Here is a 246,316-nt window from a genome sequence, read left to right as displayed (position 1 = left end):
CCTGATTCCTCCGTTTTTTTTCTCTGGTCTTCTGGCATCTCAGAATGGAAACTCTGCCAAAACACTGAATAAAAAGGGAATTATATTGTCTGCAATATTTGTCATAATTTTAATTCACTTTACTTCGGGCTGTCCTCAACTTGTGCTTTTTTAATGTGCTACAGATTTCAGAGTTGACAGTGGGTAACTCTGAGGAGCCAAGAGCTGGTCAACATGCAACGAGAGTTTTAACTCTCAGGAAAGTGTAGGAGGTCGTTTAGAATTTGTTTTGCTGTTTTTTTTTTTTTTCCATGGGAAAAAGATACCTCTTCTCTGTCCCTTGTGCATGGGAGAAATGTGAAAGAAGGGAGGTCTGGCGATTTCCTGCTTTCCTGCTTAGCAAACCCATGACAGCCACTGTCAGTGTCCTACCCTTTAGCCTGCTATTTACCAGTCTCTGTGTGTTTTTGATGAAATTATTAACAGAAATGAATTTAAACATGATATATTGCACACTCAAATTCAATCTCTACCAGGACTAGAGAGGAATGCAACTCTAGGAAATAGTGTGCTTAATTTGTTTGATGTTTCTGCATAACATTATTTAATCAAAAGCCATTTGTTTCATCAAATTAGTCTTGATTATGTTTTTCACTATTAATGTGGACTATGCAATAAGTTCAGCTTTGAGAATTAGAACTTTTTCTTGTGCTACAACAGGAAAGGGTATGGGATGACAAAATAGGCATGGTTCATCACTCAAAATATCTCATCAACTGTGTGGTATTAGTGCTCTTAACTGTAATAAAAATAAAAATATGCTCTTTCCATAGTGGTTTCAATCAATATATTTAACTTCTTATTTTAAACTCATGTACAGCTAATGAAACACCCTAGAATGCTATTTCCAACAATAGGAAACGACAACAAAAAAAAATAGCAATTAACTCTTCTTCCCATATAAACTGCACTTGCATTGTCCTGTTTAATAGCATTGGACCTACATTCTGTGATTTTATTTCACCTATTTTTCTTAGGTCTTTTGAACTTTTAAGTCCAAAGTCTTCAGTTCAATTAATTCTGCATTTAAAAAAATGAATTAATCTATTTGTTTCCAGTTTGTTCTCTACTAATTTCATTTAATTCATCACCCTTATTGTAAGAAATAATTCTATTCACCTTTTTAATCCCAGCCAAGGGGTTTTTTTGTAGGTCCCCAGCATAACTTTTTCACATGCATCTTTCAAATGTGAAAAAATTTGATCCATATGGTGTTACCACACAGGAGCTAGCCAGTATCTGTTGCTTACTTCTAGGACATTCCTACCACTGCTTACAGGATTCGCATTTGGATTGCAGTGGCACAGTCGTAAATTTTTATTTAATTTGGCATTTAATCATTGCAGGCATTTCTAGATTAATATCTGCTAGGCATTTTTTAGATTAACTTTAGAGATACATGCATCTCCCTGTGTCCTAAAGTGGACATCTGTCCTCCAGACTTAGGTTTGTTTTGCACACTGATGCCCAGGTCCCAAATCTTATACTGCCTGCTCTGAAATGAGTATGTATTCAGAGGATGGAATAGTGACCTTCAGTTTAGGAAACATTGGATCATTAATAGTCTTTTGGGCAGCAAAAACCCATTTGAACCAAGTTAACCTGCTCTGAGTCTTGTGCTCTTCTGCTTACCAGTGTGTCATTTTCACAAAGGCTGAGAGACATTGGAAAACATAGCCAGCAGGCTATGATATGTATTAATTAAAATTATAACTTTAAAATTAATTATTATGGCCTCTTATACCACCTTTGAGGCATAATATTTAAATGCTTAGTTTCACACAGTGAATATTCCAGGTCTATAACAAGGCATCCTAAGCTGCATTCTGTTTTTTAATGCTTGTGGTCCTTATTGACCCCTACTGGACTTACTGCCTATAAAATGAAACTCTAAATGAGCAGTACCTGCGAAGGTCAAAGAATGACTCTGAAAACCCTTGTTCAAATATGCCAAGAAGCAGGGAGAAGTTGCAGCAGCACTAGGAGAGGAATTCATAAGAGGTAAGGAAGACTGGCTGTAGCCATATTAGGGCTGTGGCAAAGACATGGTTTTGCTTCTTCAATATATTTTTCATCTGAAAAATCTTGATTCTATGTTTTATCTTCTTCTGCAGATTAGTTACCTGTTTACACTGAAAAGAGGTTTTGTTCCTACCTTAGCTCTTTGTCTATCCTGCACAATAACTGTTGCTAAAGAAAAACATAGATTTCTTGCTGAAACATAGATATCTTGCTGCTGTGCTCTGTAATTGTTGATGAAATCTTTCTTATTCCAATTAAAATGAAAAATCATGGGGCCATGGCAAATTTCCCATGCTTTAATAGAGCCTTGCTGAGACAGTTGTGTTTGGTTTGTTGTGTTGTGCAGGGGCTGGTTACTCAATACCTCTCAGTTAAAGTGAAAGCTCCTTTTGTCTGGGAACGAGAGCTGCTGGAATGCCAACACCCGGCACTGTCGTGTCCCACAGGAATAGGTGCAGGCTGCTCAGCCCCCAGCTTCCTTCTGCTTTAAATCAAGACCTGTTGAAATAAGCACACCTCTCTGACATGCTTCATCGCTCTGCGATTTCTGAACAAAACCCTTATCAACCTGTCCCTTTGTCTTTTAAAAATGCTGTGTCTCTTTCCAATAATGGAACAATGGTTTTGTACAGCATCCCGGGGCCATAGTCTGCCTTATCCTGGATGAGAATGGTGCAAGTTTCATCTGCAAAGTGCTCCCAAAAATAAACAAGCAAAAATCTGAAAATATTTACTGCACATCCTCCCACTGCACATCTCCAGATGCAGTTTATGGCGTATTAGAAACAACTTTTGCTTCCACTTGGTGTTGTGATGTCAAGTGTCTCCGTTTCATAAAAATACTGATGTAGTTTCTTTTTCATCCAATTAGTCATTATGAAAAGTGTGCTTTTGCACTTAAAAATTTTCACCCAAATTTTGCTGTTCTGGAGATGTCAGTCCATGTTTTGATTGTAATTCTTTTTCTGCCAAGAAAATGAACAGCAGCAGATAAATCTACTTTGTCTTCTCTTTTAAACATCTTTTGTGGTTTTCTACCTTGACCATGAAGGAGAAAAAAAATTTAGACATACTATCCACTACTTCCTGGATTGTATTTCATCTTTCCCTAGATCTGAACTATGCTCATACAGGTTTGTTTACACCAATAGTTCAGTATTTTGTTGACTATCATAATTTTTTATTTGTTTGTTAAACTTTTAAAGCAGTATGGATTACTCAAAAAGGCAGTGAAGCTAAAGAAAACTAATGCTAAAACACTATTATTTATGGTTTAGAGGGATATTTTAGATAGTCTGCATTTTGCAAAATCCCTGCACCTGAGGCTTTTTAAGAACACACTCTGCTTCTTATAAAACAAATAAAATAGGGCATGGAAATCTTAAGCATAATAATAAGATTATGGTTATAAACAATTAAAAATATTCCCCCCAATTTTGGTTATTGAGATTTGACTTAGAACATTGAACATCTCATTTTGTTCCATACTTGCAGTTTTAGCTAAAATCCACCAATGAGTACAAGAAATTCTCTGTTGGTTTCATTGCAATATGGATGAGATCCTTTAGTATTAAATTATTCTGCAGTTTTGGACAGAATCAAAATGCAAATTAAAAGCAACTTCTTTAAAAGCTGTCTGCAGTTTTCATGTTTCCAACAGGTTGCTCAATTACACTGCAAGGCCTGAGAGTTGTATTTATCTGAGTATATTGTATCAGAGATGAATTATATTTTTAAAAATAAAATTAATTTTTTCTAACCTCTTTATATGCTAACATATCAGTGAGGAACACTTTTGGCACAAAAAAGCAAGAGGTATGAAGTTTTTATTATTTCTGAATGCTTTTACATTTCTGCATTCAGAAGACAGGAGTGGTAATGAAGTACTTTAACTACTTGGGAAAATAATACACGAGAATTAACTATTCAACAGCTTTAGAGATCATGATGGGGACAGCCTTGGCTACTTCTGGAGTTTTGGAGTTCCCTAATTTCTGTGAAGAGAAAGAGTGTGAGGCTATAGGTACTCAAAATAAGCAGATTTCACCAGCCTCAAAGGGTGATAGGTAAAGTCAGAGGGAAACAAATGAGTTGTGAGACCAAAGGATGGGAGTGCAAGCTACTGCTGTGGAAGGCTCTGTTACCCACCTGGGTTCAGAAGGAGAGCACTAAAACCCCAGCATGGCTGCACCAGCAAGGGAGACAAACACTGTTAGGGAGGGAGCAGCAGAAAGGCCGTGCCTGTAAGGAGTAACAGGAAATCCTTCTGTAATTGCACTAATGGTAAGAGGAAGGCTGAGAAAGCTTTGGTCTGCTGCGTTGAGGGAAGGAAAGATCTAAACAGATGATGCTGAAAATGCTGAAGTATTTCATGCCTTTTTGCTGGAGAACTCTCTTCAGAGGACATCTGTTACCATTTGCCTGGCACAAATCACCCAAGTGACAGAGTACTAGGGTAAAGAAAGCACAAGCGCTTAAGAAAGTAAGATTTCCAAATCAGCTAGTGACAATGTCTCCCAATAAATTTCTTTAGACACAATAATCGTAGATCTCCTGTGGGGGATTACCTCACTTAAATGTACCCAACTAAAAGTTTGGCACCCATTGCAAGCCATCTTTTTATTTTGAGGGTCCCTGACCCCTTCCCAGGGCTCCCCCTGTGCTGCCCACAAGCCAGGATGCTGTTTCAACCCCCTGAGACTACCAGTTCCTGCTCCTGTGACACTGCAGCCGGTCTCCAGGTCCAGCCCTGCCCTGCAGGAATACTTACGATTAAAAATATATTACCATGTGGTCTCACTCCCTTTTCAGTAAATATGTGTAAATAAGGAAGGGAAATATCCAGTGACCCCTGTAACAATGCAGATTAAATCTGTTCTCTTGCATGCTCCTTTCCAAAATATCTGTATCTGCCACCTGTTCCCTCTACATCCTGACTTCCATGCAAAATGTCCTCATTTTTCTAGCATGTCATTTCAATAGAGATATTTGCTCTGCGCATATCTGCAATGCTTGTTCAGCTCTTAGAAACTGCAAGTATTCTGCACATGACAGGTTACATCATGTGGCTTGGTGAAAGAGAAATTTGGTCAGTAAGTGCTTAACATAACCCTTTCATCTCCCTTCTTACCAGCAAGTCGTCTCTCTGCAGTTTCCTTTTACAGGGTGATTTGTAAGTTCCTTTTGAGTAGCTTACATTTTATCTTTGGTTGGACATGAAATAACTCTACAGACTGTCCTGGAGAGAACATGTTGTTCTAATTTCACAGGCACAGCTGCTTGGGCAGAGGAGACTATTAACAATGAGGCATCCTGATAAACTAAGTAGATACCTGCAAAAAAATGTTGCTACCTCATTAGAGATATTCTATCTTGCAGCACAGCTCTGTTTCAGAACCCATTTGGCTAGTGAAATATGAAATGAAAGGACAAACATGCAGATGATCATTTTTAATCAGTTTAATTAAAAAGGAAGGTTAGTACTTACTTTTACTTCCTTTCCTTTTAATCAAGCAAGAAGTATAATGTAATTTGTGTACCACAGGCGGCCAAAATAGTAGGAAAAGCCCTGCTTCACAGTTTTATCAGCTTAATCTTTTTTCTTCTAAACGTCATTTGGCATTTGTGCTCAGAACTCATATGGACAAAAATCCTTAGAAAAATATCCACTGCCAGATTGGCTGGCTGTGTCCTAGTTAAACTCTCTTTCCACTTTTTGCTTTGTATTGCCAATGAAAGATACCCAAACAAGACTATTCATTGGTGGAAAGCTTGATTACAGAGGTGCCAATTGCTTTGACAGTAAAGAGGGAACTGTAATTTTTTTGGTTTTTTTTAAGGGAAAAGTACCAATCCCTCATCAAATGCTGTTCTTGCTTAGCAAAGGTTACTGCAGTGGCAGCTGTAGGTAGAAGAACCCCTGCAATCTCAGTTTTCTGCTAGCCCCAAGGCAGGGAAGAAGCCACTAGCACCAGTTCAGCTGCTTCCCAAGTTCTCTGAGTCTGCAGCTGAGTAAGAAGCACAAGCTGGAAGGATCGAGGATATTTATATTTCTTTAGCTGTTCTGAAAAAACTTCTCTTGCTTCCTTACCACGCTCCTTTCATATGATTTTTGACTGGCAGTCTTTCCCGATCCAGATTGTTGCTGCTCAAAATGTGCCTTTTCTAGATCCCCCTGCCCTCAAAAGAACTCAAAACAGTTAGCATTTTACTAACTTCTTCAAATGTTTTTAAAAGTTATTTAATACAGACAGACCTCATTTAGGCAAATTTGAATCACAAATGGAAATCAATGTGACAATCTGTTTGCCTTTGAAACTGTCTCCAGCATGATGAATAGACAGCTCAAAGAGAGGGAGAGAGAATAAATGAGAAAATATGGCTACCTTACATCTTTGTTTACTAAGAGAAAAAAGAGAAACTTGGAAATTACTAAAAGAGAAATATGCTATCTATAAGAAAACAGAATGGAATTGGGAGAAGCTCCCATGTGCAGCTATGGTAGTGGTGCAGTTGCCCAAAAAGGCCAATAGAGATGAGGTCCTTCCAGGCAAATATGTGGGAACCAAAGGATGGAGCTGAGCAAGAGGAACACCTCTGTGCAGCAAATAGAGGGTGGCAGCTTTTTAGGGATAAGAGCAGCAAAGAGCAGTTCCAAACCAGATGAGATCGAATTGCCTTCATTTTTAAGCAATTAATTATATATTGGGGTGGTTTTTTCATGGATCCAGAACTTGTATGTGCTCCTATGAACTAAAACTTGCCCATGTTTAATGATGTCTCAGTGTGGCTTGCATAGCACCTTAAAGGAACAGAGTCTATGTACAAAAGAATATTCAGAGAGCCAAGGTTTTCCATGAGGAAAAAGGAGCTTTGCCTGCTACATTACTTAAATACTGAATCATTTCCAGCATCATGTGCCAGGTAATCATTCCAGTGCATGTAAGTTGTACCAGTATGATCTGATATATCAAGAGGCAAGCAGGTTACATCACTTGTCTTGATCTTATCAGAACACAAAACCCATGTCTCTTTTTTTGTGTTCAGTGCATCATTTCCCAAAGTATTTTTTGTGTGTTTTCCTTCCCAGATGAATTTTTTTATTCATTGCCTACTAAATCCTCAATGCAATCTGCATGTCCCAGCATAATTCCTTTAGTTCACTACCTGCTGCCTGAGCATAAATCTAGAATTTGTTTAGCTGTTGTTCTAGTAGCCTGAAGGCTATTTCAGTTACAGAGAGAGCATTTTAGTTTCCAAACTTGGGAGCCTGATGCTATTTGAGAAGCTCTGGAGTATCTAAGCCACCCATCAGAGCTGATAACACAAAATCTGAAGGACACCTACACTGTTTTCAAGTGGCAGGTAGAGACATTGAGGACCTTTAGTTCATGTGAAGTGATGTTCATAAATATGTTATTGTGCTGTGGAAGGTTCAGCTTGAATATAAACCAATATTCTCATGTCTGTTAACTTTTTCTGGTGCTGCATATCTCTTCTTGCAGTCTGTTCTATGAAAAGCAATTAACAAGTAATTATGTTCTATCTCATCTCAAGTTCATGTAAAGGAAACTCAAACACAGGAAGCTAGAATAATGTTCAGAATTACACTATTACAGTGATATTTAGATTTTAATTCATCTGCCAAGTTAGACATATGCATCATTCAGTTTCTAAGCTTGGTTTTCAGTAGCCATAGAAACTGGAGAAGACTGAAAATAGCATGACTTATTTCTTCTTTAGTTAACTGATCTTGAAAAGAATTCCTGAATCTGCAGTGCTGTATTATATTTAATCACAATTTTGTCCAATCTAATTTTATGTCAAAAACTGTATCTAAATTAAAAACATTATCAGGTACCTCATATTTTAGCATCTGGTATTAAAACTTCAGGAAAGGTTCAGTGTGGTACAGTTACTTTGTTTTATTACACTAAAACCCAAAAATTGCTTCCCTTGGTGACAGTCCACTCTATAAGTAGATGTTTTCCTATACTGTGTTCCCACTTTTTAGTTCTGCCATTTCTCACTGCTTGCTACGTACCCTGCTTGGCTCCTGCTGAGAATGATGTTTACAGGAGGAAACAGATGGTGAAGTACTGATGCTAGAAAAATACTTAGCTCATCTAAGTTGTTCCTGTGGCCACTGAGGCTTATGGAAGTACTTGAACATATATAAAACCTTATGTAGTCTTCAAGCGTGGCATTTTTGCAAATGTTGACCATTATAAAAATACCTTATAATCACAGACTGAGTTGGAAGAGGATCATGGAGCCCAGCTCCTGGCCTTGCACAGGGCCATCCCCAAGAGTCACACCGTGTGCCTGACAGTATTGTCCAAACTCTTCTTGAACTCAGTCAGGCTGTGACCACTTCCCTGGGGAGTCTGCTCCAGTGCCCAGCCATGCTCTGGGTGAAGAACCTTTCTCCCCTGACACAACTTCACAGTCCTGTCACTGATGCCTTTTTTTTTTTTTCTGTTAAGCTTCCTAGGTGCACATGAAAATATGGTCAGTATTTTTAGGAACAGACTTCATTCAAAATCATAACTAAGTCATTATTCAGTTATGGCTTTGGGATGCTAATTGCCATATCCCATTACTCCTGGATTTACAAATTTAAATCATATTAAAAAAATGGAATATTAGTCATACATATTCAACTATGTTATCTTAAATAACTTAAATAAGTTTTTTCATTAAATTTGGATGTAAGTACCTAGGTTAAAAACCTCCTTTTAAAAATAGATTTCCATTAGATTTGTAAATATATAAATATTTTATATAAATGTATAGATCTAGTTTAGAAAATAACCTTTTATACATTTGCTAGTGTGAGATGCCTCCACTTTCTGAAAGCCACTGGAATACATGACAAAGTCCCGTTCTGGTCCAGGAGCCTGATGTGAAACTTGGGGTTTGCCACTGGCCCCACTCAGCATAGGCGTGGCTGAGCTTCCCCGCTGTGCCCAGGCTGGTTTCGAGGCTCTGCACTGCCTGATGCCAAGGGTGAGCCTGGCCCTGCTTGTGGGTCCGAGTGGTGCAGAAGGACAGAGCAGTGCCACAGCTCTCCTTGACACAGCCTAACCTTCCTTTCCCTGCACACACAGCATGTAATCAGACACAGAAACCACCGTGTGACAAACAGGATGAGCCCTGCTGAGCCTGAGCGCTCCTTGCTCCGGTGCCAGCGGGAGCCTCAGCAGCAGCGCCTGGGGTGCCACCTGTGCACACCCAGCTTTCCTGTAGATGAACCCCTGGAGCTTGCACACTTCTAGCCTGCAAGTCTAAGCCTGTTTTAACTAACTTGTCTGTGTGCAAGAGTATGACAGTATGGCCTCATGGTCAGCCCTACCATGATCCATCCAGACCCCACCGTCTCACTCTGTGTCAGCCATCCAGTGGCATACTCAGTGATAGGTCCTTGTCTCAATTTTCCTCATTAATCCATCTCCAGAAGCATATTTCCCTCTATGCTCTTGTAAAATTTTTCCAGTTTTCCAGCAACTTTAGCTTTTCTCTGCACCAAGCCTTTAAAATTTATGCAAATTAAAAAAAAAATATTTTCTTATTCTTCAAATGAACCCTGTCCCAAGTTGTTTCCAGCTCAACAGCTGACTACTAAAATTTAACTCTTAAATTCTTTTTGGGAAATACAGGATTCAAAAGATGTTCCTCAAACTGAAATGGTGAACTTTCAACAATTCATGTTGTAGAAAAAGTCTCTTACATCCAGTAGTCTTTTGGATCTCCTCTTTTTGTGACATTCTGAAAACTCAGTGTAAATCCAGTAGCACATTTATATGAGTATTCAATTTCTGTGGTATAAATGGCACTAAATCTGTTTCCTTCTATCCGTGTAGCAAACAGAAAGGACTCTGTGTCAGATGAATTAATTTATTTAAGAAATGTGTGAACACCAACGTCATGCATCAGCTAAAAAAATAGTGATAGGCAGTGTAGTACCTTGCCAAGCAAAGGTATTCTGAGAGTCTGAAACAAAGTCCAACAGGGTCCAAACACAGTGCATCTCATTTATTCAGTTTTCCAGACTGATATTTCCTTTCATTTTCACCTTGAATCTTCATCAGTTTGAGTCTCTTCTTTCTCTGAATCCATATAACATTGTCACAGCTTTTGTCTGACTTCTTTTTTTTTTTTGTTTTGTTTTACATAGAGATGTGAGTGTGGACACCAAATTTTATCTCAATAACTTTAGTCACAGCATTAAAAAAAAAGAAAGCATACGTTAATTGGAGGCTTTACTGTAGAGTGTTAGTTCACTGGAGGGTTTTCATTTTTAAACAACTGATACTTTATTTGAGTCATTCATGGAAGTTTCCAGCTGCATGAGCCCACTGCTCACGTGGCCTTGTGAGTTTCTTGCTGCAATAATGCGATCAGTTTTATTGCTGAAGAGACTTCTTTGACACTTGTATTCCCCTTTTTACCTCCCAAATATCCCAGAATGCTAATTAACAGGAATAGCAGTAGCAAGCAAATGTGATGAAGGAAAAAGCACCTGATGTAAAGCAACAAAAATATCATTTGCTCCAGTTGGTTTTGTTTGGGACGTGCAAATAAAGAAGTGCACACCTTACAGTGGGACATGTACACAGCTTGGTAGAGGTTTTATAGCTGAAATTACACTATTCCCTGGCTACAAAGAAGAGTCCTAAACAAATCTCTTAAAAGTTATCTTTCCACCTTTTTGTATCAACTTCCGTTTCCAGGACTACATCTAAGAGAGCTATTGTAGGAACATTTTTGCCAGTATTTACTGTGATGCTTAATTAATTCTATCATATAGTCTGTTTTCCAACACATATAGTGTTTTCCAACTCTTTTTAATTATTATCATTTTCTGAGAATATAGTTATTCTGGCCTCCTAAAAAGGATTCCACAATTTTCCTTGTTTAATGGGAATGACGAGATGTTGGAAGTATTTGAAGCCCAAGAAGCTCCTGAAAAGATTTATAGAAGTAATGCTATAACTGTCCAGCCCTGGAGAGTTGCCACTTGGAAGGGCCCTGCTTAGACTTTGAACTTAATTTGTCAGCATCATGTCTTTAAAAAGTAATCTTCAGCACTTCGGTTGTCTCCCCAAAACTGTAACACCAGTGCACCAGTAAACCAGGGCAGACCTGCATGAGTCCAGGATGCCAGAGGAATTTGTAACACAGATAATTCCCAAAGAACAGTGAAAAGCTCCTATGCTGTGAGCATCTTCTGTCACTCCCTTGCTGTGTGTGTGTGTTACTGGCATGAGGCAGTCAGTGAGTAAGGGCTTTGTGGTTCCTTTATGCCCCAATAATCCTGGCTACTAAAATAGCCTTTTGAGACTGCTGGCATCTGGCATCTATACTAGCCTTTAAACTGCTATACACCAGCCCCAACAGGGTTCCACAACCAGGAGTAAATAAAGTTGAGCTAAAGCAAATTTTGCACAGCCTGGGTGCCAAACTGGGCACTCCCTTCACCACTCAGATGCTCTGAGCTTGCTTTTGTGCTGGAAAGTTTATGTAGAAATAGCAAGAATGTATTTTACATAGTGAGTTTGTATTATTTTCTTTTTGCCCCAGTTGTAAGCCTAGTGGTAAGGGACATAGTATCTGTGAAATACTGTGAATTATTACACATAGCCTATAGTATTTTTGGTGTAAGCTGCAGGTTGCTGGGTGAATTAAGAGGTTACTAATCTTCTTCCTGTCAAGAGACAACTGAATTTCTTCAGCTGAAAAACACAACTGGTCAGCTGTCACTGGAGCAACACACTGCTTTTTAGGAAATCCTTGGCTAATGTATTCATCTGTTTTGTGAGGAAAAACATCTGCATGTTTTGCCATCCACAAAACCTTAAGCACAACGACACATAACTTGATGTATAACTTTCTAGTACACTTAGAAGGGCTTCTAAGACAACTAGCCTTGGACTTTGGCAGCATAAGCTATCTACTGATGCATGCTCTAAAATGAATCATATCTGTGCCACAATCTAAATATCTGGAGTCTATTTCTCTCTTACTAAAAAAAAATCTATTCTGGATGTGAATTACTGAGTTTTTAGCAGCAAGTAAAAGCTGTAACCAGTCTTAATTTCACTGCCTCTGGGTATTGACCAAATCATTTCACATAAAGAAAGAAATGAATGCCTTACTTATTTGTAAGCTGAGATTTCTCTTATTTGAATTTTTAACACAGCATTTCAGATCTTTCCTAAAAAATATTCATGGAGTAAAATCCTGATCCCAATTAATGTAATGGCAATCCTCCTACTGACATTTTGGGAGCAGAGACTTAATTCATAGCCTGAAAGCTGATAGTGACTTTAACTCACTGGGCTGAAACCTGAGATCCAGAAGGAAGGGCATACATTAAATAGATAATTAGTTTATTGCTAGCCTGTATGCCAACAAGCCAATAATAATGCATGTTTGTATCATTTCCAATGACACAAGGAACACAACTACTACCTACAAGTAATACAAGATGCAGCAAATATTTGTCCCACCCAATTTTTTCTATCTTCAGAAAGATAGCCTGTATTCTGAAATATTTCATTGACTTCCTGAACCAAGATCACTGTTTTTAAGAACAATAATTCCTTAGATTATACCAGTAGATAGTGCCCTTCATATTTAATGTGTGGAATTTTAAAACACACAAAAATAAGTAGGAGTTTTCATTTTGTTTACTATATATATACAAAAACACTACTTAAAAAGATTTGCCTGAATTTGTGAATACTTGCAGATTATTCCTTGAGTGCAAATGATATAATAATTGATCAGTTACCAGCTAATAATTAAATGAAGGCAAACCAAGATATTTCTGAACAGTTTTAAAATCAACTGTAGATATATTGGGAGACATTCCACTATATTTTTGAATATTACATGTGTCTTTCTGATGGTATGGTCTTTCAAAGCAGCACGGAAACAAATAGTTTCAAGAGTTTTTCCAGATTCTCAAGTGCAATAAGCAACAAAAAAAGTAGATAGCCAGACACTTACAAGCACTTAGAGATGAAATTACCTGCAGTGAACTTCAAGGGGAGAGCCTGTGTTGTAGGGAGGCAGAGCTTGGACGCAGCGCAGCCAGGCAAGTTGTGTGCATCTGATTTGCCAGCTCAGTGTGCTGGTAAATGAGGCTGTTAAGAAAGAGAGTTCAATTTTAGAAGCAGGGACTCCTCTTGTGCTGATGTGCAGCATGCTGTACATGAAGCAGGGCAGTCACAGGAATGTTTCCAGTGTCCATTAGTTTCTTCACCAGACGAGCTTGGCAAAAGGAGCTCCCAAACACACAAAACAGAGGCATTGCCTTGTTATAGAGAAGATCTCTGCTCTGAAGCTAAGAAAAGTGAAATCTTCAGGGGTATTTCCATCCAGAAAGTGGGGTCCAAGGAAGAGCTAGGCCTGTAGATCTTTCCGGTGAGACGTCAGCTCATCTCACGTTAACATTTTTCTCCCCAACTGCTCTGTTCCTATGAATAAGTCATATTTTCCTTGGGAGAAGCATTTCTCAGTCACTGCTCTCACCTCCAGGGCCTGGCTGATGAAGAACAGTCTCTGATCCAGAACAGACATCAGATCCAGTCAGACCTGCTGCAGAATGGTGGCTGAGTGCCAGAGGAGCCAGGGCCAGGGGTGGGAGAATGCTGTCTCTCCACCAGGAGAAGGAAAGAAGGAACGATGGAAGGTAAAGGGTATGGGACAGGCTGGCAAGGCATCGCAGGGGTGGTTTATCTCTCGCAGGTATAGAAATAGCTGACTTTGTGTGACTCCTCTCAAGCCAGGATAAGCAGACAGTGGTCATCCTGAAAGAAAAAAGAAGAAAAAATGTCCAGATAGGTAAGCTGTACCAGAACAACTAATAATTCTGTAATAAATATACACTAGTCCTCAGCTGATAACTATAGTAAACAGGATAGTGAGTGTTTAGATAACCCTGGTTTCTTTCTTCGACATTATGCTATACATGAGGTTTTCATGGAAAGAAGCTTTTCAAGTAGAACAACACTTCCTTGTTTAATCTTAATATTAAAATTAGCCATAGGAATTTGAGTTATGTCAAAACTTACTCCAGCCTTGAATGAAAATGGAAAATTAAGTTTTACTGCTGTTAGAACATCACAAACAAAATGTCAAAGATGTTCAAAGATCTGTGATCAAAGAAGATGTTTAAAAAGCAAGTCCCAGTAGGTTCTTTAATTAGTGTTATGTCTTCACCCATGGAAGTTAATAGTAAGATTGCCATTTTCTTGAGTGAAAAATAATTCCTCAATTTGCCATGCAATTTCCTGGTCTAGGGATGGACCAAGATCTATGGGCTAGAGCTATTCAATCTCGTTGCCTTAGCAGATTTGCATTCAGTAGGTCTTGTCCTGTTGCAGCAAAAAATGAAGATTTACTGGGGGAAGCCACTTTAGGAAACTTCTGAATCTCCTACACCACCTCTCCTTACCTGCCCCTACTCACTCCTCTCACCTCTTCTCAGCTTCACAGCACATACTCCCACATCTGTTCCCTGCAAAGAGCCTTTCAAATAAATCTGGCATATATTCAGCCCTGAATGCAAAGGCAAGCCATTGGTTATTGGTTCACACTGGACAAAATGTTTTATCTGAAATTACTTGTTTTCAGAAAAAAAAACAACAAAACTTCCCCTGTAGCTACAGGAAACAGTCTCTGCACTTGCTTGTCTTCTCTAGGTCTGGAAGCTGACAATCTTTCTACTTTCAGAATCTCCTAAAATGTGTTTATGTGCTTTTCTGTTCACTTCCAAATGATCTCACTGTTTTCTTTCTACCTCATAATTAACCAGCAACTTCTAATCATTTTCTTCCTCTGAGCACGCAAACACAGTCAATCAGTGATTTAGTGTCACAAAGGAGCCTCCTGAAAGGATTGCATAGAAAACATCTTATGCTGTGTTGCTTTTTACTCTAACTTTCCAATAACTTCCTCTTAAGGAAGATCTTATGTCCCTCGGTGTTCTGACACAAGCAGACATAACGATGTATTACTATCTTTAGACTATTATGGCTCAGCTACATGTTGCTTTAATGACACACATGTAATTGCTCTCAGTCAGGATCACCAAGCACTGCACTCCTAGAATTACTGCAAAGTCATTAGTTACTCACTTGAAATTGGAGAAGCAGAGTGCATGCTCTGGGTATCAGGGATGGTGTGAATATAGGTATGGTGAATATAGGTCTTTGGGGCCAGGCAAGAGAGCACCGAGTGGGATTCTGTTTGGGCAACACACAGAGTGTGTATTGATCTTCTAACTGGAAAACAGTCCCAGCAGAGCTTGAGATTGTGAACTAAGCTGTAAAAGAAAGAAAAAGCTTTGTTAATACCCTTTACAATATTTAATTTACTCAAACAAATCAGTTAAATGGCATCATAGAGGGAAAAAAATCACCTTCATATTTAAGGTGAGTTTCTCCAGCTTGCATTACAATAATATTTGTGATTTCAAATGAATAGCTGGAGTCATAGGAAAAAAATGTGTCAGACAGAATTTATAGAATGTAAAGCAGATAAGACCTTTATGTTAGCTTTTAAGTAGAAACATGTGATTCCAGCAGTACTGTTGATGTTAACACAGTCAAGGTTATGAACAAAGGGTAGAATGAGTAAAATAAGTTTATGGTGTGAATCACACCACTGAGTTCACGTTAAAGGAAGCAGAGATGATATATTTATCATCATAATGTGCACTTCATGACTCACCCAAACTCAAAAAAATAAAGTATGTGAATGATTAGGCAATGAAGATAGGTGTTAAGAAGGGAGGGACAATGGAAAATATTATTAAGCTTATAAAAACAACTTGACCTATTCATTAATTTGAAGCTAATATGTTACTCTTCAAATTATCCTAAAAATAAACAGAGGGTTTTTTTTTTTCAGTGTGAAGGACAATTCCAGCAATTTGGATGACAGTCAAATATGTTTGAATGACAAGCTGCATAAAATGATTTAAGGCTTTATTTGGCACATACTTTTCATGTGAATCAGTATGCTTATTTTTATTATGATTCCTCACCTTTACGTTTGTAAGGCCATAAATCCCATCTTTATAGTTCAGAAACTGGATGAAGAGTGGCAGCTGTAACATCTAAAGCATCAAGCCTAACTCATAGTGTGGAAAATTTTTTCTACCAGATCATTCTGGGTATTATAGTTTTGGCTGATTTGGATTTTTTTAAAAAACTTTATCTTAGGTATAACTTAAAAATTGCCATCTTAGAAAGATCAAATGCTTGAAAGCCATGCAACAGTACATAGTTTATTGGTTCTTCCAGCTCTAAATATTTCTTGTTTTTCTTCTGTTTGGAGCTGGAATTGTGGTTTTCACTGTCTTCCTATTTCAAATCCCCATTTTCTGCCAGCGGTCTACATGGGGCAGGACAACTAAAGATCTTTCTGGCGAAATGTAAGTATCCCAAAGAGGACTCTCAATTGTTGAGCTGGTTATCTGGGTTTCCCTTCCAGTCAAGGGAGAGAAAGAAGATCTTACAAGGTTCAAGTAGTTTCATCCAGATGTAGGCATTTAAAAAGCCTGAGATAAATCATGTCTCCAAGCACCTATTTCTTTCTTCTGAGAGGAAGAACCATGGGAAGCTGGCTCAGGGATTCCTGTCTGAAGCCAGGAGAGATGAGTTCCACACAGAAAGTCTGATCTGAGACTGAGTAAGTGGGGAAAAGGAACAGAGGGAGGGCACAGTAAGCACATCTCATGGCTACAGGGCATGGCTATCCAATATGTATGAATTTGACAGGTCAAATTCAGTTTCTTCCAACATTTAAAAAGCCAGAATAAAGATACCATGAGAGAGACTGTCGGGAAGAAGGAAAGTGATATAAACCCACATGAGGAAATGCAGAGGAGGAGATATACAAAAGGTAGGCTGGTAAAAAAGGTGATGGTGTACAGAAAATGTAAGGGAAGACCTTATTTGGTTGTCGTCATACAGGGGCTGATAGTCTTATGGGGTTTTGTCACCCCAATCACTTAACAGACCTGCAGCAACATAGCTGGAGGAATCACATAGCTAAGAATGGAGAAAGCAAGGTTGAATGGATCTGTGCAGACAAGATCAGAGTTTTTCTGAACCAAAATAACACCTCTGGCTGTTAGCCTTTCTCACTTGCACATCTCTGCTTACTCAGGGAGCCTGGGAATGGTACAACTGAAGGTCCCAGGACTAGTGCTGCAAGAAATCTTTTTGATTTCTTCCTAACAAAGAGAAACCAGAAACCACTCCTAAATACAAAACACAGTTTTGGGAGATTTCTGAACCAGTAACACCAAGATGCGTGTCTTGGAAATATCTTTATCACTAGCTTGGAGATTGTTTACCATAAGGCTTCCAAACAGCTTTTCAGGACACTTCTTTTTCTTACACTTAGCTTTGACAATAGGCAGAACTGAATAAAAATGTGGTGACCTGGCTTTTTCAAAATAGGTTTGGTGTTATTTGTTGGCATGGGATTAAATATCTTCTTTGTGCAGCAACATGCATACTGATGTCCATAAGCAAGAAGCAAGCACATGTTAAATCATAGTTGCCATATCCTTTAGAAATTATGAGCTTTGTTTATACTTGTATAGTCTTAAATTGACAAACTTAGAAATCTCAAGCTTGCCGGTGAATTCAACAGACCACAATTGCTTTTCTAATCCACATATAGTTTGGATTAAATCATCTGGATAGGATAGAAATTTACCACATAAAAAAAGAACCTGGCTGTATTCTGCAATGCTAATCACAGAGCATAACACCATGTCATTACAACACTTTGCTACATTTTCAAGGATCACTGTTTGCAGAATAGGGACAAGAATGAATGTAATTTTTAATAAGCAACAATCTGGAATCTCTTTATCTAAAAAACTTTACTTGGACAGTATAAAAAAATCACTATCCTGGGATATTAGGCATAAAAAGATTAAAACTGGATTTCTTTGATGAACTCTTTTATGCATTTCAGTTTTTTAAAAAAAATAATTTCAAACAGAAATGGCAACGCTTTAGGCAATGAAAGGAAAGGAAGTTTCACCTAGAGATCTAATTAGCATAAACTACTGAAGAATTCAGCTGCAAATCTTTTCTAAAAAGTTTATGGTGTGAATCACACCACTGAGTTCACATTTTTCTAAATGGCTGGTTTCTCTATTTAATATCACATTAATTGATTAATTAATTATTAATATTTGTATCGTGGACTGACTTCTGTTCCCTAAAGTAAAAATAATTAACCATTCCAGAGAAATAAATATTAATGAGTCAGATTAACAAACAGTAGAGAACAGGGATGAGCTAGACAAAATTACTTTCTATGCTTCTTTTAGGAAAATAATAATACTACTCAGCAGCATTAGCAGGAATGACAATTACTCTGCTGATTCTCTGGCTTGAGAGATAAGCATCTGGTTTTAGTCCTGGGCTAAGTGTCCCAAACATCACATGTAATCTTCTGCAAATCTTTGCAAAAGTGGCCTTTTATTTCTAATTCCTGGATTTCTGCGTAGTTGGCCTGAATTTCAGACCTGCTAGGTGCATACAGATCCTGTTGACTGTAATCAAAGCACATAGCAGTCTAAAAAATGAGCTCTCAAGGTGTGTCCATTTGGTTAATCAGAAGTTAAACAACTCAATGGAAATGATTGCTTGGAAAGGTGGGTTCAGTGATGCTGCCTCCATTTCTTCTTTAGCAAAATGGACATAACATTTTCCATTAATTACTTAACAAGAAGCTTGTCATAAAATGACTTCATCCTATATATTTTAATGTGAAAATATCAGCTAAAAGCATGGCAGAGGAGTGATTTACAAACATTTTAGATAGGCAATTGCTCATTGATTGCTGCATATGGAGACTTACTCCTTCCAGATTTTGGTAATAAAAACAAAGTATGTATGAAAAATTAAGGTAGGGCTCTGCTACATCATTTATCCACAATGTTTGAATACTGTTTCCCATAAAGGAGCAGCAACATTGTCAGTCTTGTGACTACAGTACTGAGGAAGGTGAAAGATAGCATCTTTGGAATGAAATTGGAGAAATATGACTCATCCTTTTTTGTCGCTTGCCAAGCTTACCTTGACATTTATTTCTTTGCTGGAGTGCAGAACTTGTTTACATAAGTTTCCCCCATGCTAATGCATCTGGATTTTCTCTGAACTGTCATCATCCTGCAGGGATATTCAGTCTACCACCTCATGGAATTTTCTTTTCTAATGACACTAAGTTAAATGGTACTGTGGGCCTGAATGTTGCCAGCATTCATGGCAGCCTCATATTTTGAAAACTTCATACTCCAATGGGAACTCTGCAACCTCACTCTGACTTTAGAGGATGAAATCAAAACTTAGATGTGAGGGGGTTCAGACCTATCTGGGTGGCAGCTTTGCATCTCAGGATGTTCTCAAATGACAAAAACACTGCTGAATCACTGAAAAAACTTGTAATTGTTTAATGTGGTATATATAGGATTTTATTATTTAGGTCATGTCAGTATGAGAAGGGCTGAAACCATGTATTCCTGATCCATTTCAATTCAAAGCAAAATGCATTTGTTTAAGCAGATCAATAGATTATCTCTGTACAAAAAATACATTCACAGTTAAGGATCACGTCTTTGGAGAAGAAAAGTAATTTTCTTAATTTCTCTTTTACTGCAGTTCTTGTGATGGTACAACCAAATCAAAACTTGATTCAGATTAAAATGGTAATGTACTGGTACAAGCTTAACCAGCTGTAGCATTGTTTATGCCTTCTGAACACGTGTTCATGAGGGGTTTACATTTCTAACCAGGCAAGCATCTTAAGTGTAGGTAGATTTGTGCAGATTTTATGGTCCAGGCAAACTACCCTGGTGCCATACAAATCAAGGCAATTCTGTTCACCTTCACAGGCATTGTTGTGCAGTCCCAAAGCAGTCACTATCACAATACTAAGGAAGCATGTCCATAGTCTAGAAGATATGGATCTCTAAAATACATTCCATTTAGATATCTACCTGTATTCACAGGAATGCTTTTTGCTTTTTCGCTAAGTACTTTTGTCTTGTGATCACATTGACAAAGCAAACCCTTTTAGATTATTGCACATTATCAAAAAAATAAAATAGGTAATATTTCTCTGATTTGAACAGATCACAATTCTCATGACAGAAGCATCTAGGCATTAAGCAACATACATATTAACCTTTACTTCTTACTATGTTATGATGACGTGAGAAAAGTAACCCAATTTTTTCCACAGCCTCTGTATTACTTAGCAAAACTATTTACTCCTACCTATTTCACATAAATAAAATTAAAGAGGCAAAAAAGTAAGAACTATATTGTTGCAAGAGTGATCTTCAGTGACAGTACCATCAGAGGCACATTATACTTGTCATTAGTTTAAGAAGATCTGAAGCTGCTATAAGATATAATTTAACTGAGATAATTGTAGCCTGGATTGCATCTCCAGTTATTTGTTGTCTTTGGCAAAGATGACTATGTAATTTTAATTTCTATATTTTGTATACATCTGTTTGATTTTAATGTTGTCTGTAATTGACTACATAAGTTGCTCTTTATTTAGTGCTTTTGCTGTATGGCCATAAGCCAAACTGCACAAATAAGTAAACAAATGAGCCCAGAGGGTTGTGTGAATATATGTTATCTGACAGTCCTCAGGGACCCATGCTCCAAAAGGGATGTGGGGTGTTTTTCATTTTGTTTTGTTTCGTCTTTGTGAATAGTGTTACCAGGTTTCTTAATTTTGAACAGAACCACCCTCTTTGTAGAAAATTATATGCATAATTTGGGTTAATTTTTTAATGTTTATCCAATGTTTCAGCTTTGAGAAAGTCAATGGGGAATGATAAGGAGCTAGTTTTAGGTGTATTACTTCCTTAGAGTGGTACCAAAGAGTTTTTAGACGAGGTTTGCTCCTATCTATGCTAAGCTTCTCCCAGAATCTATGGACTATTAGCAATTTTTGTGCGTGAGCGCTTTCTCTCACTTTCAGCCAGGTGATCAGAATAACTTTACTGCTAGGAAACCAAAGAGATTAAGGACTAATTCTCATTTGCATTTCCTTCCAGGCATGATTAGGTCTCCATCATCATGTGGCCTTTTCCTTTAAATAAAGTCTTTAATGCCAGAAACTTGAAGTGTGTCAAAGTTCTGACAAGACTCTTTCTACATTACACCATTAAAATTTTCTATTCTGATTAAGCTTTGGGGTGAAATAATACACTGTGTGTACTGATGTATCTTGATTTTTGGATATGGGATAAAACCAGCTATTCCATAACTCTCTGGGTTTAGTTTGTACTCACTTAGGAAAACAGGAAAAAAGAAACGGAGCTAGCGCGTGCTGTGTGGGAGACTCTCACGTGTGTGCTGTGCAGTGCAATGCTCCCTCCAGGAGTGCCAGCCACTGGATCCAGTGAGAGACCTGTCTGTGAGGAATGGTCAGCACCCAGACAAGACAAAGCAACAGCAAGAACCAAAAAATCATTTGTGCACATATGTGTATGCTGTTTTGCTCATATGCATTAGGAACATGTGCCCTTGCAACAAAGGAAAGCTACTGTTTAAAATTATTCCTGTGTACCATGGAAGAGAGAACCAAATCAGGCAGTGAGGAAAGTCCTTTTCCAGAGAGCATCCTTGACAAGGGATCCTCTTTGTTGCAAGAGCACTAGACCAGAGTATATATTACATCACACAAGAGATTCTCTAACTTTGACTCAGCCAGTTCAAACAGAAATAAGTCAGAGTACTGTGCAGCAATAATTGCTAGCTGAGGTACTAATTGGAACAAATTGCCCTTAGGGGGGAAATTAAAAACAAAAGGATAAGCTTCCCGTGATCTTTGCACTGCTATATGCATTTACAACAGCAAGTTCTCCATCACAGTGGGCAGGAGCAGCAGTGGGCTCAGGATCAGCTATGAAATCTAACAGGTCACAGCAGGAGCCATGAGGCCACTCTTCAGGAGGGAAAGAATAAAACTGGCTTAAAGACTTGTGTTTTTCTAGGATTAAACTACTGAAGACAAAATATTAAACTTTTAGCTTTCTCATTCAATATAGAGATGATAAACAACTTGCCGTAATAAAAGGACCTTTCCTGTGAAAGGAACATACTCTAGTAAAGCAAGAAACATTGTTTGGTTTCTTATGTTCCCTGGAGCAACTTGTAAAAAAAATTCTTGGCATCTTCTACTCATATAATTTCCCACTGCCAAAATGATTAACTGAGACCAAGAAATTGCATCTTCTTTTGACACGGTCCTAAAACTCAGAAGTACACAGAGTATGACTTGTGGGGCTAAAATACACTCTGGGAACTTTAGGCACAGTCAGCCTGCTACATTTCCATTTTTCTCATTTTCAAAATCTATTTGAGTAATGTCGCTGGGTGATTCTACTCCACTGGATTGCCCATGGACAATCCATTCTATTTTTCTGGGAACAAGATCATTTTTGTCTTATTTTCTGGGTTCTGTCTTGAATACGTGCAAGTTCGTAATGACACTACATAGATAACTTAGCCTACACGGAGTTCCTGTATGTATGCAGTGAGAGTTCCCATCCTTGTTTGTTTACTCTACCCTGAACAGGAAAGAGTTAGCTACTAAAATCAGTGTGATAATGTCTGAAAGAAAGAGTTAAATTTGATTTTTTTTTTTCCCATTCTGAAATCTGTTATCTCAGAGGTGTTACCACTGTTGTTCTTGAGCTCAGCCTTGGCCAGCAGTCGGTCTGTCTTGGAGCTGGCTGGAATTGGCTCTGTGGGCCATGGGGGAAGCTTCTGGCATCTTCTGACAGAATCCGTCCAGTAACCCCCCACTACCAAAATCTTGCCATGCAAAGCCAATACAAGGCCATACTGAGGACATTATCACTATGCATTTGCTCTGGTTTTACATTCTTACATAAACAACTGCTATGGCCATGACAGAGACAGGATACTGGGCTGAGTGGACTCTTTGGTCTGACCCAAACTCATTATTCCTCTTCTCCTGTATTTTTCTGATGACTTGATTTTCTGCTTCATTGACTCAATCTCCAGTCTGCAGGGCCCATTACGTTCTTATAAAGGAAATTAGATAGACAAATTATTCTTGACAATTCCTCAAGGGCTGCTGCTCCTTACTCCTTGCTTTGTTATCCTCTCAGGATGCATAGAGACAGGCTGGGATACCTCATTTGCATTTGCTTTTGATGGATCCTCATTTTTTCCTATGACAAAAGCCAGTAGACTTTTCTTTGCAATAATTCTTATTTAGCTTCCAGATAAAAAGTGCTAAATTATTGCTTGAATAGTTGCTAAATTCAGTAAAGATAGATCTGAGGCCTCAGCATTTAGTGACCTGTTTGGGTTGTTTATCTGAAAATGATGGTGTACGAGTTACACTGGAACACCTACATTTTACAGCAGAAAAATGAACCATGTCTTTGATCATGATGCATCAGAGCAGACTGTGACATTTGCTTCAGAGGAGAAAGTTACTAATGTTTCTATCGTCTTTTAACCCATCCTTTGACCTCCATTTCACAGTTAGTTGCAGCACTTCAAAAATACTGCATTTAGCCACTTTCCTAACTGTTGCAGAAGAGGAAAATCAGGAATCATGAGACACACACAGTACAATAATCATGGATTTAGTTCTGATTGAAGGGTCAGAACATTTAGTTCAGACTGTATGGAGATGCGAAATCCCACACTGCAAGTACCAGTGGTACAACAAAATTACTGCATTCATTGGTTACTGCTGACATGGCCTTCCTGCAACTCAATCACCTTCCTAGCTCAAATATCTCTCATTCAAAGACAATTCTAGGGCTTCACATTCCTCCTATTGACTGTTGTTTAGATAACTACAAGATTTTTAGATATCTCTTGCCACTGTTTTAAATAAGCCATCAGTAACATTTTTATTGGCGGTGTATAACTTGGTAGTTTTGTTTTTCTTAACATGGTAATTATGCAGCTTCTAAGAATACCTTGAGAGAAAAGAAATTTCAAAGTCATAGTCAATGGAAGTTTATTTAAAATTTTTAAATAGGGTTTAATTCTCTGAAACTCCAGCTGGATCTGTGCAGCTTTCTTACATATTTTTACCAGGTCTGCATGTGGATGAGTATATGGCTCTACAAAATACAGGTGAAATTAATGAAATCATGGTGCAAACATGGTTTTATTCTATACCATTCAATTCTTTAAGCGTAATGTATTCCTAAGACTAGGCAGGCCCATGAGAGAAATCTCAAGGTGCTTCAGCCAAGAATCCCAAACTCAGTGATTCAAACAAGAATCACTGAGGTGATTAACATCTCTTGCCATTTTTTTTTCTTTCATTATCATTTTTTCCTATTCTTGTCTTGCAAAGTTAAATGCAGAACATAATTCTATCAACATTGTTGCTAATAGCTTGATGGTGCCATGTAGTGTATTATCATGACATAACTTATAAATTGCTATACAAATAGTAAGAAAACCATGTCATTCATTAGAATATCCCATATTCTGAATTAATCATTTTTTATTATGCAGCTTTAATGAAATTGAAAAGTTTAAGTCTTTTCATTCAAAAGCAAAAATTGGCTGAAGGGGAAAATAATAAATGTGTGTTCTGCAAGTTAATGATTTAATTTAAAAGATTGAATTATAAAGTTATATATCCTTAGAATAACTTAATGAAACTCAGATGCTTTTTAAATTAAAAAAAAAAATCAAAAAACAAAACGAAAAACCGAAGAAAACAAACCAATTTCTGGACTGACCCTGAGTCCAGGTATCAATTAATTGTTGGGAGTTTGATTAGCCAGTTCATTTAAACTTGTTTGTTGTTTTAGTTTTATTCAGTTTACCTGAAAGTAGAAGTATACAATACAAAAAGCAGAACTGTCACTCTGTTTCTCTTTTGTTTGTGTCTGTTTTCTTTGTTGCTAGACAACATGTTATTTTTTAGTTTATTTCCCATAATTAAAAAAATACCACTACAGCAGATAATATGAGAGAAAGTAAAACAACATACTGTCTCTTTTGTCCTAATAATGGGAAGGTATTTGTCTGGATAAGGTCACAGTTTCTTCTTTGTATAAATTACTTAATTGTTTTCAGTAGGGCTGTTGTGTGAGCTCCAGGACTCGGCAGTCTAATCTGAAGCAGAACTCTCTGTCTTTGAAAGAATGTTTCTGGGGATGATCTTTGCAGGACAGACTACTAGGTCACCAGGGACTGGGCAGATTGGGTTTTATTAGTACTTTTTGTTTTGTCTTAGAAGAGAATGTGAATAGTAAAGAAACATCACTTTACAGACATTGCTTTCTATGACCATATACTTTTAATTCTTTGTATTTTTAGGCAGAGAAAAGGCTACTGCCAAAAAAAGGTAGCCTTCACAATAGCTGAATATAGCAGTTGCAGGCACAGTTAGTCAGATTTTTGATAACAACCTGGCTTTTTTTAGTGACAAAAAAAAGATTTTATGCTATCAATGTAATCCATGCAGCGATAAATATCAGTACATTTTTAGGTGTACATTTCAGTGGAAAAGGGGGAGAATGGCACCCCATTAGTACCATCTAATGCAGCTGGAACCACGTTGTTGTGTAGTCACAGGGCAGCTCCATCCTCCTGGATAAAAATAAATTTCATTCCATCTAAGTTTATATATGGATGGACAAGCCTGTGTGCATGGCTTTGCAAAGAGCTCTCCCTCTGCATAAACACTCTCTCAAAGCCAAAGCTGGAGGCCAGTGCAGTCAAGATATGTACTGGTTTAACAACAAATTGTACTTAAGATGTTGTTTTAATTGACATATCTATGAACAGTCAAACCCCTACTTTAATCTGGTTTGTATCAACCAATAAACTCACAACTTTTGTGGGAAAACAAGCCCTGGCCCTACCCAAATCTTGTTGCTCTGCATGGAGTTTATAGAAAACTATGCAACAGGCTGCATTAGTTACAGTGCAATCAAGGATTCGCTAGGAGGGAAGAAAAGGACTTGTCCTCATGTGAACTCTGCATAAGATGCCTGTAATTCTGTGTGGGGGCTTTTGAGGTGACATGAACTGGGGTTATGTTGGAGATGGAGGTGGAATTATGACATAAATTTATGTAAGTTTTAGGGGCACATTTAAAATTCTTAATTAATTTTTTTTTAATGTCCCTATTAGCTAAATGCTTGCAACAGTCCAAAGATGAGCAAATGCCAGTACAGCAAGAGTAAATTTAGCAGCCACCAGTATGCTAAAAAAAAGTTATCCAAAACATAAGGTACAAGGAAGGACAACTTCAGGGTTGTTTTATTGTTATGGGTGGTTTTTTTCAGATTTTCCTCTGGAACGATAGAATGATCCTCTTGGGGAAAAAAGAGGGCTCACTTAGAAGCTTTTTCCAGGGCAAGCCATACATTTATACAAACCCACACATACAAGCACAGAGAGATATTTACCCTGTGTTGCTCAGAGCCATTACATCTGGCTCCAGCAGAAGAAGGCCTGTCAAAGGGGTCTTTCACTGGGCATGTAGGGAAAGCAGGAGCAGAAATAAGTATTTGAATAAATGCTCAAAGCCACGCTGCTTAGCCCTGATTTTAAAGTAGCTTACTTCCAAATGCTTCTTGCATGTTTGCATTACGATGTTGTACTTTCTTTTCTCATCTCTGCCTTGAATCATGTACTGTCTTTCCCCTCTGCCTCCATTTATTTGGTCCTTACACCCCTCCAGCTTTTTTTTTGTAAACACCATAGTAAACTTTAACATGGGAGCACTTATGACTTCACTTTATTAAGCTTTTGGTGCTCAACAATACTAGTATAAACATTTCTGGTTTTACATTTTTTTCTCAATTGTTTAATCTGCTGTCTGTTTAAACTAGACACCAGCAGGGTTGCAGTCCTTAGGAGGCAATCCCATTCCTCCAGTGAGGATGCCTATTTTGTATGAAGCATGTGATGTTAGAAAGGTTTGCTAGTATATACAACAATGAGACAGCTAGGATGCCATCTATGGTTTTTGTTAGAGTCTATTATCTTACACAGTAGCTAGAACCTGATAAGTGTCATTTAAATGCCTCAAAGTTCTTCTTTGGTGTGGTGCAAGATATTTTTATATGTGCAGCTCCTATTATTATCAGTAGGATGTACATCTACTCTGTGCCCTACTCCTGGCATGGTGCATTAGCAAGGAATTTATAGCTGCACTCTAAAAGAGCAAGAGGTATAGGCACTGCTGTATATATACTGGGATATCTTCGTTTTACCATGTTCCAGGAAAGAAAATTTGGCAAGTTTGTTTACCTCGATGTACAGCTTCAAGAGCAAAAAAGGAATAATGTATAGATGAAATGCCTCACCATCAGTGAAAGACTCTGAAAAGCTGCAGCAGCACATAAATTAAGAGCAACCCACCACTCTGTGCCAACTACGACTTAGTTGGGAAACTATGCAATGATTAAACAATGAAATTAAACACATAGGACCTGGTACATTTAAATATTTAAATGCCACTTTTCATAACAAATCATACTAATGCATAACAGTGAGTCTGACCTTGCTTTAGGATGGCCTATGACATTGCAAGGAAGACAGAAAACTTTGTGCATTCCTCTGCATCTTCAGTTATGATCTGTGCTCTCTCACAAAGGTAGAGCTACGTACATGAGATCTTGATTATGAAATTTCTTTGTTTTTATATATTTATCAGGGATATGACAGTAATTATTAAGTGAAAGAAATCTGCTTGCATATAAGCATAAATCTCAAGTAAATCCATTGACCTCAGTAATGGTACAGGAAAAGGCAAGTCTGGCTCCTTGAGGGCTGCTACTTAAAAGTTTCTTCTTAATATTTTAACTACTACTCACATTATTTTATTGGACAACTCCATGGCTTTTTTCAGTGGAATTATCTCCCCACGTTATCTGTAATTCAGGTAAACTTCACAGTAGAAAGTTCACTCAGATGTCCTTCAGGAAGGAGGGTTTACAGGCAGGACAAAACCTCCAGCAGAAGGAAACCTTTGAGCCAGCTGTGTGAAAAAGAAAAATACTGCTGTGCATTTTCAACAGAAGTCTATACTTCAAAACGGGAAGGTCAGTAAGAGTCTGTTCAGAGGCATACGGAGTGGGAATTCTCAATCTTTTAGTGACTTTTTTGTTTCAGCAAAGAGCTGGTTATAAGACACTGCCCCCACTTTATTTCCATGTCAAAACTGTATTAAAAGATGCATGTAAATGCATTAAGTGCTTTCCTAAAATTAATTTCCCTTGAAAGCCATTGCATGACTGTAACAGCATTGTGCAGTCATTGAGGAACTTGCTGCTGTCTGTTTATGACACATCTACAGGGGAATTGGTAACAGCTAAGCTCACTTAACTAAGAGGTTAAAACAGCAAGAAAAACAAGGCAACTTGGGGTCTAACTCTGGATAATACCTCGAGTCCAGATCAGCATTTTCCACGGATCTCAACTCCAGGTGCCAAGCAGAGCTAAACCAGACTTGCACTGTCACTGTCTTAGCCAAGGTTTTGTGTAGCAGGAGGGGGTGGGAAACAGCTCAGGCTGGGACTGTGCTGCTCTAAAGGTCACTCTGCCTTGCAGAGAGAGCCTGCAGCAATGTGAATTCCTGAGTCAAGATTGTCAGGAAATGTTTTTTAGCTGAAACTACCTTTGAAACCATGTTAAAGGAAAAAAAAAACAGTGAAAATGGATCATTCTCACAGAAGTCCTATATCACAGGGGCATTTTCTCTTGGAGCAAATTTATCTTGATGCAAGTTTTTAAAACCAGATTTAATCCTAAAAACATAGAATTTTTTAAACATGCAATAGCCCTTGGGGATTATTATTATAGCCCCACCCTGACACCTGCACATCTTCTGTTTGTTCAGATATTGCCCCAGGCAAAACATTTGCCCCAGCATGCAAGCCTAAGAGTTTATAAGGATTTTCTATCATGCATGTTCTGTCTCATGATTTCAACTTTTCTTTTCAATCTGTGTAAGTGTATATTAAGTGTGAGCTAAGGTCTTCTGCCACATCCAACATCATCATCCTTCATTCTTTTTCAGTTATTCTTGTGGGGTGCTTTTATGTGTGTGCACATGTGTATGTGTACCTAGCCTGCCATCCATCCATCCATCCATCCATCCATCCATCCATCCATCCATCCATCCATCCCTCCCTCCTTCCCTCCCTCCCTCTCACTGGGACTGTTGGGCAGCAAGGATAGTGGGGACATGTGTCAGTGTGGCTCAGGCTGTGGCCCTCTCACTCCTAGGCTGAGAGGTCATGTTCAAATCTCATTTCCTGAGGCTGTGGACAGAAGTCTAACAGTTAGTGCCTTCATCTCTCAAACAACATACTGACCTGGGGCTTCTGGATGTCAAAAATTTCAGGGAATATTTTGGAAAGAAAGGGAAATAACCCCAATGCCTTGGCCAACATCCCAGTTTTCAGCAGAACTAGCATCAAAATAGAGTGTGATTAATGCTAAGTACATAATGGCTGCCACATTTGCCTTTGCAAGCAGAAGGTCTCTTGCAAACAAGCTTTTTATTCATTCTTTCTGATTCCAGTTAAAAATCAAAAATTTTCTTAAACTGTAGGATAAGCATTATAAAATATGTTGGTGCTCTAATGTTTTACAAAGATTATCCTGACTTATGAATATATTTTCACTGCCAATTTTAAATTGGTGTAATTTAAATGCTTTCAGACTTCAATTCCTCTTAAATAACACCACAGTCTGTGGCCTGAACTTACTTTCTTCAAACTTAACACCACTGCTCTGATAATCTCTGCAAAGACAGAATGGTACTTACTGTTCAAGGATGGCATTTTGAGTGTAATAATAATTTCTCATTCCTATTGCTCTTGAAATTTGATGTAGCTAATGCTGGAGAAGCTTAAGTGACAAGTTTAGTTTTATTTTCAGAATTATACTGTCTCCCAAACTATGTGTTTAGAAAAGCACTATGTTTTTGCTAGCAAGCACACAGGAACTCGGACTGAGGCTCAGACAGTTCCCACACTGATCACGTGTGCTTCAGACTTAGTACAGAGAGAAACTCTGCTAGAAGCAAATGTTACCATAAAAATGTATCTTAAGCCACACAAAAAATTCACTTTTCCAGGAGGTGACGTTGGACTGTGGCAGCCATTTGGGGCAGTCAGCAGCAGCTGACAGCTCCTGGATGGGGAAAGGAACACTTTTTGAGATCACAGAATAGCCTGTATTGGAAGGGACCCACAGGGATCATCAAGTCAAACTCCTGGTCCTGAATAGGACCACCCCAAAGGGTCACACCATGTGCCTCAGAGACTTGTCCAAATGCTTCTTGGATTTTGGCAGGCTTGAGATCAGTGCCTGGCCCTTGCTTGCCCTCGTAACAAAGCTGTAGACTGCTAGGAGGTTTCCTCTCAATCTCCTCCTCTCCAAGCCGAAAAATACCCACAAGCTTTGTCCTTGCAGGAATCGAGTTTCTAAAGAGTGGGAAATGAATAAATTAAATGGCAGAAACTTGCTCTCCAAATCTGTAGGAAGCAGAGAGGTGAAATATATCCACTTCTGAGATGCAGGCTTAGCTCTGCCCTGAGGCCAGCTTGGCCAGCTCTGCACCAGCAAGGCACAGTTGCATCTTGGAGAGAAACCATATGACCATTGCAGTCAAATACTTGCTGTAACACCTTCTCTTTGCTATGGCAGAGCTCAGCTCCTCAGCCACAGTGAGCAGGACACACTTATAGCTGGCTGATCTTCAAGTACTCGGGGTGCTGGCACGAGGTGATTTACCCACTGTGGTTACTTCTGTCACTGCAGCTTGGCTAGACCAGCACCTGCTCGAACAGGCAGTGCTTCCCCAGAATGAGAGCCCCAGCATTCTGCACTACAGTGCCTGGTGTGGCACTGCACCAGGGGCTGGCAGTCCAACATACCTTTTGTGTGGTTTGTGGTGGGACTCATGGGGAAAATTGTTACATATCTACTTACACTTCCTATAATCTTCTCTCCTATTTTGCATTTTCTCTGTAAAGTCTATAATGCTTTTCATGTCACATTTCATTCTCTTCATTAATTTTTATAGAAATACAGGTGATTTGCAGGTCAAAAGATGTTTTGGTATCAGCAATATATAACATCGGGGGGGGGGTGTTGTTTTTGTTTTTCTTATTATTTGCATCATTTCAACAGGAAAATTGTTGAATTTTCCTCCCCATGACCAGGAGCTGGACTTGATGATACTGATGAGTCCCTTCCTCAGCATCTTCTGTGATTCTATGAAAGCATAGAGAATAACTGCAGTGGACAACAAATTAGTTTCTGAATGTTACTGGTACTTAACTAACACCTACACTTGGAAAGGCAAAGCTACAGGAATTGTGAAACAAGTAGTGAGAAGTGAGGCTGAACATTCACATAAGCCTTGACAGTCACCAGGAAAAGAGAGGTTGTGAGATACAACTCTTGGGGAGTTCAGCACCAGCTTCCAACTTCACATCCACTGAATGATGAGAGCTTTGATGAAGATTAAAGAGATGACCCTGATGAAGGCTGTGGCCTGGCTTTTCAGTAACTATGTGGAAGCTGGAAGACCTAAGGCATTTCTTCTAAGACTGCAAAGCTACCAAGTCTGCATATTGTGACCATGGGGCAATACAGGGTAAGTAACAGGGGAGCACAGTGAATTGGCTTCCCTTTGCCTCCCTGTCATTTAGAAGAAAATAATATCTCAAGTTTTCCAGCCACAGCCTCCTCCCTACCCTACCAATGGTAGAGAAAGAGCTCATTTTCCAGGGTTGGGAAAATGCCATTGAAAAAATGGGAACACATCATTACTGTGAACATAACTGGATAGGAAGATCCATGATAAGTCTTCAGAATAAAACATTTTTCTCTTTTAAAAAAAAAACCAAATTTTTTAAAAAACTTTTTTTAAAAAAACCCTATCTTTTAAGCTTTTTAAAAGTCTTAGAGGGAGCACCTTCCTAGACTGGCACATGCACATTGATGTTGTTGCCAGACTAACAACTATTTGAGGAACCACCTATTTTTCCTGTTCTTTGAGGAGCCACTGGGATGCAAAGGCAGATGTGAGCATAGCTTGAAGATTTTGCACTGCCTTGCAAAGTGACTGTTTAATGTGCATTTGTAGACTGATGCTGGAAACACTTCATAATTAGTCTGTGTCTAAGCCAAAATATTTTTGTTGTGATATTTGAATGTTACATTTTACAGATGATTTATAAAACAAAAAGGAAAATGTTACCAGGAAAGAGGGTAGGAACAAAAATATCCCTGCTGATTTTAAACTGCCAGACATAAAGGCAATTACCAGAGCAGACTGTGGAGATGTGCACCCAAAGGAGGCCTTAAGGGCATGCTTTGATATTATGTCAGAATCAGAGGAATGTCTGCTTTGTGCTAATTTGTGTCAGTGTAGTTGGCTTGCATATAGACTTTAAATAAACTGCTGATTTTAAATTAACATGCCAGTTTTGAAAGCCTGAGTAAATCATCATCTACATAAGAAATCATAGCAAACACAGACATTTCTGTGAAGATTCTATCCATGAAGAAGACACCATGTGCTGACCATTCTTACATGGATCACAGATTGGAGTATCATTACCTTCAGTGTACAATGTAGTCAGTATGCTGTGGGTACAAAGTGTGCACACAAGAAGTTTGGCTGTAAGATGTTATCATGTGCCAGAAGATGGCTGTAACCTAGACCATAAAAACATCCATACAGAACAGTAGATCCTGGCAAGTAAGTTTCAGGTTCTTCTACGTCCTTACACTTTTATAATAAAGTCTTTTGGTATTTGAAGGCTGCAAACATCTTGTAGGCTTCCTGAATCAGCTTCTAGTCCTTCTGCTCTCTTTTGAAAAGTTACTGCCTTCACTTGAAGAGTGTGCTTCTGCCCTCTAACTTGGGCCAAGTTAGAGGTTGTCCTCCTTTTTTCCAATTTTTTCTTTCTTCGAGTTAAGTTTCTATACTTGCTTTTCAGGCATAGCACAGGAAGGCCACTGAGAAATATCTAATGAGCAAGAAGAAAAACATATATGAGAAAACTCTTAAAGTTTTTCCATAAGGATATAATTAGAAGTATTTAATTTGTTTTAGATGGCTCATTCAGGACAGTTCAGCAAATCCCAGTACTATGAACACATGAAGGACATGACCAAAAGACTGATGGATGTCAACAGTGATGAGATAACTGCCTATACTTGTGATTCTGACTGATGTTTGGCTTGTCGGGGTGCCAAAGGATGAGTGGAATAAATTGAAATGGATCAAGGACCTGTGCAATGGGATATTTCAGAGTGATAATACTGCCAGGGTTTCATCGTTATTCCTGGGGTTGTTTTGCAACCGAGCTTATTGTTGATTCTTCTCCACATGGACTGAAGAAGTTCAGGGCTTCTTTCTTGAGAAAGTCAAGGAGCTAGACTTCAAATAGCTGGGTTTTTTTTCCTAATAGGAACAAGGTATTTTTAAAACACTGGGAATTTTAATGGAAGAAAAGTACAGCTTTGAGATATAATTGCTGTGACTTTGGGCCATAGAGTTCAAGTCAATAACATGAACAGTCCTAGTTATAGGAACATAGGCATAGTGAATGAAGGATGAATCACTGATAATTAATGCAACATCCCAACATGCACTAAAGGAAAAGGATTAAAAGGTAATTCATTAGCTAGTTTTATTAAATCAGAAAAAAGTTGAGATTTTACCAACAAGACTTCAGATTGCAACATGGAAGTAAATGCCAAACCAGGGGTAGCTCTACTGGCAAAATAAGTGTGGTTAGACCTTACCAACCTCAATGTAACAGCTGCCACATCAGGTTTGCTAAATGTTAGCAGTCTTCATTGTTATTCTGACAATACCTTTTAAAATATGCCCATCTTTACTACTCACCACCATACCATAGAAACTATAGTTATGTGTGCAAACAGGCTGCTGACAGTCAAACTGACAAGATAGCTCTCTGCTTCTACTGTTTGTGGTCTACAATCCACAGACTTTGATACATTAATTCCCTCTATCAGAAAACCTCTCTTCATATCTCAGTTTATATAGGCACTGCTCACACTCAGCCTACAGATCTCCTTCAACAGTGCTAATCAGAGAGAATTTTTTTCCTGACTTTCTCTAGGACCATGAATGCCTGGGTACCAAAGAGGTGGCTGGATGAATCTATTTTAAATGAGATGGAAAAAAAATGCTTTCATTGTCAGACTGAAAAGTTCTTACCTTGGGACAGCAGCGAATTATTCTGAAACACTACAAATATAGGAATATTAAGGGTGATTTACAAGATGCATATTTAATGGAATACAAGGTTTTTAGATTATTATGATCCAATCTTCACAGTAACTTCTGTTATATCTTATTTGCTTCCAAAAAATGAAAGCAAGCATCTACTTCAATTCTTTAAAAATTAGTTCCTCCTGAATGTAAGACCTAGAATAGCTGTATATACTATACACACTTCAGACAAATTAATGTCACATAGCAAAGTAAAGGGAAAGACTGAAATTCTCCAACTGCTTTCCATCATTCTAAATGCCAGCTTTAGCAGTGCTGAGATAGTGATGTAGCTCATGGCCCAGATATGCAGTAATATTACATGCATTTTAATTAAAAGCAGTTGTCCTCATCCTGCTGAGGATTTGGTCACTGATGTACAGTGGAGCAGGAACAGTCTCAGTAGGCAATGTTCAGTATCTAGGAGCTGCATCTCCAGCTGGGTTTTTATTCAGAAAAGTACTGAAGCTTCAAAGTCCATGCTCTGATCATCCTCACTCACTCTGCATTGTCTTGGTTTGCAGAGTGGGCTTGGTGCATACACACGATATTCTTTCTGAGGGAAATGGAGCTTTAACTTTCACTCCAAAAGTATACCGGCTGCACTGCCACCATAATTAGAGCAGAAGGATTCTGAACCACATGTATGGTAGGCACCACCCACAATATAAACCTAGAAATAGTTCATCCATCACAGTAAATCTGATCTAAGGTAATATGCACATATGTATATATCCCAGGGAAGTGACTGAGTCACAATGGAAGTGGCACTTAGGGACATGGTTTAGTGGTGGTGTAGGCTATGCTGGTTTAATAGTTAGACTAAATGATCTTAGAAGTCTTTTCCAACCTAAACTATTCTATGGTTCTTTAAATGGAGGAATCAGTACCAGCCATTTCCAGCTGCTGATCTGCTCCTGTTGCATTGAACCATTGATGCAGATGTGACCAACATACCCCAGCACGCAGGCTACTACAGAATATCGACCTGGGAGTCAGATTCTCTAACGAAACATCTTTCCAAAACAGATCTATAAAGCATGTGATCAACAGTGAACACTGTGGAAATACAAGGGCTGTAGCTAAAGCTGTGAATAATCTCTTTTAGGTACTTCTCTGCAAGGTTAGGTTCTGCTAGATTCTGCTTCCTTTACTCATATCAGTTGCAGGCTGACATGTAATTGAAAGTGCTTGATTCACTGTCCAGCCATGTACAGGCATGCATAGAAAATATAATCGGGATGTTTAAAATAATACTGCCAGAAGCCAAGACCTTTCATTCCACTTAGCACTTGCATTTTGTTGATTTAAAGGAGTGTGAAGTAGGGGATATTAATGCTGCCTGACTTCAGACCTGTCTTAGGGGAGCAGTCTCCTTGGACTCTATGGTCACTGGAAAGAGAAAGACCTTTCTGGAAGGCTACTGAACATCTGCCTTTGCTGACTGTGTACACACTTTGTAGCACAACAGAGAGCAACAGAGAATCAAGCCTACTGTCAGTAGAATTAGGATATCTAGGATGTAAAAGCACATTAAAAGAGAATTATTGTGCTTTAATGCATTAAAAATTACAAAAAATCAATTCTTTTTGTACAACATGAGATTGAAAATAAACATGGCTATTTCATGAGAAACCATGTGATTCTTAAATCAGATGCAAGAATCCTAAAGCTTCATGATCATTTCCTTTTTAAACTACTTGATAAAAAGCAAACAGGAGAGTCCTTGCTTTAAAAAGAAAAGATCTGGCAAAGCTTCCAGCTAGAACAAGGATAAGACATGATTACAATCTGTTTACTGGAACATAATAAAGTCATCTGAAAAAACAAAAAGCACTGGAAACCTCGCATTTGCTTTGGATACATATCCTAAACATGCCGTAAGATATGACATTACCTTTTTCATTTCCCTATGTAATGTGAAACAAATACAAAAATTATTTGAATTTTTTTTTTGCTTTATTTTTATCCTGGGATAAACAAAAATCACTATCAATAAATTCAGAAGATGTTACCGTGAGTGCATTTCAACATCTTATGTATGTGGATGAAAGAAAAAAATTTGTTTGAAGAAAGCATCTGACAGAAACAAGCAAATGGGGATAATTCAGCAGGCAGGCTAATTCCCTTTACTTAGACTTTCCCATGTACATTTATAATTATGTAAGAACAACCCATCCCGAAAAACCCATCTCACTGCTGAAAATAACTAGTCTGACTAATACTTTGTAAGTCTTAAGGAGAGCTGGGGATGAACTGGTCACCTTGCCTAAATGGCAAATGCCAAAAGCCTTTTGGTTTTGAAAAACCAAAAGCTGGCATAGTGTCAAATGGCACTTTGGCAGAAGTCCAGCTTCTGTCATACATACACACACACACACACACACACATATATATACACACACATATATATATATATTTCCAGCCAGAAGCAGATATGCCAAGGGAAAAAGACTTGCATCCAGTTTTGTTGCACTTCACAAGAGCAATGGGCGCTGCAGGCAGAATTGTAGTTATATGCCCTTGGTTGGGTTAATAAAAATATCATAAATAATCTCCCAGCAGTCATTTTACAGGCAGCATGCAAATATGTACACAACTGCAGGAAAAGTTTTTAATATAATGACTGATATACATGCCAGAGAGCTAACCCATCTTCTTGCACCACCTTCAGCCCTACAGATACTATATGCCCAATTCCAGTTTATGACATCTTTTCATCCCCTTAAAAAGTAAGGTTCCTGCTTATATTGAAGTAGAGGCCTTCATAAGTATGTGCTTACCTGATTAGTGTACATGTAAGCATATGCATTCCTACTAGGGCTTGGAGGTTTCAATGGGACCATTACATGATTGCACCTCATTATATTGATTAATCTTGTGTGAAAACAAATGTTCCACAGATTTCTTTACAGTCCTCCTCTAACTTCACTAAAGTTAACTAATGCATTCCCTTCTAGGTATGACTATGCAATGACTAGCCAAGGAAGACGACTTTTGCCTCACACAGTCAGCCTTTGGGTGCCGTGCCCTTGGGAAGTGGACCCAGCTCCCAAAACACGTGTTACAGCCAGCAGACAGAGGTCATTAGTTGTTGGCAGATAGGGTGTATACAAAAGATGTCCTGAGAGCAAGCATAGTGGCTTGAACTCTGTTCTCTGCCTTGCCTCGAGGTCTCTGTTATTGTTGTTGGCTTCACTGTTCAGGATCCTCCTGGCATTCACCACCTGTTCATTTGTAGCTTTGTCTCAAGCCATCTGTCCTTGCTGTTGCTCTGTCTGCTCCATCTCCTGGACTCACCTCATGAATTACACTCCCTGGTTTTCTGGCTCCATCTGAAGTTCAGCTATGCTCTTGTCAAAGTGAATGCAAGCTTCCTGGTGCTAAACCCTACTCACAACCATAGGCCTACCTTACTTACTCTGTTAGGCTAATGAGCATTATATGTCTCTGGTTCTTGATTTCAGATTGCCTTAATTATATCACCTGGCTCCTGCCTCCACCCAGACTCAAACCCCAGGGCTTCCCTGTGAGTCTTGTAGCTTCCATGTCCCGTCATAACAGTCTTCACAGACAGGTGCAGACAGACAGCAGCTTGTTTTGCTGGTGCTCCAAGCTGGGCGGAAACGAGCCAGCTTTGGTTTCGAAGCTGTGTTCCGACATTACCTGAAGGGGAGAGCTCTTTTATAACCAGACAAGATATGCAGCAGTTTGAATCACAGACAAACTGTATTCACCTCTGCCTATACTTGCTCACTTAGACATACTGTGCAAACCTGTACTAACTTTTAGGGTACAGATTAAATTTAGACACCAAGGAGAGACACACGTCTCAAGTGTTTGCCCAGATGTTGAGCAGTATCCTCTGTGTCACACAGGTAGACAGAAATTTACTGTGCATGTTGGAGAGGACCAAGGCAGAGCTCAGCACTGTGAGGGGTGCTACGGGAAAATGAACTCCACCTTAGCCAGACCCAATACAGTGAATTAGGTGTCTCTTTGTTTCAGTAGAGTTAGTCTAGACTTCCTCAAAATCTGTACTTCTATAAGTGGAAATCTCATGTCCACTGTACTAGAATTTGAAGTTTAGGCCTTTACCCAGGGTAGTTACAGTAAGTTTACACCAGCTGATGATTTCATGCCCTGTAATTTCCACACCAGTAGATGAAACACCAATAGAAATAGAAGATGCCAGAGGTGTGCTTGAGCTACCATAAAGCTAACTAGTTTGGCTGCTGGTAGTAATATAAGCAGAGTTCAAGTGTAAACTAAGTTAGGCTAGATTTAATTTAGACAACTGAAATTCTGAAACTTAAGATGAGCTCTGTGCTTGCATAACTTGTACCCAACCCAGGCAACACAAACCTAACAAAGCCACTGTACACTGGAATCATTAAAGCAAATATTGAATCTAAAGGCTGCCTATTTTATGGCAGCTTTAAAAGCAAATGAAGCATTTATTAACTTCTAAATTGTTTTTAATACCTGAGTACTTCAATGGGTCTTCCCATAAATACTGTACAATGTGAGCAAGGGTACAGTGGCAGGATCTGGCCATAAATGCTTTCAGACATGTGACAGAGATTTTTGTGCTTTTGTTTCTAGGTAACTGCCTGGTTTTGTTTAACTATGTTTTGATTATGGTATGGACTTCATTAAACACTGTATGGGCAAATGGCATGCTTTACATTATATTTAGCTTTATCTCTCTACTCATGAGGACTGCGTGGGGTAATTGCTTCTTTGAGGGTTGATCTTCATCTCTTTATTAAAGCTAAAGTGTGAATCTGTGGGAACATTATATAACAAGGGAATGAGATTCCAGTTCTGCTATAATATGTTTAACCTGAACAAATAGTCAGGCTGGAAATTGTCTGTGTGTTGTATAACCCCTTCATAAATTAACGCATAATTAAATTACAGATTTTGGAACTTATTGGAACTGGAAATCATTTACTTGCATAAAAAACTCCAGTGGGATCCAGTGGGATATTATTGGGAGCTACTACAAAGTCACTAAAACAAGCAGAAGTTTCTAAACTGAGTATTGACTGCTTTAGGTGAAAACAAATTAATACATCTAGACATTATCTAGACAGAGCAAGTCTCTAATGTAACTTGTATGTATTATGCTATGTAATTATACTTCTAGAGGAAACAGTCATTAAAACTACTGCACACATTTGGGGTATAAAACAATACAATATATATTTTCCTTTGTGCTTACTGCTGCTGCAGAGGAGTGGGAGTCTTGTGCAATGGTGATTGTATGCAGGATACGCTTGCAGGATATTTCTATTTTTTGTGGGGAAACTAAATGGCATCTCTTTGAAAGTAAGAATCTTTGGAAGTATGCAATGCAAAAAAGCAGTGACATAAATTTTGAATTTTAATTATGGATTAGCTTTTTTACAAAAAGAAGACAAATTAGTTGTGTTTAAGCCATTATTTTTTTACACTATTTGCTTTTCTCTAGCAGCTAGACCTCCTTTATAATCTTATCGAAATGCAAGGGATGAGGGAGTAGGACCAGATCCTTCTCCTTTTGAAGTAATTGTTTGCAATTTATTTTTCTGGGAGTACCACAGGGATTTTATAAAGAGTGTAAGATTTAATATTATGTACAAATTCAAAATTATGCAAACTCTGCCTTTTTTAAATATGGGAACCCACAGAATGGTGACACAGACGTTTAGAACAGAAATCACTTTTGTGTTAGTGCAAGCAAAAGGTTTTTTTCAGAGCACTCAGTTCAATCAAAATTCCCACTGCAAAAGAAGACGCAGCATTGGGCGCTGTATCTCTAATAGACTATTATATCTTTACTAAGGCTTTGATTTAAATATTTTAGATCTTAAATTTTGAACAGTGGGAGTGGAAAGATTCTAATTAATGTGATCAAAATTCTTTATTCAGTTTCTGAGTTTCAAATACAAACTTAGGTCAGAAATGTAAAATGAAGAATTTTATGGTATTTATCCCGTGTAAAATCAAGATTCAGGTGCACAGCCAGGAATGTTACAAAATCCTATTATTGATGCTGCTAATAAGCCCACAGTCCTAAATTAGCTATCAAAATGTTAATAACAAAAATAATTAAAACAATTACATTTTAAAGTTTATCTTCCAACTATAATTGTATGCACAAGTAGTTAATTTTACTGTTATTAATCTAGTTGAAATAAAGTAACTTCTATCTATCTATCTATCTATCTATCTATCTATCTATCTATCTATCTATCTCTCTATCTATCCACCAATCTGTCTTAAAATTAGTGTAATGTAGAACTTTTCTAGGACCACCCTTCACTTTCTTGAGCCAGAGGGAGAAAGCAATGAAATGTACATAACTAAAAATCAAGGAATGCTTAATAAAACCAAGCCAAGTATCTGATCTCAGCAAAATCAGTGATTTAGATCTCACTTAGTGCTTGAAGTAAAAGCATACCCTAACTGTTTCAGTCATAAAGAAGTATATAGTATATACACTATGCCTGTGTAATAGATACACTACACCGGTGCTGTAACAGGGAAGGGATCATGACCCAAACACACCTGGGAGGAAGAGGCAGGTGGGCACTGCCTGGCTGTGTTGGGGAGTGAGTTTCTGCTGGGGTCCTGGCTCACTTCGTGCCACCGTTGCTGTACGCTCAGGACTGAGCGTCTGCTAAGCGTGTCCTCTCAAGATTGTCAGTTGTCAGTTTTTAAAAGACTGCCAAGAATGAGAAAGCTGTTCCTATAATTTAACATGAAAATGATCTAGCCCTCCACTCACTGCTATGTTTGCACAGAATCCTATTTGCTGGCTACTACGTGGAAGGAAAGAGAAAGTCAGGTGAAACAGGTACATTACCTCCACAGGGAAGACAAAGACTGTGCTCACTTGCCTTACTCAAGTTAGTGGATTTATTTTCCACATGCCAGAATCCAGGTCCAAAGGATACCAAACCACTAAATAAACCTTTCCAGATGCTAAAAAATAATGGTTTAATGGTCACAGCTTAAACTAGGTGAGATTTCTTGTGATGGTTGAGCCTACATAATGTATTCCTGCTTCTGAGAAGAGTCATTCTGTCCTTCCTCAGGCCTGGTCATATATTCCCAAGTCTATCTTGCCTCCTGTCAACCTTTGATACATTTGTTCTGTTTGCTAGAGCAGCAGAAAACTAGCTGAGCCAAGAAGTAAATAGTCTGCTAGTGTAGCCAACTCATTCAGGTGCCAAATGAACACCAAAGCCTGGGAAACAATTGGGAAGGGCATCTATGCATCCAGAGGAAGGGAATGAGCAGTACAAAAAAGAGAAGACTGGACTTTTCTGTGTCAGTAACCTGCCTGAATGTCTTCATTATCTAGTGAAACCTTAGCCTAGATCTCCAAGAAAATGCTGGAAGACATGTCTTTCTCTCAGGCAAAGAGAAGGCTGAGTCATATATCCAAATTATTCAGGGAAATAAAAAAATTGGCCAAAATCTAGAGGTTATACCCTTTTCCTCATCTTACACTAAGTGGCTAAATAATGCTTTGGTGAAAAGAACATGGTTTTGAGTTACATAAGCATCTACTAAAAGGAAAATTAATTTTACAGGTCCCTTCTCAAGTGTTTTGAGTTACCGTGATGAATGGGGGAGTTGCAGGCCAGCACGCCAATAGTGGAATGGTTAGGAAATGTAATTTCATCATATGGGAGTTGAAAGTCACAAACCTATCAAACCAGAAGTTATTTAAAAAGATTTTAAAGCATACATCTCTGCATTTATGATATAGATGTTAAAGTTTCTGGAGCACCTTAGTGTTACATTAATGGCTGCTGTAATTTTGCCTTAGACTGTTGTCTCAGTTAAGTAACTCTTGAACTTCCAAGATAAAGCAATTCAATTTCTTAATGGCCTTGTGCTAGGGGAAAATAGGAGGTCACCAAAGAAGTCACTTGATGGTTTGGGATGAAGTCTGATCAGTTGAGCTGTAGTGTGAGAAGTTACCTACAAAAGTAGTTTTCCATAGCAAACAAAGGGCTTGTAACAAATACCGGGGAAAGAAAAACAGTAGAAGCATTATTAGGACAATGAACTGCTAGAAGAAGTGATTTCTGAGCAAGAAAACTGCTTTCAGTTGCTTGTTTCTGTTGTATTCAGAGACACAGGTCTTTCTAAATATTCTTATAAATACGCATTGCTGTACGCTAACAGCCAGCCCTCTTTCTTTAAAAACTCCTCATTTTAGTGGCTGTCTGAATAGACTAAGGGATGACATTATTTTTGCAGGGATATAAGTGTGTCACTTCTCTTAGTACGTGGCTAAGACTGATCATGATGTGAGTGTGCAGTTATGTCACATGCTCACAAAAATAGAGCCTGTAGGCACCATGAGCAGCAAGGCATATTCCTAGATGCCCAAAATCCAAGCCAAGCCAATTGTTCAGCCACATAAAGATTTCAGTATTTTTAATTTAGAGAATTGACACATTCATATACCAAAACAAATATTTAAAATGAAATTCATATACCTTCTGGTAGCAGAAAGGCAGAAATGTGCCACGGACGTCAATAACCCTTGAGTGCACGTATATTTGTATTGTGAGTGAGAAGCTAGAATAGGACGTCTTTCATTTCTATTTGTCCAAAACATTCTCCTGCAGCCCTGGAAGTATGTTTCCCAGCTGTGATATGTTCAGAATGCAGTTCACAGGGAACAACTTGAATGCATTTCAGAGGGACAGGTCATTCCATTCCCCCTCAGTATTTGAATTGTATGCTTCAGCAGTATGCTCCTTGACTCAAGCCACACATGAGTGGGAAAGAAACACTTCACCTTCAGAAAGTTGAACAGAGGTTCATAAAAGCTACTATAAGGTTATGTGGCCTTTAAAACAGCAAAATAAATCCAAGATAATTTTTCTCAATATCAAGAGGACAAAATGGACAACTGTCACGGCCGTGTCTAACACTGTGTCTACATCCATACATATGCATAGATTGGATAGAAACAGAGCACCTATATTTCTGTTACAAAACAGATGGCTCAGTTCTTTTTTTTCATGACATGACTAGACAAAACTTAAATTTAATTGAAAGTAAAAATGATTTTATAAAGTCAAATTTAGTATATTTTCCTATTTCTAAAGGACATAGCGTTACTTTCTACTAGCCAAGACAACTATTTTTAGCTTAATCCATGTACTGCTGAAATTGTCCGTAGAACAAATGCTAGTTTAACAGATGGGTACACATAAAAATATGTGAAAGCATCTCTATGTGAATCAAGTTTAAATGTTAGCTTGCACTGCCATTCGGGAATACAGAGACACCGATATGTGGAAAGCTCATGGAAGATGCTGGGAGAATACACCATTGCAATCCAATTCAGAACTGCATCGTTTATAAATCTGTGCTCTGGTTGCTATGGTAGTTTTAGTTTTGGTTTTGGTGACTCAGGATTATGCAGCATCAAAAAGTAACCCACCTTGAAAAGTGGGGTTTCTGTATAAGAATCTTACTCAGAATTGACTAAAGAGCAAGAAGTCTGATTCTTACGTAGTTTACTTAAAAATTTTGATAGCAATTTGTGCATAGTCCTCTTACCCCTTTTTTTCTGGATAAGAATTGTACCAGAGATTTCACTGTTAGGTGTGCAGGTGTGTCACACAATTAGAGTAGAGAATGCACCAGATTTAAAGATAGAAATGACTATGACTATCAAGTAAAGCAATGAAAGAAATGCCTTATTTTTATGATAGGTATCTCTGTCATGGTGTTTTCATGTGAAAAGATACTTTTATATTTTGTTATCCTTTCTCTCATTTTACCATCCAGGATTCTTTATAAGAATCTCTTAAATTTATTAGAAAGTTTTGTGTCTCTCTATATATGCAATATTTGTCATTATCCTTCAAATTACCCTTTTTTCCCAGAGCTGGAATTGATGACATTAACTTTGATATATTTGTTTCCGTTCAATGGGGAGAGAAAAATGTTCAGACAAAATTTTTAGAAGCCACACTGTGTGTAATGCTGTTCAAAATGAGAGACAAATCAGCAGTTATCCAGTTGGACATCAGAACAAAATTCTACATCCCAAAAGATTACGATTTTGGGTAGTGCAAAAGCTTCATCTGTGAACATCTGTTGTCTAGGAGCCTGTGTGAAATAGCTTTGAACAATGGTTGTAATGCTTTTAAGAAAAGATAGAAAACCAGAAAGCATACTGATAGCAATCTCATTGCTAAATCATTGTATTGATCACTTGAAGCCTGTTGTTAAATTAACTGGAAATATGTATACACATAGATGCTATCTCTGTAAAATGTTTACATCATTACCTCTACAGAAAAGCAGCCCTACTGACTCCAGTGCTAATATTTGTATGTGGAAAATGACATACTTAATCACCTTTAGTGTTGTGTATATACATGCAAACAAGAGATTGAACAGCACACCTAGTGTGTTGGGTAGTCTGGTAGCAATACATCAAAAAAGCCTGATAAAATTGGTCTAACTTAGTGTGTCCTTAAGTTGCACTTATAATGTAGCTCAAAAGGTTGTGTCTCTTGCTAGCATACTGTGATTATTGTAAACACACATGCACACTTTATGCAGTTATCTAATTCACTTTGTGATACTCTCTTGCAGTACTGACTCTTTTAGAATTATTTTGATACTTACTTTTAATATGGTCTTCAAAGACAGCTTTAATATATGTTTGCTCTAACCCTCTGCAAAAATGAATTTAATGCTCCATGCTTAGACAGACAATGGGAAAAGAATTTCACATTTCTACCAAAATTATTGTTGCTATTTACATATGTTTATCGCAATTAGTATGAAATTAGAAGCTGTAGACTGTCTCATCTTCTCTCAGCAACACTGATTTTACAATGAAATGGAATGACATTAGACATGGGGTAGGATGGCATTACAATGGGGTGAAGAACGTGGCCCAATATTCCATTGCCATTGAAACTACAAACATTTATGGGAGATATGAGATAGGGAAATATTAGAAATTAAAAATATTAGTAGTAGTAGTAGTATTCCCTTCTTGAAGTGTGAACACTTGCAGAGATTACACTAGTTTACACTAGCTCTACTTTTTGCTTAAGGAAGACGATATGCTTTGCTAGATTTAAGTGCTACATATAATTTCCAGCAGAGCACACAACTATCTCCAAAAGACATTTATATTCAATATATATGGAATATGTGAGTTTCAGCTGACTGTACAAATGAATTATATCTTGCCTGTGCCTGAAAAACCCCTCAAACATAACTCCCAAACATGAGGTGATATCCACAAAAATTTAAAAGTCAAGGAAAATAATGTCAAGAATGTGGAACATACAAATAGCTGCAGTGCATGGAAAAATATTTGCTGAAGTTCTCTGAAAAGCTGGAGCTGATTCAGTGAAAAAACTTTCCTGGAAAGATGAAGAAAAGGAAAGTATGAGATCTGCTTTTTAAAACCAAACTTACTGCAGGATATTTAAGAACAAAATTGAGGTGTAGAACCTCTGCATTTCACCAACAAGCCAAGAAGAGCAAGTTAAAAGAGGATCCATGACGAGAAAGAAAAAGCTGAGCTGGAAAATTGAAGTCAAGCAGATGGGACTGGAACTCTAATGAAAACTTAGAAACTTGCTCCATGACATTGAAATTCCTGAGAGAGTGCATTTTGAACATGTGCCTATCGATTTGCCTAGAGTTACTTTGTTGCTAATAAAGCACTCTATTAAATATTGTGTGCTGAAATCAAACATTCTTCAGATATGAGGTTTCTTGAAGAGTCAAATTTTCAGATAGCCAACTGAGAGAGAAGCGGAATGATAGGGAGGTGACTTGTAAAACATCTGAGACATTTGGGGCAGGGGAATGCAGCTTTTATCCTGCATTACCTTTTTCCAGATTATAGTTTTCAAGTCCTTAGGAATGGCACTGGGTTGAGAGTCTGTCCCCAGGGGAGTTTGCCCACAAGGACAAGAGCACAGCAGGAGGCTGGAACCTGCACAAATTCCCTTCTGGTTGGGTGCTGGTAACTGTCCATGCCATGCTGATGGTGCCAGTGCAATGCCAAAGCACAGCTAAATCACTTGTGTGACTAATAAACACTGCAAAGACTGGTTTTGAATTGTGCTTTGCAGTCAGCCATATTTTCAAACCCAGGAATCCAAAATGTACCCCTGGATAGTCACACAGGCTGCCAACGGGAAAGTATAAATTAGGTGCCAGATAATCTTTCGTCCACCTACTTAGACTGCAAACCTTTCTCTGGCAAATCTTTCATCTTCACTACCAGATGTTGTCTTTTGTTCTCAATCACATTACGCCTGCAAACTGTCAGTGCATGTACCTCATGCACTGCTGTATGAGTAAGTCTGATGGATATTATGCAAATATCCAGATGAAAATCTGTTCTGAAAAACATTAAGAACAGCACGTTGCTGCAGGTACCTTGCAACTACTACTTCTTGTGAAATGTCACTGACATCTTTATCAATATAAATGGAAATAAGAGCCTGAATCGGCTGCACAATTGCCCACCATAAGAAGGAGAGATTGTAATTAGAAAAACACAAATCATGCAAAATTTGAAGTGTATGAGGTTTGGTCACCCTCTCAAACTATACTTTGTTTCCTATAATTAGTTGAAAATAAAACTTATTTTCCAGTAAGTTCAAAACCACATTTTATCCCCAGAGATTATTCCATTTAAAGCAAAATACATATTGCTTTTAGCTAAAGAAAACAGGCTGTGCATAGAAAAAACTTTATTATCTGTTATAGATTGGTTCCTAGAAGTTGCAACTCTGAACAAAAACATTTGAGTCTTTGTATCTTCAAATGCTTCATCGTTTGTAACTACTTGTTTTCTCCCAAGAGAAAGGATGGCTGTGCTACCCCCCAGTTTTTGATATCATGGAAATGAACTGTAAGTGAAACGGACAATAAGCACAGGGCTTTGTCCACTGAATGTAGAATGATAGAATGATAGAATGTTATGGGGTTGGAATGGATCTTAAAAATCATCTAATCCCAATGCCCTGCCATGGGCAGCGGCACCTCCCTCTAGACCAGGTTGGTCAAGGCCTTATCCAAACCGGCTCTGATCACTGCCAGGGCTGGGGCATCCACAACCTCCCTGGGCAGCCTGTTCCGGTGTCTCACCACACACACAAGAAAGAATTTTTTGAAAAAATACCTAGTGTAATTTGTACCCATTACTCCTGGTTCTATCACTACAGTTCCTGACAAGGAGTCCCTCTCCAGCTTCCCTGGGTGCCCCGCGAAGTGCAGAGGCAAATGGGAGTTGGGTGATTTTGTACATCAAGTTGGTCTGAGGTGGTCCTGTCTAACCTCCCAAAACAAAGGACCCTCAAGCAAGTTGCTCCATTTATTTCCCCTTTTCCAGTCAAGCAGCTGCATGTGCCCGTTTGTCAGCGGAGGCGGAAACACCGATGTGGCCACAGGTGACAGAAGTCGCAGGCGGGAACGGGCAAGGCACTGCCTTTAGCGAAGCTGCCCGACGGAGGCGGGGCTGCACTCCCCCTCTCAATTCCCAACTCCCACTCCCCCTCTCAATTCCCAACTCCAACTCCCCCCTCTCAATTCCCAACTCCAACTCCCCCCTCTCAATTCCCAACTCCCACTCCCCCTCTCAATTCCCAACTCCCACTCCCCCTCTCAATTCCCAACTCCCACTCCCCCTCTCAATTCCCAGCTCCCACTCCCCCTCTCCATTCCCAGCTCCCCTTCTCAACTGCCACTCGCCCCGCCCCGGCCCCGCCCCGCTCGCGCGCTGCCCCCGCCCCCCCAGCAATCTCGCGGGATTATGCTAATGAAACCGCCACCGCCCCTCCTCTCCGCTCCCCGCCCACCCCGCGCCCTCCCTGGGCGGGTGAGCGCGCGCGGCCGCGGTGCGCTGTGGGATAGTGGCGGTATAAAGTGTACGCTCGGCGCGGCCGTGGCTGAGGGGGCTGGCGCGAGCGGGGCATGAAGATGGCGGACGCCAAGCAGAAGCGGAACGAGCAGCTGAAGCGCTGGATCGGCTCCGAGACCGACCTGGAGCCGCCCGTGGTCAAGCGCAAGAAGACCAAGGTGAAGTTCGACGACGGCGCCGTCTTCTTGGCCGCCTGTTCCAGCGGAGACACCGAGGAGGTGCTGCGACTGCTGGAGCGGGGCGCCGACATCAACTACGCCAATGTGGACGGGCTCACCGCTCTCCACCAGGTCGGTGCTGGGCCGATCAAGGGACCCCTAGCCGGACTGGGGCCGAGGGGGGGCGAGGCCGGCCGAATGCTTTCCCCCCCCCCCCCCCACCTCGGAGGAGGAGGTGGAGGTGGAGGAGGAAGGGGCCGGAGGCGGCTGCGCTCCCTCCGCTGGGGGGTGTCGGGGCGGGGAGGTGGCGGCAGGGTCAGCCTGAGACCGGCCGGGGGCCGCGGGCCGAGCCCCGGGCCGGCGGGGCTGTAGGGCCGGGGGGCTGCACCCCCTCCCCGCGGTCAGGGCGTCGGAAGGGGCGGATGGGCCTCTCCTCCGGCGGGAAGGAGGTGCCGCTGACCCTCTTTCGTTTTCCCCTTTTGGCAGCGCTTCCCTCGGAGGGCTGGGGGGAGCGGGCTCTGCCCCGTGTGGGCTGAGGGGGCCGGAAGCAGGTGCCCCCCGGCGTGGGAGGGTGACCGCAGGTGAGAAGAAGCGGGCCGCCCTCGGGGGGCGCTTCTGCCGCTGCCCCTTGCCCGGGATCCCGGTAGTAGTTCCCTGCTTCCCTCGTCTCCCCGGTTCCGCAGTAGTTTAGCCGATTAAAGCCCTCTCGTGTGTGTGCGGGCGGCCGAGCTGAGAGACGGATTATCTATTTCTCTCCAGTTTCTAGGGGAAACCAGTGTTTTGTTAATTATATAGAAACGCGTATCAGTAAGGGGCTACTTGTTTTCGTTACCGATGGCTCCCGCCTCAGTGTGAAAGCTTAACTTCAAAAGGAGCGGGGGGGTCTTAATTTTTTTTTTTTTCGCGCGTTGGAAAGTAGTTAAAAACCCAATCCATATTGCTTTGTTCTGGTGTGGGTATGTGGGAGGGGTGTTGGTGCCGAGGGAGGTAACTTTCACTTGGGCCGGGGCGGGGGGGGGGGAATGGACGGGAAACTGGCTGTGAAGTTTCCTCAAAATGGATGCTTTGTGCATGTTGAACTTCATAGCAGTCTGATTGGAATCTCAAAACGTTAGCCAAATAAGGAAAGGCTGTGGCAATCCGGAGATAATGCGGGTTTGCCTGAATAGTTTTTTTCTCTAGAAGGCCAAAAGCTTCCACAAAATATTGGATTCACTGAATATCTGGAAAGCAAAAAAATATTTTTGACAGGCTAGCTTCTTGTTCTTAAGTTTAGAAGTTGTTCAGTAGCTTAAAAAATATCTTCAAGGTTATGTGTTGTAGGTTCATCAAGTAGAAATCTTCGCAGAATGGTTAGATGAGATGGTTTCTTACATTAAAAAAAGGAGATGGTGAATTTGTTTTCTCCATCCTATATAGATTTTTTCAAGGGTGTTAGGCTCTAGAAATACATAAACTGCCTTGCAGAACTGGATAGAATCCCCCTTTGAACATGGGATATAAAATTCTACGACTCTTTGCTCTGTTTGCTGTGTCTGAGTTGTCACTTGCTCCCCTGTATAGGGTGTTGGTTTACTTTCAGTTGTGAACTGAACTGGAAGAATGAGTGTGTGTTGTGGTTAAGCCTGTCAGCGCGTTACTGCAGCACGGTTACCTGACTGCAGGCTAGCCTGTCACTTCATTGCATTGGTTTTTTGTATTTATCCTCCTTTAATCAAGTTATGGTCCGGTCATGCTTCCAGGGAGCTCTGTATGAGAAGCCATACCTTAACTGGTTAGATCCTTGGGTCTACAAGTTGCTGTACTCCAGCCATTGGTAGGGAAGGATGACGTTTAGCTTAACTCTATTGTTAGAATAAGAGATGGCGTTCTTTCCTTCTGATGTCCAGAAGGCATCTTCACAATGTCTGTGATACTGTATGCAAAAAAGCTCTCATCAGGGTAATTCTGAGCATATTCTCCCCCTTTTTTTGTATGTTGTAGTCAGCTTTCCATTTGGAAGGGCAAAGTCTAAGGAAATAAAGGTAAAGATTTACATGACGGCTAAAATTCTTGCTCACGCTCCTCCTTCCCCCTCCCCTCCTTCAGTGATACCAAAAGACCTTTTCTGATTTTATGATACTGAAAGTAAATAGGATCAGTTGTGAAGTTATTGTACTGCCTCAAAAGGATTATAAGTGGAGGTTACCTGTTGCTGTTAAAAAAACCATAAAGCAGATCCATGCCTCTGAATGCTTTCACTTCATTATTAACACAAAATCATATTTTCTTCTAATATGCCGTATAAAAGGTGCAAATCACATGATGCAGTCTGTAGCATGAATTACTTTAATCAAATTTGGCTGCAGTGTGAAAAAAGCTGTGTCTTTCTCAAAAGAAGCTCTTCAAAAACTTGTCCTTCTTCCTGACACTTTTAACTGACTGATGGTAATTGTGTTCAAGTCCATATTGTGTTTAAGATTGCCATGGAGTGCTGTTGCTTTGTGGTTCTTTGGTTGGTTGGGGTTTTTTCTGGTTTGTGTCATCTGTCAGATCCCATGTAGAAGATGCTGCTCTTCAGAGAAATAAATTTATCTCGGCAAAGGTAAAATTACTGTAGTTTTTTGGGTTGTCTTTTTTGTCTTCTCTCAGTTTATTTTTTCCAGTTATTTTGAGCAAATGCATGTGCCTGTAATAGCAACAGAATTAAATATTTAATGTAATATTTAGCCTTTGGTTTTCCTGCTACATATGGCAGTTATAGGAAGAGACTTCAGCTTTGTTTTATTTTTCACAGCCCAGGTAGTTGGAAGTGCTGAAGGGAAAGTACCATTAATTCTGAAATTCTGGTGAACTTCAGATCTGGTTTTTAGTGGGGCATCGAGCTTTGTTGCTGAAGCCATTAGCTAGGCTTTTTTTCTGAGTGGGGTAGAGTGCCATCACCATCAGAGAGCTACCTGTAGAATTGTTTCTCTTGATGCATACGGGAAGGAAAACAATTACTTGACTTGGTAGCTGAGAGGAGAAAAGTGTGGAGGATATATATATAGGTACTTGCTTCAGCTCTTGAAAGTGCCAGTGAACAGATTTTGTTTTTTATCTGCATGTGCACAAATGAGTGGATTTGAGTGCATCATATCTGAGGACAGATGAATTAAATTCATTGGCATCTTGCAGAAGAGGAAAATTTTTCATTAGGTTATGGTTTTTACTCCTCTACAGAATTTTGAGTTAAAGCTCACTTTAAGAACTTGTTCTGCACAAGTCCTCAGGTTAGGCCTTCAGCACAAAGGACAAAACTGTTACATACTGTTTTCCTATCTATCAGATATATATGCAGTGTAGGATATTGCAGCAGGATACTGTGTGTTGTGCTGCATGATCTGCATTATATACATATTGTGTATATGTATCTGTAAGACCAGAAAACTTTTAAATGAGAACTTTAAATTTACAATGTAATGTGAGAACTTTAAATTTACAATCAAATGTCGATGCCATTACTGCAGTGGAGGTGGAAGTTTTGAATGTTGCACTCTCAGACAGCTGTTACGCAGGATGAGCTCTAACTTAAAGTGCAGCTTTTTAATCTGCCCTAACAATGGAATGTAAGGGGAACTTGAGAAAAGAAAGAAGCTCAAAGGTGAGCTGTGACGTTGCAGATTATTAGTGTCTCCAGAGTGGGGGGGGTAGAAGTGGCATATTCCAAAGTAATCTTAAGAAGAGGCTATATAATATTTTCAATAAAACCTGATCTTGTCTTAGGCAGACATATTTCCTCAGAGTGGGATTCAGTTCTCTCGTCCCAAAAGCTTAACGCCTATCATTCCTCAGAGTTTGGACTCTCTTCTGCTTTCCTTGGCTTTCATGAAAGAGAATTCAGTTCACTAGCTCTGACTGGAATTTATTGCTTAAATGGCTGAAAGTAGTTTGTCTAGAAGTTACATAGAGCTTTGTACAGGAAAGTGGAGCCCATCCTCTCTGGACAGCACCACGGAAAGACTTCATGTAGTTGGGAGGGACCACGATGTGGCCAGCTTCCTGGAAGGCTGGATGGATTTCCTGTGCCCATTGCTCCCCTGGGAATATCGGATGTGCACTACTTGCACGCACCTCAGCACTGGCTGAGATTAGGCTGTGGTTAGGTATCACAATTTTTGCAGCCTGCTTTTTGACTGTCCTTTTTCTCTGAGGCTGCTCAGACCTAGGAGATGGTAACCTTGTTTTTGGCCTCATTCTCTCTGGGTGAGGAAGGTGAGTGCTGTAGCCTGGTTCCACCACACAGCATGTAAAGAGTATGTCCTGCTGTGCTGATCTTACTTGTTCTGGGGAGGATACTGCTTTTGAGGTAAGATAAGGAAAATTGTCTTGGCTGTTTGTGCATGGGGATCATTGCATAACCACAGGGGATGTTGTTGGTCAAGGCCCCAGCTCGTGTTGAAGGATTCAGGTCATCTTTTTTGTCTGTGACAACTACAGTTTAATTAAATAAAATTCCTCAAAGGCTATCTCTCTGTCTCAAATAGTGTTTTTCTGCAACTCTTTAGGTGCTCAGTTGAATGTGAAGGTGAGACTGTTTTACCAGCATTATAGTTGCATGCTAGTTTGCAGATAGAGCAGTGTGCTCTATCTGCAAAATAGAAATTTTGATTTGCTGCCATTGTTGTAGGACTCTGCTGTGTTTATCCCTGAATACTAATTAAGATTGTGTGTTTCACAGAATGTTTGCTTACTCTTTCTGAGTAAGTACAGTTATTGCTGTCATTTTCTTTGGGTTCTATGAGATTTATTTCTTTGGTAAGTACTACCTTCCTTTGCAGGAGTTTTTGCAACTGTTTATGTGAAAAAGTCTGTCAAGGCTTCTGGTGGCATATTCTTAGTACCTGATATGGTAACGAGTATGGATACCTTTGGCACCAACTGTATTCTTGTTAAAACACCCTTTCAAACTCTAGCCAGTTATGCAAAAGGAGCAAAAAATCTACCGGTACTGGATCCCTTTGGCTTAGAATTTGATAGAGGGCGTTAGGGCTGCACTGTCCGTATTCCTTCTGATGAATGGTAACACAGGTCATGTATTTGAGCTGGGGCCGCAGCACATCAACCTGTGAGAGCAAAGACCAGGTTGCCAGAGTCTCAAGTATCTAGAGTGTTTGCATCATCGCAGCAGCACCCAACAACCAAGGGTAATGAAGATATGGAAATAGCTCAAAGCTATCCTAGTAACCTCCTGGCTATGACTTCTACCATTAGTCTTTCAAAAAATGAAAAAACTGGTGCATATGGTAAACTTGTTAACTTTTCAAAACTGTTGAGTAGGAGGACTTCATTTCATACTGAAAGGTTGGTACTCAGTTACAAAACTGATGTTGAAGTCTCACTGTTTGGAGAGGAACCAACCTGCTAATCACCAAACCTCCTAATGCTCTCATTGTGCATGTTCTACCTCTGAGAATTTTGGAGTAATTTGTTCAGCTTGTTTTATTATTCTTTTATCATGGCCTTTTTTTTCCAATTTATCTATGCTACAAGATAAACAGAGAAAATGAGTCCAGAAATAAATGTAATGTTGACTTCACTCAGTGATCAGACTACAGAAGCATATTTGTTTAAAGTCTCTTTTGTGATTGGTTCTTGTGTGGGCCACAGATCCTTCTCTCTGTAGTTACAGTAGCTAGGTTCAGATGGTACAGTAAGTACTTGTTATCTTCCTACTGATGTTGTCATCCAAGAGTTTAAATTTTTTTTTTTTTACTCTTTGAAAGGGAGGCAAGAAGAGGGGAAAAAAAGGTGTGATTTTCCATGACATACTGTGAGTATAATAGTGGGTATTTAAATACTGTATTCAAAAAAATTGTGTTCTTGGTGTTTTATGAAAGAAATGAGTAACAATCTCTTCATCCCTTTAGATTTATTATTTCTGTCAAGGCTGAACGTAGGATTTCTATGTATTTTCATTGCTATGGATCTTTCTTGTGCACAAACAGAATAACCCAAGTGAATTGTAGCATATAGAAATTACTTAAAGTATTTAAAGCCAGTTCTCATGTTAGTGTAATTGACAGGTTTCTTAAACTTGCTAGTTTAGTGTAAGGATGTATTCCAGTGTAAGGATGAATTCTTCTGGTAGGAGTTTAGTATTTACTGAAGCTAATGTTCAGGGACAATTTCTCTTGGTTTCTAGATATGAATTTCAGTGTAGCATTAATGCTGCTTTTACAGTGCAGCTTTGTCTGTGGTTTTCTATGTGTTCTAGTGTATTTTTGGTATTATTAGAACACTTTCTCATGATAGGTCATCAAAAAGCACCTTGTAACAGTAGATGAGTTGTGCTTTTGTATGTATGGATAAAATTGATATGAACACACTTGATTTAAGGCCTTTATGATTTTGACATTGTGGTAGCAAGAATGCTGTTTTACCAAATTATTGAATTTGTTATTAGCTAAATCTGAGGCTAGGAGATGGAAGCAGTCAGTATAAATCGCTAGTAGATTTACCACTCTGGAGGGGTCTGTATTCCAGGCTTAATATATGCTACATTGTAGTTGGAACAGATGGTTTGACAGGCTCTTGTGCAGTTCTTTACTTGTTTATCCCTTTGCTCATGCTCTCAGTTGCTCCCTTTCTTGGAGTTATCACTTAGGCTAGTAAGACACTTAGTGCAATCCTCTCAAAAACTGAGAGCCCAGCAAATTGGTAGTCTCTCTCAAGTGTGTGTTTCCTGAGGCTGGACTCACACCCTGTGGAATTGAGGAACATGGCCTGTTCTAGCAAATACTGATATTTTATTCAATTATATGTCTGGATGAATATTAGATGAACTAATATGCTCCGTAAGCAATGTGGAGGTAGTTTTGAAACTGTAGCATGACTACAATACCTTTCTGGGATTCTTGCGGCCAAGAAACTGTACGTTACATCTTATTACTGTTGTATTGTAGTATAAATATAGATCATACCAAGTGAGACATGCAGCATAAGAGGGCATTTGCCTAACAAATGTTTTGTCAATGCCCAAGAGTATATTTTTCTTCATTGATCTTGACAACCATAAAATGCAAACTGGAATGCAGCTGTAAGGCAATGGAGCCATCCCTAAGCTGGTCAGCCTCTGATGCTGCTGGATGGGTGGAGACATTCCAAGCTCCTTTACTTTCCTATGTGCATTTCTGAAATGACAGTCAATGGAAAGCGTGGCAAAGGAGTAGCAGCATTCCTCAGCTGTTTCCTTTCCAGTAATTTCAAGTCTGTAAGATAGAATACAGGAAGGCAAAGGATGATCATGGTACTTGGTGGGGGGGAGGCATTGTTGAAATTTTTTTTTTAATGCATTGTTTTGGCAAGACCTGGTACCCAGCTCTTGTATTTCAGTTATTAAACACACTGAATCACCCACTGTGCTTATGATGGAAACTGAATCTTTGCCGGCTCATTAACAAAACCAATATTAGAGCAATATGATGAAGTCCTTGAACAAGACTGTTTCCTATTTATGCCTCAGTGGTGTTAGCACTTAGCCCATTAACAGTATATTTGTTAGGCTAATGATTTCTAAAGGTCTGTTAAACAGAGTGAAGTGTGGAGTTGGCTTTAAGAAGAGGGTGAAGCCCCTGAGAATCAAATGTAGCCTCATTTTGGGCCTACACACAGAAGTAGGTTTATCTTCAAGATGGCAAATAAATAGTTCCTATACTACTGTAGTTTCTGAATGCTTAAATTTGGTCTATAACTAGCTCATGACCATTGATTCTGATACTAAATTATCTGTAAACTATTGTTAGAAATTGTTGTAGCCCTAAAACATTCAAAAAGGCCAAGTCTCTCACTGATTTATTTTAAAATTATTTTTAGTTCAGTCTGAAATATACTTTGATTGACTTTCTCATGTTATGATTGTAGTTCAGGGTCTTGAGTTGGAACTATCATAGCTTGCTTTGATGTGATCAGTTAGCCAGCCAGTAGTGATTATTAGACAAGTTTTAGTTCTGAAGTGATTATTTAGGTAGTGAGTTTGTTTTGCTGCTCTGACTGTGAAGCTAGAAGAGTAACAAGAGTCATCTGTATAGATAAACTTCTTGAGTATTTTAGGTTTCTTGTATATTAGGGAATTACTTGCAAGTGTTGGCTTTGTGTTGTGGATCTGATATATATATATAGATAGATAATCTCTTGCTTTTTTCAATTTCCTAGGGTGTTTTTTTTGTTTTGGTTTGGGTTTTTTTGTTTGTTTGTTTGGTGTTTTGTTTTGGTTTTTTTTTGTTGTTGTTGTCCTTTCATGGAAGGACTGAATGAAAGGTGAATGTTAACATGAAACCTGTTTGTTAGTAATTCTGACAAATATCCAATCTTATAGGATGAACTTACTGTACTAGTTGTTCTTAAAATTCACACTTGAAGCAACTATTTGTCTTAGGCAAAATAACAATATCTTCATCTGGTAACCAAGGTGAACACATCTGACAAGCGCATACACTGTATGTGTGTGGTCAGTGCTGCCTTCTGAAGCAGTTAACTTAGATGAAGCTTTCACTGAGGAGCTGCATTCCTCTGTCAAAGCAGGGATCCTTGTGGGCCCCTTTTGAAACTGGAATGCCATCTCAGGCTTATGGCTTTGAAATTTTCAGCTTACAAATATCCTGAAATTTGCTTTAGTGCTCTTGACTGAAAACCTGCGCTTTTCTTACTGAAGTGGAAAATTTGTTATTTTAAGGCTGCAAAGCATGTTGTCCCAAGTTTTAACAAGTGTGTTGTTGCTTGCAGCGTGTTTGCAAATAGATGCAATTATACTTGAATAAGTAAGCGTAATTAAGTGAATAATTTTATGAAAATAAATAGATTTTCTAAAAGTGTATCTCTCCATCCCAGTGATGAAACAATCTGAAACTACTTGTATTATTTCCTCAATCAGTGTGAATTATGACTACTAGTCCTGTATTCTGGAAAATATAGTAACCCTGCTTATTGTTGTCGCAGCATTAAGTTCTTTTTTATTTTTATTTATATTTTTATGAAAAGTCAATGCTCTTTAACTTTTTTTTGCTAATCTGTTATTTGGAAATGTTTTTAAACATGGTGCTTTAACCTGCTGAAAATTTGGGCAAAATGAATTACCTTAGGTTTTGTCCAAAATGAAGACTGAAAATTGGGGTGCCAACATTGTGTCTGCCGGCCAAATGTCAACTCCTGATAAGTAATAATCTCATTTTTATCCAGTCATATAAAACAATGTCTCTAGAAAACTTGCCAAACTTCACAATTTCCCACCACTTTTATTTTATTCAGCTACTGTAGCAAATTGAAATTTTTTAGGTCCTATATTTTATGAGGAGCCTGCATTTCATCTCCTCAGTAGAAAATAAAAGTTTAGTGCTTACGTCTGAAAGAAGAATTTGGTTTCTGAGTATAACAGAGCAGTGGGGGTCAGTGGTGCTAGTACTGGGACTGTCAGTGGTGCTAGTACTGGGACTGTCAGTGGCTTTTTGTTTATGAACCTCCCTGGACATGGCTTTTTGGTCACTCATTGTCTACTTCCTTGCAGACAGCCTAGCCAAATGCTTGGCGCTTGGCTCTCTGTAGCTGTGTTTGTATGTGTTTAATAGTGATAGTGAATGCTAATGCTTGTATGTCACAGTGCTTATCAGGTATTTGTACACTTGGGAAGAGAAACAGCTTTCCTGCTTGTCTGCACAGGAGTTACTTAACAGGTCTAGTGTCTTTGTGCCTAACACTTCTAATAGACTTATTAAATATTGAAGGTGGGCTTTGGCCAGATCTATCAAACATGACCCCTAAGAAAGCTCATGAAGGTACTGTAGAAACAAGTCTTACCTATAGCTGTAGGTAAATACAGCAGTGATGATTTTAGAAGTACCAGTTTTAAGGAAAACAGGGAACAACTTGGTTTGGATTATATCTTTTATAAAGTGTTTTATCACTTACATTTGTGGGATCTGGGGGTGGGAGAATCTTTCTCCGTTGTTTTCTCAGTAATTGAGGAGGTTGCTGTACTCTGTAACAGTAAAAAACGTGTCAGTTGTAATTATAGCAAATAGCATTTGCAAGCTCAAGTAGCTGTTAAGATGTGACTGCTGGAGATGAGCACTATTAGATTTTTTTTTCTGTGAGAATCCTAATTTTGTGAGAATTGCTGTACCTGTGGACAAAGTGTCATAACTTTCTGGAGCTTAATTGTTAGTACTTTCTATGGCACAAGGAACATGGAAACAAGAGTTTTTCCAGATGTGTATGGAGCAGTTTGCAAGGGAAGATAACAGCTTCAGTTTGACAAAGAGTTCACGAAAGCTAGGAAAGCCTACTAAAGCAAAATTTGTGATTATTAAGATGGTGAGTTTCAAAAGCTGTTGCTGTAATTATGGTTTGGCATCCTTTTTTAGACTAAGATACCTGCCATGTCAGGTGAATATGCTGGATTAAAGCATAAAACCAAGAAAGCTCTGGCATAGAAAAGCTTGCATGATAGTAGTCCTATTAAAAATACTAAAATACTTTTCCTTTAAGTTTGTTTTTAGGATTTTTGTTATGGTTTCTTGTGTGTGTGATGGATTTTTTTTGTTTCCAAAACAAAAAAAAAACAGTATATAAATAAAACCATCACTTAAAGTTGAAGGCAGGTGAACTGTGGGGACTCAAATAAGAGATCAAATAGCACTTAAAGCAACTTTCTGTCAAGTAACCTTGGCATCAGAGCCATATCTTCTTCAGTGACATCATTTATCATCAACTACACAGAGATATGACTCAAGTGTTTGCTTGAAGAGATGATGTGTAATTTCCCCCTTTTGGGAGATCCTCCAAGGGCTTTGTATCTTAATAGCTTCTTACCTGAACATATTTTAGCAAGTACTTTGTCTTTTCAAGACAAGCTCTCATGGCAGCATTTGAAAGACTTTGTTCTTTCATTTCTTGTAGGAGTTTCTTGGTGCTTTTTTCCCCTGTTCATTTTGCTTTGTCATTTTTCGCTGCTGATAATGTATTTGATAGCATGGTTTGAATTCTATTACTGCTTGAAGGGTGCTTATGCAGAATTTAAACAATTAACAGCCTAAGTCAACTGATTTGGACTGCTTCATTGCAGCTTAAACTGGGTTTTAAGCTTTAAGTCAGAATCCTCACTTTTTAAAACAAAAACAATTTAAAATCTGGCTTCAGCTGTTCTGCAGTTGAGCTCATAGTCGGTTGTAAAGCTGAGGAGTGTCACTTAAGTTAGTGACATCACTGACTGTTTATCAATACACCTCTGTACTTATCTTTTCATAGTTGTGATTCATGAGACCCATATTATTCCACACAGTTGCACAAGTTTCTCTTTTTAACAAGAGAACCTAGATGAAAGTGGGCATTGGGAAAAACAGGGTAAGATAGAACAGGGTAAGATTGACAGTGATAGAGGTAGGAATTTTTTCAGTCCAGGTAGATGGTCCCCCTTTCTCTTTTTATGTCCTCCTGTCTCCTTGGTCTACTCATGTTAAAGAAACTGGATTTTCAAGGCAGATCCATCTGCCTTGTAGCTTTTAATGAATAAGCAGCGCTGGTTGGTTTTTGGTGCTTTTAGAGTTATAAAAGCAGTCTCCAAATTCAAGTCTTAATCTGTAGAGACCTTAACAAGGTGCTGGTGTTTACAGAAATCCAGCATGTGCCCTTTGATTTCTTTCTCTGAGAAAGGTCTGATGGGGCTTGATTCCTTTAGTCCTATCACCAACCCTTGAGACATATATTTACATGTCTGCTTTTCCTTCTCCTTGTTAGGATACCTAAGATGACTCTCCATACCCCCAAACCCATGAGTGCACTATAAATTTCTCTCTCTAGAATGTTTTAACCTTGCTTCATTGCAGAATACAAGGAATTATTCCTGTAAAGCCAAATATGTAAACCAAAGGTTTCCGTATACTTTGGCTTTTGTCAGCCTCAGAGTGTAGATTGTGAAATGCTTCTGGCACTTATGATGACTCTTGATTCACTGAGAATATTATGACTGTTGAGGTATTTATCTCCTTAATACCAATTATTTTTCATATAATCATAGGATATTAAGGGTTGAAAAGGACTTAAAGATCATATAATCCCAGCCAAACCCCTGCCATGGGCAGTGACACCTCCTGCTAGATCAGGCTGGTCAAAGCCTTACTAAAACTGGCTTTGAATGCTGTCAGGGCTGGGTCATCCACAGCCTCCCTGGGCAGACTATTCCAGTGTCTCACCATACTCACAGTAAAAAAATTTCGTTTAACATCTAGTCTAAATTTCCATCTTTCTATTTGTACCCATTTATCCTATTTCTATCACTGCAGTTCTTGACAAAAAGTCATTTTCCAGCTTCCCAGTAGGCCCCCTTCAGGTGCTGGAAGGGGTATGAGGTCTCCATGCAGCCTTTCCTTCTCTGGGTTTAACAGCTCTGATTCTCTCAACTTGGTCTGCCAGGGATGTGCTTCAGTCCTCTTACCGACTTTGTGGTTCTCCTCTGGGCTGGCTGCAACAGTTTAATGCTGTTATGTTGAGAGCATCAAAACTGTACATACCACTCCAGGTGGGGTCTCACAAGAGCAAAAGAGAGGGGGAGAATCTCCCCCCTTGACCTGCTGACCACACTCCTTTTGACACAGCCCAGGGTATGGTTTGCCTTCTGGGCTGTGATCTCGTGCTGACAACTCATGCTGAGTTTTTCATCAAACATCACCCCAATTCCTTTTCCACAGAGCTGCTCTCAGTCATCTCTCTGCCCAACCTGTAGGTGTGTCAGGGTGAAGTCCAGTTTTAGTAATGCTCTGGCTTTAGAAGTGGCATATAAGGACCTTAAAATCTTAGGTTAAGATGCAGATAGCACATCCAGTTTAGGCACAATGTGGTGGTGGTGGGTTCTGCAATCTTCTTGCATCTAGGTAGGACTTAAAGTTCTAGACAGTGCGGTGGTTTGAATTTTATCAGTTGGTGGAACCTGTCTCTAGGATAACAAATGTTTGGAAAGAAGTTATTAATCACTGTAGTCAATATTGCAGAAAGTTGTCAATTTCTTAGAGGATAAATATGATTCTCTCCTTGCCCGGAACCCTGTATGCATACAACAGCAATTCTGTTGCCAGTTTAGCAGACAATGAGGAGTGGAGGGAAGTTCTTCCTAATATATGATCACAGAATCAACTAGGTTGGAAAAGACCTTTTAGGTCCAACCTATGACCTTAAACCACCTTGTCAGCTAGACCGTGGCACTAAGTGCCACATCCAGTGTTTCCCTAAACACCTCCAGAGATGGTGACTCCACCACCTCCCTGGGCATCCCATTCCAATGCCCAGTGACCCTTTCCATCAGTGTCCAACCTAATCCTCAGCTGGTGCAGCTTGAGTCTCTGTGCTCTTGTCCTGTATCTGGTTGCCTGGAGGAAGAGACTGACCCCCACCTGGCTACAGCCTCCTTTTAGGGAGGTGAAGAGAGTGATTGGGTCTCCCCTGAGCCTTTTCTCCAGCTGAACATCCCCTGCTCCTGCAGCTGCTCCTCACTGGGCTGGTGTTCCACACCCTTCACCAGCCTCGTTGCCCTTCTCTGGACACACTCCAGCATCTCAACGTCCTTCCTAACTGAGGAGTGCAGGGCTGGACACGGCACTCAAGGCGCAGCCTCAGCAGTGCTGAGTACCAGAGAGCAATCACTGCCCTGGTCCTGCTGGCCACACTGTTCCTGATGCAGACCAGGATGCCATTGGCCACCTGGGCACGCTGCTGGCTCATGTGCAGCTGCTGTTAATCAGTACCCCCACATCCCGTTCTACCTGGACACTGTCCAGCCACCCTGTCCCCAGCCTGTAGTGCCGCATGGGATTGTTCTGGCCAAAGTACAGGACACAGCACTTGGTCTTGTTGAACCTCGTATCATTGGATTCATTCCATGGATCCAGCCTGTCTGGGGCCTTCTGCAGAGTGCTCCTACCCTCCAGCAGATCAACACACACCCCCAGCTTGGTGCTGTCTGTGAACTTCCTACTCAATCCCCTCATCTCAATTATCAGTAAAGATACTGAACAGGACTGTGCCCAAAGCTGCTCATGGGGGATGCCACCAGGGATCATCCATCAGCTGGATGCAGCACCATTCACCGCCACTTGTTTGGCCCAGCCATCCAGTCAGTTCTTAATCCAGTAAAGGGTGCACTTGTCCAAGCCATGGGCTGACAGCTTTTCCAGGAGTATGGTGTGGGAGACGGTGTCAAAGGCTGATGAGTAGCAGAGTGATGAGGCCTTCTGGAATAACTAGGGAAAGGTAATGTGTCTGCCTCATTCTCTGCAGAGGGGATGGAGGGAATGAGAGTAGCCTTTAATTAGAAAATTACAGTGGGCACAGTGTCTAAACAGAAAAATACAGCAGGGCTGTAATGTACTGGCTGAATAGACTGGTCTGTCATGATAAGGGAATCCTCCCTTTAGCCAGCAAGGGGTGAGTTTCTGCAGTTGAGTCAGTGGTGTGGCTGCTTTGCTGTCTTTGATTTCAATGTGTACTCTGAGGCTTGTTTAATGTGAGACTTCTGACTTGCCATGAAGTGTATCCCTTTTTCTCTGTCACAGGTAATGTCCAAAAAGCAAGAATCAAGGGGAAATGCTGCATATCATCAAAATAGTGCAAAAGGTCTGATTGAACTGGTTATGGTAAAGGCTGTAGAACTTAACGTATTGAGGAAAGCTTACTGGAAACCTCTTGCTGAAGATCCTATAGTTACAAGCAGCCGTGGTCAAAAAAAGTTGCATTTTTGCAACAGGAATAGGTATCATTTATAGGCAAGTATTAGAAGGTTATAGATTAGAGCAAACTCATAATGACTTTGTCTACTTTGCTTGAAAAGTATTTGGAGATCTCTGACTTTCTGATCTATTTCACTTAAACAGCTTTTCATTTCTACCCCAGGGAGTGGTAGCCTGTTTTTAAAATAAGCTGCAGTGATGGCTGTTGTCTAGGTTGATATACTTTTCTCCCCTCCCACTTCAAGTGTAATTTATATTTTATATAAATATACTATTTATATAACATTGAGTGGATTTTCTTTGCAGCTATTAAGAGGTGTCTTCATGTCGTATAGTTTCTGTTGATTCTTGTGATATTCCCTGTGTTCAGGATTGAATAGGCAGGTGTGCTCTGGAACCTTCAGATGTGTAGTAATGATGTAATTAATCTGCAATATCACCATGTCTTCATACTGTTTTTAGAGTTTACAGTTACTGTATGGGTAGAACAAGTTCTTAGCTGGTTGACAGTACTCTTCAGCCGTGAAACAACAAGCTAAAATTTTGGCTTTAAATCTCTGAATCCTTGATGCAATAAACCTTCACAGCATTCTTTTTGAGCTTGAGAATTGAAGCCAATGTCGGTAATTTTTTTTCTTTTCTTTTAGAAGATTGTTCAAATTGACAAGCTTTAACTTTCAAGTCTCCACTTTAGTGTTAGTGTTGGCTTTGACCTGTGATTTCAATGTAAGTGTCACATACAATTAAATTTTCTGTATTGCCGTAATTCTTTCCTGTATTTTGCCAGTAGTCGTAACAACTTGACTTTTACTAAGCACTATAAATCACTGATCCTTTTTTTCCCTTGATTTCCTACAAAGGAAGGAGAAGAATGGATGTTCTGCATTTGCTAATTGGTAAATGTATGAGTTGTACATGCCACTGAATTAGGAGACAGAGAAATCTTCAAATGCATGAAGCCAAAATCCTGGTTCTCCATCACTGTGGTATGGGATTATTTAGTTTGTAATTTCATACAGCATTTAAGCTAAAACTGCTAGAAATAGATATTAAATTCTCCAGTAGCCGTTGAATCTCAGGAGCAAAGCTCAGGGCAACTTTTGCCTCAGTTGATGAAGTCCTAGTAAACTTGCTTTGATGAACTTAGATTTTATTTTGTACATGTACTGGCACAGGCAGCTCCTGCAGCTTGTAACCAACTATGATGTGTAATCAAGTATAGCCAGATTGCTCTGACCTCCTGCAAGCTGGTCTCCTAAAATGGAAATTATCCATTTTGCAGATGGAAATTGGAGCCAAGCAGCTGTGAATTCCAGGAGACAAATACTGAAGCAAACTCATAACTTTGGTCTTCTGTTCAAAAACCAAATGACAGTTGACCCTTGCATTTGCCACTTGCTTTCAGTCTGTGGTTTTTTCCAAGAAGTCGGGAAGTATTTGTATGAAGGCACTGCTTACTATCCAAAGTTTTTTGTTTCTTTTTTCACATAAGTCTTCTCTTTGTAACACTTACTTTCCCTAACTTCTTCTCCTAAACCAACAAACTCTTGCTATTCCGCAACCTTTACTTTCATGGCTGCTGTTTTAGGGGGTTAGTGTTTATTTGCACTGAATCAGCTTTTACTGATTGAATGGCAGGAAACCAGGATAGGCTGACAAATTTGTACATTTTCATGCAGCAGTGATGCTGATCACCTGTAGTTGCAGAGGTAGGTGTGGAATTGCTTAGCTATAAAGTCTATTGAATGTAAAAGTGACAAATTATATGCTTAAAAGGACACTTCCATGAATCTGCGGCTCAGAATTAAATGTACTGCCTAGATGAAAGATCTACTGTTTCATCCTTAGTTTGAAATTGAAGACAAAAACTGGGTGAAATTGCATTAATTGCTAGTGTTCTGTGCTGTTCCCAGGGGACTACTTATTTAAGCCTATAAAACCATCATTTAACTGTTGTTGAAATTTTTAGTCTGTGTGAAAGCTTGCTGCATATTTTAGGTTTTTGTGGAGGCTTGCAACTAGCACTACTTCAGGTTTAGTTTTTGACAAAAATCTGACTTGTAGGCAGAAGCAAAGCTGGCAATATATGCAGGCAAACCACCAGACAGTTCTGCTAATGTGTTCCCAAGGGTCCTACATAAACTGGAAGAAAAATTATGCAGCCTCCTTAATCTGTGTTCCTGCTAGCCATACTGAAACTTTGTCTTTAAAGAAAAAAGGCTTTTGTGGTTATGCCCTAAGGCTGCAAAAAACCCCAACCAATGCATTGAAAGGTGCAAAATCATAAGGATCTTTCCCAATAGCCAGATCACGCTAAGAATTTTGGTGGAAAGTGCTTTTTGAGTGACCCTTAAAAAGGTGAAAGACAAAATAGAGCTGTGGTTTGCTAAAAATGGTGTAAAAGAGGAAAAACCCAAAACACAACCAAAAAAGTTCTTTCTACGGGTCCTTGAAGACAAAAAACTGCTGTTGCACTGGTTTTACAGCCTTTCTGATTTAGCTCTCAGGTGGTAGATGCAGTGAGTATGGTACTACTTTGTTATGAGGTGGGTGGTATTTAAAGTATATAAAGTATCTTTAGATGCTGGTTGTTCAGTGTCTTGTGGGAGGGGTTATACTTCTGCCACTGAAGTGCCTGGAGGATATTTGCTTAGCCTTTGTCTGCTTACTTGTAGATGAAATAAAAATGAGGGATTTTTTTTCTACTGTAAAGACTTTTTTTTTTAAATCTGCATTATGAGGCTTTTGATTTTTAGCATCTAAGGAATTCGGACTTCCTCAAATCCTTGGCCATGGAAAGCAAGTACATAACTAGAGATAGGGTGCTTACTGTAGTTATCTACCAAACAATCTTCTGTTTCTTGCTGTGTTCTGGTGCCTTACATTTTTTCTGTTCCCAAGGTTACCAGAAGGAATAAAATTATTTTACACATCTTTTTCCTATGTGCATTTAACCAGCGGTTTCAGAATGCCGTTTGATGTTACATAGACCACGCTACATGCTATCAAGGTCATTCTTGTTTTAGTCCAAGCAAGGAGTTTGTCTCCAGTCTAAATGGAAGCATACAGGCTTCAGTCTGCTGAACAGGGATGTCTTTGCTCAATCTATTCCTGGATCTCAGAGCTTACTTTTTTTGGCAGGTAGGTAGGCATGTGTTGTAATCTTTCCACCTACTGCAAAGTTAGTCTGGACAGAAGTGTGGTCTTAATTCCTGAAAAGCATGGCATAGGAAGCCGAGAAATGAGTGGAAAGGAGGAGTTGTTGTAGAAAAAAAGAGTAACAAGTTTTTTTAATAGCAGAGCATTCTTTGTTCCACAAAGCAGAACTGTAAAATGCAATTGTTAACTTTAGTGCTGTGTAAGTAAGCAAATGTTTATTTAATACATGGGTTATCTTACATTCCTAGAGTTTGCAGCCATCTTGCCTTACGTTGTCTTTTGACTTTTTTTTTAATGACGTGTGAACAGGTGACTGAGAGGTGCCAGAGTGCACTGGCTTGATGAGAAATAAGTTTCAACAGAGGGTATTTTTGGGTGTGGCTTTTTTTTGTTTAAATGAAAGCATGATTTAGATTTTCTGCTTTGAATAATGATTCTTTGAATTGGATACAGAAACATGGATGCCCAATATAGTTCTTCAGGAGTATTGTTTGGGGAGATCACGACTTTTGCTGGTGTCCTAACTAATGCTTGTCTGTCTGGTTTTCTGGTTTTGTTTTTAGGTTTTTTTTCCTTTTTGGAGACACTGCTGGCTTTTTCTACACTCTGGTAGCTTTTTGGCTACTGAAGCAAAAATCTCTTCCAGTAAACCTGAATGACTCCACAGATGTGGATATAGGTCTTTCTGGAGACCCTAGGCTGATGTTTAGAGCTCTTAGTTGTTTCAGTAGTGTGGGAATTGATGTGGTAATTGCTGTATTCAATGGCTTTTCTCTCATAATGGGTCTGACATAGAGACACAGCAGAAATTCCTAATGAAAGAGTGGCTTCACTCATGCTAGGCTTTGCATAGACCTCTGAAGACATGCTCTGCAGTGCATTATAGTGGAAGATGTGTATGAAGTTTGGGGAGGAAGAACACCATCAAATACATGAAATATACTTGCTTTCATTTTAATGTTTGATTCTTTTTGAAGAAAGTTTAAAAAATTATTACACTGTTCTGTCAAACATAGATTGTACTATATTTGTATCTGTCACTGATCAATCAGTAACTGAGGGGCACTATAGTTGTACTGGGGAGGGGGGGAAATTCTCAACTTTTCCTGGGCTGTTTGGTGTTTGCTTTGTGGTGGTTTGGTTTTTTTTTTAACTTACCTTGTTTAGTTGGATAGACATAATTATTCACCTTCCTTATGGTGACTTTACTCCAACCTGTAAACATTTTGGCGTTTTTTGGAAATAGGAATGCTGTCATGTGAAGTTATCTGATCTTGCAAAATGTAATTTTTTTTGTAATAGTGTCTTCACACATTTAATGTAATAGCTATTAAATAAAAGAAATGCTGTCTTGCTGTTGGAAGACTTTATTTCTAATGTGACAGAGAGGATCTTTCTCTGATTTTTAAGTTTTCATTTATAGAAAGCCAAGATCCTAACATAATAAATTAAAACTACACAAGTGGTTACCTTCTTGCATATGAGATGGTATAAGTTTCAATCTCTACTGGTAAAAAGATCTAAAGTTTGGGTCTCTAAAATCAATCCAAGTGATGATAAAACTGTTGCTATGTACTTGAGGGCAAATAAGGAATGGTTAAATTTTGTATACTGATATTAAAGTAGTTGAAAGATTTTTTTTGTTAATAAATGGGCTGTAACTCTTGCTTCAAGCTCATTTGAATTGTTAATTTCAGCAAATTTTATCTTGCTTTAACTATAGTTCTGTAGTGATGTTCTGAACATGCTTAGACTTAAAGCATCCAACAAAAACAAAGTAGTTTGCTTGCAGTAATGGAAAAAATGACTCAGTCCAAGCTGAGAACAGAAATTAGCTAAAAGGCAAACAGTAATTCTTAAAACAGAAGCTAAGTTTAAGCATTTCATAAACGACGGTGAAGATCATCCTGTACTTCTGGTTTTCCAGTTACACGAGTGCTTCATTCGTAGTGTTCATGTGTCACTTCAAGTAAAATTCCCCAGTTTTGCCAAATAGATTTCATACTTCGGTGTGCTAGGATGGGTCTGCTGCTACCTTAGCTCAAGAACCATGAGACAACACAGTACAGTCATCTGAGGTTAAGGTACAGTTTAACTGAGGAAGCTCATGCTGCCTGCTTGTGACACGTGAAGAGTAAGGGTGGTGCCAGTTTGCTTGTCTTCTGCCAATAGCTGTGTGCTTCTGTGCAGCGATGAGGAGACTGCTGGTGGCACAAGGGCCATCAGCTGTTCAGCTTCTCTGGTGCTAGTCTGCATGCCAGAGTTCTGAGATGTAGATCAATTTGCAAATGAAAGAAATAAGCCATTTCCTTATGAGCAAGACAAATAATTTATTGCAGTTCCACATTTAACCTTCATTTAGACCTCATATCTTCAGTTCAAGACCTTAAGTACAGGGTAATTTTGAATATTAAGCATTAATAGGGAAGATTGCTGTAATTAGGGAGTCATTGCTTCATAACTGAATGAGGCTAGCTCATAGATGTTTCATATAAAGAATGATATTAATCAGATCAACAGTGAGGTGCTTCTTTCCTTGGATTCTTGTTTAATTCAAGCTGTTCTAGCTATGCATTTGCCCAAGCTAAAACTAGTAAATAGAATGTTCTTTCTAAACTACATAGTCATATTCTGCAGTGTTATATTCTTGCTAGGCCTGTTGTTAGACATGTAGAGGTACCTACCAAAACAGTACTTGGAACTTGCATTGTAATGCACGTTGCAAGTGGGTAGACATTTATTGTAGACATACTTCTTTTGTTACCTCAGTGCTCTCTAAATACGCTTATAAATAACATGGCAGGAATTAACTCCTGATTTTATGACATCCAAATTACAGAAAACTGGCTTTGATGTCAGGTTTCTTAAGGGGAAGTGAAAATTTAATGCAGAATCACTTCTTTTTCAAGGTGATGATTGTGTGTTTTCCTTTTTTTATACCTTCCCGCATCCAGTCTTTGCTCTTGGCTTCTGCATGAATGCTGTCTCCATTGTGTAGATGGCTTAAGGCACAAGCATGCGCAGACTTCTTCCCTAGATAGCATTAGCTTCCCAAACAAGAATGGGGAAGTTCTGGAGCAATGGCTTTGGTGTACCTTTATAGGCACTGGCCACGTTTCACTCCAACAGTTTTCTTATCTCCACAGACACCTGAACACAGCAATTTAAAGCATAAGGAAAATTAACACTATGAGCCCCCTTTTTGTTATTTGTGATAATATCAATTCACATTACACTTGATAACTTTTTCACCAACTATTGTTGATCACTTTTAAGAATATTATGAATCAATGCCTGACACCTTAGTCTGAAAATCTCAGTTTTCAATGCTTGTGTAAGAAACAATAATTAATTTTTTTATAAGTCTTTATATGGCTCTACCATAGAAGTAGTGAGAAACAGACTCAAGAATTGGATCTTGTTTCTACTCCTGGAAACACTTAATTCTACTGAAGTCGCGGTATTTACAGAAGCTTATCTCTAAGGCTTGCAGATTTGTGGCCAAACTCTACAGCCCTTAGTCTATTTGGAGCATCCTTTTTTAGTGCTCAAGTTTAAAATTATGTCTTCTAGGTTCTCCAGAACTATAGCTATAACTTAAGCATATATTTCTGGATTTTCCCTTCTCTAAAACAATAACTTGTATCCAAGCACATGGTTTGCATCTGTTTTAGCTAAATGAGTTGCTTAGTAAAAGGAACTATCTATGGTAATACCTAAACCTGTTTTACAGCAGTACTTATCAAAGTACTTTTTCTGGTCTGTTAGATAATTGTATGCTCTGCTTTTGGAATAGTGTGGTCAAATGCAAGCCCTAGAGAGCAGCATGATGGTATTTTGTAAAGTGTATTTTGTGTCACCCTGGTTTTTGCTTGCCATCTTCATGTGGGACAGCTCAGCTCAGTTTTATCAGCTTGGTTAATGATCTTATCCATTCATAATGTGTGGGTGTCCTGTTGCTTTTCATTAAGGCTGTGGGAATTCATTCTCATAACCATGTTAAACCTTTTTCTTCTGAAACTCTATATGTACGTTGATTTTAGTGCAAATATTGCATATTTTATTGACAAGTATATCAATAAAAATGTTGTACAAAGATGCAGTGAACAGCTGTAAAGTTACTGGAAGTTTCTTGACTAGAAAGTGACTTGATTTGGATTCAGGTAGTCTGGATCTGAACAACTTCTTCACTTTCAGCTCAGAAAGTGAGTGTTGCATTCTGCCACATATCTTCTTTCACAGCTGTCCTCTGCAGTCGAGATGCAATTTTGTGACTGAAATGAGAATGAGCACTGCCCTGATGTGTGTTCAAGGTCAGCTGTTTGTAGGTTTTTAAAGAATGCTTTACCTTTGTGATCTTACTAGGCTTAAAACTTCAAAATCACATATTAAAACTTTTGATTTTCCCTGACCTGAATTTCCATTCTTTTCCTAAGTGATCGTGATGACTGGTGGGCTGAATTTTGTTGATAACCAGTTACCACCTCTTCTCGCTATTCCTGGCCAGCAGGAGTGGAATGAGGAAAGGGGAAAATATGAACTGATTCTAAAGTTTTTAGGTAATGACTGCTAGTGACTGGATAAGAAGGCCCAGAGTGACTGTGCAGCATCAACTCTTGTTTGTGTAGAGCCCCATGTCTTGTGCACTGCAGCTTAAGATGTTTAGTTGCAAAGTACATGACCCTTTTAGGAACCTTTTCTGTCTCAGACATAAGTGATTTCCATGGGAAGAAAGTAAACTATAGCCCAGACTTACGTGGAAAGGCAAAAACTCACCTGCTATCTCGTTCCCTTCTCCCTCTTGCTCCCTAGCATGTTACAGAGGAGTGCTTGTGATATTCATATGTCTGCATGAGTTGTCAACTGTCAACAGCTGCTAGAGTTGTCTTTTGCCTAATCTAATGAGTAAGTCCTCAGCAGAGCAGTATTAGTAGGTATTTTCTGTGCCACTCCTTAAGCCAGGCGTGTTAATGCTATATTTATTGCTTCAGTTTTACTCAGTGCTTTATATTTAGTGCAGGACTGATACAGAGTGAATTTGAATCTAGAAGTGTATCAATACAGTCCTTTCAAACAAAAGCTCAGCATCCCAGCTGAGGCATCCCACAGAGACAATCTCTGCCCTTAAAGATTTCTTCTAAGGAAAGCCCATATATGTGGTTTTTTGAGTCTAAGACCTTGTAAAATATGCTTTTAGCAAGTTGATACCCTGCAGAGCAAAAATATATTTGTAGCTACCCTGAAATTATCTGAAGTAGCTTGGTATAATGGCACATATTTCTGAACTAAGAATGCATTTACTTTAGATAAGGGTATAGATACTGTGAACTACAGTGCTGTTGTTATTATAGACTAAATGCCTACTTAAGCACAAGTAGGCAGCTCCTGTGCATTCCCATATCCTCTTGACAGCTCCTGTACATTCCCATGCCCATTCACTCTTGTGTAGGGAAGTTTCATTTGTTGACTTGGCAAGTCAATGTGGTAGATGAGCTTGCAGTTGGACAGCAGTAACTTCTAAAATACTGATTCAAGAACCAATTGAGCAGTCCATTAAATCGCTACTTAGGTCCACCCAGTGACATGATTGTGAGAACTAGTCTTAGCTCTCCTCTGTGGATAAAATTACATAAATCTACAGCTCCCTAAGGAATGTTTTTAATTTGGGGGAATGTTAGCCAAATAAATTCCAAACCTGAGTCGAGATGGCTCCTGATTCACAGTCTGGTGTATAGGTTTCAAATGTGTTTAGCCTCGGGGTCAAATTTAAGATCAGACTAAAGTTTCATCTTTTACACAAAGATAGTTCTAATTTTTTTTTGTATTTTTACCATGGTCACATATGTACTCAGTTTCTATAATAAAACTGGTTCTGGGTCTTGTTTGGCTACACACTGCTTAGTTTTTCTGCTTTGTTTTTTGTTAGTGTCTTTGTTAAATGGAGTATATTTGCTGAGGCGCAAAAAGGCAGCTAGGTCTGGCAGCAGCTAACATTTACTGGAAGGAATAGTTCTGTACAGATTGTGTTAATCTACAAGCACATTTTTTTGTTCTTAGGAGTCAATAGGCTATGTGTTGATTGAAGAATTACATTCTAGTCCTACTGAAAGTAAGTGCAAAATGTCCTACTTAATTCAAGAGATACAGTGGTCTGGTTTTACAGTGAGGTTTGGATATCTGTTTGAAGACGAAAACCAGTATTGACTAAACGATGCATTTTATTGGCAAAATTGACCTTTCATAAAAGTCAATTGTGAAATTGTTATCTAAAAAGATTAATACAAATCTTAAGGGGAGGTAATGTATAAAAAGTATGGCAGAGTTCTCTAGAAATTTTGATACTTTGTTAGAAGTGTTGCTTCCCAGTGTTTAAGTGCTTGGTTCCTTCTGAAAAATAAACCCTAGAACTAAGAAGACACTGTTGTCATGCTGGCACATCCCTCTAACTGCAGCTTTTTGTATTCCTGTATTTATATGCCTAATCTTGAAGTTCATACTTATTTCTTTCTAGCCCCATCTTCTAGACTAATGCTTCCTTCCATTGTCTTGAAAGCTCCCTTGCCCTTCTCAAGTGGAAACCCTGCAGTCCTCTCTGTTTTACACTCCTATCTGTTCAAGAATGTTGCTTTCTTCAGTTCTCTCTGTCCTTTCTCTGTAGACTGTGTATTACCATCTCCTTATAAGCACTTGCTCGTTAGAGTTATTCTTGTTGGAATCTAGGCTACAAATAATCTTTCCATGCAGCAAGTTGCTGCCTCTGATAAATGCAGGCTGCAGCCAGTGGCTGACAGTGAGATTCATTTGCTGTCAGACCCCTGAATTAGGCTTTTCTGGTACTTTTCATTTGCACCAAATCAAGGATGTTGTGTTTATTAATGCCCCCTGCAGTTTTGAAATTGATCTGGTCTTAATATTATGTTAAGAAGTGCATTCAGTTGAATGTTAAGCTGTAGATTCTTGTGGAAGGCTATTTGCATGAGCTCAGTTAAGGCAAAAGTAATGCTATATGTGTAAGATTTAATTCTAAAGTGTCTTTAAAATGTACTGCAATGTTCATCTTAAGTGTGATATATAAACTAAATAGACTTCACGGATAGATTTGTGTAAGCATTTTCCATGGGAATCCCAGTGCCTTATATGGTCAAGTTGCTTTGTAGTGTTCCAGTGAAATGAAGGCAGCCATCCAAAAACGGGGGAAAAAAACGGCCCAGCTGTCTTTAGCTTTGTCTCTAATACCCTCTTTCTTGGCCTCCTTCAGTAGCACAGTAGCTAATTATTAAAACTGAAAATGTGGCAAGAGCCTGTGTAGCTAGGAGAAGAAATTTCTTTTGTGGCAATGACTTTATATGACATTTAATTAATTTAATGAAGGGTAGTAGCATATTGATAATACTGCTTTATTGCATATGCATAATGCACTTTTGCTATCATGTAAGCTGTTGTGCCTCTACCCAAGCTTGTTGTAAACTGGTTATCATTCCAGTAGCTGTTACAGCCAGAGCAGGGTAGAGGGGGAGAATCCCCCCTCTTGGCCTGCTGGTCGTGCTCTTTTTGGTGCAGCCCAGGGTTGGCTTTCTGGGCTGTGAACACACACTGATGGCTCCTGTTTTCATCAACCATAACCCCAAGTCCTTCTCCACAGGGCTCCTCTCAATCACTTTTTTGCCCACCCCTGTGGGTGTGCCTGGGATTGCTGTGACCCAGGTGTAGGACCTAGCACTTGGCTTTGTTGAACTTCATGAGGTTTGCATTGGCCCATCTCTCAAGTGTGTCCAGGTCCCCTGGATGGCGCTGCATCACACGGCATGGTGCCATCAGCGAACGTGCTGAGGGTGTGCTTGGTCCCATTGTCAGTGTTGCTGACAAAGATGTTGAGCAGTATCTGCCCCAGCTGCTGACGGATTCCACTTGTCACTGGTCTCCATTTGGACAGCGAGGCATTGACCACAACTCTTGCATGCAGCCATTCAATCATTTATTTATTCACCAAGTGATACATTCATCAAATCCATGTTTTTCCAGTTTATAGGGAAGGATATCATGCGGGACAGTGTCAAACCATTTGCATAAGTCCAGGTGGATGGTGTCAGTTGCTCTGCCCCATCTACCAATGCTGTAGTCCCATTGTATGCTAAGAGTTTAAATAAGCACCTTTTGAGGCTTGCATATTAAGGGATTGCTTCAGAGGGATCTGGTTCAGGTTCCTCTGGAAGGAGTGTCTGGGTATAGTAGCACCAGTGAGGTGAACCACCCTGTACTTACTCTCAAGTAGGAGGATGCACAGAAGCTTTACTGTAATTCTCTGTGTGGTAGTTTATATACCTATGCTTTAAAAAACCCTCCTGAATGAGAGGCTAGATTGTTAAACTTAGTCATATCTCTTTATTCAAATACACAGAATCTTGTAGAATGCAAGAACGTCGTTACCTTCACTTGTTGTCCTAATTAAAAAAACACAACGTATTTTCTATTGCAGAAAAGAGAAAAAAACAAAGCACTTCATCACTTACCTATTCTGAGAAGTATCAGTAAAAATGCTACAGTATTAATTTAAATTGTAGTTAAGAGGGTTTTTTTTCTCTGTATAGCTGTCTGAGGCCTTTAGCATTCTTTCAGTTAATCATAGAACTCTAGTGTCTGATTTGTGTGAAAAGGAGAGTCTACTCCAGTAGGAGTAGACTAGTCTACTGAGGCCAGTGATAAGTCATCTTTGCTTCTGCTGATACGTAGCATTCCAGTCAGCTCTCAGAAAAGCAGCTTTTGTTTCTTCATGCCTTTTGGTTGCAGATTCTACTAGCTTCGTGTAATGACTTGAACTCATTGTTTTAGCAGAAATGGTGAACAGATTTCTCTTATTACTGATTTTTAGTCTTGTGACATGGTCATCAGTGTCATTTTGTTCTAGGCTGAAGAGTTCTGCCTGTTGGATTATTTTTCTGGGAGATAGTCCATCCCTTTGACCAAGACCGGATCTCTACAAAGTCTGTTCTCTTACTGCTTTCAGCTATGAAGCTGTAAAGGAGGATGGAATTTTTTTAATACTGAATTAGATTGCCAGAATCAAAATTGCTTTGGATGGATCTATGTTTTAATATTCTAGCATTTTGCAGGGATAGAATTTTTCAGAAGAAAACCTTTTTTCAAATATTTTCAGGTTTACCAGAAGAGTGCTTCAGGGAAAAGCTGATATCCAACAGAATATACCAAGACCTAAAAAAACCTACAGTACCATACAGTGATACCTCTATGTTAATTTTGAGTATGATAATTCAGAACATAGAAGCTGTACAGATGTCAGGGTGCTGTGGACTTGTAAAATTCATCTAGACTTAGGCTGGTACTATCTGCGCTGTGACCTCTTTGCCTCCACTAGCACAGAGGAGGAAGCTGTAAGATTCAAAAATAGAGTAGGGACGTAGGAGTGAGTCAGAAGAGTGGAGGCAAAAGCAAGCTGTCAGATGTGGGCTGGCTGTCAGAATGAGAGGAAAATTAGGTGATAGTGTGGAAAAGAAAGACTGATATTGGGAATACTGAAATAAAGTAACTCAGTTGTTGGTATATTAGATATGAGATAATTAACATGAAATCTGTACTTGGACTTAACATGCATTAACCTTTTAATACTACATTATGTCATCATACCTAGATTATAGGGCCTCATAGAGGATTTGCTCTTGGGATAGTTCAGGACATCTGATGAAAAATGCTGTTGCTCATCAAGCTTTTGCTTTATCACTGAGGGGGAAAAGAAGAGAATGGTGTGCGGGGTAGGAGGGAAATCTGCAGGAAAATCTGTGTGCAGTTGTGATTGTGTCATCAAAGGAAGCTTTCCTTTAGCCCTGTGAAGTAGTGGATATCCTAAAACCTCAGTTCCATGGTATTTCAATTTGTATAGTTAAGTCAGGGGATTTGACTTATGATGACCTTTTTGTTTGTTTTGTTTGTTTTATGATCTGTAAAGCAATAACTTTTGGGGTGGAGGTTTTATGAATCCTGCTTATGTACCTAAATGGTTTCAAGTGGCAAGTAAGAGCACCTGAGAGAATGAGCTCTATTTGGAACAAGATTTAAGTAGTACAGGCTGAACACTGAGGTGTAAAGAAAAAAACCATAATTTTGAATAGCCGCACATAACAAAAACACTGATCATCTCACAGATTGAACAAGTTCATTTAGCCACAGGGAAGTAGAGATCATGTAGGACTGTACACAGGTCAGAGGTTTGTTGGGCCAATTGCTTTGGTTTAGGCAGTGTTAATTAAACCATTTCCAAGGCCTGGAATATTTGGCTGTTCAGCCTTACTATTGCTTATAAGTGCATAAATGAATATTTATTGTCAATAGAGTCCTTAGAGAAGCATAAAGCTCTAGCACATTTTTGCCTAATTTGATAGTGAAAATTATGCTGGCAGAACTGCTTTCCCCTCCAGAAGTTTTTTTGTAGAGGTGTGCACTGTAGAGGAGGAAAAGCAAGCTCAAGTCATCAAAGGTCATCTTCTGGAAAGTCAGGAAGTGGGTTTCTCTCTTCTGTACAACGTGGAGTTTCAGTTTCTCACCAAGTACTCTGAGGCATTTGGAGTATAGCCCCTGGCCTGATGGATAGAGCTTTTGTGAAAATAAATTGAGAACCAGTTTTCAAAACGGTTTGCATTGCAGGAGCTTTCAGTTTACAGCATGAATAGTGGATGATTGAATAGCAGAGAAGATGACACAGGCCTTTGTTCATTTGTCTTAAATGTGAAAAGTTGGAAGTCTTCCCTGTCAAACCCTACCCCTGTCCTTGCTATTGCTCCTCCCCTTCCAGGGACACTGAGTGTTTACCCACAAAGCTCTGCAGCGCTTAGATTTTCCCCGTGCTCAGGCAGTGTGTGTGCTTTCTCCATAATGTTAAAGCAATTTCATTTTTTGTGGGGTTTTGGTTTTTTTCACTTGTTTAGCATTTGTTTGTAGGTATTTGTGGGGGAAAGGCAGTCAGTAAAGCCAGTGTGCTTTTCAGCCAGGCTTTCATTTTTGTGCTCTTTAATAATAATCATCTTTAGCTAGAAGTCTGATGTTCAAGAAGCAAACTTTAGAACATTTGTGATTGATTTGGTGATGACATGCATACTGCTAAGGTCAGGTAAACAACAGACTTCTGGGCTTTTGTTATTTCTTTCAAGCTGACACAGTCCTGGTAAAGAGAAAGTCAGTGTATTTTGTGTCCTGATGCAATTCAAAGATGTCAGCAGCTTCTCAGAAATTAGAAGTCAATACAAATTAGTTACTGCATAATTCACAATTTAAGCTTTCATCCTTTTCTCTAGAATCCTTTTTAGACTGAAACTCTGAAGTGGCTGCAGCTCCAGGTGCAACTGAGGCAGTACCCTACTTTGCTGCCTTGAAAGGGTGTGCTCTTCCTCCCACCATGCTGTTTTCTTTCCCTCCTCCTTTTTTGTTTGTTTCAGTGGGTGGGGAGGAAGAAAAGGTTGTTTCTGCCTTGCTAGTTAGTGAATTGGCTAATGGAGAGTCTGACAAATGCTTTTGGGAGTGTGCAGTTGAGAATGAGGAGGGAGACTGGGACCTCCCTGTTTGTCAACAGTGAGCTCGTGTAGAATCATGCCCTGAGTGATTATGATTAGAGTATGTTAGCTGAAAGGAATTAGGGTTTTCTGGTTTTATAACACTACCTCCTGCAGGGAACAGATTATTGCTTAAAAGTCATCTTGAAACATAGGCAAATTATTGGATAGGGATGGTGTTTATAAGTACTTTGAAATGTTTTTGTCATCTGAATGTCATAGATTCTAAAGCAGAATGTTCAGATGAGGGTTTAATTGCTATCAACTGGGATATGGTTTTTGTGTAACCGCCTAAAATCAAGTGTAGCAGGAAAAGATCATAAAACCTGACTTTAAATGCTTTCTTAAAGTGTCTGTTTTTATCAGCATTCAAGAACTTTTACCAAAGGTATTTTCTCCATTATCTCTTAAAAGATGTACTGTGTGCAACTAAAGACAGTGAAAAAAATACATCATTAGCAAGTTTTTGTGCCTTTTTTCCTTGGAACTCATTTCTGAGCTTGCAAAATTTGGCATGCAGGACTGAGAAGCTAGAGGTGAACTGTTGCAGTATGTGTCTGAATTCCTTGTTCTCTGACAAAAGTGCAGAGGACACCATGATTTTGCCGCGCTGATTTTGGCGTATATGCTGTGGGTGACAGTTGCTCATCTAGTTACAGTATTTTTATCTTGCTTGCTTGCATGGATTAAATTGCTCTTAAGAAGGTTAGCAAGGGCTAGAAAATTCAGCATTTACTAGTTTATAGGTTTGCCTCTAGACAGAGAGATAACTTGATTTGTGAAGATCAAAGGCTGTGTAGAGGATGGGGAATATACAGCTGTATCCTTGCCCTGTCTGTAAGCTCTTCCCTAGAATTTCTAGACCCTTAGGGGATAGCAGGCATGGCCTCTTTCTTGAGGCAGTGCAAGTTGTGCCACATAGAATAGGCATGACCAGAGCTGTGACTTGGAGAGTCATAAAGTCTTGCCATGTGAAATGCTGCAGATCTGCTGTGTTACGTGTTTGGTGGCAGTGGTGAAGGTGGTACAGCCTGGATCAGAGCATGCAAGCAAATCCTCCAGAATAAGGCTTGAGATGGTGTTGGTGCTGCAGTACACACAGCAGTTTGAAGAAAAAGAAGCTGCTTTTGAAATATACTGACAAAAAAGTATAACATTTTTAGTATACCAGTGCTTCTAATATAGTGATGAAAAGTTAGCATATATCATTCTTGACCTCTGTATCAGAGTAAATATCAGAGACTCTGTATCAGAGTCTGGTTTGCTTTCTAATGCCATGAAGAGAACAACATTAACTCTGGTTGCAGATGCAGTGTAGAGAACCGCTTCTCAAAAATACTCATTTTATGCTGGGTTTTCATGCATTGTGTGCCAAAACAGCACACATCAGAGTTAATGTGATACTTCATATGGTGAGTGCATACTGTGACCAAAAAAAGAGAAATGTGTTGTAACTCAGGTTTGGGGAGACATGCTTCAAGGTGTCCTCTCCTGAGGAAGCCTCTTCAGGCTCTGCACTGAAGGTGTCTCTGCTGGTAAGCTTTCATGAACATCTATGAACAGTTGTTTTGAGTGGGGTAAGCTTTCATCTGGCAAGGCTGCAGTCTTAAAAAGCCTCGTTGGACCTGTGTTGTTTCAAAACTGCTACTGCCCCAGATCGTAGGAGTGAGTGTCAGCTGCATTCCGTGTTGATCAGGTCTGGCTCCATGGTGCAAAAAAAGCAGTAGTGCTGTTCGTGAAGCTAAGCAAAGCTTTTGGGACAGTGTAACTGTGTTGATATGGTATTGCCTTCCGGCTGATAAGCCTAATGAACCTCAGTTATCTTAGAATCTTTCACATGGAGTATTTTTTGTTTGTTTGTTAATTTTTTTAATTTATTTTATCCATTATGGCTGACACGGTAACGCATTCAGGCATTTCTGTTGCTGCTTTGGAGTGCTGGTACGGTGTTATCAGTCCTCTGCTGTTTTCCAGGTATTTCACAATCTGTTTAGAAGACAAACATTGGCAAACTTGAAGCTGCATTAGTTCTTGAATAGTGGCGAGGGAGCTACCCAAGCACACAAGATCTACTAACTTAAAATAGTGTTCCATGGGGTTTTAAGTCTTCCTTATTACTAGTAGAATAGAAGGTATATCAGCCTCATTATGCAAGACAAAACTTTCTGATTCTTTCAAAACACAAAATAAAAGTATTTGTTGATCAATTTTCTATATTTATTTATTTATTTATGCCCTGTATACTGTTTGTGGGGTTTTTTCCCATTCTTAACATATCTAAAAAATGCTTTAGTATTCCTGCCCCTGACAGCTGTGTTTTTTATTGATGTTTTTAACTTTTCTTTCAAAATCTCTGCTCTGTTACTGTAAGTTTATGCTATGTGAAAAATTACCTTTTAATTGCTGCTATAATTTTGCTTTATTTCTTTACTACTGTAACTTCCTTATAAAATTGCCTTTTAGGAAATGGCTTCTGATCCATGTGATACCCATTCTGAGGATTAAAAAAAAACACTTGAAAATTGGTTCTTTTAAAATGCCATGTATTGTGTATATTTAGTGATACATACTGTTGGGGGTGGGTCTAAATAAGCTCAGATTACTTTACTTTTTGGCTGTTGTCTTCCTGACCATTTTTCACTGTAATTGGGATGTAAATGGTTTCTTAGGAACTTGTGATTACTTGCAGTTTCTTTGTTAATCTGTCATAATGAGTTTCTAATAGGACAACTGTACCAAAGAATTTCCTGTTTATATAGACCAGAGGGAATCCGATGTCAAAGCTGGAACTTCTGTTGTGCTCTTTTGGGAGAGAGAGGGTTCCAAAGTGGATGTTGTTAATTTTGTGGCTCAAGAGAAATCCTAGATGGCTGTCCCTGTTAGGAAGTACTTACGGCTGTTTTCTTGTGCTAGTGAAAAATTAGGATACAATCAAAAGACAGTTGTTGGAGGTGGGACGGAGGCTGCTGCTGGGGCAGAGGAAGCACCCACATGGGAGGGCATCTTCCCTCCAGCCAGTGAGGGTTTGCTCAGCAAGTTCGCAATGTAGTGAGCCTATTGAAGACGGTGTTAAGTTACACTGTGGCAAAAACGCCTTTTTTAGAAGTTGCAAACTATGTCTGCACAGATGAACAGCTGCATAGCTGGCCTTTGAGAGAGACGGAGTTTGGTCTTGAAGATTTCTTTTTATTCTTTATAATTGACGGAGGCTTGTGGTGTGTTTGATTATTATCTCACTATTTGTTTGAACAAACAATTTAGTTAAATATTCTGAAGCATGCATACAAATTATTTTAGAAGATTGCTTAGCAATGGGACACCATGAAAGCACTCTTTTTTTAACTTCCAAAGGTTTCTTTAAGTGACTTGGCTGACTTGAATTTTGGCTTTAGGTATGTCCTGATGTCGTTCGTCTTATACTTGCAGGGAATTTTAGTCTTGGTGACCTTTGTCTGTTGCAAGTACCTTACCTTTTGGAGATCCCAGGGACATTTTTTGTGCAGATTAAATAAGAAAAAAGGCTTTGGACTGGTTCTTCCAAATGATGCTCTGTGTTCCTACAATGTGGAATATGAGAATATATATGGAAATTACCTGACACCGAATCTTTTAGCATTGTCTATACCTTATGCACTCCCCTGAGTAATTCCTTCAAACTTAAAATAGAACAGAAAGCAAACCAGGTTCCAGTTTCTTCTGGTTTTGTTCTGAATATATTTCTGAAAGCAGAAATTAAATGAGTGATTGTAAAATGAAGTTATGTGTATATGTGTGTTCCACAGCCATTGGAGAAAATTGGAGAGCTGCTTCCTGGGTTTGGGGTCTTTTTGTTGAAAAATTAGGTTAAAATGCATGGACGTCACTGTTATGTGTAAAACACACTGTGCTACAGGATTATTCTGGAGGTTTCTCAACACTTCTGTGTTGGCCTGCCTCAGAGCAAGGCCTGCCCTGAGGAGCATTGAGGTGTTACTGCTGATACACATGGCAGAGGTGTTGTCTGACACCTGTAGGGTTGCAGGACTGGAAGCTGCAGGTTTCTCACCTTCTTCCCATCTGAATAGACAAAATCAATATTAAAAATACAGTTTTGAGAAAAGAAGCTGTTTGATATTTACTTTAACAAGTTTGGCTAATTTGCTTTTGGGTAATTTCACTAAAATTCTGTTTAATTGGGTGTTTTTAGAAGAACCTTGGTTTTCTGCTAAAGTTTTGGTGAGCCTGTCAGAATACTTTACTTTTATCCTGAACCTGCTGATTTGCAACCTAAGTCAGCTTCAAGACTTAGTAGCATTTTTGAAAAGCTGAAATTTCCAATTTATCTAGTCAGTTCAATGAATCATAAATTTGATCACAAATTGAAGAATTTTCTAGGATTTACATGAGAGAATAATAGCTTTTCTTTTCCCAGTCTAGGAACAGAAAGTAGCAGGGGCAAGATATTCTTTCCTTAAAAATGGAAAATTGAAAAACAATTAGTTTCCATGTGTATATGTAGTCTAATCTTTTTAAAGTGGCTTTGTCCACAGAATGCAGGTTTGATAAATAAATATATTTATTATATTTAAGATTATCTGATTAATGTTTAAGAAATTTGAAATGCCAGTGTTACTTGTCATTTTATTTTCTGTTCTATCCATGTATGAATTTTTTCATTCAATTTGATGATACTCACTTTTTACATGTAAAATGCATATAAATCTAACTGAAATATTATTCATATTTCACATGTACTTTTTTATTCTATGGTAAATTAGTTATACAAATTAGTAATTTATTTGCATGGATTCCCCTGCTTAGGGAGTAAAAGAGCCCTGACTGATACCAGCCTTATCAGCTTACTGTATCTGCTTCTACTACTAATATACTGTATAATGCTAAGAAGAAAACCACACATGGCAATTGAATGCTAATTCAAAAGTGCTAATTGAATGAGTGTCTCACTGCCTTTTTGTACCTGTAATCGTGGGTTTTTTTCTGTTAAAGGTCCTTTTTATTGTCAGCAGTAATGTGTAGTAGGAAAGTCAGCACACAGAAAGTCTGTCTTGAGTACTCTGGGATGCTCTATGAGCATGTAAATTTTTCCCCCTTAATGGTGTGAAGGGTTATTACTGTTTTTCTTAAATTCAATGTTATTACTTTTATTACTCAGTTCTGCCACTTCACTTAGCTAAAATTAGAAAACAGGGAACACTTCCCCTAGATCCTACTAATACAGAAGATTAAACGTCAGCTGATGACTAGAATACAAACATAGCCTATGAGTTCACAGAGGAAAGCTGATAGATGTGGTTAGGTTTGCTTTCTTCCAAGGCAGTGCACTCTTCCACTCTGAAGAGCTCAGAACTATATAGAGGTGATAGTCAGAAGCAGAGGAAAAAAAGAAAACTTGGCACATGTTGTTTAAATTAAATAGAAGGAACACAGAAATTAAAAAACCTATTTGTTTATGTAAGGAGGTTCCCCTACAAAGTTTTCTTGATGCTTTTTTGTTTTGCTAGATTATGTTGGTTAAGAAAGTGCATTAGGGGATATCAGGAGGTTAAGTATTTTAAATTGAAAAGCTACTTTGGCTCAAGAACTTGATTAGTCACCCATATGCTAAAAGAAGGTTATGTTCACTCATGGAAAAAAAAAACCCTATTTGAAATGCAATTGGCTACTGTTTCATTTGACTGGGACAAAAGTGTGCATCCTATATGACATTGCTTTCTCTTTCTCAAATGTAATATCTACACATTGTGTGACTATGAAAACTAATTGCTATCTGCCAAAGTTGTAGCAATAAATGCTTAATGAAAACATAACTGTATAATGGCACTCTATTTTTACAGTATGCCAGTTTTATTTACTCCTGAACCTGAGACCTGATGACTGTCTATCAGTATCTGAAGGGAGCATGTCAGAAGATGTTTCCAGATGTGTTCTTCTCAGTGGTGCCAAGCACTGAGGACAAGAGGCAATGGGCAGAAACTGATGCACAGGAAGTTCCACTGAAGTATGAGGAAGAACTTCTTTACTGTGCCCTGAAACAGAGAGGCTGTGGAGTCTCCCTCACTGGAGATGCTTGAGAACTGTCTGGACACAATCCTGTGCCATGTGCTCTTAGGATGACCCTACTTGAGGGGGGTTAGGCTGGATGACCCACTGTGGTCTCTTCCCACCTGACCCATTCTGTGATTCTCTGATCTGTTGAAATTGCCTCATGAAGCAAGCTGCGAAGGCAGAGGCCAAAAAAAGAGAAAGCCTTTTGTGAAGCAAACGAGCTTGAAATTCCGTTCTGGATGCAACTCCCACATTCACTGATTTTTGGTAGGTTTCAGAAACATGTAGCTAAAATGAGGATCTGCCATATGTAATTTATACATACTTACCTGTCTAAGCCTTCAGGGTTCAAGACATCTTGTGAGTTTGCACATTGTACCAGCTGTAATATCATGGTGTCAGTCAGATCTTCATTTCTCCATTTTGCCTGGTAAACTCCTGTTTTTTCACTTGGCATATGGTTAAAAAGCTGCCTAAGAAACCTGAAAGTACATTTATAAGCAAGCTCCACAAAAAGTACTAGTGCTCTTTTTAAATTGAAAGAAATCCGAAGGAAAAGCAGAAGTTGTTTCTCAGGCCCTTAATACCACAAGTTTAAGAAAAAGCCTCATTTGTGTGAACTTCAGAGCAGAGATTGCTTTGTAGAGTCCAGTCTCTTCACCAGATTTGTCAATGTGTTGAGCCAGGACAAAAAAAGGCCACTCAGGCAAATAGAGCTGCACCAGCATCAGTAACTTAGTCTTTCAATGCCATTTGGTTTGATCTCTTCCAAAATAATTTTTTTCCATGACGTCTCATTTTCCAAGGATTATTTGAGGGGTTTAGGCAGATGTTTTTGGCAGGTTGTCTTGAGATTTTCCTTCTCATTGCAGTAGATGAATACCATTAAAGTTTAATACTGCATATTTAGTACAGTGGTTTTAATTAAGAGATAAGTTCTGGTGTGGGAATTTCAAGTGTTCCTGAAAATAGATTTTCACAGAGCTAAAAATGAAAAGCAATATTTATTTTGAAGCACATTTGCATGTAATACTAGATAGCCTGAAATAGTTGGTATTATTTCAGCAAGATCAGGAGCAGGCATTAGAGTGAGTTGTTTTGTCCAGATAATGTCTGTCAGAATGAGTCTTGATCCATTACTGGGATTGGTAACACTAAGGGTAACATCTCTGGTTAGAGTAAATAACATTGCAGCAGCCAACTCTCCTCCTCTCCTTATCTGCCAGGAGGTTAGAGGGCAAAAATAATTCTATCTCTATTTGAAACACTCTGAAACCACTCAAATATAGGTGTCCTATTGCAGTCCTGATTAAGATCTATGATGAAGCATTCATTAGGATTTAAATAGTGGAAAATCCCTATGAGATCAGTTTTTTTAACATGTAGATTATATCAGTCTCAGCAGCAATAGATTTTAGTATATTTCATTAATTGTGCCCATAATTAAACTTGCAGCCTTAACTATAAGTTACAAACTAGCAAAGCTTAAAGGCATGTAATTAAATTAGTAATTCAGTGTAGCAAAGAAAACAAGACAGAATTGTAGGATGTAAATTTATGCTCTTACGGCATATTTGAGCTGAACATTTACTGACTTCATGTAGCTCCTGGTTTTATCTTGGAGCTGAAAGAAAATCTTAAGTGAACTTTTGTTGAGATATATTCATGTATATCTTAGAAAACTTAGACAAGTTGTTTACATAAAGTGGAAATAATAGCTAGAGAGGTTTGAGTTCTGGAATGATTTGTCTATTTTTGTCAATGTTTGACAGTTCTGCAGGATTTGAATTAAGTAACGAGAGTTAATGGGTGCTCAGTTTCAATAGCCTCTGCATGACTTCCCCATGAATGAGACTTGAATGGACATGAAATGTTGCATCATCTTCAAGTAGTGGTTTTTCCTTAGGAGAAAGTGTCTTTCTCACCTGCTTTTGCAGATGTCTAAAATGATTCTCATTTTCTGTGCTTAAAAATGAAGTGTTTCCAAGAAATTTCTCTGGAGAAGAATTTGCTGTAACTTGCAGAAGCCATGAGATTCTCTTGAAATACTTTGGTAGTTTGAATTATTGGATAAAGTAATAATAATTTTAACTATTTCTTATGGGTCAGTTCTCCAGGATTTTAAATAGTAGGCCGTTCTTATCAAAAAACAGCACACAAGTGTATCATACTCACAATATTTACAGGCAATCTAAACAAAGTAACACTAGTCTAGCAAAAGGGTAATATTACTAGTTTAGCAAGGAAGTTTTCATTGTAAACCATACCATTTTTACTAGAAAGCATGCTTAATAAAGTAAAATATTAAATCCTAAAGCTAGATTTTGTCAGTAGGCAAGGTATCGAGTACCAGCTCAGTGAAAAATAGAAGCTGTGACTTGTGGGTTGGCTGAATGAACATTTAATTTCATAATTGAGCAACATTTGTCATCTGTAATACTAGATTAATGCCTGAAGTACTGTTACAACACCAAAACTCTTCTGTTTCTTAACATAAACATGAACATCAACAGCAGCCTCTTCACTCTATATGTATTGTATTAAACAGAATACTTGGCAAATGTAAAATACCTGCTTTATAGTGATTGCTTGAATGGTAAATAAGTGTAGTAATCACTAATATTTCATAACCTCATTTGTTGGTCATTCGTATTGCCTTTCATCCTGAAAGTGTTCCAGAATATTCAGTGAGTCTTAGGATGTAGTCATTACAAATATTAGAACTTTAAGATGTTATACTTTAGGTGCAAAAAAATATTCCTCTGTTGTTCTAGTATGAAATGAAACATGGCAGTAACTCCCAGATTACTTTGACTCTGTAACTTGAAAAGTTAGATAAGGCTCATGTTTCATTTCATACACCTTACTGCCACTTCATTTGTTGCTACTTCATTGTTAATTAATGTGCAGCATAAATATGTAAGTTATTGAAAAGTGGAAAGCATTGCTCAAACCTGGTTTGGTTCTTTTGACCAAATTTATTTTTAGACCTTCTGCATTAGTGGTTTATTGACAGAAGAAAACCTCTAAAAATTGCATTATGCAAACTTATCCTTTTTTTCCCAGTGTCAGTGAAGATGAACAGAAGATGTGATTAGTGAACTATAATGTCCTCTCTCCTAAGAAAACCTTTCCTCATGAGGGCAAAAATCATTGCAGAGTGAGACCAGTGTTCCAACTGTCGGGATTATCTTGTGGTGCTATGCTCATGGGAGGTCAGCACAAGGACTTGGGTAGGAGCAGTAATTGTTGAGTTCACACTGTGAACTGCTCTGTGGCGCTCTTATTTCAGAGGATTCATGGTTAACCACCTTTTCCTGACAACTGGTGAATTTAGTTCTCTTCAGTCTCTCTTCCTGTCTCAGTTTCAGTTGAAACTGCTCTGCAAGGGAGGGAGGGAGGACAGTGAGATAAACAGAGCGAGTAATGTGATTTCTGTAGGAAGGCTGTGCAAGGCCAGGTTGGATGGGAATCTCAGCAACCTGATGTTCCTGCCCAAGACAGGCATTTGGAACTAGATGAGTCTCTTCCAACCCAAAATATTTTATGATTCTATGAAATACTTAAAAACAAGAAACTAGGCTTAAATGTGTTGTAAATTTAAGAGTACCAGTGGTAGAAGCAGTTGCTAATTCAGAAATATGTATTTCAAAAAGTGTCAGTTTGAAACTAAAAGCTTTAACACAGGCTTTATAATGGGTGAAAATTCAGAGTGAAACTAAATTTTGTTTCTTTGATAGTAGAATTAGGACATAAAAATGAATTTCGGAACAATGCTGCTTCTCTGAATACAAAACCCATTTTAATATAATCAAAGCAAATAATTCTGCTTTGAACAGATAAAGATAAGAGTACTTTTATTTCTTCTTTATTTCATTTTAAATTCTAATTACCTTTCTGATTCAGTTTAGCACAATGTGTCAGCATAGCTGTAAGGGAGTATGGTATGTGATGGCAGAGGAACAAGCAACCCAAGGTAAAGAGAACAGGAACCACTTTTAACCAGCTCTGCTGCTTTAATTTGATTCTTGAGTACATTAGCACAGATGTTCATGTCCTGCTAAGTCCTCTTGGACCCACTGGAATTACTTCACTGGAAAAATTGAAAGAGGGGACAAACTATACTCCAGACCCACTGTGTGAGGTCTTTTTCCTGTTTCCAGTATTCACATGGCCATTCAGAATGGCTGTTGGACTTGTTTTATCCCTTTAATATGTTCTTCTGTGTTCATATTTTTGACTCTTTTCTGTACCAAGAGTAAAAAAGGAAAAAATAAAATGTGATGGCGGAGGTGTCAAACAAAAAACATGTTTGTTTTCATAATAGATGAAAAATAATTTATGGAATAGATCAGAATACTGATCTAATCAGTAAAAGGGTAGGTTTTAATCTCTCTGTGGAGAATGGAGACGAATTTACCAAAACTTTTAAAAATAAGTGTAATGTCTGAATGCCTAAATTAGATGGTGTTACCTGTTTAGATGTTAACATTAATGAAAATCAGTAAAAATCATAGCCCCATGTAAGGTGGATGGTGTATGGCCCTGCTTCATGTATATGGGACAGTGGTCTAACAGACTGATAGGCTTTCCCTACAAGATTTCTGATTTTTTCATAATAATTATAGGTTTGTTTTTCCTGTCTTTTGGGGAAGTGTGCTGTCTGCTGAATTCTTTGGGTGCTTACTCCCTGAAGAACCAAGCATTTTGATGTTTCTTTTAAAATTGCCTCTTTTTAAGGCTACCGACTAAGTTCTGTTTCCCCATCACCTACGTTCTTAACGCGTAGTATCAAGAGCCAGCTATATCACCTGCCACTCGCACTGAAATACAAAGTCATGGCAAACAGTTTAAAGTCTAGCATGTTCAGCAGGTATCTGGTTATCCCCTTCTGGGTATTTATGGGAAAAGATTAAAATGTTGTTTCCAGCGCAAGCTAGACCTACCTAGGACTGGTCTGTGTGGGAGCCAGGTGCTGTTGATCTTTGCTGGTCTTTGCAGTCCAGGTTTCAGGTTGTTGAATAAATGGAAAGTGGGGTTTTTTTCTGGACTTCAGTGTACTTCCTTTTTCTTATCAGAAAAGGTAACCAGACTTTGTATTCTCAACTTTACTTTGACTTTATGACTGATTAGCTAAATTTCCAAATTGGTTCTCAAAGGAAACAAGTTTTATATGATTGCACTGGCAGCTGCCGTTCTGTTTGAGGCCCATTTGCTAACTTAGGTCAAATGTGGCAGGGTAATGAGTGCTTCATGTGGAAATGCCTCTCTGCCAGTTGGCGAGGCTGGGGTTGAGGGAGAGAAAGCAATTCATGGGATGAAGGGCATCTTACGTGTGAGCTCCCGTGTTCTGCTTGCCCTAGGAGCTGGCTGGTGTATGTGCTGTGCAGATGTGTTTTGCAAGCGCTTGGAAAGAGCTTCAGGATGGCCTGTGGTTTCACTAAGTGGTAACTGATGCCTTAGGTGGGAGCTGTGGGGCATGGAGGGAGAGATTGGGGATAAGGGCAGATGACTGCAAAGAACTGAGATGAATCTTGGAAGGGCTGTAAGAGATGTGCAGAAGGAAGACCTACAGCTGTCTGTGTCCTCTGTTCAGATTCTGGGACAGAAATAATAGTGAGAATTTATCTTTCTGAGTTACTGCAGCATCAGTGGAACTCTAGTTACTTACATCTTGCTTGTACGTTGCTTTTTCCTTTGTAATAACTTGCAGGCTGAGGTCTAGAAGGGCAGTCTGTTCAGAGGCTACTGCTTTAAGTTTATCATGCTGCTCTGACAAGCTTTCCTTTTGTGGTTGAGATGTCAGTCTTTAACAATAGAGGCACTTCTGACACTCGATAAATACTGCTTTTAGAAGTGAGCAGTGCAGTAGAAATGGAAAAACATTTAGATAAAATTTCTTTTATAACATTTTTTTCTTGGCTTTCTGTCTTAAGGTACCTGATGATAGTGAGAAGTGCCTTTCCTATGGAAAGTGCTAAGAGTGATAGGATCTATCTAACACCTGCCTGTAGTTCTGTTAAGAAAAAGGGGACGTGGAGACATAGGATGCAGTAGATTCATGTTTTTCAGCAATAGAATCAATTGCAATTTGTTGTATTAGACTTAAGATAGGTATTACCTTTTTGGAGACAACAGCAAGTTTTTAATAAAATATTTTTGGTTGTTATGAATGTGCAGTTTCTCATAATACCTGAAAAGTGTATTTGAGCTCTCCTGATTCTTGCCATGTATGGCACAATAAACTGCCCAAATTTGGTCAAATATTTTTAGCCACTTAGTCATATGTCTTTTAATGTGCTGCACATTGATTCACTTAGCAACAGCACTTTTATGAGTATGTCTTGCCAGGTTTTCTCATGTGTATTTGAAAAATAGACAAAGATTGTCGGTTTGTGTCACAACCAGATGGTTGGATTTTTGTTTTTTGGCGAGTTTTTTTGTTTGGTTGGTTGGTTGTTTTTTGGGTTTTTTGGTTAATAGCACTAATCAGTTTTGAGATAGCTTTTTTTAACAGATAATGAATTTTTGGGAATTTTAAGATAAGCATGCAGCATATTTAAATTTACTATTCAAATACCTGTGTTTAAAAAATGTTTCTGATATACATTTATTTTTCCTTATAATTATGTGGTGAATATTATTATAGATGTAGAATATCAGTGGTTGGACAAATTGAATATCCAGAAAAACTGGATATATGGCTATAGTTGATATTTCTGTTAAGTGTAAACATCTGAGTTTCTCAAATTTGTTTTCCTCCTAAACTGATTAACCATGTCTTGTGTTTGGATTCTTTTTCACTAGGTTATAAAATGTCTTACAAAAAGAGGTGATTCTCTTCTTTCAGAGCTTGTTTTAAGTGTATAATCATTGTACACTGTTGATAAGTGAGAGAAATTGAAGACAAGTATGTTTGACAAACTTGTAGTCTTTATTGTTGGAGTATGTTAAGAAATAATTTTATGGATGGATGGATGTGACTAAAAGGTTTTCAGGTCAATTTTCAAGAATACCTGAAAAGGTAGGGAAGGTTTCATTCAAGAATGGGGTTTTGTTTTTAACTGAAAAACATAATGCAAGCAGTGTACTGCAGTCTAGTTGCAGTCTGGCTGTACCTAACTAAAGCAAATGGAGTTAAAGAAGGATAATTTGTGGCTGGTTTTGTTTGGCTGGTTACACTAGGCAGCAGCATTCTCCTCATGGTGTAGCTGTTGCCTCAGCATTTCAGAATGGAGGAAAGCTTCAGGATTCATTTTAGAGCACGCAATTGCTTAAATAGGGATATCTGACTTGTTTTCTTTCTATAGTAAAACATTATGTAATTTTGGGGATTTTTCTGAAAAGTAAAATTTATACCTTAATTGCATTTCATTAGAGGCGTAATTCCCTGGCAGGATTTAGGAGCCCAAGAGTAGAGGTTCTCATTTCAGCCATGTGGCTATGTAGTATTGTTGATTTATTAAGCTGAAAAATTAATACCAGTCTTGTGGGGTCTAGCTGCTTGGAGTTCTTGCTGCCCTGAAATGCAGAGGGACTTTTCTCTCAGTTGCTCTGCCCTTTTAAGGGCAGCAGGATAGAAGTTGGCAAGAAAACTCACCAAGCACCCTGTGAGAAAAGCACCCTGACTCGAACACAGAGAAGAAAGGCAAAACAGGAGTCAGTCAAGATGGAGGTCTGGAGAATGGCAGTAGTTCTGCATCTGAGCAACACTGTTTGCTTGGTAATTAAGAGATGTGGGCAGATAATATTTTTGCAATTGCCAACATGATACTCAAATAAGTTTATAAACAGGAGTGATTAATAGACTGTTAAAAGATTTATGGTGGTATAGAATATACTGCAGTAGAAAACAGTAGGGGGATGTTGAAATACTGTGTAGCATCCCCATCATACTCCATAGCTTCATCTGCATTATGGTATTATTTTCAAAATCCTTTCCTATCTCTTAGTCACAATTCTCCTTCATGGTGTAGCGGTTTATTCAATTTTAATGTCCACTCAAGTGGCTGAGCTGGGCCTGGGATGAAGTGAGGACCTGAGGAATCACTTTATACTGGAGAATAAGGCTTCGGTGGGGATTGTAAAGGGCTTCTCAGAAAACCAGAATGCATTTACCTGAGAAAATAATATTTTTTTTGCTTTTTTAAACTGTTTAAACTCATTTATTTAAAAAGTTTTATAAATCTGGAGCACCTTCTGTTTTATCTCTCACATTCTTCCTGTCTTGCTCTCAGATCCCAACAGAGAAATCATACTTCCTCATCGGAACTGAAAATACTTAACGTTTTCTCCTGAAGATTTTGCTTAAAGATGCTCAGTATTGTAGAACAGCTTTGATATGAACTTACTCCTTAACTCTTTCTTTCTTTGTAGGCTTGTATAGATGATAACGTAGATATGGTGAAATTTCTGGTGGAAAATGGAGCAAATATTAATCAACCAGATAATGAAGGCTGGATACCTCTACATGCAGCTGCTTCCTGTGGATATCTTGATATAGCAGAGTAAGACTTTTTCCTCTTTTTTAAAATCCATGTATTTTGCTAATACATTGCTAGAGTGACAATAGAAGTAGATGGTATTCATAAGTTGTGGTTTTAGTTGCCTCTGGGATGTGTAGTGAGGAAGAATGCTTTGATATTGTGTGTTGATTGTGAAGTGTGCTACCTCTATAACTTTGTGTGTTGCACTTTCTCTTTCTAGGTTTTTTACATTGCATATTAGGTAGTTGCAAACATAAGGCTGCTTATGACTGTCAGATTGTTTCTTTGTTGTTGTTGTTGTTGTTGGATTTTTTGTTTGTTTGTTTTTTGTTTTGGTTTTTTTTGGTTTTTTTCGGTAGAAAGACTTTCTGGGGGAAGGCACAGGGACAATGTTCCAAATTATATTTATTAATAGTCTGAAACATTATCCTGGGATAAGTCTATGTATAGGAGATAAGTTTTACAGTTGTATTTGCAGTCTTGAAATGTTTGTTTTTCAGCTGTGGTATAGAACAATTGGCTAGTTCTTTTGGCTGTGGAGCAAAAGCCTACAGTAAAAGCTGGATGCCCATTTCAGTATTAGTTAAAGTTTACTCACTACTGAATTCCAGGAGTGGTTTTGTTATTTTTGAAGTCTGTTGAGGGCCACTGAAGGTGTGCTAAAATCAAAGTTTTTGAGAGGTTATCTCTTTGAGCCTGAAATTACTGTTCTTTTGAGAAAATGTGTGGCATATGTTGTTCAGCACACTGTTGTTGCAGTTAAGCAGTTAATGAAGTCTTTTTTAAAACCCTTCAGGTAAACACAAAATTCATTCATTTTACCAAACTCATTGTGACATCTGATCCAGTGTAAGATTTGAATAAAATAGAAAGTAGTATTTTATCATGTAATGATACACTAATTGCAGTGGTGAAGAATGAAAATTGTGAGTTTGTTCTGTGAGTTTTAGAGTTTTGCTTGCTGCAGTCTTGAGAGAAGTGAAAAATTCTGGGGGCTCTAGTATATCATTCTGCCTGGATTTTTTTTTTTTTTTTGAGGTGTTTACACAGTGACATGCTTTGTATATCCTTAGTATACCTGGGGCACTGTGTGACCACTAACTTTGTAATCTGCATTTCTAAGTATGTAGATGTTTGATGCTGTCATCCCCCTTGCATGAGTACTGGAAGTATTTACTTCTTATTATACTATGACAAGAGTTTCCCTGCAAATTGAGATAATATAGGCCTTTCTACAGTTTAGTGGAGGTAAAACACCTGCCTTTATTCCACAATAGGAAAAAGTTTAGTTAAGTGATCTTGATTTGGCATTGCAGCCAAACATAAGGCAGTTGTTTAGGAAAGAGTGAGCAATGTCCCATGTCCACTGAGCAGTTTTTCACTATTGACTTGAAAATCTGAGATCTATCTGATTCTTATTCTCTCAGATTGGAGCAGAACCTATCTGCATATTTTCTATAGAAAGCCTTTAGAGAAATGGGGTTATTGAACTGTAGTCCTTTGGGATGTGAGAATTTAAGATGTTGGAAGAGCAGTGTTTCTAAGGTACATGGAGTTTTGAAGATAAGCTGTTGAAACAAATTTCCATATACAGCTGAGAAGGGGAACCTGATGTGAATGAAGCAGTATTTATATCTGTTGATGTCCATAGAGTTTAGATCTTCTTCAGACTGCTTCTCCACAATCTCATCTTCAAATAAGTTACAAAAATGAATTCTAGAAACCACAGTTTGCAGCTGAAGCAAAACTGAGTGCTGTGTCCAGTTCTTGGCCCCTCAGTTGAGATGCTTGAGCGCATCCAGAGGAAGGCAGCAAGGCTGGTGAGGAAAGGCTGGGAACAGAAACCCTATGAGGAATGAGGGAGCTGGGGTTCTTTAGCCGGGAGAAAAGGAGATTCAGGGGTGACTGTTCCACTCTACAACTCTCTGAACGGAGGCTGTAGTCAGCTGGGGGTTGGTCTCTTTCACCAGGCAGCAGCTGACAGAATGAGAGGACGCAGTCTCAAGCTGCATCAAGGGAAATATAGGTTGGATATTAGGAAGAATTTTTTTACAGAAAGGGTGATACTGGAATGGTTTGCCTGGGGAGGTGGTGGAGTCACCCTGCCTGGATGTGTTTAAGAAAAGATTGGATGTAGCGCTTAGAACCATGGTTTAGTTGAGGTGCGAGGGCATGGGTTGGACTTGATGATCTTTAAGGTCTCTTCCAACCTAGTCATTTTATGAATTCTGTGGGGGAAGGTGAAAGGATAATACAATAAACCACCAGAGATTAGAAATTTTATTTTTATTTAGTCCATAGTATGTGCTGGATTCAGCATCTGCTTTAGTGAGGATGCATTCCTGGGAAGCATGAGAATATGTGTGTGTCTGTGACTGAATGTGATGTATTGTACTTTTAGCACCTATTTTTGTGCAAGAGAGAAGACACTCAGGGAATGAGTTCTATTGTTTTCTAAGTTTATTAATAAAGGGCTGGGAAGAGTCTGACCTGTGCTTCCCTTTCTTGTCCTTCTGTGGAATTGCCTGTTGCACAGCTTTGTAATTCTTCTCAAACTGGGGAGTTGGCCATCTTGTTTCTACTTCTTCTGCTGCCATCTTAAGTTTTCTTAGGCCCTTCCTGCCTTCCTTCCTGCCTTCCTTCCTGCCTTCCTGCCTGCCTTCCTGCCTGCCTTCCTCCCTCCTTCCCTCCCCCACTTCCTTCCCCACTTCCACCTGCTCGCCTGCCTTTTAGTTGGAATTTTCTTACTGAAGTAGCACAACTGTTTTAAATCATCCAAATATGCAAAAGATTATTTCAGCTTGCATGTCTCAAAATCTGAAATGATATTTAAGAAAGCAAATGAACTAGGAGATTTTAATTCTAATCCTAGAATTACAGAGTATTTGAGTTGGCAGGGACTTTTCATAGGTCAACTAGTCCAACCTTTCTGCAGTGAGCAGGGACATCTACAACTAGATCAGGTCATTCAGAGCCGTGTTCAACTTGGCCTTGAACCATTCAGGAGTGGGGCATCTGCAACTTCTCTGGGCAATCTGTTGTGCTGTTTCACCATAAAGTCATTTGTGTTGGAAAACACTTCCAAGATCACTGAGTCCAGCCTTTGACTCAACACCACCATGACAACTAAACCATAAAGCTTTCCTGCCCAGTTGTTTCTTGAGTGCTTCCAATGATGGTGACTCCACAGCCTCTCTGGGCAGCCTGTTCCAATGCTTAACTACTCTTTTCAGTGAGAAGATTCTTCCTGAACCTCCCTGGCTCAGCTTGAAGCCATTTCCTTTTGTCCAGTCCCAACCCCCACCTGGCTACAGCCTCCTTTCAGGGAGTTGGAGAGAGGTCTCTCCTGAGCCTCCTTTTCTCCAGGCTAAACAACCCCAGCTCCCTCAGCCACTCCTCACAGGACTTGTGCTCCAGACCCCTCCCCAGCCTTGTTGCCCTTCTCTGGGCATTCTCCAGCACCTCAATGCCTTTCTTGCAGTGATGGGCTCAGAACCACACACAGGACTCAAGGTGTGGCCTCACCAGTGCCAAGGACAGGGACACAATCCCTGCCCAGCTCCTGCTGGCCACACTGGTGCTGATCCAGGCCAGGATGCCATTGGCCTTCTCGGCCACCTGGGCACACGCTGGCTCATGTTCAGGCACTGTCACCAGCATTCCCAGCTGCTTTATCCCTTGGGCAGTTTCCAGCCACTCTGTCCCCAGCTGTAGCACTGCGTGGGGTTGTTGGGACCCAAGTGTAGGACCCAGTCCTTGGCCTTATTGAACCTCATCCAGCTGGCCTTGGCCTACTGATCCATCCTGTCCAGACCCTTCTGCAGAGTCTTCCTGCCCTCCAGCAGATCAACACTCCTGCCAAACTTGGTGTTACCTGAGGGTGTCCTAGATCCCCTCAGCCAGATCATCCATAAAGATAATAAACACAACTAGCCCCAGTGCAGAGCCCTGGGGAACGCTAACTACCATCTGGATGTAACTCTGTTCATCACCACTCTCTGGGTGCATCTATCAAGAAAGTTTTTTATCCAGCAAGGAATGTGCCTGACTGGGCCATGTGGAGCCAGTTTCTCCAGGAGACTGCTGAGAGGGAATGTGTCAAAAGTTTTTCTGAAGTCCTGGTGGACAGCATTCACAGCCTTTCTCATCCAGTTGGTGGGTCATCTGGTCATAGAATGGTGATCAGATTGGTCAAGCAGGACCTGCCTTTCCTAAACACATGCTGGGTGTGCCTGATCCCTTGGTTGCCCTGTAGGTGACACTCAAAGTTAAGAGTTTCTTCGTAATGTCTAATGAAAACCTTCCCTCTTTCAGTTTGAAGCCATTCCCCCTTTTCCTGTCACTGCATGCTCTTGTTAAAAATTCCTCTTCAGCTCTCCTATAGGCCCCTTAACATACAAGAAGGCTGCTATAAGGTATATATGTGAGCTGTAGCATACACATTACTCTTAAGTAGTCCCTACTGCTTCTCAGATGTTCCTGAGAGTGAGTGCACTCATGTGCTGGAGATCTGTGAGAAGTACAGAATATGGAGGAAGCTTCTCTGAAAAAAAAACCCTGATATCTCAGGAAGCCACCACTTCAGCAATGTTTTTGCCTTGGTCCCATGCTAATTACTAGTGGGGTGCGTGAATATGTGGCATGGCCTCCCACTTGTTGGGATTTTATTTTGCTCTGTACTGTCTGGTCAGTGGGCTTGTCATTGCAGGTGTATTCCCTGTCCCTGTTACCCTCCACTGTGTTCACCACTCCTGTGACAGCTTCTCCCAGCAGTATCTTCTGTGCCATTTCAGTTTCCTGCTCCTTCAGAACAGCCATCTTGTCTTGAATATGCTTCCTGTCTCTTCTAAAAAAAATGCATCTTCCACTTTTAGAAATGTTTGTCTTATAGAAGGCCACTTCAATTGAAATACATCAAAGAACGTGATTGGGTGTGTAACAATGTGTCAGCTGCTTGCAAAGGGGGAGTTGTGCTGTAAAATTTCTGGCATGGAATGCAACTGCTTCTGTTGTTTCTGACATTTGTAAATATTGAGAGTGTTTCAGGTTATTAGAAGTTCTTTGAATACTTCAGTTTTAGAATTGTCTATTTAGATTGCTGTTCTTCTAGTTTATGATTATGTAAATCACCTTGCAAGTAATTGTAATATGAATATGTTTTAAATCAAAATTCTTCAACATTTCCAGAACAGGTGGATTTTGTATAGTATGTTCTCTTTTCTGTTCTCCACTTTTTTTATGCACAGAAAGCTTTACCCAAGCAAGCTTTTTTTTTTTGGTCACTCGTATGTTAGTGTAAATTGAGAAGTCAACATGAAATGCTTTGTAAAATTATAGTTATATGAAAAGAAACAAACTTGAATGCAGGACTTGAACAGAAATTTTGTGTGCATTCTTTAAGATGCTAGTTAATGGGTTAGACCCTTAAATTTACCTTTATACGACTGTTCTCTTCTGTATAATGAATTATTTTATCTGATAGATCTCTTCTGTGGTTGAAAAGTTCATATATTATTTCAGTATCAGGGAATAAACAAATAACTTTTTTTGAATGAAGAAAAAGTCATGGGGGAGGGCAGAATAGTACAAAGTGGCATTTACGAACCAATTTTAAAATGCTTACTTTTTTATTTCTCTGCTATGTATTGCACCAGATAAAGAAAAATCTGAATTAGTAGAAATTTCTCTTTTGTTCAATAATTAAAGTTTGTGTAAAAAATTACTTTCTTGTGGGCTTTGTAAGTTGCCTAGTTGCGAGTATATAGTTGATGTATTCTGAACCTTATTTGCAACTGTTCAGAGGCTGCTATACAGTTATACTGCTTAAATAGGAATGCTTTTTCATTTTACCCAGAATGAAAGATGCATCCTCCAAGAAATGTAAGAAAAGTGTTTTTCAAAACTAACATAAAGTCAGTGACAGTTACAGTTTTGTTGCAAAAAACCACCCAAAAACCGAAGGGGGAGAGAGACGTCTGCTGAAGGAAGAGTAGCGTTTTCATACCTTCATGCAGTAGGTATTACAAACAGTTTGACACGTGTTTCTTTAAATACTAAAATTCCTTATGGGTTCAAGGGATGACAAATCCATGGAGGGTGGATACATTAAAAAAATATTAAGGCGGAATACATACATACAAATGGAATCTGATTTAGAAAGTCCATGAAAGTAGTTGGTAAGGTATTATATGAAAAATAGCATGTATTTGCTCTACTTTTATTCTCCTTGGAGATCTTATGTCTGGGGTTGGGCTTGTTGTTAACTGGATACTTGGGCTAACTCTTTACAGTAGCTTTTATGTTTGAGAAGCATGTTTGATACCTGTATTTTGATACCCATACAAATCCTAAGACTTAGCACAGTTTCAAAATACGCCTTCTTTTTTTAAGAGGTTTTGAAGGCTGAAGCATTTGATTACAGTCAGAAACAGAAAAACATCTCAAATTCAGAGTCTCCTCAGTCAGTTTATTTAGGAAGAGAATAGTAGTTTGACCAACTCTGCTGCTGTAAAACACCCACTTTTCCTTTCTGCCCAAAGTTTCCTATGTTATATATCCCTTCCTTCCCCTAATATTTAAAGCAGACTTTAACAGGCTTGTGTGTAACCACAGGCTTGCTGCTGACGCCCATCTGTTTTTCCAGACTCCAGACACCTGAAAGTGAACCCAGCCAAACTTGTTTGCTGAAGCCTTTGCAAACCATTGTCCCAGGATCTCCCTATTTTAGTAACAGTCCATTAAGACTAAATGAATGCTCCTTGTCTGATAGACAGAGGACTTTGAGACAGTCCTGCAAACCTGTAGTTGGATATCTAGATGTTCAGTGATAGGTGGTTTTCTTACAGCTCTAATTGTCTTGGGGAGACTGCTGTGGGTGCTGCCTGGTAGTGATTCCTGCTTGTGGTACAGGACCAGTGCTCATCTGGCAACAGCTAGTCAAGAGAATTCAGTGGAGTTTGACAACATGATTAGAGTGATCTAACTTGGGACTATAGCAGAAACAGGCAGATACTCACTTCCTCCCTTGGTATTGCCTCCTCCACCTTCCCTCTTGTGTTTATCTAATGATCACACAACAATGTGGGAACTATATGCATAAGAATAGCCTTCAGGGGATTTGGAGGCTTTATTCTCTTTTGGATCACTGAGCTGACCTGGCTTGCCAGCAGCACTTGGCATAGATATGCAGGTAAAAAAAATGTCTAAGCTGCTTTTCAGACATATCTTGTACTTTTGATCAGAAGCCTGGCTGAGTAGAGCTGTCTGTTCAGTGGTGGAATCCCATGGTTCATCTCCCAGCTCATGAGCCTGAACCACTTGGTACTGTTCAATGTTCTTTCATGGTATCTGAGGGTGTTAGTGCCAGAAAATGTTTCAAAGCAATTGTTTTTAATCCATCTTCTCCCAAAGTTTTAATAACTTGATCATCTGAAGCTATTTCTTACTTATTAGTGAGTTTTTAGTCTAAACTCTTTTGCTATAACCCATTTTAATCCTAAAGAGCAAAACATTACTTGGGCAAAGCACACTAATAAAAATGTCAGGGATGGCTCCTGTCTCCTTCAGCTTGGTTACAAGTTATGGTTTTAATTAAGTAAGTAGGAAGTGATATTACTATCAGATATGGATCTTTGGAGAATAATCGGAAATTTGGATTTTTGAACAAGGTAAAGCTTGTGGTGTGAGGCGAACCACATGCAAACTGATGATGCAAACTGGTATGGGGTTTGGTCTTACAGAGATGCTATAAGGTGAAGGGATGTTTTTGTCAGGATCCAAAATGTTTTTTAAAATACTAGGAAATGTTAACTGGAGGTGTAAAATTAAAAGGAAAATAAAGCAAAGATGAAACATCATACAGCCCACTCAAGATAATGAGAAGAGGACTTTAGAAAGATAAAACAAGTCATGTGACAAAATAAAAATGGGGAAAGAAGATATATGCCCAGCCAAGGAAAAACATCTCTTCTAGAAGAATGACTGACTCTTACAAGTTGATATTGGTACAGTGTTTGTTTTGAGAGCTGGGAAAAGGTCACTGTGGGCTTTAGAAGATTGTTACAGTTAATTTCCATTTTTTGCCTCCTTTCTGGAAAAACAGATTGGGAAAAAAACGTATCCCCTGCTCTACTCCCCCCCCCGCCCCCCCGCCCCGGTCAAAAGTGTGATGCTCTGTACAACATAAAAGTTCCTCCTTCCCCAAACTTGCGTTAGTTATCTGCAAGGATAAAGCTAAATTCTGTTAGATAAAATAGTGGACAGACTGGGAGTAGATCAGTGAGGTAGTATCAGTTGGCATTTTCTTTTATGAAGATGTAGTGGCAGTGTCCTGTTTCCGGTATGTTTTTGCTGCATATATGTATGTCCTAAGAATAATGAAATGCTAATGAAATTGTTAAGGTTGATAGCGAAGTTCCCTTTTTGAAATTATATCATTATTTGGTAGAATTTAATCTTTTCTACTGTGTAGCTGGGATCTGATGTGTGGATAAAACCCAGCTGACAGAACTACACAGTAAAATATGGTTGATGGGTTAGAGGAAACTATAGGACTTAACCGATTTCTATACGTATTTGTTCAGGTGAGGGAGTCAAGGAGAGCTGGTCACTGTAGAATGTACAAAGTGTGTGCTCTGTAGCTGCCTTCTTTCAGATTAGCTTACTGTGTGCATCTCCACCTTTGACCCTAAATATTTTTAGTTAGTGTATTAGTATTTAGTAAGTGTTCCTGTTCTTCTAAGGGTAAATGTAATAGAAATTAAGTTCAGAGATATCTTCCTCAGGAACACGATTTAATGGGAAATGGGAACACAATTTAATGGGAATTTTAATACAGTTTAGCAGTTCATTCAGTGTAGTGAAAAGTCAAGGGACTGATGCCCATTGTATTGCTCAGCACACTCTTAATATTTGTCTGAAAAAGAATTTGAAAATGGAGCTGATGTCTAAAAAAACCATCATGCTTTGAGAAGTGAAACAGGAGAGATCTTACTTGTTTCTCACAAAACATTGATTTTATTGGTATTCTGAGAACAGTTTAAAGTAGATGCCTTACATCTGAATTCTGAAGTAAAGGTGGTACAAATGGAAAAGAACACATACAGAAGAGTGATAGATAGGGAAACCTGAGAGGTTGTGTAGACTCACAAGAAACAACACTCAGGTCCTTCCTGGCTGATAGCTTGTAACTGCCCATTGCCACCACTAAGTTCCTGTTTTCTAGGTAGGACTAGAACACGGGAGAACAGCTCTAGGTATATTATATACATGAGCAACCAAGTTCTGAATTCCACAAAGGCTTGGTGAGTATGGTATGCTGTCGCATGTAAGGGCCTCATCAACCAATTCAGAATTGCTATGTGACAGAGGCAATGATAGACCCTCTGTAGACCGTGGAATCTATGGAATTATTAGTGCTGTGGACCACCGAGTATAGTATTTATTGAGTTGTCTGATAGAAAAATAATTTAATTCGCAACAAAGTTGGTTTTGAGGATTGTGTTCTAGGAGAGAACAAGGTTGTGGTATAGATTGTCACTTCTGCATCTCAGTTTTGACTTTCTTTCAGCTTTTACTTGAGTGGTTTTATCTGTTGTGAGTTTGACCTGTTCTGGCACATACAGTAGACTTTCTAGTGACACTAAAATAATTTGTGACTACTTGTCCTGTCTTAAAGCCATGTCTTTTGTTGGCTATCCTAAACTGCGTCATTTCAGTGCAAATGATCATAATCTGCATGTGGTTTTCTAGTCTTATCCCTGACTGAGAAAGGATAAAAGATGTTTGATTTCTCCTAAAATGCATGTAGATGTAGCTATGGTGTCTCTAGACACATAAGGGCTGCTGTGCATTGATGGAAGTGGGTTATTTGGGTACAATTCAGACACGAAGACACAGAAATGTGAGGGGTTTCTATAAGTAGTGGATTTGCTAAGAAAAAAGTATTAAAAAGTAATTATTTGAAACCTCTTTATTATAGACAAAATACTGCTTATCAAATTTGAATGAAGAATAGGACCTTCTTTTGGAAGAGGATTGATTTCAAGGAAATTCAAAGCAGACTGAACATGTAAACAATTGCCATGAAGTGCAGATTGCTGGTATCTAAATGGGGGTCAGACTAAGTTCAGTACTACTGAGTGATGCTAGAAACTGCACTGTGATAGTAATGTTGCTTTACAGAGAGGTCTGCTTACTATATAGTTACGTATTATAAGTACAAATAAGATAAGTTCTGTGATGTAGTAGTTACGTATATGCTAAGATCTGTTTAACACAGGAAAAGAATTGATCTTGGATTAAATTTTTCTGATATAAATGCAATCATGTGGCTGTTGGAGAAAAACAAGCCTATTAAGTCCATACTCATAACTTCTGCTGAAATGGAAGTCAACAGGTAAGATCATTATTTTTGGTGCTACCATACCCAAATATAGCAATGCTGCTTTTGGCATAAGGCAGGAGGGATGGTGAGCGGCTGGTGGGGCTACCTCTTGATAGCCGAGGAAAGTGGGAAGCAGCATGGTCTTCCTTCTCCCTCCTCCTCTTCTGCCTCCATGCTGCTGTTACCTCTTCTTCTCAACCACTGTAACTCAATCCCAATTGTTCACCTTGATGATGGTTAGGTAAATTACCACAAATGCTTGGACACTTGCTATGTGAAAGCATTCCAAGCATAGTGTTGTCAGCTGGAGTTACTGTATGACCTCCACAGCTGCAGCGAGACATTTTTCATACTCAGCCTTCACTTTTGCACAGTATGCTGCAAGCTTCAATATGAACGCTCGTTCATGAAGTGCATCATGAAAATAACATTTGAAATGCACTTTAAAAATACTTCTTGTTTTGCTTCATTTCATTCGTGCTGAAATTTTTGCCCTGTATTCTTACTGGCAATGTCAGGCTCCACTTCAATTTTTTCTTGGGTGCTGCTTCATTTGGAGGTTTTTTTGTGGTACGTTGGTTTTTGGTTTGATCTTTTTTTGGAATAGGCCATATGTTTCCCTATATGGCATTCTTCGTGTTTTCGACTTCACTTGCTTCTCTCACTGTTTATTTTCACCTAAACGTTGCTCTGCCACCTCTCAAATGTCTTTCCCTCTATGTGGATAAGGCAAAATATGAAGGCTTAGTTGCTTTTCAGATGCTGCAAGTAGGAATTTTTCCTTTTCCATCTGTGAGTTAAGTTTAGCTGGCCACCTACGTACAAACATTTCTAGAGCTGGCTGCTTTCAGAGGTTTCTTGGAGCCCAAGAGAACTAAAACTAACCAGATACTGTTATCTACACTGTTTCTTTTATGCTCCTGCATACCAAAAAGGAAGAAGGATGGGATTCTACTTGGTGTGCTTCCTTGGGCATACAAGTAGCAGTGGAGGCTGGGAGCAGCCAACTATATGCAAAATTCAGTGGTGTGTTGGTATGTTATGGAATGTTAGCTTCCTATTCATAAATATTTTTTTTCCATAGGTATGATATTTAGAAGTGATAGAAAGTGGTGTTTACATAGGAAGATTTTTTTTGTTTGTTTGACTATTTTGATAGCTTGGGGAGTATTTGACAGTTTTGAAGCAAAGATGTGTGTCGGTCCAAGATGCCTTTCATAAGAGCTTTACGGGAGAGAATCAGAAGCTGGATTTGATGCGATCTGCAAGAGCTATTGCATATTGAAGGACATAAAAAAGTCTTTGCAAACTGGTTAATTATTTAGAAAAAAGATACATGCTTTAGTCTGGATTATCCTGATGAGAATTGAAAATAAATGTCTCCTTCTATTTGCTTAAAATATTTTGGCCATTTTTTTTGTTATTTTTTGGGTTTTTTTTTTAAGCATCTCTAGCTATTCCTGGGGTTTGTGTTCTGCAAGAGAAAAACCATAAATTTACCTCAGGTCTCTTGTTGATATTAGCTGTCTTAAAATCATCACTCATGTATTGCATAGTAAATAATTGTCTAGTTATGCCAAATAACCCTAATTGGTCTGATTTAACTTGGTGTTTTGCATAGCTGCTAGCTGATGATACTGCTTATGGGGGGAGCATTCCTTTTTAAAAAGAGCTGCAGCACTCTTTTTTCAGAAGAGGAAGATGTGAGTGAAAGTCTTCTGGATTTCGCAAAGCAGCATAACCTTAGAAGTGCATGAGTTTTTTCATTATTTGGTTTAAATTTAAATGCCATCACAAAAGCCTGTCCTTCTTATGCCAGTCTCTATTCAGTTTTAAATGCTCAGAGGCAGAATGTTGAGACACAGCAGCGACTGACAGTGTGGGATGACATTTTGCAGGGTGCCTGAATAAGACAGCCCTGTGAGTTTGACTTTGCTTTTCAAGTCATTTGATTTGTTCTCCTTTGGTCTTGGAATCATGCAGGAGAAAGTATTCTAGGTCCTCTTGAATTTCTACAGTTTTGGTTCCAGTGCTGAATTTCGAACCTTCATTTTCTTTTATAAATCATAGATTCAGAATAGAGAACTGTGGTACTCAGCTGTGGAGAAAGGGGGTTGAGGAAAGTTACCTGTTGGTTTTCTCCCCAGGGGCTGAGGAGAGTCTGTGGTGATGCAGAGCAGGGGCTGTGTGAGGGGTCCCTGCCCAGGCAGGCAGGGCTCCTCGGTGCCTGGCCAGACCTGCTGTTGCCTGCCCCACGTTGCACGTTTTAACACTCTCCACCAAATGCTTATAGGGATTACAACATAGGTTTCCAAAAGTGAAGTTGTGGCTTTTTGTCATTACATTTATCTGGGGTTTGGATTACATGTTCAAAAGTGAGTGTAACATTGCGAGGGTGCATGAGGGAGTGATTGAGGGGTGCCTGTACACTGGCTATTCATACCTGTTCAGCCAACTGTTTTCCGTGGGGCTTCCCCAGTGACACGGCATATCTATACTGTGTACCACAACAGAATTTAGCATAATGTTACTCTAATGCTACTGGATTTGCTTCAAGTTTGTGCTATTTTAAGACATTCAAGAAAAATAAAAAGACCAGGACTTTCTTCAATGTTTTATTTTGAGAAGTGCATCCTTATAATTCAAGAATCACATAAAAGTTATAGTCCTTATCTCTCAATATGTTGTCCATACAGGTATGTATACCTTTTCTTACCTGGCCTATAAGTGTTATTTTTGCTGAAAGTTAAATACCAAATAAAACCCCAAACTGATAAAACCAGATCAAAACAAAACTGTATTTGGAAATGACAAGTAATCTTGAGTTAGCATTTCTACACCTTGTCTGAGTTAATAAGAACATTGTTAGGAGATCAGAGTGGAACTATTTTACAGTTAAAAAATATTTTAAGAAATATTCCCAGACATTTAAAGCAATAGATCTGAGAAGGATCAGGTTTTATGGTTTCAGCGTACTTCAACTTTTAAAAAAACTGGAAATAGTAATGTTAGAATTTTTTATTTTTATTTGTTAAATGTCTCTTGGAGGCCTAATTGTTTGGCCAGAGTTATTGTAGATGTATTTTTACCAGTAATATGGATATTTTACAAAGATGTGCTTTTATAAGTGCACTGATACTTTATATTTTAAAAAAATAAACAGTGAAACAATTCTGAAAGGCTTAAAAAAAAAAAAAACCCACACAATTAAAATACATATTCCAAAATCATCAGTTTTTAATTTTTTTCCTTTTTTATGTCTTCAAATGAGGGTTTACACAGCTGCATGAATACAGTGATACTTTTTCAGTCTCTGGCTCCTTCTTATCATTCAGTTAAGATACTAATGGAATTAATTTGAACTCCATCATGTATGGATTTTTTTTTAAACCATCTGGGTTTAGCTGAAACCTTAAATGTTAGCTAATTAGTTATAAGTTCTTGGCAGTTGTGCTGTTAGTTGGGCCTCCCACTGGCAATTAGGCCTTGTTTCCCAGGAAGGACACACTGAGCATGTTTATTTAAAATGTATATGTAACATTTTTCTAGGCAGGTTCCTCTCATCACATTTTAGGAGTCAGGAACTGCTGTCCAGTCTTCTGAACAGTCTGATGGGACCACTTGTTTGCACTAGTCTCCAATGAGCTCAGTAAGCAATTTGTAATGGCTACTTCTCTGCCCTTCCCTGTGCCTTCCACCCTTCTGGTGACCTTCAGGTTCAGCCAGTACTTCAAGTTAATTATATCTATAATGCCTTTGCAAACTTGTTTCCAGATACTGTGAACTGGGCCAAGGTTCGAATGTAACCATATGCCCCTCTTTCTGGTGCTGAGATAAATAATATGAAAATGCTGTCTGCAGTGTATGCTGTTATCCAAGTTTGAGCATCTTCCAGATTCTTAAGTTCTAAATTCAGAGATATGACTCAACTTTGTATACAAAGCTTCTTCAGAGAGAGGTGTTTTCCTCTCTTTTTGTCTATATATGCATTTTGTTAGCAGATGTACAGATGCACAAAGTTCAGTTGTAAGGGTTTTTTATTGGTTTGGGATTTTTTAAAATTCAGAATGTAGGCCACGTCGCTAGTTAAATTGTTTTTATTTCCAGTTCTTGGGATTGGTTTTGGTGTGGTCTGTTTGGCTTTTGTACAGTAATCTTAGAGGGTTGGTTTTTATTTTCTCAGATATACTGAGATTCCAGCCCTTTATTTGTGATATAAAAATATATTTTTCACTAAAGGATGGGAGAGTATATGGGTTTCATAATAATTCTAGAAAAATAAATGTTTGCTTTTTTTTTTTTTTCAAAGTAGTTAATTTCAGTTTTCAGTAGCTATTAAGGAGTATATAGCAGTGACTCCTAGAAGAAAAAAATACAGTTAGAAGTATATTTGCCTTCATAAAACAATGGTATTGCAAAGCAAACTTCTTCCAGTCTTACCCAGACTGCATAATCCTTGTCATGGAAATATCAGGACAAAAGTATCAGGAATTACTGTCTTTTCTTTCGCTGCTTTTGTCTTTCCTAGTATTCCTGAGATATTTACAGTTCTCTATATTTAGATCCCAAGAGTCTAAAAGTGATACCTTTAGCTTCAGTGTTAACACTTGAAGGCTTTAACTCGATAAAACAGGATGGTATGAATCCAACTACTGTTTCCTTGTCATCTATTTAGATTTAGAATGAAAACCTTCCAATACATTATACAGATTATCACTGAATTTTCTGAATTTTTCTTCTGTAGTTGTCTGTTGAACATGACCATTTTTGAACAAGTGAATTTCAAAAGATACAAATTCAAGTGCTGTACCAAAAATGTTTAGTAGGTGATGGTGGAAATCTCACATGTTTCTACTTTTTCCCTGCTTCCAAGTTTATATAAAGCACCTTTTTATAGACATGGTGTCAAAATGCATTGGTCTGGACTTTTTATTACGTAGCTTCAATTTCCTTTTCACTGTATACATGTAGCTGTATAAATTAAATAGCTGTCAAGGAAATGAAATATTATGTTTGCTTGCTTTAGAAAGATGAAATTTCAAGATGAAGGTAACATCTTCTTTAAAAAGGTAAAATACAAGCAGTTGTTTGTATACATTGTTTGGATTTTTTTCCCAAAACATGGAAGTTTTATATATGCATACATACCTACACACAGTAATACACAGTAGCATGTGAAGATTTTAGTATATGGTACCAGGGTAACTGAAATGTCAAATATACCTTTATTTGAAGTCATACTATATAAGTTTTAATTAACATTTAGTTTGAAATATAGTTCATTTGAGAAATATTTTTCTTATGTAAACAGCAAAATCTTCTCATTCTTAGGATTATTCTGGTACTGTCTTCTGCTCAGTTATGCCCTATAAAGTCAGGGCATCATTCGCTTGGTCTTGTTTACCAAATCTGTTTCCTTTGTGTATATGATGCAGAGTCAAGTTATCTAAACATGGAAAATGATTCCTCTCCTTTCCATTGGTCGCACTAAGTTTCTAATAAAACCATTGGTTCTCTAGGTAGCAGGTTGACTTCATGTACCATGTGAACCCTGTCATTGCTTTGCTGAAAGTAGCTGTACTGTAAGTGAACAAATGCATAATACACTTTTACAGGATGAGGTAATCTGAATTATATGGAAAACAGAACAAATGCAGATTTCATTATTAGGTAAAAAAGGTTACACATTAAAAGGTGTCTTTAAAATAGTTGGAAGTTGAGTTACTTGGTTTATTGTAAATAATGTTCTTTCACTTTATTTTCCTGAGAGGATCACTGTTAATTTTTTGAGGGGGATAGCAGTGGAGGAGCCTAGTTGGAGTCTCTGAAGGAAGGCTGGGAAAAGTGTGTTCTCGCTTCTTTGTCAAGGAGTGTGCTGCCTTTCATCTCTGTTGTGTTTCTTCCATCCCTTTAAATCCTATGAACTCGGAGCAAGTTCACCTGTGCTTGCTTTGCTGACCCAGGAGAACCAAAGCCCTGTAAGCACCTGCAAAAGGAAAATCAGATAACTGTACTTCTCCAACCCTACTAATCCCCTAGCATTGCTGATCTGATTTTGATATGTAAGCAGCTTCATTTTGAAGTCTGCTTTAAAGGATCAATTGATTGTGAAGTTGTCCATCTATAACAATAATTACTTTTTAAAATGCTATGCTAGCCTTTTATTCGTTCCCTACACTTTTTTATGCATGCCTTCTTTTTTCATATCTATATTGACCCAGTTGACCAAATATAACTACTTCAATGAGATATGTCTTTTCCATAGAGAAGTGGTTTAATTTTCTGCTAGAGGCATTATGTGGAAATACATAATTTTTTTTCCTGTCTATATTAGAACATAAACATTGAAAGAACATTAGTGTTCACTTGGATTTTTAAATAAAGATATTTTTGTAAGTGGTTGACTTTATTTTGACTTTGGAAGAGAGTTGATTTCCCCGGTGCTGTTTGCTGTTTAGCAAACCCCTATATAGCAATTACCTGATCTGTGGCCTGGGAGGCTGTTTCACTGTTAATACAACTAGTATTGTTGAGAAACATTGTTCCTCTGTATTAATTTTTCATTCCTGCCGAAGTTCAGTCTCTAAAAAGGAGGGAGCTCAGAGCACAGCACTCTTTCAAGAAGAACAGTATAAAACCAGCATGGTATACCAGCATCAAAGTTGTTGGTAGCAACTGATGATGTACATGTCAGGAGATAATTGTTGCCTTTCTGGGAATTAGTTTTCATTTTGTGATCTACTAGTTCTTACCATTTCTTGACATAACTACAGAGATTTAGTAACAAGTACTGGTTAAGTCATACATTAAAAATACAGATACATGAGATTATTAGATTCTGAGTTATTGATTACAGATAACAGGTTCTAGCTACTTAGGATGATAATTAATTGGCAGAAGTTAAGGCGGCAATAAAGTGCTTCAAAGCATTGGTATTAGTGTTGGTTTAATTTTGTGATTGTCTCCTTCATTCTGTAATAGCGAAGGTAGGAAAGCACTCTTTATTTTGTATACATGTTATGGCAGATGATTGATTCTTTGGTATATCCTGATTTTTTTTTCCTCAAATATATGGAATATATGAATTAAGCTGTGCAAGACAGGAGGTGTGTTTGCAGCTTTTTGCTTGTCTTGATTCCTGTCATGGCTCCAAGTATTGAATTTTTTAGGTGAATGGAAATATTATGGTCAGAAGCTGCAAGACTCTATTGATCACTTTTAATTGTTCATTAACTGTAGCTTTTCAATAACTTCTTATTGAAGTTATTGAAGGCTTATGATTTAATACAATTAAATAATATAATACTTTTGTGATCTATTGTTGGACTTGATCCTTTGATGTAATTGGGAATTGAGATTTTGGGTTCTTGACTCCTGAGACAGTAACATATTAAATAAGAAAACATAATGGGATTGAAATGTGTAAAGTACTGTTTTCTTTCTCCCCCTTGCCTCCTTCCCCACTGTATGAGTACTTAGAATGAGATGTAGTTTTGTTTTTATTGACTTTAAGAAGCTGCTGAAGAGATCAGGAGTCATCATTTTGGCAAATTGTATGTGCCACTGAGTTATAGGAAAAGTGGTTTAATTAGAGGAGGTCACAGGAATTGGTGGTTCCATCCCTGTTCACCTTGTCATCACTTTTGGTCATTATCTAGCCATTTTCTTCATTCAGTTCTTCCAGGTATGTATGAAACATGTCAGGAGTCTTAGTGGCAAACTAACACCAGAAGAGTATTTGTATTAATGGGTATTAGGATGAAAAGACGTGGGCATTCATAGGTTGCAGACAGCCAAAAGGGCTTGTACTTATATCCAATATAAATGTTTCCGTTAACTGTATGGGTGTGTATGGTATCCTAGTGGCTGATATGTTGGGTTTTTGGGGTTTTTTGCATCAGCTTTGCTGTGTTATTTATGGGCTTTTTTTCTTTGTCTATTGGCAGGTATTTAATTAGTCAAGGAGCACATGTAGGAGCTGTAAATAGTGAAGGAGACACTCCATTAGATATTGCTGAAGAAGAGGCAATGGAAGAGCTGCTTCAGAATGAAGTAAATAGACAAGGTAATTTTGAATACAGAAGGGTGGTTGTATTTATGGACACTAAATGTAGTTTTGAAAACTTGGGTTAAATTGTGACTGTTGAAGTCAATTTATTTTCTAAAGAGAGTTGGTCAGTATAGAATCTATGGTGTTTAGGTGTCTATCTCTTAAAACAGATTTACATTTAGCAGTAAACCACTAATTCTTTCAGGCTTTCCCCAGTTTTAATTTATATGCTTAAACCCATTTAATGCCCAAAGGAAATGGTAAAAAGAAACTGGAAGACATAATCTGCAGGGAAATAAGAGATACCTACTGATACACAGAAGTAGACAGTGGATTTGCAAAGGCTTTGATTCGGTTAATTGGTAATGTTAACAGAAATTTGCTAAGCAGTTTTTGCAGTTAACACACAACAGACATCAGATTAGACAGTTGTGTGCATTTTTTGTCTGTATTACCATTTCTCTGTTTTAATTGGTTGTTCTCTTTTCTAACAGTACTGTCAGTCTTGCTTGAGAGTTGTTTCTGGAATTCACCTCAGCCTAGATTTTTTAAGGTTGTTACTGAAATGCTTGGCTTTACTATGTGAAATACAAAATGACTGCAGTAGCTCTTTATGAAATTGGAATTGTTTGGGGAATGAACTCCAAAATCTCTCTTTTATGTGTTACTGTATTTTTTTAAAGAAATATTTTGCTATATAGAATTTTACATACATTTTTATAATGTGGATATTCAGCATTACTAATTGCAACAACACTAATTTTTATTCTTTTGCAAGTTTAATTAAATGATTTTGAACAGCCCAATTGTAAAATTAGCATCATGCCACAACACTGAAAATTTCAGTGGGATTTACATATTTCACAGTTGAGGCTTACTGTAAACCGCGTAGGGTACTGTCTTTATAAATCTGAGAAGAAGGTACATGTTCCCACACTGTATCTATTAGCTTCTAAAGGAATAATTTAGGTTGTTTTAAAATACTGAATTTCACTTGGTATGGACAACCTACTTTCCTACCTCTTGCATTTCTGTGGCAGTTGGTTTGCTTGCTTGTTTCATGGAAGCAGGGAAGAAGGCTTGCATTATTATCCCTCCTAAATTTGTGTTTCAAGACCTAAGAACTGAGGGCTTTTATGTGCAGAGATAAAATCAAAGGAAGTATTTCATGATTGTGGATGAAAATGGACTAGGAAGGGTATGAATCTGGACGTGAACTTAACAGTGGATATCTTACTAAATCATGAGACAGTTCCCTCAGCAATAAGATTTTAATTATGCACCTTTGATGGCATTCTAGCTTGCATATAGATATTACATTAAATTTGTGTGTTAATGTTACATATAAAAAGGGATTATTTAGTCATTATCAGAATCACTTTAAAAGTGCGTAATTGTGTGTGTTGTGGCTAGAGAAGTTAATAGCTCTAAAATAGAAACCTAATTCTTCCTCTTAATGTTCAATTAACAGTGAAGCATTGTGACAGTTTCATCTTGGGCTATTCAGCTACATGTAGGTGAATATAATTATCCCTCTAGCAGTGAGATAATTTGTATTTCTTCCATATGATACACGCCTTCATATCAAAAAAAGCATTGCCACAGTTTTGATAACGCAAGTTGACAGTGGGGTCTGTGGAATGATCAGCCCTGGCTCAGTATTAAGGGTAATGGAAGACCAGCCTATTTATTTTGAAAATAAAGCCTGGGTGAGAAAATATCCTATCTCTGTGTAGGTAAAATATGCAGTGTTAAAATTAAGTCGGCATTTTCCATAACATTTTTGCCTTGCAATCCTTTCATATATTTATTCCTGTGTTCACTGTAGTTTCATTTATGTGTTGCAGTGTTAATGCTGTAAACTTGGCTTCCTACGTATTGGCAGAGTTGTTTGGTGGCAAAAAATTGCTTGGAAAGATCGGTCAGGTTCATTGGGATTTCAGATTTAAGTGATGATATTTGATGTTTGTTCCTGTTAGAAATCTGAGAAGAATCACTTGTTATGTCTCCTTTTTTGCTGCTTTTGCAGGCCTTATGTCTTTGTAGGAAACATCAAAATAGACTACTCAGCTACTCAGCATTCTGTTAATTATCAGTTTGTACTTATGCCAAATGTTTGGCAGCTATCAAGTTGTATTTTAAGGACATGTTTTATTACAGGACAAAATGTGGAAGCCTCTAGAGATGCTAAATGCAGAAAAATAAATCATAGAATACAATACAGTTCAGTTCTGTGTGGCATTACAGGCTTAATAAAAGGAAGTATCTGCAATGTTTCCTCATCCTATTTTAGTATTCAGGCTCCAAGGTTTGATCTGACTATAGAGGAGATATGGTCAGTGATACAGAATAATCTTCTTGTTGTACAGGTTCTATTGTAATGAGTGTTGCCCATTAAAGAACAAAGATTTTCTAGTATTATTATCCAGTGTCTGTTTTTCTTTAGTCATTCTGATCCCCGCATGCTACACCTCTAAATTGCACCAAGGGTCAGGTGCCTTTTCATGTGTCTTCTTGTGTCCTGCTGAGCAAATAGAATGACTTGACATAATGGACTGTGCAGGAATTGTGAACTAAGGGAATAGCTGTTCTGTAACTGAAGCTGTACTACTCTGATAGTTGCAAAAATATTTTTCTACCCTAATCTTCAGTGGGGAATTATTGGCTTAATTGTTTTTTAAGCTTAAAACCTACCTTAGTTTTGTAATTTGTGAGAAGGTAAATTACATGCTCAAGTAAGGTGTAAAGATTTTTTTTGACAGAGTTACAAACACTTCACAGATAACAAAATCAGGTGATTTATGGAAATTTTTCCAGCATAGTGCTGAGCAACTGTTCTGTTTTCAATCCATATGGTTAAACTATTTTGTGTGTTATAAAAAACCCTTTATCAAGGACTTGTTTTGTTGTTCCTCCATATGACTAATATCTTTTTCATTGGTCAGTCCCATGTATATATAGGGGCCAGTGAAATTCTCAAAATCATTTAGCTTCATTAAAAATATTATTTAGTTTCTCATTGTGGCCTGTCATGTTTCTACTCTGCAGTGTTTCAACACAGAGTTGTGGAAGTTGTCTTTAACCAGTAAAGTTTTCATTTGCACTGGTGAAAACCAGCAGACTTGAAAGAGATGTGGCTTTAGTCCTGGCCAGCCCCAGCCAGTTTTAAATGTTGCCTCTCCACAGGGCTCTAGTGGGGTTACGTATAATGATTTGAAGTAATGTTTTTAGCTATTGATCATCAGATGTCCTCTTAAAATTGTTTTTAACTGCTTAAGCAGTTATTTTGAATTATAGGAAAATTACAAAAATTCTCAGGAGGTGAGTTAGTGGGGAGAGGTGATGTGAGGTGAATCAGGGGTTCATCGTGGTAGCTATTTATTCAGTAACTATAAGAATGGTCACTCCTCCTGTTCCAAGGAGAAACACATGTTCCTCATTCTTAATTATAGGTAATGTAAAAAGACTCTCCCAGATGTATTGCTTAACTCAGATTTGTTTATGTGGATAAAATTTGAACTATTACATTTGTATATAAACATTCACTTCATGAAGTAAAAAGTGGGTTGATCTTCCCTGCAGTATCTATAAAACATGCCTTTATATGGCTGAGTCGACTTGAAACAATGATTCAGCAGTTAAATTTATGCTGATTTTTCATTAAATGCTGACTGAATGGCACACTGTTTTTAAACCTGTTTTGGACTGTTGAGTAACACTTGTTGATCAGAAAAAAAGTGGAAGCATTTAGCAATAAATTAGTAATGATATAAGTTGTTAGGCTGCCAGAGAGGTTAAGTGCACTGGTGGTGTGAGCGAGTGCTGTGGCTGAGTTTGAGCTGGGAGGCAGCACATTGCCATCTATGGGCCGTCGGGAGAAAGGGTTGGAAACAGATGATGAGCATTTTCTTTTCCCCTGGTCTGGAAAAAAAGGAAGAAGAAAGGCCCATACAAGGTATAATAAAGGCTGTTTACATTCCATTTTCTGTAGTTAATAATGGGAATTGTGTTTATCTCAGAGCAAAACTTTTTTTCTGTGCCTCAAAGTTTCATTCCCATTTTCATGCCAGTTATTAATGTAGAATGTTTTATTTAGATTGGCAAGATTCTGGTACTTTCTTCTGTTGAAATATGACCAGAAATTAACTGTCTTGTAAAATAATGTATTGGTACGGCCATTACTCCTCTGCAACCATTGTGTTTTGTTTGGGCTTCAGAATTGCAATAGTTTGTGATATTATGGAAGTCTGTATTGAGTATTTGTTGCTTTTTCTGCAAAAGCATTGCTGTTTTGACATAATGACCTGGGTTGTTAGGCCTGTCTGGAGAGTAAGCTTAGATGTGACCCATTAGAAGCTCACAAGGTCAGGGTCTGGAATGAGTTTTTGCTCTGTTCTTCCTTTATACCAAAGTGCCTCAGAACAAACACCTATGTAAACAACAGTTTTACCCTGATAGGAATTTTTTCAGATTTTTCAGGTGGAGGAGATTACTCATGCTGATAAGGATTCACAGTTGGACTTTGAGCATACAAAAAAGGGAATGGACATAGATGTGACTAAGAGATGATCAAATATACACTATTTATTTACATAGTAGTATTTTGCAGGCAACACTGACGTGTACATGACTGTATTCTAGAGTGTTGTCCCAGGATCTGCTGATCACTGCTGTGTCATTCTGAAAGGAAAGCAGATGCTCAGGCCCTTGAAGTTAGTAGTTCACCTGTCAATATGTAGGAGCTTCCTGAGGAATGAGAGTATGTAACTATCAATGTATTACAGATTCAGAGTTCCTGGTCTTCACTCTTCATATTTGTCATACTTGGGAAGTTTTTCAGCTTTTTCCTCTGCTGAGTCCTTCAACAGCCTTGTATGTCTTCCTGCATCTTGGAGACTCAACATCCAGATTATGGGTTTTTTTCAGTTTCTGATAAAATGTAATTCTATTAACTTTACCTAAATTGTCAAGATTTAAATGGTTTTGCCGGGCAGTAAATTGAATGAGTCTAGGAGTTCGGTCAAGTCCTCAGAACACTGACTGTTTAACTTGCTTCAATTACTTTATGGTACTTAGTGAAGTTTTATCTTTTGATTGCCTTTAGCATTAAGTTTTGCAGTATATTAAGTCCCTGCATACCAGTGTGTAAGATTAGAGAAATCATGCACATAAAAACATTTTGTGGAAGGTTGGGCCACTGATTTTCTGATAGAGGTCAACCCGGATACAGTTTGTACTCTTGATGATCACAGTTTCTAAACTGCTTTTCCTTATGAGTTGTCACCTTTCAGCCATCATAGCTAGAATTATGCTCATGCATAGTTCAAGATCTCTTTCTTGTTATGTTTTTAAGTAGCCCTTACAAAAATCCTTGCAAATAATGTGTTTATATTACCCTTTCAGGGTCTGGAATTTATTTCCAGTTGTTTAACCTGATGCTTATACTTATAGGTATTATGATGATAGACTGTGTTTCTCCCTTTCCATCAGTGTATAATTTTTTTTTTTTTTTTTTTTTTTTTTTTTTTTGTGAGACATGCCATGAAAAGTTTTCAGTGTTTTGGGTGTTTTTTTTAATAGAGCTATGAAAGTGCAATATCCAAAGTGTTGTCTGTGTGTGTAAAAGGGTTGTGATTCGTGCTTTAGAAAGTATAGAAGCTATAGCTCCATTTTGTCATCACTGTTAAGAAGCAAGATTGTTTCTCTTCCCATAGAGATCTGTTTGTAAAACAATTCAGCTTTTTCTACTGTATACAGCTACATCAATGCAGACTTGGATTTTGGTGCTTAGAAAATTAAAATATAATTTTTCTCTTTTTTTTAACAGGTTGCTTCAGTGGTTATTAGTGTGATGGTAGACATTCTTAGACAAATGAGTTTGAAGAGTTTTAGTAGATTGATTTTTATTATTATTTATGTATAATAACTTGTCCACCCAGCCCCTCCTTTTGTTGAAAAAGGCGTTATGCAAGCTGTCTTACAATGCTGTCTGTTTCCATAACCTTGGAATTCGTCTTCCAAAAAATATTGATATCTAACTCTGAACATTATTCAGGTTTAGGGTCTTTTTACTGTATCATATAAATGTGGCATAAAATTTGTTATATGATTGAAGTATTGGAACTAAAATCTTTTGTGTCTTCTCTTCCGCTCTCCCCCTCCCTGTCTGAATTAGGGGTTGATATAGAATCAGCTCGAAAAGAAGAAGAACGAATAATGCTAAGAGATGCAAGACAGTGGCTCAACAGTGGCCATATAAATGATGTCAGGCATGCAAAATCTGGTGGTACAGCACTTCATGTAGCTGCTGCTAAGGGCTATACAGAAGTCTTAAAGTAAGTGTGGTTTAACTTTTTCATATTTTATTGTGTTGATGTAATGCTGCTTAAAATTTGGCACTTCTAACGTTTAGGGAGTGTATCTTGAAAATCCCAGTCTCTAGAACAATCTGTGCTCAAAGCTTGATTTTATGTTTTCAAGTACTCATAAATCATGATGTGGTTAGCTTTCTATTCTAAGTCATTCAAAATACGAATATAGTATACGTGTTGAACCTAAATACTAACTTGTAAGAGAAGAAAGTTGATTAAAAACTTTCCCTGTGTCTAAAGGCAGCTATGTAAACAAGCTTAAGACCTTTTTATAATGCTAGTTAGCATCCTGGTTGGTGCATATTTTCAGGACACCATATTAATTTCCATACATAAAGCAGCGTTTGTAATTCAGGCTAAAAGTCTTTACACTTAAAAACCAGATAATTTGACTTTGTATTTTGATGATGTTTTAAAATTCAATTCAATTCAATGACTCTTGAAATCTTCCCTGGAAAGCTTTAGGTTTCAGATGTCCCCTAATTCACAGCTTTTCATTAATTTAATATCAATACATATCGTAACATATATAATTTCTTTTTCATCAAAGCTCTACTTTTATTATAGTAAAGCATAATTAGTAATACATTGCTTTAATGTGATTGTCAATTTATTTGACTGCTTTAGAAGTGTTAGGAGTTCTCGCAAACTGTAACATAAGTGAAAATGAGTACACATCCTGACGGTGAGTATTGGTGCCTTTAAGGTCTGCGGAGCAATTTATTGAATGGGAGTTCTGTTTCAAAAAAACCTGATGCTTCAACATGATGAAGACAAATAATTCTGTTGAAAAAGAGGAATTTTTGTTTTAGAGTAGCAGCTGTCTGTAAGGGAGTTGTATCTATAACAGTTTGGATGTTTTTTAGCTCCCTCAGTTACTGTGTTTTTTGTAGTCCAGTCTGTATGTTTCTCCTAGGAGTGGCAAAACATATGTGCAGGCAATTTTTGTGATTGCTTCAGATTATCAAAAATATGTGTTCTGTATTGGATGCAAGACTGCAAGATTTGCAGCTCAGCATGTGTGAAAGTTGACTCATTGGAGGATATTACTAAAAGTATATTGGCTCTTGAGAAACTGAAAATTTTTTGAAAAGAATATTTTGTTCTTATGTGATTTCTATCAGTTATGGACATAAAAATACTTGTTAGGTTAAGTGTCTGTCCTTTGTCACTTTGATGCTCACCTGAGAACCATGAGGAATGTGAGTGCTGAATGTAGGCAGAACAGCAGGTCCCCTCTTAGAGGAACTCTGCTGCCTCTCAGAGAACAGTCAAAGCATGTAAACACTAGATTTTTGCAAAAAGTTAATGACAGGAAGTGAAAGTTTCAAACAGCTAATTTTAGAATGGAAGGAGGTTTTAATAGTTTACTAATAAGAACACTGTGTCTAACAATTTTTTACATTTTACAACTCTTTTCCTTAAAAAGACTTTTGCCCAATACTGTATATACAGAGAAGAATATCTAACTGTAGAAACAGTGGTCTTTGGAGAGGACATGAATAGAGAAGAAAATGGAAAAGGTTATTTTTCTTGAATTTTCCCTAAAATACGTATACACACCTGCTAAACAATGAAAAGGCAGATGTTTCTGTGAGAAGTAAAATTAATCAATTGTCAGTAGCCCAACTAAAATATCTATGAGAAAAAAGGAGAAAGATATTACCACAGAGCAGTTTTACAATTTTTACGAATACTTGTTTATCCCTGTCAGTAGTGTCAAGATCTATTTCTTTTCATTTCTTCAGGCTTTTAATACAGGCTCACTATGATGTAAATATTAAAGATTATGACGGCTGGACACCACTTCATGCTGCTGCTCACTGGGGTAAAGAAGAAGCATGTCGCATTTTAGTGGAAAACCTATGTGATATGGAGGCTGTCAACAAAGTGGTAGGATTTTTATGTAATCCTTGTCAAGATACAAAGTTCTGGTCTCTAAAGTGACTTTAGAAGCCAGGGTAAGAAAAGTGATGATAAACTGCTGTTTACTGTACGTGGAGCTTTATATAATGCATGTGTTGTCAAAACAGCATGGTTGTGTTCAGAACTAAATTCTCTGATTGTCTAAATTAATTTCCAGGCCAACTTTATGCTTAGTTCTGTATTAAATGATCCATTCAATTTTTGACATGGAAATTAATAACTGAAAGAGTTTGTTGGCATTTCAGAGGTACAAAATTAGTGACTTGATGGATTGCATTCAGGCTTTCATTTGATCTCTGAAGATGATGATGATGCCTTTGGGTAGTGTTTTGACTCTTAAAATCAGTTTATGTTAGTATATTGAAGAGTTGTCACTATATTAGGCTGATTTGGGTGTGGTGGAAAAAATTTGTAGGCAACTCTGGCCCCCCGGACTTAACCTGAATGCTTCCTACCCTCTATTTCTTTGACTTTTATGCAATGGCCTGTGTAGCTTGCTGATCTTGCCCCCCAATAGACACAAATATGTTCATGAGTTCACATAGTCATCAAAAGGATCCAGACCTTTTCATTCAGCCATCCAAGTGCTGAGCTCTCATTCTTCTCTTCGTAGTGTGTTTTACACATAGATTCTGTTCTTCTTCCAGTTTATGTGTTAGATTTTTTACTGGGTTTGTGAAAATGTGGGTGTTACACACTAGAGAGCACTCTCACAAAAATGCATTCAAATCCACTGGACAAGAATAAGAAAAAAAGGAAGCATAGAGACATATCAGGTTTTTGGTTTTTTGGGGTTTTTTTTCGTATATGGACTTGTTTCTGCAAGCTAGGAAAGATTTGCCTGTTTTTAAGTAAGCTAGTAAGCATTTTCCTTTCAGAGATATGAGGATTGAAAACTCTGGATTTGGTTTCAGTTGTATGTGCTTAGCATCTCAGAGAAGTCAGTCATTATTGTTTTGCACATGACCTCAGCTATCAACTGTTGCAGATTTGATTTAAGATGTAACCTTCCAACTGCAGCAGTTTTCTGCAAAGAGACTTTTTGTGGTCATAGTAGGTCTAACTACCTCCTAATAGCTGCCTGAAAGTAGAAGGCCACATTAAAAACTGTAGTTATAATGCAAATATAAACTTGTGATAATAGTTCACATAGCAGAAGACCTTAAGCTTTTTTGGCTAATGCTTGTTGAAAGGTTCACATGTTTCTGCTGTATGATCAGAATTAGTGGTTTAAAGGTTTATCCTTTCTAACCAGTTAAGATGCTCTTCACCATATAATTAGGAATAAGTTTGTCTTTAGTTAACATCTTGAGAAACTGAAATAAGCACAGACAAACTTTTCATTATTTTTATAAGCTGCTGTGGCCACTTTAAAATGACAGCTCTGTTTTTATTACTGGTTATTGTGCAGAAGTAGTTCCTAGTTTGATCTTGTCGTGATCCCCCCAACATCTCCCAGGATGTTGATGCAGCTGCCTTTATGCTATGCATATAGGACTTTGCCTAGATTCCAGCCTTCAAGTATATGTCCCATAGAAATCATAGCCTAAGAAGAAATAACAAGTGGTCATAGCAGATCTTCTATAAAATAGAATGTAAATTGTAAAATTCTGTAAAATGTGAATGCATGGCTGCCTAAATTTAGTGCAACTCCCTTAAATCATTAAAACTTAAAAAATCAAGTTGTATGTGATAGTCTAAGATGGGCAGGATACTGAACTGCTCAGTATCCATCCATTCAGCTGCCATTATGAACAGTTGTTTGGCTCTAGTACTGTGAGATTATATTCATCAATCTACTTTTCATTCACGGTGTTCTTTTTTCCCTTCAAATGACAGTAAAATTTTATTGTCATGTCTTTATCACTTAAAAATGTGTTTACTCATCAGGTATAAATGTTTTTTGTCTAAATTCCCCCCCTCCCCGCCCCAAAAAAAAGGAATATTGCAAAATTGTTTTCAAGTACTGACAGACTAACAGTTTGCAGTAGAGCTTGATTCATATTTTCCAATTTCTCTCTCTAAACGTTCTCCTTAACCTGCATCATCATGTGATGAGAAGACATCGTAGTCCCATACATTTAAAGTCTGTTGTACAATTATGGTATTTTACTTCTTCCCCTTCTCCAGGGCCAGACAGCATTTGATGTGGCAGATGAAGATATTCTAGGATATTTAGAAGAGTTACAAAAGAAGCAGAATCTGGTAGGCCTTGTGCATATATATATATGTATGTATGTATGTATGTAGCATTTTAATATACATATGATTATGGTGTCCAACTCAGGGCAGGATATAAATTAAACCAAAGTTTTAAATTCAGGGCTTCAATTCAGGTGATGCCACAGTCATCTCAAAAAGTCTTTTATGCCTTTACTTGGTCACCTATGGTAACCAAAAAAAGCCTTGGAAGAAAAAAGGCAATCTACAACTTGCCTTGTCCAGTGGGCATTTTATGATCCAGAGTATCAACAATGAGCATCTTACTTGGAATAACAGTTTCTAAGATTTTTAGAGCTTTGAACATTCATACTTTTTGAAATTTTTTACACATTCTAGTGTTTGTAGTATTTAGAAATTCCCCTCCATTTGTTATTTTGTCTCACTGATGCTGTTCTAACAATTAAACTGCATCATTCTCTGTTTTGAAGCTTCATAGTGAAAAACGTGAAAAGAAATCTCCCCTAATTGAGTCTACAGCCAACCTGGATAATAATCAGACACAGAAAACATTTAAAAAGTAAGTAAAAACAAGAAAAATTATGAAGTCTTTAAAAATATGACTTTACAACTGTCACAAAGTCCTACTTAACCAGCTTTAGTAAATTTTTCAGTACTTAGTAAATACTTCTCTTTACAAACTCAGTAAGGAGACGTTGATTATGGAACAAGAAAAGAATGCATCTAGTATAGAGTCTCTGGAGCAAGAGAAAGCAGATGAAGAAGAAGAAGGAAAGAAGGATGAATCCAGTTGTTCTAGTGAAGAGGAAGAGGATGATGACTCAGAATCGGAAGCAGAGACAGGTGTGTTATTTGGAGCATTGCATTTCATTAAATATTTACTTTATAAATTTACTTGTTTAATATCACATGATACAGAGTTAAGTATGTTACATTTCACTTATTCTTCTGTATTTCACTAAGCTTCCAGTTATTTTAAAGTAAGTTTATATATGTCTAAAGTTGAGTCATAACAGATGTATCAAGTAGATGTCTTTACTGGTAGCTACTTAGGTTAAAGCTGTTAGCCAGCTTACTTGATTGGCTGCTTAACAAATAGATGATGTTAATTAGATAGATAGAACAATACAAGCCTGAAAGTAGCATGTCAGAAACATTGAAAAACTTAGAAGATCAAATTAGAGAGGAAGACTTCTTAGCAGTATTTGCTAGTGGAACTGGTAGAGATTGGATCAGCAGAAGTGCAAACATTCTCATTTGTTCTTACCATCTTGGAAGTAATTACCACCTATTCTGTCTCAGGTATTCATAAAGTAGTAGTGCATATATTTTCAGTGTGTACTGAGGTAAACTTTTAAATGTGTTATTTTAATGTTGACTGTTAATGCGTATATAACTTCAAGAGGAATGTTCTTTGAAAATTTTTGCATTGTATGCACATTACTCTATATTTCTCTCTTGAGAAATGGAATTAGTGGCTTGTTGTTTTTTTTTCTTGAACAATTATCAGAGTAGTAAGTACTGATAAAAGAGCAAAATAGTATATTTTTCTTTCAAACCAGAAAACAAGTGTCTGGCAATAAGTGTTTAAAGATGTGTGTTTAATCCTAATAAAGAATATTAGAATTGCAATGAAGCAGTGCAATACATGGACATGGATGTCATTAGAAACAGCCTGGTAATATTTTATACATAAACTTTAAAAAATAACTGGTTTTGGTGAGGTGTCAGTTTTTATTTTAATACATTCTAATTTCTTCACCTGAAAAGATTAGACTAAGAATGTATTTTAGAGCTAGCCAATCTATCATAAGCATTTAATGTAGGTAGAAGTAAAAATAACTTGCTAAACCAAACTTTCTATTATGGTTTAATTTTTTTTTTTCTTTTTGTAGTTTGAGATAATCCAGCATTTTAGTATTAAGCTGAAAAAACGTGTCTGGCAGGCTTTGTAGTTACTTTTTTAACTTAGTGTACTTGCATCCATTATTTACTGAGCTTTGCTAAACTCAAACTACTTATAATATATAACATGTAGTAATTTCTCTGTCACTGAGCTGACTGTAATGTCTGCTGAACTTTTTGACTCTGGTAACTGTGTTCTCTTCATTGCCAGTAGTTCGTGCCAGGAAAATTTGACTGTGACACAAGAATTAATTTATGTAAACTTTGGGGGTTTTAATATCAACAAGGCTTTATCATACTTTATTTGGCAAGATACACTTGAAGCTTTTCCCTGTAGAGCTACATCTCTTAAGTTCCAAGATTTTACTTTCTCTTTTTTTTACCATTATTCAGCTTAAGGTAGTGAAAGATTTTTCAAGTGAAAAATATTACTATTATAGGAGCATTGTGGTTGTGAGATATTTTAACAGTGTTCAGTATTCTGAAGTAGTGGAGCTGGTGATTTCAAATCTTTTGGGATAATTAAAATGTTTTCCTATGTTTTTGTTTCTTTGTTTATGTGAGAATATTGTTTAAATATAAATACACTTCTGTCTGTAAGACCAAGGAGGGAAAGGTGAATATGAAAGTAGCCTATTGCAAAGAACAGGGAAAGAAGAGAAAAAATAAAATTTTCATCAGTTCAGGTTTTGTAACTTACTTTTTTTGACATACTCTATTTTTTTTTATTAGTCCATATCAGCTTAGTCATGCATACAACTGTGTTCTTGCTGCTCTAGAAATAATTTTAGAAATTACTTCAGTTGTGAAAAATCCATTATTATTTTAGTTGTGAAAAATCCATTTTTCTCCTTCCATGCTTTCGCTCCTGATAACTTTTTCCGATGCCTTGAACAACAGAGGCTAGACAGTGTTAAAGAATAAAGTAGGTATTTATTAAAGGCCTTCAAAGGATGAACCTTGGGCAGTACAAGAGCCTGGCCAAGGCTACACCCAAGATGGATGACAGGTCATGACTTTTTAGACTTTTATCAGTTTTGGTCCATTTACATATTTAGGTTAACTGTCCCATCACAGCTTCAGGTTATGAAGTCCCATCCTCCCAGATTGCTCTCCTCAATTCACTGTTGTTTATAACTTTTGGGCCTGAAGCTGCCATGGTGTTCTTGGTTCTCGGGCTGGAAAAGGATTGTTTTGTCTAACTAAACTGTGAGGAGAACTTGCTAACACTTTGTATGAAGTTCAGAGTTATATATTAATGCAGTACAGAACCTGGAAAAATGAAAGCTAAAACTCAAGGCATCATTTCTGTGTATTTTAATGATGTATTACTTACAAATTTCTATCAGATCCGCCTGTGCATCATCTCAAATCATACGGTCAGTCCACATTGCCTTGTTCAGCTTTTTATAACCTAGAATTTTACCACCATTTTTTTCACTTGTGTTTAAAAAGAACTTTCCATATAGGGCTGTTGGTCATGTAAGCTATTTATATTTGTATTTGTTTACTGTGTAACTAACATTCCAAATATCTGTTCAACTGTGTCCATAACTAAAACAAGTGTGTCCAATACTGTGGATTACACAACTTCTAATTGTATATCAGTACTTTATTGAATTTAAATGTTAGTTGTGAGAACACTGCATGAAAACTTTGTATACTTTCTAAATTAATTGCTCCTAGGCTGTATGGGTCACATAGATGGAAAGATGTGTCTATAGCAGGGCCAAAACCAATGGGGATTGAACCCCATGTTGCTTCATACTGCACTTACAAATAGGAGGCAACATCCAAGCCCGAAGAATGCACAGTTTGAATACATGAAACAGAAGCAAGGTGTAACATTATGAAGCTCAAGCAAAAGCAGTGGCAGCAGTTGTTGTATCTCAATCATGACATTTTCTCTTAGTTTGTGTAAGGGTTAAGGTTCATGAACCATGGACAGAGGAAGGAGTTTGGACAAAGCAGAAGAGACTAGGTAGGTAGACAGTGAAATGTTGGTAAGAAAAACAAGAGACAAAGAAGGAATGAAGCAAATGGAAAATTGGTGCTCTGGAAGGCAAGTCCCTGCCTCAGCTCATTCTGGTGACCAGAATTCATGATGAGCTTCTCTGTACAGTTAATTATTTCTTTGATCTCAAGCATGCATAGTTATCAGAGAATAAAGGTTTGACTTTGAATTGGCACCTGCCTTCTGTAGTTTGAATTAACTGTTACAGAATCACAGAATCAAAGGATAGTCAGGTTAGGAAGGGAGCTCTGGAAATCATCAAGTCGAACTTCCTGTGCCAAGGCAGGATGACCTAGAGCAGGTTACACACTAAAGCATCCAGTTTGGTTTTGAATGTCTCCAGAGAGGGAGATTCCACAACTTCCCTGGGCAGCCTCTTCCAGTGCTCTGCCACCCTCCGTGTTCTTCCTCATGTTGAGGTGGAACTTTTCTTGTATTTTAGTTTATGGCTATTGCTCCTTCTCCTGTTGCTGGACACCACCAAGAAGAGTTGGCACCATCCTTGACACCTGCCTTTGAGGTGCTCGTGTGCATTAATGAGATCAGAAGAGATTCTAACATACCTCCTACTGTTTCAGTTTTATGGTCATTAGCTGCTAAAATACAGGCTGTGTGGGGAGACTGAAATCTCTTGTCTCCAGAGGTTTCCAAGATGTGACTCATCAAAGCCTTGAGCAACCTGATTCATAGGCTGTATTGACCCTCCTTTGAGCAGAAGGGTGAATTAGGTGATCTCCTGAATCACTTCGAACCTGAATGATTCCGTAGCTCCATCTCTGCATCTCTGAGTGGTAACACCTGATGAATACAAAAAAATTGTTACATGCACAGCCTTTTGGGAAAACAAGGTGGACCTAGCTATGATGTAAATTTTGAGTGAGGGAGAAAACACTGAGGAATAAATAATAAGATGCTGTTCATAAAGTTAATACAAATTTAATGGATAGAAATTCAGTTCAGTGTTGTAAAGGTGATGAAATTGTGAATGAAGAATGAAGATTAAATCTTGTAACTATTTTGCAGATAAGACCAAAACCTTGGCAGCTAATAATGCAAATACCACAAGTACACAATCATCATCAGTAGCTGTGATGGCGCCCTCAGTAGCTGGTGGCCAAGGGGCACCTACATCACCTGTTAAGAAGGTAAAAGAAAATACCTTTTTATTTTCTGTTATTTCATAATCTTTGACTTTCTCTTTCTTTTTTCTGTGTAAGTATCTCATTTTTGATTTTAGTGTAAGTAGTAGATTTGGTTAACCAGTGAATCGATAAAAATATGCACAGATTCTTAAAATACTTTCTGTTCTTCCTCAGAAACTGTTAATTTTTTTTAAATTTTGAATGGCTTTAGTTCTGCACAGGGACCTAAAATACAGAACTATGAAATAGCTGAATGTAAAATCCTTCTGAAAAATAAAAAGTCTGTTGGACAGTGAGTGGAGTTCATGTATTTCCTGAAACTAAACTTCATCTTTTGAAAGTCTTTTCAATATCAAATTCCTCTAGAATTTCTAGAAGCTACAGTTCTCATGTCTCTCTGTGCCTGTATTTATGACACACTTAATTCAAGGGAGGCAGGCATGACTTTGTGACTTTTGGGAGTCCCTTGAAGTATTCAGCTAGTGCTTTGACACAGAAGTTGAAAATTATACCTGAAATAAGAAGCAAAAAATTGTGTAGGTCTAATCCCTGTTTTAATATGGACCTCATGGAAGAGCTAGATAATAGGGACACATGATTTATTCAATGCATAGCTCAAAGTCACACCTGGCAAAGCCATATTGCTTGCTGGAAGCTTTTACAACTTATAACTTTAACAGGAAAAGTTAATTTAGGTGAACTTGAGCTTTACTTGGTATGGGGAAGATAGGTATGGCTGGGGAAAAAAATTACAGTAGATAAGAATACATAGTCAGAAGTCAAACTTTTAGAATATCGGAGCAACTGGATAATAGGCCAGTAAATCTTCATTTGTCATTCATTACAACTTTCCTGTACACATCATCATCAAAGTGTAACCCTGTACTGATGCATCTGAAAAGCATGTTCAGGAGAAGTGGTAACCATGACGTACTGCAGCCACAGTAGAGAGAAATGACATACTACTAGGAGAATACTACAAACTGTTTTTTTGCTCCTGGGAGCTTACTGGGGTTATACTCCCATATTCACAATAGAATCTAATAGTGATTCATCTTACAAAGTATGCTTTAATGTAACAGGTGCAGGTTTATGATTAATGATATGGGGGAGTATTTTCATAAGAGAGGAAATAAGCTTGCTTTTAAGCTAAATTACAAGCTTTTATAAATCATCAATACACTTCTTATTCTGTTATGCAGAAATTAATGGTTTATATTTTGGTCTTCTAGGTAAAAAGTGCAGGCTAAAAATAAACTGTAGTTATATTCCTATTACAATGTGAAAGGCTTAGGGCCTTCTGTAGCTACAAAATAAATGCACTTTATATCAAAATTATTATCTTGTAACATAGCAGGTGCTTGTGATCTAAAGGAGCAGTTACAGCTCCTATGTATAAACAAAAATACTTTAAACTGTTTTTACCCATGGAGGTAAAGCAGCACTCTGTGTGTGATTTTGCACCTACACTTGCACCTTCCTTTTTGTGTCTGCACCATCTGATCTGCTGTAGCTGCACTTCTGATTTTATATCATAGATAGCCAAACCAGGGGGTGCAGATGCAGTATACTAAGCTAAAGTCAGGTTTCCTTCAGTCTGCATTGCTTTCAGTAATGCTGCTCTGTGACTGCAGGTACTGAAGGTAAGGCAAGTCTGGGAGGATAGCCTCCCTAGCTTTGCATGTGATTCAGGGATATGAATGATACAAGAAGATGAGAGGTATGTTAGTGTGAATCTTCCAGTATTCTCAACAGTGTGAAGATTTAGGCCACAGACCTTGTAAGGTCACAGGCTTTATTGTTCTTTTCTATGCAAGCTGTAATTCTGTCTCTGAATTAGCTAACCATGCTGTGTTACATTTAATTGTAATCTGTGACTATAATTTTAAGTGTCTTACTGCTTTTTTGGTATTTTTGTGTTGTAATGAAGAGTTACTTAATATAAACCTAGGAACAAACTATATGGTGTTAAAACAACCTTTGGTTTCTCTTCCTTTCTTTCAATCTTCATCTTTGTCTTGTCTTAATTGGCTTTAGTATGATTTCATTCCTCCTATCATGCCTGTCGTGGAGTCAGTAGATCCTGCATCATGGAGGCAGGGCTTGCGCAAAACTGGCATTGTTCTTGTGCCCAGTAAGGGTGAAAAATCTATGGTGAGGTTCTTGTGTGCACAGGTTTATGTACAGGTTGCAAAATAACATATTTAATCAAAATGTTAATACCAGATTTGCATGTTTCTAAGTTTTTATCTCAAGTTCACAGCGTGTATTACAAAGTGTGGGTTTTTGTAAGCTAACTTTTATAAGTGGTATTCCTTGACCGGTCTTACGTTTCTGATCTCATTGACTAATTCAAGAAGAAATGCATAGGTTGCCTCTCACTACAACTTCCCTACAAATTCAGCACTTACAATTATTAAAAACATTGTGTTCTCGAATCTTTGCAAGGAGCGTGAATTACCACGGATAACGTAAATTAATAATGTAAATTCATTTTCATGTGTTTTGTAGTTGCCAACATCTACAACCAAGGTTTCTCCCAAAGATGAAGAGAGGAAAGATGAATCTCCTGCTTCATGGAGGTTGGGTCTTAGAAAAACTGGTAGTTATGGTGCACTTGCAGAGATTACTGCTTCCAAAGAAGCTCAGAAAGAAAAGGACTCCGCAGGTGTTATGCGTTCTGCATCAAGTCCTAGACTTTCCTCTTCACTGGACAACAAAGAAAAGGTAATAGTTTTCAGGATAAAACGACATTTTGAGGAATTCATATACGTTTCTTAGTATAGATGTTAATGAGGTATTATAGAAGTAAGATTGTAGTACACATCTGTTCTTTACTAAAATTCCAAAAAGTTAAATAACAGAGCTTCTTTATAGTATCTCTCGAAGTGTGATATGCTCCTTCAGTGTCTGGTGACCTGGTACGTAGGTCTGGCATTTTATTCCTTTTTAGGGCTTACAAAGCTAGTAGTCATTTTTACAGTTTGGGGACATGAGAGATTTAATAGCATTTGCATCACTTGGAGAATTATGCTAAAGAATCCTATAAATGAAAGAAGTCTCTTTTGTATTCATTTTCATTTTGTAGTGATTTTTCATTTTCAAGAATTGGTTCTGTTACTAAAGATGGATATGCTAAACCAAGTGATGTTCAGGTAGCTGAACAAAATAAAACTTGTGCTTCTATTTCAAATACAAATGTTTATATGATTTAAAGATTAATAATAATAATGTACTCTGCTATATAAAAATACTAAACCAGTTGCTTTTAGAAATCACTGTTGGACGTGTACTGCAGCAAAGCAGAAAAAAGAGAAATAAGTCCTTAGCATCACTAGAATGGAAACATTAGCAGTTTCCTTTTCCTGTTTTTAGTCTTTTATGATATTTAACTAAAGCTTTAAACTCATTTGTATAATCAGATCACAATATGGCCGGAGTTGGCATAATGATGCTTTTCCAGACAAGATAATCAGTAATAGTTACAATTAACAACAAACTAATATCTTTCAGGAGAAAGATGGAAAAGGAACTCGACTTGCATATGTTGCACCTACAATACCAAGACGGCTGGCCAGTACCTCTGACATTGATGAAAAAGAAAACAGGTGACTATGAAGTTATATATATTTTTTTAATATGAAAGTTAACTAAGATTTTAGAGTGACTGACAAACTTTCATGTTTTAAAACATTGTTAATTTATAGCATTGTCTGGCTGTATAGATTATGCAGAAAACCAGCAGTTTCCAACTGCAGAAGTGCAAACATACATTTTCATGCAAAAAGAGGTACATTATGATGGCCAAAGGTATCTGAACATAGAATACATCTTTTCAAAGTTTTGTTTTATTTTGCCTTGTACACCCGATCGCCTTATATATAATTTTGTGAAACACATGTTTTATTCTTCCTATTATCTGAACTTCAAATCTTGAGCTGATATTTGTATTAGAGATTCAGTTGTTGTATGTCAGTTTTTGGGATAGTTTTTCTAAGTAGCTTTTTGCAAGGTCATTCCTTGCTGCTATAAACTGCAACAACAGCCTGGAAATTCCTTATGACTGAAATCATGTCAGCTAGTGATGCATGTCAGACCCCTCAGGAATGGCTACTGCAAGCCTAGTTATGCTGGTCTTAGAGTAGCATGAGTTCTAAAAGCTTGCCGGCTTTTATATTTCTTATAACATCAAAGAATGAAAAATGTCATCAAATCATTAAAAAAGTGAAGTAGATTTCTCTTATTGTACTGGATAATCTCAGGAGCAAACAGAAAAACGTCTTGTTGCTTTTTAAGAAAAAAAAAGCTAGCAATGACCACAGGAAAAAGGCAACAATTGATTTAATGTTGATTAAATCCTCTTTAGCAGTTTTCTTTTGATGCTGCTTTCTTCTTATATTTCTAATTGTGTTAGTATGAATGTAGTATCTTTTCACAGAGGCTTGAAAATTATCGTCCATAAAAGTAATTTTATTCCTTATTCAGTTATGTTTAGTTTAAGTGTGTTATCCAGGATTTTAATTCAAAGCTGCTGTTCAACTCACGTCAAGAACAGCCTTCTTTAATGTGAGTTTGCTAAACTAAAATTTCTTTTACAGGGATTCATCTGCTAGTTCAATACGTGGTGGCAGTTCCTACACCAGGAGAAAATGGGAGGAAGATGTCAAGAAAAACAGTTTGAATGAAGGTCCTACATCATTAAACACAAGTTATCAAAGAAGGTGTGGGATTTTGTCTTTATCAAAATAGGCTTAAAAGTTAGCAAGTACTGAATCATTGTGCAAGGACAGTTTATAACTGATTGGTGGCATATTGCCGTGTTCATAATCATTGCAAAGTGTGTATTGCAGTGGTTGTTCTGGTTTTAAAACGTGCAGGTGTATTCTGATGCAGTGGTTGTGCTGATTTTAAACTAAGTAATTAAAGTTAGATGCTTTCTTTTTTCCTGTGGTTTATTTCAGTTTGGGGTTCATTTGATGCTTTCCAGATGAGTTCAGTAGTCAAAGATAATTATTTTAAATGTTGCAATAGATATAATTCTGCTTGGTTTATGAAAAGGAGGAAAACACTATCTCTGTTGAATTCTGGTTATTGCATGACAGTCTTGGAGCTGTTGGACTGCTGTCCTTAATTGTAAATTATAGCCATACCTGTGTTGAGTATCAGCATCATAGAATACATAAAATTCATTTGAATGCAAAGTAAATGATGAAAATTCTTGTAAATTATACAGGAATAGTTCTCAGGTGTGATGGTTCCTAACTTGCAGAATTTTCTCAGGAAGAATCATATGCTGCACATATAATACATGATTAACTTTGCTGTATTGTGTCGTTTCAATGTAGCTATTGGAGTAAAATTCTTCATTGTAATTAGTGAGGCAATAAATAGCTAAAATGAATAGATCAAGGAAAAGAGTCAAATAACTAAGCTGCATTCTGCTATACTGTTACATGCTGCTGATGTACATGATACATACTTGGCATTTTTTTGAGTCTTGACATTGATGTTATCAGTAACCAGGCTGTCTCATACGGCGTAATGCATATTTATTTCTTGTAAACCACTGGGTCTGCTTTATAGCTTGAAGAGCAAGGGAAAAACCTGAGTGGGAGCTTATTCTTCCTGGGAATGATTAAAGATTTTTTTAAAATGGGACAGTATATTTAATTGCTTTCAAATTATAAGAGGAGTGATATTGATGACATTTTCTTTCCTGACAAGCTGTGCAGTAAGGTTCTGCATTTTCTGAGGTATTCAGTGTGGGTGAAACAGCAGTTTAAAAATGGGACATTGGGGGCCCTATATGAATGCTTTAGTAGATGTGATCAAGACATTGTTACATAAACGAGTGAGATTCCATTCTTTATCCTCTTTGGTGAAGAAATGGTCGGGACTAAGGAACACTCCTGCTGCCCTCCAAAGTCATAAATTAAAAGTCCTAGCCAAGGAAACAATGGAAAAAATGCTTCTTTTGCACCAGAAGCTTCCAGGACTCAAATGAGGCACAGAATATATGGGCAGAAATTTAATAAATCATTCACAGCTTGGTGATATTTTAATGAGTAAATATAAGTAATAAATGTGGTCATTGTACATGTCTCTCCTTCAGTGGCTCTTTTGGTAGAAGACAAGATGATTTGATAAGTTCTAATGTTCCAAGTACTGCATCAACAGTTACCTCTTCTGCTGGTCCTCAGAAAACGCTGCCTGCCAGCACAAACACTACTACAAAGAGTACAACGGGTTCTACTTCAGCAGGTGTACAAAGCAGGTAATGGCACCAGGACATTTTGTTCCTTTTTTTGTCAGGTCTACTGTGTGCTTATGTATGTGCATGCGTTCTTGTTTAGTAGATCCTGGGGCTCTGGATTTTTTCACTCTACTGTAAAATTTGTTTTGATTTGATACAATTTGGCTCAAAAATTGTGAATGGCTTTCTACTGTAACATGAAACCCATGTCAGTATAAAAGAATAAATCAAATGTTAGAAGGGTCTGAAGAATAAAAGTTCAGTTATTGTGAACTGGTATTTCTTCATTTATTCAATTTAATAGCTCAAGCTGAGCTTTCATAGTAGAGACCTTTCTCACTTTGCTTCTTAAAAAAAAATCCATCCCTCAATTTACGTGTTATTAGTTGTTTAGTAAAGTGCTTTCATTGTTTAGCTGTTTCCTTTTCTCTTTTTTTGTGTTGCTGCTTGTTATGCTGTAGTACCTCAAATCGTTTGTGGGCTGAGGATAGTACTGAGAAAGAAAAGGACAGTGTTCCTACAGCAGTGACCGTTCCTGTTGCACCATCTGTTGTAAATGCTGCAGCCACTACTACAGCCATGACTACAGCTACTTCTGGCACTGTGTCCTCAACATCAGAGGTCAGGGAGAGACGGAGGTGTGTAAAGGTCCTAAGAGTAATCTTGCTCTTACCCAAAAGTTATACTTTTTTTTTATTATTTAAAGGAATGTGTTGGTTACTACAGATTTGAACAGTACGGTGTGTAAAGCAATGTTGTTTTCTTGCTATGCATTGAAACAACTGGTACCTCAGTTTATCTAAGAGCTTAGTTCTAATAGAGACCATTAATTAAATTTAAACTTTGATATTGTATGTTTTTGACTGGCCTTGGGTTCTCATATGGTATATGGTATTTTCAGATTTATATTTATCTTAACATATTAAATGAGTCCTCTTAGAAATACTAGTAATGCATCTCTGTAAAAACACTGAATTAAAAATAATTAAATGATCAATCAATCAATTAATTAATTACTACAACTACATTGCTGCAGACTGAGGTACTGTGTCATTGGCAGTATGCTAATAAGTCACAGCATAGCATTTTTTCAATCATTTTGTATGCTTGACATTATTAGAAGAGAGTATTGAACCCAACACATTCTGTTTCTTTCATTGCATGATTTAGGGTCTCTTCTACTTGGAACATAGTCATACAATTTTAAATGCAATGCTTTAAGAGATGTTCAGAATGAAGAATGAGTAAGAAGCTGATGTAGATCTTATTTTAAGAATATGGTGGTTTTTTCTGTTTATAATTATAGGAAGGATGAGCTAAGATTGGTGCATATTTGTTTCCATAAAGAGTTGTTTCCTTCTATTTATGGAAGCAAAAATAAGATTTCAAAAAATTGTTAATTCATGTTAGCTTTCCTTTGTTCTTCTTTTTCTGGGTACTTATAAATGTTTATCCTTTAACCCTCCTGCTGCAAGTTCAGATTTGTGTGTTGCTCCTGTAGTAGGTTCAAAATGTACTTTCTGTATCAATGCCAGATATGTGTATCTCTCTGTATGTTCACGGAGGTAATGAAGCTGTTCCTTATTACAGGAGAAAATTGTATTCTTTTGGTTCACTTAAGGCAGCAGCATTTAAAGATTCCTTATAGAGACCTAATTAGGGTAGTCTGTTTTCTGTACTTCCTACCCAAAACTGAGATGAAAAAACTTCTATTATAAGTGGATTATGTTTTTATTGTTCCCCACCATAATTCAGAAAGGGTCCACATGTGCTAACAATCCATTTCAGTAAGTACAGTAGTCAGAACCTGCATTTTTCATAATGAAATTCGAACCAAACCCAACAAATGAAAAGCATAACCAACAAAACATTAATTTTCTCGAAAGTAATTCAGAGTAGTTCAAATTCTAAAATTCAAATGCTCTTTCAGTCTTATCTAGATTGATAGCTATATCTATCTTATATAGCTAGAAAGGCAAGGAAAATTAGAATTAGGCTTTTGCTGTCTTGTTTGCCCTCACCAGTGTGTGTATACCAATGTGCATATGCTACATATGTTTTAGATACCTGCAGTTGGCCTGAAATGCTGTGGTTTTCTCTGACTGGGCTGATTGTGTAATATATTGTTGCAGATGCTTTCTTGATGGCATATTATTATATCCATGAATCTTAGAAATCAGAATTGGAATAATTGCTGCATGCATTTGAGAATGTTGTGCTCTAAATATGAGCACAGGCATATCTATCTGTATATATACAGATAGATATATATATTTGTGTGTGTATCTACATATGTTTCTATGCACATGAAAAAATAAATGTATATGAAATATTACATGCCATATATTTTCTTAAGTAATGAAGTCAGTTAATCTGTGTTTATCAACTGAAATTGTATATTTAGAAAGGATGTTTGCAGGACTATTTTGAAGATAAGTTGAAAGTGAAGATATAAAGTACTTTATTGATTAAGCACATAATGGTGCATTCTTCTGGAACAGCTGAAGAAGCTATATTCTTCATTTGATTTTTAGGATTGGTTTAGAGAAACAGGGAAGGAAATTACAAACTTGAGTCTCTAAGTCTTTGTATCGTGAATAGTACAGCATAAATAGCTGTGTGTGGCACATGCAAGGAATGCTAGGGAAGAGCACTTTCTACTCTTGACTGTAGCTACAATGTGCACCTGAAAAGTTGAGACTTCTCATTTTCTCTCAGTGCAGTTTAAAGTATTTCAGATTTATTGGAAGGTAGGTGTAGGTACAGCAGTTACTAAACAGAAAGTTATGGGAAACAGTTTGTAGCAATTTTAAGTCCTAAAGATGTCACCCGCTCTGCAGTCAAGCCCTCCTAGGTAGGTGGTAGTACAGGTCAGGTTAACTAAAACAGCCTAATGGCCTAGAGTTTTTGGGAAAAGAAAAATCAGTCAAAAATTCTGCTTGCAAGAGACCTGGGTAAGGAAATCAAATTTACATAGTGTAAGTTTTTTAAGATGCACCATGAGATGGGATTTGTTTCAACATTTTTAAGTACAGCAGTTAGTTGTATTTTAATGGGGTCAAGCATAGGTTGTAATCCATAGGTCTGTGTAAATGAAGTTTTTTAAATCTTATGATTGTTTCAGAACTCTTTTTAGTATGTGCTAAGGCTACTAAGGATATTATTAGGTGAGCAAACTGCTCTTTCCATACATGAATTATTTAGGTGTTAATAAATGATGGCATAATCATTAGCAAATAATTGGATCCTTATTCAGTGACTCTTGATTATTCTTAACTAATGATATATAAAGAGAGACAATCGGAGAATATTATAGAATCTGTCTAAAGAAGCCCAGAGAGGTTTTAAGCAGCCTTTTAGCAACCTTTTGATTTCACTTTTTTCAAATCTTTCTTGTCACTTCTTTCTAATTTTAGCCAATTTAAGGTTTTAAAAACTGTGTGAAATTATAGCAGCTTCCCAGAGTATTCTGCCATAGAAAATCAACAGATACATTCAAATTTTAAGTTCTTTAATTATGGGTTTGCATACATACAAATATATGCATCTGTGCATGCATCTATGTCCTGTTGAGAATTTCTTAAAAGAGTCTAGACCTTGTATGTCTACTCTAGTAGCCTTTTATCTTTGATTACAATTACCTGCTTATTCTGCAGGACTTCTGTGGGTTTCTGAAAGATTTATTTTTAAGCTCATTTTTTTCAAAAGGATTTAGATTACTCAAAGCGTGGATGAATAATGTGAAAATATGGTAACCACCTCCTCAGAGGTTCTTTATTTCTGGTGAAATGGATGATATACTTAGGTTTTCTGCATTAACAGTACATTTGGCTTTTTCTGAAAGCTTATAAGTTATGTTGAAAATTAATACATGCACATATTTGATACATAAATGTCTAACTGGCTGAATCTCTAAGGTCTTCTACCCCTGTGTTAGTAGACCACTGATATACCAAAAGAGCTGAAGTTCAATTTATAGAAAATGGTAAAAAGATATCTAAATTAAGTTTTTTTTAATTGACTTCTAAAGTTGCTGTCTCGATGAATAAGTAGATCAGTATGATGTGAACGAAATGTCTAAAATGTAATCTAGCCTATATAGTTAAATATTTTCTTCTGACTGCCTTGGTTTTTTCAGTCTGCAGTGTTGGGGGGAAGGGTTGACCATTTAATAAATTTGTGCAAAAATTATCATGTGCCAATTTTGTTTGTAATTAACTCTTTAGATCTTACCTCACTCCAGTACGGGATGAAGAGTCTGAGTCCCAAAGAAAAGCTAGGTCCAGGCAAGCAAGACAGTCTAGAAGATCTACACAGGTATAGTATTACTAAAGCTTCTACAACATACCCGTAACATCATTCTTGAGAAACAGGCATAGCATACTGCATTTGCATCCATTTCTAATCTTTTTTTTTGATGGGCAGGAGCTATTGTAGATAATATGATTGAGCAAATCAACATGGATAGCTTACAAGATTCATGACATAGAAAAAAATACTTTTAATCTAATTTCTCTGGAGAAGGAGAAATACTAAGAGAGACGTTTTAATTATGTGCTAATAATCTAGTATCTAACTGCATATTTCCTTGCAGAATTTCTCTCTGTTAGTTTACATACTGATATATTTGGAAGTTCTTCCCAGTTTTTATCCATATCTATCAGCAACTAGCACAATTCTGGCACAGGGACCAATGTGGCAGGAGCCAGAGTATCTCTAATGGTACTCAAATGCTCTTTGGGCAGTGGAGCAACTGCCAACCACTGTCTGCTGGCAAACTGAGAAAAATTAGCAAATAGTCCCTGAATAAAACAGCACAAAGAAATACTCTAGCCATTTTCCTTACCTGTTTTTAGGCTGAGTCCATAGCTACATTGCTTATTGATGCTGCTTTCAAATCTTTGCAATTTTAAACCCCTCATATACTTCTGGTTAGCTTTCCAAATGAGAGATCAGTGCTGCTTGATAAAACTTCATTGTACGGGATTTATTTTTACTTCGTAGTACTGATTCAGAGCCCTGAATGATGGTCAGACTACAGGCTAACTAGTGCTGAATCCTTACAGTGAAGAAGCTACCAGGAATTACTGGATTAAACTTTATCAACACTCAGAGCAATTCAGTAACTCATAAGATGCAAAGTTGGCTTTGAAGAGTAGATTGCAAAGTGGTTTTTGAGCAATGTCTCACTAAAATACATCATCTGAAAAGTATAGTAGAAAAAAGTTGTCTTCATAAAATTTTTTGCTTTCTGAGTTTATTTCAAAACTAGTTCTTAACCTAAAAATAACAAGAGACTTTTTAGGGTTGTTGACCTAAAAATCCAGTTGCAAGGAATTAATTTGTAAAGTATCAACATTTCTGAAAATATGAGTATTATATTTTTAGGGTTTTTTCAGAAATGTTTAGTATGCCCACGATCACATTAAAAGCATCTGTTGGATTCTTAAATTATTTCTATAGGATCTTCTATGTAATCTCTACCTACTAGATCAGCTAAAAATTGGCTTGCTGGAGAGTCTGTGGTAGATCACATTACAGCAAATACTTGCGACATATCAGAGGGATGTTTGGTTCCAAGATTCCAGAGGAAAGCTTATAAGTAGAATATGTCGGTAAAATTTATTTCTTAATAGATAGATTTAATTTTCTTAAGTTGAATGTTTTCTTTAAAATATTTATGTAATGTGCTCATCTCCATTAATGTTAATGTTATATTTAAATGGTGTTCGCTGACTGCTGTTTTCACAGGGCGTAACACTGACAGATCTTCAAGAAGCTGAAAAAACTATAGGAAGAAGTCGTCCCACACGAACCAGAGAACAGGAAAATGAAGAAAAAGAAAAGGAGGAGAAAGAAAAACAAGACAAAGAAAAACAAGAAGAAAAGAAAGAATCTGAAACTAAAGATGATGACTATAGACAAAGATATTCCCGAACTGTTGAAGAGGTATTTTCATGATGAGTCTCTTTAGGTAGAGAAATTATATGAATCTTTACTCCAACAATATTATTTTAATTTTGGTATTACTGTAAGAATACTTTATATAGTTAAATGTTTTCATATTCCATGGTTTGTATTCGTTAATCTTGGTAAATTAATTCTGACATTTTTCTGTTGAATAGCCGTATCATCGCTATAGACCAAGTTCAACTTCAACTTCTTCCTCATCCACCTCTTCACTCTCCACGTCCACTAGCTCTCTATCAAGTTCAAGTCAGCTAAACAGACCAAACAGCCTTATAGGTATAACTTCTGCCTATTCTCGGAGTGGAACAAAGGAAAGTGAGAGAGGTAGGAGTACTGTTTATGAAGGGTTTTTTGTTCTTTTGTTGACAAAGGGCAGTTTACATTCCTAGAGGTATTTCAAAATGCGATGAGATATGTAAGACCACTGGGAATGTACCTTGCTCAAATCTTCTGTAAGAAACTTCAAAACTTTCAGAGAGGAAAAAAGATTTTCTGTATTTGGTGGTGTTTTGCAGCCATGTGATTTTTTCCATTGTTGGGCCACAGAAATTTCAAATATACTCCCATAAATACCCACGTAATGCTGTAATTTCTACTTTAACACAGCAACTGTAATAAAATGCTATATTTCAGGGTCTAAATACTTGCAGGTATTAAGAAGGAATTTTACTTGATTAAAAAATTGCTAAACAACTAGGGGTTTGTTTCAGTCCTTCCACATTAAAGGACTGGAATGATGCTTTTATTTCTTTAAGGACCTCTCAGGGTTGTACAAGCAGCTGAAAAAGGAAAGGGGATGTTTCCCCTTGCAGTTCAGATGTAACCATCCTTCTCCATGTTTAACTGGTTTATGTAATCCTTAAGTGAGGATTAGATGCATAATACAGAGATCACAAAATGTTCTTCTCTGATGTCACAGAGATTTTGCCTTCATTTCAAATGTGAGTCTCCTGCTATGATTTTGGGAGATACTGTGCCTGATTCTTTGCCTGTCAAATGAGGAGCCTGTTAACATACAGTGTGATCTCCTGTTCTTGGACTTGCCACTGATGAATTGAGAGAAATACTTTAATTCAAGTTATTGATCAGTAACTTCAGTAGGGTCACTGATTGTAATTGATAATTTTGTTCTACAGAGGGTCAGATAAAATGATCCACTGATGAAATCTCCATGAACTTTATAGCAGTATTGCCATGTTCCCTAGAATGGTGTTTTCTGAGGAAGTTATTTGGGCTAGGCTTCATGGATATGCTTTCTAATTTTTTCCCTTTGTCCTAAAACGAACTGAAATTTGGATTATGATTCTTTCATAATGCATGCTTACTCTAGGAAACTCAAACTAGGTTTTTCTATGGAAAATGTTTTCATTTGGTAAATATTAGCTACCAGAGGTTCTATTTTTTTTCAAGTTATGACTTTTGGAGGAGAAGTACACTACCATCTGAAATCCCAGAGGTAAAATCCTAGTTTATTAAATTTGGAAAGGTGTATGTTCACCATAAATGTATTTCCCTTCTTTCCTATTTAATTTTTGCTTTACTCTTAAGTGTTTATTTACCTCTGAAGACTAGTGATGATAGTTATTAATGATTAGTGATTCTTCTATCTGGACTCAATTCTGTGGTTTCTTTATTTAATAAAAAAGCATCAGGCTGAACAAACTGCATAATAATAAGCAAAAAACTTTGGTTTGGGCATGTTTTTTTAATGGATTTTTTTGCACAAGTTGCTTGTAAACACATAGGGTAGCAAACACAATCCTGAGTTTTTATGTCTATTTTGAGTTGCCAATGTGTTTGTTTGAAAGAAAAAGGATATCTGTGATGCAGTAATAATTTAGTCTACGAGGTCCCAATTTATTCTTCCTTAGAGCAAAAGTGGAGGGGACTGTGGTGAAAAGGAGGCCTCTAAGAAGGATTTGTAAAAGCTGGGGGTTTTTTACTACTGCATCCTTGATGTATGCAAAATAGTTTGAGGAAGAATGGTAAAAGGATTACCTTCTCTTTTTTTGTACTTTTATACATCTGCTGATACAGATGTTTCAATTATTACATGACAGTTTTGAAAACTGAATTGTAAATCCAAGTTGTATTGTATTACTGTTACGTTAAGACATCTTGTTTAGGTGACTGAGGTGAAATTAGTATTTACAGTATTTTAGAGCTATTGTTCTGGCGAGCATATGTTACAGCAAACCCTGTATGTGGTAAGAAGCTCTTCAGTGATTTAATTTCAGGTAAAGAATTTATTGTGAGCATTTTAAAGACTGAGAAGAAATATTTTAGAAAATTAGGTTGTGTAATGATTCATTGAATGAGAAAGTTGTTATTACAGAAGGGGGCAAAAAAGAAGAAGAAAAGGAAGAAGATAAGTCACAGCCTAAGTCTATAAGGGAAAGACGGAGACCAAGAGAAAAACGACGGTCTACAGGAGTTTCATTTTGGACTCAGGATGTAAGTGAACTTCACTTGTAGCAAAATGAAATGTGTATAGTGTGCTCTTAAAATAGAGAATTGTTTAGAATAATGCAATGTGTAACTCACTGTTCTAGAAAAAAATATGCTTTTCAATTTAAATATTCTTTGGTTTTGGTTTGATGCTTTCAGGAGCAAAATCAAAATTAAGTTTTTTCAGGTGATACTGCTAAGCAGAATTCTAGAACACTGTAGTAACCGTAACTTAATAGGAATTAATCATAATCTAAGGAAAGTAAATAAATTATTGAACGAATCTTTTCCATTACATGCATACCAAAGCTGTAAAAATTAGACTTTATTTGGCACATTGCAAGTAGCTATGTACTTAGCAACTTAAAGAACTGCTGTCAGATTAGAAAGGTTTTAGTTGATGTTTCAGACTATTCCTTTTCCCTTTTTTTGGTCACTTGTCATGTGTCAAATGCAAAATTATTTCATCTCCTTCTGGTACTGAAAACATGTACCTGTTTGAGAATTTTCTTCATCTATCCTGTATATTCTCTGTGGAGTATTCTGCTGCTCTTATATTTTCATATTCAAAGTGTAGAATGCATTAAAATCTTACTAAGCTTTCAACAGTTTTAATTACTTTTCATTTCCTACCTCTTTCACCAGAGTGATGAAAATGAACAGGATCACCAATCTGATTCAGAAGAAGGAACAAATAAGAAAGAAACTCAGGTAATTTAAGAAAGATAATTTGTTCAATTAACTTTAAAGAGATAACATTTTGTTGTAAAATTTTTGTTGCAGTTGAATTTACATATCAGCAGCGGCCGTAACTGACCATTTTGAGTTCCATTCTGATTATGTAGAATTAGCAGAAGATGTAGATTCAATTTTTGACACACAGGTCAGGGACATGATGCAGCAGGTTGCTGGAGCAAGCATTCAGTTTCTACCCAGCAAAATCTTTATTTCACCTACATTGTTATTTTCAGATAAATTATGGCCAGTTACTTACACACACTAATTAAAAGCTTTGAAAATTAAACCCAGTGCTGTCATAATTCTAATTAAAAAATAATATGTGAAGTTAATTTTTAAGGAAACAGAGAAAGTTGAAGAGCACAGTGTATGTAATTTCTTCAGTGAACAAAATGGTTTTCTGAATATCCTGAATGAGTACTATTGGTCTTGATAAAAAGTTAGTGTATAATAGGCTTGATTTGATGGGAAAAGTTCTTGAAAACAGAAAGCTGTTTGACAGTTGGAATGAAGAGGTGTTAAAAGGGAATTGGTTATATAAGCTGAGCTGTAAGAAGAATGTATATCTTTTGACCTAAACCCCAGAGTAGCACACTACAGAATCATGTTCATTACTTAGGAATGAAACTCAAGTGATACTTCTTTATTTTTTTTGTAAAAGCTTCCATTACACATCTGTTAAATATTTTAGTTAAGAGACTAATTCTATGCCATTTTGGTTTGCTCTCTTTATTTCTGTGCCATATTAACATAACAGCATAGTCCTGTTTCCTTCCCTTTCCTTCCTTAGGTCTGTAATTACTTCATATTCTGTTCTGTAGACATTAATTTTGGTAGGGCATGCTGTGTGTTGCTTCTGATAGAATGAATAACATTACAGTGAAATAGTGCTAAATCAGTCCTAAAATCATTAATATTATTGAAAGAGTGAGTGTGTTGGGCTGGAGTGGTGGAGAATTACAGAATTGACTGACCAAGAGTTCTTGGGCAAGTGTACTTTTTGCTATATGCCTAGGCCCCAAGAGTGGTGGTGAATGGAATTCCAGCCAGCTGGCACCTGATCATGACTGGAATTCTCCAGGGATCAGTGTTGGGGCCAGTCCTGTTCAATACTTTCACCTATGACCTGGCTGAGGGGATCTAGGACACTCTCAGTCAGTTTGCAGGTAACACAAAGTTTTGGCAGGAGTGCTGATCTGCTGGAGGGCAGGAAGGCTCTGCAGAAGGGTCTGGACAGGATGGATCAGTAGGCCAAGGCCAGCTGGATGAGGTTCAATAAGGCCAAGGACTGGGTCCTCACTTGGGTCCCAACAACCCCGCACAGTGCTACAGCTGGGGACAGAGTAGCTGGAAACTGCCCAAGGGATAAAGCAGCTGGGAATGCTGGTGACAGTGCCTGAACATAAGCCAGCGTGTGCCCAGGTGGCCGAGAAGGCCAATGGCATCCTGGCCTGGATCAGCACCAGTGTGGCCAGCAGGAGCCGGGCAGGGATTGTGTCCCTGTCCTTGGCACTGGTGAGGCCACACCTTGAGTCCTGTGTCTGGTTCTGAGCCCATCACTGCAAGAAAGGCACTGAGGTGCTGGAGAATGCCCAGAGAAGGGCAACAAGGCTGGGGAGGGGTCTGGAGCACAAGTCCTGTGAGGAGTGGCTGAGGGAGCTGGGGTTGTTTAGCCTGGAGAAAAGGAGGCTCAGGAGAGACCTCTCTCCAACTCCCTGAAAGGAGGCTGTAGCCAGGTGGGGGTTGGGACTGGACAAAAGGAAATGGCTTCAAGCTGAGCCAGGGAGGTTCAGGAAGAATTTTCTCACTGAAAAGAGTAGTTAAGCATTGGAACAGGCTGCCCAGAGAGGCTGTGGAGTCACCATCATTGGAAGCACTCAAGAAACAACTGGGCAGGAAAGCTTTATGGTTTAGTTGCCATGGTGGTGTTGAGTCAAAGGCTGGACTCAGTGATCTTGGAAGTGTTTTCCAACACAAATGATTTTATGGTGGAACACCACAACAGTTTGCCCAGTTTTCTACAAAATCTCTTAATTCACAGCATTATTCATGCTCTTGACAGAAAATAGTGATGTTTTATTAGGCGTGGTTGGACTATAGCATGTACCTTCAAATCCTCTGTGCAGTAAATACACTTCAAGGGGTCAAAGGAGAAATTGAGTGTATTTTGAAGAGTGTGGCTGTTTATCTGTGTACACTGAAAAAATACAGTTTCCTTCTATAAAAGTAAATCAAGCAAGCCACATCAGCCCCTCTAGAAGACCACCTATGGGGAAGGCTTTATCCACTGCTAGGTGAATAACATTGGAGGATGTCTTGGTGATGATGCATCAGTAGAGTTTCTTGACTGAAATGTCTTCACTCAAGATTGGAATAATAATTGGAAAAAATTATTAATTTGTATTGACCACTCAGAGTGGCAAAAGGTTTGTATGACTGATGTAATACTTAGAGGACACGCCCTCACTCTTAAGTCATTACTTTTAATTAAGTTTTGCTTGTCAACTAGAGAGAGTTATTTTTTTATATTACTTTCGTTAATTCATTCATTCCAGGTGAATCCACAGGGACAAAATTTACTGTAATTAAGTCTAATAAGTACTTCCTTATGTTGTTGGTGTAGTAACTTGCTTCCACTCCCGCTGTGTTGAAACAGTGATCCTATATCTTAATATATTGTTTTGAGCTAAAGTCATTATTTTCAAAACATTGTAGCTATGTTAAAGAAGAGAAAGAATTTGAGGAACACTGTTCTGATGCCTTTGATAAAAAGGAAGCAAACCCAGAATGCACTAAGTGATGAAATAACTCCACTGTTTAGGGCACTCCAGACTTTTAGAGTGTTATGTTAGCGTCCTTGTAAATCATATTTTGTCAAGTGCATTCTAGCACATATTTATTTTCTTTTCTGGACATAACAAAATTGAAGCTTTGCACAGTTCAGATACTACATACTGGTGGATAGCATGTGCATTTGACCTAACTCATTAGTTGTATTTGTTCACAGATTGTTATATATTCTAATTAAATTATTCACCAATCCATTCTTTTTCTCTCTTTTTACCTTTCCCCACCTCAGAGTGAGAGCCTTTCAAGGTATGTGCAATTTAAACAAATTAATTCAAATTGTTACACTTGCTGTCCACATGTTGTCATTTTAATTTATTTATGTACACACTCAGGTTTAATCCAGTGGTTGGATTGAGCTTTCAAAGGCTGTGATGATATTTGTGTTTTGCATGAAGTATGATTGTGAAGCTACAGTCCTGCCTTGTGTGGGTAGAATACTCCATGCAGAGGAACTCTGTATTTGTAGTGCTCTGAAGGCAGGCTGGGCATTTCATAGAACATAGTGGACACAGTACTATGTCCTACAGATTTTTCAGCATGGACCCAGCTTTTACAAAGAAGACAAGAAATTCTTTTTGCCTCTCTTTTAGAATATCCTACTGAAAATTTTCTATGTAACCTCAAGAAAAATACAGTCTCAGAAAAACATATTTCCTTAAGATTTGATAAAAAGTAAATGCTGGAATATTGATAATGTAAAAAAAAATCATTTCTTTTTGAACCATTAGCTTTAATTATCGAATTTTATTATGTTCCGACTGGTGAAAATCTATTAAATAAAACTGTGCTAACACATGATTAGTGAAGAAGGAATAGTGTGAAATTACTCTCAACTTTATTAATACAGAGTTTTATTGAGTTATTAGGATAAAGACTGCTAAAGATTTGTTTCATCAGCTGTTCCTGTTGAAATACTAGAATTCATAACATAGTTTTGAAATCCTGGTTGCTGTAACAAAACTTAAAAATCATCTAGGCCATTCGTCTAATGTTTTTTAAAACACTTCAATTAAACTAATACACTTTAAAAAAAATGTTCTTTATAAATAAAGAAGAATTAAGCTATCTAAGCCAATTTTAAAGTATTTTAAGGCGTGTAAATATTTGCTTGCATTAAATAATTCAATTACATTTAAAATATTTCTCTGCATGCATTACTCTGCAGACTGAGCAATTTGAAAACATTTTCACCCAGAATCTTGAAGTACTGGAGAATGTAAAAATGAAATTTGCATCAAATTAGAAAATGGTAGTCCAACAAAAATACCTAATTGCATTTGGTTGTTTTCAACTGGGTATCAGCAAACTTAAAACATCTGATACAGTCAGGGGTCTCAGTTTGGCTGCAGAGGCAAAGAAAAATCAGAACTTTTCTTTTACAGATATGATACGGGATCGCTCAGCATGTCTGCAGGTGATCGTTACGATTCAGCGCAGGGGCGATCAGGGTCACAGAGTTATCTTGAAGATCGAAAACCATACTGCAGTAGACTAGAAAAAGATGATAGCCCTGATTTTAAAAAGGTATCTGATTCAATAAGTTTGGTGCAAAAATAGGATGTCATTACTGCTTTTCTAAAATTGTGTGAAAGTAGTCTTACATTGCATCTGAAATGCTGTCTGAAGTAACTTAGCTAAATGGAGAAGCACAGCAGCCACTACAGTGGGGAGAAATATACATTATGAAACAGCTTCTGGCTTTTGTACTTTTCAAGGCAAGGGAGAAATCCAGAGGAGCCAAGATACAGTCAAATTTTTTAAAATAATATGATAGTATTTATCATAAGAAAGTATCATTAAAATTGATGTATGCATATGTGAAGACTTTATTATGTGTTTGCCAGCTTACATACATATAAGGTAAAAATATGTTTAGATCTTGTTTTAAAATAGAGGAGGAGTTTGTTGAAAAGTTTACTGTGGTGGGATAATCTGTGGAGTCTGAAGAAAAAAAGGTGGCTTAATTATTTGTAAGGTAAGTTGTGTGCTCCCTATACAAGGCTGTTTGTTTCTAGAAATATTTAGTAACAGTTACTTACTGTGCTTGCAATTTTCAACATCTTTATTTTACTTCTTAGACTCTTAATGTATGTGTTAATTTTACATGTGCTTCAGTCATGCTTTTGAAGTTTTTTGGCTAGTCTCACTATTATCTGATTTTTTTACAATTATTTTCTCTTAGCTTTATGAACAGATTCTAGCTGAAAATGAAAAACTGAAAGCACAGTTACATGACACCAACATGGAACTTACAGATCTTAAGCTGCAGTTGGAGAAGACCACTCAGGTTTGTATAAAACAAAAAAGCATGTACTTAACCAACAATGTAGATAATAAACCAGAAGCATCCCAGGCTGGTCTTCACTAGGCATCAGCTTTGGTTTTTTATCCAAAGATGGGAATGGGGAATTTCTCTCTTTCTAAAGAGAAAAGAACGCAGGATTCTGGTCTTCAGCTGTGAACAAAACATTTGAGACTGCTTCCTGCCTACTAAAGTAGTAGTGATTTTTGCCAGAATGTATCTGCATGCAACTTTTTTGCAGGGTCGGAGTAAACACTTTCTACGCTGTTAAGCTTATGTTCAAACTGACAATCGGGACTGCCAGCAAATTGGCATAACCTGCCAGTTCTTCCTGACTGGTTAGATAGCTTTATCTTGGAAATGAAGAGCAAATAATGCATTCCTGTTACCAATAACTGCTGTCAGATAACAGTGCTGCATACAGTTTTACAAGATGCATACACTGGAGTTTGATTTGTCTGATTTTGTCTACTCTTGCTGTAGAATGTTTCATATTGTTGGATCACGTTTACCACAATTTACCTGTACGTAATTGTCTTTCACGCATACCCTGCAAATGTGAGTGAAGAACATTTAAAAGATGCCTGGTTTGTAACACTTTTAGGTAGAAATACTGTGTTTCTCCTGTTAGCCAAAGGCTGTGTAATGATTAACTAACAGGGATGGTCACAGAAGAAGTGCATGATAAATCCAACTTATTCTTTATTTCAGTGTTACTTCCCTGAACACCCTTTAAAATATTTTTGATTACATACTTCAGACAGAATACTAAAATATCTAATTGGTTTTTTTCCTCAGTTCTGTGTTATGTCAAAGCACATGTCAATGTCTTCATCAATTTTGTGTTTCAGAGACAAGAAAGATTTGCTGACAGATCGCTGTTGGAAATGGAGAAAAGGGTGAGTTTCTGCCAAAGAACTTTTAAATACTCCAATTCAAGCTTTGTTTTAGCTTGTTTTGCAACCCCTGGTTTGGATACATTTTACTATGAACAGAAGCCTTTCTTATTTGCATTTTTTAGAGGATTTGGGGATTTTAGGTTTCAAAGTGGCAATGAATGTGAGATGGGAATTACTCTTAGAAATTGCCTTTAGTTTGCCTGTTCATTCGTGATAACCAGTTTCTAAACTCTGCTGCCCTCCAGGGATCTGCCACTTGTTCCATCTCATCCAAAACAATGTTGGCATTCCAGAGGGTTAAGCAGATTCATTTTGTCTCATCTTCTAACACAATTCCAAGATTCAGAGAAGTTAATTTCCTCAGAGCTTTCCAGAGGCACCAAGTATTGTTGGTAATGAGATAGCTGTTTCTGCCTCACAAACATGGGACCTTAAACCTGCTAATGATATAAAATTACCTTTATCTGCCTCTTTCCTTGCACTGTAGCTTTTTCCAGAGGAATATGATAATGGGGTAGGGGAGGAAATGGAAGAATGAGCAAGCAGTGCAAGAAGAGGGGCGTCAGAGTCAGACACAATCCTAAACTGAGTGGGGAAGAAGTCATGCAGTGAATTCATATGTGAGACTACAGGAATTGTTTTAGGAGTTGGACACATGATAATTTTAGGCTGTAATTTTGTGCTAATTAAAATACAGCCCTATAAAAGTTTAGTTTCATGGCAGTGTAAAGCAAAGTGCATTGATTTTGTGCTGGTCTTAGCTTCCTTCATGACTCTGAATTCCATGTGTTCTTTTTTTCTCCCTTGATCCTGGAGTGACACATTAGGGACAAACTGGAAAAAAAAATTAGACTTTGACAATAAGAAGTGATGTGGTAAACATTTATTAATCCCTGGTAAATTTCATATTCACTATCTTTTTATATTGATTTTCCAGTATTTTAGGTTTTAGTTATACAAAACCAAGTTTTAGTTACACAAAACTGTCCACTATATAAACAGATTTTACAGAAGCACATGGAGATGTAGAAATACTCTCAGGCACTTTCTGAAGTTTCATTATATTTATCTTAATGGTCTCTGCACTTTATTGCTGCCATTTAGCACACATTTCTGTCTTTAATTTTTTTGCATCCAGGTGTGGACAGTGATTTCATCAGTAGAAAGGTTTCAGCAGCAGATAATTGGTTTCTTGCTTGCTAGCATGGCCACACAAGTGGACATTTAATTATTTAATAGATGGAGCTGCATCCATTACTGTGTGGGTTCATAGGTAGTGCACAGAGTTCTGCATAGATGGACATTATTTCAGTGTTAAATTACTGCTTGGCTTTCTCCCTAAACAGGCCATTGCGTTACGACAACTGGCTTTTTTAGAAAGTCTTGCACTTTTTTTTAAGACATTCAGTCCAACAGCAAAATGTCTGTCAGAAATGTAATTTTCCCTAAATGTATTAGTAATAAATCTAGTGGATAAAATAATTAACTTAGTGATGTATGTATGTAACTTAAGTGGTGTACAAAATTTGTACATCTGAATCTTGTTTATAATTAGACACTTCTTTTCAGAGAGGAATTTTAAATGAGGAAGATATTTATGATTGTTTTTTTTTGTTGTTGTTTAAATCTGAAGCTTCACTTTGAATGTGACTGAAGTAGGATTCTCAGCTGCTAGTCATCAATAGCTGATTTCTAGAAATAAGCTTATTGAATTCAGCATTTTAAAATAATTTTAAAACCACCTTTTTAATGTGTAATGTAACAATAAAAATGTAAAAATTAAAAGAGATTGTAGAGCTTTTCTAAGTATACTCCAATTATATGACTTCACTAAAATAAAATACAAACCTAAAGACTTTTATATAAATTACTTAGAGAAGAGGAGAAGGAAAAAGTAAAGTAGTGAGGAGAAATTGTAAGAAATAAAAGGCCAACAGAGAAAGATCTGAAGGCATCTTCAGACTGTGACATTTTCCAGTTGAAACCTACCTTTTCAGTGAAGAAAATGAGAATATATATTAAGCCTAGATTTGCACAGTACTAAAATTCAGAAAATACTGGCTTTGAATTTAATTTAAATTCACCCTTCAGAAGTGGGTTTCCATTATGTGACTTGGTGATCCATTGTGAATATTGTTCATTTGAAAATTGTTTACCAGAAAGGGGCTATTTCCGCAGGGATGGGGTACAGATGAGAGCACATGTGCAAGGTCCTGGCAATGACCAAAAATGAGGGTTTCTTTAACAACCTGTCACCCTGCCAAATATGCAAACAGCCCTTTGCAGAATTTTGTATGACATGGTAATAAAACCTAAACCAAAACTTAAACTTTGAGGTTTCAGTCTGGATGAGAAACCTTTAAACAATTTTTTTTTCCCAGATTTAGAATTCTTCAGCTGGGAATTTGAATTGTGGAGAGGTGTATTTCTTTGTATTATTGAATATACAAATATATGTAGGCATATACATCTGGTTTTACTTCTTAAAAATTGGATAGCTTTGGAGGGGTCAGTTTTTCATGTGTGTATATCTCTGTGTGTCTCATTTTTTTCTTTTTTTTTTTGTGAGTTACAAATGTTCCTTGACAGACCTTACAGAGTTAGGAAGTACATAATAAAATTTTAGTCCTCATAGATTTCAAATGCTTTCTTTGAGTCCAGGAAATAATCAAATAATACTGGCAAATCTTCTTGGTGAAACTGCAGTGCATTATTTCATTGGCATCCCTCAAACCAGTTCCTAAAAGAGTAAGCGGTTCAAGAAAAAGAGGGGCATAGCTTCAAATAATGGGAACAAACAGTTCTACAAATAGTGTTATTCCTGTACCAGTCTACTTGTTTCTTTTGTATAATATGAAGTATAAAAAGTCAGTTAAAGATTTTACTGAATTGGTTTTTATTGCTGATAGACAAACTCAACATGCTAGTTAAGCAAATGCTTCAGAAGGATTAAGAATTTCTAGACACCTGAAATTTTGAGATTTGTTTGTTCATCTCTTGGTAATCAAAAAAATCGCTGAATATTGTTTAATATATGAACATATCACGGATGTTATTCTGTAAAACATAGATGTTATCTGTAGGTAACAGATAAAATTCTAAGTATTGTAAGACAGTGGGGGATTTTTGTTAGTTAATTGCATCCTGTTAACTCACTGGTACTTATGCTCATTACAGTCATTATAAAAGAAGTCTTATTTTGAAGGAGTCAAGTACATTAAGTAGTAACAAATGCAGTAATATATTTATTACTTGGATAAAAATTAAAGTTATTTGCTATAATGGGAAAATGTTGGGGTATAACTGCACTGTGATTAAACTAAATTCAAATGATTTATATCTGAAAGGTGTCCGGCAAGAGTCAGTATCTACTGGGCGGTATGATCTAACCAAAGTTTTACACACCTCAGTCAATGCTGCTTGCTGTTTGCATAACACCGTTGTATGCAGATGCATATGTCCACTTTGCAATAACTGTTGCTTTTGCCTCTCACCCTCTGGAAAAAAATCTGAATGTAGAGTACTGATAACTGCAGCTGCTTTTAAATGAGATACACTGCATCGTCTGACACAGGAAAGCAAGCAATCAAGCTATAAACCCCAGTCTATTGCATTAGCTGCTCATCTGTCAGATGTGTTGAAAAATAGGTTTAAACAAAATGTAAAAATTTTAATAAAAACGTATCTGCACTGCAGACTGCAGTGTAGTATAGAAAACCCTAAGCTAACTTTCCGTAAGCTGGCTTGGTTATATAATCAGTGCATTCAAGTTCATATACAAAGGATAATTTCTCCTGCTTCTCAGGTAAAAAGGGAAATAAAAGGAAAATTAAACTATATGAGAAATGCAGAAAATAGTCAAGAAACATCTTCTCAAGAAGCAGCTGATCTCATGTAACTAGATTTATTTGGTACTGAGCTAAGTCCTATAATGTCAGTTGTATCAACTGTTGCAGTTTGGAGTGTGGACAGATCCCACTGAGCTGAGACGTATATTTTAGCTACCTTGTTTGTCTGAAAGCTTATGCTTTCGTGCTTGTATCTTTTAATATTCTTGTTTGTTTCTGATAATTTTCTGCATTTCTTGGATATTAAGGACTTAAAAAAGCCTAGCTCATGAAAAATAAATCCAAACAAGTTGTATGCTTAAAACCTTTCTAAATTAGTGAAAAGGAAGGGGTATTTTTTGTAGGACTTGATATGAATTCCTCTATCTCTTCCTCTTTGGATATTAAAATTCTGTATTGACCAAATTTCTATGTATCACTGCCATCACAAGTTTTCTTCCACACTATGCTTTTGGTTGTATGATCTTTGAAATCTGAAGTATTTCACTGTTACCACAGAATTTACAAGCTGCAATTTTTAAAACATTGTATTGTTCAGCATTAACACACATCTTCTGATTTAGGAAAGAAGAGCGCTAGAAAGAAGGATATCTGAAATGGAAGAGGAACTGAAAGTAAGTAAATTAGTACACTGTTAGTAACAAAGTGTATTATTATGTCTGTGAGACATGTAGTCTGGCAGTGTTACTGGTCTCTTATGATTTCACTAGAAAATAACTAAGTTACAGCTGCACCTCGGAGTCACTCCTGTCACACAGCTTGTAGCAAAGGTGTGGTGCTGGCATAAGCATCTGTAAGTGTACAATTGCAAAGAAGGGGCTGAGTTTTAGGATTCTACAACATGGCTAACAAGAAACATTCAGAGGTGGTTAGACTGAAACATATCTTGAGCTAATCAAGATGGAATTGCAATTTTGATGTGATACTCATAAGTTTTATTTACTAATTACTATTATTAAAATCCATTATTATTAAACAGTGGTAGCATATAATTGTATAGATATTTAAGCATTAAATGTTGTTTCAATCTTGATCTCATGCTCTTTTTCATTAGATGGCACGTTACAATGTTGACAGAAAAACTTTGTGTAGTGTGAATCAGGTTTTACTTAGCAAAATGTAGTAGGTAGATTTGAGCTGTTGACGAATGAGTGACACTTACTGTATTGATTTCTGCTTTTTTCACCTCTGTATAAAGTGAATCTCAGAAGTAATATTCTTTTTAAAATAAATTACATTTCTGTTTGTTTGGGGTTTTTAACCAGTCATTATTAATGTTAAACTCTCTGATATGATTAAGAAGGGTGAGAATTTGTGTGGGTTTATTTTCTGTTATGTCCTTTCATATAAATATTGGATATGGCCAACAAAACTCATAGAATTTAAGTGGAATGTGATAATAGCATTATTTTGACATTTGATACTTGTGAAATTTGTACTGATTAATAAGAAGTTTCCTTTTAAGCTCATTTTTGAGCTCCCTCTAGTGCTTGGAAATGGCATTAACTTCCAAATACTTTTCATTAAAATACATGCACCAAGTTCTGTTGAAATAATTGAAGCTGACAGGCAGAAGAGCAATTGTGATGCCTCTGACTCCCTTGGATTCAGACCAAGATAGTTTGCTGTAAGGCAGGACACAAGGTCCATGATTCCTTGAGGGGTCTTCAGAAGTGAAATACAGAAAAAACAAACTATGATAGAGGAAAATAATTGTCTGCCTAAGAGTAGAAGAACAGGATGTTAGCTTCTAGAGAAAGCAGGGCTTCTGATAAAAATAGAGTACAAATATATTGCTTTTTCCAAAAGTTTGCTTTCAATAAGCGAGAAGCAAAAGTTTTGAATTAAAGATTAAATGTTCTTTCCATAGTTTGTTGCATAGTTGTTTAAAAGTATCTGTTAAACGTGTCACTATGTACAGGCTTTTGAATAGGAGATTCAGTTTGTGCAATTAGGATGTTAAGTGAAGAATTCCAGGAATAGCTCTCATTGTTAATGCATCCTGAACTGTTTTGGAAAGCTGTGACTAATCACTACTGGTACTCAGATTGCTTTTCAAGAATGTGCCACTTGTTTGATGCTTTCCTTTCACAGCAGCTTATTTACTTTAAACAGGACTGTTTCTTGTAAGTTTTCTTTCAGTTCTGCTCATCTAACATACATGTGGGTTTTTTTTCTCATTTTCACTCCTATTTCTTTGATTCCTGCAGAAGCTGCAACAAATAAAGCAGATTCAATCTTTGAAACACATAAATGAGCGACTGGTGACTGAGAATAGGGCCTTGACCCGAGTGCTTGCCAAGTTGTCAGGGTCCTGTAGGCAACTGCGCTCTGTGGACTTGTAATTTCTTCCTTCTCCTTTGTTTAGCCAGGCAGGTGTTGACATTCAGTTTGTGCTTGGGCAGAATTTTACTATTAACACTTGTGTGTCAGAAACTGACTCAGTGTTGCTCGGTTCTGGAGGTGTGATTAAAGCTAAAGCATGGTGCCCATTGTACAAGCTAGAGGTGTTGCAGATGTGCTGGTGTGGTGTGGTATTGTCCCTGCTAGCACTGAAGCTTGTCCTTGAAAATAAATTGGCAAGGATCCAGGAGACCTTTGACATGTTAAAATCTTGGCAACAGCTGAAAGGGTTTGGGTTTGCATGAGGATACACTAAAGTCAGTCTCTTGTTTTGATGTTTGTGTAAATGCTCAAATAGATTTGCCTCTAGTTTTCTAACAAATTGAAATTAAGATTTGAGCTTTCATTCTGCTGTTTGGTTTAAGTGCACAGAGTTGGTACAAGTTCAGTCTTAACACCAAAAAATAAGTGTTTTGAGAACTGGATTCAATACTGTGCATTCCTGAATGGCTGCATTAGCAAACATTTTTCTTACATTTGTGTATTTCAGTGTTTCAGAGGGGACCAGAGTATTGTTTTTTCAGAAATGTGTATGAATTTCAAGTTGATTACTGTTTTCAAGTATTAACTTCCCATTTGGGTCTTGCCAATCCTTATTTTTACATAGACAGTTTAAAACATGCAGTTCTAGCACAGAGTTAAGATTATTCCTTTATATTGCTATACATATAGGCATCCCAGTGTGGATGAGAGTCCTACAATGCATGGACTGTAAAATCACAGACACGAAACAGACTCTGCCTACTGTGTCATATTGGTTCAGACCCCTTCTGATAAAAGTATGGACTGCTTTGAGTTTCATCTTGGAAAACAATGCTAGTCTGTTGTTCTTAGTGTTATTTCAGGGATGTTATAGAAACCCATGGAAGGTTCAAAACTTACATGAGGATAAAATATGGTTTCATTCTACACCAAATCTATATGCCTTTCTTCCTCTTAAATATAACAAGTGTCTAGGCTGGAGTTTACAGTGAGCTTTTAAGTTGTGTAGTTGAAAAAAATAAACCAGCCTTCTGCACAGTGACTCTTGCTAAACTGCTTCCTTTCATCTACCCCCCTTCCCACTTAGAAAGGAACACGGTGACTGTGCATTCTGCTCAGAATCTGATCTTGGGTTTTCCCCACTAAGAGGCCTGAATTGAAGAGGTTTATCCTTTTGCTTGGTGTCTTTCTGGAATTAGGCTAACATTAAGGTGTGGTGCTCCTCATCCAGGCCCTGCATTCTGCAGTGCTTCCTTGTTTTAACCCTTACTGAGGAAGTGAAGTCAGCTCACTGGCCTGGCTGAAAACAAATCCCTTTGTTCATAATAGTACTTGATCCATCTCACCCCAGTACTGTTGGATCACTAAATTAACTGTGCAGAAAGCAGTAGGAGAACACTGCTGCATGAGGAGGGAGAGCAGTCCCTTTAGGGCTGTCCATCATACATCAGCCTCAGCAAACAATGTGGTTTTTCAACACAGCTGAGCTAATCTAATGACTGCTGTCCACATCTGTACATTCATACTGTCTTATTTTTTGCTAGCACTGGCATTCCTTTAACCATGGTAAGCCATTTGGGGTGTTAACCACAGAAAACCATTCAGTATTCCTCTCCATAGCAGGAGGTTTCAATGGCAGGTCCTTGTGGAGCTTGAGTAGCCTGACCAGCGAAACAGAAGCAATGGAAACACAGCAGGGGGCCTTGACAGTATGGTGGTAGGTTAACAATAGCAGTGTGCCTGAGTAATCTGAGCAGGTACTTCAGCAGTTCATGAGCTTTCTGTAATCTTTATTAACCAAGTTGTTTTGTATGTTTTGTATGGTAAATCCTCCAGCAAACACAGACATGATTATTACTTTACGGATCTGAGATGGCTCCACAGTATGTCAGATGATTATTGAATCATTATGTGCTAAATGCTAATACTACAAAGTTACTAGCTAGTCATGATACAGACAGATAAAGCAGTGCATTTTTAATTGAATCTTATCACAGGAAGATACTTCACTATTTTAGTGAGAAGCAAATTGGAATTCAAAGTGCAGTGTGTTACTGTAATTTTATTGAGTTTACTACAAAGGGGTTTTTTTCCTCTCTCTTGACATTAAAGGTGTATGGTGTCACCTCACAAGAAGTTTGAGTACCCATAGAAACACACTGCTCCAAAAGATTTGTTAAAAGTATGTGGGGATTAGTATAGATGAGAAGTGTAAGTATTTTAGGTTACATGTCCTTATCCTTCCTGATGAATCTCCTGCTATTGACAGAACCGTAGAATTATTTAGATTGGAAAAGACCTCCAAAATCATCAGGTCCAACCAGTACCCCAGTACAATGACCCCTAAACCATGCCCTGCGTGCCACATCTGCACATCTTTTAAATACTGTCAGGGATAGTGACTCCACCACTTCCCTGAGCAGTTTTGCTTGACAGCCATCTTGGTGAAGAAATTTTCCTACAATGCAATATAAACCTCTCCTAGTGCAACTTGATAACCATTTTATCTTGTCATATAACCCTTTTGTCTCTTACAAGTCTTCCCCTATGCTCTAGTAGACTCACAACAAAAGAGAAAATATTTCCTTAAGACCTATTCTACCTATTAGTTGAATCAGGATTAAAATCAACCTACAGAGATGTGCAGTTACATAATGGTACTGGATTATGTTAAAGCTCTAATTTTGAACAGGATTTTGTTAAAGTAGTTCACCAGAAAAGCTACCTTTCTGTGGGTTTGTCTCTATGTAATTAACCATTCTGAGCTGCAGCTCCCTTGCTGCTCAATAAGTTGAAAGAGGACTGTGACATTCCTGGATTTACTTTGAGGTTTCATTGGAATGCACACACAACACTGCTCAAGGTATCTATTCAACCAGTACAAAACCAGACTCCCTTGATTCCCTGTGCTTGGCTAGATGAGGGTTGCTGTGGTTTCACCCAGTACCTTTGGTATGAAATCTGTAGCAGAATGGAAAGGAGGAAGAAAAGCTTTTGGTTGGTTGGCTGTTCCATTGTTTGCAGACATTGTTTGCATGTTATCTGGATATGACCCCTATCTTGGACAACAGTAGTTATTTTTTATAGGTTAGACTTTACCAATAACGCTTGACAATTGCAAAAAGATCACTCATGTTGCCCAATTTCAAACATATTTACATAGTTTTTGAAAGTAATCAGCATTTTACAGCTCTTTTTGTTCAGAGCACAGCTCTCACTTAGCTATAATGGAAGCTTCCCTGTGACTCTAAAGGGCTCAACTTAGGTGGCTTTCCGTAGGCTCATCCATAAAACAGAGTTGGAATCAAGGATAGCTGAATGATTTTTGACTACTCTAATTGTAGAGACCACTTATTTTTTTCTTATGATCTCCTGTCAACTTCCTTTCACATACTTTGGTATTTGCAGGGAAATAAACTAGAGATCTACAACCTCAGTCATTTTCAGTTCACCATCGTGATTCACTTTGAAAGAGTCTGCAATTCAGTGAAGTGAGTGTGGACAGGAGATGTAGAAATGAAACCTCTAGGGCAGAGTTAATTGACCCTGCATTTTTAAACTTCCTAGTTCTTTTTATCCCATTATAATGTTCTGAATATAATGGGATTGAAAGTATAATTTTGCTTATATAAAATGAAAATAAACTAGTGCCAAAAAAAAAAAAAAAAAAGAAGAATGGGGTAGCAGGTGTACCTAGGTTGGTAGCTGAACGTCCTACATACACTTGCGCTTGAGGTTACTGAGTAACCACTGTGCAGGAATAGGCTGTTACCTCCTGTGTGAAACCCCTGCTACAATCCATAGGTGTAATTTAGCTGTGAGTGTGATAGGTCGTTTGTTATCAGTGTGTGAATGTAGACACAGAGAACTACTGAGATAATTTCTGGTTTCTCTAGAAGCTGAATTCTCCCAGTACCAACCTCTGTGCCCTGACTTGTCCTCCTTTCCTATCTGATCCTGTCCAACTCTCACCTCATTTGGCTTCTGCCTTGCAGCTTTTGTGCTTGTGTGTCACCTATCTCCTTTGGCAGCCATAGCTTGCCGTTTCCTAACCTGTCTGCCTGAGTGTGTAGCCTGGTGTTGCTGTGATCTGTTTCAGTGATCTGATCTTGTGTGAACTATGCTATTCAGGGACATGATCTCAAATTACAGGATGTGTGCTTCAACATGACTTTGGAAGTGGTTGGAAGATTAATGCTATGAGCTAACAAGCTGAATCACACTGTATCTGATCAGGATGAAATCATCCAAGGGCACAGTGGTAGAGATGCTTAGCCACAGCATGTTTTTTTGAAACTCTGCAAGTGCAGTATAGACAAGCCTCTTTAAATTGTTGGTAGTTAATTTCCCTCTGCCCCCCTCCCTCCCCCCTGGAATTTGAAGTATTTCATTACTTTCCTCATGCTACTATAAATGCTTTTGTCAGAGGCTGGTCATCTGCACCACTGAGTTTTAGTGCATCTAGTCCAAGCAAATGAAAACCTCTAATCTCTAACCCTTAAATGTATCACGCTAAAAGGGGAGATTTTTTTGAACTGCTGATATGAAGTGTGAGAACTGCCAAAATACTTAAACTGAATAAAGATTTTTATTCACAGTCTTTGTCTAGTCTTGCTGCTTTTACTTGAGGTGTAACAGCAAATAACCACCATGTTTCATTTTTCATAGATGCTACCAGACCTGAAGGCAGACAACCAGAGGCTAAAAGATGAAAATGGGGCCTTGATCAGAGTTATAAGCAAACTTTCCAAATAAAAGGTTTACTACAGCAGCAAGTAACGGTATTGCACATCACTAGTAACTCCAGTGGACCATGGTATGGCAGTCACTGGAAGTGTGAGAAGATCCTTCGGAGACTGTCATTTTCAGATATCCTGCCAAACACCCTCTTACCTGTGTGTTTTTTTGTATCAAGATCATTGTTTCTGTTAAAATGCAGCTGCTGAGAAGATAAAATGACTGAGAAATCTTGTTTACAGCCACAGCATAATAAGGAAAGTGTTCAAGGCCAGATACGCCTCAGATATTTAACCAGTAAGCCTTAGTTGTACATAAACACTTTACATCAACAAAAGCTTTCAGCTCTCACAGACGACAGTTACTCAATAATGTTTTTGTTGTGCCACAATTCCCATTTTTTTCCTATACTCAGTTTTTCTTTAAGATTTAAGTTTGGATTTTTTTCCCTTCTAATTTTTCATGTACCAGATTTTCTTGTACAGTGTTTTCACAGCTTTACCATTTGCAGAGACCACACACCCTTTTAAATTACATAATTTGTGTAGCTAACTAGAGTTGTATTGTCCAACCACCTGGAACAGAGATGTTTGGTGGAACATTTGCTTTCACTGTTTGTGCAATATGCATTTACTTCCTATACAAAATGCTTTAAAAGTCAGTTGAAACTAGAAATATTTTAAGAGTCCTGTTTTCTGCCTTTATTGGTCACTTTAAAAAAAAAAAGAAAAAAAAGAAGTTTGTAGTGAAAGACGTTAGATCCTGTAATCGTCACATTCATTTGAGCAGGTACTGAGTGATGCTGTATATATAAATGTGTACTGGTTTGATTTTTCAGACCACCACGTGGCATGCTTGAATATATTTCCCTATTGCAAATGTCTGTTAATGCAAATTAGGCTATCCAGAATAGTGTGTTTAACAAAGTTTGTTAATTTTTATGGTATAAAGAATTTAGACATTGTACATTGTATGGAGCCCTATCTTTACAAAAGGTCTAAACTATATAAAAACTTTATTATCTTTTTGTCCCATTTTTTTTCATTTGATAGTGTTCACCATAATAAAAAAATGCATAAATATAACTGCTTCACTACATTTCACATACCTGTATTTATCTGAGTGCTGTCCAAAACTGTTGTGCTAGCCAAAGTAATGTACTAAATCATTTGAAAAGCATAACCCATTACACTCACAATAATGTTTATATGCACTGTTGTTGCCATGTGAGAAGGCATCCAATTTGATAACACCGTGTCAGACCATTTTATACATTTCAGTGGCCTTTAAAAACAAAAAAGTACTTAAGTGAAGATCGTTTTTGTTAGGAACAGCTTTTATATTTTCACTAAACCATTCAAAATATGACATCCTATTGGCACATAGTTTATTGCCTAAAACCACTGAACAGATCAGCCATTAAAACAAATTGTACATTGTAAAGCTTGTAGTAGCTATTGTATTATTGATTATATTGTATACTATATTAAATGTGAATTTGTACCCCTTCATTTAAAAAGGTTGTGTCCTACTGCCTACTTGGGGGGGAGGGAGGGTTAGCTTTACAGGGGTGGGATATGTTTTGGTAAGGAAGACATGATGTCCTCTCTCTGCTGATTGGTTTTTTGAAGATGTAAGGTTATGCTCTTACTACCAAGCTCAGGATTTTTGATTTTAAAGGTACACGGATAGTTTGAGATATCTTATTGTAATTGATCTGTATGAGAGGTGGGTCTGAACCATAGGGACTTCCATTGTCTTATGCTAACATAAAGAATTGAATGGCTGCAACATATTGAGTTCTGTTACAAGACAGTTAGGCATATTCTGGATTATATTTGGTAAAGTTTGGGTGCCTGTGAATGATTAAATACGTGTTTCTAATATTTTAGTGTTTTATATTTAGGTTATTTATTCTTTATATCTAAAAAATGAATGGCTACTGTGCTATATTGATTTTATTGGTAGTACTGAGCAGACCTTGTATCTGCATGAAACTAGTTGCAAAACCCACTATTTTGGAAAAAAAAATGTATTTTGACATATACAAATAAACTGAATACAAAATATTTTAAATGTGTGAAAGTTTTACTGATAAGACATTGAAATTTGTTATGAATTTAAACCATGTTATAAGTTTGCTATTTAAATTCTTTGGTGGGCATTTTTCATTCATTGCGTTACTTGGATGCAAGGTTCAAGTACCTTTCAAAGATTGTAATCAGATTGTGATTATTTGCACATCATTGTACATGCACATCTGTAAATGCAACAGTAAAAAATGCCATATTTATGCAATCTGTAACAACTTGGACAAATGTTTATATATTTTACATAAACCTGTCTGTGTGCAGAATCTGAGAACCATTTTTTACGTGCTATTAACCTAATCTCACAAAGCAATTGCTAAACTTGTGTCATTGTCTTATTGTTCCTGATTGTGCTCAAGATCCAATATATCCTCAAAAAGTCCAGCTACAATAGAGAGAAAAATGGGTCATGGAAGACTATTTTATTATTTAGGAGACTGTTTGCATGTAAGAAGTATATTATTGCTGGCTGGTGACTCTGACCAGAGTCCTTAAATGACTAATGCCTTAAATGGTAATTCAAACCAGCAACTTAGATTTTCAGGGGACTTGTCACAGTATGGAGAGGGATCTTTGTGTCCAGAATTAACGTCAAACACAGAGAGGCATGGAAGTAGCTGGTGTGGAGAGTGAAGAGGCAAAGGGCCTGCCCAGAACCAGCTCCAGCCATGGAGGGAGCCATAACCTGGGGAAAAGGAATGAGTGCAGGACAGTTGAGTGGGAGGAGAGTGCAGGAAGCACGGCTGCATAAGGACTGCCTGACCTTTATGGCTCCAAACAATAGTAGTTATCTAGAAGGAAAAACTCAGGAGCTGGAATTTCATTTCTTGTCCACCTTGAATCCTTCATAAACAATTTCCTCTGAGCCTTCCTAATTCCTACTTCATACTGTTTTACTGCTGTTTCCTTGCCAGATCCCCAAGAGCACAGTTACAATTCATAGCATGCAGGTCAACGCATTAGTTTACTCAGCACCAAGTACAAAATGTGAATCTCAGGATTCACTCATTTAAAAATACTGTCCTAGCTAAACTTGGGTTGTGCTCACATGAACATTAAACTGGTATTACTCTTACCTGTCCAGTATTCCTAGTCACTGTTCATCTGCTGCCATGGGAGCAATGGGGTTGCCATACAAGTGTCCTCTCATTTCTATTTTAAGAAGAATAGTTACTTACAATGCCAAAATATAATGGTAGACAGGAAATCTACACCAAAAAAGAGCAGGGGGTGAGGAAAAAGTATGCCATGATGTCAGACTAGGAAAGGCAGGACCATGTCAGAAAATGAATGGTTTGGTTGGTAGTATCAAGAAAATTGGCCCCAAGTCAAGAGTTCGAGGCCAGGCCCCGTCTCATCCAAACTCCTGAACAGAGAAATGTCCAGTGCAGCCAACAGTATGAGTTATGGCTCACTGCTGGCTCATAACACTGTTCAAAGGAGGTATTAATTTATTTCTAAATTGAGTATGAAATCATTACATTGACTTGTACTTGATCTGGTGATCTGGAAGTGTCTTGACTTCCCACAGCTGGCACTTTACTGTTCTTTGATAGCCATCTTGAGATATTACTCATCTCAGTAGCACATCAGCTCCTCAAGAAAGGAACATGGACCTTCTTGTCTCTGCCCTGTTGTGTGTGGTCTTGTGACAGAAGTATAAATGGAGATGGCCAAATCTGCCACCTCCATCATGCTGAAATGTGGTGCAGCTATGGGTGCTAGGAAGCTCCAGGCCGGGCCTACCTAGAAACTAGAGTGGGCAAAGGCTCTTGGCAGCTGAGGCCTCAAGCTTGTGCAGTATGGAAAGTGTAAGCAACTCATTTTTAATTACACTTGCAGTCACTCTTCACCTTTTAGTAGTAGCTTCCGTTTCTCTAACTTGACATGGTACAGTGTAGTTAATGATGGTGCTTTAATTGTGCGACTGAGGGATTAATAATGTTTCATAGATGAAATTTAATTGGCAGTACAATCCAGAGGGCTGTTACAGCAAAGCATGACACAAATTCACTATACAATACACATTTTAAAAACCCAATCAAACAAACTCCACAGCCATTACATAGTTTTTGCGGGAGGGTACTTTGAAAGAGACAGAAGAAACATGTCAGTTCATTGTAGGGGGTTGCTTTCCCACTTGCTTTAAAGGTTCTTTTGAACAGTTCTGTTGCAGCTCTACTGGTCACCTCTGTGAAATTTTTCCCACATAGGGATAGCTAGTCTGTCTGCTAGGGAACAGAAGAAATGCTCTTGAGTTTTTCAGAAGAAGCTCTTGCTATTCATGGTTATGTACACACTGTTACATTTAGCTGTAGTAATTCAGCTTCCTCAAGTTCTTAAATCAAAGCCACGAGAGAAAAAATGCTGGCAACTGGAGTTACTTTACATTTGTTTTGATGGCAGGAGCAGCAGTGGAGCTGGTTAGAGAGAAGTAGCAAATAATATTTTGCTCGGCCTCAATATAGATGTAAAATAAGACTAGAAGTTACATGACAGGTGACTGCAGGTTCCTGCACTGAATTAAAACGCAAAACAAAACCTCCCAAACTCACAATTAATTGCTCACTTTAAAGGGAAACCTGCCATACTGATGAGGTAATCGGCTATTCCTGCTTGTGTCAGCACCTCCCCATTTTGTATCACTGATTAGATAGGAAAAGTATGTAGCCTTTAGAGAAAGGAGGAACTGTTCAGTTCTTTCATCTGAAAACATCACCTGTTGGATGTCTAATGTTTCTCATCTGGCCCAGGGACAATTACAGCAGGGACAAAAGCCCCACATTCCAACTCTAATTATTTCGCCCTTCTTGCTTGGGTTCTACACGTCTGTTTTGCAAACCTATTCAAGCTGAGCAGGAATAGTTAGCCAAGACAGTGGGATTCATCTTCTGGTGTGGTCTTTACCCTTTGCTTTATTTGCTGGCGAAGAAAGAAAAAAAACACAATCAAGTATGGTGAGTGGTGGGAAAGAAGTTATTTATTTATTTGGTACCGTCTTCCTGCGCTCCCCCCATTGCTCTACAGAGTCCTTGGAGCAGAGACTCACTGGGCTGTATTGCTCTTTGAGCAAACCAGGGCCTGCCTCACTGCCTCTGGTGGGACCCCAGCAGGACTGGCTGCTGCACCTCCCCCTGCCTTCACCTCTCCCCACACAGAAAATAGTCTTTGCCCTTGTTTGTGGCTGCTTATATACACGTTTTAATGATGCCTCTAATTCCACAAAAGATAGACCTACTCTGAGGGAATTGCTACATTGCAGCTAAAATAAAGCTACTGCTCTCTGTATGTGGTTGGTTGTGCCTATACCCCAAGTCTGACAGAAAAGAGCATGAATTCTAACATCAGCTGGTACAAAATACACATCTACACAAAATTTACACATCTTGCCACACAGTCTGGTCACTAGAAAGAAGATTTAATGAAAAAGTTTGTTTAAAAATAAAAATCCACATTTACATCAACTGCAGATAGTGTGGGTGATTCTCTAGCTGTTAGCAGCTCACCTCTATTTTCAGCTGTATGAAAAGCACCAAATTAGACTAAGTTCTTTCCTCCCACTTAACCCATGGCTATTGGCGATGCATTATGTTAAGGAATTGCCCAGTAATGCAGCCACAGACACTCTTTGTGCTTTATGAAAATAAGAGAGCTTTCACTCTAGGATTCTATGATGCTTCTTTAGCCCCGTGCAATAAAAAGGCACAGCTCAGAAGCAGAAGGGGGAAGGAGCAGAAATGATACTCCTGAAGGGCTAATATTACTTTACCAGTTTCTGCCTAGAAATAATGAGACGGAGCTGAGTTCCAGCCCACGGAGGAGCTCCGAGCGCGGCAGGGCCGCTGGCGGGCGGCGTAGCCGGGAGGTGGCACCAGACGGCTTCGCTGCTCCCGGGCCGCTCCGCTCCCTCGGGGCTCCCTCGGGGCTCCCCCCGGGCTCCCCGCGGGACAGCGGCCGCCGTGCCGGCCAGCTCTGGCCCCGCAGCGAGGCACGGCCAGAGCCCGAGCCCGCTCCCCGTCGGTCTGGGAGTGCAGCGCGGCTCCTGCACCTGTCCCTCCCGCTTTGCCCTCCACACCCGTGCGTAGGAATGGCTCAAACGGCAGTGCCTGGATGTAAACTGAGCCAGGTCTAGTATGACCGATGAAGCGTGGCAGAGAAGAGAAATCCCAAATTCATCGACACCAGGAAGGCACTAGGTTAGTCTGAAGGCGGCAAGGACTACTTTTACACATCTTATACTGAAAGCCTGCGAAAGGAGCTTGACAGCCTGGGAAAGGCAGAATGCGCTTGGCTCGGCTGGTGAGCTGAAATCCATCCCGTCAGGAGGCAGGAACTGTAACCCAAGGAGGGCTGGCCAGTGCGTCTGGCCGGAGGGATCTGTGCGAGTGCGGGCAGGCGCCCCCCGCACAGTGAGCACTCCCGGACTGCGTGAAGAGGCAGACTGGGAATACGCACCGAGACCACAGCACAGCTCTGCTACTGAGAAGAGGGACAGCAAAAAAAGTAATCTTCTATATCAGAAGTTGTCAAATCAGCGGTTCACAGCAGCGCTGCACTTGGCTGAAATGCCGAAACACTGGTTAACTCCTTCTTGCTCAGCCCCCTTTCAGTATCATCTGTGTGCTGCTTTGCTGTGTGCCCAGAGAGCTCTCCACGCTGTGAGGTCCTTGTAGTTCTCCTTTCAGTCCCTTCTCTGGTGCAGTACACCGTGGACACTTTCATCTTTCTGACCTCCTCAGCCTTTTCTCCTCAGTTCTGCATGGATGGGGTTCTGCCCTATTTCCAAGCCACCATATAAAATTATTTTCTGTGCAAGAGAGGGCTTTGAAGTCTAATTACATTCCCTGTTATCCCTGGGGATAGCCATAAAAGACCCCCGAAATCATTCCCCCGGGACCTCGAGCACTGTGTAAATTTCCCTTTGTATGGGGAGTGGCACTCAGGATTGCTACATGCAGGCGCTGAGTGCGAGAACTCCTTCATATTTTACCAACAAGTCACTGCAAGCTTACCGACATGCCACAGCTGCTGGAAAGAGCAGCCTCTCCTCCATCTCCTCACCTCAGATGTCAGTTTTATCAGTTGCTCCTGAGTGCCACCCCGACCATCGAAACTCCCCTTTGGACACTCAGATCCCAGCACTCTCCTTCAGTCCTTCTTGTACTTGCTGCCTGTTTGCGGCCCCTCAGACCACCTCCCATCCTTCTGCTCGCTTCTTGCACTTTTTACTCAATTGCCGCTTCTTTCTCCTGTTTCACTCCTCTGCAGACCTCATCACTGGTTACATCTTCCAGAGCTCACTGTTCCCAGTTCTGTCTTCAGCTGAATTTTCTGCTGTCCACAATTCCTCACTCCACAAGTGCAGCAGCCTCAACACTGCGTGCTCTCCCTCAGCCTCTCTTCCTCACCTCCCACTCCCCTTTCCTCGCACTGCCTTATCCTGAACTTCTTAGATCCCTAATGGTTTCAAAGACCCCATTAATCTTTTCCTGACCACTGGATCTTTTTTTTTCCACTGATAATCTAATCTTTGCCCAGCAGGAATGTCTCTACCCAACCAATGAGTTCCCACCTACCCCTGGTTATTTGTAATGCAAGGGGGTGGTTTTACCATAAACTAACCCCACTCCTAAAAGTCACCTGTTCCCACTCAATCCTGTTATTCCCTCCTCAGGAATCAGCACTATTTTTCATAGGCTCCATACCTCAAAACAGTTTCCAGAGTGAAAAGTCTTAAACTTATTTCTTATTTTCAACACATCAGGGTGTTTGCAGGCATAATTCACTATTTCCTGGTTTTCCTTCATCTCGTTTTGAGTGTCTTACAATAAAGCAAACCCATATGGGGATGCCTGTTGGGTCCTAATGCTAGGCAATAAATAAATTGAGCATTGGCTGTGGGTTTGCTGAAGTATGCAGCTTGTCTTCTCTCAAGTAACTCTTGAACATAAAACTTCTTTTTAATATGTATTTAAAGCTTGTCATCTTGAAACAGCAAATCCTGTATTATAAGCAAATCACATTTGTTTTTAAGCATGTCCACATTTGTTATATAAAATCATTACAATGGCACATAGATTTTGTTCCAATTTTCACAGTCTCAAACTTTTATCCTAAATGTTTATAGCATGGCCATGTATCATTGAAATAAATTTTGTAATATAAAATATTAACAAAATGTTAACAATTGGATGCATCTTTTATTTATGTTTTTTTAACTATTAGCTTCCTTTGTAGTCTGTTTGGTTTCATACACAGTCACTCTAAACTCTTCCAAGTGCTTCCCCCTCCTCTGCTTACACTCACTGACACGTCACTGCCATTGATTGATTGTTGTTTGTGTTGGTTTGGATACTTCCAGATGATTGCTACTAATAACTAGTACTAAATTCCTGAAATATCTGCCTGATTCCTTTTCCAAGGCAACTTCATTATGGTGCCATATGAAGCACAGTAGGCCCTAGAAATATTGTGCTGCAGGAGAAAAATAATCTCCAAATGAAGGGATAGCTCAAACAAAGCATTGTAAAAAGCCATCACACTAAATTCTGCATGCATCATCTACTGCATTTCAGCAAAGGCCAAGCTCCTTAGTCAGCTCTCTGAGGACATCCCTCAGCCTTAACTATGATTCTTTTGGGGCATAGTTTTGTGCTCACTGCACTTTGCTACTGTGTGCAACTCATCACCTAAACGAGGTTAGATCAAAAGGATGAGGTATAATCAAGCTCAATCAAGAAGTAGACAGTGACAATCAAGAAGCCTAATTTATTTTTACCATAAATTTGTATTGGTTTGTCAAAAAATCAAAATAGTTCTTAAGAGTTAGAATGCTGTTAATTAAAAAATAAAAAAACCCAAAACCGCAATACAACAGCCCTGAAGGATTAGGAATTGTAACCAGTACCAACAAGACACAGACTGACAGTGAGCCAGGAACCACTGGATTTGGTTTGTAATTATTCATTTGCCTGCTTACTTTTGGAGATACAGAAAGACAGGAACAGAATTGTCTTTGGTACAGACAAAAAAATGTGTGTAACAATGTTTTCAACTTATGAGCTAGCTGCATAGAGGTCACAGCAGTATCTTGAGTCGGAAGGGACCCATAGGATCATTGCATCTGTGTTTGTGCAGAATTAGCTGAAACTAAAGCAGGCATATGGTCAGAGGGTGCTGTCTTTAAAAAGAATGAGTAGGCTCCATAGGTGCTGGAAACATCATAAAAAGGAACAAAGGTGGTGTTACTCAGATAAGGTTATCTTATAAGGTAGTTTACACCTATGATATTATTTCTGTCACATGGAGAGGTACAGTCAGCTCTTTATCAACAAGGTGGGGTAAAAAGTATCCACACCATGTCCCTCATATCTTCCCCTCCAAGTTGTGTCTCCCTCTTTGATTTTTTCTCCTGCTTTTGCAACATCTTTGAGGTTAGTTTTGGCCTCTTTTGGTCCTTTGCACTGCAGCTCATTTCCTCACAGACCATTTTTTGAAGGCACTAAATCTCCCAATTTTCTGGTTTTTTTGGGTTTTTTTCAATTGCATTTCATTTGATCCTATCTCCTTTCCACAACTTGGAGGGGAAGATATGAGGGACGTGGTGTGGATACTTAAAAAAAAAAAGAAAAATCTTCCCCAAGGTTAAATCCATCAAAAGGCATGCCATGTGCCATCAAGTGCAGGGCATGAAGCAAAGCTTGCCCAATTGATCCCCGTGGAAGGCCAAAACAGAAAAGAAGGACTTACAAACACTCTGGAAAGGAGATACTATCTAAGGAAATGCAATTGAAGGCAAAAAAGCAGTGGGGTTACCTGGCAGCCTCTCCACTAATGAAGATGGTAGCAGGCCAGCTGCCCATTTAGGGTATTCCCAAGAACTCAGGACTCTAGAGGACAACATGGCACAAAGACAGGCCCTAGAAAACACCTAAGGCTGGCTTAAATCCTTCAAGACTAGAGAGCTCTCTCTTGTGAAGGAATACATAGAGAGAAAAGCATCTCTATTTGTTCCCAGAAGGGCAAGTCTGATGCTGGACTAATAAACCAGCGCACAGCTAAATCCAATGCCTCTGTGTTATGCTCCCTGGTATTCTTATGGCAAGGAAGCACAGGCATTCTGAAGGTGCATTTTAGTTCAACAGACTCTGTGCTGCTCGACTGTCTCCAGGTGGCATTGTGTGTTAGAAAATTTGTCCCAACACAAGTCACTTTATGTCCACCTACACTGAATTCCATCAGCTACTTTATCACTGCCATTCAATTTGTCAATTTGTTGTTCTTCACTTTCTCAATTTGTTGTGTTTCTTTCCAATTCTTTGATTTTGATGGATCTGTCATAGTGAAGAGCTCTGCTGTGAGATGCTCCCTAGGCTCCTTCATAGCAGGGAAAAGCTTTTTTTAGAAGTGCTCCTCTTATACGGTGATCGTATTCTGGCCCTACTGATCTGCCATCAGGGGAATTGCTTCTATGCCTTTTGCAAACTGGTCCCCAAGCATACTTACAGGCTGCCTTCCAGCATCCACCTTTCCCCCCTTCTTTCCCAAGCACTGTGAAGCTCATCAGCATCTGCTTTTTCCCTACCTCCTCATACCTCGCTGTTTAACATTTTGACTCAGTCTATTTTTCACTATTCCTCAACAAGTTGCTCTAGGGCATACTCACCTGGTTCACTTTTCAAATCTGGCCCTCCAAGTACCTGTTTGGATGAAAAAAAGATGTACCACAAATAGCAAGGAGGTAAGCCAAGCCAAGTCATTGCTCTATACCCTCCTGGTGCGGGACATGAGCAGCAGCAACAGACCTTCTGACAGCGTCAGACTCAGAACTGTGGCAGAAACATCACACTTTTGAAGTCATCTGCACAGATACCGAATCCATTCCCATCCCCACTGTCATTCTTATCCAACAACTGCCAGCTGGAGACAGATGGCAATCTCTGCACTAGTTTTTCATACTGTAAGATGAAATACTTAAAAAAAAAAAAATCAAGCAAACTTCTGTCAGTTTTTTGCCTTTTGACACTGCATCCTTTCATCAGACAGATGAATAAACTTTGCTGCAAGAAACAATACTAGTTTGTCTGTCAAACCAAATTAGTTCAAAGAAACTACATAGCTTTTTTTGTCAAATGATAGCAGAGTTCAAGATTGGTAAAACACATACAGAAACAAGACTAAAGGATGCACTCTAGGACTGATCTTATGACTCCTGATAAATGCAGCTATTTCACAAAGCTCTGTTTTATTTACACACAAGATTTCAAATCAGACCCTAGCACTTTAAAAAAAAAGGGTTTAAGCATTCAACTCAGTAGCACAGCAAATAGGATAAAACTGGCATTTCATTAAAAGCAAGATTGTCAGATTTATACAAGTTTGCAGACACAAACTGTAAGAAAGGGATCCATTTAAATCAAAGACTACAGCAACTAGAACATAATGAGTTGTTAGAACCTTAGAGAGGAAAACCTAGCCAGAAGGTTAGCACTATGGCCCCAATCTGTAGTGAGGGGGGAAAAGAGAAACATTTAGTCAATTTCTGCAACAAAAGTTGAGGAAATGGAAAATCTCTGATGATAGGCTAAGCCTCTCAGAACAGTGTGCATAGCTCAGAAGCAGCAGAAAGTGATATTAAATTGAAAGGGATGGCAGCTCACCTGCCTTTAGACCAAACCACCCAAGACCATTAGCAATAAAAGGTTAAAAAACAGGAGTATATGCTTGAGGACTATTTTACTTTCAGGTGGGATTTGACATTAAAAATGTCATGGAACATAGGCAGGAAATTTACAGGAAGATTGGACAGAAGTATAGGCAGGAAATTTACAGGAAGATTGGACAGAAGTTATAGGCAGGAAATTTACAGGAAGATTGGACAGAAGTTACAGCCAGAGATTTAATGTGAAAGGTTTAAAGAGGTTTTTGAAATTCCATGGATAAAAAGAACAGATGTTCCTAGAAAAAGATGGCCGTGAAATTCCACTGAGTCACAGCAATTTTAATCAACAGCATTTCTGGAGAGATAGTGCAGAAATAAGTAGGTAGATGGGTTAGTTAGGGTACAGTGATGTGTGTGAAGGTTATCCAGCAGGTAAAATTTAAAGCAACAGAGAGGGAAAGTTTAGTGGAACAGCACCAGAGCAAGTTAAAAAATAATAATTACACGCTTAATAAGGCGTGAGCAATAAAGCAGGTAGAGCAAGTATGTGACTGTAAAAGTTTGGACTGGGAGAAGATGAAGAATGCTGAGTGAATGAACTTCAAAGGGGATCCAATATGGGAAGCAGTAGACAGGTGCACTAAGTGGAAGAGTTTCATGGAAATTCAGGTAATAGGAGAGGCAAAGTAAAGTCTGGAGCAGAAGGAAGAGTGTGTTTGAGAATCTGGCAGGTGAACACAGTAAACTCAACAGAGACTTTGGGGAGAGATGCTGAAGAGAGTGAGATGCAGGGAATGTTTCACTGCAGAACATGAGTGTATATAACAAATGTTTGCCAAGCTCAGAGCATGATGGTAACAAATAAACAGACATTGGGAAGGAATTTGGAGGTTGTCTAATTTTCTCAGCCATTAATATGTTATTATGTTCTCTATTTTATTTTCCAGCCTTGAAAATTGCCACTTCAGAAAAGATTATGGCTCAGATAAACTTGAATTCAGAAAGTTAATAAGGTTGGATAATTTGGTTTAATCTCTAGAAAAAATTATTAAGATCTCAAGCAGCTTGCAACCCTTTACAAAGAAGGCAGCTTTGAAGTGCCCAACCCCAAAAGGCACTTCATTTCCTTGTGATTTTAAGAATGAATCATGGGTTTTACTCTAAATTAAAAAATAAAGTATTTTTTTTCATGGCAAAGGAGACCAAGATCATCCTACCCAATCCTGGTGGTAATTTTACCTCTAGGGAAGAATCTCATTCCAGAATATATAAAAAACCAATATCTTAAGGCTTAAGGACCTTTATCATTATGCCAGTTTAAAACATAGCTAATAAAATGAATTGTATTTCTAGGACTTAAGAATATCCTGAAGTATCCTGAAGATTTCTTTTTTCCTTTGTAAGAAACGAGAAAATGTTGTTTTAAAAATGTTTGCAAGCTATTAAGCTGTTCTCCCTTGTGGCAGAGGAAAACATGCAGCGTGATACTTAAACTATTTGGGACTTTATCCCTGAAAGCTCTCCAGCACAGACAACCTTATTGAGATGCAAACATCTGACAGTCAGCATTTTTGTATTGGGCACTTAAGCCCAACCTCACTCACCACAACATAATTCTGTTAATTTATAACAGACTGTAAAGCAAACAAAGCCTTTTTGGCACAAAAAAAAAAAAAATAAAAAAAAAAATAAAAAAAAACGCACCAAAAAAACCCCAAACAAGCCCCACCCACCCCCTCCACCCCCTTCCCCCCCCCAACCTCGCAATGTTTTTTACAGTAGAGACGGGAAAAAAAAATCCAACAGTAGAGGCAGACGCAGCTAAAGCTTGGACATGTCAGCTCCTACATATGGGAAAGGTGGGCATGTGGGACATGAAGCAGGGCAGGCACATCTAAGCCTTCCTATCTGCTACAGATTGCCACAGAGAGAGGGGCTCAAGGGGCAGCTGGCATGACCTGGGGTAGCAGAGAAGCGAGGGTGTCCTAAGAACTGAAATACATTGTTATATTTCTCAATATACATAACATGCTGTAAGTAACAACTTTCTGATCTGACTTTTTTTGCTAATATTTGGCCAGCTGTGCTGCTCATGGTGTGTAATCATAAGGGTGAAATAGTTATTGTCACAGTTACATGATTCTCTCAAGGAAAGCTCTTCATTGTATAAATGGAAAAAAAATTTACATGATAGGAGAGACAAGAACTCCTATCAGAAATCCTTTTTCGAGATTATGTTTTCTAGAAATAGATTGAGTGCTCATCCAATTTAAAAACTACAGATAAGAATGCAGGTAAGAATTTTTTCCTTGGGAGAGTGCTTAGTCAAAACTTCTGTTAGGACCAACTTTACTTATTTCATACTGCCGAGTAGTAAAGAATACCACTAGTGCAGAAGTATGTTTTTACCATCTATTTTCTGCCTATTTACAGCTTCCCAACCCAACACTGAACAACTAGCTGGTTTTGTTTGGGGATTTTCCCTTGACCTGAAAGATAAGAGGTTTTATCTGCAGTAATGAAACTGCACCATAACTTCCACATATATGAACACTTAAACTCCCCTTCAAAACCAACCAACACACCAGAAACACCCCTAAATCCAAACCAGGGCAGAAATCAGATACGAGCTCAGTGAAAAGTCCAAGTAAATGAATGATCACCAGAAGGACAGAGAAGGTTGGCAGGGTGAGACTGTGCCCACTGCAGTGAAAGAGAACGAGGTAGAGACTAATTTAAGGCACAAGTGGCTACATGGACTAGTCCTGTTATTTACATTGTGCAGAGAGCCTAGCAGATACTTGGAGCTCCGTTTTGCTAGATATTTTTTATCTCTAACACCTATATATATTTTTTTCTGTAAAAAGAAACCAAAAGTCCTTGCAAAGTTTATCTCCTGAAGTACTACTGAATTTTATTAACTAGTTGGACAAATTCAGGACTGAATCTGAAAAGAGGAGAAAACGTGATCATGTGCTCTCAGCTAGGTAAGCCCAGGCAATACGGATTCCCTCCGACTGATGTAAGCTTGTATCTTGCCCTGAGCCAGGTGGAAAGGTGGCACCAATACAGTCCCTGCCCTCAGCATACCACTTATAAAGCACGAATAAGCAAGCCCCAAGTCTATTGAAAGCTGTGATTTTCAAAAGTACCACGATCAATTTCTAGGGCGCTACAGGGACACAGTGAGTTCGGGCAAACAAAAAAAAGCTGCGTTTTCCGTGCAGGTTTACCCATCTTATCACCTGCGCAAGCTGTTCAACAGATAGCACATGCTCCCACCACGGTCCTTGCACGTTCGTTTTCCCTAACTGTTAACCCAGTCAGGTTTCCCCACTGAGGGCTGTTATTATTTAGAAAACGAGACATCTGTCAAGTCTTTGCGGCATGACTGGCGGAAAGCCCTTGAATCCTGGTTTCTTGTAACGTCAGGAAAACACGGGATCTTTCCCAAACTTCCGCCCGCGGGAGTGAACTTCCAACAGGCTAGCAGCAGCCTGCCCAGCACCGGCGCGGCCCAGAGGAAGTCATTCTGCCGCGGGAGCCACTGACCTCGGGCTCTTTCGCACCGTGCCCCGACCCCGCCGCCCGGCGCAGCGGCGGCACCGCGCTTTGAGGCCGAGCGGGCGCTCCCGTCCGAGCGCGGCGCGTCCCCGAGGGCAGCCAAGCCGCGGGCTGACGGCGTCGGGCTCCGCACGCGGCTCTGGGCTGGCCGGCGGTGACAGCGGCCGGCGGTGCCGGGGAGCCGCCCCAGGGCCGAGCCCGGCACCTGCCCCGCGGGAGGCGGCCGCACGTCGGGGCCCTTCAGCCGAGGCTTTGCGGCAGGTGCGGGGCGGGTTTGGCGAAGCCCCCGCGGAGGGGTGTGACACCAGACCGCCTGCTCCGGCCCCTCCTGGCGGGGCTCCGGCAGCCCCCGCCCGCCGTCCGTTAAAGCCGCCGGGGAAGCGGAGCGCGGCCGAGGCCGGCGTCGTCCCGGCCCGGGCATCCCCTCTCCGTTCCTGCCGCTCGTCGGGAGCGCCGAGGTCCGTGTCCGCTGCCGCGCCGACGCTGCCCGGGGCAGGTGCCGGGGCACCGCACGGGCCGGCAGCCGGGGCGGTCGGGTCGCGGCACGCACCGGGCCGGGCGGGGCCTCCCCGCCCTCACCCCATTGTCGGGGCCATCTCGGCAGTTTCCGCCCTGGCTTCGGCTGTGTCCGCGCCGCGATGGGGAAAGGGGAGGGAGCTCGGGAAGGCTCGGGGCCGCGCCGCTCCTTCCGGGACGGCGGGAGGCGGTGCCACTCACCTGGTGCCGCCGGCGCTGTGCAGCGCCCGAGCCGCGGCCCCGCCGGGCGGGAGGTGAGCGCCGGCCGCTCTCGCCCCGCCCTGCTGCGCGCGGGAACGCGGCTCCCCGGGCAGGCAAGCGGGCGGCGGGGGGATGGCACCGGCTGACGGGGGATGGTACCCGATGGCCCGGGGCGAGGGACGGCGCTGCGCGGCCGTCGTGGCCGCAGCGGGCGGGCGGAGGAGGCGGGTACTGCCGGGCGGCCCCGCGCCGAGGGGTGAGGGGAGCCCCGGGGAGCGAGGGGCGCCGCGCCGGGGCCGGGCGCCGCGGTCCGAGCCATGGGAGCCGAGCGTGCGAGGGCGGGTAGTGATGGAGACCCGTCCCCTGGGGTCGGGGGCTTCCCGGGGAGTTCGGGAGGCGGCGGGACGGGGATGGTCAGTGCGGCGGGACGGCTCACGTCCCTTCTTTGTTTCTCTCTAGGGTGTTTGTGCCTCTCCGAGCCTCTCTCCCCGCCCCCGACTCTCCCGCCCCCGTCTCTCCCGCCCGACCCGCCGGGACCTCTCCTCTCCGGGCGGCAGCAGAGCCGCCTCAGGGCGGGCGGCGGCAGCGGTGCTGGTGGGGCGCTCTCGCCGTCCAGCCCGCCGGGAACATGGCGACTGGCGGCTACCGCAGCGCCGGGGGTAGCACCACGGACTTTCTGGAGGAATGGAAAGCCAAGCGGGAGAAGATGCGGGCGAAGCAGGCACCGCCGGCCCCGGGCGCACCGGGCGGGGGGGAGTCCCGTCCTGCGGGGGGCGGCCCCTCCTCCGAGCTGAACAACAATAACAACCTGCCCCCCGACCGCGCGGCGCCCCCCGCCGGCGGGGCGCTGAACTGCGTCAGCCTCGGCAGCGCCGCCCTGGGCCGCGGCGCCCCCGCCAAGGAGCCGCCGCCTCTCGCCGGGAGCCGCGGGACCGAGCCCGCCGCCGCACCGGGCTCCCCCGAGGGCGAGGAGAAGCTGGCCGCCAAGGGAAAGAGCTCGGGCCCCAGCGCCAGGAAGGGGAAGGGGCAGATCGAGAAGAGGAAGCTGAGGGAGAAGAGGAGGTCGACAGGTGTGGTGAACATCCCGGCCGCCGAGGTGAGCGGGGCCGGGGGGGCGCGGCCGCAGTGGAGCCGCCGCTGGGGGCGCCGGGCGCAGCCCCGGTGCTGCTGGCGAGCGTTCCCCGCCCGTGCCCGGGCCCCCCGCTCCAAGCGCGCTCCCTCCGCTGCGGGCAGCAGCGCCTGCCGGACGGACCGCGCGGGGGTCGGGGCAGGGCGGCGTCCCAAGCGACGGACAGATGAGGTGTCATTTATCCTAAATAAACTAGACTTGTCGTAACTTGCGACTTTTTTTTTTTTTTAGTAGCTTCTTGTCGACAGTAAGTTCAAACCTTTTGGAGGATCAAACTGAGACACGTGCCTGTTAAAGTATGGTCGAAATAATAGTAATGAGAGAAAACTGATTTATCAGGTTGGAATAGATGTTCAGGTGTAAATATTATTCAGTTTGGAACCCAGAAGAATTTCCTGCACTGGAAAAAATGTAGTGGTTTGAAGAGCATTTTTTTGAGGCAGAGGAAGATATTTTTATCAGCCAACACCACTGTCCTCTGCGGTTTGCTACTAGTATAAAAATCTGGCATTGATTTGTAATACTCCTAGAGGAATTCAGAAGAATGATAACTAAACTTTTAGCTTGTTTTGCAGTTAATAAGAAAGGCCACAGGAAACTGAACAGAGTTGGATTTCTGTCTACAGTTTTGAACTAGTAATGGTGATCACCATATTTTTGTAGAAAAAAGACTCTAGTTCTTCTGGTTAATATTATGGATTATTAAAGTAGGTCTAGAAAATTAAAGGTCTTTGTTTCTGAAGCAGCAGGAGAAGAGGAAATTGTGTTCTTCGCACCTGAAGTTACTAACCCTTGCTTGTGACATCCTAAGCACTTTCACAGCATACCCTTTCATGTGAGGTGGTCTTGGAAGGTTGAGAAGTGAGTTTCAGGAAGAGTAGAAATCTTTATAACTGTGGTTTTTGAGAACAATTACTTGCATACTCTTTAGTTTGAGGTAAAGAGTTTTGGCATAGGTCTTCAGTATTATTGTTTTGTAAAGTGGTGAATACAAGTGAAATATTTTAGGTTTTTTTTTCAGGGTGTGCAAGCCTCATATACTGTACCTTGTTTGTTTTATATGGACCCCCCTTAAATACCTGGCTCTTGTGCCTTTTACAGGAACCTTAAAATGCTGCATCTTCTCTAAGTGAGCTAGTCCTAGCCCAGTCAATAATGGTTGTGCACATTGCAGCCGGTGTTGTATGACATGATAATTTAGGGGTCTCTGTGGTGTACCCTGTCCCTACTTGTACTCTCTTTGGTTGGTTGGTTGGTTTTGAGCAGTGGGTTTCTTTTTGCTCTTTGGGACTAATGTCCCAGTTCTTTCAACTAGTTTTTCTAACTACTGTTCCTGTGGTAGTTTTCAGATGGTGTGGTTTGGGGTTTGGTTGTGGTTGGGGTTTCTGTTTGTTTGTTTTGTTAAAGTATTACTCAAAATGTGTCTTACTTTTCAGGAAAACACATTCCTTGCTCAGCAGCCATTAGAATCCTGTGTTTGAATTTGCTGCATTTTTAAGGATATCTTTATTTATTAAGGGTAACATATTTTGACATTGACAAACAAGTTCCCACCTGCTCCCTAAACTTTGCTGAGTGTTGCCACGTGTTGGCGCTTCTTGGAAACTTCTTGTACCTTTATACTAATTGCTTCTATAAGTGGCAATTAAGGATTTCATCACATTTTTGGGGTCAAATTTTAATAACTGTAGGTAACTGTTGTACAAGGTGTCATTGGAGAAGCTTGCTTGTAATAAGTGTTGCATTTTTTACCAGTATATACTTATGCAGAGCTATCTCTTTTCAGTATTTCGCCTTTCTTAAATGTTTTTATTCATTGCCACATGCATTCCTAAGAATTGTTTAGGTAGGGAACACTAGAGCATTCCTGGTTGTGAACAGCTTCAAAAACAGTCTCCAGTGTCAAGTGTGAGTACCTACTTACCGGTTAATGCTTTGCAGACTATTTACTTGTCTTTCATACAGCTCTGTAGTCATGAGAAAATGTTTTAAAGTATTGATTCAAGCTGGTCAGCTGAAAGTCTCAGACAAAAGAAGGCTGTGATGTAGATGATGGCTTGTTGGAGTAATCTGCAACACTCCAGTTTCTTGCTGTCTTTCTCACTTGATGCTAGGCATAGTTCACTGTGCAGTCAATACATAGTGACTTGGTAGTAGTAGTACACCCTGAATTTTAACACTTGTAGCTCTTCGTGGTGTATGTTTTAAAATTACTTCTTAGGAGATGTTATTTTAGAGCTTTACTGGGCATTTCATTGTCTTATTTTTCAAGAAAATAATTTTTGTAAGAATGAAGTAGACATTTTATGCTACATATCTCCCCTTTATGATCATCATGCCACTGTGGTGGAGACCGGTAAGATCCTCTGAAATGAAAGCTGGTACCTGTTGAAAAAATGCACTCCTAGAAGATACGAAGCGCCTAAAAGCTTTTCTGCCCAAAACTGAATACAAAAATAGGTTTTGCCCCAAAGAAGTAGGATTTAATTTCACTTGCAATGCAGCTGGAGAATTTATTGATAGGAAAGGTGGCAGAATAAGAACAGTTTTTGTTGTCTAAATTATCTTGAAACAGGCATGAAAAATGTTACTTATTAATGAGCTCCTGTTCAATGGGAAGGTAATAGGGCCAGTTCCTTAAAGAGTTCTGTGTCTTAACTGTATTTTGTATGGGTGTTGGTGGAGGACAGAAACCATAGTGGAAGCTGTGAAAACAGATGGTGACAGGTTGGAAATTGACAATGCTTTGTATTTAGATACTCCCATGATAAAAGTAAAGGCTGGTTTTTTACCTCTCAGCACTAGTGTTTATCTAAGTAATGGTGACTTTTGAAAATGTCAAATGTTGTTTCTTTCAGTGCTCATAGTTTCTTGGAAGTTGGATTTTGTCTAAATAGTAAGTGCTGTGGGATCTGGGTTTTGTTGGTTCAGAACAATTCTTCAGGTTGTAAAAGGTAACTGAATTATATGCAATTACCATTACTTTGTATGTTATCTTCCTTAAATATTAACTTTTATAACCGTTTTTAATTATGTTTGGAATAGGTTTCTCAGTTTGCAGGTACTCCCTTGATGCAGGTGTTCAGTTTATTTGCAGCATTTTTCTCATTTACAGTTGTGCTAATTGTGCTAATGCCTATTTAAGAAACACAGAGCTCCCATTATTCACTGACAGTGCTTTGTGAGGATCCATGTATAGGATAACAGTTATGTTTTGTATTGTTGTCATAATTATGTCCAGCTCCAAGCAAGCCATGCTGCACTGGAGAAACTGCAGCTTTACTTCTGTAACTTTACATTTGAGGATGAGCAAGGTTTGGTGTTGGGTTTTTTTTTTTTTTTGGTTTTGTTTGGTTTTGTGGGTTTTTTTTTTTTTTTTTTTTTTTTTTTTGTTTGTTTGTTTTTCCTGAACTCCAGAAAGGAGAATAACAAATATTTTGGTGGTTACCTTTTTTAAAAAGGTGTATATATAATCAAAATCTTGGTTCATTTAGGAAAGACAGTTGTATAGCTGGATTTTATGTAGTGTGTGCAGTATAGATCAAGTTTAAATTTTTACTTCACCAGATGGAACTCATCTAAGTTGGGAAGTGTTCTTTTGCTAATAACAAGATGATGAAGAATTTTGGAAGGTGTAAGGAACACTGATCTGTGTATTTTGTACCTGAGGCTGCCAGACCCAAGATACAAGAGTCGCCTGACCTGTTCGTGGGAAATACTGGAGTGAAAGGGAGAAGTGATTTAAATATGGACTCTGCAAAGGATGTTCAGCCAGTCTGTGTTTATCTCTTGTCTTATGAACAGCAGTAAAGATGCAACTTTTTGCATCCCCACTGATGGCTCCTTGTCAGGAGTCTGACTGTGTTTTTAGAAGGCAGTGCATGTGTGGTGCTTGGTAGGTGTCATACAGAACAACAACCTTGAAAGCAAGTAGAACAGTGAGTACTTTCTGTGGGGAAAGAGAGTTCCTGCTACTAAAGAAGTCCAGTGTGCTCAGTTGAGACTAACAGAAAGTTGCTGTGTTCCAGTTGGAAAAATGTCAAGAAAATTTAAGTGCTGCATATGTCAGGCGTAGCAATTACTGTGTGTGTTGTAAAGGAATTGAAATCCTTCTCTGAATGGCTGGAAAATAGAGAGAGGAGTACTGGCTGTTGAGCTCTTTTGATTAGAAGTTTGCCTTCAGCATTATCTTTCCTAGTGATTCCCCACCTGAGGATTAAAGTGTCTTCATGTTATAGCTTGAGATTAATGAGGTAGTGTCTTTCCATTGTCTAACATTGGTTGTGTTGTAAAACAACTTGTTTGGTTTTGTGTGTATTGAGGAAAAAAGAGCCTCAATAAGGTGGTTGTTCAGAGTACTAGAAAAAACCCCTGCATCTGACCGATATGCTTACCATTCATGCAGATGTAGTAGTGTTATAGTGGAAGTCTGAAATATATTTATTTTATCTGGACAACCATTCATGACAGGTTAGACTGTTCTCTTGCTGGCTTTGTCTAGTGAACCCATCTTACTAGGATTCCATTTATGGTTCTTCCTTCAGATGTGGCAGGGTGAATAGAAACATTTTCAGGTTCTGATAGAAGAGTTGTATTAACATTGTTTATATCCAGTTTGTTTTGCTTTTAATGCCTTTGGAAATTCTGATTTTGACCAAGTCTCCTGAAAACACCTGTTCAATGGGCATATTTTCTTCTTTCCATCTTTTTTTAGCACGTGATAAGCTTATCCTTATTTTTTTCAAGTTTTGTTTTGTTTAAGAATATGCTTTAATATCCTGACATAGCTAGGTACTGGAAGTTATTTGTCAAAAAAACGCAATCACAACTAAATTTGTTAAAAACTTAAAGGTCTGGAAAACTTTCAATCCCAGAATCCATGTAGCAGCTATTAATTAACTGTGTGTGTACCTTCCAAGCCTGGTGTGCCCATCCTGTTGCTTATCACTGGCAAGCCTGAGAGAAAACCAGGTTTGCATGTGATAAGCAGTGGAACTGTTTGGCAAAATTGGATGGACTGTGTGCTTATGAGGTCCACCAGTCATCCCCATGAGGTGTTGTGTACAAGGAACTGCGCTTGAAACGTTTCTACACTGACGCACACGGCAAGAGGAACAAGGAAGAGGAGCTTCCTTAATCCCAGAGATGTGACATCATTGGTACAAGTGAAACCTGGTGGGATGAGTCCTGTGACTGCTGTGTTACAATTACAAGCTCTTCAGGAGAGATGAGGCAGGGAAGGTGAGGTGAAGAGGTGACATAGGTAGTAGAGGGGCTGAAATGTATGGAGCTAGGAGTTGGCAGCAGCACAGTTGAGTGCTACTGAGTAAGGATTAAGGGACAAATTTCATTGTGGAAGTCTTCTGTAGGCAACCCAGCCAGGATGACAGCACTGATGAATTATCCTCTAAGGAGCTAAGGAATATCTATAAATCAGCCACCCTTGTTCTTATGGGGGACCTTAACTTGCCAGATGTTAACTGGGAGCACCACACAGCTGCTACAAACAGGTCCAGAAGATTTCTAGAGCACTTGGATGGTAACCTGATATAGATGCTAATGGAGTTTCCTTGGAAAGGGGCCCTTCTTGATTTGTTGCCTTCATCAGAGTGGGGCTTGTGAGTGGAGTGGATTAATTGGTCTGTGGCTGTCTTGGCCCCAGTGACCAGGAAGCGATCAAGTTTAAAATGGTCATGAGGAGAGCAGAGGCTGCTCAGGGAACTGGTAAGGTCACTGAGATGCTTTTGAAGGTGCTGTGGTCTAACAGTGCTGGTCACTTCACTACCACCTTTCTAAGAGTACAGAAGCAGGTAACTTGAAAATGTTGGAAGTCAAGCATGTGAGACAAAGGGCTAACTTGTCTGAGCAGGGATCATCTTCTGCAGCTAAGGCAAAAAGGAAACTATATGTCCAGTGGAAGCAATGTTCATGGACGTGGGAAGATTACAAAGATGCTTTTTCATCTCTGTGGGGAGAAAATTTGTGTAGCTAAAGCTCAGTCAGAATTGAAGCTGGCCTGAACTGTGGGAGACAGTAGAAAGGGCTTTCTAAAATATGCTAATAGCAAAAGGCAGTGCAGAAATAATATATGTGATGAAGATGGTCACCTCAAAAAATGGAATGCAGACATAGCAGAGACATTTAATTGTTTCTTCACTTCAGTCTTCAACACTAGTGGTGGCCTCTTGGTGTCGCAGTGCCCTGAGCTGGAGAACCATGACTGTGAGAATGATTAACTCCCAGTGGAGTAGAGGATTTGCTTTTCCAGCTGAATCCCTTGACATCTATGAGACCTGATGGAGTTCATCCAAGGGTACTCAGAGAGCTGGCTGATGTCATCACAAGGCCTCTCTGAATGATTCTTAAATGGTCTCAGGAATCTGAAAAGGTCCCAATCAACTGGAACAAATGCCCCAATTTTCCAGAAGGGCCAGAAGGATGCCCCTGGTAACCACAGGTCTCTCAGTTTCACTTCAGTTTCTGGTAAAATTATGGAGAGGATTATGTCGGGGGTTATTGAGAAACACCTGGAGGACAGTGCAGTCATGGGGTCACAGCCAGCACAGGTTCATGAGGGGCAAATCCTGATTGTCAAACTGAATTTCCTTTTTTGACAAGGTAACTCTCCAGTTGTGATCTTTTTGGATTTCAGTAAAGCTGTTGATAATGTCTGTCACAGTATCCTTCTGGACAAAATGTCCAACACACAGCTGGATAAACACGTCATGTGGTGGGTTAGCAACTGTGAGCAAAGGGTTGTGGTGAATGGAGTTACATTAGGTGGTGGCCTGTCACTAGTAGGGCTCTGCAGGGCTCATCCTTGGCCCTGTGCTCTTCAACATCTTCATGAATGACTTGGACACAGGACTGCAAGGAATGCTAAGTAAATTTGTTGACGGCACTGAGTTGGGAGGAGCTGTTTATTGGCATGAAGGCAGAGGGACATTGGCAAATAAAAGGGCTGGGCTGCTACCAACCCTATGAAGTTTAAAAATTGTGGGTGCTGCATTCTGCACCTGGGATGGGGCAACCCTGGATGTATGGACAAACTGGGGAATGTAACACTGGAGAGCAGCCCTGTGGAAAAGGACCTGGGGGTCCTGGTTGATGGCAAGTTGGAAGGGCCACTGTTGATTAATTCCATACAAGTTTGTACTGAGTTCTTAAAACTATATGCAGTTTACACTTACTACATTTATGTAAACTCATGTATGGTTTTCTCTGCAACTTCTTTTCCCCCAAGGCTGGAGTTGTGTATTTAAATAATTTCATTTGGAAGACTAAGTGGGTGACTTATTTTTTGTGCTACACAAGGTCATGGGAAATTAAAATCAAAACCACAAGCCTGATGTTTTATTTCAGGATTTTACTGTATTTGATCGTCTTCCATGTTGCTATGAAGAAATGAATGGAACATTTAGGTCTTTCTTACTCCAGGACTTAAAATCTTATATTTAACTCTGTTGTGTAGTCTTACCATGTAATAATCACATCAGCTTAGATGGTAGCTATGTTTGGTACAAAAATACAAGAACATCATCCTGAGTTAAGGTAAGCTTAAAAAAATAAATTAACCTAAAAAAAAAACCTCAGAGAGACAAAAGTTATGCTGTGTCATCTGCAATTTTAACCTATCTTAATTCTCAACTGTTACTCACCTTCAAACAAATAAACAACAACAAAAAAGTGCTAGGTATGGGCTTCCCACAATGTTTTATTGATTTAATTGATTTTCTTCATCTGAAACCTAAGTGACTGATATCTTTTAAGTCAGAAGCTTTTTAGTAGGTGAGAGACTTGTGGAAGCATAGTTCAGTGGAGTGCTGGGTGTTTTCTTTGGGTAGGCATTGAATCTAAGTGTAATTAAAGCTGAAAGGAACCTCAGGAGGTCTTTAATTCAGCCTTGTTGCATCCAGTCAGATCTTGAAAATCTCCAAGGATGAAGTCTTCACAGCTTCTTTGGGCAATGCTACCAGGATGTGACTGTCCCTGAAATGACAGTGTTTTCCTTTCTTTCCATCTGTCCTTTACATTTACTTCCATTGTCTCCTGCACTGCTGCAAAGAGCCTAGGTTTATACTTGGTGTCTGCCTGGAACAGTTGGAAAATATATGATTTGGTTTTTTGGAAGAGCAACAATCTAGATGGGCAGAAATAGGTGATATAACAAGATGTGAGGTACAAAGACAGGGTAGCTGGGCAAAATGCATGCAGCACTCATATGTGGAAAAGGTGTTGTGAAATAACAGCTGATTGTAAGTGTGGTGTCTGAGCCACATACATCTGTGAGGTGTGTGAAAGTCCACAACGGTAGGCAGGAGCCAAGGAAGCAGTAATGGGAATTCCCCTCTTTCACTCTTCCTCCTCTCAGCACTTTCTGACCTTGCTACTTATTTTTGTGAATTAGAGGAACTTGTTCATGTCCTGCTTGTCCACTGTAGTTACTGGTACATGTTTTATGACCTGTTTTCCATGCAATATGCAGTTTAGTGTTTGTAGGAACATGGGATTTCATCTGAAACATGCACTCATCTGGATTGGTCTCTTCCAAATGTATGCTGTTTGTAAAGCTCTTTAGCTTAATTTCTTCTCTCTGTGCACCAGTAAAATCAGACTAATTGTAGTGTGTCTGACTAAAGAACCACCTTGCTCAGTGTCCTGCTCCTGCCATGGCCATAATCAGACCCATAGGAAAAAGTCTGCAGAAATGTTGTCTGGTATTTCTTGGAAGATAGTTTTCTAGCCACTTGGCAGTTTTCATCTCAAAGACTTGCAACACTGTATAGAAATTGCTAAATTGACAGAAATTAACATGAATTTATGTGCAAAATACTTGTTCTGTGTCCTCTTCAACTTGTGTAAACTGTTAGTAAACAAAACATCAGCTGACAGTGAGGTCCACATTTCTAAGAACTCTCCTAGATGATGAGATACCTGTCTATAATTATTTCCTTCTCTTCCCTGCAGAAACTCAGTGTGGTATCTGTAAGCCTCATGTAATGATCCCTGTTCACCAGTTACTGTATATATTCCTCAAGATTGTTGAGCTTCTGAAAGATGACCTTTATTGCAGAGTTTAGGAGCTAATTAATATTCTGGTACTCTGACAGATTATGAAACAAAGTGGACATCAAAAATGGCTTAAACCAACAATATAGGGTGAGCAGCCATTTCAAAAGAGTTCTAGGAACTCTTAGTCTGCTTTTAGAACAAATTTAATCTGAATACTCCCAGGATGCAATGAACGGAGTAATCAGTGATACAAAGTATAATTTCAGTTTCTTCCATAGCTATGCATTTTGTTTTGCAGGTTGAACTAGGAATTATTATTAATATTGATTAATTAATGAGGGCTTTGCTCAGCCAGAACTATGCCAGTGCCTTATTAGCCTTAGTTGTTTGAAGTTTGGCAGTGGTTGTGCTTGTAGTCTGTGTCCCAGACTGTTACTCACAGATTGAGATGGAGTGTGCGTATTTTTTATTTGTGGCAATGAAGTTTAACAGTTATAGACTAAATCCAATCTGAAATAGGACCATGACTTCATTTTTTCAACAAGTCTGATATCAAGAGTCATATTGATCCCTAGTCAGAAAACAGTGCTTAGCAGTGTGAGTAAGGACTCATACCTCTGTTAACAGAGCAAGTCTCCTCATTTTGTCTTGTATAATACACATTCTTCAGAATGTAGGAAAACAGCCTGGAAGCCAGCAAAGATTCCATGTGTGACTGCTCTGTTCTTTGTACTTTAGTAACTATTATCTTTTCACAGGTAATATTTAATAATTCGTCTTATTTCCTGAAGCTGGTAGCTGCTACAGGTGCCTCTAGAACACAAAGTCAAAAGCTGATCTTTATTTGTTTGTAGTTTGTTTTCTTTTGAGGAGTAGTTTTGAGTAAGATCTGTTTTGAGTAAAGATCTAGGTGTTTTGGAATGTGGAAATTGGAGTGGAACATGGAAGTGCTTGGTCCTGTAGAAAATTATGGTTTAGACCTGTGCTAAAGGAGTTGTTTAACTTCTGTCTGTTACACAGCCGTATTTAGGGTTACCATTTCTTCCTTCCTATAAAAGCTCTGAGGTCCTTTTGTAAAAAGTTCTCTTTAAATTAATGGACTAACTTCAAGATAAAATATTGTGTGTGTGTGTGTGTCTGTAATGTGGTGCTTCAAAGGATGATTGTATGACACTGTCATTTCAGTTAGACAAAACCTAAAAAATCTGCAAAATTATGAGAAATGCTGAAAGATTTAAAAACTGAATGTAGAGACATTTGATTGAGCAGTCCTTTGTTTTTATTATTTTAGAAAAATAGCTGAAGATATGATGAATTTAGATGGTCCACATTATTTTCTTTTGTATTTTAAATTACATTCATTTATGCTATATTAAGCTGAGAAGAGGTAAAGGATATGTTTGGAGCTTAAATCATTAGTTAATGATTTGTCATTGTTTTTCAAGATGTTTGAGCCTAGAAAATAGTCACATTTCTTTCACAAAGGTGAAAGACTGTAGGAATGTCAGAAATGTAGTAGTTTTTCAGATTTGGAATTCTACAGCCAAATGTTTAAGAAGCATATATTTGGTGTGTTAAGTACTTTGATAAAGCATTCCAATGAAGTATATTGGAATTGGGCACTTTGAGCATTCTTAACAATTAAATTAGGGACCTGCACTTGACAACCAAATAAATATTTAGGTGCCAGCATTCAGATACTTCTGAATGGCATAGCTAGAATTTCATTGGTCCTAATGCATCTGTCAAAGAATTTCCTATTCAGCCTATTTCTCTACTCTTTTGATCTCTTACTCATAGATTTGAAAAAGGACAAAGTCTGTAGTACTTTTTAATGGCTAGAAAGATGGCTAGAAAGTCATAGAAACCCTAAAGGTAATTTTGTGAAAATAGAAATAAGCTAAAAATTAACAAGTGAGATACTCGGTATCCTCTTGAAGATGATGTGCATTGTAATTACCTTGTGTGAAATACTGCACCTCAGGAAGTTGACAGCAAAATATAGGAATTATTTTTAGCCTGAGGCAGAAACTGAGGAGCATCTCCTTATCTGACAATCTTCTTTAGTCTAAAACATAAATGGGTGTTTTAATATATCCCATTTGTGGGCTTGCTTCTTCCTTTCATTTAAAAAAAATTTGGGGCTTGTCAGATGTCAGATCAGTTTTTGTCAAAGTTACCCAGAGGCTATTTGAATGCAGGTGTTGCTAAGCAGCTCAATACAAAAAACCACTTCTCATAGCATATTACATTTTTTATGAGATGCAAGAATGTTTCAGAATCAAACCAAGAATTTGGAAATATTGATCTATTTTTGCATGCATGGTGTATTCATAGCTGCCAATCTTCTTTCCTTTTTGATTTTCCTTTTTTTCTTTTTTTTTTTTTTTTTTTGTGGTCTATTTATTTAGAATGATCTGGAGGTTGTATGTTTTTGTGTTCTAAAGCTTTCATCACTTACTGCTGGCATGAGCAGAGAGACCAGAAAATGAGATTTGAAGCCTGGATTACGTACATTGTGCAAGCTATCAGTTAATATCTATTCCATTATTATAAGCGTAAGCATCCCTACAGCCTTGTATTTTGGTGCTACAGCTTATTAATTTAGGTTGAGAATAGCTGTTCTTCTGTTTTGAGATCCTCCTTGGATCAAGTGGAAGGACCAGGATGGTGCTCAGGCACTGCTGAACTTATCAATAAATCATGCTGACCTTACGTGACTCTATCTGGAAATAATGCAAAATGTGGGTATTCAAATGTCATACAGTGATGTTCAAGCTGGCTCTCAGACCTTTGGATGTCAGTGTTGCTTCCCACTTAGAGTGTTTGGTGGGCTTGCCACTACATTGTGTAAGTACAGCTGGTTTTGCATAAGTGCAGGTTGTGCACCTGGTGCTTGGGTTTGAGGTCTGTCTATCAGATCTCAGTTTGGAAGGAGCAATATTAAAAAGAATAGCTTTTGTAACACTTTGGCAGAATGGAATGGTTTCTGTCCATTTAAAATATATCTGTAAAAATCTTTGTTTAAATATGCTTGCATTTTTTAGTCTGAGGCAGAAACTGAGGAGCAATTTAGTAGATTTACTGAAGTCACAGTAAATAACAAAAAAAGGCTAAACTGAAGGATAAGTTCAAGATGTGTCTGTCTTGTAATATGTTACAGAACTTCAACAAAGATGACAAATGTCCTGATATTTAAAAAAGCAGATGATAAGGAAAGATAGCTAACTACAGATATAGTTTAGAAGAGATAATTTTATTGTTGTGTGTGGACAGAATTTATGAATATGATAAATAAAAAGCAGCTCACTAAGCAGGGGTGATTTTTCTGTTGTGCTGTTGATTGGTTTATTTTTATCTTTTGTTTTAGCTTTTTGGTCTCTTGAATGCATGTTGTATCCAGTGCTCATACTTGCATATAAGATGGTATTTATAAAGCCTTTTGCATTTCTTCCTAGTCTGGAGACTGAGATAAACTTTTTTGAAAAATGCTGGGAGAAACCAGGCAGGGTTGCGTAAGTGTTAACTGTTTTAAATCTGCAGTGACTATATGGCTGGACTTTCCCTTCATTTTCCATAGCACCTCTAAAATGAGTATGGGATAGATAAAATTTGTATTGGAAAAAAGATGTCAGCACATGATAAAGAGAAAGTAGAGCAGCAGGATTTCAGTGTCAGAAGGGAAAAAGAAAAGTATGTTCCAGTCAAGTTGTATATTATTGTTTTTTAATTATAGATTCTGAAATGGAGGGTATGTTACAGCCATTCTTAAAACACGGGTGACCAAAATTTTTGTTCATATAAATGCGTATGAATCTAAGCTTAAATATGAAAATCAGTTTGGTTACATTTATATGAGCCAGTATTGAAAATTAAAATTTTAAATACACCTCTTTATTTCTCTATGAAATTGAATTGGTAGCATTTATGCAACCTGTAGTTCAGGGTAGAGATCTAAATCTGAAATAAATGGTAGAGTCTTTTTTTTTCCCATTTGGTTGTTTGCCACAGTCATTGGTTCTGCCTGGCAGGACTCCAGTGGAAGCTTGGAGGAACTGTATGAACTAGGATCTGTGGCTGGACTAGTATTTGGTCAGTATCAAAAGTTAATTAGCAAAAAGGAAGTAAGGCCTCTAAAATATTTTTCCACAGTTTTAAATGGATTTTTTTTCCAATATCATCTACTTCTATTCAACTTACAGAATTAAGATTTTTCTGTCCTTTTGTGCAGGGATGGTTCTTCTGCTTGGACACTGTTTATTAGGAAGCTGCACTAATTAATCATGAATGAATGCCCTAAAATATCACTGGATATGTTCTGCCATAAAGGGGTTTCTACTAGGGATTACAGATGCTGCCTTATATCTGGAACTCCGTCTGGACCATGATTTTCTAGCTGTCTTCATGTGCATGAACTATTTGTAGGCCAGCACTCTGTGAACTTCATAGATGATGGGATATAAGAAGAGAGCTCAGAGGGAGTGGTGCTGGCTTGGGGAACCAAGTACCCTGAATGGGATATGTGCATGCTGAGTGAGATGGGAAGCTGCCTGTCCAGACAAAGAAGCTTGGAGGATATAGTGGTAGGTCACAGATGTTTGTGCCGAGGGATAGCCACCAGACTCTGAATTCAGCTTTGCATCTAGAACCAAAGTAAGTGCAGTTGGTTTCATTTGAAAAGTCTTGGCTTTGAATCAGCTGCAGGTCCAAGGAAGGACATGTTTTCTCTGTGATAGGCAGCCCTTCCAAAGAGGACTATAAATAATGTCATGTAGTTATGGAAATACATTCCTTGAAATATTTTACTTTTGAGAAAATTACGAATTTTCTCGTCAGTGTTTTCATGTGTTAGCAGCTACTGGTACAAGTTGATTTGAAAGATGCAATTGTAACTGAAAATGAAAATTTCTTGGGAACAGAAGAAAAGTCATCACTTTATTTTCTCACTGTTTTTACTTCTAAGAACTTGACTTAAATTTTAGGTGGCATGCCTCGTGTCTGTAAGAGGACATTCCCTTTACTGGTTGTAGCCACAGGTTTTATTTAACAAGAACAGTCTCAGAATGGCATGTTCAGTCGTGCCTTAACTGTATGACAAACAAAATGCCTGAAGCACATGGAGATAACAGCAAATGGGGACTGTATTCTAGCAAAGAGACACTGGCTCATTAAACAATCGTGTTCGTCCCTGGTATTCTAACCCTTTCTTTTCTTTCTCCTCTCAAAATTCTGGTACTGCCAGTATCTGCAGATAGTATACTCCAGCAATTAAGAGGTGAAAGGATGTGAAGCCTATATGCCTGACAAGTTCATTTAAGGTAAAAACATGTTACACCAATACAACTTTTCCTATTGATCAGTGAGGGTATTTAATTTGTAACAAGTCTTTTTCCCAAAGTACAACAATGAAAAACCCTACTTAAAATGCACCCATTTGAAGTGTAGCTAGCAATCTTCAGAAGTCCTTTTGTGCGTGTATAATGAAGGAAAGTAGGAGGGAGGATAAAAGCTAGAATAATCTTCAAGGTTTAGTTTTAAAACTTCATCTTAAAGATGGAAAAAAAAGGAGTAGAGGTACTGGTATTTGAGCCTTTGTTTGGCTTCATTTAGAGTAAGCAGGTAGATTTTCTATTTTACAAAGTAGCTGGTTGCTTTATTTCTGATTTATTTTGTAGCCTGATCCTCCATTTATCTTAGTAATTTGTTTCTGACTAATATTTTAATAGCCTGTTAGCTACCATGTCCACTTCTGTAATCAATGTATGATTTATTGTTGTTCATTCTTTAGTGTAGTATCCAATTTAATTAAATGAGATTGACTGTTTTCGTTATTTGTGGTAGCTATTTAACTCTTAATTTCACCAAAACTCCTGGGTGTATGCTTCTAGGGATTTATTTCTGTTTATTTCTTCGTGTCTTCATTCTCAGTACAAGTTTGTAATGTTTATGCAAAGGTCTATACTTGTAGAAAAAATTTTTATTAAATTATCTTTTGGAGTTTTAATGGATTTTTTTTTTAAAGATTCTGTGCTGGGAACTTTAAAATAAAACATCCTTTCAGCCTTTGAATGCGTTTTGCATGCCTTGGACTTTTTTTGTGTCTCCAGGTATGTCTGAGGTAGAGCAAAGGTCAAATGTTAACCATCTCCTCAAGTTACATTTCAGATTAAGAAGACATGAATGTCAGGAATTTGCAGGATTGAGTTTAGTGAGGCCAGTAATGTCAAAGTATTAGCTGAAAAAGTGAGGAGGGGAAGAAGGGAATGTGGCAAGAGGGAGGGGAGTATTTTGCAGATACTTAAATGTTCTTCACCCAGGGCAGACAGTGTGTTACATGGGATCTCAGAACGGGTGGTGTTGGGATGAAAAAGTGTGTTGTGTGTATTTTACTTAAAAATTAGCTTTACTAGTTAATTTTTGTCTCTGAACAAAATTAGCATTTATTGCTGCTTGGATGTTTTTTTATTTGTTTACTTTTTGTCAAATGTTTTAACACCTTTGAAAGTCTGAAAGTGTGATCATGGATATTTAGGTTTTTGGGTTTTTTAGGTTTTTTTTCTTTTTTTAATTGGGAAGCTTTGCAAGAATGTGCTTATTTTCTGCTTAAATGCATTTGCTGCTTATAATTTAAATGAGTTCATAGATGAGTGCTTTTTACTTTCAGGATCAATCCTCTTCAAAAGATGGAGCTGTCCTTGAAAGGTGGATTTGTAAAAAGGCATTTATCTCCAGAAGGCTCTTTTTATTGTTCAGAAGATAATCCTGTACTCTAAATATTTAATTTAGTAGTCAGAGTGTTTTACACACCGTTGGATTGAATTCCTTGATTTTTAGGGAATGTTGAACTTGAAGATGATGGTTGAGTCAGTTCTTGTTGAAATAAAGTAGATACCCGCTGTTGTAATCAACTGACCCAGGACTTGAAGAACTTGCCAGGAATTCAGTCCATACAGTCATGTTACATTTAAACTTGCTACTGTGTTGGAGCAGTTTACTTGTTGTGGGTATGTCACGATGTGACAGCACCAAAACCCGCACAAAAGATTACAGGAGGGAGCAATTTCCACTCAACTGTTTTAAAGTATTTGGAAAGAGAACCACAGAGCTAAGTGAAGACTTGTGAATTTTTGTTTTAAGCTTTAGTGCCTTTTGTTACAAGATACTTAAATGTGCCTGTAATGAGGCAGAAGGAATTGTTTTGGCTGCTTACCCATTTCAGACATTTGGCAGCTGCCTGTTTAGTCCCCATAAAAAGTCCTTTGATTGTCTTCTCTTGACAGTAAATAGCAAGAGAAAAAGGTGTGAAGCTTATACACTGCAAATCTCTGTGCTGTATCTGCTGGTTGAGTACTGTACCAGAAATGTGCACATCACTTCCAGATGTTAATGTGTGGTAGGAGAACTAAGTGTAGTTTGTTTTGAGAACTGAATAAAATTAAAATACACTCAAGGGTATGCTTTTTTCACTTGAGCTTAATTTGAAGGCAGCCTTAATTTCCAAGTCAAACTTTAGTGATTTTATTTTATGCTGCCACAAATTGGTCAGAAAATTTCATTATTTTTGTCTTTGGTTCCTAATTTTGCTCAAAGATCAATTTCCAGCATGGCCTTTGTCAATACAGTCACTGCTTACTATAGTTGTTGGCTGGAAGTTTACTTGTTTTCATCAAATAGTCCTTTCATATGGAAGGGGGAGGGTCAGGGAATCCTCTTTAGAAGGTACTTTATAATGCAGTCAAAAGCTACACCTATGTACCCCTTAACTTCTCACTAGATCATCCAGCAATACACATGGAATAGGATTTGCAGTCTCTATGTGACTATGTTGGTTTTCCTCTGCAGCTTTTAATCCATGAGTCCCATTTCTTCTTTTCCTTGCATCTGACAAAGTTGCTGCTCTCAGTAATAATAAAGCTACAAATTCCAATGAAAGGCCAATAAAAGAAGTGATCCAACTAATATGCAATTGAAGCAAGGCACTGAGAGAAAGGAGCAGAAAATCATTCATGGAAGGGAAAGAGATTTCTGATCTTGGCAATTTTGATTTGATTTCAGTGAACTAGAAGATCACAAATCCATTGGAAGCTGACCTTTATTGGATCTGGTGCATTTGGAACACCTTTGCTCAATATCTTGTCTTTATCTTATAGTGTGTGATATGAGTTGTGACTTTACTGTGTATCTGTTTACATAGCCAGTGAAGTAAGAGTTGGAACTGTGAAGCAGTAAAGGTACATTTGGATAGGGCAGCTCACTTTTTGGGTGTGGATAACTTCAGCAACTGCTACAGGAAGAAGTATATTTCTATCCAGAAAAATCTGTGCATTTTAATCCGTCTATCTTTCTTCAGGCCCCTAATGACTAAGAGAGAATCAATTGACTCTTTCAAAACCATAACCTTTGGCTTTTAAAAGATTTTCCTTTGCATATTTTAGGAGAACTTTTCAAAAGCATGCGATTACTTGTTTGTATGGACTTTTTTTTTCCAAAATATTTGCTTCTCTACATTTTTTTAGATGCATCTTTGGCCTTGTGCCTGAACACTTCTTTACACAGAACTTTGAATTACAGGACATTTTGCCTGAATCATCTCAAAAAGGCAGTACGGATCTCATTGTTGCCCAAATGTAAGAAAAATAAAAGCCAAGTGGACTCTGAGGTTTCCACTTTGCGGGGAAATGGGGGACAGGACATGGAAGGTCAATCAAGCAGCCCTGCTGGCTCTGTAAATGCATAGAAATGTTGATTGGAGGAGGCCTTTGGAAGTCTCAGAGCAGTACTTTGAGCAGCCCTGGATCAGGTCAGCCTTGGCTTTGTCTTACTGAGGCTTGAGAACCTTTAAGGATGGTCTCTCCAACTGTCTCTCTGAGTAACCTGACCCAGTGCTGTGCTGCTGCTCTCTTACTGAAATATTGTTCCTATTCCTCTTACTGAAATATTTTGTACCCTTTGCTTTATCATCTGCTGCTTCTGAGAACAGCCTGGCCCCCATCATCTTTTTAACTAACCTTCTGATAGTTTGAGCTTGCTATTAAATTGCTCCTTGATTACCTCTTTAGCAGGCTGAACAAGTCTTTCTTCATGTGCTCTTCCTCTAAAAACCACCTTTAGTTTCTTTTCCTGCTGTTTGCCTCATTTGCTATTTTCAGAAATTACTCTGATTTTGTACTTTAATCATATTTAAATCAGAGTAAAGGGAGTATAAAGCATTGTTTATTATTTTTGTTGGTTTTCTTAGTCCTTCTTGTAAGTGAGCTGAAGCATATCTGAGAAAAGTGTCTTTTTGTTCATTCTCCTTGCTGGCATTACTGTTCATCAGACACATATCACAGAGACTGCGGGTTGTTTCTTTTTTTATTAAGGAATAAGAAAGAAAGAATTACCTATTTTTCAAGGTAACTTCCTCAGAAGCTGGTAAAAGTTCACATTTTTCTCAGATCCTTTTCTTTCCAGATGTTTCAGGGGCCTAGGGACCTTAATTCAACTGTTCTTTCAAAAAAGGAAATCAATATGAATCCACAAATGATATGTCCAATACATAAGTAGGAAATATTTTTTAGGTTGTTCCTCATTCTTTAAACTGAAGCATTATAATTGCAACCAGAAGTATTTCTAGTAACAAAAAAAACTCAGTGCTTATTTGGATAGATATGTATTCTCATATTTATAGTATTTTAAAGAATTCTGGTATTGCTTGCAAGAGCCATCTAGGAGACTCATAATCTTGGTGAATTATGGAATACACAAACAAATGTACCTGTTTTCCAGTTACAGATAGTTTAAATTTGAATGTGAAAACAGCATGAAATGTTTATTCTGACTAGTAGAAAAATGTAATAACTTTTCAAATCGATCCCAATATCTTAATCATCTGATAGTGCTTGTTTTTATAAAAGCTAAGTTCTGCCTTTGTGCTGATAAAAAAGTACTTACTCCACTACTGTAAGATTATATGTCCTTTTTAAAAGTTTTAAGGTATGTTTAGTAATAGAATGCTTTGCATAGCTTTTTTTTTTTTCAGAATGGTTTTGAAAGCTGACTGATACTACTGGTTGTGAGTAACTTAGTGTTTTCAAGAATTTTTTTCCCTTGTTTTTTTTTCCCTTGGTTTCCATTCAGAAAGCCAAATTCTAATCAAGTGGCTTAGTTGTGGAGCCCAAATCTGAACAAGTCTGAGGAAAGCTCAAAATAATGTTGTCATTTTAATACTGGTTCATATTATGCTTTTATTTGTCTATAAAAGGGTCCAGGGAACAAGAGCTGACTGTTGAGATTCTTAAAAACCTTCTCATTTGACAGTTTTTCAAGGGAATTTTTCAAGGGACATATTCAGGTTGTCTCTGTCTTCCAGTAGTGGATAACTGTGATGTCCATAATCTAAAATTTACAGATGGGATAAAGCTCAATAATAATCATAATGTTAGAGTGGTCATAAAGTCGTTTGATTTTCTTGTCTCCTCAAGTGAGGCTAAATAGCATGTTCTTCCCCCCTCAATGCTTTTTCTTTCTTCATGACTTATATGTAAGATATGTAGTTTAATTTCTTAAGTATTTTGCTATTAAACTAAAGGTCATATGAGAATCCCTGGGAATCGGCTGTTTCCCAAGAATGTGACTCCTGAAAGATGGTTTGCTGTAACATACTGTTTCTGCAGCCATGATGTGCTGCATGTCAGAGTAAATTAGAGCACAGCTTATTCATTCTCCTGCTACATCACAGGAGTTGGGATTTTGAATACCCATTACTCCTTATTCTTCAGAGTTCATTAATAGTTTTGGACCATACGTAAAGTTCTAGGTCACTGGCCCTTTCGCTGTTAGTGTTAATGGAGCCCTTTTTTAGTCTACTGGAATGTGAAGAATGAAGTTTTACTTCCCTTTTTGGGAACTCCTAATTTTTGCCAGTTGTACCATTACTTTAAGTTTCTACATTGCTTTAAGGAATAAAAGAGTATCACTAATTTATTTACTATGAATAATTAGAATTTACAACACAAAGAAATGACATTTAAGCCTTAGCCTTTGAGGAAGCTAATTATCATGTATATGAAGATTCCCTAGAAGATGGGAACTGAATGCTGAGAAGCCTTGTTTTAATGAGACTGGTTTAAATTTCTTTTATGTTACAGCCTGTCTTTATTCTGATGCCCAACTCATTAGCTGAACAGAAAAGTGAGATTTGAGTGAACAACTAAGAAATTATTTTAAGCAAGCATGTCTCAAATCGTATTAAAAAAAATCAGGAGTTGAATTTCAAGTTGAGATGTACAATTTGGGTCTTTAATGTAAAATTGTCTCTTCAAATGTCAGTTCAAAAGTAGCAGCTTCAAATATTGTAGGATTTTGCCAAGTTACACTCCTTAGTAATTTTGAGAAGTACAAACAGGTTTAACTTGGTGTAGAAACTATATTGCAATCAGTATTTTTTGCTTCCCCAAAACACCCTCACATTATCTTATTAAAACGGACTTTGCATGTTGATGGTTGTGGTTTTTCAAGGAAAAAGATCAGGAGGAGTGAGAATGTTCTCTCTTGTGTGTGTGTGTGTGTGTGACTGTATCCAAGTTACTATCCGTAACCCAGGTTTTGTTCTGCGGCAAACTAATTTAAATCCTCCTAGGAATGCACAACATCCTTGCCAAAGGGTTTCACCAAGCAATTGAATGCTGTGTTTCAAAATAGGCATTCTTTACAAATACTTCTATTAAAATTTTTGTCTTTAAGAATAGACTGTAGCAGTGCATGTGCTTTGTGGCAAATAGAGGTAAATGTTTAGTCTGTGCTGTTGAATAATTAAAAGTACAGCATGGGCAGCTTTTCCAGGAGTGTTGCTCACTGGAGGGTGAGCATATGAGGAAAACCACAAATTAAAGCACTCTAGGAGTGTAATAAATAAAACAAACAATTGGATTGATTAAAAAGAAAAACAAAAAATTACAATTCTTGTCTCTTTTTCAAGAGTTTATAAGTAAGTTATGTGTCAAAGCCAGCGGAGTCAGATAAATCCTCAGTGTTTCCAATACTTGGCTCCACATACAGATAGACTTCTCAACTAGTAGTTTTCAGATCTTTCCTCTGGAAGTGTACAGCAGCATCTCTTACTGAGAATTGTGGCCACTGCAGGTTGGGTTGGATGTGTCCTGCTCTCAGTAGAACCTTCATTTATCTGCCAGGGAAGATGTTCAAGGGACCAACTGCTCAAGACTTGGGGTTGTGGTCAGTCATCAGCTGTGATGGTGTTAGCATTGTGTTCTGTGCCTCTTATGTGCCTATCTCACTTAAGGCAGAGTTACTAATAGGGTGTGCTGTTAGGCTATTACAATGGGAAATAAGGGGCTTGTTTCAAACAGTAGGTTTAGATACTTGAAATGAATGTTTTCGGTTCCAAGGTCTGGTAACATGGCCATAGCCAAATGCTACATTTCATTTGGAGGACCCATCTGACTTAAATGTAAAATTCTTTTCCTCAAATAATTATTTAGTCATAATGTGAGTCACATTGTGTCTTTCTGGTTGGATTGGTATTACTATGCTACATTGATTAACACTTGCCATCAGGAGTACATATTGAAGAAATATTTCTGTTTTCTGCCCATTGGAAACAAGTGTAAGTATTTACATTTAGAAGGGCTTTTCTAGGGAGTTGGTTCATCTCCAGTAAGGATAAACATTTGAAAATTATCATGTCCAGATAACTTGCTCTCGAAGGAGTTGTCCGGACTAGTCTCCGGTCTGGTAATACTGATTTCTAAGAAACCTAGGAATATTGGAGAAGTTTTTAGAGAATTTGAGTATAAAATTATGATAATAATTACAAAAGCAATTCTAGGTTCATAAATCTAGATTGGCTGGATTTATGACAGGAGTCAGTTCAAAGTAAATTAGTGGGAGATCTATTTTACTTAGTTCTCTTGATTAATGAAGAGGCAGTGTAATTTATCAGATGTTTTTTTCCTAGTATTTTAATTGAGACCATCACAGAAGTCTGTTGTAGTTATCTTGTAAATAGCTTGTGTTAGCAGGAAGGCAGAGGTTGTAAGAAAGGTAGTAATTTTGATTAAGCTAACAGGGAATGTAGATGTGAACTAGTTTCTTCAGTGGGTGTGATATACTAATAGTAATTGGAGTTAATACTCTGGTGCAGTCAGTTGAATAAGATCAAGAAGGGAAAAGTGTAATTTAGGAACTGATATCCTTTGCTTAAAAAAAAGAGCCTGTAATCGAAGTGACATAAGAGCAGTTGGCCTCATTCAGGGGAAATGCTCCAGAAACATCCCAATGTCCTTTCTTGGCAGGGATCAGTGGGAATGTGTTTGAAAGCAAAGCAGGTGTGGAACAACTTTTTTTATTTCCTTTCTTTTTTTTTTTTTTTTTTTTTTTTTTTGACTGTTACCTTCTCAGATTTGAACTATATTCTGCTCAGGGGAATTCCTGAGGTATACCTGTGTCTTCTGATGAAGAGCCAGCATGCTGCAATCCCATATATGTGAGAGCAGAATTGCCCTGCTGCTTATGCTTGTTTCTCCCAGTTTGCTGTGCAGCTGCAGGTGGTTTCTGTGGGATGTATGCATGAAGGTTGGTGAGGATAAATGTGTTCTTTTGGTGAGGATAAATGTGGTGCAGTTTGTTATCCTTATTTGTTGTTTCTGTTGCCACTGCAACTCTTTTATACCATTGAAAACTCCTAGGATATTAGGCTGCAGGGAGCCCTGAAGAACTGTCCATTTTGTCATCTTGTCCCAACAGCATTCTTACACCTGTGTTATTCCTGATATTCATCTTCCATTGATGTGTACTTTAAAATCTCCAGTGATAAGGATTACATTTCTAGGCAAGCTGCTCTGTGCCCCTTTTTTGGATGTGGCTTTTTGTATGTTGTTGGGGTTTTTTTTCTGTAATGTACTTGTTGTTCTTGCAACGAAGTCTTACTAGGTTGAATGAAATGCATGAGTGAATCAGTCTGCATCCAATTTGCAAGGTATGTTTTTTTTTTCACTATCCCAGTGGTTGTTTACAATGTGAGCTGAGATTTTGGGAGCAAACCTTTCTCACAGCATTTTGTATCAGTAGTGAATGACTGTGAAAGCCTTTGTAGGTGCTTGGTATGAGAATGCATAGATGTACCTGTGTCTTACTTCCCTCTCCACCATTTAGAAACAGTCTTCAAATGCAAACCATAAATGGCAAAGGAGCTAGAGAAGACAGGCAGAGCCTTTCATTATCCTAACTCCATTTAATAAGATAATGCAAGAAAAGTCCTAGATTCCACTTATATTCCAGGCATAAACTACTGCAGCTAAATTATCAATACCTACTTCTTATCTTTACAAGCTATGTCATAGGTACAGTTAAACGAAAGGCATAGAAGTGTGTATGTGTACAAAGCTCTACGTATAAAAAGGAGTTCCCTGTTCAAAAATGTGGAAAATTTTTCTTAAAGCAGAAATAAGAGAATACTAAAATCCTAGCAGTGTAGGGCATAGTGCAGTATGTGTATTATGATCCTTTGTGGTCTTGTTTTTATGGGTATTTTTTCCTAAAATGACTTACATATGTTAGAAGGAGAAAATCACTAATGTGAGGTATGCTATGTATACAAGGTACACATATTTTAATGTATTTTTATATATTGTGCCAAGAGAGGGGTAATTCATTACAAATTTCACATGGAGTTAGGCCAGGTCCTTGTGCTGTCAGTTGTGTTTGTGCACCTGTTGTAATAATAGGGCAAGTGACAGATTTGAAGATTAACATTTTTGGGATTAATTGAGTTCATTTACAGTGGGATCAGTTCCTGTGCAGGTAAATTTGCCAGGACAGAAGGATGGGTAGTGCATGCATCAGGATGAACAGAAGATGAGGCTGGGCTGTTTGACCAAACTGTAGGTATTTCTGACTTCATGCTGTTTGTGTTGGACAAGACAGGTTAAGTCCAGCCTGTTCTTGTATCTCCATTCTGTTCATTTATATTTGTGTTGCAGTTTTCTTTGAGTTGCAATGGCCCTGCTGCATGCGGAGCCAAGAAGAAGAACATGTGAGAAGGAGTGTTAATCCAGTGTTTGACTCTTGATGAGCTTTTTGCCTAACTAATGTTAGAGTCAGGGCTGATGTGGCATGGTGGTGAAACTTCCAGCGGTTGGATGGATGAGTTCTGCAGCTCTGTAGTAGTCGTCCTTTTTCAGCTTAGAGTAATAGCAGCTGTGCAGGTTACAAGGGGAAAACTGTTCTGTAGCACTCACAGCCTGCAGATTCAAGAAGGCACCTGGGCCTTGTGTTGGAGCTCTGAAGTCTGAATTAGTAGTTTGTTTCCCTCTAAATATAGATGGTGTTTAGTATTATCAGGGACACTATTTATATCCCAAAATAGTTAATAATGTTAAATGTTGGTATGTGCTTTTAGATGAATTTCTGTTGAACCCCTATTTCTCTGGTTTGAATTGCTGAGGTTTGAATTTTGTGAGATTTTATTCTTTTCCATGTTCACTTTATCCTTTTCCCCTGCTTTAGATCCTTGCTTTTACCTGACTTGCCTGTGGTGGTCCTGGCACCTGTTTGATCCTGTAGTTAGGTAGACCAAGGTGTACAAAATACTGTTCACTTTTCATAGAGGTGCCTTTCTGCTAGGAAATTACCCTGACATGATTTGCCAGTGTCCGTGGAGGGGATGCAGAGGATTGGTAGGTGCCCTTGTGCAGGGAAAGAGCGAGTTGGAGTATAGCTAAATGGACACTTGCTGATTCTAGCTGTTGTGGAACCTCAGCCCTTGCCCATTATGTTGTTAGATTTCTTGGGAATCTTGGGGGAGGGAGAAGTCTTGTTTTCTTGGCTTGACAAAGCAGTTGCAGGGGGACATGGAAATAAAAAAATAGGAAGCAGAAGTAAAATCAAAGCAATGCAGAGTTATTTCAGTGTTGAAATAAAGTTTGGCTCAGCTTTAGGGTGAAGGTTCAGTTCTGATTGTATCTTGAGTAGTTTCCTTTCTTTAAATTGTCTAGTGCCCTCACACAGTTAGTCGTAGATATGCAAAGAAACTTTGTGTTTCCACATTATTTTAATGTTGTTTGTGAGACATTAGGTTTCCTTGCTCTTCCAGATGTACAGCCAAGAGTCATGTGGCAGGGAAGAGAAAGAGTTTTAAATATTTACTGAACAGAAAACTGTATATATAAAGCCTTCTGCTAATTTTTGTTTCGTTTAGTGCAGGTGCTAAAAGGTTAATAGCTGCCCTCTCACATCTATTGTATCAAGAGATTCTTTTCTAACCTAAAGCAATGTTAATTTCCATTTAAGGAAGAATGTCTGCAGGAGCCAGTGGTATTTACTAACTGCGCCTGTAAAAACATTCCTTTTCACCCTCAGATGCTCACTCAGCCTTCTGTTTTCCAAGCGACGTTATTACAGGCTTTAGCTTGTAGTCTGAGAAATGTTTTAATAACGTGAACAGCAGAATCTTCATTCCTGACTCCTCCTCGGATACTTCTTTACTTGCTTTCCTCTGGTTTGGATTGGACTAAAAGTGTAGCAGTAGCTGGGGGGGATTTATTTTGTGTTTTTGCATGTGTGTGTCCTCCTGTTAACAACATGAAGATCCTACTGGAGCATCAGTTTATATTTGAAAGGGTTTTTTTGTCATTAAGATTCTTTAAATCAAAGGAACAAAAGTCTGATTTTAACTCTCATTTGGCTGTGATAGGTAATTATATGAGACAAATTGAATAGAATCCCATTTCCAGTGTTATCAACTCGTGAATTCCTCTCCTTGTCCTCTTTGGTCAGAGTGACAGGCAGTTGGGCTGGACACAGCAATGGCTCAGGGCTGCTTGCTCCATAGTAACGGAATGAATGCTTCTACCCTGTGGTACCTACAGGCTGCATGTAATTGTTTACCTCTCTTTCACTGAGGAATGGTAAAGCTTGAATTACCTTGTGTTTACCACAGTTTGGTCTACAGAAAATAACACATGAACAGTTACCATGGCAAACATGATGCATCAGTTAATTTTGCATCAATCTTAACCTTAACCTCACCCTTTCATTACACTCAATAGAAAGGGGGGAAGGGGTGTAACCCTTCTGTTCTGTGCCTCAGCAAGGGAGAGCCTTGCCAGTGCCTTGGGTCTGGAGCACAGAGCAAATCCGTGTCACCTTGGAGCAAAATTTCCCAGTAACCAGTAATGGGCAGATTTCTGAGTATTTCAGGAGAGAGGACTTTACCCAATATTCCTTTTTTGAAGTTGAGAAATGCATGGTACAGTTGATGTTATGAATCAAGGTAATAAATGCTTTATAAGATGAAATCTTAATGATTTGCTTGAGCTGTCTGGTCTCAGGCTCTTTGCTTGAGCTGTCATCTCTGTCTAGATAGGGTGACATACAAATAATTGATTGCTGAAGACCTGGCCAAGGTTTACAAACTATATTGTATGCAAGTAACTATAGCTAAAAAAAACCCTAAAACTTTATCAGTCACTCAACAATTAAAATAACAGTAATGGAAAATTGCCATTTTTGTATAAATTCCGTGCTTGTGAACGTAAGCTTTTATTTATCCAGCATTTTCCGTGTTTTATTTATTCATGCTTTGTTCTGGTTTCATTTCCTGTAGAAATAGCATTGCTCTCTTATGGAATGAGTTACAGTAGTGTAAGGTTCCAGTGAGTGGAGTTGTTTTGAACCAACTGTGTGACATGACTCATTCCTCCCATTATGATCCTATACTATGGTTTTTTCACACCTGGATGGATTTGGTTTTGTGTCTTTGCATGTTGCTCTCTGTTCTGAGGTCATCATATTCAAATGCTACTTTTGTACTAAGATACTTGAACTTCTGGTACTGTTTAATGTGCACATGAAATACTCTTTTGTGGCAAAGTCTTGTCTATTAGCATGTTCCCAGCCTGAAGTCCTAGTTTTTCTTACCTACTGGAAGTGGAGTGTGCCCAGCTCTGTCTTAGACCTGATAATCAAAGAATGAAAATTTTTGGATGCCGGGAAAATTAGGCAGCCCACTCTGACAGTGACAGAAAGGCCACAAAAAACAAGTACCTTGCGTAGTTTTGCTTCTCAGACCAATTGAAACAGATATGTCCTTTGCTTGCTGGCTTATTTTTGCTGCTGTAATATCTGTTTACTTGAGTAGCTCCCTCTCACCAGGCACCAGCTACATGTTCTTTCTGTGAGCCTTTCCCACAGCTCTTTCTGTCTCCCACGCTTTCTCCTCCTCACTCCCAAGTCAATACCATAGTTCCCTTAGTTCCTCCCAGAGCTTTTGAATGGGAAGAGTCAAACACCTGCTGAGCTGGCTCAGGGCTGTATGCAGTGCTGACTGCTTAGGTGGAAGGATAACTGCCTGTTTTGTCTAGTCCTTGAATTACTCTGGCAACTAATCTGCATATTTCACTTGTAGCAAACTTCAGTTAGCCCACTCACGCTTGTGCAACTTTCATGCCTTAAAGAATCTATTACTGAGTATTAATTACTGTCTGGAACACAACACGCACGCACCCGCCCGCCAGCACTAGTGACTTCAGAAACACACAGGTACAAAAGAGCTGGGATTTCTGAGCACAGCTTCCATAAGAAGCAAGGATACAAGTGGAGGTAACAAAAGACTCTTAAGCTGTTAACATGTAAGATTGCACTATGAGAACCTGAGCTGGATTTTCATCAAGATCCTTGGACATTGATATATTTATAGAAAAAGTGTTGGCAATGCTTCCAAGGAGGATGACTTCCCTACAAATACAGAGCTAAAGAGTGATTTTGGAAGTCTAGGTTGGGAAACAGCTGTTTCCCAGCAGCTGTTCTGTCCCAAATCACAGAATTGTCACTAGGATTAATTTGTAGGTATAAAGTGTTCTCCCATGAAATAGTTAAAATGTTGAATTGAGCAACAGGTTTAAACTTTTTTTCATCTTATTTGGTTATATCAGTCCTATGGAGGCTTCAGTACCACAGATGTGCTTTTTCTGCCTGCACAGTTTTGATCAGTGCTGTCTATTCCTGATAACAGTGCTGAGTCCATCAAAAGTGCTTGTTTATTGCCGTGGATATCAAATTCAATTTTTTTTTTCATCCAGATAAGTGCCTATCCTATTTGAATTCCTTTTTCAGTACTTCTTTTCCCTTTCTGCCCCACGGCTGAATGTAGAGTCCATCCCTGTCTAGTTAGTACACTTGTATTAGGATTCAAAAGAAGCACCTGGAAGAGCAGAAAATCTGATTGATTTTTTTAATCAGTTTTTCTGTAGTTTGAGCAGAACTCAGTCCTAAATGAGAAGTATAGTGCAACTCTCAAAAAAGTATTCTGCCAAAGTTTTCTTTTTCCCTTTGGGATGGGTTCTGAGTCTGTTGTCCTGGCTTGCCTGTGCTCAGTTGGTTTTCATCAGCCTTTTTGCCTTTGTTTAGTTTGACCAATCCCACACCCACTGTATGTAAACATTGAATGGGATTCAGTGAGTAGAATAAGAAAAATGACAACTAGCCCACTAGGCAGGAGAGCAGAATCCTATGAAGTCGCTGCATTGAAAAAAATAATTAAATGCAACTTGATATTCAGACAGTATAAATGGCTACAAACTGCATGCTTTAGGGGATAGGATAGTTAGAAATACAGTTCCCCTGATTAACCTGTTTGGTTTCCTTTTAGAACATTCTTCCAGTACTGACCTCATCTTTATTTCTCTTCAGAAGCACTATAGATGTACTGGGGGTGAGAACATTCTTCTGAGTTGCATGGTCACATTAAAAGGAATAATTCTGGTTTGAAAATAGCATGCTAATCTTCTCCAAGATTTTTTTCTCTCCCTGTTTCTGTGGCTTTGAAGAGAAGGGTGCTCAGTCTGTATGGTCTTTTGCTACATGCCAATAAATCTTTCTCTCATCTGGAGCATTGCTTCTGTTTGCTAAGTTTTGTCAGAAATACATGGCAGTGAAAGTCAAAGTAATGGTGGTTACAGACATTTTTACTCCATTATCTGTTGCTTGAGTGGCTTTTGTTCAGCCATTGTTTACATGCCCTCTAATACCAACATCTCCTAAAATCTTACCTAATGCAGATCAAGTTTAATAGAAAAAGTAATGTAAGCAAGCATCAAACATCTAAATGATCACTTTTTTTCTATACATCCAGGAAGAGTTCTCTTTTCTGCTCTTCCAGTCTGTGATTGTTGTTTCCTACCATCTGTGGCATGATGCAAACTAATAGATATTTCTTTGTGAACAGTGCACATATTTTTAACAGATCTCTTTCTTCCCCCTGACTGAACCAGGCAAACTTTGTTTTACCGAATTTCTTCTGCTCAACCACTGGTTTGCCATCTTTGTTTCCGATAGGATGCATCATTTCGGAATGTTAACTAGCAGATCAATGAGATTGGTTTGGTGACTGACTCCACTTCTCTGTGTGTGTGATTTTTGGGACCATTTCTGTAACTTTCAGATTCACGTGTTCAACACTATTAGTGATTTCTGTGCAGACAGTGTAGTTTTTATTAACTCTTTACCAGATGTCCACCATGAGCAGAGGAGGGAAAAGACATGTCACTGTCTAAACAGAAGTAAGGAGCAGTGTGCAAAATTGGAATGAGGAGCGGGACGTTTATTTTCACTCTCGGTGCACAGAGATGTGCTATGTAAGGACCCTATACTTGTGAAAGTCAGATCATACCAACAGCATTAGGAGGATTTGGCTGCTTTTTTCTTGCACCCTTTATTTGATGTCGATTCATAATTTCTTTTTAGGAGCATAGGATTGGGATTTCTTCTGGATGAGTCATAATTCTATTCACATAATAATTTCCCTGTGAAAGAGATGTAAGCAGTTAGATGTCATTGCATAGGGATCCTCAGTCATTTTCACTGCTTGATTCTTCTGTTCTTAGGTGTTGATCAGTCAGAAGTGCTCTAAAATGCTAACCATGAGTTCAGTGTTTATTCTGATGTTTGCCAATCCATGATTTTTATTATGTCTCTCTCTTTTCTAGAAAGATTTTAATAATGCGCGATAGCTTGTCTTTTGCAAGACAAGTTTTCTTGTATCCCTGGAATTTTACTCTGTGACTTTCTTATCATGTACTAAGTAGTTAAATTAAGCATAACCACCAATCATTCTTGACAAGCCTTGTGATAAAGGATTTTTTGGCGATTAGTTTAAGTTAAACATTTGACTTTTGAACTCATTCTTGTGGTATGTTTGAAAACACCGGTGACCAAACAGTGTATTTTGATGAATAACAAACTGCAAACATTGCTGCTTTTTGTTATTATAATGAGGGATAATTGACATTCTGGTGTTGATGCAGTTGATGTTTTACATAAAGCTTTAAAAGAATTCAAAATACTTTGTTACTTTGCTCTTAATACAGACAAATATGCTGGGTTTTTTACCCGAAACATTTCTAAGAGGATTTTGAGACTTTAAATTGTATTTGCTCTGGAATATAATTGAATGTACAAAGTAGGTACTTATAAATTCTTGTTATGGGTGAGAAAAGGATAGAGTTAAAAAAATGTAAATGTGACTTATAATCAGGAATGCTGTGTATTTTGTAGAGCAAGATGTGCATTTCACTGATCTATGTGATGCTCGTCTTTTAGGATTGCTTTGTTGGCAGCATGGTCAAGGATGAGCGAATCCTGTGGCTGCAGTCAGCTGTGCTCTGGCCCACCTGCTGGGCACTGACCCATTCTTGTCATAGGGTCTCTTTTGATCTCAGATACCAAAGATTCCTGCCTTTGCTACTCTTCTTCACAATCCATGCTTGTGATTATACTAATGGTTGATATTGGACTGCTCCAGTTACAGATGTAGGCTTTTAGAAGTGCACAAAAATCATATGGATAAGGTGTTGGGGTTTAGTATCCTTTTTTGGGCTCTCTTAGTGTGAGAATTGAAGAATTAAAAAAAATAAAATCTTTAGCTGGGTAATTGATATAACTGCTTGTAGATTTTAGACAGTTCCTAGGAATAACATTATTTGTTTTCACCTCTATAGGAATGGTTTTCAACTTGTAAAGAAAAGCACTTCAGCAACTGAAATGTAATGAAAGGCTTGCAGAATGAAAAAGATGCAATTTTTCCAATTATACTGTCATTTCAATAAAAAGATGTTATTACTGTAAATGTGTTTTACTTAATTACTTTGGGTTCTGTCTGGACAGTGTAATAAAAGTGTGTTATAAATATGGTTAAAACTAGTGTTTCAGAGGGGAAAAGATATTTAATCTTAATCTTAAATCATGGAGGTTTGGGATTTTTGCTTGTTTTGATGGGAGGCGCTGACAAAAGCATTTGATACTATGTAAAGAGATAGGAAAATGGTATTTAGCTGATATCAAAGTTGTGCGTGGTAAAGCAAGGAAGCATTTGGTTCTCAGTGTTGCAGTAAGAAGAGTGACATCATGTGTAAGATATATGCAAGATAGTTGTCTTTTATTTGCAGTTAGTTTTCCAGGTTTTTCTGAATGGTCAGCCAAGGGAAAGATAATGTTGAACTCCAGAATGTATGTTGCAGTAGTCATTTGCTTGGATAAGTTTTTTTCAGAGTTAAAAGTAATTCTTGCATCTTGTCCTGTATTTCTACTGTTGAAGCTTTCAGAAAATATTTACAGTTAATAGGAACCTTTGCAGTTTTACAGTGCCTTGAGGTGAAGTTGTGATAGTGCACTCTGAACTTTTTCTCAGCATGGGAAATATCCTTATGGTAAAATTGATTTTTTAAAATTGCCTCTTTAAATTGTTTGTAGTTGTTTCAGGGAAATGAGAAGATGCCTCGAGTTGTTTCCTTTCCAACAGTACTACCATGGTTAAGCTAGGAAATCCCATCTAGATAACTGATGGTGCTTGTGATGCAGAGTTTCTGTTCATTGCCCAATATGAAGCTGAACAACGAGGTTTTACTGAGAGTACATATCTGCTTGCACATCTTGCTGTACTGGTTAAATATGGTATTATCTCAAGTGCTCATCATTTTCAAAAAGCTGATGTAGCGCAACCATTCCTGGAGTTCTGCGAAATAAGTAGTTTGAATGGGCTTGTATCTGGTCCAAGCAAAATCAATTGAGCTAATTAGAACTGCTGAAAGGAACCTGACTGACCTTTCATGAAATGAGCTGGGAAGCCCTCAGTTATGTGCTGTAAGGCAGAAGCAGGTTGGTGCAGGAAGGGGGTTGGGAACCAGGACATTTTGACTCAGAAATCACACTGAGTGGCGAGAGCAGCTTGTGCATACTCATAAACTGATCTGCATGGGAGAGGAATATTCCTTCTTTCCAGGGAAAAGACAGCCCTTCCCCAACTTTTGCTTGTTCTTAGCAATGCACAAATATTTATGGGAGGCAAACCAGTGATTCATTAGAAATGTTCTTTGTACAGTGTCTCTTTAAACTGGAGGTGGTGGTATGCTGGAATGTGGAGATATCTTTGTGGCAGTGTCTTTCCTCAGCCTGATTCTTTTGAAAGCATCTTACTCTGCTTGTATTTTCCATACTAGAGGTTTACAAAAAAATGTTTATACTACAGCTTCAAACATGTACTGAAATCCTAGAAAACCTAAAAAATTTCTGTGGATTCCTTGTATTAAGATCAGATGTGGGAATGTCACACTGAATATCTGCTATACAAAACTCAGATGATTTTAATGGAAAATAAGAATCTGAAATGGTATATGCCTAGTGGCAAAATAAAAAAACAGAGGAAAGGGAATGGACAGAGAGAATTATATAAATGGGTTGGAATTACACCTCAGTGGTCACAAGTCCATTTCTCTGCTGTGCTGACAGAGAAAGTAATTGCTGTACTTATGTCTTTTTTAGAGATGTGAAACTAGTTTTTACAGCAAAGTGCAGTATTTGAGGGATCCTGCAATGTGAACAACATAGTAATCCAGCTAATTGAAATGTCTTGTGGACTGAGGCAGTTTCAATGGCACAGCAGTTTGAAAAAACCTAGTTTTTAAAAGTGTCTAGCAATACTTGAAACATTTTTAATGTTTTCAATAATAATGTATCAACAGTCACCCACAAAGCACAATGTGGTTTTATTGATTTTTATTAGTCCAAAAATTTGCTAAGAACATAAATGGCAGTAATGCTAGTAATCAATAACTGAAGATGAAGTGCATAAGCAGAATATTTTCCATAAGAGAGCTTATTTCATCATGAGTCAAAACAAGTGGATTTCCTTTTTAAGGCTAATGGCTATTGGAAGCAAAACTTAATAACTTCCTAAAAGGCAGTAAAAGGTTCAAATTATGTAGCGTGTTGGTTTGTGCTCAGCCTGCATTTTGTAAGCATTGTGTGAATTGGTGTGTCTGCATGTTTGGAAGGGGAACACAGCCTTTGTGTTTGGGAAACCACAGTTTGTGACAGTGACTAAGAATCTGCTTTAGGGCAGGAAGGCCTTGGCAGCCCTGGCCAAATGTGCTGTGTCAGCCATGGATGGTCACTGTCAACCTGTGCTTGTGACTCCTTCGCCTCATCTCTTACAAGTCATAAAAAAACCTGCTGCTTATGTGGTTCTAACCACTTCAACTTGTGCTGGCCTCAGCTGGTGGGACACTTGCTGCTGTGAAGGGAACTGGAGTGGGGAACAAGCCCCCATAGCCTTTAAAACAGAATTTTATTTACATAAACTGTTTAACTGACTGTTCCATGCTTGGAAAGAAGGCCTTTAACCTTGGAAGTATGGATTATTTGGGGTGGCTGAATACCTTTCAGTACAAAGCAGACTTTGGTGATCTTGGACCTTCCTGAGAAGAAAGGAAAAGGTGGGAATGGACATTGCTGACAAATCCCAACTAATTTTTTTTTTTTAAATTATGTGGCTAGAACTTTCATACCAGATTTTGTTCCTGTTTAAAATTGCTAAAAGAATAGTTAGTAGCAGGTGATCTTATATTAAAAGAGAGAAGAACATTCTTCATTACAAATGCAATTGTATTCAGAGAAAAATATTTCTATTGGGCACTCATTGTCTTTGGAAATCTTCTGAAAAGCATGTATCTGAAGGAGAGAATTTGTGGAGAAAGCTACACTTATCTACTTAGTCACTACTAAGACCCTTTTTCTACAAGACTGATGTTTGAGCTCAGTTTTTCTCCTTAAAGAATGTTTTCCCTTGAAAAATGCAAGGTTGTTTCAATTCTCTGTCATGTCTTGGAGACTGGAAGACCAATCTGAAAATGTTTCTGTTTTTCTTAACACAGTATCATTCTTCATCTGACGCTGGTTAAAATTTACATGATAACTTCTGTGTGCCTCCTAGTTCTTTCTGAACAAGGCTGGCTTTGTAAGAGGCAGAGATGACTCCGTTTCTTGTTGCAGTAGGGCCTTATTATTTCTTATTGTGTCACTTCATAATGAAGTAATATGATAGTGGGATAAATTAGGACATAAGTTTATGTCATCAAAATTTTTTAGTTTTACAGTTTATAAAAGGTAAAGGGTGTTGATTTAAAGAGCTTTCCTAGAATGAACCACGGCAGTGTTTTTTAAATGCTTTGTTACAAATGGACCCTAAAGAACTGCATTAAATATTTGTCAGTATTTTATTAGGAAAGACTCATTGAAAGTGTTCTTGAATGTGTAATGATTTAGCCATGGTAACTCTCTAAGTGTGCCTTTCTTAGTGATAGGAGCAGGGCTGCATGAGTTACATTGAAAGGTTGGTTAGAAGTAGACCAGTGAAATTGCATTAGTGTTGCTGTCATGAGCACTGCTGTGGAGAGTTTAAATGGCTTTTATTCAGGTTCACTTGTGGAAACAAATCCCTTTCTGGTTTGCCAGTTTTCTAGCACGTGTATCCCCATAGTGTTTGCTTTGGAGGAGCTGGAGTTGGTTTTTGATATACTAGTGCTATTTCCAGCTAGCAAATAACACTGGTTTTATTTTTAAAGATACTGTATTCCAGCAGTCTCATTATATACTTTTGAGTAGTTTTCTGTCCTTTGTGTAAGGTGATGACAGAGATTGTCAGTACCTGAGCCTCAGAATACTGACTTTGTTTTTACTGCATTAGAAATGTCGACTGAAATAATTTGACATTCATCTTTGTTCTCTGCCAGTCCTGTTCTCTGCCAGTACCTTTCTCAAGGTACTGTACATCAATCTAGAAGCTTTTTGATGTCTTAAACTGGTTATTTCCCTGTGTTTCTGTAACAAGGTTTCAGCTTGTGATGTCATGGTCAGACATTTTTTTTTTAGCTTTGTCTGCTCTAAGTTGGTCTTCTAACATAGCTGACTTAGCCCAAAGCTGGTTGAGTCCTCACATTTCTATCCTGGCCTAAATGTGGCTTTGAGCTAGAACAGAGGCAGTAATACTGATTATTTATATTTTTATTTACTTGCCTACTTACTTTTACTGCCTCTGGCTTCACAGCAGTCTGTGCTTTAGAAACTTAATCCTCTCAAAGCAAGTATTTCAGCAAATCTAGTGTGAACGTTTGTGTTGAAGAGTCAAAACGTTATGTATAAGTGCAAAACTGTGAGTAATTAATGATTGTCCAAGTCATTAAAAAATTACTGATTTTCAATGGTAAATTTTCAAAGAAAAAATGAAAACCAAGAGGGCCAAAATTAAATGGGTCATTGAGACTGACACTTAAACCTCAGCAGGTGCCACTAGGTCAAAAAAGATCAGTTGTTGAGTGAAGAGTTAATTAACTTTTTTTTTTTCTTTTCTGGATTTCCTGAACATCTCTCGTGTAAAGGTAATACAGTTGTATATGGCAAACAGGGTTGTAGAATCGTTCCAATGGAAGGAACTTCAGGTATAGCCCAAGCTCCTGCTCACAGCAGGATTAGCACTGAACTTGCACGGTGTTGTCTAAACCTTTGTCAAAATGGATTGTTTTTGATTATTTCTTACTTTTGTCAGGAAGAAAAGCATTTAAACATTTAGTTAGACTTTCCTGAAATATGAAATTAATGTTTGAAGATATTCACTGATGCATGAATTTTGTGAAGTATGGGAAGCATGTGAAGCAGCATACAAAGACTATAACTAATAAGCAGATATTTTTCGTTTTAGAGCCTTGATGAGTATGAAGATGATGAAGCAGGCCAGAAGGAACGAAAGAAAGAAGATGCTATTACTCAGCAGAATACGGTACAAAATGAGAGTTCCAGTGCAGATACCTCTTGCTCATACTTACTTCAGGTGAGATCTTAACATTGTTCACTTTGGCATTTTACCCAGATTTAAAACTCGTACTGCTTTCTTCTTTGTATTTCTAAACAGTGGATTTTACCCTACATGAAAAAAAGCTAAAATTCAGGAGTTGACACATTGCTGAAAACAGAGTATGAAGTTCCATTCCACAAACTTAATACTACTGAGATGAGGATTCTGACAACAGAATCTTCTGTTTCTGTAGAGGTCTTGACTTACTATTGAGTAAGTTACTGGGGAAGAGAAACTGGGAGATTCAAGTGAAAAATACTGACAGGCTTAGAATATTCAGTTAATTGGAGGTAGACTCCTGAATCAGGACACGTTTTCCTAATTTATTTTGTTAATTGACTTCTTATTACTGATTCTGGGATTGAAACCAACACACAGACTCCTAGGGTAAACAGCCCTTGCCTCTGTGAAACCTTTTCTCCCTTTTTATTGCTTTCCAATCCCCTGACCACACTCATTCCTGCAGTCCCCTCCCCCTGACACCAAAACATTGCCAGTTATGCCTAGTACACCCCTCCTTCATACTATGACACCTGTGGCTGTCTCTTTCCTGAGTGCCCTAAGTCTCTTTAGCCAGCCTTGTTTCTCCTTCTGTTACCTAACAGCATGTACAAACCCAGCTGTACAAACTGAGGCCATCCAGCTCTGCCTATCGAGGGCAACAGCACATGCACAGGGAGAAAAACATGCAAACAAACCAGGCACATGGTGCTCATGGGTAGTTTTATAGCCATCCATAACTAGAGGTGGCATGGCTGGTTTGGTGGATCTGGATGCACTTTCCTTCTAAAATTTTGCCTAGTCTTTCATCTGCTCATGGATGCCTTTAACATTAAGAGCCTGGGGCAGAAAAGTCTACACCTTAATTACCTGCAATGTCAATGTGTCCTTTTGTTAAAGTTGAATCTGTTATTGTCCGTGTTTCCATGTGATTTCAGCAAGGTGTCCCACTGGAGGACATGGGGAACAACTGCTTCCTTTTTATGTGGCTGAGGGAGGATGCAGAGAGCGGATGGCTCCTCTCAGCTGCCCGTTCCCTAGGCTGAATAAATTCCATTTTACTTGAATTTTCCTCACGCAGGAGTTACTCAGTAACATTCTCTACTTTCCAGTTTGACTCTGTTTTGTTTGGTACCCAAAAACAGGACCAATGAAACATTTAGTATAACATGCAGTCATGGAGTGGTTTAGTGGTGGGATTTGTTTTGTTCTGTTTCTTTCCTAATAATTCCTGATGCCTATTTGTCTCCTGAGCACTGAATTTACTGTTCATGTTGTGAATGCCTAATCTAACTTAACAGCTTTCAAGTTATCTGTGAGGGAGAATAACAAGCTCAGAGGTCAATGCCTGTGTAAATTTAGAAACATGTTCACCTTTTGTTTCACTTACGTACACTATACTTATGTACATTAAATTTAATCTCCTGTTCCACCTCCCAGTCACTCCCAATAAAGGAGTTGTGCATGTTTTAACAGTTGATCTGTATCTTTTCTGTTCTGAGTAGCATCTGTGGACATCTGCTCCGTAAACACATTGAAAAGCTCAGGTTCCTGCACTGGTTCCTGTGACACTATTCTGGTTGTCCCATCCACTGTGAAAGCTGACCATTGGCTCCACCATTATTTCCTGCCTTTTCACCAGTGGTTTATTCACAGGACATTTTCTTTTATTCTAACACATTACTTTCTTGAGTAGGCTTTGGGGAGTGCCTTTGAAATGCAGTATACTGTCAATCAAATTTCTGTCCTGGACATGTTTTTATAACTTAAAAAAGCTGTATTAGATTTGCAAAGTGCATCTATTCTACAAATGCCCTGGTGACTCTTCCACATGGTATCATATTTACTTATTCCTTAATTGTTCTAGACGTACTAGCAACATTTTACCCTGTATAAATATCAAGTTTACTCCTCTATAGTTCTGTGTTTGTTTAAGAATCTTCTTGGGGATGATGTTTATGTTACCCTGTGGTACTAGGGCAGTTTTAAATCAGAAGTTCCATTTGATCTTGAATAGTTCAGGTATTATGTTTTTCAGTAACATCAATAGTTTATTCAAAGCTCAAGGAGTAAATAGCTGCCTCATTCTGGTAGGTAACATTTTAAAATTTCTTTTATTATTTTTTTTTCACATTCTAACAGTGCTTCTGCTGTAAATATACTGTTCTCCAGAGGGAGTGCTCTGATATGACACTCTAACCATTCTTTTTCATGGTGAACATCTACAGAAATATTTCTTCAAAGCAAGTGTCTCCTCTGAGTATGCCTCCTATAAATGGATCTGTTGTCTTTTCAGATTCGTTAGGAGCCATCATGCTGAAAAGTTTTTATACTTTTTTCCAAGTTGTTTGTAAGACTGTTTCTTACAGTGTTCACTCTGTTTTCACTTCTTCAGCAGGTATTGCAGAAGTTTTAATTTTTAGTTTGTCCTAGTGGTATTATATAATGATTGGCTGTATTCCTGTGCCCTCTTTTTTCCATCCATATTTTCTATTTTTCTTGACCAGCAACCTAAGTTTTTATTTACCAAACTGTCTGTATTAATTGTATCCCACATTTCCAAGCTTCTCACCTCTATTCCAACAGGCACTACTTCTTTATTGACAGAGCACAGCAGGAGTGTCGTGTCACCAGCAAAACAGAAGCAAGTCCCAGGTCTTGGATCTGGCAAAAGCCGAGGGTGGCACATGTACAGAACAGATGGAACCTTAGAAAGTTGTAGCTCTTAAGGCTTAATCAGTTTACTACTGGCTCTGTCAATTCACTTTTTATTAGAAGACTTAGAACTTGCCTGTTTTGAACAGAATTTGACAGCAGTATTATTTCAGCTTTGATGACTTAATTTCCTTTTGATTCTACTCTGTCCAAGACTAATATTCTTTTTAAAAGTAGAGCTTATGTTGTCAATATAAGAACTAATTTAAGTTGCCATTCACCAATCTATATTTTACTTCCATGTACTAAGCAGAATAAATACATTTGTGTAGTTACAGCTATTTCCCCCCATTTGTCCATTCTTATTATCATTTAGTGAAATTTGTAAATACATAATTATTGTGAAAATGATAAATAAAATGGCATTGACTTCATATTTGATGAGGAAATATGTTACTGAATAAGGTTTTCTTTCCAGTCCTTAATCTGATTTTTCAGTTCCTTTTTAATATTGTCAGAGGTTATGGTTCTCATTTTCTTAGGCAATATGTTCATTTTTTGAAAACTCTGTCTGAATTGAAAGTTCTTCATCTAAACACAGACACCCCAAGTTTGTTAAGAATAGATCTAAAAATACAGCAGATTTGAGTATTTTCCCTGAAGCAGAGCTATTCGACTGAAATAATCTTCTGAATTATTTTATATTGGCAGTGTAGAAGTTAGTAGGTCTGGCAATGTTACAAACACTGAAAAACTGTTGCAATCAAAGAATTTATTGTTTAACTTTAGAAAAAGATAGTGTGGAACCACTATCTTTTTCTAAAGCCACACCTCACCACAACATTAAATCCTCTCCCAGACACAAGTGTTTTATCTGACTTTCTTGCTTGATTATCCTCCTGTTCTTAATAGGACTAAAATCCTATTCAGTTGTTCTGATCTTGTGAGTTATGGTACTGTGGGCTACTCCAGTGATGTGTATGGGGATGCACACTGAGGGTGATAAGTCATATATTAATAAGCCTAGAACTCTTTAGAAATCATTACAGCTAAAATCTGTAATGCTAAGAACAAGCATAGTTCAAACTACTACTTTAAAAGTTAAAGTTTCTACTTTGACTAGAAATCTTCACTGTCTGGTAATTATAGAAATCTAGCTCTTGTTTAGCAGAGATGGCAAAATTGAAAATAGTGCAAAACTGTTTGATAGCAATGTCTTTCTTGTAGGTGGATAGAAAAATAGTAGGTGGATAATTCAAAGTAGTGAACATGTCTTAAATGAAAATGGTGTTAGTATTTTTGTGCTATACAGAAAGCCTACATCAAAAAAACCTACAAGATTTGGCTGGAAAAAACAATTTGTTTAATGAAGATTTATTTTAAAGTCTTTTGGAAAACTTTGGGTTTCAGAATGTGTAAAAGATGTTACTATTAGCTAATACTCAAAAAACCCCTGCCAGAAAACACCATATGCAAGGCCTTTATATCAAAGCATTCAGGTTTGCTGATACCATGGTCATGTGCCTCTTGGAATTCAGTTGTTTATGCATCTGGCCTCCTAAAATATGTCCCAAATATGTGCCCTTCTTCATGTAATCCTGTGGCAGCAGGGTTAACATAACCCGTGTGTCATTACAAAAGTGATATTTGAGCATGGTGGTAGGTTGTGACGTATATGTAGCCTTATGGTATTCTTAGAAAATTGGAGAGCTAGTATGATGTATATGTCACCTTATAGTCTTCTTGGAAAATTGGAGAGCCAATAGGGAAGGCTGAGAAGATTAAGTCAAAGCTAATATAAAGCCTTGCAGTGAAAGACACATGTATGTATGGGTCCTCCATCCATTAAACCTTCAAATTACAACTGGCTGGTTTTTGGTAGTTATGCTATAATAATACAGAGGTATCCTTCTCAATACCTTAGAAATGGTTTGAAAGCCTCTGTTTTATGTTATCTTTGGTTTCTTTCTGCTTACATTTTATTTCAAATGTTGTAGTGTCTGTGAATGCTAGATGTGCTGAGCAGTGAATGAATACACTGCAAATAACTGTGAATAATTGACATTTAAGATATGGGAGTCGAGTAGATACGTATTGACAAAAGCATCAAGAGACAAAAAGGCATTTGAGAACTTCAGAATTACTTTTGTCATTGGCATGAGGATGGGGGTTAATGAGTTCTAGATGTGTGTTTTTCTCCTCACTGAGGACAAAATAGGTCTTGCTGGATGAGCTGAATCCTTTCTTCTCCCTGGAAAACTTGACCCAAACATGTCAGGATGTTTTTTGCTACTAACATAACGTGGAAAGAGGACTCAATTATAGTGAGAGATACTGATTTTTGTGCCTCTGGGTCTGGAAGGAGAAACTTCTGAGTCACTTAGATACTGAACTTCAGCCTTTGTGAGACTAATACTCTGAATCCTTCAACTGAAAGGTAATTATTTATAAATACTGGAATGATTTAGAATATCTTACTGTAGAAATGGAATGCTGGTCTTTATTGTTGTCACAAAAAATTTGTCTGGTGTATTTCTTAATTCCATGCTAAGAAATTCAAGATCATAACTATCACAGTTACCATTATCTTTTGCATCTGTCTGATTGCCAGACTCTGCAGTTTTCTGCTAGAAACCTGTCTTGGTATTTGTAGTGCTGGTATGAAGCTGGGAGTGGAGTTTTGCATCTCAAGCATTATAAAGTCTGGGATCCCAGTATAAGATGACTCACTCTTTTCTTTAAGCCATGAGAAATGTTTTGCTGTAGCTGATTTTATATTATGTATTGCTGCAAGGCCCAGGGCCTCATTCAAGACCTTGCACTTCAGTTGGAAATAGCAATAATTTTGTTCCAACAATTAATTTGCTTTGTGTGTGCAATTGTAATGTACATTTCTTATTCTCCCTGTATTGGTCTTAGCATGTACATGAACAAGAAATTAAGATGTTGAATCTTACAAAATTACTTTACACAAGATGCAGCTTTGTGAGAGACATTTGAGACAGTTTAACATCCGCTCTGAATTGGAGTCACAAACACAGAATGGATTTGCTAGACAAAAAAATGTTACTTCATTTGTAGCACTTAACCTTGTTAGACTGTATGTTGTATTATATTCTTGCAGTAAGTACAAATTATGTGCATTAGCAGACAGACTAAAGCTTGATCCTAGTACTGAATTCCTGTGGAGCTCTTAATCCAAGACAACTGAAGGCAAAGCTGCCCTAGTTTTCAGCTCAGAGCACTGACTTGGTGCAGTAGTATTGCCATGCCTTGTGTTGCTCTCACTCCTCTCTGTAGCAGCAATGCAGGTTTTTGTTCTCTGCAAGAGGTTAACTTTTGATGGATGCTTAGATAATCATTCAATTTAGTGTAGTACCCAGTACCTTTGACAGAATCCTTGTTGATTGGAGGTGAGGGTAGGATGAAATGTGTCTACATAATTAGCATTAATGGTTCAACTGAGAAATTGTGTCGCAGTAGGTTGGGTTCATTGTAGTGACTTCAGTATGAGTAGGTTAGGTGGCTGGTGAAGCAATGTAAACTTGATTTATTAACATGACCCTTTAGTTATGCCTTGTGCATTTAGTTGTAAGTCATTCAAAAGCCTTTGAAAACTGTAGGAAAACCACATCTGATCTTTTTTTAACCTTTTGTTCTAAAAAAGTTTAACATTTCACCAAAACATTGCAAGCACTTTCTAAAAGGAACGTGGTCCAGAGTTGTTTCTGCAGAAGTGTAGTTCTGTTTGCTTAAACACTATTCTTTCCTTTAAATGTGGCCTAACACATTGAAATTTTTGGAAGCAAGGATATATATCAGTGTTTAATGTTTAAATGTTTAATAGACATACATTATAAGTTTTGCTGAAAGCAATAAATAAAGGTAAGAAATAAAATTCCTTCTTAGCCTTGTGGCAGACTGTGAGAAATGCAGGGATCTGAATTGGTTACATGCATCTCCTGTCAGAAGGACAGCTGAAAACCTGTTTGACACAAGCAGAGTTTTCTCCAGAGTTTTGTACTTGAATCTTGTGCTGAGAATATACTGCCAAATAAGTCAGTCAACTCAAGTTACACTTCTTGCCTATTTTACCTTTTCTGGCTTTTCATTTAGCAATGTAATGTCATACAGCATCATTTTACAATTACTCTCATTATCTAAAGTATGTGGTAGTAATACTCATGCCTCTTCATACATGACCATGGCTTTTCAAAGGTGTCTGGCATCTAGGTTTCATGTAGTTCTTGCAAAGAAGAACTGTATGCATGCATTCAAGAGTAGTAATTCATCTTTTCTAAATATTTTGCTGTGATGTTGCTTGATGTTAATTTCCATCCATAGAGAAATTGTGGTTGTGCTACACTAGGCATGCCTAAATGTATTAAACATGGGGTTTTTTCAGCACATGGGTTTTTTTTTAAATGTTTGGCCAGCGATTATTTTGCATAATAACATGATATGATATTGGTATTGTTTTTAAATGTAAGGAACTAAATGTGATTGAGGTACAGAAATACATTAATTATGATGATGTATGTTTGAGTTTGGAAATCGTAAGCAATTCTGCCAAATCAGGTTATGAGACTCTAATATTTGAGAATTAACTAATAGATAATATTCATCTTGGGTTTCCTATTTGCAGGTGGAGTGTGATGCACTTCACAGAAATGAAATGTAAGCAGTCATTAGTATCCACAAAGCACTTCAGCAATAATAGTGACTGCAGTAGAAAACTCATGAGGAAATCTGACTGTATGTCTATAAGTGTTGCATAAACATTAGTTAAAAAGTATTCAAATTCAGTGTTTAGTATTAAAAGATCACTAATTTTTAAAACACATTTGTACCTGAAGTCAGTTTTGTGTGTGTGCAGTGGTTTTAAAGTGACATTACTTGGAGGGAATTTGCTGCTCTGTGCAAGTCATGACATGAACCAGGTGCTTCAGTTGCCATCTGCCATGGCTCCCTTGGCTTGGGAGACCCAGATGATTTTTGTGATCTGTGTAAGGAAAAGAGGAACGCAGGAATTTCATGTTTTCATGGTCACACATGATCAGGTAATCACTCAGGTAATTTCTAGCAAAATAGGCCTGTATTCAGAACAGTTTGAGTATGTTAATAACTAAGTAATTAAGGTGTACACTTCCTGAAGAGCTAGCAAGTACAAAATATTCAGCATTACTCACTGAGTACTGTTCTTTGTGTTCCACTTAAGAGAAGCTGTGGAAAAATACATCATGATGTCAGGAAGGGCAGTATCATGAGTTTGAATGGAACTGGCATAAGTCTGGGACGTTCTGACCTGTACTGAATTGGTTGACTTTGCAATCTTGATTTGCTTTAATTGCTTTTTTCTGTATGTATTATTGCAGGTTGGAAAAACCCCCCTCTGCATAGTAAGTTTTTAATTAATCTTCAAGGTAACTTCTGAGTTGGAGTAATAATGTTGCACGGTGTTCTTGTCTGGTATAACTGAAGGCTTTAACTACATTCAAGGATTTGTTTTGATAAAAATGAGCTTGCTAGTTACATTGTATGGATTTGTGGTTTTAGTAGAACAGATTTTAAAACAGTGGAGTCTGAATTTCTCATCAGAATGGGCTATGTCAGATGCTGTTGTAGCAGCATGGGTTTTCCATGCCAAAATCTTCCTCCTCTCTGCCATGTGAGCAAATTTAGTATATGATGTGTGTCTGTTGGTAGAGTGCTGCTGATCCATGCATGTTCAGTGGGTTTTACTGTGCCAAAGGATCTGCACATGCACATCTGATTCAGCTGTACTGCATGTGCACCATCCAATACTGCTGCTTTTGGAAAGTGCTTTCAAGTCAAATTGTGGTCTTTTTTGCCCCTAAGAAATCAGGAAGCTGAGAGCTAGCAGTTACTGATGTGAGACCAGAGGGAAAGAGGGTGGCAGTGAATTGCCTATGAGCCAGATGAAGTTGCTTGGCTAAGCAACATGTAACCTTGAGGATGCAGCTTGGGCATCCCTACTTTGAGTTGCCTGACTTCTGCTCTTGGAGGGAAATACTGATAATGTCTTTCAAGATTTGTCTTCCTGACAACTGAACAAGAAGAGAGATCTTTTTGTTTTGTGGAAGGCATTGTGTTTAGTGCTTGATCACTGTCAGCATAAGTTTGATTACCTTTGGTGGCAAAATTTGCTTTTCTTAGAAAGAAGTACAGAATTATTAACATTTTTAACATCTGTGTTAAGTAAAGTTCAATTTAATGGCTAAGTGGTTTCTGCTTAAAATTTTGTTTGATGACTGGATTTCACTCCCAGTAAACAGAATTAAATGTACCCATGAAGTCTCTTAAAATTGAAAATTTAATTTTGTGGGCCTGTGTGTATGTGCACAACTGTTTGTCACAGGACCTGCGTGAAAACTAAAGCTGAATCAAGCCTGTGTCTCTGCATGCAAGGCATTGTGAAGGCTTCCTGCTCTTACTTTAGAGTCACAGTTGTGATTAGGAATCTACAGGGTTTTCAGCACAGCCTGCTCTTCTGCAGAAGAGCCGATCCTTATGATCCTTGTAAACAGCACGTGTGAAGCAAAGTTTGTAAGTTATGATTTCTTCTGCTTAAGTTTGGTTGTGGTCCTTCCACTAAGATTTTATATTTTGGGGGCTTTATTTACTTCTGTTCTATTTTTTTCTTGTCAGATGCTGCTGCTATGTACTCAGCCTGTATGAACAGAAATTTGGTTTGTTGTTGCCCTGTTGTTTGTTTCTTTCACTATGGGAGTTCATGTGACTGTGCTCCAGAATTGCACCAGCATTAGCTGCTGGTACACTGATCTGGAGCCTTTTAGCAACCTTTATGCAGATGTAAGGAATAGGAAGCAGTTTCTCAAATTCCCAAGTGATGTTTTGAGCAGCCTAGAGGGGCCTCATATAAAGGAATTTAATTTTTTTCCCTCGCATGTTTTCTGTTTTGGACTACCTTTTTAAGTCAGCTGGGTTAGTGAGTTAGTGGGTATTCCCCCCCCCACCATCTTTTTTTTTTTTGTGGGGAAACAAGTGATACTGAAAGTATAATGATAAACTGCAGCTGAGGTTTCTTTGGCAAGAAGAGCACATACAAATTTATTGAAAAAGAGGATCTTTCTGATTATCTGCTTGTACAAATAGATTACACAGCCTGACTGATACTAAAAGCTTTTGTAAGGTATGGAAATACTCCTGATTCCTGCACTTTCCTGTGCTTCTACTCTAGAGAGAGAACTTCAGTTAATACTGCTTTCATGCCAGGAACAAATCTGAAGCCTAGGTAACAGTTATGAGTACCTTCTGGCTGTGTACAGAGAGGGAGGAGGTTCTTTCCTGCGAGACCTAGCATGGACCATGGACCAAGAGGATCCCTGCTGCAAGGTGGAGAGGCGAGACAGCTTGCTTGGTGTTGCTGAAAGATGAGCTGAAATGTATACTCTGCACAAATACACTTAGCAATAGTTGTCAGACATTTTGTAGCATGTATCATGCATTCCTGTTATTAATAGTTAGAGAATACTCAGTTACTCAGATGTGCTGGTGCATTTGGAAGGTGCATATTCCAGTTCCGTGGTGGTGGGAGGATGGCCAGGGCAGGATAGCCTGCTGCTCCATCTCTACATCCCTGCAGTCTAGTGTAATTAACATGATGGCTCAGGAGGGAGGAGAAGTTGAATTCATAGTTGTTTGGTGGAGACAGTCTGACTGTGTTTATACTGTTAAAAAGTGCAATACCTGGGTGTGAGCTCAACTGCTGCACTGCTGATAGAGCCTGTGGCTTAATTATTAGCAACATTTTTTGGCATGGTTTTGGTTCATGCTACCTAGTGCTCTCTTATGTCATACCTGAGGACTGTTTGAGGAATCACGTACCAGGAACCAGTCCTCTTAAATAGTATGAACATCACAGCACCAGTTTTGGCTGCCTGTGTAGTGCTACAAGGACATTACTAGTCTTAGCTAGCTCAGAAACAACTGCATACCTTTAATCAACTTGCTGGGGTATGCAGCACAGAGCTAGGTTTCCTGCTCTGAAAACACTGCTTTGAGTTGTAGCTCAGCCCTTGTGTGATTTCAGATACTTTTGTCTGAGGGGAGCCTACAGATTCATATTTCTTAGGGATACCACATTGTCTTTCTGGTCATTTTTCCTGCTCTGCTTTTTCTGTGAGTCACCTGAGATCAAGTTTTTTCAGCCTGATTTAATCAACAACTTCACAGCTTCTGTTCTGAGTGCCTAACTGCTTGTCCTGAACTCTTCTTCTGAGTCTTCAGCGGCAAATATTGCTTGAATATAGAAATAGAGAATCGTGAATATAAGAAAAGCTCTGTTAATTTGTTTAAATTTGTGTTTCTGGTTTTCTTATTTCTGGGATCTGTTTTCTTCTGGAAAATGCTTGACTTAGCTAGGAGTTACTTGTGTTATCCGCAGGTATTTCTTTAATTATTTTCTCTCACCTTATGTCCTTAATAGGTTTCATAGGTATAAATTGAGGATACTTACCTTTCTGTTAGAACTCTGATTGATTGCCTAGGTGTTCTTGCAGTGTTTCTCCATGGCCCCCTGGCTCTGTGTAAACAGGCAGATAAGTCATAACTCCCTTGGCTTAGCAGGGGTAATATCTATCACTTGAACCCAGGCATTTTAGCATATCTGTTAGTTCTTGTTTGAAGATATATTATTGAATTTTAATTAAAGAAAGTAGGCAAGGCTGTAAAAAAAATGAAGTTAAGGTTCACAAAGTTGTGTTGCATTTCTATGAAAAACATCTCTAGATGTTTTCAAAGGGGTGACACAATTGAGAGGAACTGCCAACTCCTTCATGGGCAGAGAGGCCCTGTAGATAGACCATGGCAAATTAGAGAATTGTGTGAAATTTAACAAGGGCAGGTGCCAAATCCTGCCCCTGGCATGGGGCAGTCTTGGTTGTGTGCATAGACTGGGGAGCAGGAAAGAGACCTGGGGATCCTGGTCAGTGGCAAGTTGAACTCAAGCCGGCAGTGCCCTGGCAGCCAGGAGGGCAACCCTGTCCTGGGGGGGCATCAGGCACAGCATCACATCCAGGCAAGGGAGGGGATTGTCCTGCTCTGCTCTGCACTGGGGCAGCCTCACCTTGAGTCCTGTGTGGAGTTTTGGGTGCCATTATGTGTTAAAGACATTTTTAAAAAGCTATTAGAGAGCATGGAGAGGAGAGCCACAAGGGTGATGAAGGGTATGGAGTGGGAGCCGTATGAGGAGCAGCTGAGGTCACTTGATCTGTTCAGCGTGGAGAAGAGGAGACTGAAGAGAGACCTCTTTGTGCCCTTCATCCTCTCAAGGGGAGGAGGAGGGGCAGGTACCAATCTCTTTACTCTTGTGACCCAAGGAAATGGCATAAAGCTGAGCCAAGAGAAGTTTAGGTTGGATATCAGGAAAAAAACTCTTCACCTAGAGGGTGGTTGGGCACTGGAACAGGCTCCCCAGGGCAGTGATCACAGCCCCAAGCCTGACAGAGTTCAAGAAGTGTTTGGACAGCACTCTCAGTCACACAGTGTGATCCTTGGAATATTCTGTTTAGGACAGGAATTGGACTTGATGATCCTGATGGGTCCTTTCCGGTGCAGCATATTCTTTGATTCAGTGATTCAGGAATGGAAGGTAAATGGTAATCTCTTGACTCCTGAGGGAAAATTGCTTTTGGGAAATTTTGGTGGGAGGAGAAGAAAGGTATTTCATCTGTCTTTTTGCTGTTTTTCACATCTGCGGTCATTCCTGGTTTGTATTAGAGTCAGATTGCCTTTCAGTTAGCATTTAGATGTTATCCCACTTAAGAGCTGAATAAACCTTGTCTGTATTGCAGAAGATATGTAACTGCCATTTCCAAACAAATATCAATGCAGAGTTGTACTGAATGTGAGAAGCAGCTTTAGTTAATCAAGATGCGATTTAAGGTAGAGGGGTTAACTTGATTTGCTGGATGAAAATAGAATCTACCTTGCTGTGTAAAAAGGCAAGAAACCCCAGCAGCAGATCTCCTTCTTCCATGTAACAAAGTTGTATTTGCTCACATCTTGAAGAATGTACAAGAAACTTTTTAGGAAGCTCGTATTTGAATTATATATGAAAAGAAAATTGTTTTGATAGCCTCATTTCAGTCAAAATTTAACCTTGCGTGTTGCAGGAATATCGTTATATAGTAATAATTTGCACTAGTGTATAGTTCTATTTCAAAACAGTATGCATATTCTTTGTGTCAGTATATATACTAGTGAGCTCTAACAACCTGATTTGATCCAGGGGATTTGCTTTAATTGTTTGCAAAACTTTTAAATAGCATTTCAGGGGATTCCAGTGAACCTTTTACATGGTCCAGCTGATTCCAGAGTCTGTACTTGTTTAAAAACAGTGTTTGTTAGGGTATTTTAACTAGCAAGTTTGTAATTTGGGTGGGTTGTAATTTGTAGGGTTGGTTTAACATCTGGAAAACTTTGTCAGACACTTGTAAACACAGACAATTCTATTTATTTAAAGCCTGATGACCAGCTTGTTTATGTAATCTCTCTGTTGGCCAGATGAAATACCAAGATGAGCCAGGAGCAAAGAGGAAAGTTAGCCAAGTTCCTTGAATCCCAGTTTGACAGAGATTTAATTGGCAGTAAATGGTTTCATTAATATAAATGCTCTCAGCTGCCTTTTCTGTCCTTACATATTCTCTTGTGCAGCAGGTGCATGTCTGTGTGTTAGTTTGTGCAGTGAATCAGATGAAGGAACTCGTGTGGAATGAGAGAAATGTTTTCTTTTGCCTTGGTTTTTTCACGTAGATCACACCCTGTCCTGCACTAATACCATCCACACAATCACTTCTGTAGACAAAACAAAAAGGGAACATGAGCAGTTTTCTGGAGCTGTGCTGATGTATGTCGCTCTGCAGTAGTTTGCAGAGTGTTCACTAATAATTTGGTTTATTAGTGAAGTATGTACTGGTAAAAGGTAATGCAAGCTGCCTGAGATCATGTGCAAAAAGTAAAAGTAATTTTAAAGCTGTGTGTGGAATACTGCATTGAAGTGAGTGTTTGATTTCAGCCTTGAACCAAGAACTGATGTAGGTAGATGTCTTTGGCAGCAGTATTTTTTCACCAGTATGAAAGAAACCATTAGCATTGTTAACAGATTACTTCTTTACTTACTGTTTTTCCATTCAGGATTTCCACAGACTATAAAAATAATTCCTCTTTTAGAGGGAGACATTCAAATGAGCATATTTCTTCATTGCTCATGAGAAATCATTCACTTTTATAGTAAAGATTAAATTGTTTAAATGTGGGTTTAAAATCAAAGTTAAAAAATATTAAGGAATATAAGGCAGATTTGTAAATAAGTATTTATGTACAAGAATAGTCATCTGCTTTTAGGTTAACTCTTTGTCAGAACAGGCATGTCCCTCCTTTTCTCCTTCCCTTTCTTGATTTTCTGCCAACCTGCAGTTCTCCAAAAGTGGAGAAGACAAGATCTTAAATTATAGATGCTTGCCTCATTTTAAGAACTCTAAGTAGTTTGAAATCTTAGATTATTTTTTGATTTATAGGCACATAATGCTATTTTCAGTGTAATTACTTATATTCATGTTGCTGGAGACTTTTGTACACACACAAAATAAATTTCTTGAGAACAGAGGTAAATAATACATTTTCCTAGTGCTTTCATCATCACTTTAAAGAATGATTGGTTGGCATTTACATTAGAGATTTCAAAGTAATAAAAATCATAATTTATCAAATCTGCAATATTAATTTGGTGTTCAGTGGATTTTTTTGTGCATTTTTAACTTTATGTTCATAGTTAGTTTCAACTACAGAAATAAAAACCACTAATACTTACTGTAGAAACATCTGTTACGAAGGACTTGTTAATTGAGTCAAGGGTTTTTTGTTTGTTTGTTTTAACAGCTGTCATTTGTAGCAAATGAGAGTATTTGCTATGCACTTTGTCTCTGAGCATTTGTTTGCTTTCCCAGCTTTTTCTGAAGAGCTAGCTTTTCTGAATAGTAGTGCCAAGCTTCTAAAAGTGTCCAGTTGAATCAAATGTACAAGTCTATGTAATTACAGCTCTATTTGCATTTAGTATATGAAAATGTTTTAGCAAATACGGGGGTATACAGTGCATTCATTATATCTCTTTAGTGTCTAGAGTACAAAACAAGCATCTCTTACCTTAAGATCTCCTTGTACAAAGGTATGTGTGCTTCACCAGACTGCAATCTCAGGTGCAATTTCTCCCCTTCCCGTGAATTCTGCCTTTCACTGCAAACCGAGGCTTATGTTCACCAGGAAGCATTTTCCTGAAGAAAAGAAGCTGTTCAAAAAATAAGAACTGAGGAAGATTAGAGCCCAGAGTTCCTACTTTATTGTATCTGCAGGCAGTTAGGCAAAATTTAGCCCAGTGTAACTCTCCATCCAAGCCTAAAAAGGCAATTGAACCACCTGCCCATAGCTAATGGGGCAGCTGGGGTGTTTCTGAGGCCATCACCACCAGGAGCTGTGTCTGATGTTACTGATGTGCTGTTTCAGTTCTCAGATACAGGGAACATGTATCTTAATGTATTAGATGAAACAATTTGAATCTCTTCAGACACCTCAGAGTCAAATCACTTCCTCAGTCATTGCTGACTGTCTTAAAGCTGAAAATCTTTAGGGCTTGAAGGGATCTTGGGAAGTCTCCAGTCCAAGTCTTGCAGACAGAGCAGGATGCCTGTAGCAAATTGCTCAGGACTGTAGCCAGTTGGGTTTTTATTATTATGACAGATAGAAATATGTCTCCATCATCTTTACCCCATCAGGAATTTGTACACATTGGCAAGATACCTCTTGAACATCCTATTCTCCTGGCTGAACATTTCCAGCACTTTCAGCTTCTTATGTGTCAGATGCTCCAGATCTTTGATCTTGTGTTCAGCTTGCTGGAGTCTCTCCAATATGTTGTTCTCATACTGAGAAGTCCAGAACTGGACCCAGTATGCCAGCTGTGGTCTCACCAGGGCTGAGCAGAGGAGAATTAGAGAATATGCTTAGTTGGAGGGGACCCATGAGTCCAACTTCTGTCCCTGAACAGGACACCCCAAGAGTCACACTATGCACCTGAGAGTATTGTCAAATGTTTCTTGAGGTCTGTCAGGTTTGGTGCTGTGATCACTTTCCTGCAGAGCCTGTTCAAGTGCCCAAGCACCCTGAGATGTGAAGAACATTTTCCTAATATCCAAATGAAGTCTCTGCTGACACAGCTTAAGACCATTCCCTTGGGTCCTGTCACTGGTCATGACAGAGGAGAGATCAGTGCCCCTTCAGGAGGAAGTTGTAGCTGCAACTTCCCCTCAGTCTCATCCAGGCTGAACGAGCCAAGTGACCTCAGCAACTCCTTGTGTGAGTTCTCCTCTAGTCCCTTTGCTGTCTTTGCAGCTCTCCTCAGGATGCTGTCCTTCAGCCTGCTGGCAGTGCATCCTGAGGATGCCATAGGCCTTTGCTGCAAGGGTGCAGAGATGGTTTATATTTGACTTGGCTTTGGATTATTCACCCCCAGACTCTGGTGCAGGACTTTGCATTTTCCTTTTTTTTAGACTTTATGGGGTCTCTGTAAGCCCGTTTTCCAGCCTGTGTCCCTCTAGATGGCAACATAGCCACCTGATGTATTGTTAACCTCTCATCCAAGTTGTTTGTAGTGTGCCAGCTTGCTGAGGCTGTACTTTGTCTCATACTTCAGGTCACTGATGAAGTCATTAGACGGTTCTGGCCCCTGTATCAATCCCTGCAAAGTGGCTGGCATCCAGCCGGACTTTATGCTGCTGCTCGTAACCCTTTGGACCTGGTAATCACTGCATCTCATGGTCTGCTTATCTGGCCTCTGTTTCCATATACATATCTTGTGTGGGAAGGTGTTGAAAGCTTTGCTATCATCTAGATAAGCATCATCTGCTTTGCCTTCATTCACCAAGTGCTCTCATCATAGAAGGCTGTCAAGTCAGACATGGTTTCTCCTTCATATATCCATGTTGATTTCACCTTCCTGTCCTTGAGGATTTGTTCCATTTTCTACTCAGGGACTGAGCTAATGACTGTCGTGTTGTTCCCTGGATTGTCCTTCTTGAAGAAAAGAGTGATATTTACTTCATTTTAGTTCTCAGAAACTTCCCCCTGCTTCCATGACCTTTCAAAGATAACCTACCCTTAAGTAGACTTTAAAAATAGCATTGGTAGCATTTAAAATTGTTTCTCTGCCCTTTTAGAGGTAAAATGAGGTTTCTGTTTCACAGCTGTGAATCACTAATTTTCAGATGCTGTCATCAATGATAAAAATAGTTATCAGTGTTAAACAAGCAATTTTGCCAAATTTGTGGGTTTCTTTAACTAGTTCCCATGAATTTGTTGAATTTTGTCCTTCTGCTTATCTTAGAGCTAAGATGTAGCACATATGGCAGAAAGGGAAAGTGCTTCATAAAATAAAATGTACTTTCAGATCAGTTTTTTTCTATAATACAAATATTTTTTAAGTTCTATTTTCTATAGTAAAATAATACTCTTTGTGTCCTAATTTTTATCTTGTTTATTTACTTACAAAGTCACTAGTGTGATGATTAGTGAAGGCAGTGTAATGTTCTGTAGAATTTTCAGAGTGGATGGAATTTCTCTTGCATCTTGTTTTAAGAGCTAATTTACTTCTTTGCCTGCAGTAAGTGTTGTAAGTAGACAGCATTTCATACTTTGCCTTTTTGTCTCGTAAAGGCAATTGTCCTTTAGCTCCTTAAATACTTTTCCTGACTTTTTACTTGTTGTTTGCTGGGGGTGTTTTGCCTATGACTAAGAAAATAATTGGTTCATGTTCTTACAACATCCTAAAAAATATTTATGGACTTACTCTGTCAAATCTGAGCCCTTGTTTACCAGTTGAAACGTGTCTTAATTTTTTAACTGAAACTTGGCAGCTTCAGTTTTTGTTTCCATCCGGAAGGACAGCAGTGGTGCTGAGGAATTGAAACAGTTTTGCTCTGCTGCTCTTGGACAAGTTGATGAACAACAATCAAAGTGCACATGTGTTTCCATACTAGTTAGTGGTGGACATGTACTGGTGGCAGGGTGTGAGGCTGCTTCATGTGTTGTGCATGCAGGGGGATGGAATAAGTACATCCAGTTTTATGATGTAATCAGAGGTGGACGCTTTAAGGTTTCTGGAGTGATATTCAGAAGCAGTGACATGGTGACAATAGTCCTGGTATTGTCTGTAACTGACAACTAAATAATGCAAAACTGACTTCTCTCACTGCAGACTTAGTTTTCTGTGGAGTAATAAGGTATTTTGGCAGTATAGCTACAAGAAAAATACTAATTAATTTTTCCTTTTTGTTTCTTTTAGGATTCCTCCAGGATGGTTTCAAGCAGGTATAAAAGGTATGAGATCTTTGTACATAACAATTTTGTTTACATTTCTGCCAGAAATAATGCTGATAAAATGGCTATTTGTAGTTGAAGTCATCATACTGCTATTGTAGATATATAGCCTGATATCAGGCAATGGACCTGAAAGATGCAGCAAGCTTATCCAAAGCCCTCTATTATGTTACTATTTTAAAATAAATTCCAGTAGTGTTTTACTGGATGTTACTAGGGCAAAATAGTTTCCCAGTTAAATGGCAAACTCGACTACACATTGCCTAGGAGCCAGTATTTTCACAGTTTAATTTATGAACCACTGTATTCTGAAGTTGAATAAAGGAAGATAATTTTGTTGCTCTCCACAGTAATAGTGAAAGATGGTTGTGTCATACTACTGTCTTCAGTTGCAGAGTTGTTTCTTCTATATAGCATGTCCTGTTTGTTATTTGTTTGTCTTTGAGTCAAGTATTACCCTAGTCATTACTCCAGCTTTTTAATCAGAGAAAAAGTTCAGAAGTTCTTGATGCATCTGACCAGTGTGCGAAATTTTTGTCCATGTGGAATTAGTACTGGCACAACTATCACAGCTATTAGGAAATGTTATGGTAATGCAGGGTCTGAAATATGTCAACTGAAGCAAGACACTTGTGTAAGAACGTTTTTATTTGCTACATGAATGCATTTCCTTTCAGGTACTCTTTACTTGGGTAAAATATGTAGGTGGTTGATTCATCGGTGTGTGTGTGTATATATATGTGTGTTATATATATATATATATATATATATATATATATATATATATATATATAATGATTTGGGTTGGAAGAGACCTTGAAGATCACCTAGTCCAGTCCCCCTGCAGGGACACTTCCCAGTGAACTAGATTTTTTAGAGCCGCATCCAATTTGGCCTTGAACACTTGGAGGGAGGGAACACCCATGGCTTCTCTGGACAACCTGTTCCAGAGACTCACCTCCCACACTGTAAAAAAGAATAGCCTCTCCTGTTATGCTTTGGCTTTCCTAGCATGGTGTGTTTTATATTCCCAGGCTCTTGTAAACCCAGTTGAGTGATGCTTTTTCTTTAAATCACTTTGTCATTGCAGAATGGGTGGGCTTATTGTCACAAGCCTAATAACTATGTAATTTCATTATTCATTTCTTATTAATCAAGCACATTTTAGTTAAGTCTTTACTTCCTCTTTAGTCCCGGTACAGAATTTTATTGCTGTTTGTATCTGCAAATACTTTGTGGTGTGTGTCATACTTTTGTGGCTTTTCATAAACCTTATCTCTGCTTGCATGCTGTATATACTCGCTTGCAAAAACTTGCTTGTGCGTGGGGTGGTAATAAATAGAAGTTTGCACAACCATGTTGGTAACTTTTTTGAAAATAATCTAATTCTGCTGATTAGCATTGCAAAAGTAGGAAATGCCAAAGCTAGAAAATGCTAAATAAGACTTGGTTATCCAGTCTTCTGTCAGTCAGCTTTAGTTATATGTGGGATATAGTCTTTGTCAACTTCCTTTGTCAGGGCTGGCATCACATGCAGGAGGAATCTGACTTGCTGCGGGCTGCTGTTCAGTATTTTAGGGATGTTGCCATCTATCTTATTTATTGCATAGTCTTGAACTTAAAGTTGAAAGTGAAGGATTATTTGCCACTGTCAACAGAGTGCCCAGTGCTCACAAATTTCTCAGTGGGTTTTAGTCTCCTTGAGGTATATGATGCCCACTGTGGTTGGAGTTAATAGTATCAATTAATTTTCTACTGTATTTGAAAATTTCTACCTCCCTGAACTAATTTTTCCCATAAGGGTACTTAAGGTATGGCTCCCAGTGGTTTTACTTTCTTGTTTGAATGCTAAAGGAGTCAGAACCAGAATTGTTCTGGCTTGTTTGTTTCTTCCAACATCTGCAGTAGGTGAAGGTCTTACAGAAAGCAGCCTCCTCTACAGTAATTCTTATTCAGATCACTGAGATCTCACTGAAGTCCCAAATACAGTAGGAGTCCCTTGGAAAGTCAGTTGGTTAGAACATGGTGCTAATAACACCAAGGCTGTGGATTCAATCCCTGAATGGGTCGTTCACATAAGAGTTAAACTCTGTAATCCTTGTGTGTCCCTTCCAACTCAAAATATTCTGTGAATCTGTGAAATGGAAAATGCCATTCTGTGATTGCACCTAGAATTGGAATGCTAATGCCTGAAGGCTGAATTGAGATAATAGGCTGCTTCAAGGCTCAAATACATTCAGCTTAATTTGTTTTTAACAGTCTTGGGTGTACTCCCTTAGGGTGTACTTCCTCAGTGAAGCATGTTTCACATTGGGACAAGCACTTTGAGATCCTCTTTGAAACTTACTTGTAAGTGGCCAGTACTTTGTGGGAGAGAGATGATTGGTAGACTTTATAGACATATGATAGCAAATAGGAAACTGTATGTTCCTGAAATGTTGGATTCTGTAATAGATTCTCTTTCCCATTGAAAGATGGAGTTATTTGTCAGAAATAATCAGGTTGCTTTCTTCCATTCTTACTACTGCTTTTTCTCTTTTGCCTTCTCACTCTTCCGCGGTTATGCCAAACATGGCATCTTTTTCATTTCAGCACTTTTCTTCACTTCACTGGTTTCCATTTCCTAGCACAGTTAGGCACTCTTTCCTTTCTCTTCCCCATTTCTCTTACATCCTTAAATTTAATCATCAAGGTCCTAGTCTTCTCTTTATTATTTAGCTGATTTTGTGTATGTGGTTTTTTTCTTGGTTTTCTTTTTTTTTTTCCTGTTTTGTCTCCATAATCTGTCCTTTCTGACTTCTAGTCCTGGATTACTGATATAATTCTGGACTTGCAATACCTTTCCCTTTAGCTGTTTTCAATGTTTTGTGTTACGATCTTAGAGATTCTTGTACAACTTCAACAATTCCGTGATTCTGCCTCTACACTGAGATACCCATCCTCCTGTATCTGACAAGAAAAGATATTAAAAAGCAGAGAAGATCAGTTGTGTGTTCTTACAGAATCTTTGTTTTCCTCGTGTGTTCCAGGACTAAAGGAATTGCACAGATTTTCCACTATGAATTACACTGCCTACTTTCCCCTATATGGATGCAACAATCCATGACTAAACATTTATATGACATTGCTGGGAAACCTATTTCACTGAGTGTCCATTGACTGGAAAGCATGTTTACAAATGAACTCTGATGGCTTCTGTGTGTTGCTGTGTGCTTAGTGACTTGGACAAACTGAGCCTGTCTCTTTGTGCTGTAAAGTAAATAAAAGTTTGTGATGAGGATCTTAGTCTATAGTTGTAGCCTGTCATCTGAATTTACGTCAGAAATTTTCACATCCCCCAGAAGTTTGTGGAGGGGTTCCTTTGTAGTTGCATTATTAAGTGCATGAAATATTTTCAAGAGAAAGTGATGGTTTTGCTGTGGTCTGGAGTGCTACTGTGAGGTTTATTAAAACCATGACCAGAATCTGCAAGGTCATACTGGCATGAAGGCCACAGGACGTGCAGGAGAGTGTTTGGGAGCTGTGGTCAGTCGTGTCCTAACTGTGAGCTTCATGTGTTTTAAATGGCTAGGTATACTTAAGTTGTAATAGCCCATACCAACTTCCCATTCTTCCATTTTCCTCTCAGGTTTTTTAATGTCATATGGCTCGTCTTGGCCATTTCAAACTACTGTTAGGAAACTGGCTCTGCCATTTTTTGCACTGCTTTGTGAATAGATATTTTAAGTACTAAACATATTGCCATTAGTAAGAATGGTTTTCTGATTGAGGTCTGATGGTATCAGCATAGTTGATGTTACCCAGTGATTTCTCAAACGTGAGAAGGACAAAGTGCATTTTCTTTATTGAAGTATTTAAGTCTAATCTACATGTAAACATGAATTATGTTTCTTTTGTAAACTAAAAGGCTTGTCTGCAAGTAACAGCAATGCAAGATATTTATGCAGACATAGGAATATTTTAATAAACAAAGTTTGTTCTATCAGATTACTTTAAAGACTGTCTACTAGTTTTTGAACCAATTCAGTTTCTTTTTAAAAAAAGTTGTAAAGCAAACCTTGCAGATTGGGATTTAAAGATTTTTGCATGGTTCTTGAATCGGACAGATCAACTGGATTAGTTTACCAAAAGAGCTAGATTAAAATCTCTTTATGGCACAGAAGTGTATTCCCCTTATAAGTTTGTTTACTACTGGAAATGAATACAGTATGGTATGGTTTTATGGCTTCCAGTCAAAATGTCAGAGAGGATATTTGCCCCCTCTTCTAGGATAGTGCAGCACAATAGCATGGAACCTTAGAGGTAGAGACTATTTAGCAGTAATTGTAAAAGACTCCATCATACTTGAGTTTATCATTCATGTAAGAGTCGAAAAATAAATGGGGAAGTAGAGACCATAAAAAGAGAAGGTGCTTCAGAGCAGTCATTGGAGGGGCTCTGAAATTTGAACACTGCTGAAATTGCCTTGCTCAGTGTTTTTAGATGATTATAAAACTTAAACTATAACAGTTTACTTTCCATCATACTAATCTTGATCTCACTAATTAAAAAAAAACCACAGCTGCAAAATAGTGTTTCATAATGCTTTGTCCAGACTTGCCTGCTTGCCTGTATTTAGGAGTTTCACAGTGAGGGCTGGCTTTGGAAGCATTGTCTCATCTCACTTCTTACCTTAGGACCACTGCTTTGCAGATATGAGCATTTTATTCTAGACAGGTGTCACTTAACAAGTTTTTCTTGACTTTTGTAGCCCTTCTTGAGACACTGCTGATGTTATGAGAAGGCATAAAACATAGGCTTTATTTCTGCAAAATGTTTTGATGGTCTAAACTCAGGCTGGAGCTCTTCACTCCCCCTTGGCCAGTGCTCATGCAGCTGGGTAAGCTACTGCTTCAGGAAGACACTGTGGCTGCAAGCTGATGGCTTCCTTTTGCTTGGCTGCTTGATTGCTGCATTGTGGTTTGAGTAGTTTCCCATTCACCGGGAGGCCAGAGGCAGGAAAAGTGGAGGAGCCTAGGGAATGCAGCTGTAGAAGAGGTAAGAGCGCCTTTCCTTAGCTCAGTTCTGAGAGTCACAAATGTGGTTTAAGCGGTCTGAAGTAACAGAAAGTCAAGGTGCCCTGTTTAGAAATGATTGTCCTTTGCTTCTTCCAGAGAAGCTGTTAGCAACTGACTGGGTTGTAGTGACATAAATAGCTAGGAGTTTCCAAATCAGGTACAGTTATAAAATTCTAGCTTAAAAATAAACCTGTCATAGTTGAAATACAGCTTGGAGAGGGTGATTCTCACTGGGTGAAATGGCAATTTGGACAATACTTTAGAAAGACATTGAGAGGATCAAAGAAGCATTGGAAGGAGCGAGAGATATTTCACCTTGCTTTTAAACCTGTCCCTGTATGAATACCTGATTTTGTTGTAAAGAAAATAACTAGAAATATCAAACCAGAATTTCTGTTTCTCTTAGAGGAGTCAAACTGATTTTGCTATATTGTTTTTGTTTTAAGTATAGCCAGAAAAACACCTTGTAAAATATATTTATAGTTGTGTATTTTTATATATAAGCATAACCTACAGGTATACTTCCATAGACAGTATCTTTGTTGGGGGTGATTCACAGATGTTTCCTCTTAGTGAAGAGGCTCCAAGTTCAGTGATACTGTTTTCCTAGTCATCATTCCAGTGGAAAGGATCCTGGGGTGCATCAGGCCCAGCATCACCAGCCAGGCAAGGGAGGGGATTGTCCTGCTCTGCTCTGCACTGGGGCAGCCTCACCTCGGGTGCTGGGGGCAGGTTTGGGTGCTCTGATATAAGACAGACATGAAGCTCTTAGAGAACATCCCAAGCAACAAGAAAGGGTGAAGGGACTGGAGCAGGAGGCCTTTGAGGAATGGCTGAGCTCACTTGGTGTGTTCAGCCTGGAAAGGGGAGACTGAGGGGAGGCCTCACTGCAGTTACAGCTTCCTTGTGAGGGGGAGAGGAGGGTCTGGTACAGATATCTTGACACGTGTGATCCATGACGGGACTCAAGGGAGGGGCATAAAGCTGAGTCAGGAGAGGTTTAGGTTGGGAATCAGGAGGTTTTCCAGCCACAGAGTGGCTGGGCACTGGAATAGGTTTCTCAGGGCAGTGGTCACAGCATCAAGCCTGTCTTGAGTTCAAGAAGTGAACAATGCTCCCAGGCACATGTGACTCTTGGAGTGTCCAGACCAACAGCTGGACTTAAATTATCCTGATGGGTCCCTTCCAACTCAGCATATTCTGATTCTGTGATTCTTTCTCATTTAAAACTCATGAAGTGACATTGCATCTGAAGATTTAAGTTCCATTCTTTGTGAAAGATGTTTCTGTTGTGCCATGGGTAGTACTTTTTTGCCATTGCTGTGTACTAGCCATTGGTTATAATGCCCAAAATAACAAACTTTTTATCTGTTATATTCCTTGTGTTAGGTTTTGGACTGATGCCATCTTAAATTGGTTTTTTTTAATCCTATTTCTTAGAAGCCTCCATGATATGTTCTTTGTACTTTCCTACAGTGAGAAGGAATGTGTTCAGTAGGGTCTGCTGCCCAGTGGAATAGGTGAGGAAATTCAAGTGTGAGTGTCAGGAAAAAAACCCCTAAAAATTAAAGAATTTTCTTTATTAATTCAACTTTTCCTGTCCAGGTATTCTTTCTTCTAATCTTTGTGTAGGAGCTTCTGCCAACATCACTCACTGGAGCTGAGTTTAAATACTCCAGTATGGTGGCAAAAGTGTTCATTTTTAAATGATGAAAAATTGAGACCTCTTTTTGTGTGGTCTCTCCTTGAGATATTAACAGCACGAAACTACATGTCTTTTAGGAAACTCAATAATCTAGAATTTATAGAGTTAAGTTTAAATATTTGTCTTGTGTTGCAACATGCATATCCGGTCCTAGAAATGTTTTATAAAAAATCTTCTGGATGAAGAATAAACAGTGCTAAATATGGTAATAACATTAAGCTACAAAATTCCTTACAATTGTGTCAGTGTGTCTTGGAAACTTCACACATACTGGAGCAAAAGAATATTTATATCCACGAAAAGACATCCCTTTGCCAGATACTCCTGCTTTTGATTTGCGCTGTATTCATCTAAATCTGCATGTTGTCAGCAGGGGTTTTCTAGAGTTATGAAATGCAAAATTGTTAAATGAACACATTAATCATATACTCTTCTGTGTTTTAAAGGAAATGTAGGGATGCTCGTAGTGCTTTTCATTCTTTTCCTAAGTGGTCTAGAACACCAGTGTGTACATACTTCAGCTGTGTGATTTTGCAGAATCACAAGCTGGTTGATGTTGGAAGGGACCTCTGGGGGCAATCTTGTCCAGTCCCCTGCTCAAGCAGGGCCACCTAGAGCTGATTATTGAGGACCACCTCCAGGTGGCTTTTGAGTATCTCAGATTTTTGGTTTTGTCTTGGCAGTTTGTCTGTATATTTTAAGTCTAAGTGTAATTTTGGTGAATTGGAGAGGGAGAGTCTCTTTGCCTGCTCTCAGGGCACTCTGTTCTGTTGTTCTTAGTTATTCATTAGAATCTTCATTGAAGGTGAGTAACATTACTGTTTAGGAAGAAAATGGGAGGACCCTGTTAGTTTTGTGACTGAAAATGCTTGACTTGTTACACATATTTTTAAATTAGTACTGGTTTTTTACATGCCAGTAGTAATGGAGAACCTGCATGCTTTTTAAAAAATCTAGCTTATGTGCACTTGCAGTGCTTATCTGTTGATTCCATGACTGATTTTTAATAAAGAGACATGTAATCTAGACCAAGTGGTCTCAAGGGACACTTAAGGAATGAGCATCAGCCAATGGAACTCTGACAAACTCCTCTGTACCAAAGTTCTGAAGTAAAATATCTGCAGATGGCATAAAATTGCTTTGTTGAGTCACATCACTTTCTCACTTCAGTTTACTTTCCATTCCCTTACGGCCAAATCCACAGTTCCTGAAAAGTTAGTCAATATTCTTCTTATGTTTTGGACCTGTACTTGTTTTTTCATCCCTTATGTTTTCATCTAGTTAAAAAGATTCTTGGTTTAAACTCTGTAGTGGCACTTAAGTTCTTGAAATAAATTTTAAAAAACCCAACAATTTAGCTTGGTTTTTAATGTGCATAGTTAATGAAACTTGAAAAATAGGATAAGTATGTGTTTATAATGTATTACCCATGTGATGAAAGCTGCATTATCCAAGTATTTGAATCCCTGAAGCAGTGAATTTAGTGAGTTCTCAGCCACACAAGAGCTGGGGAATATGTTCTCTGCAGTTTATTAGACTGACCTACTGACTGCTTTGGAAAGCTCTTCTGTGACTGCTCTCATTTCCACTTGGTTAAATGTGTGAATGGGTGTCTGCTTTGCTCTGCCCCTCACAGTACAGCTAATGCACCAGAAGACGATGCTCCAAACCGATTCTCCCGACCAGAGAGGACAGCTTACAGCAGATACAGCAGAGATGCAAATTCTTCTGGCAGTTCTCTACCAAGTAACTCTTTGGAGAAGAGGATTGAGGAACTTGAATGGGTAAGCACCAACTAACCTTTCTATGGTTTCTATGGCATACATCTGAAATAAAGTAGTTTTGAGACTCTGTGGGGAAATTTGCAGGTAAAATACATAGAAATGATGCAAAATGCCTGAAGTACAGATAGTTATGTCTACAAAAACATATAAAGAGTCAGACTGACTGGGAAGGATGTGAACTTTCAAATCACAGATGTTTAGTTTTCATTTGGTATGTAAGTGAGAAATAGTTAAGGCAAAGATAATACACTTAGAGAGCCAGCAGTGCTCTGTGTGCTTCTCCTGTGTACCTCGTGACACACCAACTGAGAGCAAATACCTTGGGGGAAGAAGGAGCTCACTGGCTGTTTACAAGGTTACAAGCTGGTTTCTGATCTACTTGTTGGTTTGGTTTTTTTAGTGTTCTGAAATATTGTAAAAGTTGTTTGTTAGAGCTGTAAACATTCAAAACACATATTTAAAATGGTTTGCATTGTTTCATACTGATTTAATAAAAACAGTTTTGGGAGAATGTAATAATGTTAAAGCTGAGCTTTTTGCCTAAGCCAGTATTTTGCTCAATAATTTAATCTGTGTAATCTATTTCTGGCTTCTCTGTCTTCCTCTGAAGTGGATTTTTTGTGGGTAACTTCACAAATGTTCTTGAATCGTATGGGTGAAAGTTACTGAGTTAACACAATTTGAATAGGTCTTTTTTTGGAAAGGGGGAAAATGACATGTATTTTGTAGAAATTGCTGGTTTTGATTTAAGACTTGAGGAGCCTTCATTTGAGTAAAGTACACCATAATCCTCTCTTCTAAATCATCTTCTTTCTGAAATACTTTAATTGCCAGTAAAAAAAATAGAAGATTTAAGCACCTTCTTTCCTAATGAACATTTTCATTCTTTCTTACATTCAGGCCCACAGATTTAAAAGTGAGTCTTCATTTCTTGTTAATGGTATTATTAAAAAAACCAACAACAGAAAAGCCAACCAACAATAATTTGGGAGCTGATACTTTACATTTACTTCTTCTGTTTTTGTCCCCTGTCCAATTCTGTGTTCAAGCTTCAGTTTAATATAAATTAAAACATCATCACTTGAATCAGATACCAAATAGATTTGCTGTTGTAAAATATTCTTAGATGAATCTTTAGTTCCTTGAAATGTAAAAAGGACTTGAAGATGTGAGTTTGACTTGCTGTAGGAAAGGAATTATAGATAAATGTGTGTGTGTTCTTCTTTCTTTGTTGTAGACGATGTTAACTTAAAACTGTCTCTTAAAACAAGAATTTTCATTTTCAACTTCATTCTGTATTCTGGTTATAGGAACTTGCAAAAGAAAGGCAGGAAAACGCAAGATTAATGAAGATGGCACAGGACAAAGAGGAACTAATTGGAAAGCTGAAAGAAGAAATTGATTTATTAAACAGAGTAAGCAAATACTTTCTTACATGGCTCTATAAATAGGAAATAAGTGTCTACATTCTCTGTTGTATTCTTCAGGTGACATCCATTGGGCAAGGTCAGAAAGAATTAATTGGGGGGTTTTTTGTATTTGTGTAGCTTATCAAGAGGTATATCAGTAAGTTGTGTTTTCTTTCTAAGGTGACTTGTATTTGTCATTATTAACTTCCCTAAGTCTGGTCAATTCCTTGTTGTTATAAGTGTTTATAAAGCAAGGGTAAAAAACCAAAAGCTCTTTATATTTTGACAGATATTCTCATACTCTTTATTGTTGATCCCAAGTAAAGGCAGAATAAGACAGAGAGCAGGAGACATGAGGTAACATCACCAGGCAAGGTGTGAAGGTGGGAGAAGAGGGGTAGAAGAGTGAGACATGCTTGGAAATGGGACAGGATAAGTTATTTTAAAGTTGATTAAAAAATAGCTGCGCCAGTTTTAAGGGCAAACAGAAATTCTCTCATAGAGTGGATTATTGACCTCATCCTGCACTTCCTGGCTGAGGTGTGAAGTCCTGGTGTACTAGAGATACATGCCTCTCTTCTAGTCCAGTGTGATAGGGCTCTGGTGAATCCATCAGTGAAGGGAGGCATGAAGAGTGTCAGACCTACATTTTGCAGCTCTTCATTAGTAGCAAATAAGGACACGATTCAGAAGTTTGCAAACTAACCTAGAAAATTAAAAGAGATGAGATTATTCTGAAACACATTTTGGCTTTTATATGGGGAAAGTTGGAAGTTTATCTGTAGGATAAATGAGGTGATGTTGGTTTTAGACAGATTTCTATTTTAACTGAGGCACTGCTCTTCATGCAGTTCTTTCATTCTGTGAAGAATCTGTCACATCTAAGCTTATTGGCCTTATTGCAGTTGAGGCAGGTGTTCATTCCTTCTGCATAATGGATGGCAAAGCTATTTAATACTGTTGGTCACGTCTGACTTCCTCACTCAAGGGTTGGAAAGAACAAATTGAAAGAACCTAAATTACTGAAATCTTGGGGTTTAGGACCACAGCTTTTTGAAGGGTTTGATATTCCAGAAGCAATGTTATTTTTTTTGGCTATACTTGAAGTGTGATGTCCTAAATGAAATCCATCAAGTGTCTTAACTAGAAACTGTCTTTGAGCATCCATAGTAAAGTTAGGCACTGTCAGTGCATTGCCTCTGTTAAGTACAAGAGCAATTTCTGCTGGTTGTATGGAAGCATACATAAACTAAATAAAGTAATTTCTAAACCAACTTTGTTTTATATTGACTAAATATTACCTTTCTGTGAGATCTACAAAGCCATCTTATTGGTGCTCCCTAGGTAGATACTTTTAAACACAGAAGAGAAGCGATTTTTTTGGTCCATCAGGTCAGCATTTTTCATACCTTTGAGTCTGTTTGCTCAATAGAGTGCAAGTTATTTATGTCTGTGTCTCTTAGGCTTTTCTTAATGATGAATTAGCTGCCTTTTGATTTTATGACCAGCACAGTTATTTGTCTTCTTGAACTCATGTCTCAGGTGATGCTTCCATTAACACAAATGTATTTACTTTCCAGTTTATTAACTCTTGAATTTGATTGCTTCTATATTGGCTATCCATGTGGATTCAGAAAGAGAAAATGTTCAAAAAATTAAGAGAAGCTGCAGAAATATCACATCATTCTCATGATAGAAGGTTATGGAAATTAATATGTCAGTTGTATTTGCTTCACATTTATCATCATAACTGAGAGCATGAGAGCCAGCACTTGGGCGTCCATCTGATGGAGTGTCCCTCTGTGGGCCTAGCACCAGTAGTGGATGCTTTTCATGGAAGAACAGCTGCAATCTTCAGCCTTCTGTTCAGATAAAAAGAAGTCCTGAGGACTGAACTTTATTTAGTGAGTCTATGCAGAGGTTGTCTTAAAAGATTTTGCTGGTAGGCAGCCTAAATAGGGGTCTCTAAATGTGACCATCTACACATTCGTGGTTCTCCTTCACCTTTTCTGTTCGTCAAAATATATAGTTACTGGATGCTAGCATGTGCAGGTATGGGAAGAATATCACATCAGATACCATAGATTACTTCTTAAAAGGTCATTTTATTGTGTATCTTTCTGACTGCTCAGTCCATATTTAGCAAAACGCTCTTTCTAGAAGTTTTAGTCAGTTCATAACCACAGATGCATCCCTGATTGGCAAAGACCATGTGTTGCATTTGAAAAACTTTTTCTAGAATCATGAGGACTTCTTGGTAGAATTTTTCTCATTTTAAGTGAATATGTTTATTTAATGTGACATTATCCTTTTACTGAGCTCAGTCAGTACATCACAGAGATACTTAGAGAAGATGAGTTGCATTTATATTGAGGAACAGAAAAGGCTTTCTCCTATAAAGGGCATTCTCTCATTCCAGTATTTAGACATTAAAAGTATGTCTGCCATGTTCTTTGTAAGAAAAGGGCAATTGCTTCATAAAAACCTTAAATGTCTGAAAGGCATCTCAAAATATTCGAATACTTTGTAGGCAAATTTCAGCTGTCAATTAGTTTACTCTTAGTCACCTCTGACCTTACTGAGATGTCAGTGTAGTTAGAAGTGTGTTTGGAGAGAGTCTGTCAGTGGGGATTTACAGTCCAGTTAATGTCAATTGTGTAGTTATCAGTTCTTTTGGTATGTGAAGTTCAAGCTTTCCTGCTATTGCATCTTTTTTGCTAATAAGCATAAATTAGTGTTGTAATTTTGAATAAGGAACTTGAAATTTCAGAGTGGCAGAACTCCTCCATCTCTCAACCCATTGTTTCTGTAGATACTTAAAGTGCAGCAATTATTTTTCCTGGCTTATATTCAAGAAACTTTTACATGTAGTAATTTCTGGAATGTTATTTTTGCAGCATAAACATTTCGCAGTCTTGTAATATTTTATTTTGATGGCCTGATCAACAAGTTTGAACATTATAATACAAGTTTTGTGTTTACCAAACTAAAAAAAATAATTTTATTGAAAATGTGTTGTCCCTTCCGTCTATCTGATTATTAATCTAAATTGCACAAAAGAGATTATAAAGTGTATTTGTTTATACTAAATTGTATTTATAGCATCTATCCACCAAAACTTACCCTGTTTAGGTATTTAAGTATCTGTTATGTTGCTTTTCCTGGAACTGACTCCTACTGTGATGCAGCTTTACTTCTGTGAGGCAAAGAGGAATTTCTGCTAGTGATTTCTTGATTCCACTCTAGAAAACAATAAGAGGATTGCAAAGTATTGAGGTGTGGATTTTAGCTTGGCAAGCTGAAGAGACTTTTAAAAATCATCATACCAATTGAACAGATGATCTCTATTGTGCATTTCTGGAATGACCTCACTGAGAAAGAAATAAGAACCTGGGCTTCGTATGTCAAACCCTGCATAACAACTTAAAGGGCCAAGAGAGAGAAAATCTTCTCTTTACTACTTAAGGCAAGAGGACAGTTTGGCAGTCTTGAATCAAAAAACACATAGGATCTCCAGTGAGAATTCTAGTTCGTTTTCCTTTGCCCACCTTTCATTTTTCTCCTTAAAATCCTGTCCTTGACATCACTCTTCTGTTTCTTCATTCTTTTCTAGTTCACATTCTGTTTCTTGCATAAGATTTTTGTACACGGAAATTACGTTTATTGAATCAATGTTTGTATTAAGCAGTCGTTATTAATGATTTTCACTTTAAAGGCTTGAAAAAACTTGTTAGGAATGAAGAAGAGAAATGGGAACTGGACAAAAATGCTAATTAGTGGAAAAGATACAAACATTTGTGTGTGTCAAACACATTTGCAAACACTGTGAAAGCAGTCTATTCGAGCACCCATTACTACTCTGTGCACGCTGCCTGTTCTTCCAGTAGCACTTCAGACAGAAGGTACCCAGTCCATTTTTATTTTTTTTTCACAGAAAAAAGTGAACTGGCATGTCTTTTTCTGAAAATTTTGATACTTAATACACAAACCAGGATTTCTTGCAGTAATAATCAGTGATTTGTATACATGGGAGCCATAGTTGCAGACAAGCAGTCAGGGAAGCAGGAACAGGAGCTGATTAATACACTCTCTGTATATGTCAGAAAAATAATCACCCCCATTCTATTTTGGTTTCTTTATAAATTCATTCCTGCTATAGCTTTGATTTGAACATGTTTCTGTTTAAGGTGCTTAGGAATATAATATTAATGTTTTGTAATTATAGTAACACTTAGAAACCAGCTGGTTTACCAGTTGTAAGGGTACCTACTGTGACACTAATTCTTCCCTGTCCCAGCTTCCTCATTTCAGAGCCAAGATACTAAATTTCTGCTGCTACTAATTGAGAATTTTTATTTCTATCCTGAGAAGTGTTTATTTTTCTTTTTTCTTGTACAGGATCTAGATGACGTAGAAGATGAAAATGAGCAATTGAAGCAAGAAAACAAAACCCTCCTAAAAGTTGTTGGACAGCTGACAAGGTAGAAGATTCAGATGTCAATGAGGAAAGATTTAAAAAACTACTGATTGAACACTAAGGTCAATATAGTAATATTTCCTGTGTTGCAGTATCATATAATGACTGTCTTTGTATTTATTGTTAGGAAACCAGATGAATGTTTATTTTCATAGTGCTTTCTCCTTTGTTCAATGAAATGGCATAAAATTTGGGGTGTATTTTTAGCTTTCTTTTCACATAAGCATGATTAAAATTTTCAACATGTTTCAAAATTTAAAGTTCAAAAATATTTGGATTTTGTATCTTCAGATTACAGCTGCATAAATTACAGTAATCTAAAACTCATAGCATCAAGATCATTTTCAGTCCATGTGGGTGTATATTTTTGAAATGAACGGAAGCAATACATATGAGCTTTGTTTACACAGATTCAAAATATGTATTTTGGGAAATGCTTCCTTTTTTGTTCAAATAGCTGTAAAGTGGATGCCTTATTACTGATGTATAACATTTTTCAGATTGATGACTTGCTCTAGAACTCTTGTATGTTGAGGTTTTTTACTGTGTCTGAAAGATTGACAATAGTAGAGAGTAGCAAATTTTTTTTTCTGTGTTTAACAGTATTCTGTCAGAACGGGAAGGTTTTACTAAAAATCTACAAAACAAACAAATGCAAAACACCACAAAGCCAGATAAATCACTTCTCATATCAGCATTAATAAGTTCTTAGAATCACATTGAAGTTGTGCACTGCAGTTTATTTTATGGCTTTTGCTTAAGCAATGAATTGCAAGTTTGCAATCAGACAGTTAGTTTGCTGTGTTGAGAATTCAAACAAAGCCTGGAGCTTTCATTTTAGCAAAGACACTTCTTGTTGTCATCCTAAAATTTGTAGTGATCATAACCCATACAAGTTTTTGGAATTTTTTTTTTTAAGCTGAGTGAAATTTTTTTTGTACATGACAAAGTAGAGGGGCATACTAGTGATTTGTGCCTTTTTGAAACATCAAATGGTATACAAACCCCATTTTTATCCTTGATTTTAAACTAACAAGTTGTTTAAAAAGTGCCTGGTTGGATGTTACAATCCAGTTATGACTGTGTGTGGATTCTTCTATAGCATGATAGCTGACAAAATTTTCCTTAGGCTTTAATCACAGACCTCAGTTGACCTTTAGACTAAAATTTATTTGTACTTTATTTCATCTTAATGCAGCACATTTTTCATTCCTGGTCAGATTAAATGTACATACCCTTTAAGGAAAGACACTAAAAATTAAAACATTTCAAAGAGTCCAGGCTTTTTATGGACAATTTTGGTGTCAGAAAGTTACATATAGTTTTTTCTACCTTAAAACTTAAAAGCAACTTTAATGTAACAATATAACAGTATTGTTATATTAATATATATATGTGAAACATAGGTGACAATTGCCTTTTCAGATTTGCAAATTGTTTTCATGATGTGCATTTAATGACATTGTTTCCTAAATTTAAAATTCCAGCTATTGTTGTTACAGTTTGGATTGTTTTGGATATAGGATAGATTATTTTGCATTTATGCATTCTGATGAGGAAAGACTTTTCAAAGCTTTAAAGTGTTT

At 38.3% G+C, this 246,316-nt stretch overlaps 2 protein-coding genes across 8 annotated transcripts; both read left to right on the top strand.

Moving 5' to 3' along the window:
• Positions 1–48,285: 48,285 nt before the first annotated feature.
• On the top strand, positions 48,286–160,410 carry PPP1R12A (protein phosphatase 1 regulatory subunit 12A; the record flags this gene model as incomplete). 7 transcript variants are annotated; one of them, XM_084206739.1, is made up of 27 exons in its annotated part: positions 48,286–48,630; positions 92,366–92,496; positions 110,806–110,924; positions 117,085–117,244; positions 119,029–119,173; positions 121,337–121,411; positions 121,858–121,946; positions 122,073–122,230; positions 126,330–126,451; positions 128,486–128,602; positions 128,960–129,175; positions 129,962–130,056; positions 131,047–131,169; positions 132,561–132,722; positions 133,163–133,339; positions 136,928–137,018; positions 138,453–138,650; positions 138,827–138,995; positions 141,007–141,125; positions 141,765–141,830; positions 144,937–144,953; positions 146,090–146,231; positions 146,890–146,994; positions 147,861–147,908; positions 151,256–151,268; positions 152,320–152,370; positions 158,810–160,410. In XM_084206739.1, the coding sequence occupies exons 1-26, from the start codon at positions 48,394–48,396 to the stop codon at positions 152,349–152,351; spliced, it is 3,126 nt and encodes a 1,041-aa protein (XP_084062865.1). In that variant the 5' UTR covers positions 48,286–48,393. The 7 variants fall into 7 exon arrangements, with proteins under 7 accessions (XP_084062865.1, XP_084062864.1, XP_084062868.1 ...); XM_084206738.1 differs by having other exon boundaries at positions 151,256–151,286; XM_084206742.1 differs by lacking the exon at positions 128,486–128,602 and having other exon boundaries at positions 151,256–151,286.
• Positions 160,411–175,532: 15,122 nt separating this feature from the next.
• Positions 175,533–245,045, top strand: PAWR (pro-apoptotic WT1 regulator). The gene is made up of 6 exons (XM_084206032.1): positions 175,533–176,006; positions 212,080–212,208; positions 230,264–230,298; positions 238,697–238,844; positions 240,155–240,259; positions 244,652–245,045. Exons 1-6 carry the CDS (start codon positions 175,539–175,541, stop codon positions 244,736–244,738), a joined length of 972 nt encoding a protein of 323 aa, XP_084062158.1. The 5' UTR covers positions 175,533–175,538; the 3' UTR covers positions 244,739–245,045.
• The last annotated feature ends 1,271 nt before the right edge of the window (positions 245,046–246,316 follow it).

The sequence above is a fragment of the Fringilla coelebs genome, assembly GCF_963513975.1.
Source record: "Fringilla coelebs genome assembly, chromosome: 5".
Classification (NCBI taxonomy): domain Eukaryota; kingdom Metazoa; phylum Chordata; class Aves; order Passeriformes; family Fringillidae; genus Fringilla; species Fringilla coelebs.
This window is presented reverse-complemented; position numbering and strand designations above follow the sequence as displayed.

Excerpts from the sequence above, each read along its gene's own strand:
- PAWR (XM_084206032.1), top strand. The coding sequence starts at position 175,539 with ATGGCGACTGGCGGCTACCGCAGCGCCGGGGGTAGCACCACGGACTTT. Across the intron at positions 230,299-238,696 it reads GTTTCAAGCAGGTATAAAAG|TACAGCTAATGCACCAGAAG; the intron begins GTATGAGATCTT and ends TGCCCCTCACAG. Across the intron at positions 238,845-240,154 it reads GGATTGAGGAACTTGAATGG|GAACTTGCAAAAGAAAGGCA; the intron begins GTAAGCACCAAC and ends TTCTGGTTATAG.